The sequence below is a fragment of the Carcharhinus amblyrhynchos genome, chromosome 1 (assembly GCF_965287045.1).
Source record: "Carcharhinus amblyrhynchos chromosome 1, sCarAmb.v2.hapA, whole genome shotgun sequence".
Lineage (NCBI taxonomy): Eukaryota > Metazoa > Chordata > Chondrichthyes > Carcharhiniformes > Carcharhinidae > Carcharhinus > Carcharhinus amblyrhynchos.
In genome coordinates, this window is record NC_137324.1 from 114383453 (window position 1) to 114671810 (window position 288358).

A 288358-nucleotide genomic window follows, 5' to 3' on the forward strand; every position below is an offset into this window, starting at 1 on the left:
GCCGGGATACCCCTTGGGGTTTCCTTTATCAATTGAAAGAGGTTCCACTCACGCAGCATTCAGATAGTGTGTGACCACCTCCTGGATATCATGTGCACGCTACCTGGGGAGCATGCACAATAGTTTATCCTGCAGAGTTCGGACATCTCCAGAGCCTTGGAGGACCAGCCCAGGCTGCTAGGATAGATCATGGAGGTCAAGGATTACCTACTTTTGTCATGGCTAATGATGCCATTGGGGATGCCCCAGACCAATGCAGAGACCTGCTACAGTGAGGTCCATGCTGCTACTGTCCATTGTCAAGTGGTGCATTGGGCTCCTAAAAATGCCATTCCGCTGCCTGGATCACTAGTGGTGCCCTCCAGTGCAGACCCTGCAGGTCTCCCACATTGTGCTGGTCTGTGGTGCGCCACACAACCTGGCACAGCAATGGGGAGGCATTCTGGACAAAGAGGATGAGGACCAGGTGCACACCCTGAGAGGAGGAGGCCCAGGAGGATGTAGAGGATGACAAAGAGGAGGAGCTGGAGGATGGAGGAGAGGCGGCTGTAAAGGTCTGGCCGGGCAGAACAACAAGGGAGGCCCTCATCATCGCAAGGCTCTCTGACCAGGAGGTGTGGTGTACCTCAGCTCCGACCCCCAGTCGCACCATCTTCCCCCACCAATTCTTTGTCCACATCTCCTGCAATGGGGCTCATTGATATCACACCACATTGATGGGTCTGGGTTGGCTGTGTTAGCAAATTACTGGTCCAAACAGGAGGGTGATGACGACTTGCCATGTGGCACACTGTGATGCTGCTCTTGTGCAACAAATGTTTGCCTCCTACCTGTTCTCTGGCTGCACACTGGCACCCTGGATTATCTCCTGCAAAAAAAGACACATGGTTCAGTGCAAGGGAGGGACAAGTATCTGGGCAGAATGCAACTTACTTGAGATAGGTCGTATGAATGAAGGTTCTGTGGCTCCTCACTTCTGTGGCGCACGCTGACCTGGCTGTCAGACATGGCTCTATTTTTGGCCTCCCTTGACAAGTCATGCTTCTCAAATGGAGTCAGGAGATGCAGCTTGGAGACCCTTTCTCCAATATTCACCTGCTCCCTCCTTTTCTGGGCCATCTTCACCTAAAAACCTGATGGCTGGAAGGCCATAGGGTCAGGGACGTTGGAACTATGCTCCGGTGGGTAGGGCTTGTGATGGGGGTTGGGAGGGTGGGCAGAGAGTTTGGAGGAAAGTGCTAAGGGGGTTGGGTGCTGGAAGAGGATATCAGAGAGTGGATTGATGTGGACATTCCAGGTGTGACATATGGGACTGATTCCAAGGCAGGATGGAAACTCACATTCGCTGCCCAAATCAGGCCATTAATCTTTTTTTGGGCACTGCCCACCCGTCCTCCATGTCAGTGCATGGGCACTGACCAGGCAGCATTGCAGACCTGATCCCTGGGTCATCGACGATCTCTGGGATAGAAGATGGCTCTCCTGTCCTCCATGGCGTCCAAAAGCCGTCCCAACTCTCCCTCTGTAAAGCGTAGGGCTGGTCTATGCAGTGCCATCTTTCTGGTATGACTGATTGTGAGTGCATTGTTAGTGTTTAAATGCAGCTCCTCTTGTTAATGGCACACACTGTGGTCACTTTGGGCAAGTCACACACCTGGAACGTCTATGATTCGCATGGAGGCTTTTTCACTGTATTCAGTGTCAAAAGATGCAATGCAAAGCATGCCCAGGAGACCAGTTTGCATCATCCTTGTTTTATTGTTATGATGCTGAAGAATTTTTTGGGGAAAATTGTGCCTCTGGAGTATCGTATACTGTTTTAGTCTCCTTATTTGAAAATGATAAACCTGTTTCAGAAACTGTTAAAAGAAGGCTTACTTACTTCATTCCTGGGATAAAGATTTTATGAAAAATGGTCGAGTAGGTTGGGCCTTCTCTTGTTGGAGTTCAGAAAAATGAGAGGTGATCTTATTTAAAGTTTTGAGGAATTTGATAGGGTAGGAACTGGGAAGATGTTTTCTCTTACAAGAGAGACTAGAACTAGGAGACCGTTTAAAAATAAAAACATTCCCTTTTAAGACTGAGATGGGGAGAATTTTTTTTCTATCCGAGGACCACAGTCTTGGAAATTCTCTTCCTCAGAGAACAGTGGATACTGGGAGATTAAACTTATTCAAGGTTGAGTTGGATATACATTTCAGTTGACAAGGAGTGTGAAGAGGTATGGGGTGAGGCAGATAGGAAAATAGAGTTGAGACCATGGATCCTCCTTGATCCCATCCAATGGTGGAGCAGGTTCTGTGGCCGGATGGCATGCTGTTGCCAAGCTGGAGTATGCTTGATGGGCTGATTGGCCTCCTTATGTGCAGTAATGGTTTTATTGAATATACGCACTGTATTTGTACGCACAGAATATGCAGCATATACTTAGCACCCCCTGTATGTGTTTTGCGTGGCGTGTATAAATTGTTTACATTAGGAGTCTACATGACGTAATCTGTAGGCGATGGTATATATAGTGCGAATAGTATATGCTGCATGTTTTTGGGACTGTACATGGTACATGTTTCTATTACACACAGACAGAGTATATCCCACCCCGTGCTGTGTATATAGAGCACACCCTGTGCGGGCCACTAGCAGCTGGGAAGGAGATAGGAGGCTGGTGACTGGCTCGGCGGCGGCAGCGCCATGACAAGGATGCAGTGAGTCGGCTCCGGCTCCGGGCGGGATCGGCACCGGCACCCGGATCGCTGGCTGAGCGTCTCTCGGTCCCTCCCGCGCCGCGGCTCCGGGGAGATGTGAGCGCCGCTCGGGGCTGGAAGGAGGTGAGTGGGAGGCGCGGGGCCTGAGGGTGGGCCGCGGGTTTTGGTGGTCATTATCAGCCTGGGCCCCGCTCTCCGGGCCTGCTTGGTGGTTGAGGCGATACCCAGGCCCCGGGTGAGCTGCGAGCCGGGGCTGATGGAGTTTAAATGGCGGTGGCCTGAGCCTGGAGCCGGGGCCTGGGGCCTGGGGTGCGGCCTTGTCTGCTTCCCCCAGAGGGTGGGCTGCTGTTTGTGGAAATGTTTATTTTGGGGGAGGGAGAAGTTCAGACACTCTTTATTTTTAAATCTCTATTCCGCAATCAACACCTTTGCCGAGGCGGTTATTTGCAGACTTTCACTTTCAAAAGGCCGGAAGTTAAATTCATGGTACATTTGTGAGGGACAAAAACTTTTATTTTTTTGAGCAGGAAGTTGTGGAGTTTGGTTGTGTTATGCACCCACTTGGTGAGTTTATTTTCGTTGGGTGAGGTCTTGTTGTTTCCTCTATTTTGAGAAGAAATGAGTGCAGTAGTACATAATAGAAAGGAGTGGCAACCACATTTATACAGAAACTGGTGGTGTATGTTGCCAGCTTGCTTCTTGGCACCTATCATTTGGATAACTTGACTGTAACAATTTATTTTATTTACTTCATGCATCACAACCTCAGCCTAACTTGAAAAGTCCACTGACATTCATTTTACTTGCATCATTTAGGAAAAACTTGAAACTAACATAAATGAATTTAGATTGTGTTTTGAACATTTACATTTTTTTTATTTGTGATCACTATGGCACAGGAAACTATCTTTTCTGACTTTATGTAAAATAATCCAATTAGTCCTGTCTCTTTGCTCTATTCTTGTAGCTTTTTGAGTTTATTTGCCTCAAATACCCATCAAATTTATCTTTGAAACTATTCATTGTCTTCACTTCCGCCACCCTCAAACTTGGTTTTCCAGCTCATTACCACTGCTGTGTATGGAAAACTAGTTCTTCCTTCCATCTTCCACCACTCATGTGACCCTTGTCCCTGTACAGTCAGCTCATGGGAGCAGCTATTTTTTGTCTACCTTATCAAATTTGTCATAATCTTGTACATGTCTATCAAATCTCTCCTCCATTTCCTTGCTCCAAGGAAAACAACCCTAGCTTCTTTAACTTGCAGTGAAAATCCTTGAGCCCTAGAACCATTCTAGTTAATCTTCAATGCAAGGACCCTTGCATTGTTCCAAAAGTCTTCTGACCAGAGCTGTACCAGAAACTCTGCTTTAAAAGTTCAACATAACTTCTCTGCTTATGAACTTGATATTCTACTGTGTTTATAAAACTCAAGATTCTATGCACTATGCTAAGTACTTTTTCAGTATATCCTGTCTGTCCCTGCACATTTAAGAACGTGAGAAATTGGAACAGGTTTAGAGCATTTGGCCCCTGAGCTATACAGTAAGATCATGACTGATCTGATCAGAGCCTTAACTTGACTTTGTTGCCTACCTCATAGTCTTTAGACTCCCTTGTAGATCAAAACTCAGCATTGAAGATATTCAGTGATCTAACTTCCACTGCCCTCTGAAGTAGAATTTCAAAGAATAATAACCTATTGGAGAGAAGAAATTCTTCTTCTTCCATCTTAAATTGGAGAGCCATTATTCTGAAAACATTGAGCATTTGCTGTGTCAACAACACCCCCCCCACCCCCACAGTACTCTTTCCATGTTAACATATTTGCTCTGAGCTGAAATTGGAGCTTTGGATGCAAATTCTGTTGGTCTGCCCATCTGTATCAGGCTTCTCCCAGTCCTTTTATAGATGATCAACTTGTAGAGTGAAAGGTTTCTCTCTGATATTTATCTCTTTGCATGTGACTTAAAGTTTGTTGAAACTCCTCTCTCACTGATTATCAATATCTTCTTTCATCATCTCTTGTAGACTTGCTGTGTGTTCTGATGTATGATATGAAATGAAACATGAACTTGATCAAGTCAAGGAAAATTCGCAGCCTTTAATTCTTGGAGCAACAATCTCCAAGATGACTGACTTTTACAGGATTCAGCTCGACTCAGTGAGCTGCACCATTTCAAAGAACTGACGTTCTGATACCTTTATAATGCATTTGTCTGCTTGATTGCTGCTATCCTGGTTCTTTCCGTGGCTTTAAGTAGATAGTGATCATGATCTTTGTCATCTACACAAAGATCAGACTGCTCTTTACATCTTTGGTATGTCTCATTTACTTTCAACTGGAACACACCCTGACTTACTGCCAAGAGGGAGACTCAGGAATCTTTACTGACCAAAGGGCATGTTGAATTTTGTCAACAGCAAAGATTGCTCGTCAAACTACATGCTCTGGCATCAAGTTTGCTGCAAATGTTTGCCTCTGCCAGTGCTGATGTGATCTCTCCCAATGTTGGAATAGTGGAGTAATGTTCCTTTATTGCATGAAAGATCTTTGGTTCCATTCAAATTCTTTCCTGTCCATTTGTCTTATCTCTCACCATGATGAAATTTATCTAATCTGCAGACTCTGTGATTCTGATGATTACCTTCATTTCTCCCATCTCATGAACTCTATTGCAACATTTCCTTTTAGTTCTAATCATACCTTATGTGGGGAATGAAGCACTAGTTCCAGTGCTGGATCAGTAATGGTGTGATGCTCAAAAATATCAGTGGGCTCACCTGAGTCTTGCCTCAGGCCTTGAAGTTCACAATGCTAGATCTGATGAATTGACTTTAGCTGGAGATGTCTGCTGAATTTTTCAAAAATGCTGTCTGGGTTTTTTCTGTTGTCTGTACTCAACTCCCAGTGATTAAACAAATTTAACCCTTTCGAATGGCACATAAGGATATAGCTAACCCTTTTCATCAGCTTCCCACTCCACTCATGGACTGGAGCTGAGTGTTCATTGCTGTGGTCTCTCTCTCTCCACTTTGCCACACTTCAAAGTTTGACATTTTTGGCAAATTTTAATTTTTCTCAATATTGCATTATCCAAGTCATCATTGCTATGGTTCCACACACTAACTTTTTTAGCAAGCATCTTCATTTGGCAAAATAAACCAAAAGAGATTCAAATTAGTTTTTTAAATAATGGTTCATGGTGGTGCATTCCAGTCCACCTGGAGTCTAGGTTTCTGTGGCTACATGTATATTTTGGATCTGTGGGTAGTGGTGGTAGAGGCTTCAACATTTTTTCCATAACACAGCTGACCAGTTCTTGCTCTTAGAGCATGTTAGAAGGGTTTTCATTTGGCTGTGTTATCAATGCGCCTTTCTCACCAAGTCCTTGGGTGGGACAAGAATCAGGAGTTTCTGACTCAACATGCAGGGATTCTACCCACTGCACTACAGCACACCTTAAATGGTCCATAAGCCTCACTATCTACATTCAGCAGTGTTACTTTATTCAGAAAAGTATTTTGACCTTGGCATATAACATCTGGTCAATTAAAATTGCAGCCGTACAAGTGTTGGATATCCAGATGCAGTTGGATGCAAGGAGTTCACGGAAAAGGAATTTCAAGGTGTGTTCTGAGGAGTGCTGTGCAGTAGAATGTTATGGAATCCAGAGTTGGGCAGATGGTAGTTTTTCCAATGTTGTGTCACATGCCTTTTCTGTTCTTCTGAAGGCCTTGAATCTCTGAATGCACACAATCCTACTCTCCCTCAGTTCCTCAGTCACTTTAATCAAGCCTGCTTGATTTGAGACATTGGCGTCTTCCTCCCATCTTCAGCAAACATCACTGAACAACTTCTGGACCTGCAACAAGGTTTCCATATAAAGTCCAGGACCTGGGGGATAATCTTCCCAGATCTCCTTTCCACGATTGCTGAAGCTTCATTAATTGTGTTTGGCTCAATGTCAAGCTTTACTTCCATGGTGCTCTCGTGAAGTGCCTTGGGCAGTTTTGTTGTTAGCTTAAAGGGATTGATTTCTTAATTCTGGTCAACTATATGTGAAAGCCATAAATTGCTCACTTTACAGTTTAGTTTTGACTCTTGATATTTCAAAATTAACTTCTTACGTTGTATATCTGTAACTTTTTCAAATTCCTTTTTAAATTTAAATTATTATTATGAGCAATCATACTAGAGGAGGAGTTGGTTGATTCTTGCTTTTTTTATTCTTTTCGTTCTAACAAGAATAAATTGATTACCTAGAAATTGTGCTAATTTATCTAGATCTCTGCAGAAAAATTAAAGGCATGACTTTTAAGTTCAGGAAGTACTATAGAAAGACATAATGATTGTGATGTGAAACAACAGTCTGCATTTTTTTCATGTCATAGTCTGGATCCACCACTGAATTACCTGCCAGGCAAGCAAGTTGGTGATTTGGCTGCATTAGTTCATTTTTTTTCTCAAACCTACTTCTGTCGATCCTTCTCATTGGTACCCTGGGTTCCTGAAACACAGTGTGAATATTTATGTGCTAACTTGTCTCTTTTTTGAGCAATGCCAATAATTTGCTCAAATTATTTGGTTGATTTAGAAATGAGTGAGTTGCTTATAAAATTTAGGCTCAAGATCAATGGTTGACTTCTTAATGTTGAACTGGAGGAAGTTGTCTTGTCCAAGCCTTGATACTGGGCACTCTGATAGCACTGTGGTTGAGGAGCAGTAGAGAACTGAAACTGCAGCTTGCATGTACCTGTTGACTCTACCTGTGGATAGTATTACAAAATATGTGGATAGTATTAAATAGTAAGCAAAAGAGAACAGGTCTGAAGATAAATGCAAGGATGGGAAGAGAAGCTGAGGATGAACTGGCTGTATGTAGAGGTAGGAATTGAATCATGCCAGGGAATCCACATCGTGCTGTGACGAGAGGTGTTAACAGGTGATGGTGTAAATCAATTTTGTTTACGTTATGCAAAGGGGAAAGAGCTTTGAAAACATTAGGCATTTTACAACTTCTAAATGTTTTCTTTCTCATTGCTTATATTCAAATCTCTCTGACCTTGCCCATCTGTATCATATTCTTCAGACCTATAACCCCTCTGAATGCACTCTTCCTCCCATTCTGCCTCCTGCTCATCCCATTTCCTTATCTTACCATTGCTGACTCTACATTCCTTCTCAAACTCTCTGCCTTTCAAACTCAAGACACTGCTCCTAAAGCCACTTCTTCTAACTTTTTGAAAAGCTGTCCCAATATTTTTTTATGATCAATGTTGAATTTTGTCTAATGATGCTCCTGTGAAGTACCATGATGTTTAACTCCAGTATAAATGCTATATATAAAGCATTATATTTAACTACATTGTCTTATGTTAGCTAGTCTTCATTTTCAGTCGCATAAATACATAAAATTTACTTGATATATAAAACCACATCCAAATTTTCCAATGGACATTGCAGTGTGGATGGAAGCTTAAAATTACAGATATTGATGGATAAGTGCTTGGCAAATCGATTTCAGTGCAGGCAAATGTGAAACCAGGTTAGACCACACCTTGAGCACTTAAGGATATATTGACCTAAGAGGCGTGCAGTGTAGACTTACCATAATTAAGAGGAGAATTAACAATAAGCGAGGAGCAAAATAATGCATATACATGAAATCTGAAATCAGCAGAAAATGCTGGATGCAGGTTATGGCAGCACCTGTGAAGAGAGAAACAGAGCTTGCATTTCAGATTGTAATCTTATTGAATGCAACAGGCTCAAGGGACCTTTTTTAATTCATTCACAGGATATGGGCATTAGTGGGCCAACATTTATTGCCTTTGAAATGCGTGGCTTGCTGGGCCATTTCAGAGGGTACTTGAGTCAGCCATACTGGCCCGGCCTACATGTGACCCCAGCCAATGTAGATGGCAGATTTCCTAAGGGGTATTAGTGAACCAGATGGGTTTTTATGATTGATTCATGGTCATTATTTGTTGAATTAAAATTTCACCACTTGCTGTGGTGGAATTCAAACCTGGGTCCCCTGAGAATTAGCTTGGGTCTCTGGATTGCTATCTGGTAAAAATACCATAATGCCCCCACCTTCCTAAGTAGCCTAATCCTGTTCCTGTGCCACTTTAAGAAAGATTGTTCATCTCAGCTAAAAGCCCTGAAGTCTACAGATGGCAATGTTTTCATCCCAAATTAATCCTGTTATTTCATGTTCTTTCATTTACTTTTGTTTTCCACGAATATTACAAGGACCCTAAAAACACTAAGTATTGTTGAGGCATAAAGGAATAATTTATATTGAATCCTGGGTAATCAGTAGAAATGTGTGATCTCTCTCTCTCACTTTTATGTTACAACTTCATTTGGATCAACTTTAATATTATGGTGTAAAATGTTAATCGTAAAATAGTGTGGCATGCTAAGAACAGAAGAGGCCATTTATTCCCTCAAGTATATCCCAACATTTGATGAGGTCGTGACTGATATGTATTGCATTCACCTGCATTGGCTCTGTATCCTTTGTATAGTGAAGCAATATACAGCTGTCCAATTATTTAATTGTGCTAGTATCTACTGCCTTTCGCGGGAGAGAGTTCTACCTTTCTACCACCATTGTATGAAGAAGAGTTTCTTAATTTCTTGACTGGCTTAGCTCTTTATTTTGATTTGATTTATTTAGATTTCCAGAAGGCCTTTGACGAGGTGCTGCATAGGAGACTGTTAGGCAAGTTAAGAGCCCATGATGTTAAGGGCAAGATCCTAGTATGGATCAAATATTGGTTGATAGGTAGAAGGCAGAGGGTGGGCATAAAGGGGCTTTTCTTAGGGTGGCAGCCGGTGACTAGTGGCATGCCTCGGGCACCACAACTTTTCACAATATACATTAATGATTTGGAGGAAGGAACTGAAAGCACTGTTGCTAAATTTGCAGATGATACAAAGATATGTAGAGGGACAGGTAGTATTGAGGAAGCAGGGGGGCTGCAGAAGGACGTGGACAGGTTAGGAGAGTGGGCAAAGAGGTGCCCGATGGAATACAAAATGGAAATGCACTTTGGAAGGGGGAATGGAGGCATAGACTATTTTCTAAATGGGGGAAAATGCTTAGGAAATCAGAGACACAAAGGGATTTGGCAGCCATTGTTCAAGATTCCCTTAAGGTTAACGTGCAGGTTCAGTTGGCAGTTAGGAAGGCAGATGCAATGTTAGTATTCATGTTGAGAGGGCTAGAATGCAAGAGCAGGGATGTACTTCTGAGGCTGTATAAGGCCTCATTTGTGAGCTGTTTTGGGTCTCATATCTAAGGAAGGATGTGTTGGCTTTGGAAAGGGTCCAGAGGAGGTTCACAAGAATGATCCCTGGAATGAAGAGCTTTATCATATGAGCAATGGTTGAGGTCTCTGGATCTGTACTCGTTTGAAGTCTAGAAGGATGAGGGGGGGATATTATTGAAACTAGCAGGATACTGCAAAGCCTGGATTGAATGGATGTGGGGAGGATGTTTCCATTAGTAGGGAAAATGAGAACCAGAGGGCACAACCTCAGGCTAAAGGAACAGTCCTTTAAAACAGAGCTGAGGAGAGTGGTGAACCTGTGGAACTCTGCCACAGAAGGCTGTGGAGGCCAGGTCATTGAATGGCTTTAAGACAGAGATAAATAGGTTCTTGATCAATAAAGAGATCAGGGGTTATGGGGAAAAGGCAGGAGAATGGGGTTGAGATAGGCAGAGAAGATGTGATGGGCCAAGTGGCATATGTTGTGTGGTCTTATGGCTCTGATTTCCATGGCCTAGACTCTGTGCCAGCAGGCAAAATTTTTCATCATATCCTTGATAAATTACTTTCAACATCTTAAGCTCATCTAAATTACCCCTAACCTATGCTTTTAGGAAAGTAAGCCTAGTTTGTGTAATTTTTTTCCTCAAAACAAACCCTTGGAGCCCAGATAATGTTTTTAGGAGCGACGCAGCAGTCCTTCCAAGACTAGCATGTGCTTTCAAAGTTGCAATGTCCAGCGCTGTACTCAGTACTCCAAATTTGATCTATCCAGTACTTTGTAGGAAAGCTTCCACCTCTCTCATTATATAGACTAATGTTCCATTAGCCTTTGGTTATTTTTGTACCCTTACATCAAATATTTCACAATTAACATAACACATTAATGTGGAATGGATGGAATACCATTTTGATATGTGGGCTTTAAGCATGCTGAAGGAATAAGAGCCTCATGTTGCACCTTGTCTGTAGTGTAACTGATCTACTCTGACACTTGTATTGTTGAACATAACCCCTACATCATCCCCCACAGCAAAAATCCTCTCGACCTGCTGCCCTCCCTATCTGTCACTTCCTTCATCTGTAATTATGTAATGCTTATATTGTAGCCCTAGGGTCGAAAGGGATATGGGGAAGGTGAAATCAGAATATCTGATGATCAGTCATGATCAAAATGAGAATGGCAGAACAGGCTCGAAGAGCCGAATGATCTACTGCCACTTCAGATTTCTATGTAATCTTCTGCTTGAGCCCCTTCTGCCAACATGGTGAGGCTGAAGGCCCTACCTTGTCCTTTCTGCTACCTTTCCTCCTCTGCTTCATGTTGATTTCCATCAGAAGCTTTATTTACTTTCAAGATCGAATTTGCTTGTACTTATTCAGAACAAAAAATTGCTAAGAATAAGACCATGTTTAATCACAGCAAGTGTATTAAGCAGATACTTCAAATTGTATAATGGAAAATTATTTTTAGAACTGATGTGCATGTAACATATTTGATTACACACAGTAGTAAAGGACATAGAGCATAGAAAGAGGCCATTCAGTCTAGTCAGTGTTGACATTTATGTTCCATGGGCGCATCCTCCCAATCTTCATCTCATTGTCAACATGGCCCTCTCATTTCTTTCTTCCTCAAGTTTAAGTTTTCCCTTAAATGCATCTAAATGATTCATCACAATTACACTCTGTGATAGTTATTTATATATAATAAACACCAATCGTAGCTCGTGACAAAGTTTTTGTTTTGACTTGTAACATATGCTGCAAACTCCCCTCTTTTTTTAAATCCTCAGCCCTATTTTTGAGTTACGCAGTTACCCCATTGATAACAATGAAGATATTAACTTAGTATTCAACTGTTTGGACTTCTTAATTTGATAGTACTGACCCACCGTGAGCTGTTTTTCTTTTGGGATACAAGGATGAGGCAGCCTTCAGAACCTATAATGGATTCCTTTCAGAGATTGAAATTAATATTGGTTTAAAAGATGAATGTGCATGAAGCAACTGTTCTAGAGGATTCAACTACTATGATCTGCTATCAATACATATTTGCTGTGTTTTGCCTAGGAAGTTTCTTGAGAAAGTGTTTGCTTTTTGGTGCCGAACACATAAAAGATGTTTTCTCTCAGTAGTCTGACAGCTAAAAATTTTGGTGTGTAGCCCCCTTTTTAATTTGCGAGGTGATTCAACTAAAAAAAGTAGTTTGGTTTAAAACCAAGGATGAAGGTTAGTTTCTTAGAAAACTGCTAGTGCCTACACTTGAAGAATGTCTTTCTGGTTTCTTTTCAACAGACTAGGAATGCTTTTTTTTGGATGCCTGACTCTTGGTAATAGAGAGAAACAAAACTCTTGCATACTGTTGACATTTTGTTCAGTTGTAGGCTGGAACAGATCTGAAGTCTTCTGGGTTGTCAGTACACTCACCAAATATGGCTTCTTGCAGCTGCATTTTATACAGTTCAGAAACACAAATGGCTGCTTTGTTAATTTTCAATAAGTCCTTGTTTTAAGGAAGTTAAAACCATCAAAGTCCTAGAAACTAGTGTTTTCACCTTAAAAGAATTCAGTGGACATCCTTGAAGTAGCCTATGCATTTTAGTGATTCTTGTCACCAATTCTGGAGATGAGTCTGACAAGGTTTGAGCAAATACTGCAGTGCCAAGTTGAATATCCATACTTTCAATTTTGGGGGCAAAAAAAAGCATTTAAACTCAATTTAAAGGTTTAAAATTTGGTTTTGAAGGTACACTTCATTGTCCTTAAAATTTGTAATATAATTTCATAATACATATTCGGCCCTCGTACTGCCCCGAGGATCTGTTTAAGACAGTTGAGTGAGTGTGAGATTTGTTTGCCAGTGAAGGATTTATCTGATCATAGTTTTTTTTTAAATCTTGGTTTCAAAAAGGTAAATATGTGTTGCCTCCCAGTTTCTATTCTAATTATAACTGGATGTAGTAACTACTGCATATGAATGTAAAGAAAATATTATTTTCTCTTTACGAATGGCTTTGTTTCTGACCAAAAAACACCATATTTGGAATGAACTTTGACTGAGATTTCACAGTCCCCATTGAAGCATTGTCCACGAAGATTGTCCACAGTGATCTGATGATCTTTGTGGCATGGTTTCCCCTTTCCTCATTGTTTAAATCTGAGGCCATGCCCAGGGAAAGCCTTGGCATGTGCCAGCAGTGATGTCAGCAAGCTGGTGAGAAATCAAATGGCATTCACACAATTTAGTTCACAAAACAATAAAAGATTGAGGTTAGCAGAGAAGTGAAAATAAACAGTTAAGTTTTCCAAGTGTTTTTTTTATATACATCACTGCAGAGACATTTGACGTTCCACAATTGTAGTGTTAGCTTTTCAAGGTAATAAAGAGGATGCCACTTTAAAACACAAAAGCACAGTAACACCTTATTCAACAGGGTGCATCTTTTTACAATAATAAATGTTGGAGGGAGTTAATTTTTAAAAACCTTTTTTATCAGTTCAGAAATTTGCATGTCTTTGCACAGACCCATGCTAATCTTCTCAGTAGAATTGGCTGAGTCAACGTAGATTTATGGAAGGGAAATCATGTTTGACAAACTTGTTGGGAGTATTTTGAGGATGTAACTAGCAGAATAGATAAGGAGCAACCAGTGGATGTAGTGCATTTGGATTTTCAGAAGGCTTTTGATATGGTCTCATGTAAAGTGTCAGCAGACAAAATTAGATCACCGTGGAATTGGAGGTCATGTACTCACGTGGACCAGAGTAGCAATAAATGGATCATTCTCAAATTGGCAGTCTGTGACAAGTGTGGTACACAGTAAAAAGTCTGACAACACCAGGTTTTAGTCCAACCGATTTATTTGATAATAGACTCATAAGCTTTCGGGGTTAGCTCCTTCGTCAAGTGTGGTACCACAAGGATTAGTATTTGGGTTCCATCTATTCTCAATCTGTATTGATGATTTGGATGTGGGGGCCAAATGTAATAATTCCAAGTTTGCTGATGACACAACTAGGAAGGGTATACTTACCATTGAGGGAAAGCTCACCAAACTGACCCTTGGGATGGTGGAGAGTTTCAGGAGACTGGGCCTAAGGTGTGATCTCATTGAAACTTACAAAATTTCTTGCATAGTTCAAAAGGGAAGAATGTTTTCCATGGTTGTGTTCAAGCACCATAGACTGCAATTGTATTTCAGCACATATACTAAAAGTGAAACGTGGGAAAATAGGATGTAGGAGCTGTGAGCTCTTGAACCAACTCTGCCATTTAATTACATAATACCTGACTTGTATCCCCCACATTACCCTCATCCCTTCATCTCTTTACAATCTGTAATACCTCTGATCTTGGCCCTCATGGCTGTGTTGGAGGAGGGGGACTGTTTTCTTGAACCCAATAACAGGAGCATCATTTAGGACTGAAGAGGAATTTCTTCACTCGGGGTGGTAAATCTTTGGAATTCTTTACTCCACAGAGCTGTGGAATCATTGATTTTGATTTGATTTATTATTGTCACATATTAGCATGCAATGAAAAGTATTATTTCATGTGCGCAATACAGACAAAGCAGACCATTCATAAAGAAGGAAAGAAGAGAGTGCAGAATGTAGTATTACAGTCATAGCTAGGATGTAAAGAAGGATCAACTTAATGCAAGATAGGTCCATTGAAAAGTCTGATAGCAGCAGGGAAGAAGCTGTTCATGAGTTGGTTGATATGTGACCTCAGACTTCTGTAGCTTTTTCCCAATGGGAGAGAGAATGTCCAGGGTGCATGGGATCCCTAATTATGCTGCCTGCATTGTCTGCAGTTCCCGTTGCCTCAGAGCCAATGGATGGGAGGCTGGTTTGCGTGATGGATTGGGCTACATCCATGACCTTTTGTAGTTCCTTGCAATCTTGGGCCAAGCAGGAGCCATACCAAGCTGTGATACAACCAGAAAGAATGCTTTCTATGGTGCATCTGTAAAAGTTGCTAAGAGCCATAGCTGACCTGCCAAATTTCCTTAGTCTTCTGAGAAAGTAGAAGCGTCGGTAAGCTTTCTTAACCTATAGTGTCAGCATGCGGGGTTGGGGGGGGGGAGTGGTGGTGTGGGTGGTGTCCAGGACAGGTTGTTGGTGACCTGGACACCTAAAAACTTGAAGCTCTTGACCCTTTCAACTTCATCTCCACTGATGTAAGCAAGGGTATGTTCTCCTTTTATGCTTCTTGAAATCGATGACAATCTCCTTCGTTTTTTTGACATTGAGAGGGAGATTACTGTTGCTGCACAGTTCACCAAATTCTCTATCTCATTCCTGTACTCTGCCTCGCCATTGTTTGAGATCTGATCTCCTATGCTTGTGTTGTCAGCAAACTTGAAAATCGAATTGGAGGGGAATTTGGTGTATAAGGTGTATAGTAGGAGACTGAATGTTGAGGGTCAAGATCAAAAGCTTTCTCGATTGTAAAGACGTGAAGGGATACAAGGGTAATGGGGGGATAAAAGTCAGACATGATATAATGAAATGGCAGAGTTGGTTCAAGAGCTCAAATAGCCTAGTCCGCCTATATCCTACTTTCCTATGTTTCACTTTTAGCGTATGTGCTAAAACGCAGTTGCAGTCTCTGGTGCTTGAACTGTGCAACCTCTGGAGGGGCATAGAATCAGTGCAAATAACTTCTGGATTTCCACTTTATTTTGTCGCTGCACTCCCCTTGAAACTGCATTCAAGTTTAAGTGGAGTAATGGTGGTGAATATTACAATTTCATCATCATGACATTGATGGATCAATATTCATTCTTGGCTTCCAGGCTGGTAAATTCTAACTTTTTATGTATGTATAGAAAGTCACTGTAGTCCCATGAGCTAACTGGTGGTGATTTAACTTGTGGCTGGATCACCACACCTCAGACAAGGGGTACATTTGAGAAGGCACAGCCTTCATAAGTGTGTATCTATAGTGTATGCCAAATCACACAGTGTATTTCATTTTGATTAGAATATTTGGGGCAGTTACTGTTGTGCTTTAAGTGTATCTGAAGCTGCGGTGTCTAAACTATTGGCCCATGAAGTTGCAGTGATTTATTCTGCACTCTAAGTTTAGTGACTTAGAATGAACTTTTTTCTCTGCTGTCAGCCCATTTTCAAATAAGTCTTAAGAACATCAATGAGAACCTAAGGCATTAGAAATTAGGAGCTGCTATTTGACCTCTTGAGCCTGCTCTGCATTCAAAATGATAATGGTTAATCCTCTGTGCTCCCGTACTCCTGCTCCTGCTCAACACCTCTTGATGCCTTTAGTGTCTGGATGGAAGACACTAAAGATGTCAGAGTTTGGTGCAATGTTGCACCTTAGATTGCATGTAACACTGTTTGCCCACATCTGACTTCAACTTGTGTAACTGCAAAAATACCTTTGGGATTTGCTGGAAATGACCATAATGATTGAGGTTTAAGCAGAAAGTTGTTCTGATGTATCTTACTCTTTGCATGGATAAATGGCTGTCTGATACACAATAAGCTGGCAAATGACGAATGGCCAGTTGGCTGAGTTAATGGAAAGCTGGCCAGACACCATGGGGCCATATCATGGTCAAAATAGTAACTGCAACATGCTTCTTTAATGATGTCTATTTGTACTTTAATAACTAAAGATGGCATTTTTTCCACCCCTGACTCGAGTTGAATCTTTGGGGAAGGCATCAAAATTCTCCCTTGTGGTTGGATGATGAAAAATCCAAAGTGAGATTTAACATCAAATATCAAGTATATCATGTAAAATTGGAGGCATTGCTGATAGATGTTTAAATCAACTTGCAGGGATGGGAAATTTTCTTGCCCTAAAATGCTATTCCTATATAAGAGTGGCTGCTCTCAGAGGGCACACGATGTCCCAAAGTTGACAAGATAATCTGTTGCTGTGATGTTGATTTGAGGGATAAATATTGGCCAGGATACCAGTGAATAACTTGCTTACTCTTATTTGAAATAATGCTATTAGATCTTCTACACCCACCTAAGAGGGAAGACTGTGCCTTTGTTTTAATGTCTTATCAGAAGGATGGTAATTCTGATGGTGTTGCACTTCCTCAGTACTGCAGTGGAGTGTCACAACTGGAGCTTTAGGGAGGAGAAATAGAGATGAATGCTGTTTGTAATATTTCCATTTTCAAAGGAAGGGGAATTAAAAAGAAACTCTAAATGACCTACTCTTTATCAAATCAGTAGTCTTGGGGCATTTCAATTTTGAACTGAAGTATTCTTTTTGTATAGTTATGTATTAGCTCAGAAACTTATGAAAGTTGTTTCTTGTGAAAATTATTATTTGATAGAATTAGATGGACTATCAAGTAGCTTATTCCTTTCAAATCATTGTTTCTGTAAATATGAACTCTCTTATTACATGCTAAGGAAGCTTTGTAATTATTGTGAATTTGAAATTAAAATTCAGCTACGTAAAGGACCAGCACCTCCTTGCATAGAGGAGCATGAAGCTCTTTGCAAGAACTAGACATGTAAAAACTGTTACAAAGTTAGAAAGCTTACAGTGCAGAAAGAGGCTATTTGGCCCATCAAGTCTGCACCAACCACAATCCCACCCAGGCCCTATCCCCCACATCCCTACATATTTATCCGCTAATCCCTCTAACCTACACATCTCAGAATACTAGGGGGCAATTTTAGCGTAGCCAATGACCTATCCCATACATCTTTGGACTGTGGGAGGAAACCCATGCAGACACAGGGAGAATGTGCAAACTCCACACAGATGGGGACCCAAGCTGGGAATCGAACCCAGGTCCCCAGAGCTGTGAAGCAGCAGTGCCAACCACTGTTACTGTGCTGCCCCTTGTAGAGAATTCTTATAGAATTATTTCTTTATAGAGAATTGAATATATGGTCATTTAAGTTTTGAGTGACCTTGAAAAACCATTTACCTAAACACTTCGAATACATTGCTTAAAAATAAAGTGGAGTTGGTTTTCAAATCCTCTGTGCATTTCTCATACCAGTTGTGACATGCAACCTAAACTGACCCTTGTGTACGAGAGGTACGTTTTTGGAGCGATGTTAAACAATCACAACATAAAACTTATTTGCCACTCCGTATCTATGATCTGGCAGATGGAGAACATTGTTGGTAAATGTGAAGTCATCTGTTTTAGTAGGAATACAGCAAAATGGGCTATTATTTAAATAGTTAAAATTGCAGCATGCTGCTGCACAGAGGGACCTGGGTGTCCTTGTGCATGAATTACAAAAAGTTGGTTTGCAGGTGCATCAGGTAATTAAGAAGACAAATTGAATTTTGTCTTCCATTGCTGGAAGGATGGAGTTTAAGAACAGTGAGATTGTAACTGTAAGATGCTGGCAAAGCCACACCTAGAGTACCGTATAAAGTTTTGTCTGCTGAGAAAGAATATACTGGCACTGGAGGAGGTACAGAGGAGATTCACTAGGTTGATTCCAGAGTTGAGAGCGTTGCATTATGAGGAAAGACTAAGTAGGCTGGGACTGTACATAAGAACATAAGAAATAGGAGCAGGCCATCTAGCCCTTCGAGCCTGCCCCGCCATTCAATAAGATCATGGCTGATCTGTCGTGGCTCAGTTCCACATTCCCGCCCTCTCCCCATAGAACCCTTAATCCCCTCTCTTATCAAAAACCCATCAACCCATATCTTAAAAATATTTAGCGAGGTAGCCTCCACCACTTCAACGGGCAGAGAATTCCAGAGATTCACCACCCTTTGAGTGAAGAAGTTCCTCCTCAACTCCGTTCTAAACTGCCCCCCCTTTATCTTGAGGCTGTGCCCCCCTAGTCCTACTATCCTTTCTCATGGGAATTTAGAAGAATGAAGGGAAATCTTGCAGAAACGTATAGAATTATGTTTTATCTTACCTATTCTCTTAATTCTATATGTTTCTATAGAAACTTATGGAATTATGAAGGGAATAGATGAGATAGAAACAGGGAGATTGTTTACACTGGTGGTAAAATTAGAACTGGGGGCATAGCCTCAAACTAAGGGAGGGCAGATTTAGGACTGAGTTGAGGAGGAACTTCATCACACAAAGGGTTGTGAATCTCTGGAATTGCCTGCCCAGTGAAACAGTTGGGCCTACCTCGTTGAATGTTTTTTAAGGCAAAGATAGACTCTTGAACAGAAAGGGAATTAAGGGCTATGGTGAGTGGGCAAGTAAGTGGAGCTGAGCCGATTGGAAAAATCAGCCATGATATTGAATGGCAGAGCAGGCTTGAAGGGCCAGATGGCCTACTCCTGCTTCTAATATGTTCTTAATATCCCATCATACAGTTGAAGACATTAGGTTGGACTAATTGAGCTGCTTTCATGTGTTTAATATTTCTTGCTCCAGCAAGCAGATTTTAAAAAAAACTAGCCCCTCCCCCCAACTTTCTAACTCCATGTTCAAGAAGGGTAGGGAGGAAGCTGAGAAAGGAATATTACTTTTTGAAAATTATGTAAGATCTGCTTCATGTGGAAAACTGCTGGAGTTGTACGGCCTTGCTTGTGGGTTAAGTTGACACAATCTGTCTTTGTTTTTTTCCGGCATCAAACCTTCTCTGAACTCTGAATTTTGCCAATACAAACTGACAAATGAAACTAAATCGTTGACAACCTGCGAGCATTTAATTAGTTTCTTGAAGTATGATTGGATTCTGTTTGGCACATCTGAAATATGACTGAAATGGATCATATTTCGATCTCCGATCAGTATCTTAGAAACTTTTGAGATCCTCTGCTGCCTTCTCTCTTGAATTCATTATCTTCTGAGACTTAATTCCTCGTCTTCCTGCCCATAGTTCATTTTACTCAAATTATTCTTTGTATATCAAATGAAAAATGTTTATTTGCTGCCGTATCTGTATAAGATCAAGAACATTTCCTGCAAATAATTGTTTTTGAGAGATGTTTCAGCTACGTTTTGCAGCCTGGTAACATTAATTCCAATGTTAATGATTATTTAAAGCATTTGGTTTGGTGGGTTGGGGTACTCTCTTCCTTGCTGACAAATTTCAATTGTCACGTGCAGTACAATTTCCCTAGTTGGCATAGTGATGTAATGGATTGTTATGGCTGAAAAGCAGGATGTAAACTGAGCATTAAATCAGTTGTGTGGGATGATTTGAATTAACAGTACAAGTACAGTATGTGTGAATTTCCACAAACAGTGTACTCTGACCTTCTGACAGTCTTCAATTTTGTATACACTGATTTTCAACAAGAGTAATATGGCGAAAGGGAAACCAGTATAGATCAGAATAGGTTTACGATACTGAAATTGAGTATAGATTAGTGATCATTATAGAACGACCAAGTACTCTGTAATCCAAGTTTAGGAATATGGCTTGTTTGGAACCTACCTACCTACTGCACCCAGCAACCTTTAATCAAAAGCAGTGTTTCCATTACACGAGTGAAACAATTATTGTGTGTATTGTCCAAGAGTACATGGGCAGACACCCCATTTCAAGGTCAGGAAGAACTAAAGAAAATAGACATTTTAAATAAGATGGATGTAACTGAGGTGGGCAACAACAGGCCTATGGAGACTTTATTGAAGACTGCTTGCACCGAATGCAATTCGTATCATCACAAATATTTGTGGTGCCTGAGAATTGGGAAGGCGGAAATTGAGAAGATGAGTTTTATGGATGGATTGAGGGAATGACTTCCAGAGAGTTAGGCTGTGCTGGTTAAAAGTTTTGCAAACAAAATAGAGAGGTGCGTGTAACTTGAAGCTGATGAAGCAATTTGAGATTGGATACAGGTGGAGGATCCTGCAAGAGGTGGGTTGAGGAGGAACATGGTAGTGTTCAGGAATAGGAATGTAAAATTTTAATGAATTGGGAGGCCAATGAGTTTGAGGACTTGTGTAATGAATGAGTAGGACAAGGTGTGTGGGGTGGTGGGGGTGAATGAGGATTGAGGACCATAACAGCCATTGCTGAACAAGGTTGCCATATTTGCCACTTGACAGTTGTAGATCTATTGAAAATGAGCTTTCTTACATAGTTACCTCACTAGATTCCTTTTAATTGTGTTCCAATTGTTATAATCCCACTTTTTTTTTTGCATGTTTCCTTTAAATATTTATCTCCAGCAATGATTTGTTATTTTCTCTGTTAATTATACAGTTTAAATTTCAAGTTCTTAATTCTGTAATCTATTTTAAAGAGGCACTGGTATGTTTTAGAACGTAAGAATTTTTTTTTCTGAATAGGTTAATCGTGACGTGTTTGTTCATGACATGAAACTATCTTTTGCATCCTGTTTTGTCCTTACTGCCTGTAAATCAGTGTTCCTGTATGGAAAGAGCTTTGTCTTATTTTGTTTTTGTTGTTTGCTTATTCATGGGACATGTACATCACTAGTTAGCCAGTAATTCTTACCCATCCCTAATTCCCCTTGGAAGGCAGTTGAGAGTTGACCACATTTTTGTGGCTCTGGAGTCAATTTGGGCAGACCAGGCCAGGGTGGAAGATTTCTTCCCCTTTTTAAAGGACATTAGTGAACCAGATGTATTTTTCCAAAAATGGATAATGGTTTCATCATAATCAGTATATTCTTAATTCCATTTTTTAAAAATCAGATTCAAAATCCACCATCTGCCTTGGTGAGATTTGAACCTAGGTCCCCAGAATGTTAGCTGAGTTTCCAGATTAACAGTTTAGCAATAATGCCACCAGGCTATTGCCTCCCCCTTTGCTTACTTTTCAGATGTGTATTTCATCTAATCAGCAGCAAGCATTTCAATTCAAAATAAAGTCATTCATTATCACACTCAGGTCTCAAATTTATGCAACATCATATGTAAATAGGATACAGAAAAGGCTGGTGCATTTAGACCAATTATAGTTAATTCAGTCTCGGGCCTGTGGTTTCTTAAATGGATTAGATCAGAGTTTCCCAAACTGTTTCAGCCACAAAACACCCATCTGACCTCCCAAGAACATAGAGGAACTCCAACTATTCGTATCATGTTGAAGACATGTTTTTTGTTGTGAAATAGTGTGAACACAAAACAAATATTGTCTTTTATGGCCATATATATGCATATAATATCAATGAAACATTTTTACAATAAAGTATTGAAGTCTGATAATACTGTCATTTTTGAATGGACTTCGCTTGTATTAAATTGACCTTTCTCCACACCTTAGCTATGACTGTAACACTAACACTACATTCTGTACGCTCCCCTCCGTATGGTATGCTTTGCCTGAATAGCACACGAGAAACAATACTTTTCACCGTATCCTAATATATGTGAAAATAAATCAAATTTAAAAAAAAATGCATCAAGTTGCTCCAAAAATTCAACAATGGAAGTTCGCTGAAATGTTATTTTTGTGTGGAATTAGAAGTCATGCCAGTCAGGCTCCCAAAATCATGCACTGACAAGTTGCCTGGCTGTCAGTGAAGTGGGTTATGAACCCACATATGCTTATACAGAGGGAAGTATTCCAGCAAAGAAGAGTGCAAGTCACAAAGTACTGTGTAATGTCATCTGAAAATATTTTCCAGGGATAAAATTACTTCACTGAGGAAGTCATTCAATGTGGGAAAGCACTCAAAGTTCACATTTTCCAAGCACAATTTCTGCTGCATTGAAGAAGTCTTACCTTTTGCAGTGATTCCCTACAGTGGAGAAGGAAGCTGTTCGGCCCATCGAGTCTGCATTGACAATCCTACCTATCCCTGTAACCCCACATATTTACCCTATTAGTTCTGCGGATACTAAGGGATGATTTAGCATTAGCCATTCAACGTAACCTGCACACCTTTTAGTAATGGTGATAGATTTACTTCATTTAGCTTTGTAAAGACATCTGCAACATACACTGGTCTTTAAAGCATGATGTATTTGTCAAAAGCTCTGAAAATTGAAATTTCTGAAGCTCAAAATCACATCAGCACTTTGCCTGTGTATGGAGGAATAACACTTGTGTGTTCACTGCCCATTTCATCACATACTTTTAAACCGTCTCAACTTTGGCTGTCATTTAATGCAATTGAGAATTTGTACTGCATCACCCAGCACTCATATTTTTGAGATGCAGACTTCTTTATCATGTAGTGCGTGTCTGTGGAGGACATAATAATTACTAATGCTCTGCAGTGCAACAGCTTTTGATCTGTACCATGACACTTGCTATCTTCCCCATCATTGTCCTGGCACCATTAGTGCAAATATCAACACACTTCTCCCAACTAATTCCATGTCTTAGCTTAGAATTGTTAATACAGTTGGATATTGCAAAGGGTCAAATCACAGCAATTCTTTATCAAATATTACCAAAGATGTAGTGTGCAAGTATAAGCATTATTGCAAGCCCCGACATGTCAGTTAACTCATCTAGCAGCAATGAATGTGTGTCAATGTCAAATGCAAGATGAAAAATTCACTGGGAGATGGTGTTGCTCAAACTGTAAGGCTTCAATTTTTTTCACCAGCATATTCATTTAATGTGTTATGATGCCTTTTGCACAAGGCTATCAGGTTTTTACTTATCTTGTAGACATCTTCCACAAGTGCAATGCAGTAACTCACTCTGTAAAGTGCCTCAGTTCGGATCTGCCAAGACCGATAATGAAAATCTAATCTCTTCTCACCAGTGAATTAAGCTTTCTGCTCAAAAAACTTGCAACTTTATTTTCAGAATGATTGATTTTATTTCCAAATGCTTTTGCAGCCTAGCAGGTACCATTGAATTGTTGGATAATATTTCGTAGCACACAACACACTACTTCAGGGGAATCTTATTCTGTAGTGCACATAAAGCCAAGAGATAGATAACTCTTGTCATTATCTATTGTTTCTTATTTCCTGCTGCTGTTTGTGGGTAGCAAACAGTTCATTTGGGAAAGATCATTCCTGAATTGTTCATTAGATTTGATTTATTATTGCCACATGTATCAGTATGCAGTGAAAAGTATTGTTTCTTGCACTATACAGACAAAGCATACCGTACATAGAGAAGGAAAAGAGAGCATGTATAATGTAGTGTTACAGTCAAGAACTTTATAGCACAGTAACAGGCCCTTTGGCCCTCCAAGCCTGCACCGACCATGCTGCCCAACTGAACCAAAACTGTCTACACTTCCGGGGACCATATTCCTCTTGTCCCATTCTATTCATTTCTTTGTCCAGACACCCCTTTTAAAGCACACTATATAGTATTTGCTTCCCCTACCTCTGCCGGCAACGAGTTCCAGGCACTCCCCACCCTCTGTGTTTTAAAAAAAAACTTGTCCTCGTATGTTTCCTTTTAAATCTTGCCCCTTGCACCTTAAACCTATGTCCCCTTGTAATTGACTCTTCCATCCTTGGAAAAAGCTTCCGACTATCTATTCTGTCCATGTCCCTCCATAATCTTGTAGACTTCTGTCAGGTTGCCCCTCAACCGCTGTTTCAGCGAGAATAAACCAAGTTTCTCCAACCTCTCTTTGTAGCTAATGTCTTCCATACCAGGCAACATCCTGGTAAAACTTTTCTGTACCCTCTCCAAAGCCTCCACATCCTTCTGGTAGTGTGGCAACCAGAATTGAACACTTTGTAAGGTGAGCCTTACAAAGTGTGGCCTAAGGTTCTATAAAGCTGTAACATGATTTGCCAGTTTTTAACTCAATGCCCTGGCCAATGAAGGCAAGCATGCATATGCCTTCTTGACTACCTTTTCCACCTGTGTTGCCACTTTTTCAGTGACCTGTGTGTACCTGTACACCCAGATCCCTCTGCCCATCAATACTCTTAAGGGTTCTGCCATTTACTGTGTATTTCCTGTCTTTATTAGACCTTCCAAAATGCATTATTTCATGTATTTGTCTGGATTAAACTCCATCTGCCATCTCTCCACCCAAGCTTCTCTGTCACAGCCCTCCAATCAGAAACATATCCTTCCACTGCTACCCTTTGTCTATGATCGAGCCAGACCTGCATCCACCTTGCCAGCTCACCTCTGATCCCATGCGACTTCACTTTCTGCACCAGTCTACCATGAGAGACCTTGTCAAAGGCCTTACTGAAGTCTGTTGACAAATTTTCTGCCCTACCCTCATCAATCATCTTTGTCACTTGCTCAAAAAACATGGTGAGACATGACCTCCCCTTCACAAAACAACATTGCCTCTCGCTAATACATCCACTTATTTCCAAGTGGGAGTAAATCCTGTCTTGAAGAATTCCCATCCAATAATTTCCCTATCGCTAATGTAAGGCCTATAATTACCTGAATTATTCTTGCTACCCTTAAACAAAGGAACAACATTGGCTATTTTCCAATCCTCTGGGACCTCCCCTGTAGCCAGTGAGGATAGAAATATTTCTCTCAAGGCCCCAACAATTTCCTCCCTTGCCTCTCTCAGTACTTTGGGGTATATCCAATCAGGCCCTGGGGACTTGTCTATCTTAATGTTTCTCAAGAACCCCAATACCACCACCTTTTTGATCTCAACATGACTCAAACTATCCACACGCCCTTCCCCAGACTCATCATCCACTAAGACCTTCTCTTTGGTGAATATTGACGTAAAGTACTCATTTAATACCTCTCCCATTTCCTCTGGCTCCATGCATAGATTCCCTCCCCTGTCCTTGAGTGGGCCAACCCTCTCTCTGGCTACACTGTCTTGCTCTTTATATATGTATAAAAAGCCTAGGGATTTTCCTTAATCCTCCTGGCCAATGATTTTTCATGACCTCTTTTAGCCCTCCTTACTCCTTGCTTAAGTTGCTTTTTACTTTCCTTTATATTCCACACTTGCTTTGTGTTCCTAGCCTTGACAAATGCTCCCTTTTTCTCTTTGATTAGGCTCCCAATGTTGCTTGTTATCCAAGGTTCCCAAAACTTGCCAGACTTATCCTTCATCCTTACAGGAATGTGCCAGTCCTGAATCCGTACCAACTGACACTTGAAAGCCTCCCACATGCACATGTTGATTTGCCCTCAAACAGCTGCCCCAATCTACATTCTTCAGTTCCTGCCTAATATTGTTGTAATTAGCCTTCCCCCAGTTTAGCACCTTAACTTGAGGACTAACTTTTCCTTATCCATCAGTACCTTTTTAAAGCTTACTGAATTGTGGTCACTTCCTGAGATGCTCCCCAACTGAAATGTCAACCGTATAGCTGGACTCATTCCTCAATACCAGGTCCAGTATGGCCCCTTCCCTAATTGGACTATCTATACATTGTTTCAAGAAGTCCTCCTGATTGCTCCTTATAAACTCTGCCCCAATCACACCCCTGGCACTGAGTTCCAGTCAATGTAGGGAAAGTTAAAATCTCCCAACACAACAACAGTGTTTCTTTTATACCTTGCCAAAATCTGCCTTTTATATTTGTTCCCCTCTCTTCCACTGGCTGTTGGGTGGCCTATAGTAAACCCCCATCATTGTGACTACACCCTTCCTATTCCTGAGTTCTACCCATATTGCCTTCCTGTATGAGCCCTCCAAGGTGTCCTCCCACAGTACAGCTGTGATATTCTCCTTAGCCAGTAGTGCAACTCCCCCACCCCTTTTACATCCCCCCCCCCCCTTTTCCTGCCTGAAACATCAGTATCCTGGAATGTTAAGCTGGCAATCCTGTCTTTCCCTTAACCAAGTCTCCATAATAGCAACAACAATATAGTTCCAAGTATTAATCCAAGCTCTAAGTTCATTTCATTTGCCTTACCTGCCCCACTTCTTGCATTGAAACAAATGCACTTCAGTTCACCAGACTCTTTGATTAGCAACTACTCCCTGCCTGCTCTTTGAGTCTTACTGGCCCTACTCTCTGGTTCCCCTTCAGTTAATTCACCTTTCCTTTGGCTCCCACCCCCCTGCCAAACTGGTTTAAATCTCCCTGATATGACACTAGCAAACCTCCCAGCCAGAATATTTATGCCTTTGCAGTTTAGATGCAACCCATCCTTCTTGTACAGGTCCCAACTGCCCCTGAAGAGACCCCAATGGTCCAGATATCTGAAACCCTCACTCCTACACCAGCTGTTTAGCCACATGTTGAGCTGCACTATCTTCTTATTCCTAGCCTCACTGGCATGTGGCACAGGGAGTAATCCTGAGATTACAAGCCTAGAGGTCCTGCTTTTTAACTTTCTACCTCCATCACTATCCCTGCCTATGTCATTAGTACCAATATGTACCACTGTCTCAGGCCATTCACAATCCCTCTTCAGAATGCTTTCTGCCCATTCAGAGACATCCTGGACCCTGGCACCAGGGAGGCAGCATACCATCTTTCACATCCACAGAAGCACCTATCCGAACCTCTTACTATAGAGACCCCTATAACTATTGCTCTAGTGCTCTTTGTCCCCCTCTGATTCACAAGAGACAGCTGTGGTGCCAATGCTCTGGCTGCTGCTGCTGTTATTCCCTGATAGGCCATCTCCCCCAACAGTATCCAAAACAGTATACTTGTTAGAGAGGGGGATGACCACAGGGGATCCCTGCACTGACTGTCTGCCTCTTCTAGTGGTCACCCATCTACCTGGCTGCACCTTGCGTGTGACCACGTCTCTAAAGCTCCTATCTGTGACATTTTCTGCCACCTTCATGCTCCTAAAGTGCATCCAACTGCTGCTCCAACCTATCCATGCGGTCTGTAAGAGACTGCAATTGGGTGCACTTCCTGCAGATGCAGTCGTCTGAGACGTTGGAAGCGTCATGGATCTCCCACAGCTCAAGTCACAGCTAGGGTGTAGAGAAAGATCAACTTAACATAGCTAAGTTCATTAAAAGATGGCAGCAGGGAAGAAGCTGTCCTTGAGTCGGTAGGTAGGTGATCTCAGGCTTTTGCATCTTTATCTTGATGGAAGAAGGTGGAAGTGAATTTGTCTGGGGTGCAGGGGTCCTTGATTATGCTGGCTGCTTTTCCAAGGCAGCTGGAAGTGTGGACAGAGTCAATGGATGGGACGCTGGTTTGTGTGATGGATTGAGCTTCATTCAGGACCCTTTGTAGTTTCTTGCGGTCTTGGATAGAGCGGGAGCCATACCAAGCTATGATACATCCAGAAATGATGCTTTCAGTGGTGCCTGTATAAAAGTTGGTGAGAGTTACAGCGACATGCCAAATTTCCTTACCTCCTGAGAAAATAGAAGCAATGGTGGTCCTTCTTAACTAATAGCGCAGTGTAGAGGGACTAGGATAGATTGTTGCTGACAGTTTCTCTGTAGTAATTACAGAAGTGGTCCATCTTCATCACTTGCTTTTCTCCTCTTTTGAGCCACCCTCCTTCAGCCACCAATCCATAGCATGCCTAAATTAACACCAGTGAGTGATAAGCGACTATTGCAGCCAGTTTTTTTTTCATTCGCCACCTGTAGCTCTGTTCAATCACTCAACCTGTAACCTCTGGAATTAGGAAGGAGCGCACAGTTACAAATATATTCAGCTACATTTGCCAACTAAATGGCATTTCCATAAGCTGCAATAATGCAAACTTGACACCCTCTCTCCATGGTCCCTTTCCATTGCTCACTTGCTTTGCCACCTTCCTCTGTGCCTGTACTGCTGCCTGCTCTGCCTTCTCTGGCGCATTCAGGCATGCTGGTCCCTGCTTTCCACTTCAAGAGCTTGACACTTATAAGAGCATAACTAGCAGGATTAAGCCAATTCATTCAGAGACTGACCTCTGAGCGCATTGGCTAATGTTACAAAGGAAAACTTGATCTCCTCAACCACTCCAGGTACCTCCCTTCATGGTAGCACAGTGGTTAGCACTGCTTCTTCACAGCCCCAGGGGCTTGGGTCACTGTGTGGCATTTGCACATTCTCCTTGTGCCTGCAAGGGTTTCCTCCAGGTGCTCCGGTTTCCTCCCACAGTCCAAAGATGTGTGGTTAGGTTGATTGGCCATGCTAAATCGACTATTGATGTGTAGGTTAGAGGATTACTGGGTGAAATATGTGTGGATATGGGGATAGGGCCTGGGTGGGATTGTGGTCGGTACAGACTCAATGGGCTGAATGGTCTGTTTCTGTACTGTAGGGCTTCTATGTTTCTAGTATGTGAGAAATAGTATAATTTGCTCTTCAGCAACTTTTAGTGGTCAAATCAAAATGAGAATCTCTGGGGAGGCGGGGGGGGGGGCAAAAACAAGTAACACTACATCTAACTAACAGTAAACAGGTTAATTAAACTATTAACAAATCAAATAAAACACTATGCTAATGGAATGCTGTTTGGATAAATCCAAATCCTACTTAATAACAAAAAAATAGAATTTTTAATCACCCTCCAATTTGAATCAGGATTGTCATCTTCTGGAATCATCATTCTTCTTTGACTTTTATGTTCACTATCTTCTATTGGTACCTTTGTGATTGAGATTTTCAACCCCTGATGACATAACAAAGCCCCCACAGTAAGATTGGTTTACAGGTTATCAAAACATCAAATTCAAATCTGATAGGCTGCTGCTATTCAAAAGCCTATTTCAAATTGGTTAAAATTCAAAACAACCTGTAGTCTTGGCTTAGCCTAGTGGATCAATGTTTCACTGTGTGCTCTAAGCATAGTAAAAAGTCTGACAACACCAGGTTTTAGTCCAACCGATTTATTTAATAGTAAACTCTCAAGCTTTTGAGGGGACTCCGGCTCTTTGTCAGGTGAATGGAGAGTTCTGGCCTCAGACAGAGCATATAAAGCGCAGACAGTTTACTATCAAATAAATCGGTTGGACTAAAACCTGGTGTTGTCAGACTTTTTACTGTGTTCACCCCAGTCCAATGCCGGCACATCCACTTCATGCTCTAAGCATAGCAAAAAAAAAACTACCGATTTTAAACAGACACTGCAATGCTTTCTGCTGTTAGCATTTTTACATTTGTTTTATAATTTTACAAACACTAACTTCACAATACTTATCAGTAGCCAATGCATGTTGAATCCTGACTGATTTGGATACTTTGCATGTCTTTTTTTTCAGTTTTTGAACCATTGCTCTGGTGTGCTTCTGCTTTCTGATTTTTGAGGCGCAATGTTTCCATGGATTCCTGAGGTGGTATCCAGTTTGGGAATGCCTGGATTTAATGATTTTTAAAGTTGAAGTGAGGGGTTTGTCGAGCCAAGGGTTTGCAGTAGGTTGCAAACACCTTTTGTATTTGAATTTCTAAAAAGTTATTTGTGAACCCTGTTCCAGTTTCAAAGTACACTTTGGCAGATTGGTAACTTGCTTGTTTTGGACTCTGGTCATCAGTCAGACTGAGATCCAATCTGCTGGGTCCTGGGGTTAAAAGGGTGCAGTTCCTGAAACCAGCTCTGACAGCATAACTGCTTATGATGCCCATCCAGTCTGTTGGGATGTTGAAGGTCATTGTGCTCAAATAGAAAATTTATCATGGCTGTTGACTTTCAATCATCTTGTAATCTTTAGATGTTAGCCCATTCTTGAGCAATAAGATGTGTGAAATCCACAAATGGCTGAGGCACCCTCATCCATGTACATATCTGAATAGGTATTCGTCAGAACCTTGATGCTGTCATTAATCCACATGGCAAAATCACATGATTTGTGGCAGCAATCTTGACTTGTTTGTCCAATTTTTAAAAACTGTTGACTGAATGCTCATAACAACATTGAACATGACAAGTCTTCAAGCTTTAAGTGAATAATTTTTTTTGGTGAAAAATGTTATTGGAAAAATTAACTTGCATGTGCTAATAAAAGAAAGTTGTAACAATGAAAATGTGCTCAAGGCGAGAAGTCTATGTGAAGGTTTGTCAATGAACAAACAATCCCATAAGAATTACTTGCCTAAATGAGCGTACTTAGAATCTTTCTCTGCAATTAACTCTGTCTCGACACTTCCATAAATAAGTAATTTTGTGCAAATATTTATAATGCTGGTTGATGTTGCACATGGCAAGTTGGTAACTATTGTCTCTTTCAACACTGCTCTTTTTTTTTCTATGTTGGATTTTCTCTTGCTTCCCGTCTCCCCAGGAACCTATATAGCCTTTAATCCTTGTTCGTGTTCCTGAACCTTTTTTTTAAACTTCTTGCTCTGCTCTTATTCTGGCTGGGTGTTACAGTGGAAAAAGATTGATGCCTTTAGGATGGTGCTGCATGAAAATGTGCCCATGAGTGACACCTTTTCCCCTCTTGCTTCCATTCATTCCTCAATCCCAACACGTCCCATAACTTTTCAGCTTTCTACTCCTTTTCTATCACTCATCTATCATAATTTTATCTTGTGTTTAACTATTTGCTGCTCAAAGGATGGGTAGGAAGAGTGCAGAAGCCCTTGGAATATCAAACTAAGTCTATCTATATTGAATTTTACAAGCTTTAACAAAGAATCAAATTCGTGCAAGAAAATGTCTGTGCCCTTTTTTCTATCTGTATGTGTATCCCTCTTGCCAAAAAGCATTGTGTAACTGTTAATCTGCAAAATGCTTTTCAAATTAGACTTCATTTTTAAAATTTAAATAAGTCTGGAAAACACTCCTCTATCCCGGGCAATAAGATTTCATAGAATCCCTATAGTGCAGAAAGAAGCCATTTGGCCCATCAAGCCTGTGTCGACAACGATCCCACTCAGGCCATATACCTGCAACCCCACATATTTACCCTGCTGATCCCCTGACACTAATGGACAATTTAGCATGGCCAATCTACCTAACCCGCACATCATTGTACTGTGGGAGCACCTGGAGGAAACCCACGCAGACACTGGGAGAATGTGCAAACACCACACAGGCAGTGATCCAATCCACCTCCCCGGCGCAGTCAGGCAGCACTGCTATCCACTGTGCCATCATGCCGCCAAGGTTGACTGAACAATTCTGAGACCTCTGGTGACAACAGTATTTAGTCAAAACACAGACTTTAATTGAAGACCATGACTTTCCCAAAGATTTCTGGGCATTATCTGGTATTATGTATTTTTAGTCCAATAACTGAAATTATATCATTTGATGTCTGAAAGAATGGCGAAACATATCCACAGTAAATTTTCTGAAGGTGAATTGGATACAAGTACAGTAGCTCAAATCTTGCCATCAGAAAACCAATGGTGTATGAAAACTGTTCTTTTTTAAGAAGGCCGTAAAATTGGCTTGTTCATGGACTGGCTGTATTGGTACATTGGTGTGCCATGTAGTTATTTGTTTTGAGTACTTACTTTTCTTGGGCTCAGTGACACTTGACCCTATCTGACCCAGCTTGGAAAAGTTCAGAAAGTTGCACTTCACACCAGTGTTTCTCTTGTGCTCTGGTGATCTTAAATGAACAGTTTTTAATTTTGGCCTTGCCAAAGCACAATCCAGCTTTGATGTTACTGCCTTAGACTTGGTCGTTGTTAGTCTTTATCAAATTACACTGGTATTACAGTGAGATTATAGTGAGATATATTACACTGAGATTGCTGAGCCTCTGGCGATGATCTTTGCGTCATCAATGGAGACGGGAGTGGTTCTGGAGGGTTGTGGATGTGGTTCCTTTTATTCAAGAAAGGGAGAAGAGATAGCCCAGGAAATTATAGACTAGTGAGTCTAACCTCAGTGGTTAGTAAGTTGAGGGGAAGATCCTGAGAGACAGGATTTATGAACATTTGGAGAGGTATAGTATGATCAAGAATAGCCAGCACGGCTTTGTCAAAGACCTTACGAGCCTGATTGAATTTTTTGAGAATGTGTCTAAACACACTGACAAAGGAAGAGCAGTACATTGTATAGAAACCATAGAAAATTACAGCTCAAACAGGCCTTTTGGCCCTTGTCTATGCTGAACCTTTTTTTTTGCCTAGTCCCACTGACCTGCACAATACAGACTTCAGCAAGGTGTTTGATACGGTGCCCCATGCAAGGTTTATTGAGAAGGTGAGGAGGCATGGGATCCAGGGGGACATTGCCTTCTGTGGGCAAGCCAGTTCTGAATCCACAGAGCAAAGAGTAGTTGTAGATGGTCTTTTTCTGCATGGAGGTCAGTCACCAGTGGAGTGCCCCAGGGATCTGTTCTGGGACCCTTGCTCTTTGTGATTTTTATAAATGACCTGGATGAAGGAGTGGAGGGATGGGTTGGTAAGTTTGCTGATGACACAAAGGTTGGAGGTTTTGTGGATAGTGTGGAGGAATGTCAGAAGCTGCAGCGAGACATTGATGGGATGCAAGACTGGGCGGAGAAGTGGCAGATGGACTTCAACCCAGATAAGTGGGCAGTGATTCATTTTGGCAGGTCAAATAGGATGACATTATAATATTAAGGCTAAGACTCTTGGCAGTGTGGAAGATCAGAAGGATCTTGAGGTCTGGGTCCGTAGGATGCTCAAAACAGCTTTGCAGTTAGAGGCTGTGGTTAAGGAGGTGCATGCTGTACTGGCGTTCATCAATCGAGGAATTGAGTTTAGGAGTCAAATAATGCTGCAGCTATAATAGGACCCTGGTCAGACCCCACTTGGAGTACTGTGCTCAGTTCTGGTCACCTCATTACAGAAAGGATGTGGAAGTCATAGAAAGGGTGCAGAGGAGATTTACAAGGATGTTGCCTGGATTGGGTGGCATGCCTCATGAGGATAGGTTGAGCGAGCTTGGTCTTTTCTCCTTGGAGAGACGAAGGATGAGGGGTGACCTGATTAGAGGTGTATAAGGTGATGAGAGGTATTGATTGAGTAGATTCTCAGAGGCTTTTTCCCAGGGCTGAAATGGTTGCCACAAGAGAACACCAGTTTAAGGTGCTGGGGAGTAGGTACAGAGATGTCAGGGGCAAGTTTTTCACTTGGAGTGGTGAATGTGTGAAATCAGCTGCCGGCAGTGGTGGTGGAGGCGGATTCGATAGGGTCTTTTAAGAGAATTTTGGATAAGTACATGAACTTTGTAAGATAGAGGGTTATAGGTATGCCTAATAGGTAGGGACATGTTCAGTGCAACTTGTGGGCTGAAGGGCCTGTTTGTGCTGTAATTTTTCTGTTTCTATGTTTCTATTGTTAAATGTCTAGAGACCTTCTCCCAGGATCTGAAATCCCACAAGAGACGCTCTACCTGTGTGTATATATACTTGAAGAGGGTCCAGGGAGAATTCCTACAATAAGAACATAAGAAATAGGAGCAGGAGTAGGCCATCTAGCCCTTCGAGCCTGCCCCGCCATTCAATAAGATCATGGCTGATCTGTTGTGGCTCAGTTCCACTTTCCCGCCCTCTCCCCATAACCCTTAATCCCCTCTCTTATCAAAAACCCATCAACCCGCTTCTTAAAAATATTTAGCGAGGCAGCCTCCACCACTTCAACGGGCAGAGAATTCCAGAGATTCACCACCCTTTGAGTGAAGAAGTTCCTCCTCAACTCCGTTCTAAACCGCCTCCCCTTTATCTTGAGGCTGTGCCCCCTAGTCCTACTGTCTTTTTTGAGCGGGAAGAGTCTCTCCACCTCTATCCTATCCATCCCATTCATCATCTTATACGTCTCAATGAGATCTCCCCTCATTCTTCTAAACTCTAGCGAGTACAAGCCTAGTTTATTCAGCCTCTCCTCATAGCTCAACCCCCTCAACTCCGGTATCAGCCTAGTAAACCTCCTCTGCACTCCCTCCAGGGCCAAAATATCCTTGCACAGGTGCGGTGCCCAAAACTGCACACAGTACTCCAGCTGCAGCCTCACCAATGCCCATGCATGATGTACCATGTTCAATGATTTTTGAATGATTTGATGAGCATGATGTCATTTGATAACAAGGTTGCTTAATTACAGTGTGACTAATTTAAATGCAGTTATTTATAACGAAAAGTTAAAGAGAGCACCAATAAGAAATAAGGTTTTGTAGATTGTAAGTTTAAATATAAGATTTGTTCTATATAGAAGTATGTCTGTGTGGTAGTGCAGTGTGTTTTCTACAGAAATTAAATCGGTATTTTTTTCTGAAGGTTTTTTGAGAAATATTTTAGCAGATCTCTTGTGTTGCTTGCTTACTGACTGTCCGAGATCCAGGCCACAATCATGATGTTTAACTGCTTATCAGACCTTCCTCTTCAAGCCACTGCTCATGCACTGTCATGAAGTCACTTGAAGTGAAATGAGTTATTTGACTCACAGTGGCTTGGCTTTGTTCTTGCACAATGGTCTCTTGAGATCAGAAAATGATGATTTGTGAGTATAGCTATAAGACTGATTCTCTCACCTACATTACCATAAGAGACCACCTAATGTTAATCAACAATTCCAAGTTTGTTTCTTTTTAAGACCACTCCTGTGGTACACCCTTTGAAAAGAAAATTGAGCTTGACCAACACTAAAGCTGTACGAAATACAACCAATGTTGTGTTAATCTTAGTAGTGAGAATGGACATATCTTTCTTTCCCAACAAGTACAAGTTTTTAAAATTAGCTTTTTTTTAAAACAAGTTGTACTCAATCCTCCATTATCCTTTTATGCCCTGCTCCGACATTAGGAGAAACACACCAAAGATGGAGACACAATGATACCATTGGGGTTGAATTCCTGGGACATTGGGACTGGTTCTGTGGGAGGTAGGACTAGAACAAATTGGACTGGTTCCACTTGAGTAAGACTAGGATGAATGCCCTAGGGCCAGTGTTTGCTAGTTTGATTGGGGAATGTTTCAACTAGAAGGGTGGGGGGGATGGGAGCTTAATCAGGGTGACGAGGGAAAGACAAACAAGGTCAGCTTTTTTAAAAAAAGAGTAATCAAAAGCAAGAGGCAAACAGGGCCACGGTACAAGAAAAAGTTTAGGATGATTGAAGATGGCAAAAAGCAAGCCTCAAGGCTTGTCATCTTTTAATGCGCAAAGCATTTGAAATGAGATAGATGAACTGATGGTGCAAATTGAGGTATATGGATGTGGTCTCATAGATTCAGTAAATAAAAGTGTTAATTATTATTGTAATCTTAATCAGAAATTTTCTTCCAAGTTGTTCTGCATTTATTGCCAAGGTGACTTTTTAATTTATATTGAAAACCACGACCTAGTGGAGCCTTTATGGGTGTGGGGGAGAATAGCATTGCATCGTGTGCTGCAATTATTTCGTGGTTTGAAGAACCAAGCATTATGAAACAAATTGGTAGATCCAGAACTTTTTAATCTTCTGAGTAGGTGTCGAGAAAAGGCGGAAGGAAGGAAATTTGCCAGATTGAAGATCCTCGCGTTATCTATGTTGTGGAGAGTCTAGAGAAGTGGGTAAAGTGTAGATTTAGTAGAATTGTTCAAACTTAGGGGTTTAGAATAAACAAGAAGAAACTTTTCACTTGCAAGTGAGTTGGTAATCAGTGAATACCAACAGAAGATAACTGGCTGAAAAAAAAAAGGTGCTGGGAGGAATTTTTTTTTATTGCAGCAAATTATCTGTAACATACTAACTGAAATGGTGTGGCAGCAGATTCTATGCTTATTTTCAAAAGGAAATTGGTTATTTGGTTGAATTACTATACAGCACAGGAACCAGCCATTTAGCCCAACCAATCTGCATGTTTATGCACCACTTGAGCTCCCTCCCATCTATTCCTATCCAAATCTCTTACTGTAATAATCAATTCCCTCCTTTTGTATATATTTGTTTAATTTCCCTTTTCAATCCATCCAAGCATATTATTTGCTTCAGTCTCTTGCTGTAGTAACAAGTTCCCCATTCTTATCAACTTTGGGTAAAGCAACTTCTTCTGAATTCCCTCCATGAATTCATAGAATTTTAATAAGTTGGCACACCATATTTTATTGATGACTTCTTGATACGCCCTTCCTTGCAAGGGGAAGCATGTTTTCTGTTTCCACTGTTTTTAATCAGAATCTTTCATAATTTTACGGATCCCTATCTATCAAATGTAGAGGATGTGGTTAAGAAGACATATGGCGTACTGGCCTTCATCAACCAAGGGATTGAGTTTAGGAGTCGGGAGATAATGCTGCAGCTTTATAAGACCCTAGTCAGACCCCACTTGGAGTACTGTGCTCAGTTCTGGTCGCCTCATTAAGGAAGGACGTGGAAGCTATTGAAAGGGTGCAGAGGAGATTTACAAGGATGTTGCCTGGATTGGCTGGCATGCTTTGAGGATAGGTTGAGGGAGCTCGGTCTTCTCTCCTTAGAGAGATGAAGGATGAGAGGTGACCTGATAGAGGCATGTAAGGTGTTGAGAGGTATAGATCGGGTGGATTCTCAGAGGCTTTTCCCCAGGGCTGAAATGGTTGCTACGAGAGGACACAGGTTTAAGGTGCTAAGGAGATGTCAGGGGTAAGTTTTCACTCAGAGGGTGGTGGGTGAGTGGAATCGGCTGCTGTCGGTGGTGGTGGAGGCAAATTTGTTACGGTCTTTTAAGAGACTTCTGGATAAGTATATGGGACTTAATAGGATTGAGGGTTATAGGTAAGCCTAGTAGGTAGGGATATGATTGGCACAACTTGTGGGCCGAAGGACCTGTTTGTGCTGTAGTTTTTCCATGTTCCAAACCTTTTCTTTCAGAAGAGAACTAGCCTACCAATCCTCTATGATCTGCATGCATATTCATTTATAGTGTCATCCCTGTATGTCTTTGCATCCTTTCCAGTGCCCCTGTATTTTTATAATATGGTCAGAACTCCACACAGTAGTTCAATAAAGTGTAGTCTAATCAAGGTTTGATAGAGATACAGCATAATTTTTTTATAATAGAAACCCTACAGTGCAGAAAGAAGCCATTTGGTCCATCAAATCTGCACCGACCACAATCCCACCCAGGCCCTAATCCCACATCCCTACATATTTATCCACTAATGCCTCTAACCTACACATCTCAGAACACTGAGGGGCAACTTTAGCATGGCCAATGAACCTAATACGCGTGTCTTTGGACTGTGGGAGGAAATCCACACAGACACGAGGAGAATGTGCAAACTCCACACAGACAGTGACCCAAGCTGGGAATTGAACCCAGGTCCCTGGAGCTGTGAAACAGCAGTGCTAATAGCTGTGCTACCGTGCTGCCCACTCAACCACCCATTTGTATCTCTTGCACAAAACCTTACACAAGTGTCTCCCAACAGATGAGAACAGCTTCTCTTTGTCTACCTTATCTAAACTTGACATAACTTTACCCTTTTTTTGATCTCCCCATAGCTGCTTTTGTTCCAAAAAGAACAGTTTCAGCTTCTCTAACCTAATCTTTTGGCTAAAATCCTTCATCTTTGGCCAATTCTGGTAAATGATCCCTGCCTTATTCTTTAAGTCTGTGGAGCAGAACTGTGTGTAATACTCTAGAACTGACCTAACCAGAGCTTTATAAAGTTTCAACATAATTTCCCTCTTTACAGTTGAGATTCTGCTTTTAAACCCAAGGTCCCATATATTTTGCTAACTCCCTATGTCCTACTACCTTTTAAAGTTCTATCCATACGACCTCCCAAGTCCCTCCATATCTGCACTGTCTTTCTAACTGTGCCATTAGGCCTATGGGTGGAACTTTCTCAAAAAAAAATTCTAAATGTTTAATCGGCAAGGAAATGCTAGATTTTCTCTCCATTTTTTTTCAGTGAGGTAATGGGAATTTACAGCACTTCGTGCAAATCAGAAGCCATCATGTGATTCTCGCCAGCTGGGCGAGGAGTCGGGGTCAAGCCCCAGCTCGCCTGGGAAGCCAGCTGTTGAGCTCTTCAGGATGTGGAGATGCTGGCGTTGGACTGGGGTAAACACAGTAAGAAGTCTCACAACACCAGGTTAAAGTCCAACAGGTTTATTTTGTAGCAAAAGCCACAAGCTCACCTGATGGAGGGACAGCTGGTGCTCCAAAAGCTAGTGGCTTTTGCTACCAGATAAGCCTGTTGGACTTTAACCTGGTGTTGTGAGACCTTTTACTGAGTGCTAAGGGTGCCATTGTACAAGCATCCCAGTATACTGTCTACCTGATTGCCTCCACAGCCAGTCAGCTGCCTCCTGGGCAATTCCAAGGAGCCCCACCTCCCCCAACCATCCAGGGCATTAGTGGCCTCTGGTCCCATTGGCAAAGCCATCATGGCTGTCCCAGGTTAGTGAGGCCGACCTGTGATCCTCTTCAGTGAGGACTTCGACTAGCAAGAGGGCTAAGGTAAGTGAGCTCAGCCAGTAGCATCTGGGATTTGTTAATGACGTGTTAATCATGTCATTAATGATGTCACTGGCGAGAGACCAGGCGTGAACCCAATTTTTCAGTGTCATCCTATCTTTGGCTTGCCATGAATTAGTAAGATCACACCCTGTATTGCATCTCCGTATCCCTTCTGCCAAAATGCAACACCTCACACTTGTCTGTATAGAATTCCACTTGCCTCTTGTCTGCCCATTCTGAGTCTCTCCATGTTCTGTTGCAGTCAACTTGGCATCATCTCTATGCTACATCTGCAGATTTTGTGCTATTGGCAACTTTTGAAGTTTTACTTTGTATTTCAATATCATAGTCATTTGGATACGTTAATGGAGTGGTCCCAGCATAGTTTGATGTACTTTTATGCTGTTTTCCATGTCCAGTGCCAATGATCCGAAGTAGAGCAAGGCGTTACAGTGTGTGTTTTATCACAGGCCCATGACTAGTGCCGTGAGGCTGTTATGGAAATAAATGAGCTGTTCCAATGTATTAGAATAAATACAAAACACAATAATATATTTATTTTCTTTGAATAATATTTTGGTCAGGTCACATCTTCCTTTAACTCAGTCCAGTTTTGTTTGTGTAATGTTAGAATATTAATCTAATTTGTTCTGTTTTTTAATATGATTTGGTCATGACCTATGAAGGCCCTCTAAAATTGTTAGATATTTCAATGGCCCAGAGTTACCCAGAGAGCTTTAGAGGGCTGGGACTTCTTAATTTGGGAAGGAGAGATTTTCAGCAGCTGTAATTTGAGGTTTTTCAAATTTTAAGACCCAGTCCAAGTGAATGGGCTGCATGCACTAGGTAAGCTGGGGAGGACCAGCAGAAACAAGCAAAAGTTACAGAAGCATTGAACTAGTTTAGGTGCAGGCAGCATCTATTGCTTGTGGAATGAGTTTCCAGTACACACGGTGTGTGTTTGTATGCAGATTCACTGCAAGCATTTGGAAGGGAGCTGGAAGAGTTTCTTAAGGAATTGGATCAGTGAGGGGCTGTGTTTTTCCAGAGCTTACTTGAACACCTTTTTCTTTGGGGCGGGGGGCAGTCAGAGAAAAAATTCTGAGCAATACTCCTGGGTCATTTTAGGAAATTTTACATCTCAATTTTTAACCTTTCCCAGGAGATTATTTGGCTGCAGAGGTGGAGGGAATGAAGACAATGTTAAGTGGAAGTTGAACCTTGCCTAGACAAGGCAAGCTTGATAGATGGGTTGGCTTTTTGCTGATCTATTTGTGTGAAATTGCCCTGGGGAGGGAAAAAAAAACATGCTGAGATCTGGAAATAAGTATGATGTCTACTATTGGAGAATGGAGCTCAGTGATAACAGATGTCTTTGAGGACTTTGACAGATTTTTGCATTGGCTGAAAGTTGGCGATGAGAAGGCTCATGAAAGATGTTCAAAAAATTTAATGGCAGACTGTCATTATATGCAGACAAAATTTTTGGTACATACTGTCTTCAACCAAGGTAACAGTTACCTGTTTTGGATTCAGAATATTCTATCATATTTATACCAGTGTATAATACTTTGTGTAGTATATTTGCTACCAAAATCCTCTTGATGTATGCTTTAATTTTATCATTATTCTTGCATTGTGCAGTCTTCTCCACCACATCATCTCTCCCTTCTGAGATTTAATGCTGTTTACAAGTTTTTGAGTGAAGTTGAGACAATACTTCAATTTCGTGGTTCTACAAATTCACTTCAAGGATAAGAGCAAAGTGCAATCTGTTATATTGACCTGTTTTTTTTTCTCCCTAGACTTAATAGGAATGCCAAAGGAAAAATATGATCCAAAAGATTTACATAGAATATATGCAATCATGTCAATAGAAGAGGCAGCCAATGGAAAGAAATCGCACTGGGCAGAATTAGAAATCTCGGGTGAGTAGATGTGGCTCTTGAATATTGCTTTGTTTTCCTCTGGTAATGTGTTTTCAGCCACGTGTATGTGAATGTTCCATTTGTGTGAAATTTTGATATGTGAAAGTTCAGCTTTTGAAGTTAAATTGTGAACCTATTGTTACAGGCAGAAAATGGCACTAAGCGAATTGCCCAATTCGAGAGCCAGTACAGACATGTTGGGCTGAATGATGGCCTCCTGTGCATTGATTCTTGTCTTAATTTCTGAATCACTTGACTTTCCATTGCTTTGTGTTCCAGTCATTTCTCTATTCTCTGCTTGTTCTGCAGACTGCTAAAGTTAATTGACTGACTGAAATCCAAGATACTTTTAAAGCATAGCTTCAGTTTGGAGAGTGACCTTGTGTTTATACAGGCAGCCAGTGTTCCAATAAATCCACCGCAGTGGAGTCTGTTGCTTTGCATATGTGTAGACTGTCAAGTGACCATTTTGCTTGTACACATGAACAAAATCACAGTGCTAGCAGCAGGCATGCTTGTGCCCCCAGAACATTTACCATGGAAAGGCAGACTGCAGTTTAGAGAACTAAAAATCAGGGCTTCTGGTCTTCAGGATAAAGAAGTACATTGTTTTTGTGAGACCTGCACTATAGAAGATTGCAGCATAAGGGTAATATACAAAAGCTACTGCTGTTGTCACAGGATATACAGGCATTAGGCTTTATGTTGCTTGGGCTTATTCATGAAATAAACCACTGAATAAGAGACAAAAATGTCAGCTTCCTCTGAACTATATCACCGCAAGTCTTGGTGCCAGCTGAGTAATAGAAGAGTAAAATGAAAAATTGAGGAAACAAACACCCCTTGAATCACATCTTTGTGTTCAGGGCACATTGACAAGTGTCCCTTTATCAAGGAAATTTGGTAACAGATAAACGTTAGTGATTTGGGAGGTGGGCAACTTGTGCTTGAAGTCTTGGACTACCAGTCTGTGCATCAGAGTAAATTAGTTCTAGCATCTAGATTTAAAAATGTGGCTTAACTGTAGTTCAAAAGAGGTTCACCTGCAGCATCATTTTTTTCTTTTTGCAGCACCATTTTTCACACCACCAGTCTTGAGATGAGATAAGTTTGATGCTGTTTTGTGTGTTTGAACATAATGGTATGCTGACTAAAATAATATTTTGTTATTTTTTGTAGAGTGCTTCTTTTTAAAATCTGATCTAAACGTTTGTCCAATCGCTCAGATTAAATGTAGTTAGTTACACACCCTTGAAACCCTCTTCCATCCTAGATCCTACTGAACCCCTCCTCTTTTGCCATTACCACTTCAGAATAATTATAACTGGTGCTTTCCTAAAGGTTAAATCAGTGTTATCTTAACAGTTATTCTGGACCTAATAAAGGTGTCATGAGTGCAAACCAGCTGATTATAACGCTCATGTTAAGTTTGGAGCCTTTAAGGATTATGATGTCAAGATTTACATATTATACTGTATAGTCAGTGTTTTGAAATATTTCCAAATTTTGAGTTCAGGTAAACTCACTAATTTTGTTTTGCTAAATTACTTCTCATTCAGGTAAAGTGAGGAGCTTGAGTACTTCGCTGTGGTCTTTAACCCACTTGACTGCACTGCACCTGAACGACAACAACCTTGCACGCATTCCACCAGATATTGCCAAGCTCCATAATCTAGCTTACTTGGATCTATCATCTAATAAACTGCGAAGTTTACCAGCTGAGCTTGGAAACATGGTGTCACTCAGGTAAGTGACAAAGACCAATTTTGCTACAAAAACTTCAACTGCATGTCAGAAATCCTCATGGGCTAGTTTCATTAATAGAAATGGATGCAAACAGTTCTTAATTTTTTTATTCATTCGGAGATGTGGGCTTTGTTGGCAAGACCAGCATTTATTGCCCACCCTCAATTGCCCTTGAAGATAGTGGTGATCCCTTCTTGAATCACTGCAGTCCTTGTGGTGTTGGTACATGCTGTTATGGAGGGAGTTTCAAGATTTTTGATTCATCAGCAATATTTCCAAGTCAAGATAGTGCTTGATGTACAAGTTTGACTCAGATACCTGAAAGGAAATCATTATAACGGTACAGAACCCAAGAACCTAGAAATGGGAAAACTGAACTTTGCATGAGTAATAGTTTCTTTCAGGAAAAACGACTGAAGCCATTCCCTACTGAGCTGGATGACGGTTGGGAAAGGAGCACAGCATGAAAGAATAGCTAGTTCTGGGAAGGCAAAGCATTTAGGATGAGGGAATAAAGAATTGGGAAATCTACTGGGTGGGTCTGAAAACTACCTTTTGATATGAGTGATTTTATTGAACTTGTATGTGCTTACTGAAAGCCATGTTGAGCTAAAACATGCTTCAGGTTCCAGCTATCTTAATTAAGAAAATGTGACAAGTCTCTGTGTCGAATTTAAAAAGCACTTTTTACTGAATTGTAAACATGACTGTAGTGCATCCGTAGCAATGGAAACAATTCCTCAGATAGCAAAAAAGGGAAATACTGTGGATGCTGGAATTCTGAAATAAAAACAGAAAATACTGAAAATCTCAGGAGTTCTGGCAGCATCTGTGGTGAGAGAAACAGAGTTAAGGTTTTGAATCTCTATGACTCTCCTTCAGAGCTTGTCTTGTTTGGGTGCAGGTGCCCCTAATGGCCCAATTCACATCATAGACCAATGATGCAATCTCAATAGCTGGCTTATGTATGTATACGCTTTTAGAAGGACAATGCCTGGCAGCCAGAAGATAGTTATGGAATGTGGATTTCAGATCTTCTGGTAACGTCAAGTCCGTTGCAACCCAAACTAGATGAATTCTATAGCATAGCAAGTAATACAGGACCAGCGCTTGAAGCAATGTTAGCGTATAAATGCCGTGATCATTTTAGTGAGATGTACATTGAGATTCAGACAAAATTTTGAACATTAAATTTTAACCAAATACAAAAACATTTAGCATGTAACAAAAACAAATCCCAAGAGAAAAAAGCTTCTTTTTGTACAGTTCTTTTTTTCAAGATCCTAAACTTAAGAGCAGTTTTGCAGATCTTTGAATCATTTATGAGTCAACATCAGGGACAAAGTGTATTAAAGCATGGAACGTGTATTGACAATCATCTGAATTTTTTTTTTGAAGCTCATATCCCCATGCAGACAGTGTTGTTGGTGAAGGGTAAGATCTGATGCAATTCTCCCTATGCTTGAGCCTCTGAGACACCTGTTGGCATTGGGGCCAAGTGTGACTATAAGCACTCCTATGACTTTGACTGACTAAAGGCTGAATGTAACATCAGGACGTCCAAGCATCTGATGTCTCTAGTGATGTCCAACTCACTCCATTGCCATCCAGTGCAGCAATTAATCTGGCCTTCCTCTGTACTAGATGTGTCTCCCCAAAACCGATTAACATGTAGATTTGTATTTTCAGAGGAGTGGTTCTGATAACATAGCTACTATCATTGATGAGGGAGACCCAAAGGAAAGCATGTTCCAGACTAGTATTGGATCCTGATAGGTGTCAGTTGCTCCAGCAAACTCTTGCATCTGGCATGAAGAATAACTGTGTATTACTTAAAATTGTGTATTTGACAGAAAATGTTTGTAAACACCTAGAACTCAGAAGCAGCTTCCAAGTATACTTGTGTATGGGGAAGAAAGTTGCAACATGTATGTAAACACACAAGCACCTGACCACCCTCCTTCATGTGAAACTCGGAACTGCAAGAACCTGGTTTACTTTTTTTATCCTGCAGGTATTCAAATAAGCTTCCTGTGGAACTTGGTAGCATATTCTGGGGAATAAATAATGAATCAAAGTGACTAACCGGTATCATACCAATGGTCAACCCATACAGAGGCAACATGGTCCTGTCCAGGAATTCGGATGAGCAGTGACTTACACTAGTTTTGTTGTTGGTTGGCCAGGCTTTCTCAGTGCAGCTCCAAATGATTCCTAGAATACAGCAAGTGGGTTCTTGATGAAAGCCCAAAGCTCCTTTGGTTGAGATTACCCCTGCCACTGGCATCACATTTAGACATTTTGTCCTGATCGGACTTTGCAGAGGGCTCAACGACATACACCTGCTGGCACTTGGATCCTCCATCAGTCAGTTGAATTGCTGATCGTGAGCATGCTGTCAGAATAAGCTGACACCCAGATTATACAAAACTAATCTTTGTTGTCTCTTGCTTCTCGTTTGTACAGAGCCACAGGAGTGGCTCCACATCACAAAAGCATACTGAACACTAGATCAGTTTGATTTACCCTGTTTTGTTATGGTTAGAATATACATGGATAACTTGTATATTTTGTGTGATAAATCTCATACTTTTTGAAGCTTATTTCTCAAACCTGACTTGTGCAAAGCAATGTTTCTCAAATGTCACTGGGAAAATTCCCCTACAAATATTGCATAGAATCAGCTTCATTTAGGGGCTGACTAGTTCTGCAGAGGTATCTTGACAGGCCACAAAATTTTTAGTCCATCCAATGCATTCAACAACTTATACTAATATCATGTGGAGTGAAACAAATTGACTGCACATTTGCATCTATTAAGGTTAGAACTTCAGAGGCTACATAGGATATTTCACTTGACACTTTTGAAGGCACTTGCAGAAGCTCATTGCACTCATGATGGTTGAGAATGAGGGTTGTTCATGGAATTTTTCCCATTTTGTGCTTGATACCAGTCTACTTTTACTTTTGATGTAATCAAGCAGAATCTGCTGGGGCTGCTTAGTTTATGGCATGCTGCTTTTGGTGTTTAGCACCTATATCTGTATAGGTGACAAATACCAGTATGACATGTGGCCATCTGGAGAAACTTAACTTCCAGGAGGTGATGCATGTTTCACATTGTTTTATAATCCCTTCAGAATATTAAAAGCTGTTTTTTTTTTACAGTATGCCTGAGTCTAATGATAAGTTGCACTTGAAAATGTGTCACTCCAACATGGTGGTATGCAGTTGTTAAAAATTGAAACTCTCCTCATGATCTGTCATGTATTTAAAGCAAAATTGATTATGAATGGAGTATGGATTTAAATTGTGAACATAAAACAGACATGATATGATCTGTGATTAAACTTCATGTCATTAAAGCTGTCACTAGGTCGGAGATGAATGTCCCTATTCAATGACTCTGGAAGCCATTGGTTGTTTATATTGAATGGTGTGCTGCTACTTGTAAAAAAAACAAAATTATATAGCTGAAGAAAATTCTCCGTTTTTCTTTTAAATGTATTTTTGTCTTTTCCAGGGAATTGCTCTTAAATAACAATCTGTTACGGGTTTTGCCTTACGAACTAGGAAGACTGTTCCAGTTACAGACCCTGGGTTTAAAAGGTCAGGATTAGTATCATGATACACACATGAATGGCCCTGTCCTGCATTTCTGATAGCTTGTAGAAGTTTACTGATGGTTTTGGGTGAGCCCCTTTTTTCCTTCCCCACCTCTATTTTCAGAACAACACTTTATGACCAATTTTTGTAGCTTTGCATGCTTAATATCTTTTTGTTTACCCTGTTCCATGATTTCAGCTTTGAAAGGAAGGGAGCAGATCTGATTGAATAACAGACATGATTATTTACTTTGGGGCTTTTGTCCAATATGGTGTGACTTTACATTTTTTTTTTGTAGATCCTGAATTGTGCTTTGCTATGCAATGCTTATGAAAACCAGATATGAAGTAGTAGCATTTTCCTGCTGTTGTAATTGATTACATTGGAGTACAGATGAAATTTCCCACCCCTCACCACACTTCAATTTAAATTATTGATAGAAGGTTAAGTTTAAAAACTTATTTCTCAAACCTGACTCGTCCAAAGAACTGTTTTTCAAATGATTTTGGGGGAACACCCCTACAAATACTGACACACTGAAGGATCCAAAGCCCTAACATATAAAAGATATATCTTTTATATATGTGTATATATAAACATAAGAAATCGGAGAAGGCCTTTTGACCCCATGAGTCATCACTTAACAAGATCGGGGCTGATCTGATCAAGGCTTCAACACCACTTTCCTGCCTGTCCCTTGGAACTCTCGACTCCAGTGTGTTCCAGAAATCTGTCCAATTCCACTGTGAATATTTTCAATGATCCAGCCTCCTCTGCTCTCTGTGGTGGAGAATTCCAAAGATTAATGACCCTATGAGAGGGAAAAAAGTCCTCATCTTTTAAAGGGGGGCACTTGGAAACTATGTTTTAGATTCTCCCAGGAGTAGAATAATCACAACAGTTATGAAGTTTGAGTACAACAACAGAAATCAAAGTCAATACTTCAACACAAAGACGGAAATACAAATTGAATTCCTGACATTTTGCAATGCAAACATCATCTACTCTTGAATGGCTGGTGTTCGCTAGGTCTTTTGGGGTTCATGAATTCTGAAAGCAGTAACCTAAATTTACTTCAGAAATGTATTGCATAAATTTTGAATGACAATTTTAGATCTGAATGCAAGTAAAGGAAATACACTTTCAATCAGTACATTGGCATATGTCATTACAAAAATTTTTTTTGTCTTTTATTGCTTTACTTGGTGTCGTTCATGGTATGCACCAATTCTGCTAGTGTGGCAGGTGAAAGGTTTATATTAAAATCTACCAATGCACCTCCATAATTATCTGCTCGTTGTGTGAAAGTGATTGATTTACCAATGACTCTAATTTTGTTCCTGTTCCTAGTTTCATGGAGAATATTTTCTCAGCCATTTCTTACCTTAGTGATTGAGCTGAGACTGGGAAAATGTAGTGAAATGTCAAGATATTCTTTGACTTTGTGGCAGTAAGTCACCTTATGTATTACCAAAATACATAATTTTAATGGGTTATTAATACTTTTTTGGGGACAGGCAATCCTTTGTCACAGGATATTTTGAACCTCTATCAAGAACCAGATGGAACAAGAAAGCTACTGAACTACATGCTTGATAACTTAGCAGGTATTTTGTAAGCTCCTTCAATTTGTGCCTGTAGCAGTATTTTTAACGTTTACTTATTTCTAAAACAAAGGTTAATGTAAATGATAGTTGAAAATGTTTGTCCACATTCTAAAGCTGAAACATACATACTCATGAGAAGGGAAATGTTGTGTTTCACTGTTCCAGTTTATTGTGTTTTGATTTATTTTTGTATGTGTGATTTGTGTATTTGCAGTTTAACTGAGACAAATTATGTCTTGCATTCCTTCTCCTCTCCCACCTCCTGGCCTCACCATTTTCTCCTTTTAGCAGAACTTTTTTTAAAAAATGTGGGTGTCACGGAGAAGGCCAGCGTTTATTCCCTGTCCTTAATTGTCCTTTGTCCTTTGCAAGATGGTGGTGAGCTGCTTGGTCATTTTCAGACAGTAGTTGCTGTAAACCACTTTGCTTTTGGTCTAGAGATGCATGCAGGCCAGACTAGCAAGTTTTCTCCCCTGAAGGATATGACATGAGCCAGATGGCTTTTTAGGATAATCAGAAATTTCATCTTTTGCATTCTTGATTCTAGTTTTTAAATTCCAGAGTTTTACTTGCTGAATTGAATCTGAATTCCTAAGCTGCCTTGGTGGGATTTGAAATTATATTGCAATAGTATAAATATTTCTTTTGTGGGACATAAGAGTAAGTCCAGTTTTTAAGCAAGTTTTTTTCCAAAGCTTTCAGTGATTACTTCAGAAATGGTACTGCAAATTGGCAATTCTCATTTCAACCATAAATAAGACCAAGGATTGGATCGAAAAGTGGGAATCTTGCATTTTAAAGTATTTTGTTTTCCTCTTAAAGTTCATCCAGAACAGCTTCCTCAGAGGCCATGGATCACTTTGAAAGAAAGAGACCAAGTGTTGCCAACAGGTAAATATGTATGTACTGATGTCACTAAATATGGGTATAGATCTGAAATGGATCTGCAGCTTCTAAACTTCCCCTGATTTTTTTTTTGCTGCACAAACAATAGGAAGGAAGTTTGTTGTACATTTTAAATTATTACTAATTGTGTAAACTAACTTGTATTATGAATAACTTTGTTTCATCACTCAAGTTTCCATCAGATTAATCAATAACATTTTGCTGTCAGCAGTTAACAGAATTATAATGAAATGAAATGCAATGCAATGGCAAACATTGATGTATTTTGATCAAGGCTCATCTGATGAGTGCACCAGAAGTATATTCTGCATAGCATTTATCCAGCACTGAGCAGAGATTCAGTTGGGACAATGTGTAAACTTGTTATTCCGAAGATTATTTTGGTGAATTGATAAGTGTTACAAAGAATAACTGAGATCACATTTGTTTACTGCAAAATAAGATTGCATATGTTGATCTCTCAACACCAAGGAGCACTTCCAGCTCATTCCATTGTTTGGACAATGAGCTGCTGAGTTGCAGTACTGTTTTAAGACTTGGCATCTGTGTCACTAGCAACTAAATATCATAAGAGTGACAGTTCGCTGGATTTGGAGCAAAGCAACAAGTTAATTCTCAAATCCTTTCCAAAGATCTTTCTATTTAATTGATTCTCATAAATTTGAGATCTGATGAGTAAACTGGATTTATCAGAGAGAGAGAGAATAGAATTGAAATCCATATGCAGTAATGAATTTTTATAAAAGAACTGGATTTTGAGCTTGGAGGGTGGTGATGTGTTTTGTTCTTGTGATTTTTTTTTTCACAGCAGTTTTTATTGCAGTTGTCAAAACTAAATTGAAAGTCGGGGCAAAACAAATTCAAGGTATATGTTCGTTACTTTAGTTACTTTCAAGGGCTCATTTCTAGTTGCGAAAGCAGTAGTATCTGAGACCAAGAGAAATTGCACTTTGGCTGGCAGCCACAGTGCATGCTAAGTGCGCATTATATAACTGTTCCTGGTGCTTGGCTGTCAGCATCTGGAGTTACGGTGGGGAAAGAAAAGCTAGCTCTTTTTAAATTCATTAAAAACTACCTATAAGTTCATTGAGTAACTATTTCAGTGAAGTTGTATGAATATACCATCTGAAATCTTAATGATGGCAAATTTTAATGATGGCATTTATGAACTACACCAAATTTGATAGACAACGCAGGGGATGGGAATATAAATCTGACAATGAATATTGTCATGTTTGAGAACTGTAATATTCTCATTACAGTTGCCATTGTTTTATTCCTCCAAAACCCCATTTTGATCAATCACCTAACTTATTCTCTAGCGCTTATTATAGTATTTGTAAAGGAAGTCTTGTGGCACAGTGGTCTCTGAACCAGAAGCTTTGGATTCAAGTGTATAATGCCACGACTAGCTGCCAATGGGAGATGTGTTCATAATGCAGTTCAAGGGATGATGATCTGCATGGGAATCCTCCTACAACTTGTCTCATTATTCCCCAAAAGGGATAAGTGAAAGTGTAAGATGTACTTAAAAATAATATTTGTATAAATGCAATGTCATTTTCTCCTGTCCTCCATATTGGTTTATATGTCACTCTTCTGCTGATAACTCTTTTTGTAGCTGCTATCAATAATATTTTAATGGTTACAGTAATTGACTTCAGCTAATTATTCCACAGTTTCTCCTCCTACCCAAAGAACCATCTTGCAATGGGTTAACCAAGCACACTTGCATTTCATGATGGTGTAATTATAATGCTAAATCATGTGACAAATATATTTTGTGGGCATGTTCAGGAATTCCTAATACAGTGTACAAGTATAAGGAAAAAAACTTTATGAAGAAAGAAGATATTTGTCTTTAAAATCAAAGAATGATATAGTACCGAAAGGGAGAGTCAGCCCATACAAAAACCAAAATACTGCGGCTGCTGAAAGTCTCGGAAAGAGTAACAGCCATTGTGTTTGTTCCAGCTCTTGTGAAGCTCTACCCCAATAGCCCCAAACCCTTGCTGCTCCCGTCTTGAATTTTTTTTCTAAATATCTCTCCAATTCCTTTTTTTTTGAAGTAATTATTGAACCCCTGCTTCCACCACACTTTTTCAAGCAGTGCAGTTTGTATCATAGCAACTCTGCATCACTTGTTTTTGTTTTACCACTTGTATTTAAATCTAAAATCGCAGTGGTTTCTCCTTGTTTACTTACTAAACCTTTTATGATGTTGGAACAGCTTTTTAGTGAATATTCTCTTCTCTTTGCCATTTCTGCTCTAATGAGAATGACCTCAGCCTCTTCAGTCTCTTTACATCACTGAAGCCTTTTATACCACTTGAGTAAACTTCTACATCCCCTAAAGTCCTGACATCCTTCAAGCATGGTACCCAGAACTGGCCACAATATGCCAGTTGGGGCTTAAGTAGTATTTTATATGAAGGGTTAACATAACTTCCTTCCCTTTTTGTACTATTTATGCTTCTATTTATGAAGCCAAGGATCACAGTCTGCCTTTCTAACAGCCATCTCAACTTGTCTTGCTACCTTCTAAGACTTGTGTTCATACCAAAACTATTTTTTCATTTAAATTGACTGTCCTCATTTTTCTTAAGCAACTGTGCATTAAATTTCATCTGCCATGTGTCAATTTTGCCATCAGAGCATTAAAAAAAAAATCAGGAGTAGACCCCTACAGCCATGGTTTAATGTGACCACATTTGATCTTGGACTTCAATTCTGCTTTCCCTCATAGCCCTTGATTTTTTTTTGAGATGAAAAATATCTCTATCACAAACTTTTTGTTCAGTGATACGAGTTTCCACAACTACCTGGGTTGGAGAATGCCAAATAGTTAGAACCCTTTTGTGTGAAGAATTTTCTCGTCTTCTGTGTCCTAAATGGCCTTTTTTTTCTTGACGCAACTGGGACCTATAGTTATCATCCCTCAATTGACAATGAGGTAAGTTTGGATCTCATAATGACATCCCTTGGGAGAAAGAAAGCTTCAACTTAATAAATGTTTATTTACAATTTCTTTCCAAGAAATACTTAACATTACAAGCTTCTAACGTAGCTTATTTTAGAAACTTAGAAACTTGACGTAGAAACCCTACAGTACAGAAAGAGGCCATTCGGCCCATCAAGCCTGCACCAAACACAATCCCACCCAGGCCCTACCCCCCATCTCCCTACATATTATACCCACTAATCCCTCTAACCTATGCATCCCTGGACACTAAGGGGCAATTTCTTAGCATGGCCAATCAACCTAACCCGCACATCTTCAGACTGTGGGAGGAAACCGGAGCACCTGGAGGAAACTCATGCAGATACGAGGACAACTTGCAAACTCCACACAGACAGTGACCCGAGCTGGGAATCAATCCCAGGACCCTGGAGCTGTGAAGCAGCAGTGCTAATTACTGTGCCACTGTACCTTTTTCATTTTGTTCCACAAATACGCATCATGTTAAAAAGTCAACACAAGTCACTACATGAACATCTAGGAGTAGCAGGATTTAATCAGCATAGCATTATCTTAAGTCAGAACCTGCCTTTTCTCTGCACCCTTTAATCTTTTAGCAGGATGCAAATAATTACAAGTTTTTTTTTCCATAATTTTTTGGTAGTCAACCAAAGGTAGTGAAGGTGAATTAAAGTTTTTTGTCTTTAGAAACATCTTGACCAGCTTGTATTTCTATTCAACCTTTTCTGTTTTCAATACAAGCAGACCCAGGTGAAATCTAAGACTGCGCTGAGTTAGATAATCTCCACTGTGACAGCATTGGTGATCTGAATTTCAGATATAGAGATGAAAAATTATATACAGCCCTGTTTTGGTCATTTGTTTCTGCATATGGACTGTGCTTCCCCTCTCTCTTCAGTTTGATTAGAGTGTTTAGATGACTGCACCGGTGGCCAAAATATCATTGGATTTGTGGCATATGTGGAGCTGCACTTCCCATATGGACTATCAGAGGGGAGTGTTACAAGAATTAAGAGCATTCGGAGGCCATTTGGTCCCTCGAGCTGCTTCGCCATTTGTACTGCTGATCAGATTGTGACCTCAAATTCACTTTCCTGTCTACCCTCCATAATCCTTACTCTTTTGTTTGTCAAAAATCTGTCTGACTCAGCTTTGGATATATCCAGTCTGATCCTACACTGCTTGCTGGGGAAGAAAATTCAGTGTGAATGTGGAACTTTAATCAATTGAACTACCTGCTTCATTGATGTCCTTTTAGGAAAGAAACTCTGTCAGTCTTTTGCCTTGTCTGACCTACATGTGACACCAGGCCCACAAAATATGCTTGACTCTTAACTGCCATCTGAAATGGCCGAGCAAACTATTCAGTTCAAGAGTAATTAGGGATGGGTAACAAATGTGCTGGTCTTGTTAGAACATAGAACATTACAGCGCAGTACAGGCTCTTCGGCCCTCGATGTTGCGCCGACCAGCAGAACCAACCTAACGACCCTCTAACCTAAACTATTCCAGTATTATCCATATGCCTATCCAGTGGCCATTTGAACGCCCTTAAAGTTGGCGAGTCCACAATTGCTGCAGGCAGGGCATCCCATGCTCTTACTACCCTCTGAGTAAAGAAATTACCTCTGACATCCATCCTATAATTATCACCCCTCAACTTAAAGCTCTGTCCCTTCGTGTTAGCCATCACCATCCGAGGAAAAAGGCTCTCACTGTCCAACCCATCTAATCCTCTGATCATCTTGTATGCCTCAATTAGGTCACCTCTCAACCTTCTTCTGTCTAACGAAAACAACCTCAAGTCCCTCAGCCTTTGCTCATAAGACCTTCCCACCATACCAGGCAACATCCTGGTAAACCTCCTCAGATCCCTTTCCAATGTTTCTACCTCTTTCTTATAATGCGGCGACCAGAACTGTACGCAATACTCCAAGTGCGGCCGCACCAGAGTTTTGTACAGTTGCAACATTATCTCACAGCTCTGAAATTCAATCCCTCTACCAATAAAAGCGAACACACCGTACACCTTCTTAACAATCTTGTCAACCTGGGTGACAACTTTCAGGGATCCATGCACATGTACACTGAGATCTCTCTGCTTGTTGACACTACCAAGAGTCCTTCCATTAGCCCTATATTCTGTAATCCTGTTACTCTTTCCAAAGTGAATCACCTCACACTTTTCCACATTAAACACAATTTGCCACCTCTCAGCCCAGCTCTGCAGCTTACTTATGTCTCTCTGCAAACTGTAACATCCACCTTCACTGTCTACAACTCCTCCAACTTTAGTGTCATCCACAAATTTACTAACCCATCCTTCTACACCCTCATCTAGGTAATTTTTATAAATGACACACAGCAGTGGCCCCAAAACAGACCCCTGTGGTACACCACTAGTAACGGAACTCAGGTTGAATATTTCCTGGAGGCTCACGTTCCATTAAAAAATAAGGAGTCTTATGATTAAACAGTAGCCCTGTGTTCTAGGCTGTCACACCAGGGGAAACATCTTCTTGGCATCCACTTTGTCAAGCCCCCTTGGGATCTTCTGTATTTCAAGAAGATCGCCTCTCATTCTTAACTTCAGTAACTATAGGTTTAACTTTTTCAGAAGGTAACCCTTTCATGCCAGTGCGCGTTCTCTGAAGGACTTCCTTCAGTGCGATGAATAAAACTGTACACCATACAATGCATGTCATAATACTATGGCCCTGAAAGGTTGTAGCAGCATTTCTCTACTTTTATACTCTTCCCCTTTAAATAAACAGCAGCATTCAATTTGCCTTCCTAATTGGTTTCTATCACCTTCATACTAACTTTTATGGTGATTCATATCTCAGAAAATCCAGATCCCTCTGTTTTGTACAGTTCTGCAGACTTCATTTAATTAATAGGCTGTCTTTCTTCTCGTCTTGCCGAAGTGGACAAGTTTCACATATTCCCAAATTATACTCTGCCAATTTTTTGCCCACTCAACCTATCCAAATCTCTTCGTAGATCTTGACTTTCCTACCTATCTGTGTGTCATTAGCAAATTTAGCGAAGCTACACCTGGTCCCTTCTTTCAAGACATGATATAAATTGTAAATAATTGAGGTCCCAGCATGATTCCTGTGGCAATCCACTAGTTGCAGTTTGCCAACCTGAAAATGACCCATTTATCCCTATCTATTCTAATACGTTATAATCGACACAACTTTTTATTTTGTGAGGTAACTTTTGATATGCTACCCCTTTTTAATAGAGAAAATTGAAAGAATGTGTTTTTAAAAACCTCTATAATACAAGCTCTCTGTGACCTGGTAGGTATAGGCATCAATAAACTTACTGCAAAGTTCGAAATGGCTATTTCAAATGAGAAATAGAAATGAGTGGTTCTACTGAAATTAGGGACCACGTATAAACCACATTGCATTTAAAAATGCTTATGGTTGATGCTCAGACTTCTGCATTGAGAAGTACAGTAGTCAAAATTTAAGGAAATACAGTTTCTTGATCTCGCAGCTAATCTTAAATCTCACTAAAGGGACTCTCAAATTACAATTTAATTAGCATGTTTGTGGATATATTTTCATCCTAATGTTTAACAAATGGTATTCAGAACATTCTGTTATGCATTTTTGAACTACATAAATTTATGATGTCCGCCTGATTTTTTTTTTATATATATATATGTCTGCTCTTTTTCAATTGAATGTTTTACTTATTTAGAGTTCTCGTTTGATTTGATAGAATCATGATCAGTAAGCTCCCAGTATTGGTTAAACTGCTGATGATTTACACATTTTAATGATGTGTGGATTTTCTTTACAGCATTGTTCACAATCATGTGTTATAATGTTCTATGTGACAAGTATGCCACAAGGCAACTGTACGGCTACTGTCCATCCTGGGCTTTGAACTGGGAGTACAGGAAAAAGGGAATCATGGAAGAAATTGTAAATTGTGATGCAGACATCCTAAGCCTTCAGGTAAGGCAGTAGAACCAACTAAAGCTCTTGATGCATCTGTATGTGCAAGTTTCCTCACTCCTCACCTCATCCCCTCTGCATTTTGGGAGGGACAAAGGAAAGAAGAGAAAAATATGTAACATTCATCCCCTCCTTCAAAACTTTTTTCAAAAGCTGTTTAGTCTGAATACTAATTCGTGTTTTGTTTCAGAGAATTGTAAGCCATATTTGTGATCGACAGTGGCAACATTAAGAACTCTTAAGCTTTAAATTATTTAACTAAGTGCAGTTTAATTAAATCTTTTATTTTAGATCTTTTACCTCATTCCAATTCAACAAATTTGGAAGCCCTGTATCAATTATTTTGAATTTTTTTTTGTAGTTTCCTAGTCGGAAGCTTTTTCCTAAAGCTTGGTCTTGCTGCGCTGCTTCTCAAATAGCTTCCTCGATAATTACAAAAATCTGTTGGTTCAGTTAAGGCTACCTGTGTGATACTTGGATTAGTCTGATTTACTGTTAATCTTCCAGTGCAGTTCTCAGGTTTTGATTTGATTTATTACTGTCACATATTAGCATACAGTGAAAAGTATTGTTTCTTCTGCGCTATACAGACAAAGCATACAGTTCGTAGAGAAGGAAATGAGAATGTAGAATGTGGTGTTATAGTCATAGCTGGGGTGTAGAGAAAGACCAACTTAATGCAAGGTAGGTCCATTCAAAAGTCTGACATCAGCAGGAAAGGAGCTGTTCTTGAGTCAATTGGTATGTGACCGTAGAGTTTTGTACCTTTTTCCTGACGGAAGAAGGTAGAAGAGAAAATGTCTGGGGTACGTGAGGTCCTTTAATTATGCAGGCTGCTTTACCTAGGCAGCAGGAAATGTAGACAGTCAACAGATGGCAGCTAGTTTGCATGATGGATTGGGCTACATTCACGACTATTTGTAGTTCCTTGTGGTCTTGGGCAGAGCAGGAGCCATACCAAGCTGTGACACAACCAGAAAGAATACTGCTTTTTTTTTTGGTGCATTTATAAACATTGGTGAGAGTTGTAGCTGACGTGCTACGTTTCCTTAGTCTTCTGAGAAAGTAGAAGCATTGGTGGGCTTTTCTTAACTATAGTGTTGGCATGGAGTGGAGGGGGACTAGGATAGGTTGTTGGTGATCTGGACACCCAAAAAACCTGAAGCTCTCAACCCTTTCTACTTCGTCCCCATTTATGTAGACAGAGGCATGTTCTCCTCTACACTTCCTGAAGTCAATGACAGTCTCCTTTGTTTGTTGATATTGAGGCAGAAATTACTGTGGTCTTGTACTCCTAACTCGTCATTGTTCGAGATCCCACACACTAAGGTGGTGTCATCAGCAAACTTGAAAATCAAGTTGAAGGGGAATTTGACCACACAGTCATAGATATATAAGATGTGTAGGAGGGGGCTGAGAGCGCAGCCTTGTGGGGTACTGGTGTTGAGCTTGATGTTGGAGGAGGTGTTGTTGCCTAACCTTACTGATTTGTTCTGTGGGTTAGGAAGTTCAGGAGCCTATGTCCAAGCCACTGAGTTTGGAGATGAGTTACGTGGAATAATGGTGTTTTGAAGGCTGAGCTGTAGTCAATAAATAGGAGTCTGATATAGGTGTCTTTGTTATCCAGGGTTGAGTGCAGGGCCATTGAGATGGTATCTGCTGTGGATCTGTTGCGGCGGTACGCTAACTACAGTGGATCCAGGCAGTCCGGGAGGCTGGAAATTGATTTGTGCCATGACTAGTCTTCCTGAAGTACTTCATATGATGGATGTTAGAGCCACTTGACGATGTTCATTAAGGCATGCTGCTTGGCTTTTCTTTTGTACCGGAATGATGGTCATCGTCTTGAAGCAGATGGGGACCTCAGGTTGTTGCAAAGAGAATTGAAGATGTCTGTGAATACCCCTGCCAGCTGTTCCACGCAGGATTTGAGTACTCGTCTAGGTACCTCATCCAGGCCAGTCACTTTCCGTGAGTTGACCTTCGACAAAGCTGCTCCGACGTTTGCATTGGTGACCTCAAATACAGGTCTGCCCAGGGTGGAGGGCATGCTCTCGCTGACCTCTTGCTCAAAACGGGCATAGAATGCATTGAGCTCATCAGGGAAGAGTGCATTGGAGCCAGAGATTTTACGTATCTTGTAGCCTATAATGTCTTGGAGACCTTGCCGTAATCAGTGGGAATCTGTGTGGCTAGCCTGAAGCTCTAGCTTGGTCCAGTACAGTCTTTTGGCATCTTTGATGGATCTCTTTAGAATTGTGCCTGGCTTTCTTATATCGCCTGATGTGAACACCTCAGACCTAGACTTTAGCAAGTAGTGGATATCCCTGTTAATCTATGGTTTCTGGCTGGGAGGCACATGGATTTGCTTCTTTGGCATGCAGCCTTCGACATGCTTACTAATGAAGTCAGTTATTGTAGTGGTGTACTCGTTCAGGCTGGTCACAGAATTTTTAAATACTGACCAATCCACTGGCTCCAAGCAGTCCCGTAGGAAATCATCCAGTTCCTCAGATCAACATTGCACAACTTTCTTTGATGGATTCTCCCACTTCAGTTTTTATTTGTAAGCTAGGAGCAGGAGCACAGCCTTGTGGTCTGATTTGCCAAACTGGGCAGATGATAGAGCAGTAGGCATGTTTTGGTATTTGTGTAGCAGTAGTTTAGGATGTTTGGGCCTCTGGTGGAACAAGAGTCATGTTGGTGGTAACTTGGTAATACGCTCTTGAGCTTGGCCTGATTGAAGTCCCAGGCCAGGATAAACAAAGCCTCTGAATGTTTCATCTCAAAGCTATTTGTAGTGGTATGTATTTCTTCCAGTTCTATCTTCATGTCCACATGGGATGCAGACTGCCATCAGAATAAAGGAGGTGAACACCCTTGGAAGGTAGTAAGGGCAGCATTTTGTATGGAAAATAAATAGTACCAACAACAAAATAGAAGTTTAGTGGCATAGAGTAATGAGAGCCAATTTCAAAAACTTACCCTGCCTGGATTATCAGCTTTTTACCTTGAGAATGCTGTTGAAATATGGTGAGAGGGGAAATTATTTCCATGCAATATTTCATGGTCATCAAATTGGGGGGAATAAAGCAGGCTCCTCCCGCATTGATGTTGGGCGCAAGGTGGTATTTGCGCACCTCTTCGCAATCAAGTCACATATAGTATTGTCTGTAGTAATGCCTACCTATAACCATAGGAGAGTTATGTGTGTATCAGTTTTATCCTTTCCTCAAGTCCTGATTCCAAAGATGTGTATCAAGGGATAGAAAAACAGCTTTTTCCTCCCCCAAAGTCTCTTTGAAAGGTTCGGCATTTGAAAACCAATTCAAATATTTTTTCAAGAGTAAACCTATATGCAGGAAAAGGAGAGTTAAACGAAAGGATGAGGCTGGCTTTAGGGATTGAAAATTAGATCCTCTCGTAGAAGCGAAGTGCATGACTAAGGCAACCAAATGAGTACTTTGCATTTGACATCACTAGGTAAGAGGATGTTGCTAATGTCACAGTAAAATTAGGTACTAGTAAAATGGGGTAGCATAAGATGGAAGGAAGTATTTAAAAGATTGTCAGTGCTCCAAAATAGAAACATTACCTAGTTTATGTTGGACACATCTTAGATTGCTGAGGGAAGTTAGAGTGAAGCTGCCGAGGTTCTGGACACAAATCTTGCGTCACTCTTGTATCAAAATAGGACCTGAGATTTGTAAATATAATACTGCTGTACAAAATAGGAATACTGGTTTGAATCCAACAATTACAGGCCAGTTATCCAATGTCGGGGATAGGAAAACTTTGATGCAATCTGGGATAAAATAAATGGCACTAGGGGAAAAATATGGATAAACTTTTATTAAGGGCAGATCATGATTGATTTAACATGTGCTTTTTGAAGTAATAGAGTGGGTTTATGAGAGTAGTGTGGCTAATGATGATTCAGAAAATAGTTAACATTCTAAATTGAAGCCAATGGGATTAAATAGGTAATGGTCAAGCAACAAAAAGCAGGGTGGAGGTGAGTATTTGATTAGAAGGATCTATGCATTGGTATTTCACAGGTCATAGGGCTATTGCTCTTTTTGACAACGATTAATAGCTATGCACAGCATAATTTCAAAATTTACAGCTGACATGGTACTTCAAAGTAGTAAACAGTGAGGAGGATAGTCGCAAACTGAAGGAGGACATAAAATGGTGAAATAAGCAGGCACAAGGAAAATTAAATTTAATAGAATAATGTGGTGATTAATTCTGGCAGGACGGGTGAAGCAAACAAATGTAAACAAAATAGTGCAATTTTGAAACCAGTCCAACAACACCTTGAGCTTTATGTACACAATTCATTTGGAGGTAGCTGGACAAGGTGAATTAGCTGTTTCCTTGTTTTCTCCTTCCTTGCTCTCATAAGTAGAGATGTAAGAGTACAAAAGCAAACAAGTTGCACTAAACCTTTTCGTAAAATACTGGTTGGGCCCCAGCTGATGTACTCTGCCTGTTTTGTCCAGACCTTGGCAGAGTGATTTTATTAAAAATGGTGCCAGGAATGAAACACTTCAGTTATGTGGAGAAGTTGGGATTGTTCTGCTGGAGCAGAGAAGATTAGACGAGATTTGATAGTATACAAGAACATAAAAGTATTTGATGGAATAATTAGACTATTACCAATCTCAAAAATTGTAAGTACTCATTTAAGGCAAATGCGTTGCCCGAAAGCGTTGAGGGAGTAGCTTCAATAACTTCCTACAGAAATTAAAACAAATACTTGAAGGGGGTTAATTTGCAGGGCTTTGGGGAAAAGTGTACGTGAGTAGGATTAATGAGTAGCAGAGGTATAAGGGCTGAATGGCTGCCTTTTGTGCTTTATCCATCTATAATTTCATCAATTATAGCAGTATGATGGGTAATATTCAATATCAAACACCTTTCATTATCGCTTGCTTGCAATGGGGTTAATGCTTGGGAGTAATGGAAATTGGAGCAGGTCTCTAGCTTGCTAGTGAGGCTGTACAGGCATTTGCTCCTCCAGGACATAGTACATGTACTTTTTGATGGTTGGTTTTAGTAGCTGAGCCTTTTTTTTTCAAAAATCCGCTCAGTATATAGTCATAACTTCTTTTGACACATTGTTGCAAGTTTTATTATTAAAGTCTAGAAAATTAATTTGTATTTGAACAGTGCTGTGTGATTTGCTCAATTTAGGTATAATGGGCTGTTCTGAAATTTGAAAAGTCAGAAGTTAACATCCAAGAGATCCTGGGAACACTTGTGGGATTTAAAGAGGTGTTTTGCTCAAATCAATGAGTCAGTTTGAAAGCATGAAATGTTGCTTTGAAATTTCAAGTAACAATGGTTTAGTATAGTTTTTAAAAAGTTACAGAAAATACTTTTTGAAAAGTTATTAACAATGTATTTCATATGCAATCTTATATCTGCTTGAGTTGAGAACTTGGCAGTTGTAAAAAGATAGCAGTGTATAACTGTTGGGTGTCTATCTTAGTACAATTAAAATGAGATATAATGTATGCTGTGTTACTTTAGACTGGAATTAAATCTGAAACAAGATAAATCAAATAACTTCTGTTGCAAATTGATCCATGACCTCTTCTTTGGTGCATTGCACAAAGGGAATACCCAAAATTGCACTGGGATTCCCCTGGAAGTCCCCACATAAAAGGTTGCACAACATTTACATAAGAAGTTCAAACTTCTAGTGGACGATTGCCTTGCACTGAGAACTATTCGATTTTAAATTGCAGGCTTCTGATGGCTCTAACTTGCAAGAAAAGTTACCCAGGTAAAGTTAGAACTTCTGGGTAACTATAGTATTCATTTCCCTCACTCCACATCCCTAATATTTGCCCTCTCACTTTTAAGAAATTGACCTTCTTTGCCAACTTGGATTGCAAAGGAATTTGCCATCAGACTATTTGCTTTTTCTGGGACGACTTTGTGCTTTTCAGTGTAGTTACTGCTGACAGAAGCTTAAAATGTAATGGAAAGGCAAAGTAGAAAAGACTGCCAGGTATTAGTTTCCTGCCGTCAAACAAAAGGACTGACGGATGTAACATACCAGCAACATCCAGAATTAATGTTTGAGATTTGATATCACAATGGGCCTTTATTCCCTGATATATTTTATATGTAAATTTCACTTCTCCACATTTAATTTCATCTGCCATGTCTCTAACCCATTTCACCATTCTGCCTATAATCCTGAAACCTATCATTATCCATTACCTTGCCAAATTTTACATCATCTATATAATTTATAGTACTGCTCTCTACACCTGAATCTAGTTATTTATATAAATAACTAAAGAATAATGAACCCAAAACTTGGGAAACACTGCTGCAAACCATCTCCCAGTCTGCAAAGCATCCATCCACCACCATACTTGCTTGTTTGCATGGATATTCACAAAATCAGAAAAGAGGGTTTCTGAATCTGTGTCGAGGGTGTTTCTGCCACTGACAAGAAGCTAGCGCTGTAACTTTTATAACTAAGTAGAAATCTGCCCTGAATGAGTCTTTTTTGAAGTTCATTTTGGCAAAGTAGTAAATATACATAATGGGGAGGTGATGGCTAGTGGTATTATCACTCAACTGTTAATCCAGAAAAGAAACCCAGATAATGCTCTGGGGACTTGGGTTCGAATCTCACCATGGCAGATGGTGGAATTTGAATTCAATAAAAAAAAGTGTGGAATTAAGAGTCTACTGATGACTATGAATTCATTGTTGGAAAAACCCATCTGGTTCACTAATGTCCTTTCGGGAAGGAAATTTGCCTTCCTTACCTGGTCTGGCCTACATGTGATTCCAGAGTCACAGCAATGTGGTTGACTCACAACTGCCCCCTGAAATGGCCTAGCAAGCCACTCAGTTGTATCAATTGCTACCAAGTCTCAACAAAGACATGAAACCAGATGGACCACCTGGCATTGACCCTGGCACCAGAAGAGACAATGGCAAAACAAACAGCACTGCCAACCGTAGGAAGTTCTCCTTAGTAACGTCTGGGGATTAGTGTCAAAATTGGGAGAGCTGTCTCGCAGACTAGTCAAGCAACAGCCTGACGTTGTCATTTTCACAGAATTATATCTTACAGATAACACACCAGACACCACCATATCATCTTTAAGTCCTGTCCCACTGGCAGGACAGACCCAGAAGAGGTGGCAGCAGAGTGGTGTACAGTTAGGTGGGAGTTCCCTTGGGTGCCCTTAATATCGACTCCAGACCCCATAAAGTTTCACGGCTTCAGATTAAACATGGGCAAGGAAACTTCTTACTGGTTACCACATGCTGTTCTTGTTGGGCTGATGAATCAGTATTCCTGCACGTTGAACAAGACTTGGAGGAAGCACTGAGGGTGGCAAGAATGTGAAATGAACTCTGGGTGGGGGATTTCAATGTCCACCACCAAGAGTGGTTCGGCGGCAGCAGCACTACTGATCGAGCTGGTTGGGTCCTAAAGGCATAACTGCTTGACTGGTCTGTAGTAGATGGTGAAGGAACCAACAAGAGGAAATAACATACTTGACTTCATCCTTACCAATCTGCCAGCTGCAGATGCATTTGTCCATGACAGTATCGGTAAGAGTAAGTATCAAGCAGTACCTGCTCAGTGATGACTAGTTTGGGTTCTGCCAGGGTCACTCAGCTGCTGACTTCATTACAGCCTTGGTTCAAACATGGACATAAGAGCTGAATTCCAGAGATGAGGCGAGAGTGACAGCCCTTGACTTCAAGGCTGCATGTGACTGAGTGTGGCGTCAGGATCCCTAGTGAAACTGGAATCATTGGGTACCAGGAGGTAAACTCTCTGCTGGTTGGAGACATATCTGGTACATAGAAAGATGGTTGTGGTTGTGGAGGGTCAGTCATCTCAGCCCCAAGACATCTCTGTAGGAATCCCACAGGATAGTATCCTAGGCCCAACTATCTTCAGCTGCTTCATCATTGACCTTTCTTCCATCATAAGGTCAGAAGTGGGGATGTTTGCTGATTGTACAATGTTCAGCACCATTAATGACGACTGAGTTACTGAAGCAGTCCATCTTCAAATACAAGAAGTTCTGGACAGTATCCAGGCTTGGGCTGACAAGTGGCAAGTAATATTCACATTACACAAATGCCAGGCAATGACCACTCTAACCACTGCCCCTTAACATTCAATGGTGTTACCATCACTGAATCCCCCACTGTCAACATCCTTGGGGTTACCATTGACTAGAAACTCAACTGGACTCGCCATATAGACACAATGGTTACAAGAACAGGTCAGAGACTAGGAATCCAGCGGTAAGTTACTCTCCTCCTGATTCCCCAGATCCTATCCACCATCTACAAGGCACAAGTCAGGAGTGTGCTGGAATATTCCCCACTTGCCTGGATGGGTGCAGCTCCAACAACACTCAAGAAGCTTGACACCATCCAGGACAAACTAGCTTGTTTATTTGGCACCAAATCTACAAATATTCAATCCTTCCACCACTGATGCTCAGTAGCAGCAGTGTGTACTATCTACAAGATACACTGCAGCAATTCATCAAAGATTCTTAGGCAGCGCCTTCCAAACCCACAACCACTTCCATCTAGATGGACAAGGACATCAGATAAATGGGAACGCCACCACCTCAAATTTCCCTCAAAGCCACTTACCATTCTGACTTGGAAATATATCACTGTTGCTTTGCATTTGCTGGGTCAAAATCCTGGAATTCCCTCCCTAAGGGCATTGTAAGTCAACCCACAGAACGGACTGCAGCAATTCAAGAAGGCAGCTCACCAGCACCTTCTCAAGGGCAACTAGGAATGGGCAATAAATGTTGGCCAGCCAGCAACACCTATGTGCCAGAGTGAATAAAAAAAAAAATGAGCAGAAGTACTAAAATAGGAGCTCATGTGATTTATGTTGGCCTCCCAACTTGATACCTTGTTATTGCTGTGTGGTCCAGTGGAGAGTTAGGGAATAATTTCATTGAGGAGGCCTCCTCATATGCCACTAAAAAATCCTTTTTAAAAAGTGTAGAGGCTAACAATGACAATTTTGAAACTCGAAGTTCTGAGAGCTGCTTTGCGTGAAAAAAGAGAAAACTTCAAGGTCACCTAATTGACCATATTGATTCAAGGAAACTGTATTGAGTGAAGATTCACATTCACATACAGCAAAGGAACTGTATGCTTGTAGTAAGGAGTAAAGAATTTTTGTTCCCCAAAAAGCAATAATAGTGTGGATTAAATTGCTAGTAAAGACCATTTAGAATGAGCTTTTCATCAGAAGGGATTGAGAATTATGGTGAAAATATTGAATATTGGAGTTGATCTAGCAAAAGCTTTCTAACTCTACTGCTAAAAAATAAAAATCTTGTAATTTTAAAGTGATTGCCATGGATAATACCACAGCAAATGTTAAGAGTATCCACTCTCCCCTCAAAAAAAGATAACGGGAGAGCCATGACAAATAATCAGTTCGCTTTTTGGGTTCCCCTTTTGCAAGCCTTTTAGATGAAAGTCAGATTGAGTGCCAGGTTTCACACTTCAAAATTTAAACTACGTTTACTTTCGCATTCCTAGCCAATTATGCTGTTATTGTGTTTTGATGTCCCAAATTAAAATATTTCTATCTTTTAATAGGAAGTAGAAACAGAGCAATACTTTAACCTCTTCCTGCCGGAGTTGAAGCAACGTGGATATGATGGGTTCTTCTGTCCGAAATCTCGTGCCAAATTAATGTCTGAACAGGAAAGAAAGCATGTTGATGGATGTGCAATATTCTTCAAAACAGAGAAGTATGTGTGAACTATTGGATATACTGCTTATGGCCTTGTCACCTACTATGGATTTCTGTTCTGAATCTAAGTTTTTATAATCCTTGTCAGCTTTATTTCAAAACTGATGTGTTTGTGACATTAATTGCACTAATCATTACTGCGGGTGATGATATACTGAGATTGCCATTGTCATTGAACTGGTAATCCAGAGATCCAGGGCAATGCTTTGGGGACCTGGGTTTGAATCCCACCATGGCAGATAGTGAAATTTTGAGTTTAATAAAAATCTGGAATTAAAGATCTCAGGATGACCATGAAACCATTGTTGTAAAAACTCATTTGGTTTACTAATTCCCTTTTTAAGGAAAAAAATTTGGCCTAAATATGACACCAGAGCCTAGCATTCAGTTCAAGGGCAATTGGACATGGGCAATAAATGCTGGCTCAGCAAGTGATGCCCACGTTGCCCTGAACAAATAGAAACAAACCATAATAGCTGCCACTGTCAATGAAAGGCAACCAATTAGAGTATAAATTTATAATGCAGGTTTAAGAAAGTATTTATCCATCACACTGGTCATAAACTTCGTATTAGTGATAAGTTGATATCATCTGTTGTGGTTTAGTATTTTCGAGACAGTGAAAATTTTTTTGAATAATTGGATTATCTCTCACTGAAGGCTTCTAGATATTGCGTACAGTTCTGATTGCCAGACTACCAGAAGGATGTGGATGTTTTGGAGAGGGTACAGAAGAGGTTTACCAGCATGCTGCCTGTTCTGGAGTATATTAGTTATAAGGAGAGGTTGGATAAACTCAATTTATTGTCACTGGAACGACAGAGGTTGAGGGGTGACTTAATAGAGGTTTAAAAGATTGAATGGCATGGACAGAGTGGATAGCCAGATGCTCTTTCCTAGGGTCCAAAAGTCAAGTACTAGAGCACATTAGGTTTAAGGTGCGTGGGGAAAAGTTTTAAAGGAGACATGCAAGGTTAATTTTTTTTACACAGGATGTTGAATGTCTGAAACGTGCTGCCCGAGAAAGTGGCGAGAGCAGGTATGATAGCGGCATTTAAGGGGCAACTAGGCAAGTACATAAATAAGATGGGAATGGAAGAGTACGAATTCCATAAGTGCATACAGTTTTAGTTTAGGCAGGCATCATGATCGTCGCAGGCTTGGAGGGCCTGTTCTTGTGATGTACTGTTCTTTCTTCTTGGTAATTTGGTAATTGTAATATGCCTTGTGACATCAGAAATGAGAAGCTCCTTTCTAGAGAGAATATTGAGAACATGTCATGCCAACCTTCTGAAGATTTCACTAGGGGTGTTAAGTGTAACAACAAGATCAAAACTTGCAGGGCTTGGGGAAGAAGAGTTTACTAAAATTGAAATGAAACGCTGAATTTTAAAAGAAAATGTCCTGAGACAACTTTTCATCGATCCACATTTTAGTTTAAAACGTGATGTGGTGATTTCCTGGGAGAACCCTGAGGTTATATTTTCAAAAAAAAACAAAACGCCATGAGATGCTTGGGAGTCTCATTTTGCTCCAGAGCCAGATTGGCATTTAGCTCTGGCACCTGATAGAACCTGGAAGTTAGACTTGAAATTATAACTATTCTCATGTCCACTGTACCAGTGTTAGTTGCACTTCAATTTCATTAAAATATACTTGAGTGCAAATTAGTCAAAAACCATCCTTAAAAAATGGAGACCATAGGAAAGCGCAGGCACTCTCCTTTTAAGATTAAGTATGAAAAATAGAGATTCAACTACGTAACCATCATTCTTGTACATTAAGCACATTATATTCAGGAACCTGTCCTCAGAAAAATTTCCATTTTAATGTAACATGTCACAGCATAATCAAGAAAGAAAGTACAGTGCAGGGCTTTGATGAAGATTTAATTGTTTAAAACATTGCAATAAATAATAAGAAAATTGCCTTGATTCTTGCTGTGCCTAAAAATCAGATTGTACTTGAAGAGTCTTTTAAGTAACTGCATGTGCAAGTAATTGAAGCTCTTAAATTTATTATGGTCAAAAATGTCTTGATCACTACATTTGAATACGATGGTTCAAAAGTTGCAGATATTTTGATATATTGTATATATGTAGATAACTTTCATTCAAGAGTTGTATGCACTTTAAGCCATTTAAGCCAGGGTGACAGTGATTAGCACTGCTGCCTCACAGTGCCAGGGTGATGTACTGTGTGAAGTTTGCATGTTCTCCCCATGTCTGTGAGAGCTTTCTCTGGGTGCTTTGGTTTTTTCTTACAGTCCAAAGATATACAGGGCTACTGGATTGGCCATGCTAAACTGCCCCTTTAGTGTCCCAAGATGTATAGGTTAGATGGATTAACCATGGCAAATGTGTGGGGTTACAGAGGTAGAGCAGGGGAAGATGGCTTGGGTAAGAGAGTCGGTGATATCCGTGGAATCGTAGATTAGCGTCAGATTGTCTCTGGGTGCCTGTATGAAAGAAATTTCGGGCTTGAATTTGCACATTTGACTTAGTGAAAAGAAATTACTTTTACAGACATTTTACATTGTAAATTCACCTTCAATTAATTAAATGCAGCATATTGAGCTGTCAAGTTGCTGTTATGCTTACAGTTGACTTGCTACTGTCTGGATCTATAATCTTTGTACAAGTTACATTTTGTTTCTTTATGATGTGTTTTATCCAGGGTGGGTTTAGCTTCAGGTTGAAGATAAAGATATTCTCAAAACTCGAGGGAAATGGTACATTTAGGCAAAAGGGGACCTGAATCTTAACAGGGAGAATCAAAATGTCCTGGAATATCCTGATACTGAAGACTGTGGGTGGGATTTTCAGGTTGTATCCACCCTAAAACTGGAAATTCCTGCCGGAGGTCAATGGAACTTTAAATAGTCCGTACCGTTTTCTGCCCTGCATGTGATGATTCCTGTGGTGGTCAGAACCAGAAACATGACCTTTTTTAAGTTCTTTAAAAATCATCAGCTATGAACCCAAGTATTTCTTATACTATATCTAATCTTGATAACTTTCATGTTAAGTACAAGATAGGAATGCAATTGTTTTCCATACCCATAGGCGTCCTTTTTTTGCCATTTATTTGACTAGACTTCAATATTAATGCTTGACATGAAGATATGTGTGGTGATGGAAGATGATGCATGAGTGGTTCTGAACCTTTCATGCTCTGTTTTCTTCTTTATTTGATTTAGAATCAGGGAAAAATTATGGTACAGAGAGAGCCCATTCAGTCCATCCTGTCAGTGCTATCCAAACAAGTGGAAAAAATAAACAGCAGCTCATTTTAATCCCTCTATCCGATACCTGGTCTGTAGCCCTGCAGGTTACAGCACTTCAGATCTAGGTATCTTTTTAAATGAGTTGAGCATTTCAACCTCAACCACCAACTTAGGCAGTGAATTCCAGATCTCCATCACTTTCTGGATAATAAAGGTTTTCCTCATGTCCTCTTCAATCTTTCTACCAATCATCTTAGATCTATGTCCCCTGGTAAATTACCCTTTAGTTAAGGGAAACCATTCTTTCTGTTTACAGTATCAATGTCCCTCATAATTGAGATGTACTAAATTAGCCCCCCAAAATTCCAGTGTTTTATCCAGTTCCATCATTACATCCTGCTCCTCTAATCAGTATCTTGCCCAATAAAAGAAAAAGCAGTCCATATGCTTTCTTGACCACCTTGTCCAAGTGTCCTGCCACATTTAAGGACCTGTAAACACTCAAGTCTATCGCTTCCTTAACCCCTCTCAGTATCTTCCCATTTATTGATTATTCCCTAGCTTTGTTTGCCCACACCACCACCAAATGCATTATTTCACATTTTTCCAGATTGAATCCCATTTTCCACCTCTGTCTGTTTTAACCAAACCATTGATATCGTTCTGGAGTCAACAGCTTTCCTCATCATTATCATGGTCACTTTGTCATCTGCAAATGTCCCACATTTAAGTCTAAATCATAAACTTGAAGGAAATGTGCATTAAACACATTTTAGGCTATCCCTATTCTGGATGTTCTTGTGGGTTTTTCTGGTGAGGAAAGAAATGGGTTGCAATATGTATTGATAAATGCAAATACTTTTTACTCGTATTTTAGGTGTAGTAATTATATTCTGCCACTTGAGGGAACCATAAATATTTACATGGTTTACTCCAACTGAATAGATGCAGTACAACATCACTACATGTATGTACAGTTTCTGATTTATTTTTCCCCTAATTCATGTTGAAGTTCAGTCTTAGAAACTACACTTACAGTTTTAATCTGGCTCAATGAGGTTGTTCACTGCAGTTCATTATGGAGTAGTTTTTCTCCCCTGTCTAAATCTCAAGAACTTGGAGACTGACTTATTGTCATGTATTTATATGCTGTACATAATATATAGGATTGTGTTTGTCCAAATGCAGACAGTAAAGGAGGTGATCCTGGAACTGAGCTAATTAGTGATACATTTGTATGTTTTTAACCTGTGTTCTGTTTAATCTCCATAATAGCACCTGTCCAAGTTCACTACCACCCTATTGCTGTGAGTTGCAGTGAAGGCTACAGTTGTCTACTTTATTGCAACTGTCATTGTACTTCATTCTGCAATAGAAATACAGTCAGGCAGAGAAGAATAACTTCTGTCTTGTTAAGTACATCCCTATTTAAAAGGATGAGATGGGATAGATTTTTAAGAAATTCCTGGATGTGAGTGACAGAGGTTAAATTTTATTGCTCATCTTAGTTGCCCTGAGAAGGTGGTGATGGACAACATCTTTTAGACTGCTGTCATCCCTTTTGCAACTCTACCTCCACAATATTGAGAGGTAGGGAATTCCAGTATTTTGCCCAACAGTGATTAAGGGTAGCAAAAGCTACAGTACTTTAGTAAATTGCAACAGTTTTATTGTGGCATCAAAAGTTGTCTAGTATGTTAAACCAACTTTGATAAATTGCTATGACATATAACTCTGCTTGTGTTCATTTAAAGAGAAAGCCCCTTCCATTAATTCCAATTTGCCATTTCTTTCCTCCTTTCATTTATTTTCTAATTCATCTTCCTCAAATTTCCTTCTGTTAACTTAGCATGTATTTATTTGCTCTACACTTGTTTAAACATTTTAATGATGTTTCTCTCCCTCTTTTCCCCTCAGATTTGCATTGGTGCAGAAGCATACAGTGGAATTCAACCAATTGGCAATGGCTAATTCGGATGGCTCTGAAGCCATGTTAAATCGAGTTATGACAAAGGATAATATTGGGGTAGCGGTGCTCTTAGAGGTCCACAAGGATCTTTTTGGAGGTACATGTTTTACATTTTTTCAAACTACAAGCAAAAAGAAATGAATTGACATAGTTGGGTGAAGCAAGTGCATGTGAGATTTTCATTTGATTGGATGTTTCCTTTTGGGGAATAATTTAAAATGTCTGATTGGAATCTGTTTGCTTTTTTACTGTTGAGCTTAATTTTTATAATCAACTTATTTTTGCCTTCCAAATCACTTAGAGTTTTTATTGTACCTCAGCTTGACTTCTATATGCATTATGCAATGTACTTGCATTTCTTCTCCTTTCTAATTTCCTCCGGTCCATTCACCAGTTTGTAAATAAAAGGATGGAAAGTTGGCCCCTCCAATGCCAATTTTCAGAAAACTGAGAGGAAGTGAGCCAGTGTGGCCCATAGTGACAGATTGTCCAAGATTATTGTCTATTGTCTAATTTGCATCGGAGGGGAACAATAGGAGTAGGGTACATGGCCATGGATGGTTTACACGCTTTATAACGCGGGATGTCCTATATTAATACCCACCAGGACAAATTAGGTGCTTAACAGAGGCAGTGCCCTCTGTTAAGCACCTAACTTAAAAGGCAGCTCAGATTGTGCCAAAAATCCCTTTGTTGTTGTATAGGAATTTAAGTGTGAAACAGATATGCACCTCTGGGTCAGCATGAAATTTGTTATGAGCTTTTGTATTTTAATCATGTTAGAATGAAGGCAATACAGATATAAGGTGAGTGTAACTGATTTGTAAAAGAAATTGAGATCTATAATGCATAGTACTTGCATGTTTTTAACAATGTTTAATCTACTTAGTATCTAAGGAAATGAATTTGAAGAACTTTAAGATCTGTTTGCACAATTTCTGATCAATTTCTCAATTATTTCCTTTGGTCATGGTTTTTTTATTTTTTGCTGCAGTCACCTTTGATATTCGAAAGGTTCAGTCTTTCTCTTCCCCCACACCCCTCTGCCACATCCAGCGTATATGTTGCTGTAATTTTCGCATTGGAATCCGTCATACCAAATGATATTTGTAGGAAGCAGAGAAGCACAACTGGCAAGATTAAATGTCAGGCTTGATGGCCTTTGTTTGTTCAACCAAACAAAGTACGCAAGGGCTCTAGCCAATGCGGAAGCTATTGCCTGACTTGGTAATTACTGTTCATGCTATAAAGAGCTCAAATGACTGCATCTACAAACCCATACCTGAATAACTATTGCCCGGATGTGCACTCAGATCTTGCGCAGACCAGCTGGCAGAGGTATTCACGGACATCTTCAACCCCTCTATACAGAAATCTGAGGTCCCAATCTGATTCAAAAACCATCATCCCAGTATCAAAGAAAAGCCATATCTTAATGACTATCATCTGGTGGCTCTGACATCCATCATTATGAAATGTTTTGAAAGGTTAGCTATGGCACAAATCAATTCCAGCCTCCCAGATTGTCTGGATGCACTACAGTTCACTCACCACTGCAACAAGTCCACAGCAGAAGCCATTTCCCTGGCCCTGCACTCAACTCTGGAACACCTAGATAACAAAGACATTTATGTTGGACTCCTATTTATTGATTAACATGCTTGGCTTTCAAATCATTTATTCCTTAAACTCATTTCCAAACTCTATGGCTTGGGGCTCTGCTCCTCTCTCTCTGACTGGATCTTAGACTTCCTAACCCACAGACTGCACTCAGTAAGGATAGGCAACAACAACACCCCCATGATCATCCTCAACACTGGTGTCCCACTAAGGCTGGTCCTCAGCGCCTCACTATATTACTTATACACCTATGACTGTGTGGCCAAATTCCCCTCCAATGCGATTTTCAAGTTTGCTGATGACCTCACCATAGTGGGCCGGATCTCGAACAATGACGCGGCAGGGTACAGGAATGAATTAGAGGAACTGGTGCGACAACAGTACTGTCACCCTCAATATCATCAAAACAAAGGAAGCGTAATGGAGGACATGCCCCCTCAACAGAGATGAAGTAGAAATGGTTGAGAGTTTCAAGTTTTTAGGTGTCCACACCACCAACAAACTGCCGTCATCCCTCCATGCAAGCGCTATAGTTAAGAAAGCCAACTAATGCCTCTACTTTCTCAGGAGGCTAAGGAAATTTAGCATTTCCACTATGACTCTCACCAACTTTTGCAGATGCACAATATAAAGTGTTGTAGGTAAAATAATACACGTGAGACAAAACTCTGGGGTTATTCCAGAATTTTGGGAGAACTAGGACTACAGACTTCTCATAGAATACAAACACAAGTGGGTATTTATACATCATGACTCTTAGTATTAATCATGACACGAGTTTCCCATTCTGGCCAGAATTCTGGGTCTTCCTTGGTTGTGATGCAGCCCAGATGTAATCATAATTCACAGTCCATCTGGCAGCTGCAGTCATGACACGCGGTCATCATTCAAAACCTTTCTGCAGCAGTACCGGCATCCCTGTCTTTGAAGTTACTTGTGCGAAGTGGCTGTCCCAGCAGCTGTCAAAAGCCAGTATTGTAAACTACCATCTGTGTAATGATGTCCAACTAGGACAAATAGGTAAGATTTGCAAAGTCTACAAAATAACAGCCAGCTTAAACTATATGTCTTTACAAAAATGAGAGTTAAAGCATGTAATACATGAACAAATAACTTATATTAATGCCAGGATCAATATAAGTCTGGGAAGATCAGCCATGATGAAGGGTTATGTTTGTGACATATTTTAGGTACAAAATGCATTCACCTTTTCCCTACTTCAAAAGCATTTTTTCTGGTTGTATCATAACTTCGTATGGCTCCTGCTCTGTCCAAAACTGCAATAAATGCAACAGGTTGTGAACAAAGCCCAATCCATCACTCAAACCAGCCTCCCATCCATTGATGCTGCCTAGACTTCCCACTGCCTTGGAAAAGCAGCCAACATAATCGAAGACATCACGCACCCCGGACATGCTCTCTTCCACCTTCTTCCATCGGAGCAAAGATAGAAAAGTCTGAGGACCTGTACCAACCGACTCAAAGAATTTCTTCCCTGCTGCCATCAGATTTTTGACAAGACCTACTTGCATTAAGTTGAACTTTATTTACACCATAACTATAACTGTAACACTAATACCACTCTCCCCTTTCCTGCTTTGTATGGTATGCTTTATCTTGTGCAAGAAACAATACTTTTCACTGTACACAAATACATGTGACACTGATTCAAATCAAACATTTGTTCCCTAATCAACATCTGAAAGGATCAGGTCGTTTATTTTACTGTGTGCAAATTTACATCATTCCTACAGTGACTGCAGTTCAAAATTACTTGACAAAGCGCTTTAATGCCTTAAGGTTAAGTGTTGCAAAAATGCTAGTTTGCTTATGCTTTCAGTTGCTACATAGATTAAAAGTGACATTCCTTTCAGGTGTGAAGCCACTTCATGGAACAGAAAAGCAGCTAATACTTGTGGCCAATGCACATATGCACTGGGACCCTGAATACTCTGATGTGAAGCTCATCCAAACCGTGATGATTATCTCTGAACTCAAAGCTATTCTGGAGAAGTCAGCAGCTTCTCTTAGGCCAAGTTGCCCTTCTGCAGACCCTAACTGCATCCCATTGGTGCTGTGCGCAGATCTCAATTCACTGCCAGATTCAGGTAAGACCATCAAGGATAACTTAGAATGACTAGTATCTGTAGTATGCTTGCTGACTTTTAAAACAAAGCCTGTACATAGGATTTTGAGTAAGGTTTGTTCCACACAGTTGAAATCGGTGTTCTTAACAAATCCAATCCAATTTAGTTTGTGTGCTGCTCCTTTTGACAATGTGCCTTTTAGGAAAAAGATACACAAAATCAAATTAATGTGTTCAATTTATGCAATATAATTAGCTGCAACATTATTTTAATACGTGCTTTATGAAGTTAATGTCAAATTGCTGTCTAAGAGCACAGCACAGGGGCAGTTGTAATACGAGATGCAAACCAAATTTACCAGTATATCCAATCTATCAACTGCACTGACTCCATTTGTTCTGTAGGTGTTGTGGAATACTTGAGCACTGGAGGTGTTGCACAGAATCACAAAGACTTCAAGGAGCTGAGGTACAATGAGTGTTTGATGAACTTCAGCTGTAATGGGAAGAATGGAACTTCTGATGGCAGAATTACTCATGATTTCCAGCTAAAGAGCGCTTATGAAAGCAACTTGATGCCTTACACAAATTACACTTTTGACTTCAAGGTAAGTAGTAGGCTGCACTGTGGCTTGGGCTTGTGGAATATTTGCAGATGATGCTGATCTTTTTCACAGTTAACAGCTGCAATGATGATTAACTGCTCTATTTTGATATTTTTAGTAGGGCTTGTGATGGTGGAGGCAACCTAGTTTAGTGGATGGGCTACATGAGCAGCCCTCTATCTCAGTGGGCCGCAAGATTGAAACCAGAATTGTTGTCTAACCATGACCCTATGAATGAGATTGAATACGTACCAATTATTTCATAAGTTATAGAAAATGTTTTAAAATTCATATTAATAGAACTATCACCAATTTCAAATGGTAAAAAGAAAATAAATAGTCATGCTTCGGAAGCAGAGGGAACACATGGCTCTCAGTCAATGTTATGTGCAATCAGCATGCACCTCACCTCTGCTTGCTCTTGCTTTATGTGTATCACTTCAGTCAAACAGTGGGGGAGGGAAAAGAACGACGTGGACAGAAATCAGAAGAACGTGGCAATCCTGCATTTCAGCAATGATCAAAAATGTGTCATGGCCACACTCAGAATCCAAATGGGCCACATATGACCCATCACTGGTTTTGAATGAAATTTTACATTCTTTAATAAAAACAAGATAAAATTAGACTCAATAATATTTTTGAACAGTTGTCTTCTAGCTTGTTAATGGAATGATTCATGCAAAAATGTACCTGTGTTTCAGGTCTGAGATTTCCCGTGTATTATGAACAATTGTGATCTGGTGCATTGCTTTAATTATCTTGCATGGCTTTAATAGTCTCATTTTATTGAGACCTATATTAGAATCAACCTAGTTCATTATATAATCTAGTTTTATCCCACTCTTGCTACCTCCTCCTGCATGTGGAACTGCATGGTTGAGGGTTAGGCGGATGGCCCACTCAGCAATTTTGCCAATATCATTCTGTAGCTAGCATATGCTAGCTATCATGTTGTATCGTCCTTGCACACTAATCCATTACCAATTACAGCCTCATCATCGGGCCTTTTTTTTCCCACCACCAGCATTTTGCTATGCAGCTATCATATAATAGTGTCCTACTGTTTCATCTTAAAGCATTCTCCAGAGTCTTAACTGTACCTTGTCACGCAAGACAAATGGCAGATTTTTTTTTCATTAATTGTTTTGGGTGACCTCCTAAACTGAATAGCTCTCACATGAGCAGCATTCTGATCTACTTATATCTTCCCCTCCAAATTCTACACTAATTTTTTTGAGTTTCCTGCTCCCCAGCTCGTTCCAAGCTACGGTGAACATAATCTTATCCTCCTCCTTGGCAATGGGAGTATTAACCTTCAGCATATTTCCAATACAGGAAACATAGGAAGTGGGACCAAAAGTAGGCAAATTCAGTCCTTCTAGGCTGCTCCATGATTCAGTCAGATCATGGCTGATCTCTTCCTGGTCTCAAATCCACTTTCCGACCCTGTTCCCCATATCCCTTTTTGTTCATTAGAAATATATCCATCCCTTTCTTAAAATGATTCCACCATGCTATGCAACAGCGAGTTACACAAATTCACCACCCTCTGCGAGAAGTAGCTCCTCCTCATTTGTTTTAAATCTCCCATCTCTCAACCTATACCTGTCACCTCTTCTAGATTGTCCTGTAAGAGGAAACATTTGTTCTGTGTTTACTGTATCAATTTCTTTTAGAATTTTATGTACCTCAATCTGATCCCCTCTCGTTCTTCTGAACTCTAGTGTGTATAAGCCCAAACTGTTTAATCTCTCTTCGTTGCATCAATCTTTTCATCCCCAACATCAGTATTGTGAACTGCCTCCAATGCCACCACAATCTTCTTCAAATAAGATCAAAACTGGACACAATACTCCAGATGTGGTCTCAGCAACAGCATTTCTCCACTTTTATACTCCAGTCCTTTTGCAATAAATGTCAACGTTCCATTTGCCTTTTTTTAATGACGTATACCTGTGTACTGACTTTGTGATTCATGAACAAAGACACCCAGATACCTCTGCCTGGATGCATTTTGAATCTTCTTTCCTTCTAGATAATTTGCCTTTTCTATTTTTTTTGTCTGTCAAAATGGATAACTTCACATTTACTCACATTAAACTCAATCTACCTAATTTTGGCCCATTTTCCTCATCTATCTAAATCCACCTGTAAGATCTTTATATCCTCTTCACTGACTACTTTCTCAACTATTTCGGTACCATCCGCAAATTTTGCTATGTTACACTCTGTCCCTGCTTGCAGATCATTTATATAGATTGTAAGCAGTTGAGGTCTGAGGACTGAACCCTGCAGCACCCTACTAGTTACATTTCATCAGCCAAAGAAGGACCTATTTATCCCAACTCTCTGCTTTTCTGTCAGCCAGCCAATCCTACCTCCAATCCCCTTTGACCTCCCTTCTAAATCAGTCTTTCATGCAACACCTTGTCAGACACCTTCTGCAAATCTAGATATACCACATCCACAAGTCTCCCCTATCCACCTTGCTGGTTATGTCCTCAAAGAACTCAAGCAAATTTGTCAAGCATGATTTAGCTTTCATTAAACCTTGTTAACAATGGTGATTTGAACACTTCTTATTTCAGATTTTCAAAGTGTCTTCACTCTGTCTTTATTGTTTTCACACCATGAATTTACCCAATATTGTCTTTTGGTATGGTGCCTTATAGCTTTGGTGCCTGTGCTACTGCTTTCTGTCAGCTAGGTGACCCTTTATATCTCTAACCACGACCTTTTCATTTTAATGAAGAGGTTGGGCTTGTACTTGAGTTAGGATTGTTTGCCCTTATGGGAGAGTCAAAGATCAGAGGGCACAATCTGAGTAAAGGATCACACATTTAAGACCGAGATGAGAATGAATTTCTTCTCGGAGGGTAATGAATCTGTGGAATTGTTTACCGCAGAGGGCCTTAGAAGCTGGATGTTCATGACTGAGATGTACAGGTTTTTAATCAGTCAGGGAATTGAGGATTATGAAGATAAGGTGGAAGAGTTGGGTTGAGGATTATCACAGCTAATCAGTCATGATCTCATTAAATAGTGAGGCAGACTTGATAGGCCAAATGGCCTACTTTTCTTGTGTCTTATGGTGTCTCCAATGAAACCTTTTCTATTAATACTGCTAATGGCACTTTCTCATTGTCTGTAAATTGAGACTCTTGGAATCACTGCACAAAAGGAGCCCTTTGGCACATTGTATTTCCTAACAGTCTCTCTCAAAGTCATCTTTTTTCAGAATCTTTAAATTGTAATCCTATGTCTAGCATCTCCTTTCTCATGCAGACAATATTTTTGCAACCCAGGCTGGATACTATTTAAGTACTACCATCTGTTTCACTTAATCTTCTTTTCAACTTTGATTTGTACTATTGGCTTGATACATCACCCAGTTTCTCAGCAGGTAATTAACATAATCTGCAGCTTTGCTATTACATTTTTTTTTGGTAGTGATGAGTCTCCTTCCTGAACTGCTTTTCACTCTTTTTTTAAATATATTTTTATTGAAGGATTTTCTGAATTTTTCGAACAACACAAAAAATCTCAGGGGTTGGTACAGTAATAGCAAAATCATTTTCCACATATACAGAAAGAGACGGAAGACCATCAATATAGTTGGTGTGGAATGTCCATTATTTATTACAAACAGCGTCTCCAAAGGTACAATGAAAGGGTGTTTCAGAGATTGGGGGAAAGCAGGATAATAAGGTAACGCCTTGAATACATGGCTGAATGGTTCATGCCCTCTCTTACAGGATACTGGCGGCAGAGTCATGTAACTTGTATTCCAGAATTTTCCAAATGGCTACTGTCATTGTGCTCTTGACCAAGGAGAACATAGGATATTGACACAGATATAGAAAAGGCTGATCAGTCAAATATTCGCACACTGTACTTAGCAACGCACCAAAATATACTTCCCCCATCTCCAGCTATATCAGGGGCACCATTGATACAAAAGTGTCTTCTCCCAGAATATGTTCTGTCTGCACTTTGCAGGATCCATCAGAGAATTTTTGAATCCAAAATAACAAAAGTACAGATACAAACTCTGTGACACCAATAGTTGCAAGGGGGTTTTTCTCACTAGCTATGAAGACTTGTTGGGCCATATGTGCAACCTCCATATCAAACCACCCACATACCTCCTCACAGTGGCACTACCCATATTGACCATGACAAGAGTAAAGGTTACAAGGTAAGAAACATCACTGTTATAAATGCATGGATTTTAACAAAAACGGATAAATATCGCACAGCCCTAGTGTCATGCAATCTACCCAGTGCACTCCCAACAAACTCGAGCTCTGTAAGGATATTAAACAGCTAAGATTTAATTTTAAAACAGGACCAGAAATAGTGCAGGTGATCCCCAGACCACTTTTTGTCCCCTGGCTTAACAGACATAGTGGGTCAAATCTGTACCTTAAGCTTTGAGTAATTAAAGAAACATGCTGAGAGATGAATTCCATTATAAACAAATGGACATTCCTGCTTTTCAAAGGATAATAGGTGAAATTTGCCTGATTGCCTGTATACTAGATCGCCCCTGTCAGCATGATGATTAACACACTTTTTTGATTTTGAAATAATAATAAATGTCATGTATTGAGGGTCAAGAGGCCAAAGCCTTTGTAGGATTATTGAACAGCATTAAGGGTCCTTCAGATGTTGCCCTCAGGGTAGTAGGGTGAAGCAGGACAAATTGCATTCAGAAAGCTTTCAAACACTTTCTAGCTTTATCAAAATCTTTCGTGACCAAAGCTATGAAAAGGTTAGATTGCTGGCAGGGGTCAGGGCGCAAGTGGATTCAATGCGCCCCTTCAAAATTAGCTTTCATCTTGTGGTTAAGAAAACGTGATAGCCAATTCTCAGAAGATTTTAGCTAGGTGCTCATCCTCGGCTCCTGGAAAGTCGGTTATATGGACGTTTCGGTCCTGGCTGACCAGATGATCAGGACATCAGACATACCAAGTATCTTTTTTTTTCAAGGATTGAAAAGGGAGTTGCATTCTTGACCATAAGGATTCTTTCCTCCACTTCATCAAGCTTCTTTAGTTCTGAAGTTCTGTTCCAGAAAGCTAAGTCTGTCTATAACTGTAATCATGTTGGTGGTCATTATCTACAATGCTTTTGCCAGACCAAGAGCCTACTCGCTTACCAAATCGGCATATTGAGGACTAGGCTCCACCCTGGCTGCCTCCAACTCCTCCTTTCTGTTGAGGACCTTCATGACTTACTCGTTACTTTGCCCCAAAACCTAACCAGTCTTCCCAGGACATAATAGCAAGCTTTCACTCCAAGGTAAGTGTTAACAGGCTGTGCATCAGGATAAATGAAAGGATTAAAAGATGAGTAGTGCCATAGATCACAACAGTTCCTGTGACCCCCTTTCTTTGATCAGGAACTGTATGCATCTTGGCCAAAGGTAATGACTTTAGGTAATGACCAGGTCTGCAAGAAGATTGCCTCTTGGGTTTCGAGGGAGCGATTGACCATCGTCCTCCCTTGGCAATTTCCTGCGTTTTGTTTATCCCTGCAGCAGAATGACAGAGATCAGTACCTCAATGTGAAAAGCGTTGTGGGTAAAAATTTGTGCCTCACCGTTATAGGCGAAACATTAGAATTGCTGTGCAAATTCTAGTTTCCATTCTGAAATGTCTTCACACTGACATGAAGAAACTACTGCTGTTATAATGGTTGTGATTGCACAGCCTTCTGTTAGTTCTGTTATGAGCAGGATCCTAATTGTGACCTGACCAACAAAGCTTTTTAGCCTGTGATAGTTTTTCTTACTGAGTCTGTCTATAGTCTTTGCTGAAGTTACATAATTTGGTTCTTTGTTACATTCTGTCATGTGGCTGGTCCTGTGGTTTTATTTGAGATTGCCTTGGCATCAAGCCAACTCTATGGAGTCACTCTATCGTTAAAAAGTAACTTATTTAGGAAGCATTGACACTTCAGCAATTCTAAAGAAAATAAATGTATTGACCACGAAAAGAGAACTACACAGTCAAATCACTCACTTTTTAAAATTTTCATCTTGTGTTTCTTTTTATAGTTTTTGTTGGGTTGTATAAGATGTAAGGGGGAAACGAATAACATTGGATTCAAATTGGTTGGAGGGGAGAAAATGGAGTTTTCCTCAGAATGATGGCTCACAGGGTACACATCTGGAGCCACTTTGTTTATTGTATGTATCAATAATTTTGCCGCAACTTCTGTTGGCATACTGCCAAAATAGGTAAAAGTTGCAAAAAAAATTGATGTTTAACTGGGAGGGAGCTAACTTCCATGAGGCAAGAATGGAGTTGGGTTGGTTAGACTGGAGTGAAAGGTTGGCAGGAAAATCTTAGCTGAACAATGGGCTACTTTTAAAACTGTCAAGGCATGTTCCCTTAAAAGGGAAATCTAAGGCAAGCAGATCCAGAGCTCCCTGGATTGAAAAAAAAAATGAAAATCAGGAATAAAAACTGCTCATGTCAAGTAGAAAGTACAGTTTGAGAACCAAGAGAAAAATAACATTCAGCAGAAAGGTAAAAAAGCACATTAGTTAAGTGAGGAGGAATTGACAAAAGACTGGCAGCCAAAATAAAGGGGAATCCCCAAGTCTTCTATGGGGCATATATAAAATGTAGAACAGTGGTAAAAGATGAGTAGGGCTGATCTAAAAGGAGATTTGCACATGGAGGCAGGGGATATGGCTGAGATATTAAATGGATGCTTAGTATCCATCTTTACCCTGGAGGTTGTTGCTACCCAGGGCATGGAGACACTTCAGGAAGTTCATAGAATCTCTCCAGCGCAGAAGGAGGCCATTCAGCCCATCGAATCTGCACTGACCACAATCCCACCTAGGCCTACCCCCATATCCCTACATATTTACCCACTAATCCCTCTAACCTACGCATCTCAGGACACTAAGGGCAATTTTAGCATGGCCAATCAATCTAACCCTCACACCTTTGGACTGTGCGAGGAAACCCACGCAGTCACAAGGAGAATGTGCAAACTCTACACAGCCAGTGACCCAAGCCAGGAATTGAACCTAGGTCCCTAAAGCTGTGAAGCATCAGTGCTAACCATTGTGCTACTGTGCCATCCCAGGCCCTATTCCCATATCACCACACTTGCTCTGCTAATCTCCGAACACTAGGGTAAATTTAGCATGGTGAATCAACCTAACCTGCACATCTTTGGACTGTGGGAGTATCTGGAAGAAATCCATGCAGACACGGGAGGGGAAAAAGTGCAAACTCCACATACGAAGTGACCCAAGGCGAGAATTGAACTCAGGTCCCTGGTGCTGTGAGGCATCATGCTGCCCATAAAGTTCTGCCAATAGAAAGGCTCAAAATTGATTGTCACTGAAAGTTGACAAGGCACTGGGACTAGATGAGATGTATCCAGGCATATTGAAGGAAATGAGAATGGAAATTGTGGGTGCACTGGACATAATCTTTCAGTCTTCTCTAAAATCCTGAGAATTGCAAATATTATGCCCTTATTCAAAAAAGGGTTTAAGAATAGCCCTAGTAATTACACCCAATCAATTTAACATCAGTAGTAGCAATCTTGTGGAAACAATTATTCGGGATAATTTAGGAGTCACACGGAAAAATGTAGACAAAAGGGGGAAATCATGTTTAACTAGCTGGAACTTTTGAGGAGGTGAAGGGGTCAATGAGGGTAATGCTGTTGATGTGGTAGACTTAGACTTTCAGAAGGTATTGGATACAATGCCAGATAACAGACTCAAAGTTTCAGCACATAAAAGGGACAGTAGCAATATGGATACAAAAATGCCTGAATAATAGGATGCAGAGAGTAATGGTCTGTGGATGTTTTTTGGGCTGGAGAAAGGCTTGTAATAGTGTCGCCGAGGGGTTGGTATTGTAACCGTTGCCTTTCCTGATCTAGATTTTAGTCTACAGATGATACAAAACTTGGAAGTGTTGTTAAGTATGAAGAGGATGGTGTAGAACTTCAAAAGGATGTAGACAAGTTGGTGGACTAGGCAGATAAATGGCAGGTGAAGATCAATGCCAAGGACTGTGAGGTAATGCATTTGGTAGGAAGAGCAGGGCAAGACCATATGAAATATGTTAAAATTCTAAAAGGTTGCAGGAGCAGAGGGACCTGGGTATATATGTACATAGATCATTGAAGATGGCAGAACAGGTGGAGAGAACATTTAATAAAGCTTATGGTATTCTGGGCTTTATTAATAGGAGAATAGATAACTAGAGCAAGGAGATAATGTTGAACTTGTACAAGACGCTACTCAGATGGCGTAGTGTGTAGTTTTGGGCGAAACACCGTGGGAAGGATGTGACCACATTGGAAAGGCTGCAAAAGCAGCTCATAAGATTTAGGCGCATAATTACGCCGTTCGGCCTACTTGAACCCGCTCTGCCATTCAATCGTGGCTGATATGCTCTCCATCCCCATTTTCCTGCCTTCCCCCATAACCTTTCAACCTGTTACCTATTAAAAATCTGTATAACACTTTAAATTTACTCAGTATCCCAGCATCCACTGCACTTTGGGGTTGCAAATTCCACAGATTCATAACCCTTTGGGAGAAGTAGTTTCTCCTCAACTTTGTTTTAAATTTGCTACCCCTTATCCTAAGACTGACCTCTCATCCTAGAATGCTCCACCAGTGGAAGCATCTGCTCCATGTCTACTTTATCTGTACCGGTTATCACCTTGAATACCTCAATTTGAGCTCCCCTCATTCTTCTAAATTCCAGAGAGTACAGGCCTAAACTACTCAATCTCTTAAAACAAACCCCTCATGTCTGGAATCAATCTAGTGAACCTGCTCTGAACAGCCTCCAATGTCATTACATCTCTCCTCAAATACAGGGACCAAAACTGTGCACGATATTTCAGGTGCGGTCTCACCAATGCTTTTGTGTATTTGCAACAATATTTCCTTATATTTATATTCTGTTCCTTTAGCTATAAATGCCAACATTCCACTTGCTTTCTTTATTATCTGCTGTACCTGCATCCTAGTTTTCTGTGATTCATGAACGAGGACACCCAGGTTCCTCTGCACTTGAGCACTCTGAAGTCTCTTCTCATTTAGATAATAAGTCACCTTCCCATTTTTGCAACCAAAATGCATGATCTCACACTTATCCACATTTAAGCTCCACTTGCCACATTTTGGCCCACTCTCCTAACCTATCTATATCCATTTTAAGGTTCTTATATCCTCATTGCAACTTACTGTCCCACCTATTTTTGTCACCTGAAAATTTGGCGATAGAGCCTTATCCCTGTATCCAAGTCATTAGTATCGATTGTAAATAGCTGGGGTTGAAGGATCGAACTCTATGGTACCCAGCTAGTTACTTCCTGCCATCCAGGAAAAAAAATTATCCTGACCCTTCTGCCCATCAGCTAATCACCTATCCAAGCTGATAAATTACCCCTAATCCCATGTGATCTAACCTTGTGAAGTAACTTTTTGTAAGGCACCTTATCAACCGTCTTCTGGAAGTCCAGATATACTACATCCACAGAATCCCCACTATCCACTTTGCTTGTTACGTCCTTAACAAGAATGGTTCTAGGGATGAGAAACTTCAGTTATGAGGATAGATTGGAGAGGTTGAGACTGTTTCTCTTGGAGAGGACAAGGCTGAGAGGAGATGTTCAAAATCATGGGGGGGCTGGGCAGAATCCATGGAGAGAAATTTTCCTGCTCCTAAAAAGATCAACAAGAGAAGCACCAATTTTAATGTGATTTGTGAAAGAAGTAATTATGATGTGAGGGAAAACTTTTTCAGTGTTTAGCACTGCTGCCCTCAGCACCAGGGACTTGAATTCAGTTCCAGCCTTCACTGACTGTGTGAAGCTTGTACATTCTCTCCATGTGTGCATGGGTTTCCTCCCACAATGTAAAGATGTGTAACTTAGATGGATTCGCCATGGTAAATGTATGGGGTTATAGGGATCAGCCCGTGGAGAGGGTCTGGGTAAAATACACTATCAGAGAGTTGGTGCAGATTCGATGCAAGATGAGGCCACTCAGCCCAATGTAGGGATTCTCTGGTTCTGTGGAGTGGTTTAGGTCTGCAATTGCGTAGAAAGCGAGTTCAGTCGGGTTGTTGGATGATTACTTGAATAGAAGCAATATGTAGGGGTGTGGGGAAAAGGCAAGGGTCTTGGCCCTTAGAAGATAAGGGACTTGGGTGTGGGGAAAAGGGTAAAGGTGAGGCACTTGGCCATAATGCTTGTTTGGAGAACCAGTACAGACATCGGCCAAGAAGCCTCCTGTGCCATTAACAGTTTTGTGAAGGTGGGGATAAGCTAAAAACAGATGGATGTAATGCAATCTTCTTTATATCCCATGCATGTTTTGTAAATTGGCCAAAGGTTGTGCATGCTTGGTGGCAATTCTTGAAAGGCTAAAATCAGTTGTCTCAGAAGTATATTGGCACTGATCAGGCGGATGCGATGTCACTGGCTTGAGCACCTTCAAAGGATGGAAGACTAATGTATATCCAAGGATTTTCTGTAAGGCAAATTAACGAGAACAGAATACCAGCAGGATGCTGAAAGCTCCATCCAAGGTTGTCTGCAAGTGATATGAAGTCCCTAAACCTTTATTTCCACACCTGGGAAACACTTGGCTATCACCAGCAGGAAATGGAGACATCATCTGTGTGTCAGCATACTGGGTTCAGTGGCTCCATCGACAACTGATAATTACTTCGTATGGAGGCATTTGTGGCAGATCAAAGTGTCTCAGATTGGCCTCTTCAACCATCAGCAACACTTCTCCAATAGAAATTGCCCCATCCCTAGGGAATTTGATTTGCTGCATGCCTTGGATTAATGTAAGTGCTATGATGATTGATCTCACGAAACATGTGATAATGCATTTTTGGCTTTAGAAAAAAGCAGCATCAGTTATTCTGAGGTGCAATGAAAAAGCAGAAGGATTTGAGATTCAACTTTATAGGATATTAAGTCCCTACTTGGGTAGAAAAGGCCATTTTTTTTCAAAAATTGACAAAATTATAAGTTTTTTTTTATTTTGAGGTAGAGAGAGAGTCTGCAGAAGAATCTAGCTAGGCTGGGCGAATGGGCCAGGAACTGGCAAATGGAATTTAATGTTGGCAAGTGTGAGGTGGTCCACTTTGGTAGGAATAATGGTAGGAAGGACTATTACTTACATGGCGAAAAACTGCAGCAGGCGACAGTGCAGAGGGACCTCGGGGTCCTTGTGCATGAGTCGCAAAAACCCAGCCTGCAGGTGCCGCAGGTGGCCAGGAAGGCTAATGGGATGCTGGCCTTCATAGCGAGGGGGATTGAATATAAAAGTAGGGAGGTCTTGCTGCAGCTGTATAGGGCATTGGTGAGGCCGCAGCTGGAGTACTGTGTGCGGTTTTGGTCGCCACACTTACGCAAGGATATTTTGGCCTTGGAGGGAGTGCAGAGGAGGTTTACTAGGCTGATACCGGAGTTGAGGGGGTTGAACTATGAGGAGAGGCTGAATAAACTAGGCTTGTACTCATTAGCGTTTAGAGTGAGGGGAGATCTCATTGAGATATATAAGATGATGAATGGGATGGCTAGGATAGAGGTGGAGAGACTCTTCCCGCTCAGAAAGGACAGTAGGACTAGGGGGCACAGCCTCAAGATAAAGGGGGGGGGGCGGTTTAGAATGGAGTTAAGGAGGAACTTCTTCACTCAAAGGGTGGTGAATCTTTGGAATTCTCTGCCCGTTGAAGTGGTGGAGGCTGCCTCACTAAATATTTTTAAGACATGGGTTGATGGGTTTTTGATGAGTGAGGGGATTAAGGGTTATGGGGAGAGGGCAGGAATGTAGAACTGAGCCACGACAGATCAGCCATGATCTTATTGAATAGCGGGGCAGGCTCGAAGGGCTAGATGGCCTACTCCTGCTCCTATTTCTTATGTTCTTATGTAATATGGAAGGGAAGTGATAATGCTGAGGCCATAAAATCATAAACCCCAGTTAGAGATGTATTTCACACTGTAAGAAGGATAATTAAATTTTGGATTCATTGTTAAGCGAGCCTGGGAAAATTGCTTTGTTACAGCAATTCAGATAATGGGGTGCCTAACTGGTAGCTCAGCTGGCTCAGGCACAATAAGCTGACCACATAATTGGGTTACATAGTACTGCAGGTTTTGGTGTCATGGCAACCCAAAAGTAATTTTGAAAAAGGCAGCTGACTTGCTTTTAGTATCTTTAAAGTGCAGCCTGCACTAATCTCCACACCAAAAGGAAATAGCACAGACTTGCCTGCCATGATTGTACCAGCAGTTGCATGGACATCAGGTGTGTATCAGTCAACATCTAAAACTGATCTGGCTCTTCATCTGCCGTTTTGTACCTTGTAGATCCAGTAAATGCCTTATCTCTAATGCATGCAACTGACCATGAGTCCAGCTGCACAAGCGGCTCCCACGAGCATTATGTTAGGATATCAGATCAGAAACTCCAAGGTATGTTATGAAGTCAGACTGCAGCCCAATAATATATCGACTTTGACATTAATGTGAGGATGGGATGTTTCACTCCAGACACAATTCTACTGACAAACCAGGGAGCTTTTATTAAAACAAATTTTATTTAACAATACTATAACAAGTGAATTAATTTAACTTTTACAATTGAACAATACTTAAACATGACAAAATGCAATTCCTAACTGCTAATCTATTACTGAGTTCCAATCAGGCAATAATTCTTTTATGGACTTCAACCTTTTAGTTTGCAAAACACATACATGCTTGCTTTGACTTAGGTTACCAGTCCTGATGCTTTCAAAAAAAGCCTCTGGAGAAAGAGAGACTGCTTTCTTCTAGCAGTCCAGGCAGCAACCGCTTGTATTTTAAAATGAAACACTTTCTTTCCTGCAAGCTTAACTCTTCCCATTAACCACACGACTCTGTCAATCAAACTAGTTTTAAATCCTAGGAGAACTTAAATAGATAAAAGGTTAGTTAATTCTACAAAGTAACACATTCCTGGCTAAAATGTTGTTATTCTGCTCTCAGCATTTGAGTTGCATGTTTAAACATAAAATGTCAAAATAGCACAGTATCATCACCGTTAGTAAAGGTTAATAGGGAAAACATTGAAGGGTATAACAGTAGTCTAGCAATGGCTAGTATTTAAATAACTAATTCATGTTTTCATGTTTTACAATAAATATACATTCATTTTAAGGCATCTTCCTCAACAAGGAAACTGAATCAACCGTTGCTAACAAAGGATGTTATAAGTTGAATTAAATCAAAAGAGCCTTATAAAGTTGCCAAAAAAGAGAGGATGTAGGCCTGACAATTAGATCCATTTTAGAATTTGGTAAAGGAAGACCAAGAATTTAATGAATAAAGGGAGAATGTAGTATGAATGTAAGCTAGCAAGTAAAATAAATCCGACTGCAACAGTTTCTATAGGTACATAAAGAAGAAAAGGTGAGCAAGGCCAAATGTGGGTCCATTGTAGTCAGAGACAAGAGACTTCAGAATGGAACATGGGGAAAGGGCACAGAAGTTAAAAATTACTTTGTCCGCGAACAGAAGATGCAAGAAATTTCTCAGTAATAATAATGAACCAAGGGACTATTCAGGAAGAACTACTGTGGTAAATTAATTATAGTAAAAAAAAACTAGTATTGGAAAAATTAATGAGACTAAGTTGATAAATCTCTGGGACCCAATCATCTACATCCCAGAGTGTTGAAAGAATTGGCTGTCAAGATAATGGCTGCATTAGCAGTCATCTTCCAAATTCTATACATTCTGAAATGGTGCTTGCAGATTAATCCCAATGATTAAGAAAGAAGAAATAAAACTAGGAATTACAGAGCTTGTTAGCCTGATGTCAGTAGGAGGGAAAATGCTGAATCTGTTGTACAGGACGTGATAACTGGACACCTTTTTGGTTGCTGTCAATTTATGAAAGAGAATTTTTTTTTTGAAGATGTTACTTAGCAATATAGATAAGGAACCCATGGATGTTATGTATTTGGATTTTCAGAAGGCTTTCTTTTGAAGTCCCACATAGGAAGTTGGTAAACAAAATTAGAACACATGCATAGGAAGTAATATTCTGAAGATTGGCCAATGGACAGAAAACATTTGGATTAAGTAGGTCATTCTTAGATTGGTAATCCTGAGACTAGAGGAGTACCATGAGGATCCGAACTTGGGCCCCAGCTGTTCACAATCTTGTATCAAAGATGTGGATATGAGGAACATGGAATCATACAGCGCAGAAGAGGCCCTTCGGCCGATCAAGTCTGCATCAACACACTAGAACTTCCACATAATCCCATCTATCAGCACTTGGCCCATTGCCCTGAATATTATGATGTGCCAAGTGTTCATCCAGATACTTTTTAAAAAGTATGTGAGCCAACCTGCTGCTACCACCGTCCCAGGCAGTGCGTTCCAGACCGTCACCACCCTCTGGGCAAAAAGGTTTTTCTTCACATCCACTCCCTTAAACCTCCTGTCCATCACCTTGAATGTATATATCTCCTTATGACTGACCCTTCAACAAAGGGGAACAGCTGTTCCTTATCCACTCCGTCCATATCTTGTAATCTTGTACACCTCAATCAGGTAGCCCCTAAATGTGATGTTTTCAGGTGACACAATTTGCATTTCAGCCGAGTTGTGAGAATGATTCAAAGAGACTTCAGGGAATTTGGACAAATTTAGTGGGCGAACAAAAATATAGCACCTGGAATGTAATGTTGGTAAGTGTGAAGTTATCACTTTACGAGGAACAGAGGTGCAGAGTATTTCTTAAATGGTGAGTGATAGGGAAGTTTTGGAAGTCAAATGGTACGTTGGCCTTTATTTCACGAGAATTTAAGTACAGGAATAAGGATGTTGTCGTCCTTCAATTGTACAGAGCTTTGGTGAGACTATATATTCCATATATCATCCATTTCAATTGCACTGCTATCATCACAAGACAGTTGATCAGCCATGATCTAGTTGAATGGCAGAACAGGATCTAGGGGCTGAATGACTTGCTCCCCAATGTTTCTATCAGAAGGAGACTTTTTTTGGTGAAGTTTTTGTTTTACTTTTTGAAGCATTAGTGGAATCATTGTGTACTATGGAGGAGCTCACCTCAAGTTGTTTTGCATCAGAGGGGAGCCTTGCCAGACTGTTAAGAAGAGCTGAGTGGATTTTGAACTTCTCTAAGTAGAAAACACTCTCTTTTTCATGGTGGGCTGTTCTTAGAGTCCCTCCTTTTGCTGGAACCCATCCAGGAACATAAGCAGTAGAGAGAGGAAGCTGTGTCCAAAAAAAAGGAAGAATGCTCTTGAGGCCACGTCCAGCTATGGTATTTCAAGAGCATTTCTACTTTCACCTCGGCCAGGGGCAGTGCCTGAGGTAGCTATGATTCAGCAAGGGGATGGTCATTCACCTGTGTCACCTTCTCCAAACATACAACATGGCAAGGATGACTGCCAGTGCTGTCAAGATGATTGTAGTCCTCAATTTGGGCAACTCTTCAAGACTGGAGCAAGAGACTTTGGCAACAAATCAGTGCAAGACCCTGTACTGAACAAGGGGGCATCACTGTCTTCATCTCCATGTTGATAAACAGAAATAGCAGGCATTGAGTGTTGCCTTTAGTGACTGCTGTGTCATTGAGTGTTTCTTCTTTTGCTTGTTGAGAAATGGAGGAACAGAACATAGTCTGAGTTAAAAAAAAAAATCAGGAGTCATAAACCTAGTGGACAGTAGAATGTACCTAATAATGGTGGAATTGAGAGTAAATGCTGTAGTTCTACATGGGTTAACATTTTAAGGTAATCCAACATGGTAACTTTATGATGTCTGCTCCGTCCTTGGATCCTTAAGTGTTACCCTAGATGGAGAGAGAAGCATGCCAATCCAAAGGCCAGGTAACTTGGACTACTCTTGCCTAGGTGCTCATAGTTGACTGAAAGGAAGTTACCAATGAGCCTCTTAATCTCCCCATTTCCTTGAATTATCAAAGTCACTAATACTGTGCTAAGATCAGAAACGCACAGAAGGGTGTTGGAAAAAAAATGTTCATATTAGTCAGCTCCCTAGCATTAAATAAAGATAGTAAATGCTGAAAATAGCTGAAATAGAAGTGTTAAAGAATGAATACTGGCCAGTGAAAGCATTTTGGTTCCCTTTAGTTAAAAAAAATTCTGTCTCTAGCATTACTCTTTGGACAGGATCTTGAACCTGCGCACTCTAACCATGAGATTGCTGGTGGGGACTCAAAATCTGGAAATTCTGAACCTTGTCGGCAAGATCGTGATTTCCAATTTTTGTCGTCCCTTGCCGATGACATAATCATGTTCACACCCATCATGGACATGAAACTGATTTTGATATATTTCAATAAATATAATCATAGAACCCCCCTCCACCAAATTTATCCTCCTCATGTTGGTGAAGTTTACAGCAGGTTCGCCTGATAACAACCTGTTGAGAGGATCCCTTTGGGGGTACAAAGTTGGCACTAACCTGTGCTGGGGGTAGTATTTGTGGCAGACTCTGGGGGAGCCTCATGTGTAGGGACTCATTTGTGGTTTTGGAGAGGGGGACATCTGAGCATTGGGAATGCCACTGATGATTGAGAGGGAGATTACATTTTTTCCATTTTAAGAATGGCACCATGATCTCGGTGGAGCCAGTTCCCAGGTCAGAGTTCCTTTCTTGCCAGACTGAAGGCAAAAACTGCGCACTCTTTTGATAATTACATTGACAAGATCTGGAGAGAAAATGGCCAATAGAACTGTGGAGTTACAAGCTAGTTTTTTTTTCACCAGAACTGACATGTTATCAAATTCTTGTAAGATTCTGCCATTTATTTCACTGTAATGTCACTAATACTGTCACAAACAAAAACTTGTTTTCAAAGATTTTTCACTCGGGTTTCTTGTCACCTGACACAAGTACTTCTATCATTTTCTGTTTTATTTCAGATTTCTAGCATCTGCGGTATTTTACAGTTGTTCTGATGTTAATTGAGTCTCTTTTCTTTTGTATCTCAGGGTGTTATCGACTACATTTTCTATTCCAAGACTCTGATGAACGTGTTGGGTGTTCTTGGCCCTTTGGATCCTCAGTGGCTCGTGGAAAATTCTATCACTGGATGCCCACATCCTCATATCCCTTCTGACCACTTCTCACTGTTAATACAGCTTGAACTTAAGCTTTCTTTGCCACCGTTAATGAATGGTGTGCACTTACCCAGCAGGAGGTAGTGGATCCCTCTCCTGGAGGCACTGCCAGCTTTTATGGACATGTACAGTTGTAAAATCAAAGTACGAAGGAGTGAAGTATGGCCTGTAAAACCTTATTTGTTCTCTTTTTTTAAAAAATGTATGTGTTCTGTATGTTACCAGTAATACTGTTTATTTCACTGTATTGTCTCTAAGGTTCTAGCAAACCTTAAATCGATTTATTACTCAGATCTTTGGAGACACGGGAGATCACATTTTTGCAACTCCGAAAACATTTTTTTGTTAAGTGTCCGTGTTTTCCTGTTGGATTATGTACATAATCTGGCAATGAAACAGCAGCATTACATGTTTTTGCAATACGGTGCCATTGATTGCTCCTCCAAAGACCAACAGGCAGAACACTGTTCTGAGCTTTTCCCCACCCTAGTTGCCTTGGATCTATTTATATTACATCATCAGAATTATGTTGGCTCATTTCGGTATCTTTCCATCTGTTATCATTTGTTTTCCTTGTCTGACTCGATCATATATTCTATGGTTCATTTCAATTCTTTGGCCAAAGTTGAAAAGAGAAGCACCAATCAGCAGCTCCCCTGATCTCTGAGGTCATATTTAGCTGTGACAGGATCAGAGTGATCTTGAGTGGAGAGATAATTGAAGCCAAAAGGGAGGAGGTGGGTGGTGGGGGTAGAGGTGGGGGTTTTGCTTCTGTCCAGTTGTGATTTTGGTTTGACATGTTCTGCCATTTTTGTTTGGAATGAGGTTCGTATTCGGATTCGCTGAAGAAGATGCCCATTGCCTATTGACTTGTAGAACGAGATAAACGGACAAAAAATCCAGTTTTTCCGAACTGATTATTGAACACATATTGAAGCTAATGGAAATGAATTGTAGAATTAAAAATTGCCTTAGAAAGTGTTTTTGTGGAAAAAAAAGAAACTCCCTTGAGGATTGCTTGTCTTCCCAGTTGAACTGGAATAATTAGCTCCTTCCAAAGGAGCAGGATGACCATGGGCGTGGCTCCATGCTGCTCCATTTGTCAGCCAGCAAGTAGTACAATTCAATGTTGATCCATAGGTCAACATGTTTTCTTGTCCACAGTGAAATAAACATGCAACAAGCAGTGATTGAGGTGCATCATAAATAATTTGAGCATAAAATCAGGTAACGCACCTAAAACATTACTGTGTACTAAAGCACCATCTAATAGTCACTAATTTTCATGTTTTCTACTCCCAACGACCTACTGCACTTTATAAAGAAATGGGGTTTTCATTGACGCAATGTAAAGCGCTTCAGTCCAGCGTGAACCCCTCCCCCACGCCACAAAAACTGCATTTTGAGAGCTCAGTTGCAGGTTTAACCTTTTTCTGAATCAGCAGAACAGCATATCTTATGTGTGAAAAAAAAATCTTTTTAGTTTAACATATGCTAGTATTACTTCAAATAAAGTTTACAAGTGGACAAGACCTAGCTGTAGAATTTACTAATAACCTCCTTTTTGATATTTATATGACTGGATTCATGACTTTAAGATTGTCTGTCTGAAATCTGAAGTTTTAAATCAGCACTTTAATTCTACGGTCTCTTTGAAAGGATGTCATGCTTTAAGGGCATGAATTTTGGAACAAGATAAAGTTAATGAGAATGAGAGAGACTGGAGGCACCAAGTAAATTCTAAAACTTTTTGTTTTGAATTCTCTTTTGGTGAAAGAATTTGAACTTTTTAGACCCTTTTTAAATCCCAAGGCTACATGTGCTTAAAATTTTTTGTGATGACCCTGCTTCTTAAAACTCTTCCTTCATGCATTTTTTAAATATCTCTAAGCAATATTAACTTCCCATACTTCACTCCCAATATTTTGCCAGATCAGTTTGTATAAAATGGAATTTAAAATTTACCTGTAATGGTTGTATATGAACTACAGAGGAGCCCATTTACTGGATTTGTCACTTTCTTTTTATAATTAAAGAGGAAAACAGTTTTTGGGAAAGCTACTGTTAAAAGCTGCAAATTTTGTCTGCTTTCAATATAAAATAAATCGAGACACTCTGTTGCAAGAGGATGTTCATCAGGTTTTCTTTGCTTCTGTATGAATTTTTTCCAGAGTTCCAATAACTATGTACTTAATATATATATAATTGAGGGAAAGAACATTTTAAGAAAAACAATGAAATGGAAATGACAGGAAGCTTGTCGTGTGTGTTTATCCTAATTGTTCAGGCAAAAAAAATAAAGAGAGCACAGTCGGATTCATGTATGTTTCTGTTATGTTTTTGTCCCTCATTTCATAATAACGTGCCTCATTCAATTTGCTCAAGCAGCTGCACTGCCCAAGCAAGCAGAGAAAACCTGACCGGGCCTTCTCCAGGCAACTTTTAAAATTCTATACAATAAATCTGTTAAGATTTGTGAGATTTTATGTAAAAAAAACCCTCATAAAAACAACTTAAAAACAGTTTTGTACAAGCTCTGTAATGTGTTTAACTTTGGTGTAAGGAGTGTGGGACATTGGAAACCACACAATAAGTCAGGTATGGCACAATGATTTGAGACCAGCTTTATTTCCATCTCATTCCCAGCAAGGCTTGTCTTTTGTTTTTGTGTTATGCAGGAGTGCTATCTTTGGCGACAAAGCCTACATATGCGTAAAGGTTTTTGTCACTTGGTTATTGTGCATTTTAATGTGAGAGATACCCTTCCTTGTTCAGTACCCTTCACTCCCTTAACAAATGTACTTACTAGCTCTCAATGGATTGAAAAGCTACTGAATTCCAGTCTTTCAAAGTTTCATATCACTCAATACAAAAGCATATATATTGGATAATGTTGTTTAAAATGAAGTACGGGTCTCATGACTTAAGACAGTCACAAAAAGCAGGTTTTTGTAGTAGTAGTATTCTATATTTCTATGTGTAGTATATGGCAGAGCCTGATATTCAAGATGCTGCAGGTAACCAAAAGAATACTTATTTGAAACCATATGGCATTATCAAAAATACACCATATAATCAGCTTTTAATTTGTAGGTGCTTCTGAAGCCAAACAGCAGTCCTGAATTGACTTAAATAAATGATGGGTTTTCCAAGCAATTTTTCAGAGGCAAAATACTGCTGGCATTTTTAAATTAGATCAGATTCAGAGAACTGGTGGTATGTGTTGCACTTTTGTCTAAATGAACTGGATTTATTTTGACATTTTCTGCCTTGTTAATCACCAAGTTGAATCAGTGAAAATTTTGGTGGCTGATTTTGTAGTATTTTCCCTCCCCACCAAACAACATTAAAGAAGAACACAAGCTCTCATGGAGGATAAATGGGTTTATAATGTTTATATGTTGCTGTATTATAAGTTTTATGTTCAAGTAGTAGAAGGCCTGAGGTGTTGGTGAAATGATTTGAGTTATAGAAGTTCTACCCTGCAGCCAAGAATGCTTGCTGACAGTGTTTTTTTAAATTCTGCAGTTCGACTCTATTTTGCAAAGTGGAGAGACATTTAAATTAAAATATTTTGGTCGGAAATTCCAATTAAGTTTTAAAAAATAATTGATACAGATGTCGGGAAGAGGGTAGTGGGGTTTTAAGAGTGAGCTGTTGTTAAAAATTAATTCTGTAATTTGGGGATTTTGTGCATATTTTTTAGATGTTGTGCTCATTTGCAACACCAAAAATGAGTGATATGACTCTTTTTGAGACCTATGGTGCTTCTGTCTGCAAAACTTTGCCTGTATTGTATTAAAGGATTATAGTTTGTAAATGTGGTAGCAATGATTTAGTTTTTTTAAACGTGAATCAGACATTTTCAGCATTTGACCACCTTTATTTTTTTAACATCCTTTTTAAAAAATATATATATATATATAGTTTTTGCTATTAGAAAATTATCATGGTGGTTAATAGGAAATGAAAGTGGACTGTGCTGCATCAACAGTGTCTGTTTAGAATCATTGGTCACTGAATAGCATTCATTTTCCTGAACTCTGAGCAGTTGAATGTTGCGTTTCTCTTTCCTTCCAATATTTCCCTTTCCTCCCAACAATGTTATTTTTGCATATTATTCCTTCCTGAACACACTCTATGGGTTTAAAATGTACTAATTTAGTCAGAGTAAGTTTCCCCTTACTGATGTGGTAGGTAATGTTTTACTTGCATTAAGTAGGAGGAAGTTTTCAGATTTTCACCAGCTGAATTTTATTTCCTAAAAATGTTACTAGTCAAAAAAAGTAAACTCTTAATTTACACAAATTACTTAAGTAATTTGCATTATCCAATCTACTGTAGTTTTATATTTCAGTTACTTTATTGCAATGGAAATATACCAACTAAACCAGTAACTGTACAGTCAGTCTATCTTTAAACTTGTGGCAGCTCAGATGGGGATGCTTCACTTGTACTACTATGTCAAAGATTTAAAAAGATTAAGTATTTTTCCAAATGGAGTTTGGGTACTGCTGTCAATGTATGGGGCTAAATTATGTCTGCTTGTTCCCTTGCACCTGTGTATTTTTTTCCTTTCCTTTTGACTGTAGGCAATAAATGGTCATTTGAAAATTGTTCTCTTGTGTTTCAGTTGAGTTGGAGTTGCATAGGAGAACACCATTTTGAGATTTCTGCCTGCATCCCCTTAACATTGTTGGAAGAAGTGAGTTCAAAAATCACCATGGTAGCTAGGGAATTTAAATGCAATTAGATAAGTCTGGCATAAAGAGCTAGCCTGAATAATGATGACCATGAATTTCCCGGATCATCTAAGCCAACTGTTTCACTAATGTCCTTTTGTAGGGAAGGAAATCTGCTATTTGTGCCTGGCCTGAACTTGATGTGATCAACTGTTAACTGCCTTGTGAAATAGCTGCGCAATTTATTCAGTTGGGTTCAAGGTGATAGCTCCAGGGAAATTGGATTGGGCAGTAGCTACATCCACATTCTGAAAATTGCCATTTTAAGCCAATTGCCACATTTTCAAATTGGAAACAAAAATTTGCCATGTTTAATGAATTCAGCATCATGCTGCCATTGTATTTGTTCTGATGCAATGGCTGTATGCTTAGAACAGGCAAATTATCTCAATTAAATCTCCACATGCAGATAGGACATGGGTGTGAAAGAAAAAATAATCTGGGCACATTTCTTCTAAAATAAAAAGTTTTGGAATGATGTTTGAAATACCCATGGACACCATGATATCATGGGAATCTTATGACTTTGCAAAGATTTCTTTTGAAGACATCTATGTATCCCTAAATTGATGAAGCTTCAAGGCTTGTGAAAATATTGCCTGTGATGTCAATTAATGCAATATTTCTTGGTGTAAAGGTGATATCTAAAAATGCTACAGTTTTGATGTATCAATTATTTGAACACTTTTTTAAAGTTGGGTAACGCTGTTTTTATTGTGTTTTGTATTGTGTTTTGAGATGTGTTTATTTTGCCTTCGTTCCTTGCTTTGGCCTCCCTAGGCTACATGCCTCGAGCTGGTAAAGTTGAAATGCAGGCAATCTATTATCAGTGTCATTCCTGAGCTGACTGCATGTGACTGACTTTTCGTAAAAATTTCTGCCCCTCCTTATGTGGGGTGGTTGGAGTTTTCAGTAAGTATTGCAAATATCTATAATTAAATAGATTTCTCAGAGCAGAAATCTTCAAAAATAAGGTCTGCTGAAAGACACTGTAGATATTGCTGTTCTTTTAATTGCCAAAAAAATTTCCCGTGGATCTTTAACATGCTTTAGGCTGAATGGGGTCAAACTCTGTATACAGTAGTCAAGGGCATGTTATTTATCTAAGTTCCTTGACTCAGATTCAAGTACCTTTTTGAGTATCACTGTTTTTGACCACTTTGTACTGTGTATATTTTGAGATGATGTAATTGTAATTGTATTGTGTACATCTTAAGACCATGTATTTATCTTCTTTCCTTGCTTTGGCTCTGTTCAACTTTACCTGCTGGAGGCCTCAGGAAGCCAATCTGTTATCAGTGGCATTCCTGAGCTCACTCCATATGATTGGCTCTTTAAAATAATTTTTGTATTGGATCAATATTACAAACTTTTCAGTGTGAGCCAAAATTTGACACTTTCAAAAAAAATTGAACCAAGTGTTGAAATTTGCTAGTGTGTGGTCTCAAGTGATACAGACAAGAAGAAGAAACATTTATCTGTTTTAAAGGGTGGTTTCTGAATGGAAAACGAAAAATTATGCACTGCAGGATGTTCCCTTATTGTATGAGTAGAATTATTTTCCAGAACACTGTTTGGTGCTAAAACCATTTCACACTTTTTGTATTGGTGCAGCATCCTAGTGAGCACAAACTTTGTACCTGAAGGGCAGCAACCATCTGATTTCAATCATAGGAAGTTCCATTGCTAACAGGTTGCAGTCAGTTCATGAATGTAATTATTATAGTGCAGGAGCAGGCCATTCAACCAAAATGTGTATATGCTCCAGATGAGTCTCCTCTTGCTCAGCTTCATCTAGCCCCATCAACATACCCCATTTCTTTCTCCGTCATGTATTTATCTAGCTTCCTCTTTATTCATTTTTGCTGGTTGCATCAACTAATTCTTTTGGTAGCCAAGTTCCCTATTTTAGCCATTCTCTATAAAGAATGTGTTCATGATTATCTTGAATTTATGCCTGTTTGTTGATCTGGTCTCTGACAAGTGAAATCATCTGTTTTAACCTAACAAACCCTGTCCTAATTGGGCTACCTCTCAGCCTCTATTCCAAAAAAGAGAGCCCCAGCCTGTTCAGTACTTCATGACAGGTATAAACTCATAGTTCTTGTGTCATGCTCATGTTTTTGGCACCTCATTGACTTCAGGAAGAGGGCATGCCCCTGACTATTATCAATGGGGACAAAGTAGAAATGGTTGAGAGCTTCATATTTTTAGGTGTCCTGATCTTTCCATGCAGACACTGTGGCTAAGAAAGCCGACCAACACCTCTACTTTCTTAGGAGACTAAGGAAATTTGGCATGTCTGCTACAACTCTCACCAACTTGTACAGATGCACCATAAAAAGCATTCTTTCTGGTTGTACCACAGCTTGATATGGCTCCTGCTCTATCCAAGATCACAAGAAACTACTAAGGATAGTGAATGAAGCCCAGCCCATCATTCAAACCAGCCTCCCATCCGTTAACATTGTCTATACTTCCCACTGCCTTGGAAAAGCACCTAGCATAATTGAGGACCCCACACACCCTGGACATATACTCTTCCACCTTTTTCCATTGGGAAAAAGGTACAAAAGTCTGAGATCATGTACCAACTGACTCGAAAACAGCTTTTTCCCTGCTGCCATCAGACTTTTGAATGGATCTACCTTGCATTAAGTTTATTTTTCTCTGCACCCTAGCTCTGACTGTAACACTACATTCTGCACACTGTCCTTCCCTATATACAGTATGCTTTGCATAGTGTGCAAGAAACAATAGGTTTAATCATATACATGTAACAATAAATCAAAATGTTTGTGTCCATTTTCATAACATACAAACCCAAACTGTTCATAGATCTCAATTGGAATACCAACTCATTTTCCATGCAAATTTAACATTATTTCTCTGCTTTTCAATTCTAACCCTCTGAACCCCATTACACAGGATATAGAGCACAATGACAGGCTATTCAGCCCTATGAGTCCATGCTGGGATTATTGATTTGTACTGGAGCCTCCTCTCATCACCTTACATCTAAATCTATCATTGAAACCAACTGTTCACATCTTCCTCCATGTGCTTCTTTAGTTTTCTGTTAAAGGCATCTAGTATTAGATGCATCACAGTGCCAGGGACCCAGGTTTGATTCCCAGCTTGGGTTACTTTCTCTGTGGAATCTGCATGTGTTTCCTCTGGGTGCTCAGGTTACCTCCCACAGTCCAAAAGATGTGTTGGTTAGATGCATTGCCCATGCTAAATTCCCCCTCTGTGTACCTGAACAGGTGCTGGAGTGTGGGGACTGGGAGATTTTCACAGTAACTCCATTGCAGTGTTAATGTAAGACTACTTGTGACACTCCATATAAGCCTATTTGTGACACTAATAAACTTTAAACTTACTGTTTTCTTCAACTGGTCCCTGTGAGTTCCACATTCTTGCCACTCCTGGAGTGAAGAAGTGTCTGAACCCCCTTTTCAATTTCTAGGTAACTACCTTTATATTGATGGTTTCTTTGTTTATGCTGTTCCCTGCAGGAGGAAACATTTCTCTATATCCGCTGTCAAAACCTTTCATAATTCAAAAGACTTCGACTTAGTCACCTGTAGGCTTCGTTTCAAGAGGAGAGACCCAGCCTTGTATGTATATGTATTTCTGGTGTCATTCTTGTAAATCCTTTCTTCAGCCTCTCCAGTGCCTCTTATTTTTATAATACGGCAACCAGAACTGCACACTTAAGTGAGATTGAGCCAAGGTTTGATAGAAATAAAACTGAACGAACATATTTTTCAAGTCTATTCCTCTAGACATAAAACTTTAGTGCTTGGTTTGCCTTTTTTTATGGCCTTGCTAACCTGTGACACTACTTTGTGATTACTGCATATATAGACACCGACTCCTTTGTCCCTCTGCTCCACCTAGACTTGCACCTTCCAAGTAATAGAAGACCTCCCTCAGATTTATGTCTGCAGTTGCATTTGTCAATTATTTGCCAAATCATTTGGCTTAGCTTGTGTTTAGAGCAGTGGGCAACTATGTCCTATTCACTTTTTAAATTCCAAGAAACATTAACCTCAAACCACTGAACTGTGGTGGATTCTTAAATTGGATGTCAAAGTAAGATGGTTGAACTTCTTTTAGAACTTGTGTTTAAAATGCGCACAGAAGGGACTTTCTGTAACATAAGTTATTATTGCTATATTTGTTTGGAGAAGAATAAATGGTTATGTTTATTATTAGTATATAGCCCATATCAGATTTAATAAGTAGTAACATTCATGCATACGGCTGAATCAGCAGGGCTGTGCATCTGTCTCTTTCACTTCCTAACTCAAAACTAATTTGTTTCTGATGAAGTTCGCCTTGCCTTCTATGGTAGGTCACTGATTTGGAAAGTTTAATGCCTTGACTGCCAATGAACCAACAACTAAGTTTTTGGGTTGTTAGACTCCATTACCATAACTGAGTACTTCACCAGCATCTCTGCACCACTTTTTAAAAGTATCTTTAATTTGAAGGAGGGGCCACATCTGATAACTTGTCTGTCCTGTCTGAGCATTATGTCTGATCTGCGTCTCTTTTTTTTTACTTCAGATTTCAGAAACTGTAGATTTTTAAAATAGAGATTTAGACGTTGTAAATTAACATATACTCAGTTAAATCAGTATTCACTCATGTATTTTCAGAATTGGGTCAATTCGCTAGTTTCAGTTTTACTTTATTATGGAACAGATTTTTTTAATCTCCTGTGCCAGTTATGTTGAAAGTCCATGTTGACAGGAGCAAGGTTTAACTCTTATCAGAAGGACGGTTTTTAAACAGAGGGTGGTGGAGGTGGATATGCTGGGATCGTTTAAGACTTACCTGGATAGTCACATGAGCAGACTGGGAATGGAGGGATACAAACGAATGGTCTAGTTGGACCAATGAGTGGCACAGGCTTGGAGGGCCGAAGGGCCTGTTTCCTGTGCTGTACTGTTCTTTGTTCTTTACTTGGAAAATATTGTGTACTGAGGACTTCACTTGTGGTCTTTAAATGGTATTGCTGGGATAGGCCACTGTCATTTGCTTTCTCACTCCTTTTCAAATAGTTCCACATTGTTATCTGAGTCTGCAACTAACCCAACCTATTTACCACACTCTGTGCATTCATACTCATGCACTGTAACCCTAATTTAGACTTAATTACTTTCCTGTTTACTCTGCTCCCAACTAATACATTACCATTTCCTACTGTAGTACTATTTGACTTTTTCAATATTCTGTGCACCTTGCTATCCCTCTCTGATATTACTTCCTGGTTCTCACACCCCTGCTAAGTTAGTTTAGACCCCTCCCCCGCAGTGGCATCCACAAATTACCCTTCAAGTATATTTGTCCTGACACTGTTTTGGTGGTGCCCTTCTGACCTGTACAGGTTCCCACTAGGAATTAATCCCAATGTCCCAAGAATCTAAAGCCTACCTTCTTGTGCCATCTTCCTGGCAATGTGTTCACCTGCTCTATCCTCCTATTTCCATACTTAGTTGCACATGGTACTGAGACTAATCAAAAGTTTACACTTTTGAGATCCACCTTGCTAATCTGCCTAGCTCCCTGAATTCTGACTGCAGGATCACATCTCTCTTTCTGTCTGTGTTATTGGTACTGATGTGCTGCCCACACAAAGGGGTGCTCTGCAGTTGTTCAATGACATTCATGTCCCTAATATGAGAGAGTCCAAATGCCATTGACATCTGCGACTGTTTTTGTTCCCCTATCTTCTGAATCTTCTATCACTGTTGTGCTTTCAATCATTCTTGTACCCCGCTAGATGGCTGATCTGCCTATAGTGCCATGGACTTGGCTGTGGCTGCACTCTGCAGATGAACCATCACTCTTTACAGCTTTCAGAACTGAATACTGGTTCAAGAATGCACTCGGGGGACTTTTGCAATACCGGGCGGCAGCTGCTACTTGACTGGTAATTATTCATTCCCACTCCCTAGACAACCTCAAACTACTGATAGAAGACAGAATTGGGATAAAAGGGGCCTTTTTGAGAAAGCAACTTGTAACTAGTGGATCACTGCTGAGGCCACAGTTATTTGTAATATATATTGATGATTTGGATGAAGGGAGTGAATGTACTGCTGCCAATTTTGTGGATGACACAAAAAAAAGTGAGAAGTAAATGAAGAGGATGACAGGATCCTACAGAAGGAGGTTGACAGGTTAGATGAGTGGGCAAAAGCTTGGCAAATGGAATGTAATGTAGAAAATGTGAAGTTACGCACTTTGGTAAGAACAATAAAGGAGCTGAATGTTATTTAGAATTGAAAAACTGCAGCACAGAGGGATTTGGCAGTCATTGTGCATAAATCACAAAAAGCTAGTATGCAAGTTCAGTGGGTACTTGAGAAGGCAAATGGGCTGCTGGCCTGTGTTTCAAAGGGAATGGAGTATTAAAATAGGGAAGTCTTGCTAAAAGTATACAAGGCACTAATTAGACCTGGAATGCTATGAACAATTTTGGTCGCTTTAAGATATACTAGTCTTGGAGGCAATCAAGAGATTTACTTATTTGATCCAGGGTATGGAAAGATTTTCTTATGAGACGTTGAGTCGGTTGGACCTGTACTCATTGGAATTTGGAAGAATGAGAAGTGACCTTTTTGAGACATGTTGGATTCTTGGGGCTTGATGGGTGTTTGCCAAGTGGTTGATTTGCCTTGTGGGAGAGTCTTGGGCGGGGAGCAATGTCTCAGTAATGGGTTGCCTATCTAAGACCAAGATGGGGAGCAATTTCTTCTCTCCAAAGGTAGTGTGTGTGGGGAATTCTTTACCACAGAGGGCTGTAGAGGCTAGGTCATTAAGCATGTTCAAGGCTCAGATAGCCAGATTTTTCATCAGTGAAGGAATAAAAGGTTTTGGGGATAAGATGGGAAAGTGAAATTGAGGATTATATCAGATTAGTCATGATCTCGTTGAATGGCAGATCGAACTCAATGGGATAAATGGCTTACCTCTGCTTTTTATGGTCTTTTATGCAGAATGACCACATCCTTAAATATGCTAGTCACAAACCCCTCAACCTTGCTATACCACAGTGACACCAGCTGCTGCTCAAAGTCCGAAAACCTGTGGCTTGAACTACTCCAGCTGACTATGCTTCCTATACATATGGTTATCCAGGACACAGGAAATGTTCTGGAGTTCCTACATAAAGCAGGATGTGCACTCCTAGAATTGAAGCTGCCCTACCATTCCTCTACTTAGTTAATAAAGCCTACTAAAAATAAACACTTGCTTCTGTTGCCATTTAAGGGATATTAATTTTCAAATTATTTTTTAATCAAAAAAAATGAATTGATATTTAAATTTTAAAGCCCTGTAACAAAAAAACTGAGCATGGGGATAAACTGCACAACTTCAGAATTACTTTAACTGCTTGTTCTAATAATGCAATCATGAGTTTTGTCCTAGGTTTCATTGAAATGTGTCTCAACAAGCCATTCAAGAATCATGTTCATGCTGAATGCAATGGGTGGATGGTTGAAGGCAAAAAAAATCAAGTGGGTATATGCACGCTGTCACATTTTGTGGCTTCATCATCAAATTGTGGGATGCTATAAATGCAGAAACTGTCATGGGATCAGTCAAAAAATGCAGAATATGCAGTTGAATGGATTGAGATCAAGTTGATTTGTTGTGGAGGATTGATTCTAAAACCAAAAGTGCCAAATCTGACCCAGAAATGGCATCCTAATGATGATAACGTAGTCAAAGTAACTCAATGAATGCAATAAAATCTTTGTGTCAGATGCCAAAGATGCTTTTTGATGCTTTTTAAAATGTTTTGATTGTGGCTAAAGGTATCCTCGTAGCATTAATAAAATATGTTACATTGGTTTAGTTTGAATTACTGGTAATTTTTTTCCCATTTCTAAATGGCTAACATTAGTAATTTGTAGTTAGCATATAAGTTGATTACTTTTGAAAGGATATGTTGTGGTTTCAAATGTTGATTTATGAAGACCACAATCTATGGTAATAATCACACAGTTGTTAGGAAGAGTGAGAAAGCAGACCGATTCAAAAGGGCAAAGAAACTAGTAATCAGGTAGTGAAGAGTCTTTAGATGAATAGATTGCACATTAAACACATTCCAGGAGTAAAAGAGGGTGCACCAAATGACGGAGTTCTTTAGATAATAGATTAAAGCTCAACTAAATTTTAAAATTCAAGTATATGGTAAAACTCAGATTAACAATATTGAAGATTAGTAGGAAATATACAAAATATAGTACTCTTGTCTATGTGCTTATTTTGAACAAATCTCTAGCAGCAATGGAGTCTTTTAGAATTTACTTCAGTGACCAAGCACATTTGGCAAAATTGATTTGAGCTGGAATTCATACAATCAAATATTTTCAGTTTGAGAAAATCAATATAAAACACTTAGTTACAAACAATTTATATACGACTAAATGACAGGAAGATTCATTTCTTTGGATGTTGATAGAAAAATTAATATCATGCTTAAAATCATTGTCAATGTATTGGCTCAAAAATAATTTGACACATTCCAGAAGCAATATGTAGTACGAAAAATTATTAGCACTTATTAAAAGGGGTTACATTCTCTGAATGTTGTGATATTAGTTAGAACACAAGTGAAGGAAATGGTAGCGAACAATTCTCTTACGGCGCAGTAAATTGTAAACAGCAGAATGTTGGCTCGCAGTAGAATGTTCTGTTGTATTCACGTTCATTCAGTTGATGACTCCTCTGTGATGACTTTATTAGGTTCTGCTGCTCTAGGAAATGCAAAATATAGAGTGTCTATCACAGTAGATAGAAAATTCATTTGTGGCTTAAAGCATAAACCATATTTATGACGTATGAAAAAGTAATGCCATTAGAAAAATGAAAAAGATGCATATTCTTTTTCCATGATCTTGCTCAATCATCTTCCAAAAGAAATGAGTGTAGTATTTGGTCAATGTTGATTTTGCGGAAGGCATTTGAAAAGTTGTTTATAGGAAGCGTTTACTAAAATTTCAGGCGCTTAATACAAAAAGAAGTAGCGATTAATCTGATGCTTTTCCAATGCTGTATTACGTCACAAAACTGGATTCATTCTGGCATGAAAAGGAGAGAATGCTGGATTGTACCTGAAGGTGTGAACAAAGAAACCAATGGGACCAAAAATGAAAAGTGTGTGCAAGTAGATTAATTTACTAGATATGTGAAAGATATTTTGTATGGGGCATAAGGTACACAAATAAAGAATTCATTTACAAAAAGCCCATGGTTGAGCCACAGTTCAATGGGCAAGACGTTATAGAAATCCGTGGAGAATATAACTTAGATTCTCACTAGGTTATACTAAAGATGGAAAGTTAGATTTAGAATCATAGTCATAGAGGTTTACAGTATGGAAACAGGCCCTTTGGCCCAACTTGTCCATGCCACCCTTTTTTTAAAACCCCTAAACTAATCCCAATTGTCCACATTTGGCCCATATCTCTCTATATCCGTCGTACTCATCTAACTATCTAAATCTTTTTTAAAAGACAACATTGTACCCACCTCTACTACTACCTCTAGTAGCTTGTTCCAGACACTCACTACCCTCTGTATGAAAAAGATTCCACCTCCCCTGGACCCTTTTGTATCTCTTCCCTCTCCCCTTAAAACTATGCCCTCTAGTTTCAGGCTCTCCTACCTTTGGGGAAAAATATTGACTATCTAGCTGATCTGTGCCCTCATTATTTTATAGACCTTTATAAGATCACCCCTTAGCCTCCTACGCTCCAGAGAAAAAAAGTCCTTGTCTATCCAGTCTCTCCTTATAACTCAATCCATTAAGTCCCGGTAGCATTCTTGTAAATCTTTTCTGCACTCTTTCTAGTTTAATAATATCCTTTCTATAATAGGATGACCAGAATTGCAGACAGTATTCCAAATTTGGTCTTACCAATGTCTTGTACAACTTCAATGTTCTGGTCAATGAAACCAAGCATGCTGAATGCCGCCTTCACCACTCTGTCCACCTGTGACTCCACTTTCAAGGAGCTATGAACATGTACCCCAAATCTCTTTTTCTGTAACTCTCCCCAACGCCCTACCATTAATTAAGTCCTGCCCTATTTCAATCTACCAAAATGCATCGCCTCGCATTTGTCTAAATTAAACTCCATCTGCCATTCTTCAGGCCAATTGTTCACGATCCCGTTGCAATTGGAGATAATTTTCTTCACTGTCCACTATGCCACCAATCTTAGTGTCATCTGCAGACTTACGAACCATGCCTCCTATATTCTCATCCAAATCATTAATATAAATAAGAACATAAGAAATAGGAGCAGGAGTAGGCCATCTAGCCCTTCAAGCCAGCCCTGCCATTCAATAAGATCATGGCTGATCTGAAGTGGATCAGTTCCACTTTCCCGCTTTCTCCCTACAACCCTTAATTCCCTTGTCTATCAGAAATCTATCTACCCGTGACTTAAATATATTCAGTGAGGTAGCCTCCACCACTTCAATGGGCAGAGAATTCCAGAGATTCACCACCGTTTTGAGTGAAGAAGTTCCTCCTCAACTCTGTTCTAAACTGCCCCCCCCCCCCACCCCCCGCATTTATTTTGAGGCTGTGTCCTCTAGTTCTGCTATCCTTTCTAAGTGGGAAGAGTTTCTCTACCTCTACCCTATCTAGCCCCTTCATTATCTTGTAAGTCTCTTGTAAATGAGAAATAACAGTGGAGCCAGCACTGATCCCTGAGGCACACTGCTGGTCACAGGCCTCCAGTTTGAAAACAACTCTCCATAACCATTTGCATGACAGAATTGAAATAGTTGGGGCTCAAGAGTGGTTGAGATTTAATAGAGATTTTCACAATTGAGAAGGTTTTGATAGGCTGAGAAAGGATATACTATTTCTGATCACCCTTATTACTGGCTCAACCAATTTAAACTTGTAATTGAAAGGGGTAAAGAAACTTCTTAGTCAAGAAAATTTTGGCGTATTGAATGCTTTGTCATAGAGTGAGTGAGATACCATGCTGTTTTTTTTTAAGGGAAGGTTTCACACATACTTGAAGCAAGGAAGCATAAAAGCTAAGGGACAAAACCAGATTCGTGGGATTTATTTTTGGTTGCTCTGGCAAAAAGGTGGCACTGAATTTTAACTTGGGGAGAAAAGAACGGGTTTGGATTGGGCAAGAAGGCTGTGAATCTCATTCTTGTTCAGGTTTTAATTTTAACTCTGGTTGGATTTCAGTGTTCGGAAGCCCAGCAGCTCCTTCAAAGCCAGGACTTGGTGGTTTCAGGAGATATTTGACTTCACAACCACTGCCTGGACTCAGTTGCCTGCCTATGGAAGTATTGATGATTGGACACTCCACCCCATCATAACCCTCTGCCTGCCCCCAACCCCCCAAATGCCCCAGCCCTTTGCATTTACCAACAAGTTAATCTTTGTAATGATTTGCATTGTGCACATGTATATTTGCTGGATCTAGATAGTGTGGGCCAATAATACCCAACTGCTGAATTATTAATGCAGGCGCATGCATGTCACTATCTTCAACTAGGCCTGATATTATCGTTCAATAACATCCCAATTTAATGAATTATTCCTGTGCCCTCATCAGAGAGTGGGTAGAATAAATATTTTACCGTTTATCCAGGAAGGAAATAATTCTCTTGACCCATTGGGTTTCGGGATTGACACAGACCTTTTTCCCATGCTTCAAGGTAATTCTGTAACGTGAGCAGAAATTATTCAAGTAGAAACATTAGAGGCAAAATGTGAAAGCTCCTGCAGGAGAATTCACTATCCTAATGTAGATGTTAGTGATGCAGCAAATCATGTATACAAGCAGCATGATGGCACAGTGGTTTGCACTGCTGCCTCACAGCACGAGGGACTCGGGTTTGATTCCAGGCTTGGGTCACTCCCTGTGTGGAGTTGGCACATTTTCCCTGTGTCTGCATGGGTTTCCTCCGGGTGCTCTGGCTTCCCACAGTCCAAAAGATGTGCTGGTTAGGTGTATTAGTTATGCTAAGTACTGCTTCAGCGTACTTAAACAGGCACTGCATTGTAGGGATGAGGGGATTTTCACAGTAACTTCCTTGCAGTGTTAATGTAAGCCTACTTGTGACACAGAAACTTTAAAACTGCACATCCACTATAAGAACACAACAACAAAGGAAATAGAAGCAGGAGTATCTTATATGGTCCACCAAACATGCTCCGCCATAATATCAGATCATGGTTCATCTGATCTTGGCCTCATCTTCACTTTCCTATCTGTTCCCCATAACCCTTGACTACTTAATGATTCCAAACTCCATGCATCTCTGTCTTGAATATATTCAGTGACTCAATTCCGGGGAATTTGGAGTAGAAATCTCCAAAGTTTCGCAAACATCTGAACGAAAAGAATTCTTCTCATTTCCATCTTAAGTGAACAACCCTTCCTTTGAAATGATGCTCTAGATTCTTCCATGAAGGAAGACATCTCCTCAGCATCTACTCTGTCAATTCTCCTCAGAATCTTATGTTTCAAATAAGATCACTTCTCATTCTTCTAAACTCTGATGTATTTGGGCCCAACTTGCTCAACTTTTCCTGTCGGACCACTCCTTCATCCCAGGATTCAATCTAGTGAACCTACTCTGAACTGCTTCCAATGCAAGTATATCCCTACTTAAATAATTAGACCAAAATGTATGCAGCACGTGAGATGTGGTCTCACAAACAGACTGCATAGTTGTAGCAAGTCTTCCCTTTTCCTCAACACCCTTTTGTGTTTTGACCACAGCAAATGTTATTTGCTGAACAAGTCAGATCCCACCTGTCTTAATGATCACAACTTTTTTAATTTGTATTTTGAAAATGAGGAAAGGTTATTGACTCCCAAGAACACCAGTAATACCTTTTAAGATTTTAAAAGACTTGTTAACAACAAAAAAAACCTTTAAGCTCATAAGCTGAAGTTAGACGGTTAAAGTAGCCTCATAGAACAATCCCCAAAAAAACCCACTTGTCTAACATTAGTGTGGTACAAATTTATAGGACTAAAAAGGGAGATCCTGAGGATCAGATAGAACACAAGGTTCTAGACTAACAGATAAAACTGCAGAAAGCACAGATGCAGTGATCATGATCTTCCAAAATTCCCTAGATTTTGGAATGCTCCCAGCAGATTGGAAGCTACTAACTGTAGCACTGCTATTCAAGAGGGAGAGGGAAAATGGGGAACCACAGGCCAGTTAACCTGAGACCTGTTATTGGGAAAATAAAGTTTCTCTGATATTTTTCTTCTCATAATTACCTAAGTCCCTTATTCTTGCTTCACCTTTATTTCTGTCATATAATTTGTATGTTTTACTGTGAAGATAGGGACAAAAATTTTGTTCAGTGTTTTTGCTGTTTTCCCCATTCGCTATGATAATTACGCCTGCCTCTGTTGCTAAGGGATCATCATTTGCATTAGCTACACTCCTTTTTATATGCTTGTTAAAGATTTTGCAACCTGTTTTTATATCCCTATCCAGCTTTTGTTTATTTTTTCATCAACTTTGGTTGTTTGCTTGTTTCCAAAACTCTGTCAACCCTCAAGCTCTTTCTACTATTCTTTGATGCATTACAAGACAATAAATCTAATAGTATCCTTAATTTCCTTGGTAATTCATGGATGGATATTTCTCGTGTATTTTTGTCAAATATTTTGAATTATTTTTAATGTTTTCCCCATGTTTATACTACTGCCATGCATTTTAGTCTATTTGCCCAATTAACCTTTGCCCCTTTTTAACATATGTATTTGACTTTGTTTAATATTCTTGTTTGGGATTGGAGAATGTTGTTCTCAACACTAATATGGAATTCAATTACCTTTGAATCACTTTTTGGCCAGAGGATCTTTTATTATGAGATTGTGAACTAAAACTGCCTCATTACACAATTACTAGATATAAAATGGCTTTATTCCTAGTTGTGACAACAGAAAATGTTGGGTAAAAGCTAGGTCTGGCAGCATCTGTGGAGTGAGAAACGGTTAATGTTTTGAGTTTGTATGACTGTTTTTCAAAGCTGAAGAAGGGTGGAAATGTGATGGATTACATAGTTGGAGAGGTTGTATTGGCAGAATAGAAGATCAGGGATAGATTTCACAGATGCTGCCCAACTTGCAGAGTTTATCTAGAATTTCCTGCTTTTATTTTGGATTTCCAGCATCTGCTGTGTTTTTGCTTTTATTCCTAGTTGGTTTCACAAACAAATGTACCAGGATCTGTCTACAATCAAAGCATTTGATAAATTCATCTCTCGGACTACTTTGCCGTAGGCAAAGGATTCACAAGACCGCTCGTAAATGCAGGAACGTTTAATCTTATAAATGATTTGTGGATCCCACCCTGGCAGTTGTGCTGGATTTTCATCCTGGCACTACTAAAGTCCATGATCCAAGAGGAGAGGACACAAAGAGCAATCTTTGGTAATTTGAATGTACCTTCTAACAAAGGTGCAAAATATTGATGGGAGGTTGCTGGGGTCAGGGAGGATGCTAGATTACCTCCCCCATACCTACCACATTTTCTGGGGGTGCTCTGCCTAGGACCCAGTTCTGCAAGGTGGCTGTGTCGTCAGGGTGAGGATGCTTGTAAATCTTTACCATGAAAAAATGGTCTGCCCTCATCTGGTGGAGCTCAAATCCCAATTGTAGCTAGTTTCACTAGTAACTCTTGGGTGATGGGAGGTTTGCAAGCTGTTTGTAACCAAGGGCAGACTTGAAACTGGGAGAGTTTCAGAACCATTTTTGAGTGCGTTTTTAGGGATCCCCAATATGCACTCTACAAAATTTTGAGCGAGTCTGGTTCTCAATGCAGAAGCCTCTGAGCAGGGCTTAATGCACCCGAAAGCCTACAGCCCCAATTGCAAGAGACCCGGACGCCCCAAAGTCACCACTGCTGCTCCCACCCTTCCTTCCCCCGACAGCTCTGAAGACTGCTTGTAGGAAGAGGATGAAGAGACTTCTGAGGGCGATACCTTTTTGGCATCAGTTTCCACCTCACAACTCACCATCTCAGATACTGACATGTTGGTGGGTCCAATTGTGTTGAGGCTTCTGGGTCACTCTCTGGTGAGCATGATACATCTGATGTACACTGGGTGGAGGGGGGAACGTCCAAGACCTGTGGGGGCCTGCCAGAGGTGAGGATTCAGCTGGCCCCAGCCTACATGCTGGGCCTCCTGAGATCATTTCTCACTCCGCAGCAACAGAGCTAGGGAATGTAGGAGGGTCTGACAGCCACACTGGGCCAACTTCGAGGCTGTTGGGAGGAGTCCCAAAGCTTTCAGGTGGACCAGCTATTGCCTGTCTTGCTTGGTTCCCAGGCCAACACTGCAAAGGTGACATCAGTGGTGGAAAGGGAATCCTCACCATGAGTGGCAGGCTTCAAGCAATGGCCGAGTCCCAGAAGGCCATGGCAGAATCTCCAGAACCATGGCCGGGTCACAGCTAAGGGACGGAATGACTTCTTGAGATTCTGTGGCCCATGGCTGAGAGGCTCGAAAGTTTGCTTGAGACCCTGCGAGACAATGCTGAGACACAGTGGGCTACAGAAGTAGCCCATGAGAACATGGTCCACTCATAGAGCGTCATGGCTAAGGAGCTGCAGAGCACAGCCCAGTCCCAGAGGGCACTTGCTGCAGCCATTGAGAGGTGGCCCCTGACTTGGGTGGCCATCACAGAGGGCTTGACCACCCTGGGTAGAACGCAGGAGGTCCTTGAGGACTGGCAGGGCTAGGTGACATGATGTGGAGATGCCGGCGTTGGACTGGGGTAAACGCGATAAGAAGTCTGACAACATCAGGTTTAAGTCCAACCGATTTATTTGACAGTAAACTCACAAGCTTTCAGGGTTTGTCCCTTCGTCAGGTGAATGGAGAGTTTTGGCCTCAGAGCATATAAAGCACAGACAGTTTACAGATTACTGATTAGAATGTGAGTCCTTACAACTAACTTGCTATTCAAGTCTTAAAGAGGCCTACAATGTGGGTGGAAAGAGCATTAAGCACAGGTTAAAGAGATGTGTATGGTCTCCAGACAGTACAGTAAGTGAGGTTTTGTGCGACATGGGTTTGCAAAACCTCACTTACTGTACTGTCTGGAGACCATACACATCTCTTTAACCTGTGCTTAATGCTCTTTCCACCCACATTGTAGGCCCCTTTAAGACTTGAAAAGCAAGTTAGTTGTAAGGACTCACATTCTAATCAGTAATCTGTAAACTGTGCTGTTATATGCTCTGTTTGAGGTCAGAGCTCTCCATTCACCTGACGAAGGGACAAACCCTGAAAGCTTGTGAGTTTACTATCAAATAAATCGGTTGGACTTAAACCTGGTGTTGTCAAACTTTTTACAGGGTGAACTGACAGCAGAGCTTCTGGAGCTCACTGCAGAAGCACTGCCATCACATGGAGTGACCCAGGGATCCACAGGAACCCCAAGGGAGGAGGAAGGGCTTGAGCCCATGCCAGAGCATTCCAGCCAGGAGACTGTGGCTGTGGCTTCTTACTCCTGCCTTCCTGACACCGGGGCTTCTCAGGAACAGCAGGGTGAAGAGGGTGTCATGGATACGTCCAGACCCTTGAAGCTCAGGCCCTCCAGAGATGCCCACCAAGGGCGTCACAGACCATGGGGCGTGGTAGGCAGCCAAATCCCTCTATCTTAGATGTACGTTCTGGGAAGACACTGAGATGTAGTGGTAGGCCACATAAGATTAAGAAGTTGCAGTTGCGCTAAGATGGCATGGGTGAAGGACTGCACTAATTAGATGGATACTTAAACACTTTAACATTTTCTGTTCACATGTTTTTATGTTAAAATGTGTCTAAATAATAAGTGTTGTTATCAACAATAAATGTTGTTTCACCACCCACCTAGAATAAATTTGTTTCGGATTTGCCTCGAGCAGGAATCCTCTTGACCGTCAAGAGGAGGGATGCTTCATATTGATGTCAGTGGTGGAGGCCCTTCAGCACTGTTACTCAGAAAATTAAGGCATTGGTTCCCCAGAACCCATGAGAGGTTCCTCTCTTCCCCCACCCCACCTGCCCCAGGGCCCTGTACGGTGGTTTACTGATCCCTTGGATATGAGCCCAGGTTCCAGCATGAGCTCAGGTAGCTTCAATACTTACACAATTTCTACTTTTCTGCAGTAGGAGCCCTGGTTAAAGACTTTGACATGTTGATATTTTCTTGGATGAATGAAGTTAGAAATAACATTCACACATTTGCATCTTGAGTTTGTTATGCTTCCTATGCAGAAACCTGTAGAGAAAGAGGAAAGAATTGGATGAGAAGATGGAAAAACAAAACTCATCGCATCGCAAATAAAAATGGAAAAAATTGTGCATTACATAAGCAAAAATTAAACATACAATGTACAGCATAGTCCAATTATTCCATGCTAGTGCTTATGGTCCATAAATGTCTTCTCCTCCTTAAACGTCTAATCACCTCAGCTAATCCTTGTGGTATTGATTTCCATGTTTTAACCACTCCCTGGGTAAAGAAGTCATCCCTGAATTCTCTTTTGATCTATTGGTAACAATCTTATATTTATTGCCACTAATTTTGTAGCCTAATTTCTACCTATGGATGCTGGCTCGAGTGGTGAGCCTGCCTTCACGCAAGTATGGATGGATCGTCTGTCTCCACTGCGTCTTCAGTAGAGTTCTTGCAAATTCTAACTGTTATGCCCTCAAAAGGTCTCTGCAGAACCCAGACAAAGCAAGAAAAGACATGAGTTAAGGTCTTAAAAGCATTAACCAATGTATTCAGCCAAGTCTGACCTTGTCATGTAAAATAACATGGTCTAATCACTAGATCCCGCTTGTTCTGCATTCACTTCAAACATTCCTCTCTTTCAAGCAACCTTCTACTTCCTCTTTAAGGAAAAACAATGAACACTATATTTGTGTTGGTTCCTAACTTTAACCATTCTCTCTGGTAAATACTTTTTTCTCACCACAGGGAGGAACCTGAAGGTCAATTGAGAGAGGAAACTTCCATTCCACCCATCCTGATTTTAAATTTGGGAGAAATAACATTGTGTATTCACAGAACCATCTAGTTCCCCAACAACAAACATAATATGGCTGGGATGAAAATCTAGAATTTCGGCCACAAATTGGTACACACATGGTATCAGATGCTTGGACTTTTTACACCATATATGGTCATTTGTAATAGAATCCCTACAGTGCAGAAGGAGGCCATTCAGCCCATTGAGCCTGCACCGACAACAATCCCATCCAGGCCCTATCCTTGCAACCCCTTGTATCTACCCTGCTTGTCCACCTGACACTAAGGGGTAATTTAGCATAGCCAATCCCCCTAACCTGCACATCTTTGGAGTGTGGGAAGAAACCGGAGAACCTGCAGGAAACCCATGCAGACATGGGGCGAATGTGCAGACACCATACAGATAGTCACCCAACGCTGGAATTGAACCAGGTCCCTGGTGCTTTAAGGCAACAATTGTGCCACCATGTCACACAAGATACTTGAGATCATGGTGTTTCTCTACATTTCTCTTTCTATGCCACTTTTTTCTGTCTCTCACTCCAGCAATTCTTCAATTAGAGACTGAAGTTAGCAGAATGTGATTTAAAAACTAATTTGCCATTCTAGTGAAGTGGTTTTATCAAATAAGCAGATTGTTAGAAAATAAACATTCACCACCAAACTGAAGTCAGAGATATCAGATGACCTTTAACAATTTTTTTGTGCTTTTTAAACGCTATTGGGCTAGTTTAGCTGTCTGGAAGCAGGCCAGGCCTGGTCCTTCAGACAGGCTTAAATGCCTTCCTTGCCTGCCAAGCTTTGATAACAGCCTCTATAAAGGGGATTCTTCCACTGCCCCCCTCCACTCACTCCCACAGTTGTGGCCAGGCTGCAAAAGCCATTTTTTATTTTAAGATTGAAAATGTTAGATAGAGGGGGAGCTTCCGTTTTGGGGAACCTAGCCTCTCATTCATTCTTTTTTTTCCTACCAGGCATCTCATTGTTGTTTTCACACTGGAGTGTCTCATTTTGCTCCTCCAGCTTCGAGAATCTGTCTGGTGAGCCCATTCACTGGTCACCAATTGGCCAATTTAGGATAAACAACAGTTAAATGTATACTTTCTACCTGCACCATCTTCTGACCCAATTTATATCTCACAGCGGGGTGTTCAAGCCCACAGAGAAGGTCTTGCCCAGGATCTTTTTTGTGGAGGTGGGAAAATGTCACTGACAGGCTAGGGCTGATGGCAACTTCTGTGAAACATGGCAATGACACAGTATGGGAACAACATGGGAATCATTACACTGACAGCAGCTTACTGTCAAAATGTAAATGCTGCTTCCTGTTTCAGACAGAACATCCCGTTCATACTGAGCCCATGACCATTGAACTAGAATCATAGAATCCTTACAGTGCAGGAGGAGGCCATTTGGTCCATCAAGACTGCACCGACTCTGACAGAGTATCCCACCTGGGCCCTATCTCCAAAGCCCCACATATTTACCTGGCTAGTTCTGCAAACACATCTTGGGGCACTAAGGTCCAATTTAGCATAGCCATTCCACCTAGTCTGCGCGTCTTTGGACTGTGGGAGGAAACCGGAGCATTCAGAGGAAACCCATGCAGACATGGGGAGAATATGCAAACTCCACATAGACAGTGACCCAATGCTAGGATCGAACTCGGGTCTCTGGTGCTGTGAAGAAGCAGTACTAATGACAAGCACAAAGGGGGTATTCCTATCAATATTTTTTCTCCACTTAACATGCAGGCTGTAGGTGTCAATGGGCTATCTGAATAAAAAGTTATTATTTTTATGGAGCCATGCCTGAATTGAAGACCTGGCTTGTTGAGTTCGATCCTCATTTGATTGGTACCCTTTTCTAAGGTTTCCCTTCTCCCACTCGATTGTTTCTCCACTGATCGTTTTTCTGGTTCTGTTTCATGTTACATATGAATAAAAGAAACACATCTCCTCTGAGCCATCAGAATATTTCACAAATGTAAAATAAAAAGTTCAGAAAGTAAAATTTCACTTGCAGCACATATAGGAGAAATAGTGTAATGGAATAAATGTTCATCTAAACCAAAATATTCTGCAACGACAAATATTCTGGAGGATGATTGAAGCAGTCATTCAGTTACACTATCAAATTTAGTTGACTCGGTGATTGTAAATAATCCATATCAAATCTTGATCTTAGTTATTGAAACTTCTGTGGAAATCAAGAATACCACTGAACTTTTCACAGATGAAGGGGGAAATGAAACAAAAACAACTTTTAAATTTAAGTTGCGTTGACTTTCACTCCTGAATGTTAAGTACATGCAAGCTCCTTGTCTTGGCAGTTATAGAAAATGTTCAGGCTGAGTCTGTCAACAATTCAGTGCAAAGTATGTTCTTATCATAAACTTTAGGATTAAAAATAACATGGATCAAAAGACCTTACCATGAGCAGCCAAGCAGATCACAATTGTACTCAACAGTAGGAATCTTACTTGAATATTCATTGTTGAGTGTGTTTTGGTATCTTCTTTAGTTACAGCAACGAGAAAAGTCTTGAATGTTGGTTTGGCACATTTCAATCTTATATTTAATAGTAAGATTTGAGGAAGTTATGAAAATTTGTCAGAACCTCAAAAAAAACTACGTCATATTCCAATTCCCCTTAATCCTGCAGTCTTTGGTGCATTCTAAAGTCATATGCAATTTCTGCTTTAAAATAAACCTTTTGATCCAAGGATACACTTCTTCCCTTCATTTCAAGCTGCAATGTATCCTGTGAATTTAAGTGGCATGGTGGCACAGAAGTTAGCACTGCTGCCTCATGACTCCAGAGACCTGGATTTGATTTCTGGCTTGCGTCACTGTCTGTCTGTGTGGAGTTTGAACTTTCTCCCCATGTCTGTATGGACTTCTTCCGCGTGCTCCAGTTCCCTCCCACAATCCAAAGATTAGGTTGATTAGCCATACTAAATGATCCTAGTGTCAGGGGATTAGCAGGGTGAATATGTGGGGTTACAGCGATAGGGCCTGGATGGGATTGTGGTGGGTGCAGACTGGTCTCCTTCTACACTGCAGGGTTTCTATTCTAAGCTAGTGCACCATTAAGAAGTGTTTTTTTTAAATCATGTACTCTGCAGTTGTAAGCAAATTTTTTCAGTTTGTTTTTCTCACTGTTGCTGGGCTGTCTGCAAGAGTCTTTTTATTGCCACTTGAAGGGGAGTTTGTTTATTTTACTGGGATGCTTATGACTGCATTGTTACAAGAAAAACTGGTTGGCAGGTCAGATGATAAGAGTTTTATTTTCATTTTTAGTTTGGAGCTGCAGGTTTGAGTTTTAGTTTTAGAAGGGGCATCAAGCTGAAAAGAAATCTCTCTTGCTAGTTTCAGACATTCTGCTAGTTAGCTGAAAGCAAGATCTTGCCTTTCTGAAGGAGGGAAATTAGCTGCTGGTGACTTGCCTAGAGCCCCTGATGTTTTGGGAAGCCCTGAGTCTATCCAAAGAACTGCAGACTTCATCCAAAGGTCTCAAGTCCAGTATCACACGAGCATTAGTCTTTGTGTTAATCCTGTGAAAAGAGTCTTTTATCTATGGGATTGGTTTGATTGGGACACATTAGATACATTTGTAAGGAACATACATTATAGTAGTTGTTTTGTTTCTTGTTTGTAATTGAAAATAGTTCTTGTTAATTTTCTTACTATATGTGTTAACTACATTCTTAAGTAAACTTTTTGTTAAAAGCTCCCTAGTGGGTCATTTGAATCATACCTGAAGTGAAACATATCATGCTTTTCCTAGCCAAATTCAAGATGCAGAAGTTATGATCCAGGCGGGATCGATAAAACACTTTGAAGTTTCTGACCTGAACCATAACAATCCTAATGATCTAAGATGACTATAATCCTCTTTCTCAAATGCTTTGTGTAATCCCACAAAATACATTAACATTTATTTTGAAGACTTATTGCATTGTGTTACTTTTCTGAATCTTGAGCCCAATAGCTAAAACCCAATGAGGTTCATATGATATTTTATCCACAAATTTCACGGTAAAGTATTGGACAAAAGTCCACAAGTCTTATAAATTATAAAATGGTTGTAAAAGGAGGAGTGATGCTGGTTCAGAAACAAAAAGGACTTGCAGCATGGAAGCAGAGGGCATTAGGTACTGGAGGCTCAGTTGCTAAATGAGTACATTGCATTTGGTTTTACTTGTGAAGCAGGCGACGCTGAAGTAATTGTGAAAGAACAGCATAGTTGAATGCAGGGTGGACTAAAAATTTTTTCATGATTGCACTGCTGCCTCAGAGCACCCGGGACCAGGGTATGATTCCTGGCTTGGGTCACTGTCTGTACGAAGTCTGCATGTTCTTCCTGTGTCTGTGGGTTTTCTCCAGGTGTTCTGGTTTCCTCCCAGTCTGAAAGACTTTTTGGTTAGGTCATTATAAATTCTCCCTCAGTGTACCTGAACGGGCACTGGAGTGTGGCGACCAGGGGATTTTCATAGTAACTTCATTGCAGTGTTAATATGAAACTACTTGTGACACTAGTAAAAATATAATAAACTTTGCCTAAGGCAGGCCCTTGTTTATTGTCTGCTAAGGCTTCATCTTGAGTTTTTTTGGACAGTTTTTTGTTGGTAGTGATTTAATATTACCTTTCACTCTCAAGCACAGTATGAAGCAATATCTCAAGACTGCCTCAGCCTGGACAGGAATTGAACTTGTGTGGTTAGTATTTTGAACCACATATTATTTATCTACCCAATTGAGTTTACCAACCCTCATTTAACAAATGATTAAGAGGAGATAGTAAAAAGGTTGGCTGTATTTAATGTTGATAAGTCAGAAGGACTGTATGAGATGCATCTGAGGATATTGAAGGAAATAAGGGTGGAAGTTGTAGAGATACTGATTTTTCATTCCTCCCTATATAGAGCAGCAGTTCCAGAGGACCAGAGAATTGAAAACGTTGCACACTTTTTAAAAAAGAAATAAGGATAAGTCAAGCAACAATGTGCCTATCAATTTGATCACTGTGTAGGAAAGGTTTAAGAAATGATTATCCAGTACAAAATTAAGTTATTTGGGCAAATGTGGATTAACTAAGGAAAGCCAATATGGATTTGTTCAAAAACAATTGGGTTTAACTAGTTAGAGGTTTTGATGAGGTGACAGAGTTGTTGAGGACAATACAGTTATGCATGGACTTTTAATAAAAAGTGCCATATAACAGAGTTGTCAACAAAGTCAATGGAATAATAGGAACAGTGACAGCATAGATATGGTCTTGGCAGAGTGAGAAGAAACAGATTGTGAGTGGACAGCTGGGTTTTTTGTACAGTTAGGAGTTCACCCAAGGCTCACGAGAATTGAAAACTCAGCTTTCTATTCTAAGGTCAATAAATTAGAGCTGGTTAAGAATGGAAGACTAAATTATTGGTTTCATTATTGTGCAACAATAATGAAGCATTTTTTCCACAGAAATAAATGTTACGCTGCACTAAGAGAATTGCATTCAAATATATTGGGATTTAATTTCATTCTAACACTCTGCTTTGAATTAGGAATTGTCATTTGGGAGGATATGTGATTGCTGGTGTCTGCAAGCTCTTTGTAAATTTGTATTTCTTGCAGACATATTCAGCTGACAGTTGCTTGTGGGTAACTCTGGAAAAGAGAAGATGTGACCAAATAGAGATGTTTAAATTATTAACGTGATTGATGGAACAGACATAGAAAAGACATCCACATTTGTGACGAGTGTAAAACCAGGGATCAAAAATACCATAGTCGCTAACTAATAAGCTGAACAAACCTCTTCACTAAGAATGTGGTTTCAATGTGGGACTTTCAGCCACATGAAGTACTTGAAGCAAGAACATTGATGCCTTTATGGGAAGCTAGTTAGATACATGAGGGAGAAAAGAAATGCAGTTGGAGTTAAGTGAAAAAGAGAATGCACATGTGAAGCATAAACACCCAGGCACAGATCAATTGGGCCAAATGGCCTGATTTCTGTGCTGTAAATTCTATGTAACACCTAACATATTCAAATGACATTCTACAATCAATTATTTTAATGCAGGAATGAACCCATTTATAACAGGTAAAGGAATGCCATAAGTATACATTACTTGTGTATCAGGTGGGCTTAATGACAGTCATTTCTGCTGTGTAATATCCAACACCTTGTTGATATAAAAAATGGTTGTAGCCTTTAACAAACAATGTGGGAATATATGTATGAGAGAACATAGAACATAAGAAATAGGAGCAGGAGTAGGCCATCTAGCTGTTTGAGCCTGCCCCGCCATTCAATAAGATCATGGCTGATCTGAAGTGGATTAGTTCCACTTTCCTGCTTTCTCCCCATAACACTTAATTCCCTTGTCTATCAGAAATCTATCTACCCGTGACTTAAATATATTCAGCGAGGTAGTCTCCACCACTTCAATGGGCAGAGAATTCCAGAGGTTCACCACCCTTTGAGTGAAGTTCCTCCTCAACTCTGTTCTAAACTACCCCCCCCCTCACTATTTTGAGGCTGTGCCCTCTAGTTCTGCTATCATTTCTAAGCAGGAAGAATTTCTCTACCTCTACCCGATCTAGCCCCTTTGTTATCTTGTAAGTCTCTATAAGATCCCCCCTCAGCCTTCTAAACTCTGAGTACAGACCCAGTCTATTCAATCTCTCTTCATAAACTAACCCCCTCATCTTTGGTATCAGCCTAGTGAACCTTCTCTGTACTCCCTCCAAGGCCAAAATATCCTTTCTCAAATGCGGGGACCAAAACTGCATACGGTACTCCAGTTGCGGCCTCACCAGTTGCAGCAAGACCTCCCTGCTTTTATATTTTATTCCGCTTGCTATAAAGGCCAAGAAACCGGGGTTTGGGGATGGCCTTGGCGAGATTTTTGTCTTCACCAATGATGTTGAAGACTCAGAAGATGTCGTAGCTTCTCCGCTCTGGGGAAGTACTGGACGATGAAGGGTACTGTGTTTTCCCCGTGCCCCTCCCCCCCTGCCCCATTCAGCAAATCCTTTCACCCACCTCCAGCATTCCCCTCCACCTGGAATTCTCCCTTTGGTTGCTTACCTGATCTTGATCTTTTTATCGAGAACTGTTGGTGTGGCCTTGGCCATCTTAATTTCTCCACTCCTCTGGCCCAGGGGACTTATCGACCCTCGGGTTTTTCAAAATTGCTAACACATCTTCCTTCAGAACATCGAACTCTTCTACTGTTATCAGCCCATATCACACTCTGATCCTCAAAAACATGGCCTCGCTCCTTAGTGAACACTGAAGAAAAGTATTCATTCAACATCTCGCCTATCTCTTCTGACTCCATGCACAAGTTCCGACTACTATCCTTGACCAGCCCTAACCTCACCCTAGTCATTCTTTTATTTCTCACATAAGAGTAAAAATCCTTGGGGTTTTCCTTGATCCGACCTGCCAAAGACTTCTCATGCCCTCTCCCAGCTCTCTTAAGCCCTTTTTTTTTAAACTCATTCCTTGCTACCTTGTAACCCTCAAGTGACCCAACTGAACCTTGTTTTCTCATCCTTATATATGCTTCCTTTTTCCTCTTGACAAAACATTCAACCTCCTTTTGTGAACCATGGTTCTCTCACTTGGCCACTTCCTCCCTGCCTGCCAGGGACATACATATCAAGGACACGCAGTTTTTGTTCCTTGAGCAAGCTCCATTTTCCATTTGTGCCTTTACCTGACAGTTTCTGTTCCCATCTTATGCACCCTAATTCTTGCCTAATCGTATTATAATTACCCCTGCCCCAATTATAAACCTTGCCCTGTCGCGTGACCTTATCCCTCTCCAGTGCAATAATGAAAGACACCAAATTGTGATCACTATCTCCAAAGTGCTCTCCCGCAAACAAATCTAACATTTGGCCTGGTTCATTACCCAGTACCAAGTCCAGTGTGGCCTTACCTCTTGTCTGCTTATCCACATTATGTCGGGAAACCCTCCTGCACACACTGTACAAGAAGTGTCCCGTCCGAGCTATTCGACCAATAAAGGTTCCAATCAATATTTGGAAAGTTAAAGTCACCCATGGTAACTCCCTGTGACCTCCACGCCTATCCATAATCTGCTTTGCGACTTCCTCCTCCACATCTCTATTACTATTTGGGAGCCTATAGAAAACTCCTAACAACGTGACTGCTTTCCTGTTTCTAACTTCAGCCCATATTACCTCAGTAGGCAGATCCCCCTTGAAATGCCTTTCAGCAGCCGTTATACTATCCTTAATTAACAATGCTACTCCTTCACGTCTTCTACCACCTTCCCCGCTCTTACTGAAACATCTATACCCCGCAACTGCCAACAACCATTCCTGTCCCTGTTCTAACCATGTCTCCGTACTGGCCTCAACGTTAATAGTTTTGATCAATCAAGTGGGGCGAAATTGTTTACTCTGGCAAGTTGGTAGATCATAGATTTTAAATAATTGGTAAAAGAAACTAAAGTGAACCTTATTTCATTGATGCTTGATAAGGTCACTGACAACAGGAGGGAAAGCCAGAGGACCAGGATGAATCCATTGGCTCAGCTTCCTGGAGGAAGCTCTCCTTGTTGCCCTGTGCCTCAGTCTAGTTGGTTCTCCTATACCGTGACTGGAAACTGTCTGGCAAATCTTGGCGTGCATTTTCATTAGTGTTCTCCTGTTGTCACTTCGGCAAAATCCTCATATGATTTCCCTGCAGCAGAGTTGTTCTGTGATCTTGCCCTTGGGAAATTTTCACACAAATTGACCCAACCCACCTCTTCTGGCTATCGATCTCTCATGCCCAGCCAGTCACCTTAGAATCTCATAATTCTTACGGTACAGGAGGAAGCCATATGACTCAGAATCTGCCAATGGTGGATATAATATCAGCCTTTAAGGTACTACTGTAGCAGAATTTGAGCTGCTGACTGCCACTGTTAGTCTAAGTGACATTGCTGCTTCTTTAAGGCTCTCTACCTCATCTCAGACTTCCACATGCTCTGTTCACCCAAACAGCAGTTCTTGGTAATCTGAATTCACTAAAGCATAAGAGGGAAGTAAAGAGGGGGAAGAGTGGAAGTGAGGAGGAAACCAGCAAGCTCATGGTCAGTTAAACTGGAATTTCCACTTTCATGGCACTTTCAGTGTGAGGGCGAAGAGTTAGCAGAGGAGGTGCTTAAGGCTTCTGTTGTCCTGAGTGACCTCTGATGCACTGGATGCCAATGGTATTGCTGTCAGTGATTTGAAAGATCAGTTCCACCAGGAAGCTGAACCAATGTATTTTTTCACCCTGGTACTCTGGCTTTCCCTCCTGTTGTCAGTGACCTTGTCTTCCGAGTGAGTGGGTAAAATGTCATTGACTCATTACAGTGTGCTTGATGCTGGCCATAACTGAATAGCTGGAGGTATTTGGAGGCAGTGAGGGATCTGTGCAGCTGGTATGCATGATGTGGAGATGCTGGCATTGGACTGGGGTAAACACAGTAAGAAGTCTCACAACACCTGGTTAAAGTCCAACAGGTTTATTTGATAGTAAACCCACAAGCTTTTGGCATTTGCCCTTTCGTCAGGTGAATGGAGAGTTCTGGTTTCAGAAAGAGCATATAAAAGTCTCACACAGTTTACAGAATATTGTCTGCATCTTTAAGACTTGCATTCTAAATCAATGTGAATGGCAATAGCATCAGGCAGAGGCTAAAGAGATGTGTATTGTCTCCAGAGAGGACAGTAAGTGAGATTTTACAAGTTCAGGTAAGTCACGGGTTACATGAACCCCAGATCCCGGTTGAGGCTGTCCTCGTGTGCGGAACTTGGCTATCAGTCTCTGCTCAGCGACTCTGCTCTGTCGTGTGTCGTGAAAGCCACCTTGGAGAATGCTTACCCATAGGTCAGAGGCCGAATACCCGTGACTGCTGAAGTGCTCACCAACAGGGAGGGAACAGTCTTGCTTGGTGATTGTTGAGTGGTGTTCATTCATCCGTTGTCATAGCATCTGCATGGTCTCCCCAATGTACCATGCCTCAGGACATCCTTTCCTTCAGCGTATCAGGAAGACAATGTTAGCCGAGTTGCAAGAGTCTGTGCGTGTACCTGGTGGATGGTGTTCTCACATGAGATGATGGCATCCGTGTTGATGATCCAGCATGTCTTTCAGAGGTTGCTGTGGCAGGGTTGTGTGGTGTCATGGTCACTGTTCTCCTGAAGGCTGGGTAGTTTGCTGTGAACAGTGGTCTGTTTGAGGTTGTGTGGTTGTTTGAAGGCAAGAAGCCGGGGTGTGGGGAGGGCCTTGGTGAGATGTTCATCTTCATCAATGATATGTTGAAGACTCTGGAGATGGTGACGTGGCTTCTCAGCTCCAGAGAATTACTGGATGACGAAAAGTACTGTGTCCCGTGTTTGTCTCCTGAGGAGGTCGGTGCAGTTTTTCACTGTGGTGTGTCGGAACCGTTGATCGATGAATTGAGCGCCATATCCTGTTCTTATGAGGGCATCTTTCAGTGTGCGGAGATGTTGCGATCCTCCTCATCTGAGCAGATCCTGTGTATACGGAGGGCTTGTCCATAGGGGATGGCTTCTTTAACGTGTTTAGGGTGGAAGCTGGAGAAGTGGAGCATCGTGAGGTTATCTGTGGGCTTGCAGTATAGTGAGGTGCTGAGGTGACCATCCTTGATGGAGATGTGTGTCCAAGAATGCTACCGATTTCCAGAGAATAGTCCATGGAGAGTTTGATGGTGGGACGGAACTTGTTGATGTCATCATATAGTTGTTTCAGTGATTGTTCGCCATGAGTCCAAAGCAAGAAAATGTCATCGATGTATCTACTGTATAGCATCAGTTGAAGGTCCTGTGCAGTGAAGAAGTCTTGTTCGAGCCTGTGCATGAAGATGTTGGCATATTGAGGTGCGAATTTGGTCCCCATGGCTGTTCCGTGTGTCTGGATGAAGAACTGGTTGTTGAAGGTGAAGACATTGTGGTCCAGGATGAAGCGGATGAGTTGTAAAATTGCATCTGGAAACTGGCAGTTGTCAGCACTGAGTACTGAGGCAGTCGCAGCAATGCCATCGTCGTGGGGGATGTTGGTGTAGAGTGCTGAGATATCCACTGTCACGAGGAGTGTCTCTGTTTCAACTGCTCCATGTGTGCTGAGTTTCAGTAGGAAGTCCGTAGTGTCACGACAAAAGCTGGGGGTTCTTTGTACAAAGAGTTTCAGGATGTCCTCAATGTAGCCGGAGAGGTTCTCGCACAGGGTCCCATTGCCCGTTATGATGGGACGGCCAGGTGTGTTTGCCTTGTGTATCTTTGGGAGGCAGTAGACATCTCCAATGCAGGGAGTACGTGAGATGAAAGGATACTCTGAAGGTCCGGATCAAAGGTCTTGATCAGAGTGTTGAGTTGACGGGTGTGTTCTTTGGTCGGATCTGCGGGTAATTGTCCGTAGTGTTCCTCGTTGTTTAGTTGTTGGTGCACTTCTTTACAGTAATCTGTTCTGTTCAGTATGATGGCCCCTTCTTTGTCTGCTGGTTTGATGATAATGTTGCAGTTGGTCTTGAGAGCATGGATGGCGTTGCATTGTGCTTGGGGGATGTTTGGGGCTGTTTTGTGAGTGCGGTTGATGAATCTGGTGTTGACGCAGCTCCCGATGGCTTGGGCATACGTGTCCAGTTGAGGGCAGTGGCCTTCCGGAGGAGTCCAATTGGACTCTTTCCTCTTCGGTTGCTGCACTGCGGATCTCTCTGTAGGCTGTTCTGGTTCATTGGCTGTCTCATTGTGTCTGCTGTGGCGTCTTGGTGTTTGTGGAAGAACTCCCGCAGCCTCATTCACCTGATGAATTCCTCTGTGTCCGCCGTGAGACTGATGGGGTCCATTTTGGTGGTGGGGCAGAAATTGAGCCCTCGGCTGAGAACTTCGATTTCATCTGGTTGAAGTGTGTAGTCCGACAAGTTGATAATAGACTGCGGTAATACTGTTTTCTGCTGTGGTGCCGGAGAAGGCTTGGTTGTTGCTGGTGGTGATGTCAAGTTTCTCAAGTTTCCTGTTCTTGGTGTGCATGTAGATGGTGTAGCTTCCTTGTCTCATCCGCTTGGCAGAGTTTCGCAGCTGGTCTGTGTCCTGAGTGCAAGTTGAGAATATGGACTCTATCTTGGTTTCCAGGGTGTGGTGTTTGCTAAAGAGCTGGTGTATGAGGTGGTTGAGGAGTGTGAGAGAGGTGCGGCAGCAAAGTCTCTCAGCGTAGTCTGAGTTATAGGTTGACCTGAGTGGGTTTGTGATCTGTAGTCCTTTCAGTATCTTGTCTGCTTTCTTGCATCTTTGTAAAAACTTGATGTCTGCGTCAATATGTGCAATCTTCTTGGAGATCCTCTCCACTTGGTTCCGGCAGTTTGCGGTGTCGATGGTAGTCATGATGTGGAGATGCTGACGTTGGACTGGGGTAAACACAGTAAGTAGTCTCTCAACACCAGGTTAAAGTCCAACAGGTTTATTTGATAGTAAACCCACAAGCTTTTGGGGTTTGCCCCTTCATCAGGTGAATGGAGAGTTCTGGTTTCAAACAGAATACAGAACTTCAAACAGACCATTGTTCGCAGCAAACTACCCAGTCTTCAGGAGAACAGTGACCACAACACCACACATCCCTGTCACAGCAACCTCTGAAAGACATGCCGGATCTTTGACATGGATGACATCATCTCACATGAGAACACCATCCACCAGGTTCACGGCACATACTCCTGCAACTCGGCCAACGTTGTCTACCTGATTCGCTGCAGGAAAGGATGTCCTGAGGCATGGTACACTGGGGAGACCATGCAGGTGCTACGACAACAGATGAATGAACATTGCTCAACAACACCAGGCAAGACTGTTCCCTCCCTGTTGGCAAACACTTCAGCGGTCATGGGCGTTCGGTCTCTGATCTTCGGGTAAGCGTTCTCCAAGGCGACCTTCATGACACACAGTGCAAAGTCGCTGAGTAGAGACTGATAGCTAAGTTCCGCACACATGAAGATGGTCTCAGCAGGGATCTGGGGTTCATGTCACACTATCTGTAACCCCCTTGACTTGCCTGAACTTGTAAAATCTCACTTACTGTCCTCTCTGGATACAATACACATCTCTTTAACCTCTGCCTGGTGCTATCTCCACTCACATTGTCTGCATCTTTAAGACTTGAATAGCAGGTTAGCTATAAAGACTTTCATTCTAATCAGTATCCAGTAAACTGTGTGTGACTTTTATATACTCTGTTTGTTTGAAACCAGAACTCTCCATTCACCTGGCAAAGGGGCAAACCCTGAAAGCTTGTGGGTTTACTATCAAATAAACTTGTTGGACTTTAATCTGGTGTTGTGAGACTTCCAGCTGGTATGCTCCAGAGGCGTAGTGAAGGATGTTTGTGATGAGTGTGAAGGTGTGGTGATGGGTGTTGTGATTGAGGGCGAAATCTTACCAAAAAATGGCAGTGTTGTTTCCAGCAAGAGAACGGATGTGTTTCTCTCTAGAGAAACTGATCGGTTTTCATAGATTCGAATCATGGAATTCCTACACTTCAGAAGGAGGCCATTCAGCCCATTGAGTCTGTACCGACCATAGAGAAGAGAAAGAGGTTGGTGAAGACAAATGTAGGTCCCCTCCAGACTGAAATGGGGGAATGTATAATAGGGAACAGAAATGGTCATGCAACTGAATACATACTTTCGTTCTGTGTTCACAAAACAGGACACAAATCAAATGCCAGAAATGTTGACAAAGCAAGATTTAGTGAGGGGGAAGAATTGTGGGAGATCAATATTAGTAGAGAAATGGTATTGGGAAAGCTGATGGGGTTGAAGATGAATAAATCCCCAGGACCTGATAATCTACATCCCAGAGTACTTAAGGTGGCTCTAGAAATTGTGGATGCATTGGTGGTCATCTTCCAGAATTGTATAGACTCTGGAACAGTCCCTCCAGCTTGGAGGGTAGTGAATGTCACTCCAATATTCAAAAGAGGGATCAAGAGAAAACGGGGAATTATAGACTGGTAAGCTTAACATTGGTAGTGGAGAAAATTCTCAAATCCATTATCAAGGACTTCATAGCAGAGCATTGAGAAAGCAGTGGAAGGATCAGACAGAGTTAGCGTGGATTTATGAAGGGGAAGTCATGCTTGACAAATCTGTTGGAATTCCTTGAAGATGTAACTAAAAGAGTTGACAAGGGGGAACCAGTAGATGTGGTATATTTGGACTTTCAGAAAGCATTTGACAAAGTCCCGCACAAGAGGTTATTGTGCAAGATTAAAGTGCGTGGGATTGGAGGAAGTGTATTGAGATGGATAGAAAACTGGCAGAGAGGGGAAAAAAAGACAAGGAATTAATGGCTTTTTTTCAAATTGGCAGGCAGTAACTAGTGGGGTGCCAGAGGATTGGTGCTGGGACCCCAGCTATTCACAATATATATTAATGATTTGGATGAGGGAACAAAATGTAACATCTCAAAGTTTGGAGATGATACAAGTTAGGTAGGAGGATGAGCTATTACAAGGATGCAGAGATCGTTCAGAATGACCTGGACAGGTTGGATGCGTGGGTTAATCAATGGCAGCTGCAGTATAATTTGGATAAGTGTGAGGTTATTCACTTTGGAAGCAAAAACAAGAAGCAGATTACTGCCTGAATGGCTGTAAATTGGGAGAGGGGAGTGTGCAGCGGGACCTGGGTGTCATTGAAGGTAAACATGCAGGTACAGCAGGCAGTGAAGAAGGCGAATGGCTTGTTGGCCTTCATTGTGAGAGGTTTTGAGTACAGGAACAGGGCTGTGTTGTTGTAACTATACAGAGCCTTGCTGTGGGTGGCCACATAGAGTATTGTGTGCAGTTTTGGCCTCCTTTTCTGAGGAAGGATGTTCTTGCCCTTGAGGGAGTGCAGCAAAGGTTTACCAGGCTGACTCTGGGGATGGCGGGATTGATGTTTGAGGAGAGATTGGTTAGGATTGTTTTTGTTGGAGTTCAGACGAATGAAGGGGGGAATCTCATAGAGACTTAGAAAATTCTAACAGTTTGAGACAGAATAGATGCAGGGAGGATATTCCTGATGGTGGGGGAGTCCAGAACCAGGGGGCACAGTCTGAGGATTCAGGATAAACCATTTAGGACGAAGATGAGGAGACATTTCTTCACCCAAAGAGTGGTGAGCCTATGGAATTCATTATCACAAGAAGTAGTTGATGCCAAAACATTGTATGTATTCAAGAGGTAGCTGGATATAGCACTTGGGGCAAATGGGATCAGAGGTTATGGGGAAAAGTAGGATTAGGCTATTGTTTTGGATGATCAGCCATGATCATAATGAATGGTGAAGCAGGCTCAAAGGACAAAATGGCCATCTCCTGCTCCTATCTTCTGTGTTTCTATACTCACATCCCACAAATAATGAAACGAATTAGTGAGAGACCCTTGTCATCTTAAAGGAATATTTTTAGTCTGATGATCAGGGAGGGCTTCATAAAATCCTCTATGCTATGTCCAGAATTAGCATCCCAAAAGGCCTGGTGGCCTGAGCTGATTGGAGAGTACAGCACATCTAGATGGCCATTACTCAGAGGATTTGTCAGTAACTGTTGCAAGAGTCATCAGAATACAAGTTACCAATCCAATGTTCCCATTTGTTAATTCAGTCCTCCTTTGTCATCAATATCATTCCTGCTCCCCTGTTTCAAAGAAATAAGACAACCTTCAGTTTGAAAATGTCACAAAGTTTGGATCAAGTCTGTTTGACCAGTAAAGGCTTAAACATCTGACTGATTTAGGGAGCATTGAATAAGAACATATAATTGTCAGTAATTAAAAATGCATCTTCTATATGGGATTTGTTCTATATATCTTCTATATGTGCTTTGATGAGAAAGGCTGGATGCATGGCATGTTCTGCTGTACTGTGAAATGGCAGACTGTGTAGAGTGAAGGGTTAACTTCAGAAGCATATGATGCTGATGTAATCCTCGTGACTGAGAGATCAGAAGGGAGTAGAAGTTGCAACTTTGTACAGAGCTCCCCGATACGCATATATTGGCTGGAAATAAGGAGTAATGGCTTTAACAAACTATCATCTCAAGCAGCATACTCTGGGAGAACAGAGAGAAACCCCAAAGAGTCCCATCTAGACCCTGAACACACAACCAAACAAACTCAAGGGACAAAATTTAATGTTGGCACTGGCTGGAAAAGTGGTGGGATCCCATGTTATGTTTCTCCAGGAGACCAGATGTTACTTCGAGATAATGACTTTCTTACCTGGGCAGTGTCAGCTTTTCCATCCAAAAGAGCCCAGAACATGGTCAAACTCCAATTGGAGGCCAGCAGCTCTCCACGATAGGCAATGCCATTGGCCATTACCCAGGAAATGGAGGCTGGATCCTTGGGAGAGCTGAGTGTGGATAGGGTGATGATAGCTAGATTGAGTGGGGGGAAGGGGGAGGGAGGGTCAAAAGACAGGGAGATTATTTTTCATGGGCCCCCAGCTCTTGATGCTGAGTTGCTTGATCAGGTTCAGTGTGCCAAAGAACAAGGACACAGCCCACTCATTCCACTATCCCCCACTCAGTCACAGAAAAACCCAATAAGGTTTGCTGGCAATCTTTTTGGATAGCGAGTTCTCAGCTGGCTGTTGGTTGGTGGGATGAGGCCCTTAAGTGGCTACTTAAAGTCCTCAGTTGGCCTCTGGGCAGGAAGGCTGGCCTCCACATTCCCCGCTAACGTCATTGGGGTGTGGGTATTCGGAAGGGGGTGGGATGACCAACCTACTCTCTACCCAGTCAATTGACCTCTCACAGCTCCAAATTTGCCTTTGAAGGGAGAAGGGCGGGCACTAAATTCTGCCTATGAAGTTCGCTTTTTGTCAATGTCATTCCGCTGTGGGTTGGTCTGGTTTTCTGGCAACTATCTGATTCTAATAGCACTGAGAGATAGTGGACTAAATCCTTCCTCCAGGATGTTTTGGAATCCTTTTAAAGGATGCTGTTTAATGCCTCTTCCACTAGGCACTGTTTGTACTTCCAGAGTCAATGAAACACCATCTGCTCCTGGGTCCCTTGTGGCTAGGGAGGTTCTGAAGCTATGAGGCACCTTCTCTGCCTCACCTTTTGCAGTCTGTTCCAGCTACCAAGTACTCTGTAAATTGCTTAGTGCAACATCTTCAATAACATACTCTTCGCTAACACTATGGTGTCCAAATAATGCAGAGGGGTTCAGTTTAATGTGAAAATATCTCGATACCAAGATTCTTAAGCAGCTTAATTATCCTAAAAATCCTTTCCCTCCACATGATCAATCCTTATTTCCTGCTCCCCTTCCACTTCTCACCATCATATTCCAGCTCTTCGCTAACCTCTGTAGTCTTCTTACCTTATACACCAAAAGAGAAGTTAGAAAATATTACTTTCATTGTCACACTCTAGATTTTGATTTTGTATAAATATGTAAAATGAATGATAGTGAATTGACAGCCAGTTTTACATTCCCCAGCTGTTTTTTGTTTAATTTCCATTGAAATTGATTTGGTATCACTTGCTTTATTTTATTTTACAATGTCAAAATCTACCATAGCTCATTTTAGTGTAATTTAAGTTTATTTATTAGTGTCACAATTAAGCTTACATTAATACTGCAATGAAGTTACTGTGAAAATCCCCTCGTCACCACACTCCAGCATCCATTCGGGTACACTGAGGGAGTATTTAGCATGGCCTAATTAGCACGTCTTTCACTCTGTGGGAGGAAACCCACACAGACATGGGGAGAACATGCAGACTCCATCCACATAGTTACCCAAGCCGGCAATTGAACCTGGTCCCTGGCGCCATGAGGCAGCAATGCTAACCACTGTGCCACCTGGCTGCCCTTAGTATCAAGTGAGTATTTTGACAAATATATTGAGAATTCATTATTAATTACTGAAATATTGTTGGAACTTTTCAATTTATAGAAGTTAACATTTATATAAATAGTGTGAGGGATATAATATAAAATAGTTCCTATAAAAACTGGACTTCAAGAGGTTTTGATCTGATCTCTTACTGCTGTGATGTCCTCATGTAGGTGAATGTATCGCATATTTGAGCTATATTAATAATTGTTTATATGGCATTGGCAAAGATTGTGCTATGTTTTTTATGTCTTTTTTTTATTTGCAAAATGTAAAAGCTTTAATCTTGGGGACACTAAAAAATACCACAATGATACAAAAAAGAGTGCAAAAAAGCTTAACACACTTGTGTCATTTATTTACTAATCGTCTCAAATATAAAATTCACTGAATACAAAATTTAACATCTGAGTGACAACAAAAATATAAAACCTTAGATTGTCAGGTAAGCACTTGTCAGCAGTCCAACAATTGAGCTTTGCCAAATTTTCAGGCACTTTATTTAATCAGCATTGATCAATCAAGTAACATAACAGATGATATTGCTTTCACCTTGTCATTGCATTTGATACATTACAGATCTAGAATTCTTAAAGCCAAACAGTCAGATAAGTTTAGAAAACAATTATAAAGCAGAAACATCTTCAAACAATTTACTTGCAGTTTCAACACAAGTACATAGGAGTTAGGAACTGGAGTAGACCAATCAGTCCCTCTAACCTGCCCTACCATTCAATAAGATGGCTCATCTGATTGTGGCCTCAACTCTATATTCTGCCTATTCCCTTTAACCTTTGACTCACTTGTTAATTAAGAGCCTATCTACCTCTATATGCGCGTGGACAGTAGAAAAATCAAATTACAATCCCTCTATATTTTCAGATTTGTTAATGCATTTCAATTCACTGGCTCAGATATTCTGACATATTAAAAACTCAACCCAGAAATGATGTAAAACAACATAAAAGACTACTGGCATGCTAAAAGTAATTATGTGTGTCAATGATATTGCCTGGAATCTAAACGAGCAAAATAGAAAACAGTTCAGATATTGGTAAGATTGCTACAGTGTTGCTTAAACAATGGAAGCTTGGCTCATTAAGCAGTCGAAATTTGTCCTGTGTAGGAACAGTTCATATTCATTGAGTTGATGAAGACACTGTATTAGATGAAGTGACTTCTGATCTAGAAATGCAAAAAACAAAAATAGAGTATTATCCTGCTGTTCAGACCAATATTCATTCGTCTATCGACATTGCTAAATCAGATTGTGTGATCACTAGTACATTGTTTGTGAGAGATTACTGTGCATAAATTGGCAGCAGTGAACATAGTGACAACACTTCAAAAGGATTTCATTAGCTGTGGGTGCTTTGGAATGTCTTGACATCATGAAAGATGCTACATAACTTCCACATTACTGTGAAGCTGCTGTTGTATCATACTGAAAATTGACTTAAAACTTGAACTGCGCAATGTATTTGTGCAGATAACTGATGCTGATATTGCAGACCAATAAGATCAATAAAAGGACAGAGATAGTTTTTCAAAATTCAACATAGAAAGTCAATACTTACGTTTTAGTAAGGAGACTAACAAGTTTATTGACCCATGGAATTTCGGGATCCACGCAAACCTTCTCTCCGTTCTTCAGTGTAATTCTGTAACGCGTAAATAGGCCATCATTCGGTTATAATGTCAATGATAATATGTACATGGTGTATGCCACTACCTCCTACAAATGAATTCACCATCACAAGACAAGCAGTTAATACAGCAGCTAAACCAGAGTTGGCCAGCACTGGATGACTGAATTTAGAAACTCCTAATGCTTATATTAATAATCAAAAGGTAGGCTATTCTGTACGCTGATGTGAAGTGAATTACAGTAAAAGCCTTTGTTATCTGAAAGGTGATTAATAAACATAGATTTTGCTGTGTAAGACTTAATGGAAAACTTAAGTCCATTTATAAGGAATTTGTCCAGAGTGGTTTCCTTTGGAGTCAACAGTAAATGTGTGATGCAAATATAATTGTATTGAAATATTAGCTGTCCATTCAAAACTATGAAAGATTTGTCCCCCAGAGATAGTCAATTCACCCCGCTAATACTGTGTAAAAAAAAATGAATATTTTTCTTGTGAAATTTGAATTGCTGACTTAAGTTTGCTTTGTTGGTTTTTAGGAGATCAAATTATTGCAACACTTACACTATCTCTACTTTTCTGCAGAAGGAGCCCTGAGGAAAGATGTCGATGTGCCGGTATTGTTTTGGTGGAATGAAACGAGAACGGAGTTTGACACATTTGCATCTTGAGGTTGCTAAGCTGCCCATGCAAAGACCTAAAGTGAAAGGAAAAGTACAAGACAGGTTCACAATACGTGAGTTGCATGAACAAAATTTCTACCTTGGTGTATTGGCGACTCCCTTGAAAGAAAGGAGCATTTATTTCTACAATATAGCAGATTATATCTAAGATGTAGTTTCCAAATTCTCACTCGTGTTTTGAAGTTTTGCCTGGTGGAATGCAAAATATTGGGTTCACGTTCCAGTGATTTTTTTTCTTCAATATTCTTAAATTACCCTTCATTTTGCAGAATATGGTATTTATAGTGTGGTGAATCCCTGCACTACTGCGACAGGTTCCTTATGACTTTTATCATTGTAACCTGACTTTAACAAGTAGAATGTCTGTGTTTCTGATACTTGTTAATAATGCCATGCGCCAGGCAAAATGTAATTTACTGAATGTTAATGCAGTCACATTGGAATATACCCTAATGGTTTCTTGTGGTTTTGGCTTGCTCTAAGCAAAATAACAGGCACAGGCCTGATGAACTATTTAGTCTCTTGTGCAGTAATATTCAAAGTATTATTAGTAGCTTTTTAAAATGTCTTAATCTGAAATTGTGCATGAATATTTCTACCATATGCACACATCTTTTCCTATTTTTATCTGTAATCTCAATTGTTTTACTGAGGGGAAATAAAATCACAAATGGTTGATTTGACATAGTCTAATCCTTATTGATCCTATTCAAAACCAGAAGCACTGAAAATCCTGCAGAAGAACTGCAATCATGTTTTCTCTAGATTAGAGAGCAAATCCCACACAAACCAAGTTTACTGGCCTGCTTAAATTAGGTTGGATTTGTTTTGAAAAGGTGGACAGCTGGTGCTTATCTCTGCCAATTCAGGCTCTTTTCTTTCCCTTCCCTTTTAAATCCAAAAGCAGTGCGAACTTTGCTGCAAGAATGTTCAGACTACAAAGAAACATGAAATACATTGCACAGAATCAAATATTTTACCATCATCTGTTTACTTCAGAATCAATAAAACATCATATCACCTTGCTGCTTTAAATATGGGAACATAGTTACTTAGGCTGTTTCATCAAATAAAGTCTCAAAGTACTCACCATGAGCAGCTAAGCAGATTATGATTGTTGTCAACAGCAAAAAGACTGCCTGGGACTTCATTGCTGAGTATGCCTGGATCTCTTGTCTTCAGTCAGAGCAGCTGGCTGCCTTCCAGTGTGTGTTGGTTTGACTTATCAGACCGTGTATTTATCAGTGAGATTTGGGGAGCTTAGGTCATCAGAATTCAAATGAGGAAATATTTTGTCAGCATATTTGAAAATTGCCTAAATCTTATTTGCTTGTGATGCTGTTTTTCCAAATAATCTTTCCTGCAAGGGTTAATTTTCTCCTTTTAGTCATACTTTTGTTTTTATCTCCACTGATCAGAAATGATCGTGAACCCTTTTATTGTGACGGGGTTTGGAAAAAGAATTACATAAGGTGCTATTAGATATAACCTAGAATGCCAAGATATTTTTTAATATTTTGAGCATTGGAAAGGCTAAATATCCCAGCAGGCTTTTCCAACTGGCCAAGAAGCCCTCTGAAATGTTTGCTATTAGTTTATATCATTAGTCTGTCTGGTCTGCTGTGCATAATGAAAAAGAAATGTCCATGATTAGATTTAGCACACTACCAATATCTCACAATAGACAAAAAAAATGAATAACAAGACAAGCTATTTAAACACTACAGGCTGTGAATAGGATCTTGTTAAAAATGTTCCTCCCAGCAGTGCAAGGAAACATCATGTTGTATTACTCATTTGTTGAAATGCTTGGGCCTTCCTCAGTGTAAAAGTTGTGCTTTACTATTGAGTCAATTTGCAAGCTGTGATTGCTGTGTCCCCCATTCAATTTATCAATGGAAATGTTGGTTGTGGGTTTCTTCCAACTGACCACTGAAGATCTAGGGACAGGTTGCAATAGTTTATTCATGATTGAAGCATGGTTGGAAATATCCTAGAGAATCCTCCTCTGATACAGCCCAAACATATCTCTAACAGGGCGAGCATTCTAATACCACTCTCCCTCCCAAGTCATAGATACAGACTGCTTATATAGTTAGTCAGTACACAGAACATTGTTTTAAAACACTGATCTTGCCTGGGTAGGTTTATTATTAAACATTCACCCAAAAGCTTGTCAATAATCTTCTAGCTAGGAATTGTCTGTTTTTCCAACAAGTAAACAACCTTGCTAGCAAAATAGTGCAGATGCTGGAACAGAAACAGAAAATGCTAGCAAATCTCAACAGGTCTGACAGCATCTGTGGGGACAGAATAGTGCCAATGTTTTGAGCCTAGATAATCTTCCTCTTCTCTGACTTCCCCTCTGAGGCTGAATGTGCTGTGTTCAGCAAAGGATCGGCTTTATACCCTTAAGTCCTGACCTTAATGAATTTCAGGCTCGACATGATGATGAACTCTTCTGCCACCTTTGTCTCCGTGCTCAGCTCTTTGGGCAGGAGCTCCCCCCCCCCCACCCCCAAACCCCATTCAGCAAATCCTTTCACCCACCTCCAGCATTACCCCTCCACCTGGAGTCCTCCCTTTGGCTGCTTGTCTGCTTTTGACCTTTTAATTGAGAACTGTCGGTGTGGCCTTGGCCATCTCAATTTCTCCATTCTTCTCAACCACTCTAACCTTCCGAACTTAGTGCACTTTGCTCTCTCAGATCCAACTCTGACCTTGCATCAAACCTGCTGACAAAGGCAGTGCTATTGTTGTCAGGCATACGGACCATTACCTTGCAAAGGCTGAGCGACAACCCTCAGATGCTTCGTCCTTTCTCCCCTTGGAACACGACACGACCCGACCACCGAACATTAAGCCATTGTTTTCAGGACTGTCAATGACCTCATCTCCTCTGGAGGTCTTCCCTCCACAGTCTTCAGTCTCATAGTTACCCAACCCCAGACAGCCCGCATCTACCACCTTCCCAAAATCCACAAACAGGACTGCCATGGTAGGTCCATCCTGTCAGCCTGTTCATGCCCCCCCGCTCCCGAGACTCATTTCCTCTCATCTTGACTCCATTCTCTCGCCTTTTGTCCAGTCCCTTTTCCACCTACATCTGCGATTCCTCCAATGCCCAACACCATATCAACGACTCCCAGTTCCCCAGATAAAATCGTTTCCTCTTCACCATGGATGTCCAATCCCTTTACACCTCCATTTCCCATCAGGATGGTCTCAAAGCTCTTCGCTTCTTCCTTGAACAGATGTCTGAACAATCCCCATCCATCACCACTCCTCCATCTGGCTGAACTGGTTCTCTCACTCAACAATTTCTCCTTTAGCTCATCTCACTTTGAAATAAAAAGTGTGGCGATGCACATCGGTCCCAGTTATGCCTGTCTCTTTGTGGGGTTTGTGAAGCATTCCTTGTTCCTGCCCTACTCCAGCCCCCTCCCACAACTCTTTATCCATATTTTAACAACTATTTTGGTACCACTTCATGCTCTCATCTGGTCTTGGAAAAATGTTTCAGTTTTGCTTCCAATTTCTACCCCTCTATCACCTTCACATGGTCCATCTCTAATGCTTCTCTTCCATTCCTTGATCTCTGTCATATTTCTGGGGATAAATTGTCAACAAATATCCATTACAAGCCCAACAACTTCCACAACTGCCTTGATTACAGCTCTTCACACCCCACATCCTGTAAGGATTTCTCTCAGTTCCTTCACATCCACTGCATCTGTTCTGATGATGCCAAAATAGCGCTGCAGATATGTCTTCCTTCTTCCTCAATCGTGATCTGCCTTCCACTGTGGTTGATAGGGCTCCCAACCGCATCTAACCCATCCCCCAGGCCACTGCTGTCACCACCTCCCCTTCCTTCCAGAACCAGGATAGGGTTCCCCTTGTCCTCATTTTTCATCCCACCAGCTCCGCATTCAAAGGATCATCCTCTGCCATTTCTGCAAATCCAGCATAGTGGGCCAAAAGAGAAAATGCTGGAAAATCTCAGCAGGTCTAGCAGTATCCATGGGGAGAGGAAAAAGAGCTAACACTTTGAGTTCAGATGACCCTTTGTCAAAGCTAAAAGGCATAGAAAGTGGAAAATATTTATACTGCAAGGTGAGGGAATGAAAGATGAGTCATAGCCGCAGAAATAAGGGTAAAGGGCTACTACTGACAGTCCATAGAGAGAATAAAGGGTGTGACTGGCCAGATGGCAGAGAAGCTGAAATCAGAGGGTAAGCTGTGACAGATGAAGAAAAGGGGGAAAAGGTAAGGAAAGCGGGATTAAGTAATGGAAAGAGTCAGAGGGGAAAGAAAAATGAAAAAAGACACTAAAGAACACCGCTCCTGTCAATCATGGCACCTTCTTGAGCAATAACAGAAGGTTAACACCTGCCCCTTTACCTTTTTCATACTCACTATCCAAAACACTCATTCACCTTGGGCAAGTTTCACTTGCATCACTTTCAATTTGGTGTTTTGTATTTGCTGCTCCCAGTGTGGTCTCCTCTGTATCAGAGAAACCAAGCATAGACTGTGCAATTGCTTTGCTGAGCACCTTCGGTCTGTGTGCAACCAGGACCCTGATTTTCCGGTTGCTTGCCATTTTAACACACAATCTTGCTCCCATGCCCACATATCTGTCCTTGGCCTGCTGCAATCTTCCAGTGAAGCTCAACGCAAACTCATCTTCCGGCTAGGCACTTTACAGTCTTTCGGTCTCAGCATAGAATTCAACAGCTTCAGATGATTAACTCCACCTCATCTTGACCCCTTTGTTTTCATTTTATTTATTTTTACTGTTCTCAACCTTTTATTTCTTTTATTGTCTGTCTTCTTTTTTCTTCCCCCTCCCGTTCTTTCTCTTATTTGATCCCCTTTCCTTACCTTTTCTCTCCCTTTTGCTTCCACTTCTCTTCCTTTTCTAATTTTACCTCTCTCCTACCCATTCCCTACCACCCCCCCCCCACCCCATCTATTCATCTGCCACAGCTCACCCTCTGATTTCAGCTTATCTGCTATTTGGCCATTCACACCCTTTATTCTCTCTATGGACTGCCAGCAGCAGCCCTTTATCCTGGTTTCTGTGGCTATAACTTACCTTTCATTTCCTCACCCTGCAATATAAATATCTCTCACTTTCTATGACTTTTAGCTTTGACAAAGGGTCATTTGGACTTGAAACATCAGCTATCTTCTCTCCTTACAGATGCTGCCAAACCTGTTGAGATTTTCCAGCATTTTCTCTTTCGGTTTCAGATTCCATCATCAACAGTAATTTGCTTTTATCCAGCATAGTGAGCACTGAGAGACAGTCCCAGTGTGGGTTGGGTCCATTTGAGAGGTTGGCTTCACAATTGAAGACCTATGTGCCAGAGTTGAAATGTCATTTCCTTGTCGGGTGGGAGTCAAAACTGTAGTTGTGGTCCAACTGTTTAGCTAACCCTGGAATGGATGGCCCAACGTGGGTTTTCCCTAAGAAGGAATTGTCATTGTTGCTGCCTAATTAAACTTTCGAACAATTGGAATCATGGGAGGGGGAGATTCTCTCATCCGCCATGCTAATTTTTTGTGCAATGGGCTGGGAGAATCGCATGTTGGTTGATTCATGGGATTTGTGCATGCGTTCCCACCGCACGTGCATCTCCCAGCGCCAGATATCCAGTGCCATCTAATTCACACTGGTACTGGGAGGATCACCAGGTAAGTTATTTTAATCTAATTTTTAATGTGATTAGCAGGCCCGGAACTGAATTCTCTGGGCCTGCCAGAATCTCCCACCCCACCAGTATTTCACTTCAGCAGGGTTCAGATTAGCTCCCCACTTTCAGGAACTAGTGGGAAGACCCCACTGGAGTAAAGTGAGGGACAATCAGGCTCTCTTTGGGGATCAGGCAGTTGGGGGGGGGGTGATGACCCCTGGGCATAGGCACCTTGGCAGTGCCAGCCTTGCCCCCCCAGCACTGCCCAGAGGGCAAAAAAGGCAGGTGCCATGGGGCAGGGCCTGGGGAGGGGGGGTGTGTTCAGTGGGGAGTCCTGCTGACATTGCACTTGATGTGTGCAGGAGGGAGGCCAGCAATCTGGGGCGGGGGGGGGGGGGGGGGGGTGGGGGTGGTCTGCCAGAGGCGGAGGTTAGCCGGGGGAGAAGTCTGTTGGCAGGGTCTGCCTCCTGGAGGAGGGAGGTCTGCTGGCAGAGTGCGCCTCTTGGAGGGGGTCCTGCAAGGGTGGGGGGTGATGGGGGAGTATCATCACAGCTGGGGGATGGGTGGCTGGAGATCGGGTGGTCCGGCACATGGGGGTTTCCAGGCTGGCCTGGGAATGGACAGTGGGTGGCGATCGAGTCAGGGAGGTGTTGGAGCGCAGCACTATGTGGTTCGGGGCTAACCAGCGATGGAGCTGACCAGCGACTGGGGGGATGAGAGTTTGAGGCCATAGTGCATTCACAAAGGCCTGCTGATTTCAGTTTCTCCATCGTGAATAAACCCTACCCCCTGAAATCTAATGATATTCATGCTGGTGGCCTCTGCATTGCATAGAGTGTGGGAGATTCTAGTCTGAACTCCCACTGAAGAAACCAGTGTGAATTATGCCAGTTTTCCCAAAAATTCGACACTTAGAACTTTTTTGGGGAGAATCCCGGCTATGGAGCGGATTCTCAAGACACAGCTATGTACCTGGCATTGTTGTGCCATAACTACCTACTACAGATATTATGCAGTTAATTATTTATCAAGACTCAGTGAGTGGATGATTGATAAACAGTACTTTCTTTTATCCCATCCAATTGCCCACTTGCCACCCATCTATCAGGATGTACCCACACTGTTGACCTTTGACCACACACTTTACATCTGCATGCTGTCATGGCATGTTAGTCTGATGAAGAGGGAGTAAGCCAATAAGGTTGTCACTGGCCATGGACCAAGCTTAGAGTCATAGTGATACTTACATTGCACCAAACACTTGCATAGAGACAGTTTTCCCATCAAATCTTATCATCATCATTGATGATATAATGGAAATGATTTATACCTGTAAGCATGACAAAAGTGAGGTAACGCATTAATGCAAAACTGAGATGATGCATTTTGGAAGGTCTAATACAGATAGGAAATATACAGTAAATTGCAGAACCCTTAAGAGTATTGATAGGCCGAGGGATCTAGATGTACAGGTACACAGGTCACTGAAAGTGGCAATGCAGGTAGAGAAGGTAGTCAAGGTATAAGGCGTGCTTGCCTTCATCGGCTGGGGTATTGAGTTTAAAAATTGGCAAGTCAAGTTGCAGCTTTGTAGAACCTTAGGCCGCACTTGGAATATAGTGTTCAATTCTGGTCGCCACATTACCAGAAGGATGTGGAGGCTTTGGAGAGGGTACAGGGAAGATTTACCAGGATGTTGCCTGGTATGGAGGGCATTAACTACAAGGAGAGGTTGAAGAAATTTGGTTTGTTCTCATGGAGTGATGGAGGTTGAGGGGAGACTTGATAGAAGATTATGAGAAGCATGGACAGAGTGGGTAGGAGCTTTTACCCAGGGTGGAAGAGTCAATTACTAAGGGGCATAGTTTAAAATGCAAGGGGCAAGGTTTAAAGGAGATGTATGAGGCAGATTTTTTTACACAGAGTGGTGGGTGCCTGGAACTCGTTGCTGGGGAAGGTAGTGAAGTGGATACGGTAGTGACTTTTAAGGGGCATCTTGACAAGTACATGAATAGAGGAATATGGTCCCCGGAAGAGCAGGGGGTTTTAGTTAAGTTGGTGTAGACTTGGAGGGCCGAAGGGCCTGTTCCTGTGTTGTAATTTTCTTTGTTCTTCTTTGAATTAGAGCATTGCAACCTGGATGGCTCATGACAATTCTCATCTTACATTTTTATTCATAAATTGTTATACAGAGGAGACAGCAGAAGAAAATTAAAAATTAAAGGGTTCTCTTAGCAGAATAAGTGATTATTTTGACTGAAAGAGAGCTTGACATTCTGTGTTGCCTTGCCCATGAGCTCCTTGGATATTTTGCCAGGAACCAACATAAAATTAGAGAACCAGAAACATCCAAAAATAGGATCAGGAGTAGGCCATTGGTCCCCTGAGCCCACTGCACAATTGATTATGATCATGGCTAATCCCCTGTCACAATGGCATACTCTCACTCTTTCCTCATACCACTTAACATTTTGTGTCTAGACATCTATCCATTTCCTCAAGTATATTCAATGACTTGGCATCTATGGCCTTCTGTGGTAGAGAATTTCACACATTTACCACTCTGGACAACCCAGATTTTGATTTTTTTTCAATCTCAATTGCTCAATGAGGTGGATGCAATTCCACAAGGGCACCTCTAGCCAAGCAAAATGGAAAATCCCATCCAAGATAACGGACTTGAGGAGAACCTGTTTAACTCAAATATTCATTCCTGTTGCATAATGAAGAAATCGCAAGTCATTAACACTATATATATCACTGATCATCCTGTACCTTCCCTTTATCATAGCTTCCCATTTACAGGATCACTTTGACTGCAGCCAAGCCTGCTCTTCACTCATTAGAAAGTGCTTGCACTTGTGCTTTTGCAGTAACATAAATGAGAAACCTCAGAGAGACCGTAAATGATCTCAAAATCACATCTAACATCCATAGTAGATAATTGCCTGGCTTCAAACACCATTAATCTTTTTGACAGTTTTTTAAAATGTCGTCTGTTTTAATTGACCGTAATTTCTGCATTTTTAAGTGCATCTAATTTAAGCTAGCAGTGGGGTTTGCAAGTGGTGAAGCTTCTATTTACCGTCAGATGTCTCACTGATGCTGGTAATTATTTATCTATACGTGCTATTAAAAATAGCATGAGTACACTGACTGCTCTGATTTCCTGTAAGGTTCCAGTTCCATTGTGCGTCTGCAGAAAAATTGCACAGGGTAACATTGCTTTATTTATTAATCACAAGTAGGCTGATTTAACACTGCGATGAAGTTGCTGTGAAAAGCCCCTAGTCACCACACTCTGGAAGACTACACTCTGACTTTCTGCTGTGACCCTAGCTGATTCTATACTTGACATTGTGTTCCTGCATCTGCATCCTGCAATCTTTCCTTCTAAAGTAAAGCTGCTGAATGAAATTAAGTTATTTTGTGCCCTCTCTGTTACTCAATTGCGTGCAGGAATCAATATATGGTTACAAATAACTATTTTTATCACTGAAGTGATCTCACTGAGTCAACCACATCACAATCAACAGATATTGATTTGCAATACAAAGTTTACAAATGTTACATAATCTGTTTTATAATTATTTCCATATTTCCTGAATGTTCACAGATGCAAAAGTTCATATGGATTATGTGATCTTTCAGAAACACACTCAAAGTTGGCCTTATCTACAGTTATCAGATAAAAAGGCTGTCCCAGTGGGCTAGAGGGATAGCTATTACACAGATAAACAAAACTTTAAAAATATCAGTTTTCATGTTTTGCCTTGCTATAATCATAGAATCCCTACAGTACAAAAGGAGGCCATTTGCCATTTTGCACTGACAACAATTCCACCCTATCCCCATAACCCCATATAGGTCCTCTGCTAATTCCTTGAAATTATGGCCAATCAACCTAACCTGCACATCTTTGGACTGTGGAAGAAAACCGGAGCACCCAGAGAAACCCCACGCAGACGTGGGAGAATGTGCAAACTCCACACACACCCAACGCCAGAATTGAACTCAGGTCCTTGGCACTGTGAAGTAACAGTGCTAACTACTGTGCCACCTGCATTGTGCCACCTTGCCATAATGTAACTGTCATAGCTGCAGCAGTAATACAATCTACAAAAGTTGGCCATCATTATTTAGCAATCTCATTGTTACCTTGTTTTGCAAACAAGCCAGTGAGTAATTATTTCACGGAATTGCATCAAATGCATCCATACTATATTGATGAAAGAAGATTAAGATACTGTATTATTAACTGAATGTTTGCCTAAAATATACAAGTAACTGAAGAGATCAGTTTGTACATCACAACATCCATTACTTTACTGTTGAATAGACTGTCACAGTGGAGAAGCAAACAGCCACTCAAGCTCTGTGAAGCCTTTATATTCTCATCAAGCATGGCAATGAAGAACAGTTCAAGTAATCTTAGAGCAAGTAATATTTTTAACGCACATTCTTTTGAATGTGTTTTTTTTTAATTTCACATTGTTTGAAATTCCTGTTACAAATTGGTAGAGATAACTAATAGTATTTTTTCAGTTGTGTGCGACATATTGTGGTATATCTGGGACAAAGGCAGTCACCAATTATAAAATGTTAAAATTCTGAAGTGTTTGAAGTGAAGAGATGTGTGGAATCTATACTTCCTTCTTGATTCTCCAATTGTCCTTTCGGGCTCCATTAATTCTTGATTTCACATGTTTCAAAACAAACTGTTGTTTTTACAAAAGCTTAAACATTCAAAACTAAAAGCGTTGAATTTAGTCATGACTCTGCTATTCACTTTCAAAACACTAGTGTATTTCACTTCTTTAATTTGGGTATTTAAGATTTGAAAGTAAAACTTTAAACAAATCTACACAACCTGATTTGTTTCACATTGAGAAAAAATGCAACTAAAGCCTAATTCATAATAAATATCTTGATATCCATATCCTGATTAATTCAAATATTCACTCTTAGATGTTATGGAAAAGTATTTTGCATATATACATGATAGTTAGCACTCCTGCCTCATAGCGCCAGGGACCCGGGTTCAATTCCAGCCTCGGGTCACTGTCTGTGTGGAGTCTGTATGTTTTCCCCATGTCTGCATGGGTTTCCTCCAAATCTCTGGTTTCTTTCCACAGTTCAAAGATGTGCAGTTTAGGTAGATTGGCCATGCTAAATTATCCCTTAATGTCCCAAGATATGAAGGTTAGGGGAAATGGTGGGTAAATACATGGGCCTAGTGGGATAGGGCCTAGGTTGGATGATCTGTTGGAAAGTCGGTGCATACTTGATGGGCTGAATGGCTTCCTTCCATACCACAAAGATTCTATGATTCTATATTTGAATGATAGATTCCAGGCTAGGTCATCCATGACAAATGCTTCAAATACTGGGCATTACTTTGACCCATAACTGCAACAACAAATAGGTGCCAAATATGATTAAAGGTATGGATATAGTTCACCTAAACTTGATTCTAAGACAATATTTCATTTGCTAACTTCAAACTACCAGAAGAATGAGACTATCATTCCTTCAGTTTAGACAGCAAATATGTTGTATCTTGCATCTTGCAAATACATTATATCCTGCCCCTATTCATAAAGGGAGACAGGCAAAAAGTAGGAAACTGTAGGTCAGTAAGATTGACCGCTGTGCTGGGGAAGTTGCTGGAATCAATCATTAAGACTGAGCATTTGGAAAGACAAAGCTTAATCCACCACTGTCAGCATTGTTTTATGAAGGGTAAGTCATGCTTGACAAATTTGCTTGAGTTCTTTGAAGAAATGACCAGCAAGGTGGATAATGGGGAACCTGTGGATGTAGTATATCTAGACTTCCAGAAGGCATTTGACAAAATGCCACATAAAAGTCTGATCCAGATAGTGAGGTCACAGGGAATTGGGGATAGAGTACTAGATTTGCTTGAGGATTGGCTGACTGACAGAAAGTAGAGGGTCGGGATAAATGAGTCCTTCTCAGGCTGGTGAAATGTGACTAGAGGGGTGCCTCAGGAGTCGGTCCTCGGACATCAACTGCTTACAATCTATATAAATGATTTGCAAGCAGGGAAAGAGTGTAACGTAGTAAAATTACGGATAATACTAAAATTGGTGAGAAAGCCAGTAGTGAAGAGGATATAACAAAGCTACAGATGGATTTGGATAGGCTAGGAGAATGGGCCAAAATTTGACAGATGGGGTTAATGTGGGTAAGTGCCAGGTTATCCATTTTGGCAGAAAAAAATAGAAAGGCAAATTATTATCTAAATAGAAAGCAGATGCAAAATGCATCCAGGCAGAGGGATCTGGAGTTAGTGTTCATGTATCACAGGAAGTCAGTTTACATGTACAGCATGTAATAAAAAAGGCAAATGGAATGTTGGCATTTATTGCAAAAGGACCAAAGTATAAAAGTAGAGGAGCGTTGTCGTAATTGTATAGCGCGTTGCTGAGACCACATCTGGAGTATTGTGTCCAGTTTTGGTCTCTGTTTGAGGAAATATGTAGTGGCATTGGAGACAGTTCAGAGGAGGTGCACCAGATTGATTCCAGACATGAAAGGGTTGACATATGAAGAGAGATTAAACAGCTTGGGCTCATACTCTCTGGAATCCAGAAGGATGAGAGGGGATGTGATCAAGGTATATAAATTCTAAATCGGATCAAAGGAGTAAGCATAGACCAAATGGTTCCTCTTCTGGAGCAATGTGGAACAAGCGGTCACAGGTATAGGCTGAGAGACGGTAGATTTAAAACTGAGATGAGGAGGAACTACTACTTGCAGAGAATGGTGAATTTGTGGAACTCATTGTCCCATAGCACGGTGGAGTCTGAATCATTAAATGGTTTCAAGAAGGAGATAGATATATTTCTAGTAAACATATGTGTTAAAAGGGATATGGGGAACAGGTCGGGAAGTGGTTTTGAGACCAGGGAGAGATCAGCCATGATCTGATTGAATGGCGGAGCAGGCTTGAAAGGCTGAATTTGCCTATTTCTGCTGCTTCTGCTAACAAAGCCATTAAAAGTTTTTATTGAACTTCTAAAAAAGCTACTACAACTGCACTGTTTATTAAGAATATATAAATTAATGGCTTTTTTAGGATAATGGGGAGAGGAATTTCATGAGTAGACATTTGTTTTGTTTTGCAAGAGGCTGTTGAGACAAATATTTTGCTGTCATATATCGCAAATTCTTATGATGTGTATATACAAGTGTGAATTACTTTTAGATATTATGGTGTCTTAGGCATTGGTCTATATTATATAAACAGATGGATAACTTTTTAAAATGAAATGAAATAAAATGAAATCGAACACAACACCAATAGATGCAAAGGTCAAACCTCCACCTCAACTTGTGACAGAAATTATGGTTGCACAGACCAAAGTGATCTTACAGAGGCATAATCAAAAGCCTAATAAAGGTGCAATGCTGTGGTGCGAAACATTTCATTTTGACCACTTGTTTATTTTAAGATAGCATAATCTTACTGGCTATTTCTTTTATGGCAGCAGTTTAATTGTAGACAGAACTTAGCATCTTAAGAAATCAGGGTCTCTTTCAAATCTCTTACTGAGAACTGTTCACAGCATGTTGACTGTATTACCACAATCAAGCCACATACCACAAACTCTAAAATACGAAAGTGACAGTTTAAAAATAAGTCGCTGCAAATCCACACTCAGGGGTATATTTAACGTATGAGGTTATCAAGTGTCTGTCAAAATCAGATGGCAACTTCTGAATGAGAGAACTATTCTGCTCACATTCAGGAATCATGGTCCAGTAAACAAGTGAGCTTTGGGAGGATATACAGTCTCAAGAGCCGCACGTTCATTGCCTTGGCCAGCTACATAGACATTGGCAGTGCTATCCTCACCCTACTCTGAGGTTGTAGTTCTGGCTGCAGCAGATCTCTCTGCCATCCTTATGGAGACATTGCATACATTGGCCCAAATTCTATATTAGTAGCTGGGCCTCTACTGCCAAAGGTGAGAGTTGGGATGACCTCACTTCGGTGGATAATAGAACATGAGGCTGCTTCTTGTTGGTGGCAGCCAATTAAGTGAGTGCCGCTGGGGTTGCCTTGCCTATTAAGGATGATGGCTTGTCCCCATTGTGAGGGTTGTCAACTCAGCAATGCCACCACTAGTAGTAGCCACTCCAGGGGTTATGCTAGAGGTTGAGGATGTAACAATGTTTATGAGCCCTTACAATCAACTGAGTGGGGTTTGGAAATGCTGAGGCCAGTTAGGTAAGGCCTGACGAATGGAGGGCGTGGGAGTGAAGAAAAGGGAGGAGGTAGTGGTTGCTGAGGACAGGCAGTCCTATGGTGCCATTGATGCTACAGGGCCCCTTTATAGGGCAGGGCAGGCCTGAAAAATATCCCCATCCTTGGACCCTACTAGGAGACTGCTAGGTTTCACTAGATAGTACTCCTACATGGCAGTGGGTCATCAATCATTGGTACTCCTACATGGCAGAGGGTCATCAGTCATTTGTATAATGCCAGTGCAATTGAGAAGAAGCCCTTAATTAGTGACTTAAGTGCTCCGAGTGTATCTTTATCTTGAGGTTTTTTTATTCGCCCAGCCTATCTGGAAAGTCTGCAGAGGGATCTAGATAGGCTGGGCGAATGGGCCAGGAACTGGCAAATGGAATTTAATGTTGGTAAGTGTGAAGTTGTCCGCTTTGGTAGGAATAATGGTAGGAAGGACTATTACTTACATGGCGAAAAACTGCAGCATGCGACGGTGCAGAGGGACCTCAGGGTCCTTGTGCATGAGTCGCAAAAACCCAGCCTGCAGGTGCAGCAGGTGGTCAGGAAGGCTAATGGGATGCTGGCCTTCATAGCAAGGGGGATTGAATATAAAAGTAGGGAGGTCTTGCTGCAACTGTACAGGGCACTGGTGAGGCTGCAGCTGGAGTACTGTGTGCAGTTTTGGTTGCCGCACTTACACAAGGATATTTTGGCCTTGGAGGGAGTGCAGAGGAGGTTCACTAGGCTGATACCGGAGTTGAGGGGGTTGAACTATGAGGAGAGGCTGAATAAACTAGGCTTGTGCTCGTTGGAGTTTAGAAGAATGAGGGGCGATCTCATTGAGACATATAAGATGATGAATGGGATGGATAGGATAGAGGTGGAGAGGCTCTTCCCGCTCAGAAAGGACAGTAGGACTAGAGGGCACAGCCTCAAGATAAAGGGGGGGGGCAGTTTAGAACGGGGTTGAGGAGGAACTTCTTCACTCAAAGGGTGGTGAATCTCTGGAATTCTCTGCCCGTTGAAGTGGTGGAAGCTGCCTCGCTAAATATATTTAAGACGCGGGTTGATAGGTTTTTGATAGGCAAGGGGATTAAGGGTTATGGGGAGAGGGTGGGAATGTGGAACTGAGCAGCGACAGATCAGCCATGATCTTATTGAATGGCGGGGCAGGCTCGAAGGACTAGATGGCCTACTCCTGCTCCTATTTCTTATGTTCTTATGTTCATTTATGGGATGTGGACATCGTTGGCCAGGTTAGCATTTATTGCCCATCAGAAGGAGGTAGTGAGCTGCTGCCTTGAACATCTGCAGTTCCTAAGTGTAAGTACACCCACAGTACAGTCATGGAGGAAATTCACTGTCCCAGCGACAGTGAAAGAACAACAATATATTTTCAAGTCAGGATGGTGAGTGAATTGGAGGGGAACCTCCAGGTGATGGTGTTGCCAGGTATCTGCTGCATGTCCTTCTACGTGGTAGTAGTCATGGGTTTGGAAGGTGCTGCTGAAGGAACATTGGTGAGTTCCTGCAGTGCATTTTGTAGATAGTTTACATTTCTGCCACTGCTTGTTGGTGGTGGAGGGAGTCAGTGTTTGTGGAAGGGATAGCAACCATATGGGCTGCTTTGATCTGGATGGTTTCAAGCTTTCTGAGTGCTGTTGGAGCTGCAGTCATCCACGCAAGTGGAGAGTATTCTGTCACACTCCTGACTTGTGCCTTGTAGATGGTGGACAGATTTAGAGGATTCAGGATGTAAGTTACTCACTGCAGGATTCCTTTTACTTGCTCTAGTAGCTACAGTATTTGTATGGCTGGTCCAGTTCAGTTTCTGGTGAATGGTAACCTCCCAGGATGTTTCTAGTTGGGGATTCAATGATGGTAATGCCATTGAATCTCAAGAGGCTATACCAAATCATCTCATGTGGAGATGATCATTGCCTGAGACTTGTATGGCATGCATGTTACTTGCCACATGTCAGTGCAAGCCTCATATTGTCCAGGTATTGCTGCATTTGTACATGGACTGTTTCCGTATCTGAGGAGTTGCAAATGGTACTGAACATTGTACAGTCATCATAAAACATTTTCACTTCTCACCTTGTGATGGAAAGAAAGTCATTGATGAAGCAGCTGAAGATGGTAGGGCCTAGCTCACTACCCTTAGAAACTCTTGCAGTGACATTCTGGAAGTAAGATGATTTGATCTCCAACAATCACAACCATCTTCCTTTGTATTAGGTATGACTCTAACCTGTAAAGGGTTTCCCCTTGATTCTCATTTACTTCAGTTTTGCTAGAGTTCCCTGATGCTATATTTGGTCAAATGCTACCCTGATGTCAAGGGCAGTCACTCTCACTTCACCTCTGGCATTCAGCGCTTTTGTCCATGTTTGAACCAAGGCTATAATGAGGTCAGGAGCTGAGCGATCCTGGCAGAACCCAAACTGAGCATCACGTTATTGCTGAGTAAGTGCCACTTGATGGTACAGTTGATGACTCCTTCCACCACTTTTTCCTGTGTCCCTGTGTTTCCTACCTACAGTAAAAAGTCTGACAACACCAGGTTTTAGTCCAACCTATTTATTTGATAATATATTCGCAAGCTTTTGGGTTAGCCCCTTCGTCAGGTGAATGGAGAGTTCTGGCCACATCATTTCCTACCTACATCAGCTGTGCCCACTTCTGATGGTGAAGCTGCCACTTTTCCTGTGCCTGAGGGTTTTCATAATTATTCAGGAGCACACCCTCTGGCTACAGATTGGCATCTGACAGGTTTGAAGATGATTACCAATGCACCGCAGCATTGAGACTTGGAAATGCTCCCAATATCAGCGTCCTGACTCCATTATGCAAATTCAGCACTTAGTGAGTGGGCCTCTCAGTTTATCTCTCTCTCTCTATCTGTTTTTCTCTTTGTGGGTAACTGAATTTTTTACATTTTCTGCCTGTTATGCAACATAACAAGTGATTATCAAATAACTAGAGGCTATTTGCTTTAAAATTTAACTTTAAAAACAGATACTTTATTTATATACCTAGACTTTCTATATTCTAGACATTGATTGCATCAGTGCTTTTTTTTGAAGGAATAGTACTCAAAATTGCACACTATTATAAATGAAACCTTGTTACTATCTTACAAGGTTGTAATGGTGAATTTCCACTTAGTCCCAAAATGTATTTCTATGCTATACTTGATAATATATTAATTTAAAATATTAAGCAAATAGTCAATAATTATCAAAAAAAAATTTTCCTTTTGCATCTTTGCTCAAGTACCTATTATGTCAACTTTCTATTTCCACATGCACCTTTTTTTTATTTACCCACAATCTAAATTCTCTATCCATTTTCCCTTACTTTAAGTTGTCTCAGCCCCTTTTAAGCACCCATCATTTTTTTCACTAGCCATGTAAAGTGCTGTCACTGACAAATGTGGAAACATTGTGTTGGAAATTCCCTCTTCCATGTTGCTAGTTCAGCAGGAAAACAAAAATATACCAGTTTAAAAATGTCCTTTAGCTTGCAGCTGCAGATTGAAGATCTACAAAGAACAAGTTTGTAGGTCAAAAGGAAATGAAGACAATTGCAGGGTAATTCTCTGATTCTGATTCTGATTGGTGAATAAGAGCATAAGAAATAGGAGCAGGAGTAGGCCATCTAGTCCTTCGAGCCTGCCCCGCCATTCAATAAGATCATGGCTGATCTGTCGTGTCTCAGTTCCACATTCCCGCCCTCTCCCCATAACCCTTAATCCCCTTGCCTATCAAAAACCTATCAACCCGCATCTTAAATATATTTAGTGAGGCAGCCTCCACCACTTCAACGGGCAGAGAATTCCAGAGATTCACCACCCTTTGAGTGAAGAAGTTCCTCCTCAACTCTGTTCTAAACCGCCCCCCGCCTTTATCTTGAGGCTGTGCCCCCTAGTCCTACTGTCCTTTCTGAGCGGGAAGAGCCTCTCCACCTCTATCCTATCCATCCCATTCATCATCTTATATGTCTCAATGAGATCTCCCCTCATTCTTCTAAACTCCAACGAGTACAAGCCTAGTTTATTCAGCCTCTCCTCATAGTTCAACCCCCTCAACTCCGGTATCAGCCTAGTAAACCTCCTCTGCACTCCCTCCAAGGCCAAAGTATCCTTGCATAAGTGCGGCGACCAAAACTGCGCACAGTACTCCAGCTGCGGCCTCACCAGTGCCCTGTACAGTTGCAGCAAGACCTCCCTACTTTTATATTCAATCCCCCTCGCTATGAAGGCCAGCATCCCATTCGCCTTCCTGACCACCTGCTGCACCTGCAGGTTGGGTTTTTGTGACTCGTGCACAAGGACCCCGAGGTCCCTCTGCACCGTCGCATGCTGCAGTTTTTCACCACGTAAGTAATAGTCCTTCCTACCATTATTCCTACCAAAGTGGACAACTTCACACTTGCCAACATTAAATTCCATTTGCCAGTTCCTGGCCCATTCGCCCAGCCTATCTAGATCCTTCTGCAGACTTTCCACACCCTCCGCACAATTTGCCGTTCTACCAATTTTGGTGTCATCAGCAAATTTCGACACCATACACTCGGTTCCCTCCTCCAGATCATCTATATAAATGGTAAATAGCTGAGGCCCCAGCACCGACCCCTGGGGCACTCCACTAGTCACCAACCGCCAATCCGAATAGCACCCATTGACCCCCACTCTCTGCCTCCTATTTGACAGCCAATCCCTTATCCACGCTAACACCCTACCCCCAACTCCATGCCCCCTGACCTTCTGCAATAACCTCTTGTGCGGCACCTTATCAAACGCCTTCTGAAAATCAAGAAACACCACATCTACTGGCTCTCCTCTATCCACCGCCCTAGACACATCCTCATAGAACTCCAATAATTCATCAGACACGACTTCCCTTTAACGGAACCGTGCTGCGTCTGCTCTATCAAACAATTCTCCTCAAGATGCCTCGCTATTTTCTCCTTGATCACGGATTCTAACATTTTACCTACAACAGACGTTAAACTAACCGGCCTATAATTCCCTGCCTTTTGCCTGCCACCCTTCTTAAACAACGGTGTAACATTAGCCGTTTTCCAGTCTTCCGGCACTTACCCGGAATCCAGCGACGTTTGGAAAATAATCACCAAGGCATCCACTATCACCTCCGCCATTTCTTTCAGAACCCTTGGACGCATTCTATCCGGTCCTGGGGACTTGTCCACAATCAGTCCCTCCAGTCTGTCGAGCACTGCCTCTCTAGTAACAATAATGTCATTCAGGCCCTCCACTCCTACCATCTTTCCATCACTAACACCCGGCAAATTATTCACGTCCTCCTCCGTAAAGACCGAAACAAAAAAGTTATTCAAGGCTTCAGCCATTTTCCCATCCCCTACCACTAAGTCCCCCCTCTCATCCTCTAAGGGTCCAACGTTCACCCTAGCCAGCCTCTTCCTTTTTATATGTTTATAAAAACTCTTACTATCCTTCTTTATATTAAGTGCTAGCCCAGCTTCATAGTTTATCCTACCCTCCTTTATCAACTTCTTTGTCATTCATGCACTAGGCATGATTTTATGACCACCAATCAGTCCTAGAATCATAGAATCCTACAGTGTAGAAGGAGGCCATTCGTCCTATCAAGTCTGCACTGACCACAGTCACACCCAGGCCCCATACCCTTAACCTTGTGCATTTACCCCAGCTCATCACCCGAAACTAAGGGACAATTTAGCATGGCCAATCTACCTAACCCCGCACATCTTTTGGACTGTGGGAAGAAACTGGAGCACCCAGAGGAAATACATGCAGTCACGGGGAGAACATGCAAACTCCACACAGTGCCCAAGTGGGGAATCAAATTCAGGTCCCTGATGCTGTGAGGCAGCAGTGTTAACCACTGTCACCTTGCCGCCCCCAATTAATGAAGTAACAGTACCCCTGTTAACTACTGTTGAAATAAGTTTGAGTTATCTTCTGCCAAGGTCTCATGAACATGGAGCTATAACATAATAATATCCTAACCCTTGCTAAATAGGTATCATTATTTAGAATGGCAAGTTGTACAAATTGTAGGGAAATGTCATATTGTTAAAGTGGGCGTGGTCTTTGGGTTTGGAATTATGGAACATTTTGGGCACAGCAGGGAGACGACGGCCTTGTGGTATTATCACTAGGCTATTAATCCAGAAACTCAGTTAATGTTCTGAGGGCCCGGGTTCGAATCCCATCATGGCCGATGGCAGAATTTGAATTCAATAAAAAAAAAATCTGCAATTATGAATCTACTGATGACCATGAAACCATTGACGATTGTTGGAAAAATCCATCAGATTCACTAATGTCTTTTAGGGAATGAAATCTGCTGTCCTTACCTGGTCTGGCCTACATGTGACTCCAGAGCCACAGCAATATGGTTGACTCTCAACTGCCATTGGGCAATTAGGAATGAACAATAAATGCTGGCCAGCCAGTGACATCCATCTCCCACGAATGAATTAAAAAAAATTTAATATGCTGCATTTAACATGGCAATAATTGATGTAAAAATAAAACATCAATTAATGTGTTACATTATAAAACATGTAGAAACACAGAAAATAAGTGCACTGACAAGCTGAGCCTCTTTTTTTCATTAATTTTTCTGCAGAAATGTATTTTCCTGAATGTGTAACCACTTATTTGTTGAGCAGGCTCCATTATTACTGAGTTCCTTCCTTACTCTTGCGGATAATAGGTAGGAGAATGATTGCAGTGCCTGTTGAGTGGCCAAAAATAATGACAGAAGAAATGAAAGGTTTTCCCTTTTGTGTTATTTGTTTATCTGGAAAGTTTCCACCTAACTGAAAATAATCTTGAAAGCGAAAAAAAAATATAACTGTGTTCCTGGAATCTAAAGCGTTACTGATCAGAAACACGTCGGCTGGTGTAATCTAGTATTTGCATATGCCTGCCCAAACAGCAGCTGCCAGATTCAATACCTGCCGTCACTTCTGGTAGAATATTCCAGAAGTACTGCAGAAGACTGAGAAGCTGATGGAATAGCTCCCCACCATATTTCCTGTGCCTGTCTTCCTAGAGAGCAGGCCGGGAATCATTAGGAAAACCAAATATCTTTTAAACTCTGAAGCCTTTCTCCAAACACTGAGCCTAAAGGATACATCAGCATTTTCTATATTTTTGAGCTTGTGCTCCTGGTTTAATAATATTTTTATCATTCTGATTAAATGTTGATTTAGTTATAATAGAGCATTAAAATAATTAAGTGAAGAGAGCACTTGGTAAATCATATAACTCCACCATGCTGTGTTAACCATAGAATCATAGAAACCCTACAGAAAGAAGCCATTCAGCCCATTGAGTTTGCACCTACTCTTTGAGAGAGCATCTTACCCAGGCCCCCACACGCACTTGCCCATATCCTGTAACCTTGTGTGTTTACCATGGCTAATCCACCTAACCTACACATCTTTGGACAGTGGGAAGAAACCAGAGCACCTGGAGGAAACCCACACAGACGCAGGGAGAATGTGAAAACTCCACACAGACAGTCATAGAAAATCATAGAAACCCTACAATGCAGAAAGAGTCCATTTGGCCCATCGAGTCTGCACCGACCACAATCCCACCCAGGCCCTACCCCCATATCGCTACGTTTTTATGCGCTAATCCCTCTAACCTACGCATCTCAGCACACTAAGGGGTAATTTTTAGCATAGCCAATCAACCTAACTTGCACATCTTTGGTTTGTGGGAGGAAACCAGAGCACCCGGAGGAAACCCATGCAGACACGAGGAGAATGTGCAAACTCCACACAGACAGTGACCCAAGTGGAGAATTGAACCCAGTTCCCTGGAACTGTGAAGCAGCAGTGCTAAATACTGTGCTACAGTGTCACCCAAACTGTAGTTGAAGCTGATGCTATGAAGCAGAAGTGCGCCGCTATGTCACTGCACAAATTCAATATTATAACTGTCTCCCTGTCTAAACCTTTAACAGCGATTGCTATACACATGCACATATACCTGCTATAGGTCTTCCATGCCCTCATTCCTGCCTATCTGTAACCCCCAAAATATCAAAGTACCTCCAATTCTAGCCTTTTGCTCGTGGCCAATTTTTATTGTTTTTACCAATGGCAAATGTGCTTTCAGCTGTGGATGGACCTGAAATTCCCTCCCTTAACCTCTCCACCTCTCGCTCACCCTTTTAAGATGCTCTTGTAAACCTATCAGTTTTAGTAATCCTTTGGACACATATCTTAATGAATCACATTATGTGACTGTTATATTTTGTAATACTCTTGTGAAACACCTTATGATGCTTTCCTATTTTAAAAGAGTGTAAATTTAAGTTATTATTGGTTTACTGAATAGTAATCATCCGTATGATTTTTCCATTAATTAACCAGATGAGCGGAATCCAGTTGTAATCTTGTGATTTCCAACTTGAATGTCGTGAACTAGATCATGACCCCCTTCTGAAGGGCAATTAGGGATGGGCAACAATTAATGCCAGCCGTGCTAGTAAGGGTCGCATTTCATGGACAAATAAAAAAAAAAGTTACAAAGATGTTGGAAGGATGAGTTGGTGGCAAAAATTGAAATATTTGATGGATGCCACTCTGGTTGTTGTTCTGCGATTGGGATTAAAGTCGATGATTCAGCAAAGCTGAAAGAGCTTTGATGTGTAGCTAGATGAGCTGTGTGTGATCACTGGGACATTTTAATGCTGCCAGTGCATTCAGGATAAACGCTCAAAAATTATTTTTAAAAGTCTGACATTTCAAATGTTTCACTCTCATATGAAGTACCGAGCATGATAACGTTATGTGTCATTAATCATTTAAACTCAGGACTTAGAAGGTTTGAAATGACTGTCACTGATTTTATCATATAAATGCGGACTGTGCTTAAACCAAATTCCTCTCTGCACCCACGGTAATTGCTACTTTATACTGCTACAGATTGAAAGTTATTAAACCTACCCCATAATGCATGCATTGCAGGACCATTGGCATTTATTTTATCTGAATATATATATATATATATATAAAGTACAACATATCTGATTGACTATTTTAACTGGGAGAATACAGTGGACCAGTTTTTCCTTTAGGGAAGCCTTTGCACCAGCTTTCTAAGGCCATGTGTCCTGAACTCGTCAGATGTGCCAGGAATAGTCTCAGGTTTGCATTATTTGTGGCCCTAGCAGTAATTCAGTTTGTGCTTAGTTGGGCATCTCAGGGTGGTTTGGGAGGTGGATGGTGAGCAGGAAAATGATTACATTGCCTGTAGTATGGTCAAAAGTGATGATGGAAGAGTGGTAATGGAAGATCTAAAGTAAACTAAAAGGTTATTTGTTTATTTGGAAACCTTCTACTTCACTGAATATAGTGCAATCAATTACAATCAATTTCGAATGCTATAAAAATATAACTGAGTTCCTGGAACCTAAAGCGTTTGTGATCAGAAGTGCGTAGGTTGATTTGCATATCCTGCGAAAGAGCAGCTGCCAGATTCAATATCTGCTGTTAATTCTGGTGGAATATTCCAGAAATGAAGATTGAGGACCTGATGAAACAGCTGCCCACAACATTTCCCATGCATCCTTCCCAGAGAGCACACTGTGGATGTTGTGTATTTGGAGGACACTCAGCTAATGTTCTGAGGCACCAGGTTCAAATCTCGTCACTGCAAATGGTGGGATTTAAATTCAATTTTAAAAAAAAATCAGGAATTATGGATCTATTGATGACCATAAAACCATTGGCGATAGTTGGGAAAACCTATATGGTTCACTAATGTCCTTTAGGGAAGGAAATCTGCTGTCCTTGTCTGGTCGGGAGTCTGTGACTCCAGATCCACAGCAATGTGGTTGAGTCTCAACTGCCCTTGGGCAACTATGGATGGGCAATAAATTCTGGCCAGCCAATAATGCCCATGTCCCATGAATAAATAAAATAAAATGAATGCAACTTCATTGTGGTGTGTTCTTCCTCATACATCAATGGGGGAATCAGGATATTGAATTCTATGATCATAATGGATGGAGGAACAGGTTTGAAGGGCTAAATGGCCTACTCCTGCATCTAGTTTCTATCTATGTTTCAATACCTGCTACTTCTGTTTCCTACTCTACATAGTAATGCAACACTTTCTTACATACATCTACAGTGAGCCAAAAGGTTCAAATATATAACATTCTCTCCCCTTTAATTGGAAGTCTCCAAAGCAAGAACAATAGCCAATAGGTTAGTCACTACTATAAATTAAATTTATTTATTAGTCACAAGTGAGGCTTATAATAACACTACAATGAAGTTAAAGTGAAATTCCCCTAGTCGCCACACTCCAGCACCTGTTCGGGTCAATGCACCTAACCAGCACATCTTTGGACTGTGGGAGGAAACTGGAGCACCTGGAGGAAACCCACACAGACATGGGGAGAATGTGCAAACTCCACATAGATAGTGATCCAAGCCAGGAATTGAACCTGGGACTCTGGCGTTGTGAGGCAGCAGTGCTAACCACTGTGCCACCATGCCCACCTGATCTGGAGCTTGTCGCTCTCCGAATGGTTGATAGCAAACCTCTGGCATTTTCATCCTCACAGGAACCTCTGGTGTTTTCATTTTCATGTGGATATCAGAGGTGGCTGGTTTTACAGGCATTGACATGGGAACTGGAGCTGCCTGAACAGACAGTGAGGTGTTGATTCCCTCAATTCCCTCAAGGTGCTGTCTACTTGATTGAAGTAGCAAATATTCCCCTTTGAGCAGTCTGAAGAACTGACTCATGGCAATCTTGAAAGTCCATCTGCATTACTATGTAAACTAGACTGGTGGTATTTAATGGTGTCGATATATGTTGTATGCAGATGGGAGCAATTCCATCTTTGCATCTTCCTGCCATTGACAGATTCCCTGTCTGGTCCAAAAATGATAGTGAGTGGGCGACTGTCTGTCAGCAATGTAAACTCCCTCCTGTACAGGAACTAACGGAATCTTTTGATGCCAAAGATGATCCCCAGTTCTTTCCCATTCAATCTGGGCATAGTTGTTCTCAGATTTGTTTCAAGTTCGAGAAGGAAAAGCAATGGTTCTTTTTCTACCCAACGGCATGCTGTGGGAGCCCACTGCTCCCAAACTATAAGTAGATGCATCACAAGGAAGGGTAAAGTAGGGTCAAAGTTACCAAGCTTGGAATCTTCCATAATAATTCAACAATTTCAGGAAGGAATGTGACTGACCTATATTCTGAGGTGCAGACCCCTCTGATAGCCTTAACATTACAAGGACCTTTGTGAAGACTAACAGTGTCAATCACATTTCCCAGGTATTCAATAGAGGATTGGAAGAACTCGCACTTGTCTTTATGGACGCTCACACCAAAGTTTTCCAATCGCTAGAGAGTGGCATCCAAGTTTCAAAGGTGTTCCTCTTCTTCTCCTCCAGTGACAAGCATGTAGCCCAGTCAGTCCGTTCAAGATCACCTCTATTGCCTTTTTCTCCACAGATTTGACATTCTATGTCTTTATATCAGTATTCAGCAGTAGAATGTCCTTGCTTTGCACACCAGTAACACGTACAGGCCCCGGTTGCTTTGGGTGTCGCTTCAGTGGACACTTTGTGCACCCAAGTGGACGAACTCAATTGTTGGGCTTTGCAGCCAGCTCCATAGAAAAAAATGATTTAAAATTCTCACTTCCACACTAGCCAATTGATCTTCCCGTAGACAGTAATATGGTGTACACGTGAAAAGATTCCTTTTTTATGACTTTTCTTTGCTTAGACTTTTTGTTTTGAATGGCTCAGCAAGCACCCTTCCATTATCCTTGTCACCAGTTTTGCTGTGTACTTGGAGAATGACTCTCTGGAATATGCGACATGCGAACATAACTTTATTGAGGTATGTTTACTCTTATACTTGCTGCTTCTCTGTTTTCTGCTCTACAATGCATTGCTTCAACTCCTTGCATACATTGCCACAGCAGGGGACTCTACGGTGAGCCAAAAGGAACAAATATATAATAGCGAATCATTAAGAAAACTAACTCAATCTCTTTTAGACTCAGGCCTTTGCATGACTACTTGAGCCTGAAGGATACATCAGCATTTCCTGAGCTTTGTGCTCCTGGCTCTGAGCTATTTTTGAGCTTTGTGCTCCTGGCTTAGTAATATTTTAGTCGGTCTAATTAAATGTTGATTTAGTTATGAATAGAGTAGTAAAATAACTAAGACAAGTGAAGAGGACATGCCGTAGAACATATACCTCTGCCGTGCTGTGTTAACTCAATGCTATTACAACTATCCAGCTGTTCCCTGAGGTTTTTCCCCTACCTGGTAGATGCAACTAAAAGCTGATGAAAGTAATGTTTTTGTTGAGAGTTTCCCTCTCAGTGAGATGGTTTCAGGGCACAACACATCCAATAACCACTAATCAGTTCTTCATTGGCTGATTCCCTAACTGCGTACCAAGTTTTGTTGAGATCCGTCCATTTGTTTTACATAGAATTATCATAGAATCGTAGAATCCATCCAGTGCAGAAGAAGCCATTTGCCCCATCTAGTCTACACTGCCTCTCAGACAGAATATTTTAGACTGGCCCTCTCCCCCACCCTATCCTCTAACCCCACACATTTTCCAGGGGTAATCCATTTTACCTATGCAGCTTTGGACAGTGAGGAGCAATTTGCCATGGCCAATCCACCTAACCTGCACATCTTTGAAGTGTGGGTGGAAACCATAGCCACACAGAGGAAACCCACACAGATACAGGGAGAATGTGCAAACTCCACAGATGGTCACCCAAGACTGCAATTGAACACAGGTCCTTGGTGCTGTGAGGCAGCAGTGCTAACCACTGTGCCACTGTGCACATTGATGTATTAACTTTAAAATCTGGTTCCACAACTCCTTTGTTCAGGGATTACTGATAATTCCAGCAGTGGTCACTACTTGAATCTGCCACAACTGGAGCTACAGAACTTCTGGCCAATCAGACTGACTTTGCATCTCATCCAAAAAAATGGTGCTTCTGATAATGCAGCACTCCCTCAGTATTGTATTGTAGCATCATTTAGGTAATGGACTCAAATTTCTGAGCAGGGCCACAATTTACTGCTACAATTGAGCCTTGTCTGAGGGAAGGCATTTTACGAATTACAGAGAATGTACAGTATAGAAATAGACCATTTGGCACAACTGGTCACATCAGAGCTTATGCTCCACATGTGCCTCGGTTCACCCCTTTTGTCTAACCTTATTGGTAAATTCCTCTGTCTTGTGTGCTTGTCCGGTTTCCCCCAAATGCATCTATATTAATCACTTCAACTACTTCTTGTGGTAGCAAGTTCCACTTTCTAAGCACGCGCTTTTTTTTTAATTTCCTGAATTTCTTGCTGAATTTATTAATGACTATCATACTTATGCCAAAAACATATATGTTGATATGGTAGGACAGAGTGAGACAGATTAGACACAATGGACAGGATTTTCTGTCTGCATTCCGCTCAAGGACAATGGATCTTTGGGTATTCCTTGATTCCTGTGCTGGGAGGGACAGGAAAATTCCAGTCAATATAACAATACAGTTTTATAGTTTCATTTGGTACTGTAGATACATGTATATGTATATTTATCTTGACTTCATGCAATTTAAGAAAGAATTTAGAAATGGCAGGTGTTGTGAAATAAAATATTATATTTGAAATTCTGTCACATTTTAAAAGAAATTTGACAATTTGTAAAGCTTTACATCTTTGGAAGAGATAAATGACTTGAAGTAAGTTCCTCCAAGTCCTCCCTACCCCCAGCTGCATGTTGGGCACTTTTTTTAAACTTCCTCATTAAAAATACATGATTACAAGGACAGAGCTAAGGTCAAAGGATGTGAGGAGATTTGGCACAATGCAGCCATAGCAATATCCCTCAATGCCATATTGCTGTTTACATTAGACTCAAAATGGCAACATGATGATAATGGACATTTAAGTTTAAGTGTGTTATTTTCAGTCAAGTCATGACATCCAAAGTTAGCTGACCTTAAAGTAAATGGGGATTCATGATTCTGACCCCACTCCCATTGGCTCCATCACTGCTACAACCAAACTTTGCAAGAGCCATGTGCTTACTGGAGAAAGTTGGGCTTGTAGGTCATGTTTCTAGTAGCTAAAAATGTGACCAGTCACTATAAAATGAGTGCTTGAGGAAACAGTGGTAACTGTAACTTGTGGGATGCAGAGGCAGATTTACAATGAAAGACATTGTGGCTAAGTACAGGGTCCCGACCAATGGGGAGGCCCTGCGTCGGCCTGTGCACTGGGCATCCAATTGGAGCCTGATCACTCTGCATTTGCTGATAGGCTCATCTACTATTTGTTGAGCAGGTAATGCAGAGCAAAATCAGATTCTGGTGAGTCTGAAAGAGCTGGAAAACACTGGTCTGAAACATATGAACAGTTAACTTGAGTCGAGTCTGAGGAATGAAGAGAGGTGACTAGGCAAGGAGGGAGAGGCAGAGGCTTCTGAGGTTTTACCGTCTTTGCAAAAGGCGAGCAGGTTTGCGACTTGGCCCAGAGTGGGCCAGCAACTGTGAGGTGCCAAAAGCCACAACAAGATGACATCGGCTGCAGAGCAAGGGGAGTATCGGGCAAGCGAACAGCGACTCAAACCAGGGCTGAGAGCAGGCCAGCAACAGCAAGGTGTAATGCTCCAAATCAAGCCTTAACTACTTGGAGAGGATAAGTGAGGCAGGAGGTGCCTTGAAGACCCAAGGGGAGCATGGAGAGTGAGACTATGAGACTGGGAGAGTGTGAGGGGATGGGAGAAGGGAGAGAAATGTTGAAGGTGTTGGAGGAAGGAGAACATGAGAAGTGGTTAGCCAGGGTTGCAGACTTGCAAGACAGGAGTGTTTGTAAGGCCTGGGTTGCATTTTGGAGGGAAAGAGAGTTTATGATGGGGTTGAAGGCCCATGGGAAGGGAGAGTTTATAAGGGGTGAATGGGCAGGAAAAGAGTAGAGTGAATATTATTTGAAATCCAGATCATAGCTTCATAGTAAAAAGATGAATTCAGTTTTTGCAGAGCTTGAATTGACGTTGATAAAAACATGGGATTTACTGTGCAAATGTGTCATTCAGACACCTTATTACAATCAAGCAGTTTCTTTAGCAATATAAAGTGACATTATCACTATGGCAGTCAAAAATGCAGAAAATTGAAGGGCAGGCAAGAGGATGAAGCTAGGTAAAAAGACAGGTTGCTTTACTTTAATAAGTCTGAAGTATTGAGCGTTGCACAAACTGTACATTCAACCCTCAACCACCAAAAGTATGGGTGAATTATCTGGTGACTTAGACTTTGCCTGTTTCCAGAGATATCACATCACCTGAAAAGATTGAAGAAGTGGACTCTAAAATGGCAGGTGTTTTTACAAGTTAAGAAATAGTGATCAACTTGTGCATTTTTATGGCTTCTGCCTTTACGTTCTGTGGGGCAATAGTGGGTAGGGTTGGGAGGGGCATGAGGTTGGGACGGCGAGGGAGGGGGAGCAGAAATGAGTTAATTTACCTCTAGTGGGATGCCACAAGACCAATTCTGAGGCTTACGATTACAACTGAAAATGAATAACTTGTCTTAAAGTAATGGATGTATTGTAGCCAAATTTGCTATTGATACGAAAGTAAGGCGGGAAAAAAGCTGTGAGGAGGCCACAAAGAGCAGGCTTTCCATTCAGCATCAGGATGGTGCCATTGGGACCAAACATTCATCCTGATCCTGTTTGAGTTAGTTGCGCAAAATAACTTCTGTAGGATTGGCCAATTAGTACCCAAAAGATATGCTCACCATTCAATTAACAATGGCAGGTGGTCTCATTTGGCCAAATAGGAGGCCCTCGAACATTTAAAAAGTAGAAGACTGCTGTTGCACGTAAGGGAGAGTGTGGGGAACCTCAAGATCCATGTGCCCTCGCAGCACCTTGTAGTTTTTACAAAAATAAAAATGTCAAAGCTACTACACTGTCACTGTGGAGGGAAATATGACTCACAGGCAGCATAGTGGTTAGCACTGCTGCCTCACAACGCCGAGGTGATTGCTGACTTGGGCAACTGTCTGTACGGAGTCTGCATATTCTCCCTAGTGTCTGCATAGGTTTCCTCCAGGTGCTCCAGCTTCCTCCCACAGTCTGAAAGATACACTGGTTAGATGCATTGGTCATGCTAAATTGTCCCTCAGTGTACCCGAGTTGCCAGAATGTGGCAATTAGGGGATTTTTTCAAAGTAAATATGGCTCTTCACTGGCATAGCACAATTTTAGAATGATCACAATTCCAGTTTATTGCTTTATTGCCTTGATTGCATCATCAAATTATAATTCAATGTGATTCAGATGAAACTTTATTTCCCTATTAATCAGAAATTCTGAGAAATATGAAACATTTTCAAACAAATGTTTATGCAAATTGCTGACAAAAGATTGGGCTCTTTTAGTTTGCCAACAAATCACAGAATTTTGGAAAAAAACATATCATTGTACAAAGACATGGCAGGTCAGATGATTTGAAAGAATACAAGGAACAGCAAAGGATGACTAAGAGAAAGGGTGTCAAAAGGATGACGTGAGAAAGTTATTGAGGAATGTCAAGACTGATAGTAAAAGTTTTCATAAATATTTAAAAGGCAAGTTGACAGAGTGAGAATAGAGAATGAGTCTGAAGAATTGATAATGGAAAACAAGAGGTAGAATTTAATGCTGCACAGACGGACACACACAAGCATGTTCCAGTGTCATCATGCACTCGCGTGATATTTCAGTTGGTGAACACAAGTGCGGATTGGATTAATGTGTACTGACAACTAAGAAGTTCATTTAGATAAAAGTGCTATTGACCAGGACATTACTTTGCCTGTGAGAATGGATAACGTGGGCAAGTGGGTAATCTGATTTTGCCATTTTCACATCCACGGGCAGTATAAAAGATAGCTGGAGTGCAAAGGAAGACTGAGTTGGAAGGGGTTTTTGGGATTTTGGGTTTGGTTTGGAGCATTGTGAGTCTTTTCACTGCTTTCCTTGAAGATTTGTACATCTGACCGGAAGCTTTCAAAACATTCCAGTCTTGTGACTTTTGAGCTTTGTGTCTGTCTGGCAGCCTGTGTGTACTAGGTCAGCCCCATTTGCATCTCTGAAGAGGGAGCACCTCCTCTCCTGAGGAGGACAGGGAACTAAGAGGAAAGCAGTTGGTCACGGACATCACCTCAGAGCAGAGGTGCAGGCCTCCAATTGTGTGGGTGAACACCAAATATCCATGGCTCTCAAGGTCACTGTGGCACTAAACCTTAATGTCTCTGGATCTTTCCAGGGTTGGGCAGCCAATCGTTGTGGAGTCTTCTAGTTAGCTGCACACAGCTGGTGACTAACACTCTATTCAGGCAGGTGAGACCATTCAACTATTTCAGTATAGGGCCAGAGGCTTTATTGCAATTGCAAAGATCCCCTCATCCAGGGTGTCATTGAGTGCATCTATGTGACCATCAAGATGCCAACCAGCTGGGCACCTTTGTCAATAGGAAGGGGCAACACTCCATAAATGTTCAGAGAGTTTATGACCTCAAGGCCAATATTCCACAGGTCTGTGAGAGATACCTGGCAGCTCTCATGATGCCCACACACTACCACTAAAGTGCCAGGGCTGTTCATGGCTCCAGTTCACCTTGATGGATGGTCGCTGGGTGATAAGAGGTTTCTCTTGAAAAGGTAGCTGACAATGCCTCTCAGGAACCTGAGGACAGGCAATGGAAGAAATACAATTGCTGCCATGTTTCCACAAGGGTGGTGCTGGAGAGGACAAATGGTCTGCTACAAATGAGATTCCGGTGCCTGGACCCTTCCCGGGATATCCTGCAATATCCGCCAGAGTGCAGTGTCACTCATCATTATTGTCTGCTGTGCTCTATATAACCTTGCTGTCTCTAGAGGGGAATCACTGGACGAGGAGGACACTGAGGCAGGTGCATTCGCCTCAGGAGGAATCCAATGAAGACTCAGACACAGAGATTGGGCAGGCACAGGGTGATGATGAAGAAGTTGAAATGAGGAACCTTCAGGGAGACGGGGATATCAGGGAGGCCTGGAGTCAATATTCCTGCAACTGAGTTCCCAAGGCTTGTCTTCCTTCTGAAATCAAGGTCACCACCTCCTGAATATCTCACACATATTCATGCCATGACCCCAATGTCACATTAGTATTAAAGTTTGCTGCCCTAAACATTTTTCACCAGGCACTGATGAGGCAAAAACCTATTGAATATGCAAGACACTCGAGACTTGTGAGCAAAGTAGCAATTTATCTTTATGACATTGAAGCAAAACATGCAAAAAACATTTAATCTGAACTGATTTAAACATGTGATATTAAGCCAACAGTATAAACCCACCAGACTCCATGATTCCTACACCTTTGAATACAACTATACTTGGGCACCCATCTCCATACAGGACCATGCCAATTCAGAGCTCGACCATGCCAATTCAGAGCTCACCCTTGCTGAGCACACATCATTGTATCTTTTCTGGCATTATATCCATGTGTGCCAGACTAGGTCAACCCGATTGGCCTGGGTTGTCACCTCCATTCAAAGGCCTACCTGGAGGGGTGGGATGGCAGTGTCCTTCCATCTTGTGGCATGAGGATGTCTCTCCTGGTTGTCACTGTCTACACAAGGGTGTGCAGAAACTCATCAGAAAAACAGCAGGCTTGTTGCCCACCTGAAGTGCCTTCCCACCTGCAGAGTTTTCCTGATGTTGCTGCTGCCATGATGCAGATCTCTCCCTGTCTTCTCTGATGTGTTCAGCGGCCTTTGGCTTGTGAGATAGCTGATGCATTAGTTGTAATTTCCCAAACTCCCCAGGTTCGGAGAATATCCCATTAAATTGGAAAATAGCAAATGTAACTCTGTCATTCAAGACAGAAAGTGGGAAACTACAGCCCAGTTACCCTAACATTTTTCATTGGGAAAATGTTAGACGGTATAGCAGGGCACTTGGATAAGCTCAAGGTAATCAGGCAGTCAACATGCTTTTGTGCAAGGAAAATCATGTTTAACAAATTTATTGAAACTCTTTGAGGAAGTAACCTGTACTATGAATAATGGGGAACTGGTGGATGAATCTGGAAATTGGGGTAAATCCCTGTCTGGCTTCATCTAGGGAGAACTGGGTGTCATTGTGCACCTTACTAAATAGGTAGTCTGTAACCTCTCAAATATATAGACACTTAAGAAATCCCTCAGAGGTTCCCTGTGGAGCTCTGGAAGGAGCCACTCATGGAAAAAGTTCAGAGTGGCAGTGGCATTGAGAGCCACTGACACTGGGTGGCCTCCCTGTCCCTGTGGCATCAAATCCTCATGAGAAAGTGACAGATATGAGCCCTGCACGTACAAAGATGCCTATGGCACTGTTTCCCATTCATCTGGAGGTATGAGAGGTGTCTTCTGTAAACTCTTGATGTTGCAAGGCAGCTCCTCATAATGGTTCTGTCAGCCTCAGCTTCTGGCTACTGAGGAGACCTTGCCGGCAATCGTACATCAGGCTGAGGCTCTTCCCGTGGGCCAACTTGGCCCTTCTTCTCCTCCTTCTTGGTGCCTGATTGCCAGGGTGAAGACAATATTGCCTTTTCCGTGCATGTGGCACTCATGCTTGTGTCTGCAGAAACATTGAACAGGAATATGAATGAACATAAGCTTGCAATGATCACCTTCTAGCTACCAAGGTAGTCATTGTGGAGCCAGTAAATGACTTTCATCCCAGCCATTATATCTGCCCTTAATCATTTGGGGCACTATTCCAGTTTTTATAGCCTTCTAAATCAATGGCAATCCCTCCCTCCACAAACAGTATGTGCATGACAGGGCTTTGGCAAAGGACTTGGATCTGGCTGAGTTCTGCTAGGTAAGAGGAGCCTCAGTCAGGGCCCTGTCAGACTCTATCCTTTGAATTACACAGCAACCCCAAATGACAATCATGTTGTGAGAGTTTTGTGGGGGATGGGATTTTCTAAATATTAAATAACCAGCTGAAACCTCAAGAGTTGCTAGGGCCATGAGGGAAATGTATTTTGGATTATGGCAGCTTTTCAGTTGATTCCTTCTGACACTTAAGGTGGGGGTTTCCCATCCTGCCCGCCATGGGAATCGTAGCAGGCAGGATATGGGCCATGCAAAGGTCCAATGACTTCGGGTGGAATTTTCCAGCCCAGGAGCAAGCACGGCTTGAAAATCCTGCCTTCAGGAGGGAAGAGGAGGCATTGGAGCCAATCCTACAATTGTCCCAATTGAGATTATACTTTTTCAAGAGTGTGCAACATGAATTAAGATGCCACATTTGCTTCATTGACATTTGACTGTTACTAACATGTCTCAGTTGTGTCTTCCCTTCTGTTTGGTAGGGTACTGTCAATGGGTCCATAAGTGCAGTAATCAACTTCTCTTCCAAGACCTGATAGCCATCCCCTTGCAATTCTTTTCATATCGGCGCAACTTGTGAGCCGAAGGGCCTGTTTGTGCTGTAGTGTTCTATGTTCCATAGCTTCATTTTTGACTGCATCATTGAATCAGCTTGAAAAATGATGTTGCTGAGATTTTACTCCCCGACTAGCTTCGAGTCCCACCCCCTGAACATCAAAATCCCTCCCATTATGCTGGAGGAGAATCATGTGCAGGTTTTCCTCACTCCAATTACTCCCCTTTCTTCTTCTCTAATCTCTGATTACATCATTGATGCAATGTCTTTGGTATCTCTGTCCCCCCCCCTCACAGAGACCCCACCAACCCCCCCCCCTTACATGATCTATTTGCCATCTATAGGCTGCAGATGCCTTCCCTGACCGTGACTGTGTTATCTGCAGCCCAGTGTGAAACCATAACACCCAGGACAATGCATGTGAGGGACTGACCATGCCTGAAGCATCTTGCTCAGTAAGACCAACACAGAACTGATAGGCCCTCTCACTTTCTGGACTTGGACCACAGGCATGCCCAGCACAGCCCTCTGAATTGAGGCACAGATCCACAGGACAGACTATGCCTAGTGCTTCTGACTACTTATTGCTCTGTTGCCTTGGACTGGATATACGTTCTGGAGCCTGTTAATATCCTGCTCCCCCTCATCCCAACTCACCACCACCCTGTCAATCATGTGTCTCTGTGCTCTCTTCCCCAGTTGCCACCCTACCCAGGCAACTTGTTGCCCTCCAGCCCCTTCCATCCTTCCAGCTTCCCAATGGTCTCACATGATAAGCCTTGGCTCTGAACATCCCTCTACCTTGAATTTTTGTAGATCTTGCCTGTGCGTGCTTGGCAGGGAGTCAGAGCAGCCATGAGTGCAATGCTATGAAAGATAGACAAATGGTCACGAGTGAGTTGGTACTCGTCAAGTGCACATCACTTACATCCAGTTGTTAATCATGTCGATCTAATAAGCTGCCAGTGTGGCCATTTGATCTGGTGTAGGGCCTGATTCTGCCTTTTTAATGATTTTGAATAAATTTATTGTCACATATGTGTTGGTATACAATGAAAAGTATTGTTTTTTTTGTGCGCTAGACAGACAAAGCATGTCATTCATAGAGAAGGAAAGGAGAAAGCGCAGAATGTGGAGTTACAGTCATAATTAGAATGTAGAGAAAGATCACCTTAATGCCAGGTAGGTCCATTCAAAAATCTGACAGCAGCAGGGAAGAAGCTGTTCTTGAGTTGGTTGGTATGTGACCTCAGACTAATGAGTATTCATAATAATTAAATCAATGCAAATCTGGTTCCTGACTGATCCACTATGAAAGTTGGGAGTGGGAAGTCTCAAATTATTTTCGTGCTGGCAAGAAGCAGACTTTTGACCATTCCTCACATTTTACCATCCCTCCACCCTGATGCCCACTGCTGATCCACCCACAACCTAGATCTTCACTATTTATTCCTTCAGGGTGCATGACATTTGGTGAATGTGGCCTGTAGACATTGAAGGATTATTGTTACGAATCTGCATTTTTGGTGAGGAGCCTTGAATGGGATCTATGCGAATCTGAAATTTAAGTACAACCTGGGGGTCACTTTTTACTTTGAATAACTGTGTAATATAACCAATATTGATTCAACAGTCCACTGGCTATCCCTCCTGATTTTCATTTCCATTGACTGGGTAATGTTTTCTGATTTCCATTTCCAGGTGAAGCTCCCTGCCAGCACTGCATTCACCTCTACTTGTTTGAATTCCTTTATAATATAGTTTGTCCTATAGTGACCTCCACATATATAAAATCGTGCTTTTTTCCACACAACTTAAACTACAATTAACAGGCACGCATTTGCACTCAGCAAATGAGGAATTAATTGCAAATCTAATTTAATTGTTTGGAGAGGAGCAATACGATAATGTAAGACTGTGGTTTATCATGTACTGTGAATAGGAATTGGGTTTTTACTTCAAATTTCCCGTACAGTGAGTTTCCCATCTTAGACCAGAGCAATCATTGACCACAATGAGGGGGCATTTTTGAGAGGGAGTTTTCTGTCATAGAATCCCTATAATGCAAAAGGAAGACATCTGGCATTTTTGCTTCATCAATTGATTCAGAGTTTGTGTCAGTGAGTGGGTTCCTTACCTTCTCTTTTAGTCCAAAACCAGAATATGGGACAAAGATCGAGATAAAGAAACAGTAACTACAAACAATGGTTTGATTCATGTTTAGCTTCTGTTAAACTAAGAGCATTCAGAGATTATTGCCGAGATTGATCATTTTAAGAAATATATTTTCAACTAAATAACAATGTCATTGTGCTTAAATGTGGAGTAGTTTATTTTATTTATTAGTCACAAGTAAGCTTACATTAACAATGAAGTTACTGTGAAAATTCCCTAGTTGCCACACTCAGGTGCCTGTTCGGGTACACTGAGGGTTAATTTAGCTTGGCCAATGCACTTAACCAACATGTCTTTCAGTCTGTGCGAGGAAACCGGAGCACCCAAACAAAACCCATGCAGACCACGGGCAGAACGTGCAAATTCTGCACAGACAGTGATCTAAGATGGAAATCGAACCCGGGTCCCTGGCAGTGTGAGGCAGCAGTGCTACCCACTGTGCCATGGTGCCACCCAGGACTGAAGGCCAATTTTCCCTCTTTGTAGTGAGTTAGTGGGAAACTACCTTTTCAGGGACAGCATTCAGACCAAGGCACCTGTGTAATTCAGTAAAGGGCCCCTATCGGGCCAGTGCAAGGATACACATGCAATCACATCATTGTCTAGTGAAAAGTATGTGGCCTATTACAAACATTTGGCTGGGACCCACACAAGGCCCTCTTCTGCTCTCTCATCCTGCCGTAGCCCAGGCTCCTGTTCTGAGGTCAGGATTAAATACACTTGAAGGATGACTTCTAGGTGGAATTTCTACCAACAAGAGAGGAAGGCAGTGGTGTAGTAGCATTATTGCTGGACTATTAATTGATGGACCCAGGGTAATGTTCTGGGGACCCAGGTTCAAATCCTGACAAAACAGATGGTAAAATTCAATTCAATAAAATTTTGGAACTACAAGTCTAATGATGAAGTTGAAACCATGGTCGATTGTTATTAAAACATTGCTGTTAAAGGAAGGAAGTCTGCTGCACTCAGTTGGAGGGCAATTAGGGATGGGCATATAACACAAAAGAATTTTGGGTGGCACTGTGGTTAGCGCTGTTGCCTCACAGTACCAAGGACCTGGGTTTGATTCCGGGCTTGGGTCACTGTCTGTGTGGAGTTTGTACATTTCCCCCCCTCTGCATGGGTTTCCTCCAGGTGCTTTGGTTTCCTCACACAGTGCAAAGATGTGCAAGTTAGATGGATTGGCCATGCTAAATTGTCCGTTAGTGTTGGGGATTAGCAGGGTAAATATGTGGGGTTGCAGGGATAGGACATGGATGGGATCATTGTCAGTGCAGGCTCAATGGGCTGAATGGCCTCCTTCAACACTGTAGTGATTCTATGATGGAAAACGCCCACTCTGTAATGGAGGGTGGTCAGGCATAATGGCAGTGGAAGCACAAATGGAGGACAAACTCAAATGGACAGAAGAGCTCCAAGGGAGAAACTTGAGAACATAAGAAATAGGAGCAGGAGTAGACCATCTAGCCCTTCGAGCCTGCCCCGCCATTCAATAAGATCATGGCTGATCTGAAGTGGATCAGTTCCACTTTCCTGCTTTCTCCCCATATTCCTTAATTCCCCTGTCTATCAGAAATCTATCTACTCGTGATTTAAATATATTCAATGAGGTAGCCTCCACCACTTCAATGGGTAGAAAATTCCAGAGACTCACCACCCTTTGAGTGAAGAAGTTCCTCCTCAACTCTGATCTAAACTGCTCCCCCCCTGCCCCATTTATTTTGAGACTGTACCCTCTAGTTCTGTTTTCCTTTCTAAGCGGGAAGAATCTCTCTATCTCTACCCTATCTAGCCCCTTCATTATCTTGTATGTTTCTATAAGATTCCCCCCTCAGCCTTCTAAACTCTAACGAGTACAGGCCCAGTCTATTCAATTTTTCTTCATAGGCTAACCCCCTCATCTCCGGTATCTGTCTGGTGAACCTTCTCTGTACTCCCTCCAAGGCCAATACGTCCTTTCGCAAATAAGGGGACCAAAACTGCACACAGTACTCCAGTTGTGAACTCACCAGTGCCCTGTACAGTTGCAGCAAGACCTCTCTATTTTTATACTCTATCCCCCTCGCGATAAAGGCCTACATTCCACTTGCCTTCTTGATCACCTGCTGCACCTGCAGACTGAGTTTTTGCGATTTGTGCACAAGGACTCCCAGGTCCCTCTGCACAGTAGCATGTTGCAGCTTTTCGCCTTTTAAATAATAATCCCTCCTACTATTATTTCTACCTAAGTGGATAACCTCACACTTGCTGACGTTATATTCCATCTGCCAGGTCCTTGCCCACTCACTCAGCCTATCCAGATCTCTCTGCAGATTTTCCACGGCCTCCATGCAATTTGCTTTTCCACTCATCTTCATGTCATCAGCAAATTTTGTTACCCTACATTCAGCCCCCTCCTCCAGATCATCTATGTAAATGGTAAACAATTGAGGCCCCAGCACCGATCCCTGCGGCACTCCACTAGTCATCAACTGCCAACCAGAAAAGCACCCATTGATTCCAACTCTCTGCTTCCTGTTAAGTAACCAATCCTCTATCCATGCTAACACTTTACCCTCAACTCTGTGTACTCTAACGTACTGCAGCAACCTTTTGTGAGGCACCTTATCGAACGCCTTCTGAAAATCCACAAACACCACATCCACTGGTTCCTCTCTGACTACCGCACTAGTCACATCCTCATAGAAATCCAATAAATTCATTAAACACGACTTCTCCTTCCCGAATCCGTGCTGCGTCTGCTTGATCAAACCATTCTCTTCTAGGTGTCTTGCTATTTCTTCTTTGATAATGGATTCTAGCATTTTTCCAACTACGGACGTTAAGTTAACCTGCCTATAATTCTCTGCCTTTTGTCTGCTGCCTTTTTTAAACAACTGCGTAACATTAGCTGTTTTCCAATCCTCCGGCACTTCCCCAGAGTCCAGCGAATTTTGATAAATAATTACTAAGGCATCTGCTATTTCTTCTGCCATTTCTTTCAGAACCCTGGGATGCATTCCATCCGGTCCCGGGGACTTGTCTACCTTCAGTCCCGTTAGTCTACCAAGCACTACCTCTCTAGTGACAATAATTGTATTAACTTGGATTAAGTGTTTGTCGCCCTTGAACCCCCACTGAGACAAATCCAGCCATGAGGTTGGGGAAGTGTGCAGCTGTTGCTAGTATTCCTGTTAATATTCCAATCTGTTGCAATGTAACTTCTGACATCATTTTCAAAATGTTTGACAATGTTTTTGGCATAATACATCATGATTGGATCATGTATATGTATAGCTATGGTCTTAGCCACTTTAACCAAGATTTCTCCTTTCTAAATGGAAGAGGCTGGAATGAGTCCAAACAATTTTGTCAAAATGCAATTCTCATTTCACTTGCAGGAAACTTTTGGTTAAATTGTTCAAACTTTCACTCAATGGACAAGGCTGCATTTCCCCCTACTTGTTAATTTTAGCTCAAATGTCGACAGAAACATGGTGCAATACCGGTAGAAAGTGCTGATGAACTGTTTGTCTGCCCAGTAAGGGAACGTTATTTCCTTGTGTTTAAAGATTATACTTCCGTGTAAAAAGAGGCCCAGCAAAATTTGAAATATATATACCTTGAATGTCAATTGTAAGAAACATGTATAATGTTATGTGAGAGGAAGTAGGATGGAAGTATAATTAAAAAGTGAATATTGAACAGTGGCTGTACCTGAGGTAAATCAGCTCAATAAAGTGCATCCACCCCTCTTTTCCTTGCTTCTGTACTTGTGTAAACCTGTTATATCGCTATCTGAAATGTTAAACCTGTTTCTCTCTCCATGGATGCAGTGTGACCTGCTGAGTATTTCCAGCATTTTCTGTTTCTAGTTTAGATTTTCAACATCCACCGTATTTTGCCTTTTTTACTAGGTGGATTGTCACCCATACTAATCTGCAAGCTAACTTCAGACAATTTCATTATTTTATGTTGAATTAAAGATTAATGCATCTGCGATTGCTTGTGTCAGTTTTGTTACTCTTGCTGATTATCAGTGCCACATTAGCCTATTTTCAATTTAGCAGTACCTCCTCTGGGTCCAATGACTCAATGATTTTCCATACTCACAAATCCAAGGTATGCTCTGAGATAAATAACATCTAATTCTGAGATGCTATTTGATTTAGGTCCTTTCAACTTGCCTACGACTTTCAGTTTTGTTTAAAGTCCAGAATCTTGCTCTAGTATAACTTTTTTGGAGAGGATTTGTTGTTTATGTTCCCTTGTGATTACTTTTGACCTTATATGATCATTCAGATTTATCATTGTACTGTGCTCATCCATGGTTTCAAGCCCATTTGAATCATTTAATCTTTATACTTCTCTGACAGCTCTATGGCTAACACTGAAAGGATTTTTTAAAACTGTTATGCTTTCTTCACATGTTATGCTTTTATTCTAAGTCATTCATTGTCTCTCGAGTCACCTTCTTATCAGTTTTTTGCTGATATTCATCCCATTGACTCCTTCCTCCTTTCCTATTTCTTCAGGAAGAACTTTTTTTTCTTCATTTCACTGTAACTTGTTTGTTAATCCATTTGGGATCACGTTTGTAGAATCTGAATTCTAATCTTTGGTATGCCTTGTTCTGCATGGCAATCATTGTTACTTTCATAAGTTTATACAACACTAAAGAAGGCCATATGTTTCATCTTGCCTGTGCCAGATTTTATTGGCCTTCCTTATAACTTCTACTGAAATGTAGACAAACATCCTCTTCGGGTCCATTTGTTTTAATTCTTCCCTTAATTCTTTGACCTTAGCCTTTTCAAAGTTATAAACCTGGCTTCTGTTTTTCAGCTTAATTGGGTTCCATACATTGTTCATTTCGTGGTCACTGTTCTCAGACATGCTATGGCTTTAATTTCCTGTATGTTGGCTGGGTCATTTACCAGAACTAGGTCAAGATAGGGACTGCCTTTTGTAGTTTCCGAGAGGGTTACAAAACAGCCATGCATTACTTGGGTTTTGATTAAAATCACTTCCCTTTTCTTTTCGTATAGAAAGCTTTTCTCCATCTTGTGTTCACTTAATGCGCTGCAGTAGATGCCTATAAGCCTCATTACCATCCCTCTCCCTGCTGCCACTCGTGAGAGAAAGTCAGTGAGGGAGCGAGGAAGGGTTAAGATAGCAGAACAGCAGAGCTTAATTCTCATCCCTTTACATCAAGTGCAGGAATCAGGTCATTGAAGAGGCTCTCTCAAAACACAGGTTTTAACATACCAAAGACTGATGACGTTATTGGTGATTTACATTTCACACTCTGGGATTCCTAGAGGCTGTAATGACACGGGAGCTGCAAGTTCCCCAAGATAGCAGTTATAGACCATTTCTCCCCAACACGCTTTCTCCATTTCCCCTCCCCTCCACTCCTCCCACCCCACCCATTCCTGACCATCCCCCAGGCCACTGAAGAAAACTTTGGGCCTCCCTCAGCTATGATCATAAACCACATCCAGCTCACCCAATAACCAACCCCCCTCAACTCCACTGACTGAAAATCCTCTCACGGCCTCTCCATCACCATCTGAGGTTCCCTTCCCAATCCAGAGGAACTGTTCCCAATAGACCTGGCTGTATTCTCCTGCTGCAAGTGTTCCCTGCTGTCAGCCAGGCTATTCATTTGGCTGAATGTTGGGTGGGAGGGGACCCTATTATTTCTTTTCTTTCATTCGTGGGATATGGGCATCATTGGCTGGTCAGCGTTTATTATCCATCCCTAGTTGCCTTGAGAAAGTGATGGTGAGCCGCCTTCTTGAAACCCTGCAGTCTACGTACTGTGGGTTGACCCACAATGCTGTTTGGGAGGGAATTCCAGAATTTTGACCCAATGGCTGCAAAGGAACGACAATATATTTCCAAGTTGGGATGGCATTTGGCTTGAAGGGGAACTTGCAGATGGTGGTGTTCCCACGTATCTGCTGCCCTTGTCCTTCTAGATGGAAGTGGTCATGTGTTTGGAAGGTGTTGTCTAAGAATTTTTATGAATTTCTGCAATGCATCTTGTAGATTGTACACGCTGCTGCTACTGAGGCCCTGCCCTTAAGCTTCCACATGCTTGACCATGTTTTGTTGATGAGCCAGTATGGGACTCCCCCTTACCTTCCCTAGAACCCCACTGATATTGGGGTCCTAATGTTGGACTTGTTTATCACATTCAAGGTTTTAATCCAAAGTTGTTGTTTTTGCAGTTTACTTCTTTTCACTGGATCAACTTTATTTACCTTTCAATTGTTCCATATATGGCTGAACATTCCATATGTCTAAATAGTAAATTATCCGCTTACTGGAATTATCTACACTTTTGATATTCACAGTGTTGGAGTTCTTTACTGCATAACAAAAACCTTTAGTTCTGTCATTTTACTTTTAGTGCATCCAACATTTGTATAAAAGCATCCTATCGTAGATTTTCCTTCTTTCATGTCCGGTAATGTTTGCCTTTCCTTGAGCTGCTGCAGACCTATATCTCTCAGAGCTACTGTTTCCATAGCTATTAGTTTATTATAATCTGCCTTTATGATTAATTGCATCTGGGATCTTGTTAACTGCCTACTCTCCCCCACTTCTTGTAAATTAAATGATTTTCAATTCTTTTTCTTATTTCCCTCAAGTTATTTGTCCCGATGTGATTACGTATTCTTAACCCAATCATTTTTGTTGGGGTAATGTTACCCATTACCTATGCTGTACCTTTGTTTTGACAACTAGTTGTCAGCCACTTACTTTCATTCTTAATTTATTAATGAACGTTTCCACATTTTCAAAACTGGGAGTATACAATGACACCACCTTTATCCTGGAGCAATCTTTATGCATTTGTCTTTTAAGGAACCCATACTATTTACATATGTGTGGTAACATTTTTGTGGACTGCCGCCACAGGCCTGAACCTAACAGCTATCCTTTTAATGATTCTTCAACATGTACTGCTCTGGCTGCAAGCTGTTAGCTCACCATTCTGTGTGCTTTGCCTTTTTGGCACACATGGCTATGTGTTTTCATGAGCAAAGAGTCCCCTATTGTTATTATTAACTACAGACTACCCTTGTATAGTCTCAGCTGGTATTGTAGATGTAGTCCTTCCAGCACTTTTTTATTTATGTGACATTGTCCAGATGGGTGACCATCTACCTGCTCCTATTTCTTATGTTCTTATGTTCTTAAGTAAGTATCTTTGTGTTCTTTCTTTTAGCCATTCTTATTTATTTTCCAAACCACACTCCATGTACCTTAATTTACCTTAATTTGCCTTTTACCTTAATTTCCTTCTGCAGTATCCGCCTAATTATCATAACCCTGTCTTTGGCTACACAGATCTTAGAAGTTAATTCCCTATAGTATTCGCTCAAAGTTTACTGTAAGCTGACTTGTGATTAACTATCATCTTGCCATCAAAAATTCTCCTTATTGTCGTCAACCTTGTAATTTACTTTACCTTGCTTTCTAAACCATAACCCTTTAAGCTCACTGATCAACAGAGAGCTGTGTTTGTTTCCATAGGTACACTGGTGACCTCTTGGCTGAGGCTGTCCTCATCACCACCTCCCTCCACCCCATCCACCGTTGGTCAGACACTCAACTAAGAATGAGCTGAAAAACTCTGATTAGATATTGAGAAGACCAAAACCATTGGGCTGGATTTTATGGTTCCTTGGATTGTGCGTTTGCAGATGGGAGGGCTATCCGCCTCCACCTCAACCACGCTTATCCTACTATAATTTAACCAGCAGTGAGGAGATTCACCGGCAACTCACCCGCCTATCAAGGCCCTTGAGTGGCCAATTAATGACCACCTAAGGACATCATCCCACCATTGCTGGGATTTAACTGGCGGCAGGAGAAGTTCATGCCAAGTGTCCAGTCTGGTAGCTTTGTCTCCATGAACTAGTGGGAAACAAGAAGGAATATCCCCTTAACAGTAGGGGAAAGAGCAGGGCAGAGTGTGACTAATTAGATATCTCTCCCAAAGAGACATGGTCATGATGGGCCAAATGACCTCCTCCTAACCTATATGATTCTATGGAATGATATTATTGCATTCTCTTGAGTAATATTGACCCCACTTTACCAACAAAGAAGATACAGCCAAAGCAATAGTGAAAGAAGTGGTAATTGAGATAAGAGAAGACATCAAAAAGGCCAGTTGTTCTTTCAAGGTGGCCCTCCTATCTGGTCTCCTCCTAAAGTCTTTATCATCATTGATGCCAGTAGTAACAACATCATTCACTAAATATGTTTTAATAAATGATCCAGTAGACAGGACAAAATGAAGGCAACTGGATCCTGTCAGTGCTGAAGACTTGGTCGTTCGTATATCCAAGTTGTGCTGGTACATCTATGACACTGGTATTCAACCAACATAATGGAAGATTGCTCTGGCACTTTCTATCCATCAAAAGCAGGATAGTTCAATTATCAATTACTGCTCTATCAGCCACATCCCATAATCAGTCAAATGCTGGAAGGAGTAATCAATAGTGCTATTGAATAGCACTTACTCACCAGCATCCTACTCAATGAGATTGGGCATTCTGTGAAGAATTATATATTGACATTCTGGACTGTAGGTTGGGCATAATGCCTACCATTACATACATGTTCCTTAAACGTATGACATTTCAAGACCAGAGGGCTGATTCCATGACCTAAGATAGGTGCACAGCTTGTGATGTTTCATTCACAAGCATTGGAATTTCCAAATTACAACCGCAATTATTCACGAAAAGTACTTAATTGGCTGTAGGTACTGAGATCACGAACAGCACATTATAAATGTAAATTATGCATTTGAAGTGAACATGCTGTATTTATGCTGAAAGTGGTTTGGAGAAGTTAATGAGTTTTTGCAGAACTTCCCTTGCACCATGTCAGTCTAATTGCCTGTCGTTTTACTGCTTTGCATAAAGGCCCGCAGAGTGACATAGTGGAGGAGGAAGAGATGGAAAGTGAAACCTGTGAATTGGAAGATCAAGGAGATGAGCAGAATGCAGCAGAGTCTGGGGTGATGAGAAACAGAATTATTTGTGGCTCCTTCTTGATCCAGCTGTTGACTGTCAAACGTAACTGTGTTAGACTCTTGCCTCTGAGTTAGAATGTTGTGTGTTCAAGCCCCAATCCAGGATTTAAGTACATTCATTGGTCATTTAATGCAGTACTGAGGTATTATTGGAAGTATTATTATAGTTCGGGACTGAGGGAAACTATTTTATCAGTAATCCTAATCCTAATGCAGGTATTAAATTGAGGCTGTCTTCAGTGGGATGTAAATTATTCCATTGCCCTAATGGATGAAGAGCAGGGGATTATCCTGATCGAGATACATCTCTTCACCAACACCACCTAAAATAGTTTAATTGGCCATTTATCTCAAGTGCTTTTTGGGGGACTTTTGCCCGTGTATAAATATATTGCCACTTTTGCCTACAATACAATAGTGACTACATGGCTGAAGTATAATTCATTAGTTGTATTTTGGGACATCCTTTTGATATATATGATGCTACGTAAATACAAATTACTTATTGCATCCCTGTAATCACAAATTATGTTATGTAACCCATAATCACCTTCATAACTCACACTAATCATACTTACAGGTATTACTCAGATAACAAGTTGAACTGTAAATTAATATTCTTGATTTTTGTCTGAAATTACCTTGTAATGATACAAAAGATGTAAATTAACAGTTAACATCTATACATTACTAGTACATATCAAAAATACACTATATTCATTTGGCCTATTCTTACACTTCATCCAAGTACCACTTGAGGATCTTGGTTTTGTGGTGTGGACAAATATTCAACTTCTTGGGAAGTTGGCTGCCCTCCTTTTGGCTGCAGAGTCCAGGGGTGACCCAAGGTAGACCACACCACTTGCATCAACCCATCAGCATCCTGGGTCTGTAGACTTACTCTCATCTGTGAAGACATTTGGAGGGTCTGAGCAGAGAGTTTAGCATTGCTTTGTGAGGTACGGCAGGATCCTCCAGCCCCCCATTGATCTTATGATGTAAGGAAGGTCAGGATGATTGGGCTGAGGATGATACTCTGAGGACCATTTGCAGTGATACCCCTTGGATGAGCACATAACACTCAGTGTGAGTTGTAGGATTAATGCAGTGATAGAGCTGAGATATTAGCTTGTTGTGGGAGGCCAAGCTCTGTATTGCTGCACAAGCAATCTTGTTCCTCACTGGCGAGCTCTGCACCAGCCTCTCATACTCAATGAAGGGCAAGTATCTCTGCCAGCCCTGCCCCAGTCTGGGCTCGCTCTCAGTTGTTGTGTGTAAGTTTGGTCCATATGGAAACAAAAAAGATGTGATCAGAGACAATGGAGAAGAGATCAGGTGAATGCATGTCCCCTTTTGTGGTGCAATCTATCCAGTAGGGTCAGAGATTGGAGTTTCAGCAAGAAGACAGATGGGATGGTGGTGTGAAATTCTTGTTGAAAGAGTATGTGCTGATATGTATCTCTCATGACTGACTATTTGAGATCCATGAAGAGAATTGTGTTTTAACATGAGAACTTAGGAACTAGAAGCAGGAGTGGGCAATTTAGCTGCTTGAGCCTGCTCTACCATTCGATATGATAATGGCTGATCTCAGCTGAGCCACAACTCCACCTTCCTGCCCATTCTCCATAACCCTTCATCCTGCTACTAATTTAAAAATCTACCCATCTCCTCAAATTTGTTTTGTTTTCAGTGTCTTCTGCACTCTGGGGTAGAGAATTCCCCAAACCTACTACTGTTTGAGTGAAGTAATTACTTTTCGTTTCTGTTTTAAATCTGCCACTTCTATGATTAGCACTGCTACCTCACAGCGCCAAGGACCCGGGTTTAATTCCTGGCTTGGGTTACTGTCTGTCTCCCCATGTCTGCATGGGTTTCCTCCAGGAGCTCTGGTTTCCTCCCACAGCCTAAAAGATGTGCTGGTTAGATCAGGTTGCCATGCTAAATTCTCCCTCAGTGTACCCAAATCAGGCACTGGACTGTGGTGACTAGGGGATTTTCACAGTAACTTCATTGCAGTGTTAATGTAAGCCTATTTGTGACACCAATAAATAAACTTTAAAACTTTAAACCTTAGTCTAAGACTATGGCCTCTTGTTCCAGAATGTCCAACAAGAGGAACATCCACTTTATATCTACTCTATCAACCCCTTTAGCATCTTATATTATGTCAATTAGATCTGCTCTCATTCTTCTAAATTCTAGTGCATATTGGCCTAAACTGCTTGATCTGTCTTCATGAGACAAGTCCTTTTGCCTGGAATCAATCTAGTGAATTTTCTGAGTTTCCTCTAATGCATTTACATCCTTCCTCAAGTAGGTGACAAAAACTGTGCCCAAATCTCACCACTGCCATATACAGTTGCAACAGCACCTCTCTACTTTTATACTGTATTCCATTAGCAAAGAATGCCAAAATTCCATTTGCCTTCTGTATTACCGGCTGCACCTGCCTATTAACTTTCTGCAATTCATGCAGAGGGACACACAAATCTCTCTGTATCAAAGCACTTAGAAATTTCTCTCCATTTAGATAAAAAGTTGCTTTTTTATTCCACCAGCCAAAATGGATAACCTAACACTCCTCTCCATTAAATTCCATCTGCCAGATTTTGGCCCATTCATCTAACCTATCCATATCCATTTGTAAATTTCTTATTTCCTCATTGCAACTTATTATTTCAGTGTTGTCTGCAAATTTGGCTATGGTACCTTCTATCCCTCTATTCAAATCATTAATATAGCTTGTAAATGGTTGGGGCCCGAGGACTGAACCCTGTGGCACACCGCTAGTTACAGCTTACCAACTGGGAAAATACCTGTGTACTCCCATTCTTTGCTTTCTTTTGGCTAGCCAATCCATTATCCAAACTAATATATTACCCCAATCCCTGTGGGATCTTACCTTGTGTATTAATTTTTTGTGTGGCACCTTGTCAGATGCCTTCTGGAAGTCCAGATACACTATACCTTAAGGACCCCCATTATTCACTTGGCTCATTATGTCTTCAGAGAATTCGAGCCAATTAGTTAAACGCGATTTACCCTTCATAAAGCCATTTGAGTACATGATGCTATGCTGAGTGTTTGATAGTGGGGGGAGCTGAGAGAGGACTTACCTTGATTGGGCAGATGAGATCATTCATTCACTTCCTGCACTAGATAGTGCTTTGTGGGCAGATGGCAGTCATGCTGGCCTCCAGGGCAATAGCTTCATCAGCTAGAGAGGTGAGATTTGTGTCCTCCTTTGAGCCATCCTTGGGGTAGAGGACATACCAATTGGCCTGGACATCCTAAATAAGGGCTCAATGGCCTTGACCCTGAAAGCTGGATTTGCCTTCTTCTTAAAGCTGCTGATCTTTTGCCTCTGGGTTGCTGACATCCTACACAGTTTGATGAAGACAGGTGGGCTGGAGAGAGTGATATGAATGTGCTGGATTGGTATTTAAATGTGGCACTGGGACCTTTGAACACATATGCTGAGGGTGGGCTTTGAATCGGCTGTTGGTACATCAGGAGAATAGGACGGTAACTCACTTGTGCATAATTAATAAGGTTCCAAGCACTGAATCTGGCGCGGGATCCTGCTATTCTGGGTGGTGGGACAAGTACTACTGGTGCCAGCTGCCACAGCACTTAGTCTCATAATGGGAGGATTCCATCCTTTGTTCTCTTTATTTGCAAGACCTGACATATTGAGGTAGAGGGTAAAATGTCTTCACCAATGCTGTCATTGCTCATAAGAACATAAGAAATAGGAGCAGGAGTAGGCCATCTAGCCCCTCGAGCCTGCCCCGCCATTCAATAAGATCATGGCTGATCTGTCGTGGCTCAGTTCCACTTCCCCGCCCTCTCCCCATAGCCCTTAATCCCCTTGCCTATCAAAAACCTATCTACCCACATCTTAAATATATTTAGCGAGGCAGCCTCCACCACTTCAACGGGCAGAGAATTCCAGAGATTCACCACCCTTTGAGTGAAGAAGTTCCCCCTCAACACTGTTCTAAACTGCCCCCCCCCCCCTTATCTTGAGGCTGTGCCCTCTAGTCCTACTGTCCTTCCTGAGTGGGAAGAGCCTCTCCACCTCTATCCTATCCATCCCATTCATCATCTTATATGTCTCAATGAGATCGCCCCTCATTCTTCTAAACTCTAACGAGTACAAGCCTAGTTTATTCAGCCTCTCCTCATAGTTCAACCCCCTCAACTCCGGTATCAGCCTAGTAAACCTCCTCTGCTCTCCTTCCAAGGCCAAAATATCCTTGTGTAAGTGCGGCGACCAAAACTGCACACAGTACTCCAGCTGCGGCCTCACCAGTGCCCTGTACAGTTGCAGCAAGACCTCCCTACTTTTATATTCAATCCCCCTCGCTATGAAGGCCAGCATCCCATTCGCCTTCCTGACCACCTGCTGCACCTGCAGACTGGGTTTTTGCGACTCATGCACAAGGACCCTGAGATCCCTCTGCACCATCGCATGCTGCAGTTTTTCGCCATGTAAGTAGTAGTCCTTCCTACCATTATTCCTACCAAAGTGGACAACTTCACACTTGCCAACATTAAATTCCATTTGCCAGTTCCTGGCCCATTCGCCCAGCCTATCTAGATCCTTCTGCAGACTTTCCACACCCTCCGCACAATTTGCCGTTCCACCAATCTTGGTGTCATCAGCAAATTTCGACACCATACACTCGGTTCCCTCCTCCAGATCATCTATATAAATGGTAAATAGCTGAGGCCCCAGCACCGATCCCTGGGGCACTCCACTAGTCACCAACCGCCAATCCGAATAGCACCCATTGACCCCCACTCTCTGCCTCCTATTTGACAGCCAATCCCCTATCCACGCTAACATCCTACCCCCAACTCCATGCGCCCTAACCTTCTGTAATAACGTCTTGTGAGGTACCTTGTCAAACGCCTTCTGAAAATCTAGAAAGACCACATCCACCGGCTCTCCTCTATCCACCGCCCTAGACACATCCTCATAGAACTCCAATAAATTCGTCAGACACGACTTCCCCTTAACTCAATCAGTCTGAGATCCTCCTACATTTTGAAAGGATCCTAGTACAGGCAAAGGTAGTAACCATCTCTCACCTGAATTTGAGGCTGTCTTTTCTTACCATGTCGTCTTTCCAGTTGTTGGGTTGCTGTCATTATGTGATTGTCTCTTGTGTGGTTGCTAGGATGGTCTCAAAGCCCTTTGCCTGTTGACACATTCCCAACAAAGTTGATAAAGTATCACCTGATGGTCCAAAAATCAAAAACTGACTTTTATTGAGATGATCCTAAACTTGATAATACAAAGGATTACAGAGGCAAGTAAAACAAATAGGGTACTGAACATAAGATACAAAAAATTTAGAAATAACTGGTAGACTTGTATTAGCAGAATAGTGCATTATGATGGTCATGTAATGCAATAGTACTGTTTTGCACCACTTTGTGAAATTTTCAAACAAATTCGACCAAGCATTTCTGCAAAGTGATAGCTGATCTTCGAGAAAAATAACATGATGTGTGAAGGGAATTTTGTGGATTTTTAAAGAAACTGCCTTCAGAACAAGGTAGTTCCTGATGTGTGCTGAGCCCTTGAACCTATCCGCGTAAAACGGAACACTTGCACGCTTTTTTTAAAAGGGACAATATGTATCATAAACGTCTGCCTTAAATTGGGTTTGTGTATGGTTCTGCTTATGCTCATTTTGGAGACTCGAGTTCGTCATCTTGGCTAACGCTTCATTGCAATACTGAAGGATGACTGTACTGATGAAGGTACCATTTTTTGAGTAGAATATAAAGATCCCTTGGCATGAATCAGAACGGAAATCTACTAGCGTCCTGGCCAATACTTATTCTTCAATTAGCCTTCTAGTCATTTATCTCACTGCAGCCTGTGGTTCCCAGAGCTGAATTAAGAATTGGTTGGGACTCTGGGCACAAAGAACATGAGATCTTCCTCTGCATTTTTTGTATTATACATTCCTGATCTATTAAAATAACAAATAGAAAATGCATGAGGATATAAACCCACAATGTTTATCCAGTGAATTAAAGTAAATCACATCAGAATGCATTAAATTTAGTATTTCTGCAAAAAAGAAACATGCTACTGAAGCCTTTTGTCTTGCATTCATCAGGACAGATATGCAAAAATGGATATCTAAGTAAAGGCAATAACAATTTGTGCTGCATGAGCAGAGTACTGATTTGTACTCTGTTTGGGACCAATAAATTAACAGCTGTTAACTGTTCCCTGATGCATCCTGTATCACAATCAGTACCCTCTTTTCATGCAGTATAAATTGTTGTTCCTTTACTTGCATTCTGATGAGTGCAAGACACTGTGACAGCATGGACTCTTCAACAATACTTAAGGTCTGTACTATGAAATGACTATTTATAAATGAAACTGCCCCCTTGTGAGGGCTCCATATTTTTGCTAGGGCTTCTGTGCAAAGGCCTCATAGATTTAATGTGTTAATCTGCCCTTGGTAGGCCCTTGATGTGCACAAACTGGCTGCCATGTATTTGTGTTCTAAATTCAAAAGTAGCTCATCGGTTTTGAAGTATTTTGAAACCTCCTTTGGTCATGGATAGTTCTGTGCAAATGGATGATACTTCATACCTATTTTGAGTGAGTGGGTGGGGAATATATTTCCAGTCTTTTCCTAATTATTAGCTCTGATTGTTCCTGAGTACACTGAACACCTTCCTGGCTGAAATAAATCATTTAATTTTGTTTGAGGAACTGCAGACTAAAGCATCTATCCTGACTCAGTGTTTGGAGACCTCAGTGTCATGCTGTATTAGTGTATTGTTTAGCCAACAGAGCATAATGCTACACATAAAATAACCTTATTCCCAGTCACTTCCTGCATCAAATGATACACTAGGGCAGACTTTTATTTGTTTGCCTAGCTAGTCATTCCTGGAACAGATTGTCACTTTGTTGCTGGGGGCTTATGTCTTGAAGGTACATCATTTCACATCAAATATGTTGATCAGGCATTTCTCCCGCTCTTACCAACAATCATTGACATGTTGGAAAGATTTGCAAATTGACACTCGACCTGTTTAGCCGCACTGTGAATGCACCTACCTTGGCCTTCAAGTCCTTGGGTAGGACTCGAAGTGAGAAGTCTCACAACAGCAGGTTAAAGTCCAGCAGGTTTATTTGATCGCAAAAGCTACTAGCTTTCGGAGTGCTAGCTGCTCCTTCATTGGGTGAGTGGGAGAACTGGGAGTTATAATCACAAACAGGGCATATAAAGACACAAACTCAATTTACAGAATAATGATTGGAATTCGATTCTTTACAGTTAATCAAGTCTTAAAGGTGCAGACAATGTGAGTAGAGAGAGCATTAAGTACAGATTAAAGAGAGATATATTGTCTCCAGACAAGACAGTAAGTGAGATTTTGCAAGTCCAGGCAAGTCATTGGGGGTTACAGGTAGTGTGACATGAACCCAAGATCCCTGTTGAGGCTATCCTCATTTGTGTGGAACTTGGCTATCTATCTCTGCTCAGCAACTCTGCGCTGTCGTGTGTCGTGGAGGCCGCCTTGGAGAACGCTTATCCGAAGATCAGAGGTCGAATGCCTGAGACCGCTGAAGTGTTCCCCAACAGGAAGAGAACATTTTGCCTGGTGATTGTTGAGTGGTGTTCATTCATCCATTGTCATAGTGTCTGCATGGTCTCCCCAATGTACCATGCCTCGGGACATCCTTTCCTGCAGCGTATCAGGTAGACAACGTTGGTCAAGTTGCAAGAGTATGTACCATGTACCTGGTGGTTGGTGTTCTCACGTGAGATGATGGCATCTGTGTCAATGATCCAGCATGTCTTGCGGAGGTTGCTGTTGCAGAGTTGTGTGGTGTCGTGGTCACTGTTTGCCTGAAGGCTGGGTAGTTTACTGCAGACAATAGTCTGTCTGAGGTTGCGTGGTTGTTTGAAGCGAGAAGTGAGGGTGTGGGGATGACCTTGGCGAGATGTTCGTCTTCAACAATAATATGTTGAAGGCTCTAGAGTAGATGTCGTAACTTCTGTGCTCCGGGGAAGTACTGGATGACAAAGAATACTCTGTCCACCGTGTCCTGTGTTTGTCTTCTGAGGAGATCGGTGCAGCGTTTCACTGTGGCGTGTTGGAACTGTCGATCAATGAGTCGAGCACCATGTCCTGTTCTTAAGAGAGCATCTTTCAGCGTCTGGAGGTGTCTGTTGTGATCCTTCTCATCTGAGCAGATGCTGTGTACAGAGGGCTTGTCCATAGGGGTTGGCTTCTCTAATGTGTTTAGGATGGAAGCAGGAGAAGTGGAACATCGTGAGGTTATCCTTGGGCTTGTGGTACAGTGAGGTGCTGAGGTGACCGTCCTTGATGGAGATGCGTGCGTCCAAGAATGTAACCGATTCCGGAGAGTAGTCCACGGTGAGTTTGATGGTGGGATGGAACTTGTTGATGTCACCGTATAGTTATTTCAGTGATTGCTCACCATGAGTCCAAAGCAAGAAAATGTTATCGATGTATTGAGTGAATAGCATCGGTTGAAGGTCCTGTGCGGTGAAGAAGCCTTGCTCAAGACTGTGTGTATGAAAATGTTGGCATATTGAGGTGTGAATTTGGTCCCCATGGCTGTTCCGTGTGTTTGGATGAAGAACTGGTTACTGAAGGTAAAGGCATTGTGGTCCAGGATGAAGCAGGTAAGTCGTAAAATTGCATCTAGAAACTGGCAGTTGTCGCCGTTGAGTACTGAGGCAGTTGCAGCAATGCCATCATCGTGGGGGATGCTGGTGTAGAGTGCCGAGATACCCATTGTGACGAGGAGTGCTCCTGGTTCAACTGCTCCATCTGTGCTGAGTTTCTGTGGGAAGTCTGTAGTGTCGCGACAAAAGCTGGGCGTTCTTTGTACAATGGGTTTCATGATGCCCTTGTTGTAGCTGGAGAAGTTCTCGCACAGGGCCCCACTGCCCAATACCATGGGACGGCTGGGTATGTTTGCCTTGTGTATCTTCGGGAGGCAGTAGAGATCTCCAACGTGGGGAGTATGCGGGATGAGAGTACAGAGGGTGCTCTAAAGGATTCTGATCAAGGGTCTTGATCAGAGTGTTGAGTTGACGGGTGTGTTAGTTGATCAGATCTGCTGGTAACTGTCTGTAGTATTCCCCGTTGTTCAGTTAGGTAGGACTCAAACCCAGAGCTTCTGGCTCAGAAGCAGGGCTACTACCCACTGCATCACAGAACTTCTCTCAGAATAACCCTATGAAGACCCCAAACCCACAAGTTACAACCACTGCCAGCAAATCTTGTGTGAAGAGAAATCATAGGCATTATGTGGAATTGAAGGAACTTGGAGTATCCCTCAGCCTACGTGGCCACAATGCAAGAACTTGTGGATTTACCCACAAACCACGAGATAAGAACCACCCCCACAAAGAGAAACAAAGGCCTTCCTTCAACACGTTGGGTGAACCTTAACCACCTTTGACATAGAGCTTCTTTTCTACAGGGAATGTGCACAAACTTCTTGTTAGTTTGTGTCTAAACCAACCCTATATAAATCTTATGAGCAACAAGCAATGACAGGCCAATTATTTCACCAATAGGTTTCTAATAAGGCAAGAAAACAGTAAAACAAGAGAAGGGTGATTTTTCCGGTTATCATCCCTCCAACGTGGCCAAAGTGTCAGTTTGACATTTGTTTAGTACAAAGTACCATCCTGGAAAATGAATTGAAGTGTATGTTTGAAACAGCTACCTGGATGATCATTTAATGTTGGTTAACACTTAGGTTGCCTACTAGCACTCATTAAAGCTGCTGCACAGACTTTTGGTGGCTAATGCTTCAATTAATGACCTCTCCTCACAGCGACCATCCCAACAGGAGTACACTGAGGATTTTGAGCACTATTTGAAGCCATGTTCATTTTCCAGTGTTCACTTACTGAATGAGATCACCTGACTACATTGCATTTAAGGAAGACATCTGAGATACATTGGGAAACTTACTGGGACACTTTGTCATGATTTCGCCAACACTTTTTCACCTTTTTGTCTGGAAATTCTCTCAGAAGTTTATATAAAATGAGTGGGTGCTGTGCTATTCCATCTTATTGAACTCATTATAGGAGTCTCCAGGTGAAAGCGAACACTATCACTAAGTCGAGGCTGGCAGCTTTGTATTTACAAGTTAATTCATACTAAATCAATAAACTACTCGAGGTGAGTTAGGTTTGACCACGGAAGTGGTTGCAAAAGACTAATTGGCCATCATTTACATTTACCATGTTGTTAACATGGTGTGGCTAATCTTTTTTATGGTGAATTTATAGATAATTAGTGGGTAAATAAAGCAACTTTTGGATATTTGCATTTGACTGCATACACCCTGACAGTGCTATACTATTTACTAATAAATAATTGTGGGTATCATTAGCCTCACTCTTATTTTGACAGAAGTTCTGGCCTGATAGCTTCTGAAGAAAAATAAATTGCTTTTCTTACAGTCATAGCTTTGGATTTTGAATCTGGATTAATTTTACAATTTTTCCCAAAGAAACTATAGTTGTAGTTGATGATTCTTTAACATCTTTATTCTACCATCTAAACAATGTGTGGTATCCATCTCTGAGCTGGTGTTTGCTTGAGTCAGATTAAATAATGAGTAGCATGTTAAGGAAGGCTGCCCTCATCATCTTGTACTGGCGCAGGGTCATCTCTCCTGGAATTGAAAAAGAGGACTAAGTTTTAGTCTGTACTATCAAGGAGGAATAGAAAGATACGAGTGGCTTTAGAAAGTAGCTGCGATTTGTCATGCAGAATGTCAGAAAGAAGTGAGAAAGGAAAAAGAGGGTAAGGTGTGAAGAGATATTATGTTGTGTGTGGGCTTATGCAGCTTGCTCTGCTTCCTGTGTTTTGCCTCATGTTGTGCACAAACTTCTGCAAGAATGAACAGAATGTGTGGGTGACAACCTTGTGAATTGTTTTGAGAGTGTGTTTGTCGTGGTGGAACAGGACACTGTGGGTGACGTAGACTGCAATGGTGATGAGGTAAGGAAATGCTGCTATGAGAAGGAGATTGGGATGTAGTGATTGCAGGAAAGTGAAACAAAGCGAGGGAGGGGAATTGTTGCGAATTGTGAGACTATAAGTGATACTCATATGAGGAGAGAAAGATTCATGATGCCTTACCTTGGCAAATCTAGTGAGGTCTTTGAGCTTTTTCATTGTATCTCTATCCAGAGAGCTAGGTTCCTCGCATTGACCTCCTCCGCGACCTCTTTCAAATGGTGTGGAATATAGCACTCATTCTCCTATCTCCTGATCAGGATCTCCAGTGCGACCTTGCAAAGCTTGGGGATCAGTTCCCCTGATCTTTCAGCCATTTTCTGAGCTCTCTACTGTCCGCAGCCACTGTGGCACTTCCCCTTCAAGATTGCAGATGACTTTTTATGTAGCAGCAGAGACGTCTGAATTTCTGCCCCCTAAGCAGACACACAGCCAACAAGTAACATTTATAGAAAAACAATTACTGCAGATGCTGGAATCCTAAAATAAAGCAGAAAATGCTGGAAATGCTCATTGAGTCAGGCAGCATCTGAAGAAAGAGAAATAGAATTTAAAATTTCAGGTTGATGACCTTTCAAGAAGGTGACCAATCTGAAACATTGGATTGGATTTTACAAACCTCAGCCGGGCATGATTTTGGTGCGGATCACATAAAGTACGGTGGGTGCCAAGCCCCCCATCTTCTTGCTCATCCCTGACATGGTAGATGGGTGGATGCTGAAATTAGCAACCCACTCACCATATTTACATGGGTAATTAAGGGTAAATTGATCTTGTTAACAATCAAGTTGCTCGTTCCACAATATGGCAGTCAGGACTTTTTAAAAAGGTGGGGAGGAAGGGATGGCAGTATCTTTGGGTGGTGCCCTTTGCTTTTTGCTGGGGTGGGGGGCTGAGGCAGTCTCTCTAAGATAACAACCTCCTTTCTTTCTACCCCAACCTGATTGGCTGACTACTCTTGCATGTGGGACCTCCTCCTGAGTGAGGGGCAGTTGAGCAATTCAGCCTGCCTGCAGTATGTCATGGTTGTGCTGTGGGCTGGCGTGGAGCGAGTAAGCTTCGGGCTAACTTTGCTTCGAGGTGGGAGGGTATTCCATTACCCCCTTCCCCACCTTCCTGTTAACTCTGCTTCTCCCTCAATCCACAGGTGATACCAGATCTGCAAAGTATTTCCAGCCTTTAGTGTTTTTATTTATTATTAAACTCACGCAGGTAGAACTGGCTATGTGTTTAACCCACAACAATGACGTTCAATATGAATTTCATGTGTTTTCTGCAGGATAGCGTACAGGTTTGTGTAGCACCCATCCTTTCTCCTATGTGCCTGTGTTCAGCGTGATAAAATAATCCATCTTGCAGCTAAATGATCCAGCAAATCGACTGGCAGTAGGAAGTTCTGCAGCCATAAGTGATGGCGGAAGCTTTTCCAGTGGGTGCTCACTGCATCATTTGTAAGTGGAACATTGGTTACAGTTTCTCTTTTTGTGTGGGTTAGATGTTACTCTCAGCCAAGTGCAGCATTGAAGACAGCTTAGTTTCATAAATGCAAGAAATAAGTGAGGGGATACAACAGGGCAAAGTAAAGGTAATGAATGGGTCCTAACCATACCCTGGTAGTGTTGCTGAAGACCTACTCATTCCCCTTCCAATACATCTACGACACTAACCAACAAAGTGAAAAATTGCTCTGTTATTTCCTAACCACATAAAGCTGGACAGATCTGACCAAACTAATTGTTGCACTATAAATCACGGCCCCCCACCCCCTCCATAATCAGTCAATGCTAGAAGAAGCCATCTATAGTACCATGGAGCAGCACCTACTCACCAGCATCCTACTCACTGAGGCTGGATGATGAGTAACACTGACATTCTGGGCTGTAGGTTGAGCATAATAGAACATAAGAACATAAGAAATAGGAGCAGGAGTAAGCCATCTAGCCCTTCGAGCCTGCCCCGCCATTCAATAAGATCATGGCTGATCTGTCGTGGCTCAGTTCCACATTCCCGCCCTCTCCCCATAACCGTTAATCCCCTCGCTTATCAAAAACCCATCAACCCGTGTCTTAAAAATATTTAGCGAGGCAGCCTCCACCACCTCAACGGGCAGAGAATTCCAGACATTCACCACCCTTTGAGTGAAGAAGTTCCTCCTCAACTCCGTTCTAAACCGCCCCCCCTTTATCTTGGGGCTGTGCCCCCTAGTCCTACTGTCCTTTCTGAGCGGGAAGAGTCTCTCCACCTCTATCCTATCCATCCCATTCATCATCATATATGTCTCAATGAGATCTCCCCTCATTCTTCTAAACTCTAACGAGTACAAGCCTAGTTTATTCAGCCTCTCCTCATAGCTCAACCCCCTCAACTCTGGCATCAGTCTAGTAAACCTCTTCTGCACTCCCTCCAAGGCCAAAATATCCTTGCGTAAGTATGGCGACCAAAACTGCACACAGTACTCCAGCTGCGGCCTCATCAATGCCCTATACAGCCGCACTTACCAACATTAAATTCCATTTGCCATTTCCTGGCCCATTCGCCCAGCCTATCTAGATCCTTCTGCAGACTCTCCACACCCTCCGCGCAATTTGCCGTTCCACCAATCTTGGTGTCATCAGCAAATTTCGACACCATACACTCGGTTCCCTCCTCCAAATGCCTACCATTGCATCTATATTCTATTAACATATGACATTTCAAGACCGTGCTGAGGAGCAAAGATCATACCATCAGAACCTGCAACTGTGCCATCTGTGATCTTTCATCCACGTGTACCAGAATTTCCGATGTTACAATTGTGACTACTTTTCAAAAGTATTTCATTGCTTGCAAGCACTGAGATTGTGAATAATGCAATGTAAATCAAAGTTCTTCCTTTGAGTTGAGCGTGTTGTATGTATGCTTGAAATTGGGGGAATGGATGCAAGATGTTCCTAGCACCATGTCAGCCTAATTGCCTGTTGTTTCACTGCTTTGCATAACGGCCTTCAGAGTGACATACTGGAGGAGGAAGAGATGGAAAATGAAACCTGTGAGTTGGAAGATCAAGAAGATGAGTAGAATGCAGCAGCATCGCAGTTAGTAGAGTTTGGGGTAATGAGAAATAGAATTATTTGTGCCTCCTATTCGATCCTGCTGTTGACTTAACAAAGGTAGCTCAGTGTTAGACTTTTATTTCTGAGTTAGTAACTTATGGATTCAAGCCCTATTTCCAGGGCTGAAATGCCTTTAATGCAATTTAATGTATTATCACAAGTGGTGTAGTTCACACCAAATGTGAAATTATGGCTCCCTGTGATTAGGGGCAGCATGGTGCCACAGCGGTTAGAACTGCTGGCTCACAGCACCAGGGATCCGGGTTCAATTCCAGTCTTGGGTGACTGTGTGGAATTTGCACATTCTCTCCAGATCTGCTTGGGTATCCTCTGGTTGCTCTGGTTTCCTCTCAGACTCCAAAGATGTGCAGGTTAGATGGGTTGGTTATGGTAAATTGCTCCTTAGTGTCGGTTAGATGCCAAATTGCCTCTTAATGGCCAAGATGTGCAGGTTAGGTGGATTAGCCATGATCAATGCATGGGATTAAAGGGTTAGACTGGCAGATTGTGCCTAGGGCTCTTTTGGAGAGTTGGTGCAGGCTCATAGGGCCAAATGGTCTTTTCTGCACTGTAGGGGTTCTATGACTCTCAGGTGGCTGTAATGATTCCTTGGCTCTATTTGAAGAAAAGCGTGTGTGGTGGCATGCCCCTTTGAGGGTCAAGCTCTGAGTCATGTGACCCAATTGGGCCAGAGTGCACAAATCCTGGAGCTGAGTGTGGATTTTCCTTGCCGGTTAGGTGTTTGAAATCATGGAGTAAAGTAGCATATATCATATATTTCATATATATCACTCTTTGTACATACTCACCTACCTTAGTAAGCCATTCATTTGTTAATCTACTTGGTGGTCAACTGTCTTTGCAAGGTATGTCCTTTGTCAACGAAGTGCCTGAGGTCAAGTGTCTGATAATGGAACTGTTTTCACTAATGAAGAGTTCCAACATTTTATGAGTACCAATGGCATTCAACATATTCAAACTATACCCCACCACCCTGCTTCAAATGGACCAGCTGGGAGAACCGCCATGAAGAAACCTCACTACAAACCAAACTAGCCCATTTCCTGATTACCTACAGAACAACATCCCATAGGTGTTATGCCTGCTGAGTTGCTAATGTGTAGTCATATTCAAACAAAGTTGGATCTCAAATTCTGAATTTGGCGGGATGGTAGAGGCAAAACAGAATGTACAGAAGAAACATCATGACGCAACAAAAATTAAGAGTCCAAAAATGTGCAGGTTAGTTGATGTACCAAGCTAAATTGCCCTTTGGTGTCCTAGGATGTGTAAATTAGGGGAATTAGTAGGATTATGGGGATGGGGTGGACCTGGGTGGGATGCTCTATAGTAGAGTCAGTGTAGACTCAATGGACCAAGTAGTTCCTTCACTGTAGGGATTCAGGGATTCTGTGATTCCGTGATTTGAAGTGGACAACTTGGTATATGTAAAGAATTAGGATGCTGATCTAAACTGGATCCCTGGAATGGATGTGGCCAGGACAGACCCAGTGTTGTGTGGAATTGTTGTCCAAGGAAACAGGCTAAATAAACACCTGGATTATTTGAGAAATAGAGAGTCGCACATAGAACTAGTGGGGCAATTTGCCCCTGGTGTGCCTGTCAGTGATATTGTACCAGATGAAGATAATGCAACAGCAAGCTATCCTGAGGAAAAACCAAATAATGTGCAAAGTTATCAGCACTGACGCACATTCACGTCTAGAGAGTCCACCCACTGAAGTTCAAACTCAAGTGACCTTCACTGCCAGTACATCCAAAGTCCCCAGATCGATTAATCTTATGAGGGACTGTGTTTTGTACCCAAATGTTGTATAATATAACAAATAATTCAATTATTATTGAAATGTGTTATCTGGGAATGTAAATGGGAAGGGATAAGGATAGTATGTCTCTTTAAGGGGCAAGCTTTCAGAGGGTCATGTGACCTGTTCAGTCACTTGGGCTGGAGCGTATGAATCCTGGAGTTGAGTGCAGCATTTCCTTGCTAGTTAGGAGTTGTGGAGTACATTAACATATATATAGATATCTCTCTGTGTGCATACTCACTTACCTTAATAAACCATTCATTCATTAATCTACTTGATGGTCACCCATCTTTGCAAGAAACCACAGCAAACGATTGTCCTGACCAACATTTAGTGATTAATGAACGCCACTGAAAACAGGTGAATTGACCATTTACCTCAGTGCTGTTTGTGGGACTTTCCAGTATTAACGTTCTGTAACTACATTGGTCCCTTCTACCTACACTACAACTTCAAAAATGAAATGAAAGAAAGAGTGGCTTGAATTTATGTGATATCTTACAATACCTCAGGATTCCCCACAATTATTTCTAATCAAACATGTTTGAAATGAAATGACTTGTTATAATGGAATCACTGTGATTCCATTATATGGGTGCATTTACTGGATAGGTCGTTAGCCCTCTGATTTGTTGAAGCCCTCTGAAGAAATTGGAGACGGATAATCATCAGTTGGTCTGCACACTTTAAATGTCGGATGAGCGGGATAAATGCTGTGAAAATGGTGGCACTGACTGGTCAGAAAGCCTTGCTGCTGTGGGGAATGTTGATGATGCTATGGCTGGAATTGTTCCAAGACACACTGCATTGAAGAAAGCACATTTCTGACGCTGTGTTGAAAAATGATACTGAACTTCAGTGTAATTCTGACTGCTTACTGTTCATCTTGGGACAGTGGACACAGTGCTTTTAATGTCTGTGATACTCCATGTCTTCATTGCAGGGCCCCAGAATTATCACCTATACATCCAAGCATTCGAGGTTGATGTTGTCCTAAACCTTGCTGGAGAGCATTAGGTTCCTCTTCCATTTCCCTATCTTCCAGCTTCTTTTTGCTTTATGCATTTGATTGGATAAGTTCACAGTTTAGTGGATTTCAAACCCTTTCAAAATGGAGAACAATTGGAGGAAAGGATGGGCTCTTGGACTGAGGATTTACAGGTGCCATAAGTGAGACTCGACACAGAACATGGAATAAGAGAGAAAATATTAAAAAACTGGATTTACATAATATCCAATTAAATTCTCTGGATTTCAAAAAGTGCTTTTTTCATTATTCATTCAAGGGATGTGGGCTTTGCTGCCTCGGCCAGCATTTATTGTCTTGCTGTTGACAAGGTGGTGGTGAGCCCCCTTCTTTAACAGCTGCAATCCATGTAGTGTCTAATATGGTGAATTTAGAGAGGAAAAAGGGCAGCATGGTGGCACAGTGGTTAGCACTGCTGCCTCACTGCGCCAGGGATCCAGGTTCAATTCCGGTCTCAGGTGACTATCAGTATGGAGTTTGCATTTTCTCCCCATGTCTGTGTGAGCTTCCTATGGGTGATCAAGTTTCCTCCCACAGTCCAAAAATGTGTGGGATTAGGTTGATTGGCCTTGCTGAAATGACCCCTGTGTCAGGAGATTAGCAGTCTAAATGTATGAAGTACAGAAATATGGTGTGGTAGGATTGTGGTCAGTGGGCCAAATGGCCTTCTGTAGGGATTCTGTATGGTTTCTATGATTCTAAGTTCTGAGATTTTGACTCAGTGACAAGGAATATTTTCAAATCAGGATGATGAGTGGCTTGGAAGGCACCTACAGATAGTGGTGTCTCCATGTGTCTGCAGCCCTAGTACATGGTAGTGGTTGTGGATCTTGAAGCTGCTGTTTAAGGAGCCTTGGTGAGTTTGTACAGTGCATCTTGTAGATGGTGCACACTGCTGCCGTTAGTGATGGAGGGAGTGAATGTTTATGCAACGGGTTGTGGAAGGAAGGAGCCTCAGTTTCACATTTGATGTGAAATACACCACTTCTGATAAAACCTCAGTACTGCATTTAAAGGACCAGTAAATTTACTTCAGGCCTTGAGTGGGGCTTGAACCAAAAACTTACTAACTCAGAAACAAAAGTCTAACACTGAGCTACGTTTGACAAGTTTGATCAAAAAGGAGTGGCAAATAAGCCAAAATCAAATGAATTGCTTTGTTTTGGCTGGCACCAAACATCTTGAATATTGTTGCAGCTGTACTCATTGAGGCAAGTGGAGAATATTCCATCACATTCCTGACTTGTGCCTTGTAGTTGGTGGACAGGCTTTGGGGACTTAGGAGGTGAGTTGCTCAGTGAGTTACTGGGATTTGTAGTCTGTAAGCTGCTACAGTAATCACAGTATTTATATGTGAGCTGCTATAGTAATCACAGTATTGAATTTCCAGCTAATTTTCTGGAAAATGCTGTTACAACCAAAACACTTAATTTGTTATCATCTGTGGGAACTCTCTTAGCGTGAGGTCCAATTTGTTGCGATTCTGGATGGAATACCCCGAAATGGTTATGTTGCCATGTGAGGAGGGATGAAATGACTTCTGTCTTTATTCAACCCCCTTAGTTGGTCACAACAATGTTAAGTTGAAGAGGACACCTTTTCCTGGTCCAAATGTGTTCATGTTTTAAAAGGAGTCAGGAGTTAAAGAAAGAGTGAGTTTATTAGTGATTGAAACACATGAAGAAAATATAAAATTTATCCCACCCATACAGATTAGAAATGCGATGTGAATCCAAAATTAAAAGTAAAAGAAAATGAATCAGTCTTTGACTTCTCCACGAGGAGTGGATGGTGAAATGTTGCAGCCATTAAGTTGCATGGACCCAAATATGCTGACTTTGGCCGTTGAGTTGGTTTGGAAATTTTTGATTCTGCAGGTTGGCTGAAAGAAGTTGTCCTATTTCCCTTTCAGTTGTGGCTTTGTAGACTTGACTTGTTTCCAGTAATCAGAGAGAGGGTGAGGATTTTTTACCTGCCAGCAGCAGGGGCACCTAGTCGATGGTCTTCAGCTATGGTGCTCACTGTACACACTAGCACAATAACTATAACACCAGACTAGCACACAGTTGCAGTTCATTTGCAGACATTGGAGGATAGCTGAAAAACTCTTCAATTTTCTTTAGCTTGTGACTTTTGCTGAGCTTTCTTCCAGTAACAGAGAGACAGAGATCGCTTTTCTTGCAATCTGCCTTTGCAGTGGTGACTGCCTACTGTCTTTCCTTGTTTCTGTGTCACACATGTTGACACCCCAGTGCCAAGTATCCAGTAATCAGGCCTGTAGTTTGCTTTTTATCCCACTTCTCCATGTATTCACTGAAGGGGTAAACCACAAGCAGACCTAGGATATGATGGACAGGATGAAGTAGTTTCAGCTGAGATAGTAATCAAATTCAATTAGTTCCACAGAGGATGACAATTCAATTTCTGCATTGCCCCTTCCTTTGAAATGTCTGTCTTTAAAAGGGTGTGACATTCCGTCTCTCTCGAGGCTGAGTATAATCCTCATTGGAATTCCAGCAGATGGTTACTTTGAAGTGTCAGCCAGTTTTGGTGTGTATGTCCTTTCTTTTTAAAAACATCTCTCTTGTTTAAATATTCAATATGCCCGTGTGTAATTTGGGCTAAGATCCATTGTCATGACAATGGTAATCTCCAGGATTTTAATAGTGAGGGATTCACTGATGATAATGCCATTTCATGTCAAAGGAAAATGGTTAGATTCTCTCTTATTGGAGATAGCCATTGCTTGGCATTTGTGTGGTGTGAATGTTACTTGCCACTTGTCAGCCCAAGCCTGGATATTGTCCAGGTCCTGCTGCATTTGGACATGAACTGCTTCAGTATCTGAAGAATCATGAATGGTGCTGAAAATTGTGCAATCATCAGTGAATGTCCCCACTTCTGCCCTTATGATGGAAGGAAGGCTAAAGTTAAAGTTTATTTATTAGTGTCACAAGTAGGCTTACATTATCACTGCAATGAAATTACTGTGAAAATCCCCTAGTCGTCACACTCTGGTACCTGTTCGGATACACTAAGGGAGAATTTAACATGGCCAATGCACTTAACCAGCACTGTGGGAGGAAACCAGAGCACTGGAGGAAACTCATACAGACACAGGGAGAAGTTGCAGCCTCTTCCCAGACAATGACCCAAGTCAGGAATTGATCCCTGGTTTCTGGCACTGTGAGGCAGCAGTGCTAACCACCATGCTACCGTGCTGCATTGATGAACCAGCTAAAGATAGTTGGGCTTGGGACACTATCCTGAGGACTTCGTGCGGTGATGCCCTGGAGTGAGATAATTGTCATGATGTGGAGATGCTGGCGTTGGACTGGGGTAAACACAGTAAGAAGTCTCACAACACCAGGTTAAAATCCAATAGGTTTATTTGGCAGCAAAAGCCACCAGCTTTCAGGCCTTTGACCCTTTGTCAACTCACCTGACGAAGGGACAGAGGCCCGAAAGCTAGTGGCATTTCTACCAAATAAACCTGTTGGACTTTAACCTGGTGTTGTGAGACTTCTTACTGTGTCTGTGATTACGCAGGAGAAAGATCACAATAACTGTTCAAAAAAAAATTGCAGCTGTCAAAAATCTGAAACTAACAAAAAATTCTGGAAACTCCCAGCAGATCAGCCACTATCGACAGAGAGAATAAGTTTGATCATACTTCAGTTCCTATAATAGTGTAACTTATTGGTTTTCTAAACAGATCATGACTTCCAGTTGTGGTTCCAGCAATTTCCAGTTTTGCTTTTGGTAATAGAACAGTCAGCATAAACTAGTCAAAGAAAGACCGACAGGTGTTTTTAATGACAACAGTGGATGTGCTTTGGATTAGAAGCTGAAGTTCATACGCAGTGGACTTTAGGCAAATAGAAACACTATACTTCTCCTATTGGAGGTAAAACACTCCCTGCAAAGCCCAATATCACAAGTAATAAAATCCTCCAGATGCTGGAAGGCTGAAACAAAAGGACAGAATGTTTGAAATACCTAGCTGTTCAGTCAGCATCTGTGGAGAGAACAGATGAGCCCGCATACTGTCACACTGAGCAGGCATGAGAATGTTATAATTTTCACAAAACTTCTATGCCCTCCTTTAAAAGAGACACTTTAAAATGGCAGCTGCAGGTCACCTGACTTTACAACTGCAATGTTGTCAATCTTCCAGAAGGCTCTGGTTGGATTACAAGCAGATATACCTGAAGAGGAAAAGATATTTGAAATTCAGTGAGTCCTCAAACAATGGTTTTCTTGCAGGTGTGAAAAATGTTGGCCGTTAGGAACACTGCAGGTGATGAGGAGATTTTAGATTGCTAATCAGGATGACCACTTACTTTATTTGGAAGATGTGGAGGCATTTTGTCCAGATCACATGATACTGCAGCTATTTTGGCTCCCTGCTAAAGATATGGCAGGAAAGTTTCAGATCCATCTTGACCAACCATTTTAAAATTGTTTCAACCCAGAGAAGGAACAGGAAAAGGTGTGCTGTAAGTAACGGAGCAATTTTGAAAGCACAACACCTGAAGAACTAGAGGAGAAGGGACCTTCTTTTCCCCCTACAAACCTGTTTTCACTTACTAAGTTCGCCTATTAAAGCAACATCCAGCAATTCAGCAGTGGAAGCCATCACAGTTGAAGAAACAAGCCTGCAACCTCAAGACCTTAACTTCATGCAACATCTTGACTTGAAAACATATCAGGCCTGCAGCAAATGTAACTAAACTTGATTCACATTTATAAGTTTTTTTTTATCTTCATCTGTGTGTATATCTGTTAGTAGATTTTCCTCTGGAAGTTATCTGAGACAAGAGAAATTTACAAATAGATACACAAAATATTTAATAATTATTTATTACAAATATTATTTCACACATTTTCTCTGGAAGTTATTTAATACAACAATGTGTGAAATAAACTAACCTTTTCCATTTAATTAAAAAAGGCTTGCTCTTGCGTTATTTTTGAATTGAATTACTCACTACAAGGGTAAAATATTCACACATGCACACTTAGGGGAATTTTACAGCTGCAGGATTTTTACTGTCCCATCAAAGTCAATAGGTCTTTGGCTTGCGAAGAGGCTGTAAATTTCCGCCAATTGCTCATGAGTGATTTTGGGGGGAACCACCTTTAAAGTATCTGTGACATTACAAAACAATCTTGTTAGATGTGAATGGGCGAAAATGTGACAGATTGATTTCAATGCTGTTAAGTATGAGGTGGAGATGCCGGCGTTGGGTTGGGATAAACACAGTAAGAAGTTTCACAACACCAAGTTAAAGTCCAACAGGTTTAAACCTGTTAATATGAGGACATCCATTTTAGACCAAAAATGGACAGATTGTGGAAGGACTCAAAAATCCGCAGCCATCTCTGGAATTATCCAGAGATGAATAAATTATTTTCTGCAGTCACCTTGCCCGCTATGGGAATAGGTGTTCACCAGCTCCTTACACAAATGTTCTCTTCAGAAAGAGCATAGAGTTCTGTGACCATCTGCTGTCAGAGTCACAGAGCAGAATTTTACTGGCACATCTGCCTGAGGTTCGTATGATCCCGCCTGAGGTCAGTGGAGAACGCCATTCCCTGAGCCTTGCCCACTTCCCAGAATCAGGGCGGGCGTGCCAATAAAATTCCGGCCACAGTCTTTGGATGTCTTGCTGTGCTGAGAGATCCAGGAAGCTGAGCCTTTGCCTCATATACCTTGGGTGGAATTTTCCTGTCGTGCTGGCCACGGGAATTGTAGTGGGCGGGACACAGACCATGCAAAGGTCCGCTGATCTTGGGTGGGATTTTCTGGCCAGTAAATCCTTGTCTTGAAGATAGAGCCGCCTCCTTGTATCCTGGCCTCAGTCAACCATTCTGTGCTGTCCAGATGCAATGTGGATGTATGATATTTCTTGCTGCAGTTGCTTCCTCGCCCCCAATTTCTGCCCCTTATCCTGTGGCTGGTGAGTCAGCTCTTGCTGCTGTTCCTCCTAACCCTAACCCATATCACTGTGGAGCCTCAAGGACAAAAGAGTTTGCAAGGCCCTATTGAGCTGACAGGTTATGCTGTTGGAAGTGCAGCAATGGCTTACTCTCCAACACAGTCAGTAGCAGCAGTTTGACTGAGCTACTCAAGTAGCTGTTTCCCTTGGCTGATCTCAGTCTTGCCACTTACTCCCTTTAGCGCATGTCTGTGTCAGGCCTCAGTGACTTCTTACTGTGTTCTCGCCTCTTCTGAATTAATAAGTTCTATCGTGTGGGTCTTATTGCTGATGCTAAAACTCTGTAGCCCTCCGAAAATAACTGGTAATTGATTTCCTGGTGCTGCTGAATGGGTTGCTGACAATGCACTAACTACCTGGGAAAAGCGGGCGAGGTCAGGAACATGTTGGGAAACTGGTCCAATTTTTTCCCCTGATTTTCCCAGCAACTCATACTTCCAAACATGCTGTCAAGTCCTGGGGAAATTCCTCCAGGTAACCTAAGCCAGGATTTTCCAGACCTAACCATGATGATTCTGACCATGATGAAACCTTAGTTTCTCTCTCCAAACACATTAATTATTTAATAGAATAATTACCCTATCCTTAGGTAAGTTCAGCCTCCAGAGCCAGAAACAATCCCTATCCCTGCCCTCACCCCTAGATGGGAGAATTTCATCCAGAGGAAATAGGGGCAGGAGTAGGTCATTCAGCCCTTTGAGCCCCATTCAGTATGATCACGGCTGATCCTCTATCTCAGTGCCACATTCCCACTTCCTGCACCCCTTAACACCTTTAGAGTCCAGCATTCTATCTATTTCCTTCCTAAATATATTCAGTGACCTGGCCTCCACAGCATTTTGTGGTACAGAATTCCACAGGTTCGCCACCATCTGAGTGAAGACGTTTCTCTTCATCTCAGTCCTACATGGCCTACCCCATATCCTGAGACTATGACCCCTTGTTCCAGACTCTCCCCCCCTCCCCTCGCCCCAAAAAAACACAGACACAACCAGAGGAAACAAAATCTCTGAATCTAGTCTGTCCAGCCCTGTCAGAATTTTGTACATTTCAGTGAGGTCCCCTCTCATTCTTCTAAATTCCAATGCCTACAGGCCTCATCAACCCAATCTCTCCTCATGACAACAATCCTGCCATGCCAGGAATCAGTTTGGTGGATCTTCACTGCACTTCTTTTATGGCAAGGAATCCTTTCTCGGGTAAGAAGACCAAAACTATACACAATACTCCAGGTATGGTCTCACCAAAGCCCTGTGCAGCTGCAGTAAGATGTCCTTGCTCCTGTACTCAAGTCCTTTTCCAATGAAGGCCAATATACTATTTTCCTTCCTAACTGCTTGCTGTACCTGCATGATTACTTTCAGTGACTGGTGTACTAGGGCATTCAGATCCCTTTTTTCTTCAGCATTTTTCAATATATGACTTTTTAAATGATGTTCTGCTATTCTGTTTTCCTTACCAAAGTGGATAACTTCACATTTATCCATGTTATACTGCATCTGCCATGCATTTGGCCACTCAGTCAATTTGTCCAAATTGCTTTGAAACCTCTTAACATCCTCCTCTTCACTCACATTCCCACCAAGTTTCATGTTGATCAAAAAACTTGAAAATATTACATTTGATTCCTTCATCCAAATCATGGATGTATATTGTGAACAGATGGGGCTCCAAGCACTGATCCCTGTAGTACTGCACTAATCACTATCTGCCATTTCAAAAAAGACACAATTATTCTTACTCACTCTTTCCTATATGCTAACCAATTCTCAATCCATGCCACAGTTTGTACATTAACCCCCTATGTGAGACTTTATCAAAAGCTTTTTGAAAATCCTCATGTTACTGATTTTGATTTGATTTGATTTATTATTGTCACATGTATTAACATACAGTGAAAAGTATTTTTCTTTGCGCACTATGCAGACAAAGCATACCATTCATACAGAAGGAAACGAGAGAGTGCAGAATGTAGTGTTACAGTCATAGCTAGAGTGTTTAAAAAAAATCAACTTAATGCAAGGTAAGGCCATTCAAAAGTCTGACAGCAACAGGGAAGAAGCTGTTCTTGAGTTGGTTGGTACGTGACCTCAGAATTTTGTATCTTTTTCCCAACGGAAGAAGATGGAAGGGAGAATGTCTGGAGTGCATGGGGGCCTTAATTATGCTGGCTGCTTTGTGGAGGCAGCAGGAATGCTAAACAGAGTCAATGGATAGGAGGCTGGTTTGCTTGATGGATTGGGCTACATTCACGACCTTTTGTAGTTTCTTGTAGTCTTGGGCAGAGCAGGACCCATACCAAGCTGTAATACAACCAGAAAGAATGCTTTCTATGGTGCATCTGTAGAAGTTGGTGAGAGCGTAGCTGACATGCCAAATTTCCTTAGTCTTCTGAGAAAGTAGAGGCATAGGTGGCTTTTTTAACTATATAGTGTCGGCATGGGGGAGACCAGGACAGGTTGTTGGTGATCTGGACACCTAAAAACTTAAGACTCTTTGACCCTTTCCATGTTGTCCCCGTTGATGTAGACAGGGACATGTTTTTGTTTTCGTTTCCTGAAGTCGATGACAATCTTCTTCATTTTGTTGACATTGAGGGAGAGATTATTGTTGCTGCATCAGTTCACAAGATTCTCTATCTCATTCCTGTCTTGTCTGTCTCGTCATTGTTTGAGATCAGAAATTCGGCCAGTTACATTCTAAAAAAACTCCAGTAAGTTTGTCAAACATAATTTCCCTTTCATAAATCCATGTTGACTTTGTCTAATGATGTTGATTTTTTTTAAGTGTACTGTTACTGTATCCTTTATGAAAGATTCCAGCATTTTCCCTACTATCAGGGAAACCAATTAGGCTAACCAGTCTGTAATTCCCCGTTTTCTCCCCCTTCCTTTTTTCAATAGCAGGGTTACATTTGCCACCCTTCAATCTGCTGGGACTGCTGCAGAAACTACAGAATTTTGAAAGATGACATTCAACACGTCCATTATTTCCATGGTTACTGCCTTTAATACCCTGGGATGTGGATTTTCAACTCTTGGAGATTTATCAGCTTTCAGTTCAAATAATTTCTCCAGCGCTATATCTTTAGTAATACTGATTTCCTTCATTTCCTCCTGCTCATTAGTGCCTGGTTCTCTCACATTTATGTGAAGTCAGAGGATAGAACTAAAATAGTTGTTTAATGCTTTGCCAGTTTCTTGTTCTCCCCTGTTGAATCTAAAATGGGTTTGAACTTCTACTGAATGTAGATCAGGTTGTGACTTTATCCATGTTCAAATAATAGATGAAGTAATGGTGAGCCCTAGTGGTGAAAATGCATACAATTTGCAAGCACAGCAGCATATAGGCCTCATGGTAGATGGCAATGGATTTTGTTTGCGAGCAGTACACTTACTAGTATATCCTATTTTGTTCAGTCCAATTTGTTCTTTAACAAATGGATAAGAAAGGAAGAATGACTGGAGAAAGAATCATAGAACCATTGAATCCCTACAGAAAGAGGCCATTCAGGCCTATTCCAATAATCCCACATATTTTTCCTGCTAGTCTCCTTGACACTAAGGGACAGTTTAGCCTGGCCAGTCAACATAACCCATATATCTTTAGACTGTGGGAGAAAACCAGAGCACCTGGAGGAAACCCATGCAGACACAGGAAGAATTTGCAAACTCCACACAGTCACCTGAGGCCGGAATTGAACCTGGGTCCCTGGCACTGTGAGGCTGCTAAGAAAAGAAGGGAGATGTGACTTCAATGGAAGTAAAAATCAGGATAAACAGAAAATGGCTGACTCGTTATTGCCCATTATTGCAGTTAAATGTTACCCTAACATGTACAAATAATAGATACTATAGGAATAATGCATTAGAGCGTTTAATGTTATGCTCTGGAAATCAGGGGCTGGGAGTATTCCCACCCAAGAGGCCGGCAGCACAATGCCGAGCGGGCCATTGCACATTAACCGATCTGTCAGCGCCGGGATCAGCATGTGGGCAGTGGCCCACACTGCCAGCCTCTTGATCACTAGCCAGTCCATGCACTGGACCAGCCTGCAAGCCCCCCACCCCTTTTCGCTGGCACCCCGGACCTCCCCAGGTCAACCCCTATGTCCATCCTCCCCCTGGCTAGCCCTGATCTCCCCAAGCCCCTACCCCTACCCCTATAGTCCCAATCACCCCTGATCCCAATGACCAGCCCCGATGCCCCCCCCAACCCAATGACCAGCCCTAACCCCCCTCCAGCAGCCCTGACCCTCCCCCCCAATGCCAGCTGCCCAGTGGATGGTGCCAGTTTGCCTCGTGGGCAATGCCAGGTTGGCTCTGCTAGGCTGGCAGTACCAAAGGTATACCTCCCAGGGTTGGGGGGGAGGGGGGTGGGGGATGTTGGTGGGGCTCAATGGCCCATGTTCCCTCCAGCGGGGTCAGGGTGCCTGCCCTGTTAGTGGGGATCAGTTGTAAATGCTGTTGGAGGGAACCCCTCCCAGCAAGGGGCGTGAATTCCATCCCAGGCCCGCTAATCAGATGGAAATGATAATTTCCATGACATTTCCATATGATAATTATCTCCACACCAATTTCCGGTATGAAGCTGATGACACTGAAAAGCTTATCTTTGGAGATGTGTGGAGGCCATGACTCCCAGCAGGAATCCAGCCCGCTGTGTTACTGGGAGAATCACCCCCGATATTTTTCAAGTTGAATGTTTTGATCATATTTTTTACCACGTGTCCTTGATACAAATCCTGGGGTTTTACTTTGTGGTCAGTCCTCCATTACTGGGTTATGTAGAAAACAAAATCTTTACAAACATTATATCTCACCAAAAATCCAACCATATCTTATCAAATCTGTTGAGATGGTGTGAAGCAACTTAAATGAACAGAATGCAAATTGTATTACTAAGGAAATATTGTAACTACTTCTTAATTAACATATATGTGATACAAGCACAATATTCTGCATCAAATACCGAATAACAATTTCCCAAGACTTTAGAGCAAAGAATTGATGTTTGGTTATATCTAGACGAATGCTTCCTGTGTAAGTCTGTTTTCTATGTTACTGAAACTCTTTGTTTTAAATATAATGGTTTCATTAAAGTAGAGAATGAAATAATATCCTACAAACACGTTAGTTGTTTAAATGTCAGTAATAGTCCGCGTTTTTGAAGTGAATTCTCAACTAATGAAAATAACATACTAAATAAGGACAAATGCTTGTGGCAGAAGGACATATTAGGGAGTTGTATAGACTGGAACACAGTCATCTGCTGCAGACACTTGGTCTATTAAACAGTCCCATATTTTAACCTTGTATCAATATTTTGCTGACTGGAATCATTGTAAAAATAATAAATTGACTTTGTACCTTCAAACACAGCCTGATGTGCGTTGTGTGATTTTCAGAGCAGTAGCAGCAAATGATACACATCAATTTTGTGATAATACTTTAATACACTTGGTGAGCAATTTGTTTCTACTGCAGTACAATCTCTGGAAAATAATTCTCCACAGAAATCAATTATTCTCTGAGAGAATGATATCCATCTGGTAACAAAATCAGAAGGAAATTGAAATGCAGTTGAGCCTGTGGAAGCCTCTGATGATTTCTGTCAATTTCATACCACAATGTTTGCGTTAAGCATGGAACATGGGACTCCAGACAAGAAAGGATATAAATTATTCATAGCCATCATTCACAGGGATATTAGGGGAAATAATTTCTAGCCCTCGCACTGCCAGCAGCAGCCAGTGTTTTTCAGGTAACTGTGAGCACTGTGATATTCCAGCTATTGAATCAATACTGGCTGTCAGGAACCCTGGAGATACACAAGCTCTTGCAATATTTACTCTGTTTCCAAATTGAATTTCTAATCAAATCTCCATCAAAATCTGACTCATGCCACTTTATCTGGGCACTAGATGTAGCTTTTCTTAAATTTGTTCATGAGATGAGGGTGCTGCTGGCATGGCCAGCATTTATTGCCTATTCCAAATTGTCCTTGAACCGAATGGCTTGCCAGGCCATTTCAGAGGGCAACTAAGAGTCAACCGCACTGCTCTAGATCTGGAGTCAAATATCGGCCAGACCATGAACAGCAGATTTTTTTTTCCTTACAGGACATTAATGAACCAAATGGATTTTTATGACAATCGATAATGTTTCATAGTCATTATTTGACTTTTAATTCCAGAAGTTTTATTACTAAATGCAAATTTCATCATCTGGGATTCGAACCCAGGCCCCAGAGCATTACAATGGGTCTCTAGACTTTAACTTTGGTGACAATAGAAATGGGCACAATTAAAAGAATTGTTTTAGGTTGCATGAACTCTGTGTATCATAAAGGGAACACCTGATATGTGGGGTAATATAGTCGTTGCTACTGAGAGGACCATAGAATAGGTGTAGTATAGAAAGAAACTGTTCAGCCCATTCAGTTGGTTCTCTGTTGGAGTTACTCAGCTAATGCCCTGCCTTTTCTCTGTAGCTTTAGAATTGTTTCCTGTTCAGATAATCATCATGATTCAGGAGCAGTCCTGGTAGATTGGAGGGTGGCAAATGTAACTCCGTGATTTAAAAAAGGAGGGAGGGAGAAAACAGGATTACAGATCAGTTAGCCTGACATCAGTAGTAGGGAAAACACTGGAGTCTGTTTTAAATATTGTAATAACAGTACAATTAGAAAATAACAACGGGATTAGACAAAGTCAACATGGATTTACGAAAGGCAAATTATGTTTAACAAACTGACTAGCGTTTTTTGAGGACATAACTAGAATTATAGATAAGGGTAATCCAGTAGATGTGGTGTGTTTGGATTTTCAGAAAGCTTTTAATAAAGTCTCACATAGGAGGTTAGTGTACAAATTTAAAGTGCATGGGATTCGGGGTATATTGGTATGGATTGAGAATTAGTTAGCAGGCAGGAAACAGAGAGTAGGAATAAATGGGTCTTTCTTGAGGTGGCAGGCAGTGACCAGTGGGATCTCACAGGGATCAGTGCTTGGGCCCAGCTATTCACAATATACATCAATGATTTTAATGTGGGAACCAAAAGTAATATTTCCAAGTTTGCTGATGACGTGAAACTTGATAGGAATGTGAGTGACGAGGAAGATATTAAGAGGCTTCAAGGTGATTTAGACATGTTAAGTGAGTGGGCAAATACATGGCAGATGCAGTATAGTGTAGATAAATGTGACATCCATTTTGGACAGAGAAACAAAATGACAGAGTATTTTTTATATGGTGATAGGTTGGGAAATATTGATATACAAAGGCACCTGGGTGTCCTGGTATACCAATCACTAAAAGCCAACATGCAGGTGAAGCAAGTATTTAGGAAAGAAAGTGGTATGTTGGCCTTCATTGCAAGAGGACTTGAGTGCAGGAGCAAGGATGTCTTACTGCAGCTCTGTAAGGCTTTATTGAGATCATACCAGGAGTATTCTGTGTAGTTTTGGTCTCTTATCTAAAAAATATATACTTGCCATAGAGGGAGTAGAGCAAAGATTCACCATTGATTCCTGGGATGGCAGGACTGTTGTATGAGGAGAGATCGTGGTGACTGGGCCCATATTCAGCAGAATTTAGAAGAAAGAGAGGGGATTTAATTGAGCCGTATAAAATTCTGACAGGGCTGGACAAACTGGATGTAGGGACGGTATTTCCTCTGGTTGGGGATGTCTAGAACAAGAGGTCACAGTCTCAGGATATGGAGTAGGCCATTAAGATTAAACATAAGAACATAAGAACATAAGAACATAAGAAATAGGAGCAGGAGTAGGCCATCTGGCCCTTCGAGCCTGCCCCGCCATTCAATAAGATCATGGCTGATCTGTCGTGGCTCAGTTCCACTTTCCCGCCCTCTCCCCATAACCCTTAATCCCCTCTCTTATCAAAAACCCATCAACCCGCTTCTTAAAAATATTTAGCGAGGCAGCCTCCACCACTTCAACGGGCAGAGAATTCCAGAGATTCACCACCCTTTGAGTGAAGAAGTTCCTCCTCAACTCCGTTCTGAACCGCCCCCCCTTTATCTTGAGGCTGTGCCCCCTAGTCCTACTGTCTTTTTTGAGCGGGAAGAGTCTTTCCACCTCTATCCTATCCATCCCATTCATCATCTTATACGTCTCAATGAGATCTCCCCTCATTCTTCTAAACTCTAACGAGTACAAGCCTAGTTTATTCAGCCTCTCCTCATAGCTCAACCCCCTCAACTCCGGTATCAGCCTAGTAAACCTCCTCTGCACTCCCTCCAAGGCCAAAATATCCTTGCGCAGGTGCGGCGCCCAAAACTGCACACAGTACTCCAGCTGCGGCCTCACCAGTGCCCTATACAGCTGCAGCAAGACCTCCCTACTTTTATATTCAATCCCCCTCGCTATGAAGGCCAGCATCCCATTCGCCTTCCTGACCACCTGCTGCACCTGCAGGCTGGGTTTTTGCGACTCATGCACAAGGACCCCGAGGTCCCTCTGCACCGTCGCCTGCTGCAGTTTTTCGCCACGTAAGTAATAGTCCTTCCTACCATTCTTCCTACCAAAGTGGACCACCTCACACTTGCCAACATTAAATTCCATTTGCCATTTCCTGGCCCATTCGCCCAGCCTATCTAGATCCTTCTGCAGACTCTCCACACCCTCCGCACAATTTGCCTTTCCCCCAATCTTGGTGTCATCAGCAAATTTCGACACCCTACACTCGGTTCCCTCCTCCAGATCATCTATATAAATGGTAAATAGCTGAGGCCCCAGCACCGACCCCTGGGGCACCCCACTAGTCACCAACCGCCAATCTGAATAGCACCCATTGACCCCCACTCTCTGCCTCCTATTTGACAACCAATCCTCTATCCACGCTAACACCCTACCCCCAACTCCATGTCCTCTGACCTTCTGCAGTAACCTCTTGTGAGGTACCTTATCAAACGCCTTCTGAAAATCCAGAAAGACCACATCCACCGGCTCTCCTCTATCCACCGCCCTAGACACATCCTCATAGAACTCCAGTAAATTTGTCAGACACGACTTCCCTTTAATGAAACCGTGTTGAGAGAAACTTCTTCACTAAGTGTTTGGAGAACCTATGGAATTCTCTATCACAGGAGACCATGGAAGCCAAGTCACTGAATGTATTTAAGAAGGAAAAAGATAGATTTCCAGACTCTAAAGGCATCAAAGGGTAAGGAGAGAGCCTGAGATTATGGTGAGTTAACAAATTGGTGAAATGATTTTGAATGATATAACAGGCTTGAAGGGCCAAATGGTCTGCACCTGCTCCTATTTTCTATGTTTGTTTGAAAAGCTGTGATTGAATCTCCCTCCACCACACAGTGAGGCAGAGTATTCAGGTTCCTGGCCGCTTGCTGCATAAAAAAAACTCTCCTATGTTGCCTACGTTTTTTTCCCAATCGCCTTCAATCAGGATCCTCTGGGTCTTGACATTTCTGATAATGGGAATGGCTTCTGTGTATCTACTCTGTTCAGATCTCTCTTCTCTCAATCCCAGTTCCAGCCTCTCCCTCACCAATCTATCCAAAGTGTCTCATCCCCTGACCATTCCTGTGGATCTATTCTGAAACCTCTTCAATGCCTTCATCTCCTTCCTGAAGTGCCATACACAATATAGTTGAAGCCAAACCAGTGTTTTATAAACATTTACCATATGCCTTGCTTTCTCTGGGCAGGATTTTCCAGTTGCTTCCCAAAGTAGGAAAATCCTGCTGGAGGTCAATGGACCTTTTCATGGTCCGTGTCCCACCTGCTATGATTTCTTTGTTGGTGGTGGGGGGGGGGGGGTGGTGTGGAAATGGGAAACTTTCATCCACTCTCTATGAAACCAAGGATCCAGTGTGATTTATTAACCACCTTCTTAACCTGCCCTGACACCTTCAATGATTTGTGTGCGTGAATCCCCAGGTCCCTCTGCTCTTGCATTCCCTCGGGGAAACAGTCCTGGGCATTTTTGGGATCACTGGTAGTCAGTCTGACCTGACCATATTTCTTTATGGCTGTAGCACTGTCATGTTTGTCAGGTCCTGTAGATGACAGTAAAAAATATTGAGTCTGGCTGCTCCCTAGTGGCAGACATGGTGAATTGCATACTGCTGAGGTAACTATCCTGGCTCCACTTTAAACTTCCCTTAAAGGTTCCCATTGACTTAAAAATTGTAGGCAGTCAGCTCATTAGTTGTGTGTTTGGCTTGCTTTGCACTAGCTATCCATTCTCAATTCCACTTTAATCATAAAATTACCATTATAGGACGGCAATAAAACAACCATCACACATTAAACTATCAGTGAACTGTGTCTTGAAGCAAAGCTAAGTATTGTGCATAAGCACATAGAAGCTTAAACCATCATACTGTTCTTTAATTGGATCCATTTACTCTCCATAAGTTCATGAGCTGTTTACCGCCTACAGGAATTGGATTTAAAGCAGAATCATTGCACAGTGGTAGGAGTTTATGTGCACCACCCATTCCCAGTGACAGACCTGAATGTGCTCTATTCATTCCCTATTGATAGACCCAGAATGTGCACCATTTCCATGTTCTTGTTTCTTCCCCATTTGCAACATGATTATGATTAATGTTTAAAGTGCCAGTGGAGTGCATGGGAGACACATGTGACTCAGGCAGCACAGTGGCACAATGGTTACACTGCTGCCTCACAGCACCAGGGATCCGGGTATAATTCTGGGCTTGGGTGACTGAGTGGAGTTTGCAGATTCTCACCGTGTCTGCGTGGGCTTCATCTGGTGCTCTGGTTTCCGCCAAAGATGTGCAGGTTAGGTGGATTGGCCATGTTAAATTGGCCCTTACTGTCGGTGGATTAGCAGTGTAAATGTGTGGGGTTATGGGAATAAGGCCTGGGTGGGATTGTTGTTAGCGCAGGCTTGTGGGGCCGAATGGCCTTCTTCTGCACTGTAGGGATTCCATTCTACGACTCCACAGTGGGGAATCTTTTCACTGGTGAAATCTGGCAGCAGCTGACAATGCTGCAGCTAAAGTGGAATATAAAAGAAACCTGTGGACAAACAGGGAGGCTCTGCATCACAGCCGGGACTTTCCTGCCCAATTCCATTGTCATTAACATAAGTCTTCTTGTGAACACAAAGGCTGCTTAAATTTCACTTGGAAATATTTCACATTATATTGGCTTCCCTTTATTCACATTAATTGTTGAGTTGAAATACATTGGTATGCATCATGGCTGGTATGCAGTTAGATGCATTGGCCATGCTAAATTCTCCCTTCCTGTACCTAAACAGGAGCCAGAGTGTGGCGACAAGGGGATTTTCACAGTAACTTCACTGCAGTGTTAACGTAAGTCTACTTGTGACTAATAAATAAACAGTGATGATTCCAGGGAAGTTACGGATATTTCTTCATTGCGGAAGAAATAATGATGTGTTTGTCTTGTTCACTGTTTATTGAATGTTCAGGTCAATGTCCAGTTTTGTGTTTACCACTCTGTGAGACACGGATAAACTTGCATCTGTCTGCATACCTGAGACAAGGAAGCAATTCAAGCAGCTTTTGCAGTGCATACCTGCACACAGAGGTTGCTCCCTTCAGTCATGTTCCTAACACAGGCCTAAATAAATGAACTCCAGTTTGGTGCAGATAGCTTAGATGAGAAATTGACAGGGTAGTGCAATTCCATAAAGTGTCCATTTTTCAGGCATCCTTGAAGTACAGATCATTGTACCATTAAACTGGTCCCAATTACACCTGTGAAACATCTATAGAAAGGAACAGTTTCTACTCCAGTCTCATAGGAAACTTCCAAGTAAAGTTAGGAACCCTGTAATAAAGGGCAAAAGAAAGTGAAATTCTGAGCCTTTAACTAACAGCACAATGAAACACAATAGTTCATCCTGAGGACCTAACAGCAGTTTTGGTCAGTCGCTGCTCTATGCTGCCTCTGTTTTACAGTGGCATAAATTAAACACCTGCGAGAAAGATTGGATAAGGCCCAAAACTAAGACTAGAGACCTCAATGTGTAATTAACATGGTCCTTGAAGAACAGGCTACATGACGCTGGCACATCTGAATGGCACGCATGTGAAGCCCAGCACTAAATGTGCTGCTGAGTACCTGCACACCTCAGCCGGGACTTTGTTCATGCTGTCGAATGTGTATTCAAGCATATATTCCCATGACCAGTGCACCAGAAGTGATGGGGTGATTGGACGGGAGTTCGCAGCAGTGTGGTTTCAGACCTGCTGTGTAAGAGTTGCTGAAGATCTTTATAGTAAACCATTTAAGTTGTTGTTCTTGCCAACGTCCCGACAGAACAACCCTACAATATTACATGGTGTCAGGAGCGAGCTGAGGTGGCACAAGGACTTTGGCATTTTGACTGCTTATTTTTGAAGGGAACATCACTGACAACTGGAAGAATTTGGAGAAGGAATGGCGTGTATACTGCTATGCTGGCTTGTCTGACAAGTTGAAGCAAGTCCAAGCCTACACGCCTCTGAACCTGGCAGGCCTGGAGAATGTGAAGAAATTGGAATCCTTCACATTCGAGGAGAGGAAAGACAAAGAGGACACCTGTAAAAAAAAAAGTCATCCTGGACAGACTCGCTTTCAATGCCATTATTCAGAAACCTGTGAATCAATATGATTGTTTTCCTCAATGCTGGAAATTCTGGCAAAGAATGCATCTTCGATTCTTGTTGATGAACTTGAAAAAGCCATATAGTGTACGGAATACACAACGATAGCGTGCGCAAGCCCTTACTCCTCAAAACAAATGCCATTAATATTTGTATTATTGAATGAACAGTCTGACAGGAGCACTAAAGAATTAAGAAGAGAAGTTGAAGTCTTCTCATTACAGAAACACCCTGCTCAAACTGCAATGGCCAACTCCTGCAAAAAAGATGCATGTGCTTTGCATTCAACAAACATTGCAATAAGTGTGCCAAATGGAACCAAGTGTTACAGACCAAAGCCACATCAATTTGTTGCCACCACATGACACATTGCAGCCAGTTACCCTTCCAAGGCTCAGCATATAAACAAAGTAAATGAGCTGGAGGTAAATCAAAATAGCCAAAACCTTCTCCCCTGAAAACATTTTATTCAGAAAATGTCGACCTCATCACTGAAAAGGGTAAAATATTTACAACACTAAATATTGCCCACAACAATGCCAAACTGAAGGCCAAAATGCATTGTTTTGTTGAAGCTGCTTCTGAGGATAGTGGAGTCTGGTGCTGCACTAGATTCCTCTAACAAATTAAACTTTGGCACCTATAGAGGGCAAACCATACACGCAGAAGGCATAGTCACTTGGACTGTATGTTGGTCAAGTTTCAATTCCACATATGCCCTACAAATGGATTACACATGTAGGCTGCTCCACGACTATATCGCGATGGGTTGGTCTGAAACCTCAGAAGAGTTTCTCCATGAGCTCTGCATTTTCACACCATCAGAGAGGCGTTAACAGTGTAAAATGGACTGATAGTGCATGGCCTGAGGTTCATAATCCCTTACTCAATGCAGAAATACAACACCCAGGAGCTCCACCAAGGGTCTCTTGAACCATCAATGCCCTAGCTGGTTCAAGAGACAAAGTGTTGGGCAAAAGAGACAATGTACTGGCCTTCAATGAATGGAGGCACAGAGAGGGAGGCGTCCAGGTGTACACCATATGATGTGCTCAGGCCTCACTAAACCAAAGAACTACTGCCTCTTTATGAGATTGAAGACCTTCCATGGTAACTCACTGTAGCAGATGTATTTGACTGGAACGAAAACAGCATCTGGTCCTTGTCGATTCATTCCCAGGATGGTATGAAGGTAATTACTTGCCTGATATGAAGAGCATTACAGCAATCCGAAGCTGAAAAGACATTTTGCTGTGCATGGCATCCCAAAATGGCTAATGATGGACAATGCCAGGCAGTTTGTGTGCAGGGAGATTAAGGGCTTTACACACGCCTATGACTTTGAACATATTACAAGCAGCTCCTTTATCCACAATCCAATGGTTTGTACATAAGATCACAAGATATGGAAGCAGAATTAGGCCATTCAGTCATGGCTGATACATTTCTTAACCCCATTCTCCCACCTTTTCCTTCTAATCTTTAATCCCCTTACCAATCAAAAACCTATCTATCTCTGTCTTAAATGCACTCAGTGACCAGGCCTCCACAGCCTTCAGTACCAATGAATTCCATAGATTTACCACTCTCTGGCTGAAGAAAATCTTCCTCATCTCGGTTCTAAAGGATTGTCCCTTTACTATGAGGCTGTGCCCTTGCATCCTTGCCTCTCCTAATAATGGAAACATCTTCCCCACGTCCACTGTATCCAGGTCTTTCCATATTCTGTAAGTTTCAATGAAATCCTCCTCCTTATCCTTCTAAACTCCATTAAGTACAGACACAGAGGTTTCAAATGTTCTTCATACGTCAAGCCTTTCATTCCCGGGACCATTTTCGTGAACCTCCTCTGAACCCTCTACAAGACCAGCACATCCTTAGATATGGGGCCCAAATTTGCTCACGATATTCCAAATGTGGTCTGACTAGAACCTTATAAAGCCTCAGCAGAACGTCCCTGCTTTTGTATTCTAGTCCTCATGAAATGAATGCTAATATTGCATTTGCTTTCCTAACTACAACTCAACCTGCAAGTTAACCTTAAGAGAAACCAAAGAGAAAATGCTGGAAAATCTCAGCAGGTCTGGCAGCATCTATAAGGAAAGAAAAGAGCTGAAGTTTCAAGTCCATATGACCCTCTTTTCTCTTTTTACAGATGCTGCAAACCTGCTGAAATTTTCCAGAATTTTCTCTTTTGGTTTCAGATTCCAGCATCTGCAGTAATTTGCTTTTAACCTTATGAGAATCCTGAACTAAGCCTCCTAAGTCCTTTTGTGCTTCTGACTTCTGATTTCTCTCCCCATTTAGAAAATAACCTACACCTCTACCCTTCCTAACAAAGCGCATAACCTCCCACTTCTTCACATTGTATTCCACCTGCCACTTCTTTGCCCACTCTCCTAATCTATCCAAGTCCTTCTGCAGCCTCCCCGCCTCCTCAGTATTACCCGTCCCTCCACCTATCTTTGTATCATCTGAAAATTTAGCCACAATGCCCTCAATTCCTTCATCTAGTTCATTGATGTATATTGTGAAAAGCTGTGGTCCCAGCACTGACCCCTGAGGCATTCCACTAGTTATCGGCTGCCATCCTGAGAAGAAGCATTTATCCCCAATCTCTGCTTTCTGCTGGTTTGTGGAGTGTGCAATACGTTCAGCAAAGCACCTCCGGAAAAATGCCTCCATGACAACAGACTTCAACGCTACACTCTTTAATTTCCATAATCTGCTAAGAGAGGGTCTGCTTTTGCCAGCATAGAAAATACTCTCCAGGCACACCAGGACCACGATTCCTGTTGCTAAGGCCTTGTGGCACCTAAAGTGGAAACAAATGTGAAGAAAATGCTTATGAAATGGTGACAAAGAGGGCGAAGGTATTATGGCTTATATTGTAATGTCTGTGGACTCCACATTCTGTAGCTAGGCCAGACCATCATAATGTAAACTGCAAGTAGCTATGACAAATTGGCAGTGTCCACAGACAATACCCCAACCTAATAGCTACATGGTTGCCTCAGATAGTGCCATTATGTCCGGTAGCAGCGTCACCTGCTACAAATACATGAACCATCACCATCGACTGCCACAGAAACTGACACACCGAGTGCACAATCCGAATCCCCCGCACCACTCGAGATGGAGTCATTCTTGCTACCAATGCAACAAATCCTGTAGCCACCATGCTAACCTTAAGCCTATGTGGTGCCATCAGACAGGTGGACAATGACCTGGCTGCCTCCCAAGGCACAGCAAACTTATGTGATTACGCACTTCGTGCAGTTGATTTGACCAAAACTCAAGCTTAAGGACTGTGTACTAACTTAGGTGCATACACACAGTGATTCTGAAAAGAGGGGTAGAAAGAACATGTTTGGGCTTTGCACCAGTCTCTTGGCTCAAATTCATGCTGTGTGCAATCAAGTTATCCAATGCTTTGTTACTGCCGTTTCAGTCTTGTTCTTTGCATGCGAATGTGGATTATCCCAATGGGGAAAATGTACATTGTGTATTGATGTATCTATTGCCATAACCTTTGCACTGGAAGTGATGCAGTGATTGCACAGGAGTCCTCACCAGCATGGCTTCAGACCTGGTGTGTAAAAGCTGCTGAAGATGGTTATAGTAAACTGTTTAAGATTGTAGTCCTTCTCATTGTTCCTACACAATCCCACGATATTATACCTGTGAGGCCAGCCTCTAGTGAAAAAGACAGGGTGCATTTTGGCTTCTATTGGTGCTGAGAGTTTCAGATAGAACCATTTAACCGGCAAGGAGAATGAAAATGATGTAACAGGATAGAGAACATGCTCCACGATTCCCTGGCTCAGTACTGGAAGCCTTGGGTACAGTAGGTGGCATGTTGTGACAACCTGGTGTTGTCAGACTTCTTACAGTAGGTGGCAGCAGCAGAGTTGCCTTTTATTCACAAATGCCAAGAGGACATTCAGACAAGCTTTACGAAGGAGTGGGAACAGATGATCATCACTCTTAGGGCAAGCAGTCCGTAACCATGAGCGCCTGGATGTGGTACAGGAAGAAGGTTAATGATTTCACATGGATGGTCAAAGACAGTGAAAGCATTTTCAAATACCATATCCCTACAAACAAACTACTTGCCTCATACTCTGGTCAATGCACTACTGTTCTTTTTACGGAAACTAAACAGCATCACGTACATCTCATACCATATGTTTGGTTGTGACTCAATTGATATCAAGCTAGCTTTTGAATCAGAATGCTGTGGGTTTAAGTCCCACTCCATGATTAATTGCAAAGATTCAGGCTAATATTCCAGTGCAGTACTGAAGGAGTGCTGCACTACTATTGTTATTATTCATTCTTGGGATATGAGCATTGGGCAAAGCCATCATTTACTTTATATTCTTAATTGTCTTTCAGAAGGTGCTAGTGTGCCACTTTCTTGAACTACAGTACTTCATGGGTGTACGTCCACCCACAGTGCTGTTTGGAAGGGAGTGCCAGGATTTTGACCCAGCGACAGTGAAGGAGCGGCAATACAGTTCCATGTCAGTATGGTGTGTGGCTTGCAGGGGAACTTGCAGGTAATGTTCCCACGCATCTTCTGCCCTTATCTTTCTAGGTAGTAGGGATTGCAGGTATAGAAGGAAAAACTGGTTGTGGAAGGACTGCAGAACTTTGATTTAATCAATTAATTGTTGGATCACATAACTCTGTCCATTACATCTATTCCACTGTTTGTCATGCAAGTAGTCCTGTGTTGTAGCTTTATCATGTTGGCACCTCATTTTTAGCTACATCTACTGCAGCTCCTGATATGCTTTCTTGCACTCCTTATTGACTAAGATTGATCTCCTGGGTTGGTGTGATGGTAGAGTGGGGGATATGCTGGGATATTAGGTTACAGATTGCGGTTGCATACAATGCTGCTGATGACTGCAGCATCTTATGGATGCACAGTTTTGAGCTCCTAGATCTGTTCTGAATCTATCCCATTCCAGTGGCAGCGCCACATAACATGATGGAAGACATCCTCAATGTGAACACAGGACGTTGTCTCCAGAAGGACAGTGTGCTGGTCATTTCAACCACAACTGTTATGAACAGATTTATCTACAACAGGTAGATTGGTAGAGGACGAGATCAAATAATTTTTTTCCCTCTGTTTCCTTTGCCAGCTACCAAAGACCCAGTCTAGCAGCTATGTCATTTAGGACCTTGCCAGCTCGGTCAGTAATATTGTTACCAAGCCTAGACATCTCCTACTCAGAGTACATTCTGTGTCTGTTCCAAGTGTGGTGTTCAACATGGAGAAGCACGGGAGCCATTAGCTGGGTAAGGACACTAGATGGCGATCAGTCAGAGGTTTCTTGCCCAAATAGCAAGAGACTCCAAGGTGTCCAGAATCAAAGTTGAGGACTTGCAGGGCCATGCCCTCCTGATTATCTAATACTATGTCCCTACCTCTGGTGGGTTGGACCTTCTGGTGGGCTAGGACAACCCTAGAAATAATAATGGAGAAGCCTAGGATATTGGCTGTGAACTATTTGGTGCATATGACCGCATCAGGCTGATGCTTGACTGGGAGACCTGTCTCACAGACCAATATTGGCATCAGTTTCCAGATATTAGTAAGAGGATTTTTCATGGTAGCCCATTGTTATTTCTGATGTCTAGGTCAATGATGGGTGGTTTATCCAGTTTTATTCTTATTTGACTTCTCTGTAGTCGATTTGATACAATTGAGTGGCTTGATGGGGCCATTTTATCCATTTTAAGAGTCAACTCTGGGCGTTAGTGAACCAAATGGATCATTATTAATAAGACTAGCATTTTATTCCAGGTTTATTAACTAACTAAATCAAAACACCTCTATCTGCCAAAGTGAAATTTGAATTCATGTCTTCACAGCATTAGTCCTAGCTTTTGGATTACTAGCCCATTAACATTAGCACTGCGTTACCTTCTTTTGGATGAGATGTTAAACTGAGTCCCATTTGGTCTCAGGCAGCCCATAAAAGGTTGCATGGCACTAATTTGAAGAGGAGTAGGAGACTTATTTATTTCTCAATAAACATCATAACAAAACAGATGATCTGGTCATTCTCACATCGCTGTCTGTGGGAGTTTGTTGCACACAAATTGGCTGCCAGATTTCCCACATTACAATGGTGACTACACTTCAAAATCACTTAAACGTGTGCCTTTTTTTATTCATAGCTTCACCTGAGCCCCACATATTTAGCACATTTCACAACATGCACACATTACCAATTATTCAACCATGACGCCCTGTAATAAACCAAGGGCGACTCAATGTGGCTCGAAGTAACAAAGGATTTATTGCCAATAATAAACAGGTAGTTACAATAAAAGAGTCAGACAGAATAAACAATGCAACTAAACAACACTCCTCTCTGACTCCAACTATGCATCCTCCCCAATCCGGCATATACACCCTTGCATTTGATTGGCTCAGTTTCCCGTCTCAACAGCACATATGGTCAGATGCGATAACATGGCTCCCTTAAAGGGGCCATGCTTTCACATTCCTTCCCCTCTCTCAACTCCTGAATTCACCTAAAGAGAAAACAAAAGAAAGAACACCAGTAACATATGCAACAATTTGCAAAAGACATCAGGAATACCTCATGACAACTCAGCATAAGTTTAGTTGATCCTGAGACTTGCAAACCCTGGTAGAATGTCCCAATTCTGAGACAGGGTCTTCTGGGAATGAAGACTCAGATCAGACAGGTGAGAAAGACAAATTCATCAATCCAGGATCGAGATTGTCTTCGGTAGCTGCTGTATTCTCAATTACAGAAACCATTGGTTACTCTGATTCCACATTTACAGCCGGGATCCCTGGAACCAATCCTGGTGAATTCAAGTTCAAAGTCTGTTCACCCCTTGTTTCATGCACTGCTTTCCTCCACAGACGGTCTATATGTTTCTTGACACGGCAACCTTATATCTCTGTAATGTAGGAAACTGGTCCTGTTCCTTCCACAATCTTACCAGCAACTTATGCCAGTCCTGTTGCGAGCTTTCTGACCATAACTAAATGTTCATCTCTGTCATTTCTCCTTGAGTTGTGATTTTCTTTCTGAGAGTCTTACCCAACCTCCACTCTCCCCATCAAATCTGAGAATATCATATCCAAATATGTCCTTAAATGATGTCCCATTGGTAGCTCAGTTGGCATGACCCTATGGTCACATTTTGGCATGGTGTAAAATGATAAAAACTAGCTCTATGTAGAGGTAGAGGTCTATTGACTTGTTTCTTCATTGATAATTTGAACATTCGTTCAACTGACCAGGTGCTGACCTAAAATGGTGAACACCATTTGATTGGACAAATTTTTAAACTCCTCTGCTTTGAATGTCTTCATCCCAAGTCTCTTCTGGTTTACATGCTGCAGGAAGTTTAAGTTTGCACCTCTTGCTTTCCTCCCCACCCCTCACCACAACCCTACATTTGTATCTTTTTTCCTTTCAGATACCCAAGACCTGTATGGAGGTTGCACATTCTCCCCGTGCCAAGCTAAATTCCCCCTCAGTGACCCAATAGAGGGAATTTTCGCCTCGGGAATTGTAGCAGGCAGGGTCGGACCATGCAGAGGTCCAGTAACCTCGGGCGGAATTTTCCGGTTTTGGGCAAGTGCAGCTGGAAAATCCCACCCAAAATATCTAGGTTAGGTGGGTTAGTCATGGCCAGACAGTGACAGAAGAGTGAAAGACAAGAGGAATAAGAGACAGATTATAATGAAACTTTGTCACTTGCTCTAAGACTTGCTGTCACCAGCTCAGGTATTGAGATCACATGTCTCGTCATCCATTACAACCAAAGCCAATATAAAGGAATTATATACAATTTTAAAAGTTTGGGAAAACTTTAAGATGTACCTCAATTCATCATCCAATTAGCTGAAATCAATGCCAAGTTGTTATTAGTTCTGCAGCCAATGGAAATATATTCTCTTTATTAATGTTATCTTTCCTTTCATGATTTCTAACATCTCTATCATATCTCCTCTTATCCTTCTCCACTCTAAGGTGCACAACTCCGGCTTCTCCAATCTGTATGTGTAACCAAAGTCCCTTATCTTTAGAACCATTCTATTAAATCTTTCCTGTACCCTCTCCAAAGTTTTCACATCCTTCCTAAATCGCAGTGCCTAGAATTAGATAGAACAGCCAATTATACAGCTCCCACCCTGCAGATTTTCCCATAGCGGAGGCAGTTTACCATTTGCTGTTGGTGTAATCTTCCCATCCCACCAAAGTCAGTGGTGTTAAACATTAGAGTTATTGTGTGGTGCATGATCCCTTTAATGATTTGGTCACGTGGTCCATCTATGACATCATCGGCTACTCTGTGGGCTTTATTCAATTTAGTTTCTTAGTAAACCTGTTCATTTCTTACACTCAAAACCGAGATGCTTTCACTTTCTATTCTTGTATCCTGCTACAAGTATAACAAATGGCAATTTGCATGGCTCACCGATCCCACTGCCATGGAACCAGCGGCAGGGGTTGGGAGGGACAACATCGGTGGGACCAGAGGGTCCTGCTAGCTGGAACGGCTGCAAGACCCTGCCCTATGTTCCAAGTGAAGCAGTGTTTTATAAAGGTTGAGCACAACTTCCTGGATTTGTGCCTCCATGTGTAAGTCCTAGAATCTCCTAGGCTTTAAATTTGATCTTCCTCTGTTCCTGGAAAACCAGTAAAAGCTGATCAGCAACTTTTAAACAAAGACTGACAGAGTAAAAACAAGTAGACAGATTAGGGTGCTCGTCGAGTCCAAAGCCACAGGACTAGTGTGCAATCTTGCCCTTTAGCAAGCTGGCATTTGCACTATTACATCCACAGCTCTGGCTGCAGCCCACTTGTGTCTTTCCCTCACCATGTGCAGATTTGGACATTATCTTAAACCCTAAATGATGCTCTGTGTCAGAATGTGAGCATGTGACTGTGGCTGATAAATTGGATGACTGTGTTCTTTTATCTTCACTCTCTGACCCTTCGTCCACTACCTGGCCAGGTTCCACTTCTGGAAATAAAGGGACAAGGACTAGGTTGTGGTGAGGAGAGGGGAGAAAATCTGTAGCTTGTCAATCAGAATAGATTGTGGGAGGAGTGAGCAGGAGGATTAGGTATGTGGATACTCTCAGCTTCAATAGCTGCAATTCTGGTAGTCATGTCCTCAACAACAACCCTTTCTATAATAGCTCGTACTGTCTCTTACATGGGAAATAAAACATGTAAGTGTACCTCTTGTCCTCCTGTTAGTTCCTGCTGCATTTAGTTGTGCACAGCTTTCTCCTGCAGAAAAAGAGAAATGTGTCCGTGAGGAGTATGTAATCTGTTTGGGTAATATGGCTATTATAGTTGAATAATGGGCAATGTTAGCCAACAAGGAGAAATGAGTCAGTGGCTGATGGAGATTCTGGTGGTTACTGAGGGGGTGTGGCTCACTGAATAGTAACATAGAATCCCTACAGGGCAGAAGGAGGCTGTTTGGCCACTAAGTCTGCACTGACCCTCTGACTGAGTAACTTATCCAGGCCCTCTCCCTCGTCCTATCTCTGTAACCCGACACATTTATCATGGCTAATCCATCTAGCCCAGACATATTGGGTCACAACGGGACAATTTTAGCATGACCAATCCACCTAATTGCACATTGTTGGACTGTGGAGGAAACCGGAGCACCCGGAGGAAACCCAAGCAGACATGGGGAAAGTGTGCAATCTCCATACAGATAGTGAATGACGGTTGGAATTGAACCCGGGTGCCTGGCACTGTGAGGCAGCGGTGCTAACCACTCTGCCACCGTGTCGCCATGGCTGAGATTAGTGTTGCAACAGGTGGAATATGGCATTTAAAGGGGCATTCATTGACCTTGACCATATGCGCAAGGTCATTTAACTTCTTGCACCACATCCATGTTCCTGGAACAATGCTCCTGGGAATGACCTTCTATGGTAACTCATCCCACTGCCTTCTCAGTATGTGTCTGGCGAGCCTCTCGATCTCTTGTGGATATAGAACAGCTCTCCTTTGATCCACCTCTTCCAAAACCTTGGTGCCCTCTCTGTCTTGGCCAGCCTGTGATTGGGAATATTGCACTGTGATTTCAACCCCTGCAACAGTCACAATGTACTTTCCCTTTCAGAGGTGCAGGCTAGCTGAAAATAGTGTTGGCAGTAACAATATTGTGCTCTCTGCTAATGCATGCAGTCTGTGAAGAACACAGAATTAGCAGATGCACTGGTACTGCTGCTGTGCTTGAAGAGAGCCATTACCCTCAGTGCTATTGCACCACATCAATGATTGACATGCTGACATGGATGCAAGAAGCTGCAGACTAAATCCTACATTCCTACACATGCACAAGCACTATGCTGCATTGTAGCTATGGCTATATGTGCTACAGCTGGCTTAGCTTGACATGCTCTGCTGTCTTGATCCAAATTAACACAGACAACCCCAGATACATTTGCCAGGCTCTGCAGGAATAATTGGCAGCAACAGTGCGGAATGACTTCTTTAGTCCAGTCCCAAGGAAGACAAAGCATAATATGATTGGGATGCCTCTAAAAGCTTCTAGTGTGAGGGTGAATCAAGCATTTTAAATCTCATTGTGGTGCTGGTGCTCTTCTGGCAAAGCCATGTTTAGAAAGTGCCTACTGCCCTGCAGCAACACACTGGGTCCAATTTTACCATTGCGTTGCGCCTGAAAATGAGCACAAAAATGTGGTAAGGTCAGGTGTGAGGCCATTAATGCGATCCGCACCCGCTTCCACACGAACGGCCACTTTACCAAGATCCGGGAATGGCCAGGATCCGATTCGTGCCCGATGAATGCATTTAAATTGAGTTAATGAACTTCCTGCCCAACTTTATCAGCATTTCCCCCTTTACCACCACATTCGCTGATCCGGAATCACGCCGAAATGGACATGCTGAATTAAAGCCTGATTTGGGGGCTGCAGCTGCTGAAGAGGCAAGTTCAGAGCTTCCTACGGCTTTCTGACTCATATCGGTGGTGGAGGGAGGGGGGGAAGGCGGGTCAGATCATTCTCTGGTGGGGGGGGAGGGAGGGCCAATCATTGTGTGGTTGTGGGAGAAGGGTGGGGGGGCAGAGGGAGGCAGGTCAGATGTACCTCTGCGGGGGTGGGGGGGAGTGGTAGTGAGGCCAGATTATTCTCTGTTGAGGGGGAGGGGATAGTGAGACAATATCATTCTCTGATGAGGAGGGGGAGTGAGGCCAGATCACTCTCTGTTGAGGGGGAGGGGATAGTGAGACTATATCATTCTCTGGTGAGGAGGGGGAGTGAGGCCAGATCATTCTCTGCGGGGGTTGGGGAGGGGGGGGAGTGGGGCCATACATTCTCTGGGACGGGGGGAGGGAGGAGGAGGGGAGTGAGGCCAGATTGTTCTCTTGGGGGGGACGGGGGCATTGAGGCCAAAACATTCTCTTGTGGGGAAGGGAGGGAAGCTGGTACGGTGTATCTCGGGGGGCGGGGGGGTGGGGTGCGGGAGGCAGGGGAGTCCGCTGCCACTGTGGGTGATCGGTGGGGGGAAAGGGGACAGGGGTTGGTGATGATTTTGGGTAGTGAGTGGGTGGGTTGATAAAGAGGACAGTGATGTCTGTGAGGTACATCGTTCCCGCTTTTCACTCCCGGGCTACTTTCTGCGGCGTGGGAGCGATCTGACACAGGCACGATTTTTGAAATATTTTTCTCACTGTGCATGTGCGGTTCAGAGCTCCGATTGTTTTGGGTGCGCTAAGCCCCGCCTACAGTGTGACTCAGATCCGTCATTTTTTTTCAGGCCGAGTGCTTATGGGGGTGCTTGGGAACAGATCTCCAAGTCGGATCTGAATTGCGCCCAGATTCAGCACTTAGAATGAAAATGGTAAAATCAGGTCCAATGTCTTCTGAGGTAAGTTGTTTGACCTACCTCTCCTGATGTGGGCTATGTGGATGACACTGGGAGGCCGCATAACATTTCATTTCTCAAGGTATTCTCATCCACTTGCCATACATCCTGTGACTAAAGATTATTGTCTCCATGTCTGACTGCCCAAGATCTTGTGATCTTTTCTGTTTGCATCTAAGATGCCCAACACCAACTCCCTTCACCCCGTCCCACAAATCCATTGCTGGCCTTAACATCTCACATCTTAACATCTTAAAGTACCCCTGGTGACTCACGTTTGCACGGACAGATGAAGCTCCCTAGGAACTCACTGAACCATAGTTTTCAGTGTGTCCCTGAAGCTAATTCAACCATCGGGCATGGCACAGTCCCACATAGTTCTCATCATATCTAAGCATGCTGCTAACAATGGATCTCAAAAGAAAATTGCCAGAAATAATCAGACCAGCGCAATGCCAAATATTCACCCAAGGAGCTGCTTGGAGGAGAAAATAAACTGGAATTCCTGAAAGTCACATGGGTTCATTAACTGAGGCTGCTTTTTGAATGAAATCTGGCTCTGGAACTTCCTTATCCACTATATTACCCAGGGGGTGGAGTCACTGCAGCTGAGTCTCAGCAGTTTACAAATCGTAAACTGAAACTTGAATCAGCTCCAATCACTCCTGAAGCTCTTATTGCATCACTGACATTCACTAATTGTTAAAGATGAAGATCTTTCAACTTGTGTATTGCAAGTAAACTGTTGCCTCTTACTAAATTGCTTTAAAACCACTTATGAGCAGAACTTTTGAAGTAAATTCTACAATTTCTGAAGATCAACATCAGTAGATTAGTTATGCTGTCTAGTAGAATGGGGATTGCTAATGTCCTGGGGTGGCAGGACTGGAATAGTGCCCCTAGAAATGAGACTGAGAGGGAGATTCTCAGCCTAGAGAGAATGGAAGCAAGAGGTTTGCTTAGTTAAGAGTGGGTACATATGATTAGGCCAACTGAGATGCCCAGAAGAATGAATTTTTGCAACATCAAGACATTAACATCTTTCAGAAATCACCCAAACTATTTAATATATAGAGATATATGTGTAGAAAGGAAGATCTCCTCATATCCATGTTTCCAGATAGTTGGGATATGCATAGCTCCTTTTGTAGTTGTCTGATGCTCTTTCCTTGCAAACATTGCTTTCATAGAAGAGAATAGAATAGAATCTCTACAGTGCAGAAGGAGGCCATTTAGTTCATTGAGTCTGCACCAACCACAGTCCCACCCAGGCTGTATCCCCACAACCCCATGCAATTACCCTTGCTCGTCCCCCTGACACTAAAAGGCAATTTAACATAGCCAATCCACCTAACCCGCACATCTTTGGAATGTGGGAGGAAACCGCAGCATCCGGAGGAAACCCACGTAGACATATGGAGAACGTGCAAACTCCACACAGACAGTGACCAGAGGATGGAATTGAACCCAGGTCCCTGGCACTGTGAGGCAGCAGTGCTTGCCATTGTGTCACGCCTCACTGCAACAAAAACTCACTTCATTTTAATGGTCAGTAGTTTCCAGAGCTAATGAATCTCCAGATTGCCAAAGTCCAAGGAATCCATGCTGCTGATTAAATTCAACAGAATCTAATCACAAAATTCAGCAAAGCCAATCCCCCTGAATGAGTTTGAGCACCTTCACCTGGTGGTAACTTGGTGGTGTTGTGGGAAATTACCACTTTGGAGTCAGACTGGAGATGCAACAATACAGTTTTATTTAACAATGCTTCATGGAAAAAAGGCACTGGCACTCCGCAGTACTGGGCAGCTACCTTCTCTCAACGATATAATAGGAGCGATCCACCTTTATACCTTTTACACAATAGATGGACAGGACATCATTAACACATCGCTGTAATCAAATAGGTGAACGATGGTTTAACACATCGTTAAAGACAGATACAGACATGAGCATTTCAATATTGCATTGTTCCATGAATGGATACACTTCCTCTTTATCAATAACTTAGTTTTGGTCTATTCATACAGTAATTGATTTTCCTGCATTTATGTATTCCTGTTCCCACTTGTGGCTAATCTCCCTATCAGACCCCTTTGTCCCAGGACTGTCTTTATCTTTTAAGGTGCCTGGCTTCCTGCAGTATTTGTTCCCTGTATGTTTAATTCAAATAACTGTCTGCCCTGTTGTTTAAATTTCAAGTAGCTGCAATAAATTTCAGTGCCTGCTTAATGTCTTTTAACCCTTCATGTGTTGGGCAGCTATTTTTATGCCAGGTATCCATCTTTATGTTTTTTTCCACCACAGTGGTAACAGCCTTAATATGTGGGCAGTTACCCTACTCCAACTACCCCTTCCTGTTGTTGTTAATTGGAATATTAAAACTTTCATCTCATTTTAAACAGTGTTGCAAACTCTGACAGAAAATGCATTCCAGGTGTAAAATCCATTTAACATCCAGAAATATATCTGCAGCATGGCCTATACAATTGGGGCATGAGTTTTGTAACTGAATAAAGATATACCTTAGCTGTGCATTAACATGGCTCATTTTCTATAATTCACAAGTTTTAGCTCAGGAATTTGTTTCTGTTTTCTTATAATCTTGAGGATCAGAGGCAAACCTAGAATGTGACACCATCCCCTGAGTCAGCTACAAAATGTAGAACTAACTTTTCCTATCGCCAGTCTCTAATGGTTCATTATTGGGGATGAATAATTAATAAAACAGAATCCCTATGCTGCATCCCTAATAGAATAGAATCCCTATGGTATGACTAACGTATAATCAGACCATATGAAAGGTGATTTCTTGCAAAATCTCCACTGCATTTTATGCAGTGTGTCGGTTAGACAATCTGAATAACACATAATCAAAAAAAATCTGACAATGGAATAAAATATCTCTGCTGGTGCGAGATCATTGCAGGTATTTCTATTCCAGAACTAAACTACTGTATCTCAAAATGAAAATCTATTACAGGTGGCAGCTCATAACAATGAAAGATGAATTTACACTATTGCACATCTTTCCAAACTTGTATCATTAAGATCCAAAGAATCACATTATAAAGTACAGACTGTGAAAGGGAGAGATATTTCTTGTAACTCACAGGGCTTATTTCTACTGACTTTCTGTGTTTTCACTTACTTACATCAGAAATTCTTCAAGGTGTCAGGTGTAAAAGCTGGAAATGAATTATTTCTCAGATCATCTGATGTCACTTTGGGGGACATCAATAAAAAAATCAAATCATCCAGGTTGGACTTTGTCAGTATTTCATTGTTTATATTAAAGTTTTGCAAAAACAAAAGAAAGATATTATTAATAACACTGCATTAAAATGACTTGATTTGTTGATCATTGATGTAAAAAGTGGGTTAAATTCAACTTTACTGGAGGTGACAATAGATAAAGGTAAATCTATCAGCTATTTTATATAGTGGCTAAATCACCTTCCCAATGAAGCTCATTGAAAGAGAAATGGGTCAGGATATATCACAGGTGAATGATCTCTTACCCTCTTAATACCTTTGCTAAAGATGAATTTTAAGCCACTTTTCTGAAACCAGTGATATAACCTTCAAAATCTCGACATTAATAATTCACTGCCTTAAACAACAGATCACCTGCCTGTTGTAAATTTTGCACAAGCTGTAAGATAATGAAAACTGCAAAAGGGAAGGAAAGATGACTCAAGGGCAGGGAAATTCCCTTCCACAAAATTTTGACAGCTTTCACTGCTCATGATGACGCAAAACGAAAGTTATGGCTCTAAATAAATAGGAGCTGAATGGATCCAACTACAACAGAAGTTCATTCAACAGTGAGAGAGTCACTGAGCTTCACAGAAGACCCTGCAGTAGAAATCTATTCAGCAGCACAAAGTCAAAGATGAACAGAGCAACCAGTGTAGTTGTTCTCATCTTGCTCTTGTGTGCCATTACTACACAGGGTAAGTCGATATTTCTATCTTGCGTTTTAGTTTTAATTTCACTGAGTGGAGAGGAGCCTTTCTGTTGACTTATTGACCAGAAATACATGTCTCAGTGTGCAGTTGGGTTATTCATTGTGAATTAAACAGTTACTGATGCTCTATGCTGTTGAGAATATAAAGCTTATTTTAATCCTGAATTTCTTTTTTGTTTTTTTTTTCCTTTTCATTCACAGGTTTTAAGTCGGTCCGCCTTGTGTCCAACGAGGGGCATACACGCGATGGGTTGTACTGGGGCTGCTCTTGGTTGTTCAAGATTGGCCTAGTGCTTCATGTCGTTAGTGTGTGCCTAAACTGGACCAGATACTGGGCAAGACGACAGCTCAGTGACTATCACTGATTGCTGTGCAGACACATGGATTTGGGCCGGTGTCTTTGGGAGTTTGCGCATTCTCCCCGTGCTTGCGTGGGTTTTCTCTGGGTGCTCCGGTTTCCTCCCACACCCCAAAGATGTGCTGTTAGGCTGATTGGCAGTAATAAATTGTCCCTAAATCAGTTTCCCTCAATCTGGATGGCCATAAAACATTAGACAAGGGTCGTGGGTGGAGAGGGGGACTGGTGGTGTTGAGATGGCAGCGCGGGCTCGTTGGGCCGAAGGGCCTGTTTCCTGGGCTGTTTTTGTTCTTTGTTCTTTGTTCAATGCTGAAGCCAAATGCCAAGTTCCTGTCAGCATCAAGTGATATCAAATTTGAAGTAAAATTTCTCTTTTCACAGGCATTCCAATCCCAGGAACTCAAGGGCGGTGCCAATGCCTTGAAACCAGTTCCAATCCCATCAACCCAAGGTTCATCAAGAATTTGAAATACATTCCCAAAGGACCGCACTGTGAGACAGCAGAAATAATGTAAGTAAAGCATCCTTTAGCTTATCCCCTTTTTGTTAAGTCAAATTAAATGCTGTGCTGTTTATTCAAAACATGCTGGATCAATCACACAATTTGTTTCTGAAACAGATTTAAAGGATTTTGTTTATAGTTTTACTGAATTCTCCCCTTTCAGTGGGAGACATCCAATTTCTGGGAGTTAGATTTTAAACAATTCTCTTCTCTTCACAGCATCACCATGAAATATGGAAACAGAGTCTGTGTAAGCCCTGATGCTCATTGGGTGAAGATTGTCATTAAAGCCATGAAAGGTTGGTGCCTGATGGTCATCAAAATTCACTTATATGAAAATAAATAGACACATTGGATTTTTTTTTAACCTTGTTTGTCCTTTCCTTCTTGGTTGAGAGCATTGAATCCCCTCTGTTGCACATTTCTTGAAGTACTTGGTCCATTCCGGTTCTTTGTCCAAGTGTCACTGGGTTGCAATCAGGCGCAGGAATGTTGGGAGGTGTCATGCTCCATCACCCACAATATGACCCACTGTCATATCTTTAGTAGCCATGATATGGTGATGATTGTGTTGGACTGGGATAAATACAGTAAGAAGTCTCACAACATCAGGTTAAAGTCCAACACTTGCTCTTTAACTTGGGGTTGTGGGACATCTTACTGTGTATACCTTTCATAACCAGCAGAGATCAGACAATTCATCACAAACCTATGATTAACATAGGGACTTCAGGAATAAATATTAAGTATGTATCTTCACCAGTTTCACCTTGGTTTCCTGCTATCTCTCCTTCTTCATAGTCTGCTCAATGATTTTCCTCTTTGCATTTTAAACTGTCCGAAACATTTTTAAATCTGCTATCATCTATTCTATTTACCCTTCAACTGTATATTCCTGTATAATGAGCTTTTCACTGTGACTCCATGGATCCTGCATGTTAAAATCATATTTTAAATACAATGAATTGTTAACAAAACAACAACTGTTAGCAGTGCTGTGTTACAGATCAATATTTAATATGCTATAATTATGTTGCTGAAGACATTGCCCTTGATATTAAAATAATTCTTGCTGTTATGGGAAAAGTCTAAATTCATTTTATTTCATTTCAGGAGCCAGAAAACATAACTGAGAAATGAAGCTGCAATGGGGTGGACTTGATTATATATCAGGAAACTTGTTGCACAATGAACTCTGAATGAAGGAATCACTTTCCAGGGTGTTCACTCTCTTGTCAACTTCTGATAGATTATTCGAGTAATTATCCTGTGTTGGTTTCTGAATCTTATTTCACTATTTAACCCCGTTGTACTGTAATTGTTTACACATGTCCTTAGAAAGCAGGCTGATATTGTGAAATTTTGTACCAGTGCTGAGGTTTTTATTTGCAGGATCGATGTAAATGATTATTAAGCATAGAGTCTGGCATTGCCACTGCAAGTTGCCCCGTGACAGAAATCAATTTATTAACAGATCTTCATAAGCTTTGGAAAATATTTTTCAATCATGGTGCAGCTAGAAATGATGTATTCACAGATTTGTGAACTTGTGGAGGAATGTGAATGAAATTGGGAGTGTCAGTTGTTAAATTTTAATGTTTGACACTAGATTGGGAATTGATGTCAAGTTTAGAGTGACTGATTTATTGATGTTTTGTTATTATTTCACAAAGCCAACACTTATTGTGCACTCCTACTTCTGCTTATAAATGTGGTGGTGAGCTGCCTTCATGTAGCACTGTGCACCTTGTGGTTTAGGTACAGGCACCCTGGTGTTCAGGGAGAGATGTTCAAAATGAACTTCAATATTTTTTATGATACACTACCTCCTTGCTGCTATTTCTTTTACCAGGAATGAGTGACAATAATTAAATGTTGAAATTAGCAGAATTATCCATCATTAATTCAAGTGAAATTAGCTGGAATTGGAATGGAATAAAAGATCTAATAAATTAAATACAGACATTCCTCCTATTATTGCAGAAATATTGAAACATGAATTAAAAACAAAGCATGCTGGAAATGCTCAGCACTTCTTACAACATCTGTGGACAGAGAAACAGATTGAATGCTTCAGGTCAATGATCTTTTATCAGAACTGAGAGTACTTCGAAATGTAACAGTTTGGCAAGTGGTGAGAAGAGGAAAGAACACAAGGGAATGTCTGATAGCACTGTGAGCAGGAGAGATTTAATGAAATGGATTATGGTACAAGGCAAAGTATGACAGGAATGTGTCAAGAAAGGAACAAAATGTTTGCTTAGAGGAAGTGCAAAATGGGAAAATGCAGAATGAACACGTGAGCTACTGTGCAAATGAATGATGAAGGGGTTGATGAGTGTGTTATGATCCAAAATTATTGTAGCGTGACTAATAAAAAGATGAGAAGGTGTTATTGGAAGATGGGGAGGAAATTTCAGACAGAGTAGTACAGAGAATTTCTGTAGTGTGACATTGTTACAAATCACATTTGCTGCTGCATGTTACTTTATATGTGAAATATTGATAGTAAAATCTATAGTAAGTGTTAACTAGCTGCAATTCCAGTTTGAATGAAAACTTTCCTGCTAAGATTCAAGAACACTTGGTTATCATTAACATGGGTGTCATTTTACTGCAAAGTTTATTGATCACTGATGTTTTAAACAAACCTTGGCATTTTCCAAATGAAGCACCCAAGCTTAGGATCTATCCAAGTCTGTGAAAGCAATTTCTCTGCAGAAATAACACATTTCAGGTGGAAATGCTGCTTATTTTATATTAACTGGAATATATATATAAGCTAATCTCTCTGTAGTGATGAGTAGAAATCTTTTGCACTGAGAGATTTTTTACTCTTGTTTACTGAGAACCTCAAAAGGCTTTGTGTAAAAATTGTATTGAGTATAAAACTGTGTCACTCAGGAACATGTCATTAAATTGTGCGTGAATGAATTGTTTGCATTTTTTGTTCCTTTATCTTGGAACATTATTGAGTGATTGAAATAAACTATATTTCTTCTGAATAATGTGTTGTTACTGTTCCTCAATCTTCAGCTAAATAAATGTACATTTCTCAAGTGGAGAATTTATTAAATTGACCAATAATTTCAACTTGTTCAGGACGCACACTGAACAGTTCTGAAAGGCGCAGAATATTAGCAGGGTGAAGATTTCAGAATGAATTCTGCAAATTCCCAAAGCAAATTTTTGGAATATCATTAAACTACTACCCCCAAGCTCCTCCTGCCATGCACTGCTGTGAATAGAATGAATGAGTTGTAAAGATGCCCAGTGTAGGGTTGGCAGGGTGTGATTGCATTGTGAGGTTGTTGTGCTGACAGTCCTTCCATTGCAACTCATCTGAAAATAGACATGCAGGGTCTGTGCTACATTCAATATCAACTCAGGCAGATGACAAACCCCTGTGCAGCCAAACCTAAGAGTCAGATCATTGCAGGGGGAAAATCCCTCCTGGATAATGCCGCACCACCCCACCTCAATCCCATTACATCCTTGGCTGTCCCTGGCCTTGGTGTTGCTTTGCCTTCACAAAAAAAGCATCTCGCCCTAACCCCCTGCCCCAGAGAACAGCACAAACTCTTGGTCGATGATTGTACCCATGGAACTTTGGAGGGTTTGAATGAATGTGTTCAAGAGGTGGCTGGATATAGCACTTGGGGTGAACGGGATCAAAGGTTATGGGAGAAAACCCGATTAGGCTGTTGAGATGGATGATCAGCCATGATCGTGATGAATGGTGGAACAGACTCAAAGGGCAGAATAGCCTCCACCAGCTCCTAACTTCTATGTTTCTCTGAATTCCCACTCAGATCCATGGTCCTGATCACCTGACACTGACTCCCACTGCTTTTTGGCAGGAGGCAGTGTTGTACTTTACAACTGATATACAGTGCTTAAAATAACCCGAGCTTCATGCTCAGCTCTCGCAGTTTTCCTCCCATCTGCAAGCTGTCCAGGACAAACGTAGCCCTGTAAGGGCTACTTTCTCTCAAGAATCGTCATAAGGAATAATTTGATAACATCGTCATATGTGTTGGGAGAGAGGAACTTTCAATTCAAAGATCTTTAATATCCAGTGACAGGATATTGATTGCTCCCCACATAAATGTGGCAAAAACTAATGAACTGAAGAAGGTCCAGTTTAAGATCTGCTCTTCTTGGAGCAATATTGCTCAGAAATCCAAATCAATTCCTGGAATTATAATTGTGCTGAAATGTTATAGTTGCTTTTCAGAGCTTTCTAATTAGATTGTGAGGTGTCCCAAATGACATGTGACTCTGACTTAGGAAACTGTCTCCACCTTTCAGAATTTGTCAACTGATGTGGGTGTTAATGTTGCAAATACTGTGATAATTTACTGCGCACTCACATTCTGATGAAGAGCAGCCGATACTAATTGGGGAAATGTCAGGGAACACAAAATAGCAGTTTCCACCTGTGGAGGTGACTATGACTGTGCAGAAAGGAGGCGTCATCCGCAGTTAGTTTATACTAGATTTTGTGCACACACCTATGTTGATGGCAGACTGGCTCCAGCTTCTTCCTGTACCTGATGGAAGTTTGGCTATTTAACATGGTAGCTGAAGGTTGCCATTGATCTGCGGGGTTCAGAAGCTGAGTGTAGATTTTTGTCTCTCTCTTCTGACAAAATTACTGCTCCTGGCAGCATCTGGTGTGAATTGGCTGAGGCTTAGTGCCAATTCTCCAGCTTTGATTATTGTTAGGACCGAATGAGGAGAGATGAACTGATTCCCCTTAATTCAACCTTTTTGCTTGGTCGTAACAAAGCCTTATTAAAAAAAATCCCCATAAATGCCTTTCCTAAGCCAAACGTATTCACTTTTTATTAAAAAGCCAATCAAACTGAGTTTTCTTGAGTCAAAGAAAGAGCAAGTTCATTATCTGCTAAATGTGAGAAAAGATAACAAAATACATAATGAAATGCATGCGCAGATATCAGATGTAAGAAAAGTTAGAGATAAGAGTCTCGCTGGCAACAGCAGCAGAGTGTGCAACATTGGGAATTCTGGCCCAAGTGTTTCTTGTTGAGAATTTCAGGCAGTATTGTTGACTTCAAGGGATAAGAGTCTATCTGGTAGGAAAATAACTATTTGGAAATTACAGTAAATTCATACAACCCTTTATCACAGAAATGGAAAAGTCTGCCAAGGGATGCCAATTGATCAGGAATGTGAAAATCTAAAAATCTCAATGCAAGATTTTTATCAAAAACTGGAGAACACCAACACATTCTGTTGTAAATCTTCCACTGGGGTAAGAATTAAATGGACCTAATGGTACGGGACAAGCATCAAGGTAATATTTTGTTACACATTATGGCAATGGCAACCTGATCCAACCTATCAATCGTGATAAATGGTAGGAACAAATTGACCATCATGGACCAAATCAAGTTGGCTCCAGATGCTAAGGAAATCTTTGTTGGTTAACTGAGGAGAATTCGCAAATGACAAATTTCAAAATATGTCTGAGAATTTGAATGAAGTAATCATGAATACAGGGAAAGCCTGTTCAGGAATGAGTTATGTAAGAGGAGTCTCACAGTAACTAATAAGATATTGGCTAGAATTTTACCGACATGCCAGCCTCGATTCCAAGGGTGGGCTCTGCTCAGAGAACGGCATTCTCCGTCGGCCTCGGGTGGGATCACGCAAAACTTGGGTGGATGTGCCGGTAAAATTCCGCCCATTGTGTAAGAAAGTGGCTGACCAAGTGACATGCAACTTATGAATGGCACTGACATGATCAATACATGCTAGAAATTATTTGCAAATGGTCTGGAATAATTGTTATATGGAAGGAATCTAAATTGCTTTCTGTACTGTCTGATGCTCCCCCTGACTTGGAAGGAGCTACCATTAGTTCTGTTTTTTTTGTCAACTTGCAATCAGGCAGGCAAGCCTCTATCAAGACTGAGTTTTGGACCAAATTCAGAGACTAGTGCAACATCGGATAAGACTGCCAAAGGTAAACATTATTTTCAATGACCTACAAAAATATGAGGCATAGAGAATGGAAAAATCTAGGGAAAGTAAAGGGATCTAGGGAAAGGAAAACAGTGATTATTCAATGTGGGAATCAAACAATAAAAGTCCATTCCTCAAGGATCATCAGGGTGAAATATATATTTTCAGACACCAACAATATGACAGAAGATGACAAAGCATCTTCTGATATATTTTGTGGGGTAGAGTTAGAAGGACAGCATTTGATAGATTGGGGGTTAAATGCCATTATAGAAACTGTTCCTGATAAATGTATTTTATCTGGGGGTCGACTCCCAAAGTGGGTTCAGGGTGACAGACTGTCTGGAAGGATTGAATAACTGGAGGGATGGACATGGGAATCTACTGGAATTTGCAAAAATTAATTCAATGCCCAGGGTGATGCACCAAGAAGTGAGGATCATGGACTGGTAGAATGGGGAGCGAAAATGAGGAGGCTTAGCTTGAGTTCCAATAATTGGTTGGAGGATGAATTCCAATTCAGGAAATGTTCGTGTATAGTGCAAAGGTTAGGTATATTGTGGATCTAACAATAGTAGCCTGAAGAGACCTCAACAGGTGAGTTTAGATTGCAGTCTAACTAGACCGCATTGAAATTGAAAATGCAGAATCAGCTGATCTATACCAGCCTCAGTTCTTTTTCTGTGCTATTTCCCCACAAACCTCTAATCCTTGATCTATCAAATACTTTCCCATCTCCACTTTAAATATTTCTAATGATCCACTCTCTACTGCCCACTGGAGCAGAGAATTCCCTACCATCTGTGAGAAGAAATTTCTACACATCCCAGTTTTAAATGGCTGGCCCTTTATCTTGTAGCTATGTGTCCTTGTTCGAGACAATCTCCCTAGGGAAAACATCATACTAACCTGTCAAGTCCCCTCAGTGTCTTATATGTTTGAATAAGGTCACCCTCACTCTCATAAACTTTAGGGAATATAGATGCAGACTATTTAGTCTCTCTTGATAGGACAACCCACTCATCCCAGGAATTAACCTGGTGAATTTCCTTTGAACTGCTTCCAATGTAACTTTTTCAGAAAAAGGGACCAAAATTGTATGCCGTATTCCAGCCAAGGCCTCATCAACAACATGAACAATTGCAACAAAACCTCCCTATTTTTACACTGTAACCCCTTTGTAATAAAAGCCAACATGCCATTTGCCTTCTTAACTATTTGTTGAACCCGCCTATTAGCTTTTTGTGATTCATGCACTAGAACACCTAGATCACTCTGTACTTCACTCACCCGTAGTCTCTCTCCATTTAGAATCTTTTGATACTTCCTACTGAAGTGCACGGCCTCATACGTCCCCCACATTAAACTCCATTTGCCAAGTTTTCACCAAGTCACCCAACCTATCAATATCCTGTTGAAGAATCACAATATCCTCACCATAACATGCCCTTCTACCTATCTTTGTTTCATTGGAAAATTTGCAAACCTTACATTTCTGTTCCTTCCTCCAGATCATTAATGTAAACGGTGAACAATTGTGTGGATTAAGAACTGATCCCTGTGATTCTCCACTTGTTACATCTTTCCACTCTGAAAAGGACCCATTTATTCCAACGCTCTATTTTTTGTGTGACAGATTGGCATCATCAGAATGTTTTAGGAACTAAATATTGGTCAAAATCAATTACAATCTTGTTCAATTCCCCAAGAAACTATCACTGTCACAAAAGCGGCAGTGTTGGGCAAGCTAATGGGGCTAAAGGTAGACAAGTCTTCTGGCCCTGATGGAATGAATCCCAGGATACTAAAAGAGATGGCAGGGGAAATAGCAAATGCACTAATGGTAATTTATTAAAATTTGCTGGATCCTGGGGGGTTCCCACAGATTGGAAAACAGCAGATGTGAACCCGCTGTTTAAAAAATGAGGTAGACAAAAGGCGGGTAACTATAGGCCGGTTAGCTTAACTTCTGTAGTAGGGAAAGTGCTTAAATCTATCATCAAGGAAGAAATAGTGACACATTTGGATATAAATTGTCCCATTGGTAAGATACATCATGGGTTCATGAAGGGAAGGTCATGTTTGACGAATTTGGTGGAATTCTTTGAGTACATTTATATGCAAAGTGAATAATAGGGAACCTGTGGATGTGGTGTATCTGGTTTTCCGGAAGGCATTTGACAAGGTATCGCACCAAAGACTGCTGCATAAGATAAAGATGCATGGTGTTACGGGTAATGTACTAGCATGGGTAGAGGATTGGTTAACTAACAGAAAACAAAAACTGGGAGTAAGTGGGTGTTTTTCTGGTTGGCGATCAGTGACTAATGGTGTGCCTCAGGGATCAGTGTTGGGACCATAATTATTTACAAGTTACAAATATGATTTGGAGTTGGAGACCAAGTGTAGTGTGTCAAAATTCGCAGATGACACTAAGATGAGTGGTAGAGCAAAGTGTGCCGAGGATGCTGAAAGTCTGCAAAGGGGTATAAATAGTCTAAGTGAATGGGCGAGGGTCTGGTAGATGGAGTACAATGCTGGTAAATGTGACAAATAGCAGCAAAATGGATTATTATTTAAATGGCAAAAAATTGCAGCATGCTGCTATGCAGAGGGACCTGGTTGTCTTTGTGCAAGAATCATAAGGAGTTGGTTTGCAAGTAATTAAGAAGGGAAATGGAATTTTGCCCTTCATTGCTATAGGGATGGAACTTAAAAATGGCGAGGTTATGTTGCAGCTGTATAAGGTGCTGGTGAGGTCACACCTGGTGTACTGTGTACAGTATTGGTCTCCTTAACTGAGAAAGGATATGCTGGCACTGGACGGGGTACAGAGGAGATTCACAAGGTTGATTCCGGAGTTGAGAGGGTTGGCTTATGAGGAGAGATAGAGTAGATTGGAATTCAGAAAAATGAGGGGAGATCTTATATAAAAAATAAGATTATGAAGGGAATAGATAAGATAGAAGCAGGGAAGTTGTTTCCACTGGCAGGTGAAACTCGAACTTAGGGCATGGCCTCAAAATAAGGGAGAGCAGATTTAGGACTGAATTGAGGAGGAACTTCTTCACACAAAGGGTTGTTGCCCCTTGAAGCAGTTGAGGCTACCGCGTTGAATATTTTAAGGCAAGGATCGATAAATTTTTGAACAGTAAAGGAATTAAGGTTATGATGTGTGGGTGGGTGAGCGGAGCTGAGTCCACAAAATAATCAGCCATGATTTTATTGAATGATGGAGCAGGCACAAGGGGCCAGATGGCCTACTCCTGCTCCTAGTTCTTATCTTATGTTTAGGGTATTGCCAGCTTTTCTGGTTGTATACACAAACCCTTTCATTCCTGGCTGCCCACTACTGCTTTGGAACAATGTCAAGCATTGGTCCAAAGAGCTACTTGGAATATGAAATGAACTGATTTACTGGAATTCACACAGCTCACCAACGCTGGCTGCAGTCTGATGAAATCTGACTTTGGAACTTCCCTAATCTTTGTGCAAGTGCAACAATATGAGTCATCCCAGTTGCTGCCTCAGTATTTAAATTCAGATCTGAATTAGCTCTGGACCTGATTGGCTGAAGGCTCTTATTTAATTTATTTCATCTCCACTTCTGTTGAGGCAGAAAGAAAAATATCCACAAAAGATTTCACCCATCATTAGCCAATCTCTTGTGGTGTTTCTCAGGTTGGCATGTCTGGGTGGGGGAGAGGGTTGTAAGAAAAGGTACTGGAAAATTGGGGGAGGTGGAGGTTGGAGGAGTTCCCTGTTGCTAGTGTCAGGGGCTTTTTATAATGTGGGGATTGGTTTAGCAGGTGATTCCCAGGGTCTGGCAGTGCTTTAGGGTGAGGTTCCAGTGCGTGACAACACTGTCGGAGATAAATATTTGGAGATGGCGGTTGAGGCCGATTATAAGATTCTGGTGCAATTCAGGAAAATCCAGAATCGAAATGATTCCGGGTTTTGACTGCATTGAGAGGTGGCCATCACTAGGTGATTTGCTGAATATCATCAGGACTGTAGGCAGTAGAAGTTAGTCACCAGGCACTAATAGGCACTAACACATTACCTCAGTAACAGATCTCGCAGGCAAATAAGTTGAAAGGAATAATGACATTTTTGAATGTTAGTTTGAAGAGCAGAGAAGGAATGTTTTTTGGAATAATGAAAATGATTGAGGGAGGGGTGGAAGAAAGACAGGATGTGATGAGATGTACTTAGATAGACACATGAGCGAAACAAGGATGGAGGGTTATTGTAGAGTGTATTAAATAGGGTCAGAGCCTCGGGATGACACCGGAAATATAGTATTACATGTTAATGTTTTGTCTTTTTATTCCACAGGTGTTGGTCCACCTTGTTTTCAAACGAGGGGCATGCACATGGTGGGTCGTGCGTGGGCTGCTGTTGGAGGTTTTGAGAGTGGCCTAGTACTTCGTGTCGGTGTGCGTGCTTAATCCTGGACCAGCAGATGTGCACCGCAACAGCTCAGTGACTATCACTGCTAGCTGTGCAGATACATGGATTTGGGCCTGTGTCTGTGGGAGTTTGCGCATTCTCCCTGTGGTTGCGTGGGTTTCCCCCGGGCACTCCGGTTTCCTCCCACACCCCAAAGATGTGCTCTTAGGCTGATTGGTGTACCAAATTGACACTATTCTCCCCTGAATCTGGCTACATTAGGGGTTCCACTCACATACACACAGGGTAGGGTAGGTGTAGGAGGATGCGGCGGTGCAGGCTCGTTGGGCCGAAGGGCCTGTTCCCCGTGCTGGGTTGTTCTTTGTTCTTTGAAGAATAATCATGGCTTGATGACGGACCAAGGCTTTGTGCAATGGCTGCAGAAAATCAAGGCAGGTGGATGACATTGGGGCGGGCCTTTTGCTACAATGTTTAGACAAAGAATTCAGCATAGTATTGGGATATTGTAATAAAGGAATGCTATATATAGTAAGGCAATATTGCCTTGTGAATAATCCTTCCGCACAAGAGAAAATGCACAAGATTAGAGACTTTAGAATTTCTTGGTGTCATTAGGTGCTGGAGGAGCACTCTCCCAAGGTTGACTCTACTCTAACAAAACTGGGTACTTCAAGAAGCCCTGAACTCCCAAAAGGCAAGAGGAAAAAGAAGAAATGATCTGTTTGGAAGTGCCAACATTCTTGCTGCAATGGTACTCACTAATTACTACTTTTGTGTTTTTCCCTATCTATTTAGAAAGAAGTCTCACAACACCAGGTTAAATTCTTACAGGTTTATTTGGAATCATGAGCTTTTGGGAGCACTGCTCTGTCATCAGGTGAGCGGACCACTCATCTGATGATCACTCTGGACCATTATGTCCACTTATCTGATGAAGGGGCAGCACTCCAAAAACTCATGATTCAAAAAAAACCTGTTAGACTTGAATCTGGTGTTATGAGACTTCTTACTGCACTCACTCCAGTCCAACACCGGCATCTCTACATCATGCCTATCTATTTAGTTTCTGTATCATGTCTAAACTGTTGCTTCTTACTAATGACCAAGATCACAACACAAAAGCACAAATGCTGTAAATCTGACATAAAAATCAGAAGATGTCAGAAAACTCAGCAGGTTAGGTGGCATCTGTGGAGAGAAACAAAGGTAATATTTTACATGAAGCAATATTCAATTAAAACAGAAGGAAAGTAAGGCCAGGACCCCATTTTATGACATCTGTGTTCCCTGTGGCACACCCTGGTCACAGGTCTCCAGTTTGAAAAATTACCCTCCAAAACCACCATCTGACTTCTGTCATCAAGCCAATTTTGTATCCATTTAGCAACCTCACCCTGGATCCCATAAGATTTAACCTTATGCAACAACCTACGATGCGGTACCTCATCAAAGGCCTTGCTAAAGTCCACGTAGACAACATCAACTGCACTGCCCTCAACTACCTTCTTGGCTACCCTTCAAAAAAATCTATCAAATTTATGAGATATGATTTTCCACTCACAGAGCCATGCTGACTATCCCTAATCAGTCCTTGCATCTCTAAGTGCCTGTAGATCCTGTGTCTCAAAATACCTTCCAGCAACTTACCCACCACAGATTTGAGGTTCACCGGCCTGTAGCTCCCAGGCTTTCCCCTGCAGCCCTTTTTAAACAAAGGCGGACATTTGCCACTCTCCAATCCTCAGGCACTTCACCTGTGACTATCGATGATTCAAATATCTGTGTTTCCCAAAGTAAATCCTACAATATTTAAAGAAGATCAAAGTCAGTAGGCTCTGTATTGAGTCTGGGTGTTCTTGTCCTTATTTGTGGGCTGGTACCTGCCTTAACATGAGTTCCATTCGCCAATATCTTCCCACCCCCAAACTGGTTGCAGCCAGCATTCTGTGCAGGTGATGGAAAGGAGGAGGCCCTCTAGAGATACAGTAAGAAGTCTCACCACACCAGATTAAAGTCCAACAAGTTTATTTGGTAGCACAAGATTTCAGAGCAATGCCCCTTGTGGAGCTATGTGGAGAATTGGGTTCACAAACAGGGCATATATAGACACAGACTCAATTGCAAGCTGATGGGTGGAATGCAAGTCTTAACAGATAATCAAGTCATAGAGTCATAGTGGTTAGAGTCATAGAGGTTTACAGCTTGGAAACAGCCCCATCAGCCCAACTTGAACATGCCGCCTTTTTTTTAAAACCCCTAAGCTAGTCCCAATTGCCTGCATTTGGCCCATATCCCTCTATACCCATTTTACCCATGTAACTGTCTAAACGCTTTTCAAAAGACAAATTTGTACCTGACTCTTTGCAGCTTGTTCCAGACATTCACCACGCTCTTTGTGAAAACATTTTTCCTCTGGACTCTTTTGTATCTCTCCCCTCTCACCTTAAACCTACGCTCTCTAATTTTAGACTCCCCTACCTATGGGAAAAGATATTGACTATCTGGCTGATCTATGCCCCTCAATATTTTAAAGACCTCTGTAAGATCACCCCTGTGAGCCTTCTATACTCCAGAGAAAAAAAGTCCCAGTCTATCCAGCCTCTCCTTATAATTCAAACCATCAAGTCCTGGTAGCTTCCTAGTAAATCTACTCGGCACTCTTTCTAGTTTAATAATATCCTTTCTATAATAGGATGACCAGAACTGTGCATAGTACTCCAAGTGTGGCCTTTCCACTGTCTTGTACAATTTCAACAAGACGTTACAACTCCTGGCTTCAATGTTCTAATCAATGAAACCAAGCATACTGAAACTCTTTTCCCTGGAGAGGCGAAAGTTGAGAGGCGACCTGATAGAAGTTTATAAAATGTTGAGAGGAATAGATAGGGTGGATTCTCAGAGGCTATTTCCCCGGGTTGAAATGGTCGCTACGAGAGGACACAGATTTAAGGTGCGGGGAGGAAAGTACAGAAGTGGTGTTAGGGGTAAGTTTTTCACTCAGAGGGTGGTGAGTGAATGGAATCGGCTGCCGTCAGTGGTGGTGGAGGTGAACTCGCTGGGGTCTTTTAAAAGACTTCTGGATGAGTATATGGGGTTTAATGGGATTGGGGGTTATAGATAGGTCTATAGATTGGTAGGTGATGATGTGATCGGCGCAACTCGTGGGCCGAAGGGCCTGTTTGTGCTGTAGTGTTCTATGTTCTATGACTACCTTCTTCACCACTCTGTCCATCTGTAACTCCACTTTCAAGGAGCTATGAACTGTACCCCTAGATCTCTTTATTCTGTAACTCTCTCCAACACCCTACCATTAACTGAATAAGTCCTGCCCTGGTTCAATCTACCAAAATGCATCACCTCGTGTTTACCTAAATTAAACTCTATTTGCCATTGTCAGCCCACTGGCCAATTGATCAAGATCCCGTTGCAATCTGGGATAACCTTCTTCACTGTTCACTGTGCCACCAATCTTGATGTCAACTGCAAACTTACTAACCATTCCTCCTATATTCTCATCCAAATCATTAATATAAATGACAAATAACAGTGGACCCAGCATGGATCCGTGAGGCACACCCTGGTCACAGGTTCCCAGTTTGAAAAACAACCGTCCACAACCACCCTCTGGCTTCTGTCATCAAGCCAATTTTGTATCCATTTAGTTACCTTACCCTGGATCCTGTGAGATTTAAGGTTATGCAACAACCTACCTTGCGGTACCTTGTCAATCGCCTTGCTAAAGTCCACATAGGCAACATAAACTGCAGTGCCCTCATCTACGTCTTGGTTACCCCTTCAAAAAACTCTGTCAAATTTGTGAGACATGATTTTCTACTCACCAAGCCATTCTGCCTGTCCCTAATCAGTCCTTGCATCTCTAAATGCCTATAGATCCTGTCTCTCACAATATCTTCCAACAACTTACCCACCACAGATGTGAGGCTCACTGGCCTGTAGTTCCCTGCGTCCCTTTTTAAACAAAGGCAGAACATTTGCCATACTCCGATCTTCAGGCACCTCATCTGTGACTTGATGATTCAAATATCTCTGCTAGGGGATCCACAATTTCCTCCCTAGCCTCCCACAATGTCCTGGGATACACTTCGTCAGGTCCCATCAAGATTTATCTACCTCAATGCACTTTAAGACTTCCAGCACCTCCTTCTCTGTAATATGAACACTCCTCAAGACATCACTATTTATTTCCTCAAGTTCCCTAACATCCATGCTTTTCTCAACAGTAAATACTGATGAGAAATATTCATTTGGGATCTCACCCATCTCTTGTGGATCCACACATAGATGACCTTTTGATCCTTAAGAAGCCCTACACTCTCCCTTGTTATTCTTTTGGCCTTTATGTATTTGTAGAAGTTCTTTGGATTCTCCTCTGCCTTATCTGCCAAAACAATCTTGCATCCCCTTTTTGCCATCCTGACTTCTCTCTGAACTATACTCCTACACCCCCTATATTCTTCAAGGGATTCACTTGATCCCAGCTGCCTACACATGTCATGTGTCCCCTTCTTCTCCTTGACCAAGGCCCCAATATCCCAAGTCATCCAGAGTTCCCGACTTCTGCTAGCCTTGCCCTTCACTCTAAGAGAAATGTGCTTACCCTGAATCTTTGTTAATACACTTTTGAAAGCCTCCCACTTACCAGACGTTCCTTTGCCATCCCAGAGATTCCTTCAATTAACTTTTGAAAATTCCTGCCTGGTACCATCAAAATTGACCTTGCCCCAATTTAAAATTTTAACTTTTGGACCAGACCTATCATCCTCCATAGCTATCTTAAAACTAATGGAATTATGGTCACTTGTCCCAAAGTGATTCCTCACTAACACTTCTGTCACCTGCCCTTCCTTATTTCCCAAGAGAAGGTCAAGTTATGCTCTGTCTCGAGACGGGCCACCCACATGCTGAACAAGAAATTCCTCCTAAATACACTTAGCAAAATTCTCTCCGTCCAAGCCCCTAACACTATGGCTGTCCCAGTCAATGTTGAGAAAGTTAAAATCGCCTACTATTACCACCCTATTTTTCTGGGAGCAATCTGTAATCTCCTTATATATTTGCTCCTCAATTTCCTGCTGAATATTGCCTACTGACTCTTCATTTGCATTGTCTTTACAGGTACAGACAATGTGAGTGGAGACAGGGATAATGACAGATTAAAGAGGTGTGAATTGTCTCAGGCCAGGACAGTGCATAGGATTTTGTAATCCCAGGCCAAATGGTGGGAGTATACATTGTATGACATGACCTAAGATCCCAGTTGACACCGTCCTCATGTATGTGGAACTTGGCTATCAGTTTCTGAAAACCCTGCCACAGCAACCACTGCAAAATGTGCTAGATCATCGACACTGATGCCATCATCACACGTGAGAACACCATCCACCAGGTATACGGTATATACTCATGCGACTCGGCCAATGTTCTCTACCTGATATGCTGCAGGAAAAGATCTCCCAAGGTTTGGAACAGCAGCGATACTATACAGACGCTATGACAACAGATGAGTGGACACCGCTCGACAATCACCAGGCAGGAGTGTTCCTTTTCTGTTGGGAAGCACTTCAGCAGTCAAGGGCATTCAGCCTCCGATCAAATAATCATAGAATCATAGAAACTCTACAGTGCAGAAAGAGGCCATTTGGCCCATGAATTCTGCACCGACCACAATCCCACCCAGGCCCCACCCCCATATCCCTACACATTTACCCACTAATTGTTCTAACCTATGCATCTGAGGACACTAAGGGGCAATTTTAGCATGGCCAATCAACCTAACTGCACATCTTTGGATTGTGGGAGGAAACTGGCGCACCTGGAGGAAACCCACGCAGACAGAGGAGAACGTGCAAACTCCACACAGACAGTGACCCAAGCCGGGAATTGAACCTGGGTCCCTGGAGCTGTGAAGCAGCACTGCTAACCACTGTGCTGCCGTGCCAATCTTCAGGTAAACATTCTCCAAGGCGGCCTTCAAGACACACGACAATGCAGAATCGCCGAGCAGAAACTGGCACAGTGGTTAGCACCACTGCTTCACAGCGCCAGGGATTTAGGTTCAATTTCTGGCTTCATAGAATCATAGAACCCGACAGTGCAGAAAGAGGCCATTTGGCTCATCAAGTCTGCTCTGACCACAATCCCACCCAGGCTCTACCCCCATATCCCTACATATTTTATCCACTAATCTCTCTAACCAATGCATCTCAAGACACCAAGGGGCAATTTTATCATGGCCAATTAACCTAACCCCCACATCTTTGGACTGTGGGAGGAAACCGGAGCACCTGGAGGAAACCCATGCAGACACAAGGAGAATGTGCAAACTCCACACAGACAGTGACCTCAGCCAGTAATCGAACCCAGGTCCCTGGAGCTGTGAAGCAGCAGTGCTAACCACCGCCCCACGACCCACTTGGGTTACTGTCTGAGTGGAGTTCGCGTGTTCTCCCCATGTTTGCATGGGTTTCCTCCGGGTGTTCTGGTTTCCTTCCACAGTCTGAAAGACGTGCTGGTTAGATGCATTGACCTGAACAGGCGTCAGAGTGTAGTGACTAGGGGAATTTCACAGTAACTTCATTGCAGTGTTAATGTAAACCTTGTGACTAATAAAACAACTTTAAATGTGATGATTTTTTGGTAAACATTTATTAAAAATACAAAGGAAAAATAGAATGAAATTACACTTAAACAAAACAATGGGTTCACACAGTAATCAGTACTTTAAGTCACTTCCAAAAGATATTCACTTAAACTACCCCCCAGAGCTAAGGTTTCACTTTTCTGTTTAGCAGCAATCATAATAGATATAAAAATCTATAGAATTTTAGCCGGAAAATTTTTTCGCTTGGGATGTTCTCTGTGACAACTGACTCTCCAGGTCCGGTCTTGTTCACATTGTTTTCTGTGAGACCTGACCAGCTGCCCTGCTGTCTTCAGGGAGATCGAAGCAGCTATCACCTCAGCTAGGTTTCAATATTTCCTTAAACGTGACCCTTCCCTTTGGATCGCTCTATTGTTTCAACCAGTGTTTCAGAAGTGCTTTCCACCCTGAAAAACATTCTTTCTTTACTTTACCTTTTAAGCTTATAAAGAACATATTCCATATACCCCTTACTTACTCATACCTTTTACAACTTGCATATAACTCCCTTTGAACTAAGACAACCCACTTCAGAACTACTTCCATTGTTGCCTGATATAAAATTCTTATTGAGGTTCCTCTTGGTTCATTAACATGTCAAAACCACTTCTTCCTATTGGGATCACCCAGTCTCTTATTCCAATTATGATAATTACAATCTCCAACCTTCAAAGTAATATCATCAAAAGAAAAATATCATAAGTCCTTGCTTTCTTGACAGTTGAGTTGCAAAACTGGGGGCAATAAAGACCATCTGCATTGCTGCCACATAGGAAACATGGAACTTGGTAATTATGCTTACCCAGGTCCCATTATTGATCTTGTTCAAAACATCTCTAGCCCGATTTTCAATCAAACAAACTACACTGGATTTGCCCACTGATCGCCTACTGAATTTATGCCTTTTTGCATGGCGACTTAGAAATCCACATCTGCCTTGGGCCCTCATGACATAGGTAAGTTCAACCCTGACCTTCCTGATGTTGTTATCATAGTGCACTCAATGTTTCATCTCATTTCACGTACTCCTACAAACTCTGACCGAAAATGCAGGTGTAAGGTAATTGGGGGGAATTTTGTTGTCCTGCCCGCAACGGGAATTGGAGCAGGTGAGGGGCAGACCATGGAAAGGTCTGTTGATCTTGAGCGGAATTTTACAGTTCCAGGATAAGCAAGACTACAGAATCCTGCCCATTGTATCTAACATCCAGAATTATATTTGCAGAGTTACAAGGCAGCATGGTGGCACAGTCGTTGGCACCACTGCCTCATTGTGCCAGGGATCTGGGCTTGATTCCCAGCTTGGGACTGTGTGTGGAGTCTGCATGTTCTCCCCGTGTCTGTGTGGGTTTCCTTCAGTGCTCTGGTTTCCTCCCACAGTCTGAAAGACACATTGGTTAGGTGCATTGGCCATGCTAAATTTTCCCTTAATGTATCTGAAAAGGCACTGGAGTGTGGCGACTAGAAAAATTTCACAGTAACTGCATTGAAGGGTTCAATGTAAGCTACTTGTGACCCTAATATATCAACATAAATAAACAGGACAAAAGTTTTGTAACTGAACAAAGATATATCTTAGCTGTGCAGCTTGTAATAACATGGTTCATTTCCTATAATTCACAAGTTTCAACTCAGGAGTTTGTTTCCTTTTTCTTATAATCCTGAGGATCTGTGCCAAACCTGGAACGTGACGTCTTCCTGAGTCAGCTACAAAATGTGGAACTAACTTTTCCTATTGCCGATCTGAAATGTTTCATTATTAGGGACGAATAACTAATATATAATATGACCTTGTGAAAAGTGCCTGGCCACAAAGTCTCAGTTACATTTTAACTGTGTTAATCAGGCAATTTGAATAGCAAACAATCAATGAAATACCTGACAGCTCTACTGGTGAGCGGTCATTAAAGATATTTCTATTCCTGAACTGAAGCTACTGCCCCTCAAACAGATATAATTCATTACAAGTGGCAATTCAGAATAATGAAAAAATATGTTTCCACAATAGCATCTTTTTCCAAACTTGTATCAATAAGATCCAAAGAGTCACATTATGAAGTGCCAACAGTAAAAGGGAAAGGCATTTCCTGTGAATCATAGGTTTAAGAACACAAAGACTTTCAGTGTTTTATTTGCAGAAGGAGATCCTCAATGTGTCTGGTGCAAACCCTGGAAGTGGATTATTTTTCTGATCATTTGATATCACTTGCCTGGAAGAACATCAATAAAAAGCATTAAGTTATCCAGATGTGACTTTGTCAATGTTTCACTGTTTCATAGTAAAAACAAAATGAACACGTTATTAATAACACTCTATTAGAACTTGATTTGATGACCATTTATATAAAAAGACTGGAATATTGGGTTAAATTCAACTTTACTCGGGGTGAAAATGAATAAATGTGGATCTGTCGCCCATTATATGGCACCTAAATTCCCTTCCCAATGGAGTTCACTGAAAGAGAAATTGGTCAGGGTATACATCTTTAACGGGTGAATGAGCGCCTCTCATCCTCTCTACGATTTTGCTAAAGATGAATTTTAAGCCACTTTTCTGAAACCAGTGATATAATCTTTAAAATCTAGACATTAATAATTCACTGCCTTAAACAACAGGTCATCTACACAAACTCTACACAATCTGTAAGTATAATGAAAACTGCAAAAGGGAAAGAAAGATGTTTCAAGGGCAGGGAAATTCCCTTCCACGGAACTTTGACAGCTTTCACTGCTCATGATGATGCAAAACGAAAGTTATGGATCTAAATAAATAGGAGCTCATTGGACCCAACTATAACAGAAGTTCATTCAACAGTGAGAGAGTCACTGAGTTTCACAGAAGATCCTGCAGTAGAAATCTATTCAGCAACAAGTTAAAGATGAACAGAGCAACCAGTGTAATGGTTCTCATCCTGCTCTTGTGTGCAATTACTGCACAGGGTAAGTCGATATTTCTATCTTGTGTTTTAGTTCTAATTGCACTGAGTGGAGACGAACCTTTCTGTTGACTTATTGATTAGAAATACATGTCTCAGTGTACAGTTGGGTTATTCATTGAGAATTAAACAGTTACTGATGCTATATGCTGTTGAGAATATAAAGCTTATTTTAAGGCTGAATTCAATGCTGAAACAAAATGCCAAGTTTCTGTCAACTTCAACCAATGTCTAAATTGAAGTTAACTTTATCTTTTCTCAGGTATTCCAATTCCTGGATATCAAGGGCGGTGCCAATGCCATCAGATCAGCTCCAATCCCATTAACCCAAAATTCATCAAGAACTTAAAATACATTCCCAAAGGACCGCACTGTGAGACAGCAGAAATAATGTAAGTAAATGTGTCAGAATGTCATATTTAACCTTTCTCCTTTTGTAATGCCAATTTAGATGCTACTCTTTATTCTGAACATGCTGGATCAATCGCAAGTTAAGGAATTTAAAGGATTTTGTTTTATAGTTTTACTGAATTGTCCCCCTTTCAGTGGGAGATTCTGGGAGTTAGATTTTAAGCATTTCTCTTCTCTTCACAGTATCACCATGAGAAAAGGTAGCAGAATCTGTGTGAGTCCTGATGCTGACTGGGTGAAGATTATCATCAAAGGTTGGTGTCTGGTATTTGTTATGTGAATAAAAAATCAGATCGATTGGATTTTCTTTTTACTATGTTTGTCCCCTCCTTGGTCAAGAGCACTGAATTTCCATCTATTGCACATTCTTAGAGGATGGTGATCCATTCTGGTGCATTGCCAAGTGCCTAGTATTTAAGTGTGATCCATGAGAGTGAACATTAGCAAGCTATTCAACCACAGTTGACATTTGGCCTCAGTCCTAAATTGTCCTTATCCACTATCCCATATATGGTAATTCCAAGAAGAGCCGGGGGTTCTGTGGATCACAATCTGGTGCAGGAGTTTTAGGAGATGCCGTGCTCCATCACCCACAATGCTGTGGCCCACTGTCACACATTTACTAACTAGCTGAGGTCAGACAATTCATCAGAGTCCATTGATCAAAAAAAGGACTTTAGGAATAAATATTAAATGTGTTCCTTCATCACTTTTACCTCAGCTTCCTGCTGCCTTTCTTCCTTCACAGACTTTTTTTATTCATTTGTGGGACATGGGCGTCATTGGTCTGCCAGCATTTATTGCCCATCCCTAGTTGCCTTTGGAGGGCAGTTGAGAATCACCCACATTGCTGCTCAATAATTTACCTCTTTACATTATAAACCAGCCTAAAGTCTATATTTTTAATCTTTTTATTATTCATTCCATTTCACTCTTCAACATAATATTCCTGCAGAACTAATTGTTCACTGTGACTCCATGGACCCTGCATGTTAAAATCATATTGTAAAATCAATGAATGGTTAACAATTTAACAACTGCTTGCAGTGCTTTGTAACAGTTCAATATTTAATGCACGTGAAGACATTGCCCTTGAACTAATGCCTGCTGTTATTGGAAATTTTAAAATTTGTTTAATTTTATTTCAGGTGCCAGAAAACATAACTGAGAAAGGAATCTGCAATATGGGATGGACTTGAATCTATACCTGGAAACTTGTAGCACAATGAACACTGAAATGAAAGAATTGCTGTCCAGGGTGTTCACTCTCTTGTCACCTTCTGAAAGATCCTTTAAATAGTTACCCTGCATTGATTCCTGAATCTTATTTCATTGCTTAACCCTGTCATACGGTAATTGTTTACACATGGCGTATGAAAGCAGGCTGATATTGTGAAATTTTGTACGAGTACTGAGGTTTTTATTTACAGGATTGATGTAAGTGACTATTAAGCATAGAGCTTGGCATTGCTGCTGCAAGTTGCTCTGTGATATACATCAACTTGTTGACAGATCTTCATAAGCTTTGGAAAATATTTTTCATATTAAAATGTGCAGCTAAAAATGATATATTCACAGATTTGTGAACTAGTGGAGGACTCTAAAGTGTGGCAGTTGTTAAATTTTGATGTTTGAATTTAGAGTGGGAATTGATGCCAGTTTTGGGGGAAAAAAAATCACAAAATTTAGGCATCACTGCCAAAGCCGACACTCATCGCCTAACCTTAATTGTCTTTGTGAATGTGGTGGTGAGCTGCCTTCATGGACCACTGTGCTCCTTCTGGTTTAGATACTCGCATCCTGCTGTTACACAGAAATATTTGCCAGAATTTTACCACTCCACCCACCATGGTAACTGGAGTGGGTGAGGAGTGGACAATGGGAAGGTCTGTTACCGCGGCTGGGACTTTACGGTTTTGGGACAAGTGAGCCCATAAAATCCCACCCACTGGGATGAACCTATTATCATTCTCTATGATAGACTACCTACTTACTGCTACTTGTTTTACCTGGGATGATTGATTTGTAATTCTTAAGGGTTCAAATTAGCAGAATTATCCATTATTACTTCAATTGAAATGATCTGGAATAAGAATGGAATGAAAGATCTAATAAATTAAATAAACACAACCCTCGTATTAGTTGCAGACACACTGAAAAGTGAAATGTGCTGCAAATTCCCTGCATGTCTTAGAAATATAACAGTTTTTAAAGCTGGCATGGGACGTGGCAAGACCAAAAAAGAACAAAGGGGAATGTCAAAAATAGCATTGGAGTGAGGAGAAATTTAATAACAAAAGGAATGATGGAGCACGGCAAAAGGAGATGCTAATAGTGCAAGAAAAGGAACAAAACGTTCCTCTGGAGGGATAATGGGAAAATGCAGAATGAGCACCAACAGCAAATAAAAAGTGAGGGGCTTGGGAGAGGGGCTTTGATCTGAAATAACTGAATCCAATGTTGATTCCAGAAGGGTGGAAAGTGACTAACTTTGAAACATCCAACTTTAGGGTCTATCCAAAATTGAAGTCTGTGAAAATAAATCATTGTAGAAATATCACATTTGAGGTGGGAATGCTACTTATTTTATATTAACTGGAAACAAAAATGACATTTCTAAATAAGCTAATCTCTGTACAGTGAAGAATAGAAATCTTTTCAGCAGAGGGATTTGTTTACACAGAGCCTCAAAAGGCTTTGTGTAAAAATTGTGTATAAAACTCAGTGTGACTCAGGACATGTGAATAAATTGTGCATGAATTGTTTGCATTTTTTGTTCTTTTGCCTTGGAATATTATTGAATGAATAAAATAAACGAGATTTCTTATGAAGAATGTGTTGTTACTGTTTCTCCATCTTCAGTCAAACAGATGTACATATCTCAAGTAGATAATTTAGTAAATTGACCAATAATTTCAATTTGTTCAGGAACTATTCTGGAAGGTGCAAATTATTTGCTGTCTGACAGATTTTTGCAGAAAGAAATCTACAAATTCTCTATGGGTTTCTATTGGATATTGATAAATTACTACCTCCCCAATTTCCCCACCCCCTCTACACACACACACAAAAACACACACATACATAACCTTGCTCTGCTCCCCTGGTGCACTGTTGTGGATGGCTTGAATGGATCTAGGATCGGGGAATGAGTTAGATGCAGTTGAGACGGCCATGGATTGGTGAAAATGAAGAATAAAGCAGCCTAGCTTGAATGCCAGAAATGGATCAGCTAATGAATCCTGATAGAGGAAATGTTCATGTACAGCGGATAGGGTATGCTGGGGATCTGACAGCAGTAGCCCAGAAATCCTTCACGCGAGTAATAGTCGCAGTCTGTCTAGATGACTTGGTGGAATGGAGAATGCAGAACCATCCCGACCAAATAATAGGAACAGAATGTCCCACGACCAAAACATTTTCATAATGGCATTCACATTAGGAAATATTGCTAAACAGGAAGTGTTAGAAAGTTCAAGAGCGTTTGAAGTATATCCAAAGGTTCAGATGAAGGTCAGCCAGCATTATTGCATAACTGGATCTGCCCAAAAAAGGGCTGACCGGATGGAGTTTGTAAAGCCAAGGCTAGGTTAGTAATTATGGATTTTGAAGAATGCTTAGGAGCTAAAGAGGTTAGAGTGGACTCACTCACATGGAAAAGGTAATTCTGAATTTTTGTTTGGCCTTTTTAGTAACATTTCTTTGATCAGCAGTCAATAACATTGAAGCTGCATTTCTGCAGGAGAATCATCTCCAGAGGGAAGTGATCCTCCAACTTCCCAAGAAAGTGCTAGATGTAGTAGAAAACCCTTGGAAGTTAAATGGTTTGAACAATGAACAAAGAACAAAGAAAATCATCTTCATCACCTCCTCAAAAAACTCGATCAAGTTCGTGAGACATGACCTCCCCTTCACAAAACCATGTTACCTCTCACGAATACGTCCACTTATTTCCAAGTCCTGTCTCGAAGAATCCTCTCCAATAACTTCCCTACCACTGATGTAAGGCTCACCGGCCTGTAATTACCTGGATTATTCTTGCTACCCTTCTTAAATAAAGGGTTCAGGGTATGGTACTACTCAGTTGGGCTGTCTCCAAATGAAGCAGATTCTGCCGTGTTTTATTGGCATTTTTATGATGCATATTGATGTCTTCACATATGCTGATACTAGTGAGTTCAAAAAAATGTTTTTGACAAGATTAGAACAGAATATAAGATTGGGAGTCGAGCTTCTGCGACCTTTAAATATTTTGGTTTGGAAATCAGTCAGTATGGGTCTGATGTTACTTTACATCAACAACCTTACTTAAAAAGTATTAACCGTATCACAGTCAATCATGCCAGATCCTCACAAAAAAAATACCTGCTTCCAAACTGAAACATAGCAACTGCAAAGCTTGATTTGTTAATTGGATCAATTGGGCATTGCCAGATGCAAGTTTTGATGTCTTAGAACTAAGTACTGTCATCAAACATCCAACAATCAAGTGTATTTTATGGAAAAAAAATTAAAAATTAAAAAATAAAGATGAAGAAATTTATGCCGAAATTTCCATCTTTGGGTAACCAAATTTTGCACTTGTTGAGGCAGTTGAGATGCCATTCTTTTCATCAAAGGTATTTGAGAAAATTCTATATCAAGGAGATGATGCAAGACACTATATTATTGAATGCTACATTGGCAATTATTCTCTCTGGGTTAATGTACCCTTCACCAATTGAATTGATTTGATTTGATTTGATTTGATTTATTATTGTCACATGTATTAACATACAGTGAAAAGTATTGTTTCTTCTGCACTATACAGACAAAGCATACCGATCATAGAGAAGGAAACGAGAGAGTGCAGAAAGTAGTATTATAGTCATAGCTAAGGTGCAGAGAAAGATCAAATTAATGTAAGGTAAGTCCATTCAAAAGTCAGACAGCAGCAGGGAAGAAGCTGTTCTTGAATCGGTTGGTATGTGACCTCAGACTTTTGTATCTTTTTCCCAAAGGAAGAAGGTGGAAGAGAATGTCCAGGGTGTGTGGGGTCCTTAATTGTGCTGTTTGCTTTGCCGAGGCAGCAGGAAGTGTTGGTAGAGTCAATGGATGAGAGGCTGGCTTGCATAATGGATTGGGCTACATTCACAGCCTTTTGCTGTTCCTTGCAGTCTTGGCAGAGCAGGAGCCTTACTAAGCTGTGATACAACTAGAAAGAATGCTTTCTATGGTGCATCTGTAAAAGTTGGTGAGAGTCATAGCTGACATGCCAAATTTCCATAGTCTTCTGAGAAAGTAGAGGCATTGGTGGGTTTTCTTAACTATAGTGTTGGCATGGGGGGACTAGGACAGGTTGCTGGTGATCTGGATACCTAAAAACTCGAAGCTCTTGACCCTTTCTACTTCGCCCCCATTGATGCAGACAGGAGCATGTTCTCCTTTATGCTTTCGGAAGTCGATGACAATCTCCTTTATTTTGTTGACATTGACGGGGAGATTATTGTGGTTCACCGGATTCTGTATCTCATTCCTGTACCCTGTCTCGTTATTGTTTGAGATCTGACCCACTACGGTGGAGTCATCAACAAACTTGAAAATTGAATTGTAGGGGAATTTGGCCACACAGTTATATGTGAACAAGGAGTATAGTAGGGGCCTGAGAACACAGCCTTGAGGAGCAGTGTTATAAGAATGATAGTGTAGGAGGTGTTGTTGCCTATCCTTGCTGATTGTGGTCTGTGAGTTTGGAAATCCAGGATCCAGTCGCAGAGAGAGGTGCCGAGGCCCAGGCCTTGAAGTTTGGAGATGAGTTTTGTGGGAATAAAAATGTTGAAGGCTGAACTGTAGTCAACAAATAGGAGTCTGACATAGTACCTGGTTATCTTGGTGGTCCAGGGTTGAGTGCAGGGCCAGGGAAATGGCATCTGCTGTGGACCTGTTGCGGCGGAAGGCAAACTGTAATGGATCCACGTAGTCTGGGGGGCTGGAATTGATTCGTGCCATGACTAACCTTTTGAAGCATTTCATAATGATGGATGTCAGAGCCACCGGCCGATAGTCATTAAAGCACGCTGCTTGGTTTTTCTTAGGTACGGGGAGGATGGTCGTTTTCATGAAGCAGACAGGGGCCTCAGATTGTTGTAAAGAGAGGCTGAAGATGTCTGTGAATGCTTCACCAGCAAATCCGTGCAGGATCTGAGTGCACATCCAGGTCCCCCATCTGGGCCAGTTGCTTTCCATGGGAATAAGGAGCGATTAGGGGCCAGATTCTCCAATTTTGTCCATACCTGCCCCACTGCCAGCGAGAATGGAGAATTTGGCGCTCAGCCAAAACTCCATTTGCCCTAGCAGCACTGGAGAGCCCAGCCATGGACAAGGTCGGAGGTTTTCCTCATAGGAGTTGACGTTGTGAGCTTGAAACAAATGTTGGAGAAACAATAAGGCTGGAATTTTACTGCCTCGCCCGCCCCGATTACAGGGCAAGTGAGGCTCGCAGAATGGAATTCTCCATTGGCCTGGGTGGGATTTTATAAGCTTCATCCGAGTGAGGTTGTAAAATCCCACTCTAGATATCTAAATTTAAATAGCACAAGCATCTGACTGATGGCTGTTTTACCAAAGTCTGACTGTTTTATCAAAAGGAATATTTCCAGTGAGAAGTCTTGTAAGAAGGATACCTCATATGAAGGGAAGTCTTGGGATTGCAAGATTTAGATTGCTTCACTTTTTAAAAAAAGCTTGTCTGTAAATATGTACTTGTTAATATTGTTTATTTTAAGAAAGAATGGGATCTGTTTATGTTGTGAATACTGTGATAATGGAAGGAAAAAGTAGTCTGCATTTATGTTATACTGGGTTTTGAGAATAAACTTATGTTGTAAACGGACTGGCTCCATCTACTTCATTTTGCCTACGGGATGCTTGACTACTGAACAGGGGGCTGTACATATTTTTCAAGTTCAACAGGAATGACTGGTTTAGCTCTTGTGTAACGTAACATCTTTCATGCAATAACATGGGGCGCATGGTATCTTGTGCCTGGAGTGATTATTACATTTGATGGTTAGAATATTCATTATCTTAAGGCCAAATTCACAGTGGGATATTGTTAATCCCCAAGGATACCTTGATGGGCAAGTCAAACCATCAGAATGAAATATTGGTCAAAATTATTTGCATTCCTGTTAGATTCCACCAAGATTTTACCATCTCTTTTAGTTGTGGACATTAACCTCTTCACACCTTCTTGCCCACTGTTGCACTGGAGCAATGTCAAACATCTTTGATCCAAACAGCTACTTGGGATATAAAATAATTTCATTTCCTGGAATTCACATGGTTCACCAACATTGGCTGCAGTTTGAATGAAATTTGACTCTGGAATTCCCTTAACCTTAGTGCAAAATGCAACAAAATGACTCATCCCATTGACAGCCTCAATATTTAAACTCAGATCTGAATCAGTTCTGGACCTGAATCATTGAAGGCTTTTATTTAATTTATTTCATCTCCACTTTTGTTGAGGCAAAAAGAAAAATATTCATAAGTTTTTACCCATCATTAGCCAATCTCTCATGGTGTTTTTCAGTTTAGCAACTCTGGGCAGGGGACAGGATCAATTGGAATCAATGGATTTTTATTATGTGGGGATTGGTTTAGCCCAGGTCTGGCAGCTGTTTCAACGCAGAGGGTAGGACAGCTTTGGAGAATTGGGCTTTTCCAGGGTTTACAAGCACTGACAGTAAGACTGTGGTGTGTGTTAACACTGCATGAAGCAAATGCTTGGAGATGGCAGATGGAGGAGAATACGGGATTTTGAAGCATTTCAAGGAACTCCAGAACTAAAATGATTCCGTATTCTGACAATACTCAGAGATGTCTAATACTGCTGAATGTTAGAGGGCCTGTATTGGGAGGTGGCAGTAAGGCACTTAGAATAATAGAATCCTACAGTGCAGAAGAAGGCCATTCAGCCCATCAAGTCCATGCCGACCACAATCCTACCCTGGCCCTATCCCCGTAACTCCATGCATTTACCCTAGCTAGTCCCCCTGATACTGAGGGGCAATTTAGCATGGCTAATCCACCTAACCCACACACCTTCATATGAGTTGGCAGATTGTTGACAGTGTGGACTTCATGCCCAAGAACCTAAGGTTGTTTAGGCATCTGGAGCAGTCAGCGTGGGGAGAGGGTCCCACAGTGTGTGGAGAATGATGTCTCTTGTAGCATTCCAGTTGACCTGTAATATTGATAGAAGTGAGAATTATTCTTTGAAATGTGATGAAGAAATATATTGGAGAGAAAAAAATGTTATTGCTATCAGTTTGATATTCCAGGTAAATGCTTACATTTTCGCTTCTCTAGAAACAATCCACTGGATTGATTATCCTGACGTAATGATAGCTAGCCCTATCCTATCAGGGGGTCAAAGCTGAGTAAATGCATTAATAGACAACAATATTGTCAGGCGTGGTAGGCTTTTCATTTAACTGTGCTTAATTAACAAGGATGTTTGCTTGAATATTAAAGTTCATTGTTTGTCAGATTAGAATCAGTTACTTCAGTGAGTAACTATAGTTCAATCGTCTGATATGAAGTGCAGAACAAGTAAGTTGACTAGCCATTATGAATAGCTCATCAACAGCTCTTACAGGCAAATTTGGCATGACTAAAATATAATGGGGGCGATTCTCCCAGCTTGTTGCATTGCTCTAGCAATGCAGCAGGCTAGGAAATATCAGCGGAGACTGTTTAGTGGGCTCTTCCCGCTGGGCACCATGGCCTCCACGCCTTTCCAGAGGCTGTGATTTTGCGCCATGGGGCCGACGCAGCTAAAGAAAAATAGAAAGGCAAAGAAGGATCCTCATTTTGCATCATCTATTTCGCTTCAGTTTTGATGACCTGAAAAGTTAATGTTGTTTCTCTCTACAGATGCCGCCTAATCTGCTGAGTTTTCCAGCATTTTTTGTTTATATTTCATATTTCCAGCATTTATAATATTTTGTTTTTGCATTGTGATCTTGGACATGAGTAACAGGCAACAGGTTATAAATGATAAACAGAAAAAACACATGATGGACTCATACCTAGAAACTGCACTCAGTGGAAGACCCTGAAGCTTAGTTAGAATGGAGACAGCAGATCCACTTGGTTTGGCATGTCAACTACCACTCTCACCAACTTCTACAGTTGCACCATAGAAAGCATTCTTTCTGCTTGGTATGGCTTCTGCTCTGCTCAAGACAGCAAGAAACTACAAAAGATTGTGAATGTAGCCGAATCCATCATGCAAATCAGCCTCCCATCCATTAACTCTGTCTACACTTCCCGTTGCCTCAGCAAAGCAGCCAGCATAATTAACGATCCCACGCACTCCAGACATGCTTTCTTCCACCTTCTTCTGTAGGGAAAAAGATACAAATGTCTGAGGTCACGTACCAACTGACTCAAGAACAGCTTCTTCTCTGTTGCTGTCAGACTTTTGGGTGGACTTACCTTGCATTAAGTTGATCTTTCTCTACACCGTAGCTACGACTGTAACACTACATTCCGCAATCTCTCGTTGCCTTCTCTATGAACGGTATGTTTTGTCTGTATAGCATGCAAAAAATATTTTTCACTGTATGTTAATGCATGTGACAATAATAAATCAAATCAAATCAAATCAAAATTGCAAGGGATCAACCAAATTGGGCTACCTGAGAAATAAGCAGGAGGGAGGTAGAAAGTAGGGACAGGTATCAATGTCATGTCCCTATTGAATTTCTAAATCCATAAATTTTGTGGGATGAAGGTTGGCAGAATGAAGATCTTAATGTCACAAAGAAACCTCCCAAGTATTTCACTTATGTGGATGCATATGTGAAAAGGAAGGTATCCTCACATTTTGGTTTCTGGATAGTTTTGCACAGCTCCTCTTGTAGATGTCCCATGTCGTTTTCTTGCAAACACAGTTTTCATTAAATCAAAAACTATCCTTCCACTTTAATGCTCAGTAGTTTTAAGACTACTGGATCTATACAATTCCCATAGCCATGCTGCTGATAATTTCTCTTTGCTATTTTAAGTTAGCAGAGCTTCACAAAATTCAGCAAAACTGTCCCTGAGACTGGAGAAGAGGCTGTTTGGAGAAAACTAAGATGGGTCTTGGAGAAGCAGGAATGCAAACCTGGGGGCAATAAAATAAAAGAAAAATACTGTGGATGCTGGAAACTGAAACAAAAACAGAAGAACAAAGGCTCTGATGAAGGGTCATCTAGATTTGAAATGTTGGCTCTATTCACTCCCCACAGATGCTGTCAGACCTGCTGAGTTTTTCCAGCAGTCTGTTTTAAATGCTGGGGGCAATAAAGACCATCTGCACTACTGCCACACCGAGGATCCTGAACCTCTGAATTATGTCCACCATGCCCCATTATTAACCTTATTGGCAGGGGCTCTGCACTTTGATTCTCAGACTTTAATCTAGGAAACTGCATTGGATTTGTTCTTTGTTACCCACAGATCACCTGCTGAATTTATGACAGGGAGCTCTTTGCATGGTTGCCCAGAAATCTTAATCTGCACCATGCTCACATGTCATCAGTAAACTCAGCCCTGACTTTCCTGTGGTTGTTAAATTGGAATATTGAAACTTTCACCTTGTTTTATAGCATGTTGCAAACTCTGACAGAAAATGCATTCCAGGTGTAAATCCAGAAATATATCTGCATCATTGCTTTACAAACAGAACCTGAGTTTTGTAACTGAACAAAGATGTATGTTATCTTATATGTGCAGCTTGCAATAACATGGTTCATTTCCTATAATTCACAAGTTTCAACTCAGGAGTTTGTTTCCTTTTTCTTATAATCTTGAGGATCAGTGCCAAACCTGGAATGTGACACCATCCCCTGAGTCAGCTACAAAATGTGGAACTGACTTTTCCTACCGCCAATCTGAAATGGTTCAGTTTGGGGACAAATACGATCAGACTGTGTGAAAGGTGATTTCCTGCAAAATCTCAACCACATTTTAACTATGTGTCATTCAGACAATCTGAATAACACATAATCAAAAACGTACCTGACTAAAAAGCGGAATAAAGCATCTCTGCTGGTCTGAGATAATTAGAGACATTTCTATTCCTGAACTGAAAGTACTGTCCCTTGAACAGAAACTTGATTATGAGTGGTATCTCAGAACAATGAAAAAATACATTTCCACAATTGCACCTTTTTCCAAACTTGTATCAATAAGGTTCAAAAGTCACGTTATAAAGTACAGACAGTGAAAGGGAGAGGTATTTCCTATAAATCACAGCCTTTAGTTCTACTGACTTCCTTTGTTTTCACTTATTTATGTGAGGAATTCCTCAATATGTTAGATGTAAAACCTGGAAATGGATTATTTTGCAGATCATCTGCTGTCACTTACCTGGGGGAACATCAAAAAAAATCAAATCATTTAGGTTGAACTTTGTCAATTTTTTTTGCCATTTAAAATTTTGTAAAAATAAAAGGAAGCTATTATTAGAAACATAGAAACATAGAACAGTACAGCACAGTACAGGCCCTTCAGCCCTCGATGTTGTGCCGAGCTATGTCCAAACCCAAGATCAAGCTCCTATCATTCTGGTGTTCTCCATGTCCCTATCCAATAACCGCTTGAAAGTTCCTAAAGTGTTCAACTCCACTATCATAGCAGGCAGTGTATTCCACACCTCAACAACTCTCTGAGTGAAGAATCTACCTCGGACATCCCTCCTATATCTCCCACCATGAACCTTATAGTTATGCCCCCTAGTAACAGCTAGATCCATCTGAGGAGAAAGTCTCTGCACATCCATTCTATTTATCCCCCTCATCATCTTATAAACCTCTATTAAGTCGCCTCTCATCCTCCTCCACTCTAAAGAGAAAAGCCCCAGCTCCAACCTTTCCTCATAAGACCTACCCTCCAAACATAAGAACATAAGAACGTAAGAAATAGGAGCAGGAGTAGGCCATCTAGCCCTTCGAGCCTGCCCCGCCATTCAATAAGATCATGGCTGATCTGTTGTAGCTCAGTTCCACTTTCCCGCCCTCTCCCCATAACCCTTAATCCCCTCTCTTATCAAGAACCCATCAACCCGCTTCTTAAAAATATTTAGCGAGGCAGCCTCCACCACTTCAACGGGCAGAGAATTCCAGAGATTCACCACCCTTTGAGTGAAGAAGTTCCTCCTCAACTCCGTTCTAAACCGCCTCCCCTTTATCTTGAGGCTGTGCCCCCTAGTCCTACTGTCTTTTTTGAGCGGGAAGAGTCTCTCCACCTCTATCCTATCCATCCCATTCATCATCTTATACGTCTCAATGAGATCTCCCCTCATTCTTCTAAACTCTAACGAGTACAAGCCTAGTTTATTCAGCCTCTCCTCATAGCTCAATCCCCTCAACTCCGGTATCAGCCTAGTAAACCTCCTCTGCACTCCCTCCAGGGCCAAAATATCCTTGCGCAGGTGCGGCGCCCAAAACTGCACACAGTACTCCAGCTGCGGCCTCACCAATGCCCTATACAGCTGCAGCAAGACCTCCCTACTTTTATATTCAATCCCCCTCGCTATGAAGGCCAGCATCCCATTTGCCTTCCTGACCACCTGCTGCACCTGCAAGCTGGGTTTTTGCGACTCATGCACAAGGACCCCGAGGTCCCTCTGCACCGTCGCCTGCTGCCTGGTAAATCTCCTCTGCACGCTTTCCAATGCTTCCACATCCTTCTTATAGTGAGGTGACCAGAACTGAACACAATATTTCAAATGTGGTCTCACCAAGGTCTGGTATAGTTGCAACATAACCCACGGCTTTTAAACTCAAACCCCCTGTTAATAAGTGCTAACACTCTATAAGCCTTCTTCACGGCTCTATCCACTTGAGTGGCAACTTTCAGAGATCTGTGGGTATGAACCCCAAGATCTCTCTGTTCCTCCACATTCCCCAGAACCCTGCCATTGACCCTGTAATCCACATTCAAGTTTGGGTTACCAAAATGAATCACCTCGCACTTATCAGGGTTAAACTCCATATACCACTTTTCAGTCCAGCTCTGCATCCTATCAATATCTCTTTGCAGCCTGCAAGAGCGCTCCAACTCATCCACTACTCCATCAATCTTGGTGTCATCAGCAAATTTACTAACCCCCCTTTTCCAAGTCATTGATAAAAATCATAAATAGCAGAGGACCCAGCACCTATCCCTGTGGTATATCGCTAGTAACTGGCCTCCAGTCTGAAAATTTTCCCTCCACCACCACCCTCTGTCTTCTATGAGACATCCAGTTACTCATCCAATCGGCCAAATTTCCTTCTATCCCACACCTCCTTACCTTCTTCATGAGCCTACCATGGGGAATCTTATCAAATGCCTTACTAAAATCCATGTATATGACATCAATTGGTCTACCTTCATCTATACACTTAGTTACCTCCTCAAAGAATTCAATCAAATTTGTGAGGCAGGGCTTACCTCTCATGAAACCGTGCTGACTGTCCCGGATTAAAGTGCGTCTTTCCAAATGATCATACATCCTATCTTAATGACACTTAATTAATCCGACTTGATCCATTGATCATTAACATAAAGAGACTGAAATATTGGGTTAAGTTCAACTTTACTCTGTATGAAAATGGATAAAGGTGGATCTGTGGCCTGTTATTTTTCTGTCTCGCCCGCCACGGGAATGGTAGTCTATGGGACATAGACCATGCACAGATTTGTTGACCATGGGTGGGATTTTCCGGTTTCGGGGCTAGTATGGCTAGAAAATTCCACTGCTCCCAATGAGGCTCATTGATAGGGAAATAGGTCAGGTATATAGTAGCTGAATCATCACCTCTTGCCCTCTTTACACCTTTGTCAAAGATGAATTTTATGCCACTTTTCTGAAGCTAGTGATTTAATCTACAAAATTCAGACATTAATCATTCACTGCCTATAACAACAGGTCAGCTGCCTGCTGCAAACTCTGCACAAGCTGTAAATATAATGAAAACTGCAAAAGTGAATGAAAGGTGATTCAAGAGATGAAATTGTATCAAAATAAAAGGGAAGAATGTTGGGTCCAGCGTGAAAAATAGGGTGTTTCCAACCGACGGCACCAGTCCAAATCATACTGCTCATTGGTATTCATTTTTATTCCCATGACCCTCATATGGCTCAAGTGGCACATTCAAAGAACAAAAGAACAAAAATCAGCCCGGGAAACAGGCCCTTCGGCCTAACGAGCCCGCGCCGCCATCTGAAAACCACCAGTCCTCCTCTCTACCCACGACCCCCGTCTAATGTTTTATGGCCATCCAGATTGCAGGAAACTGATTTAGGGACAATTTATTCCTGCCAATCAGCCTAAGAGCACATCTTTGGGGTGTGGGAGGAAACCGGAGCACCCGGAGAAAACCCACGCAAGCACGGGGAGAATGCGCAAACTCCCACAGACACCGGCCCAAATCCATGTGTCTGCACAGCAATCAGTGATAGTCACTGAGCTGTCGTCTTGCCCAGTATCTGGTCCAGTTTAGGCACACACTTACGACATGAAGCACTAGGCCAATCTCGAATAACCAAGAGCAGCCCCAGTACAACCCATCGTGTGTATGCCCCTTGTTGGACACGAGGTGGACCGACTTAAAACCTGTGAATGAAAAGAGAAAAAACATTATTATCATACTATACCCATTTACATTACCAGGGACGCCCCAATGCTAATGACCCTTATTTAAAAGGATCTCCTATTTCCACCCATCTCCAACTCAGTCATGTGCCTGTCTGAGTTACTCTTAAATGACTCTAGCGTGTTTGCCTCCACCACCTTGGCAGAGCATTCCATACCCCCACTACCCTCTGTGTGAAAAACCTCCCTCTAATATCTGTGTTGTACCTCTCCCCCCTCACCTTGTCCTACGTGTCTCTATCATAGGAAATAGCTCCCTCCGATTCACCCGCCATGTAACAAATTAACTGCTGAAATCACTGGAGACCGCCATATAAATGGCCCCCATGACTTGTTCCACAACGACCGCAGGAGAAGACAGGCACAAATGCTGCACCACACTTTATAGAGGAGATGCCCTTTACCAGACTGCTTGATGGAGTGGCACAGAGGCAGGACATACCCTACCCTGCTCCAGGAGGTGGCCTTCCAGCAGGGTCACCACCACCACTTAGAATGCAGTGGCAGCCCTGGTCAATGCAAGCACATTCTAGAAGAGGATGGGGCCATCGTGTCGGTAGAAGAGTAATGATCTTCTTCCCTCAGTCAGGATAAGTGAACCATCTCCAGTCTCCCACTGAATCCCCTCGCAAACCTCCCACAGCCCAACCCTTTCTCTCACTCAGCCGTGTGGAAATCTGCTAACACCAGGCACCAGGTTCCCTCCTCCCTCCCGCAGTCACTCAGTGGCTGCTATGCTCCTCTGGAGCTCCAAACCCTCACACATTTTGAGGAGCGAGCCCTCGAGCTGGCCGGGGAGGACGAAGACCATGGTTGTGGAGATGGTGCCGTCACTGCACTGCACTGAGGCCAATACTGAGACACTGGTGCAGATTAGGCCCTCTATAACAGGAGATGCTCACTCAATGGTGCAGTCTTTCAACTGTATGGTGCAGGCACTATTGGGAATCCACAACTGTCACTGCCAGAGGACAGTGGGGCTTCTGGATCTCACTCCACTGCCCCTCCATCCCATGGAGGGGCCCAGTGTCTCCTGAAATGCAAAAGAAAGGGGATCAGCAGGAGTACAGACCAGGGCCCTCCAGCCAGGGGACTTGGGGCATCTCCAGTTCATCGACATCCCCTTCCTGTGAGTGACACAGCCCTAACACTGAGGACAGCGGCAGTCACACATCCACACAGCCCAAAAGCAGGCCTGGTTCCTCAAGGTGCTGGCTCCCCAGGGGATGCTTGCCAAGGTCATCTCAGGCAAAAGGGCATCCCATGGGGGGCTGGGACTTTGAGGGTTCAGGCCCATTTTTGGGCAATCTCAACCTCAGCTGTGAGTTCTGGGCATAATGGGAGGGTCAGAAAGATTATAGGTACTTAGAGGGCACAGGTGAACATAGGCCCTAGTGCAGATAGGTTATTATTTTGTTTTGAATGCTTGTCAGTAAGTTTCACTTTGTTCATCCACAGAGTCCCCACTCTATCTGTTATCATGCCACCAAGCTTGGGGAACCACCGCATTCTTTCCTGTGGAGTGTGGGAATGGCAATGCTATGTCCTTTCCACTGTCTTGCCAGCCCCACAATGGAGGGGCACTCCCTCAGTCCTCATATGGACAGGAATCCAGGAAGGGTTCCAGACTGCATACCAGACTTCACAATTCCTTTAAAGCAAGGGCACCCTGACCTAAAGGGAAGGTAAGGCTTGTGAATGACCCCTCCCAACTCTTCTCCCCAAAATGGCAATTCTAGGACCTGTACCCCTGGACCTGAGTTGAATTCATCTGTGTCACGCAAGTCCCCTCCAGTGTCCCCTGAACAGTGCATCATGGAGAGTGCTGGCTGCCTGTATGCTCATCTCCAAAATCCCCCTTGGAGGTGAAGGTGGCAGGTTCATGTTCATGTGGAACTGGTGCCCGCTGAATATCCAGTGAGGGGGGAGGTCCCGGAAAGAGTCCTTGCTAATGCCATCCCAACATATTAATATGGGTTTTCTGCAGTCCCATACCAATCCACTGACAAGGGGCCGATAAGATTGGGACCCAGAAATATGCGGGCGCAAATTGTGCACTTTGGATTTTAAGTGTGCGCCGCTATTCCCACAGAAAGCGTGACGTCAAAATCACCCCCACGAGCAGGGAAATTCCCTCCCACAGAATTTGTGCAGTTTCACAGCTTGTTACGGTGCAGAACGAAATTCGTGGATCTAAATAAATAGGAACTCATTGGATCCCTCTACAACAGAACTTCATTCAACAGTGAGAGGGTCACTGAGCTTCACAGAAGATCCTACAGCAGAAATCTATTCAGCAGCACAAAGTCAAAGATGAACAGAGCGACTACAGTAATGGTTCTCATCCTGTTCTTGTGTGCCATTACTACACAGGGTAAGTCGATATTTCTATCTTCTCTTTTAGTTCTAATTGCACTGTAATGTGTGGAGAGGAGCCTTTCTGTTGGCCCATTGACCAGTGATAAATGTCTCGTTGTACAGGCGTTGGGATATCCATTGAGAATTAAACAGTTACTGATGCTATATGCTGTTGAGAATATAAAGCTAATTTTAATCCTGAATTCAACGCTGAAACAAAATGCTAAGGTTCTGTCAACTTCAACCAATATCTAAATTGAAGTTAAATTTCTCTTTTCGCAGGTATTCCAATCCTAGGAACTCAAGGGCGGTGCCGATGCCCTCAGACCAGCCCCAATCCTATCGATCCAAAATTCATCAAGAGTTTGAAATACATTCCCAAAGGACCGCACTGTGAGACAGCAGAAATAATGTGAGTAAATGTGTCAGAATGTCATCTTTAACCTTTCTCCTTTTGCAATGCCAATTTAGATGCTGCAATTTATTCAGGACATGTTGGATCAATCACAAGCTGTTTTTGAAACAGATGCAAAGGATTTTGTTTTATAGTTTTACTGAATTCTCTCCCTTTCAGTGGGAGATTCTGGGAATGAAATTTTAAACATTTCTCTTCTCCTCACAGTGTTACCATGAGAAATAGGAACAGAGCCTGTGTGAGTCCTGATGCTGACTGGGTGAAGATTGTAATTAAAGCCACTAAAGGTTAGTGTCTGATATTCTCAACCTTTTGGCTAAGATCAAGCATCACATCCAGCCCAAAGATGGGGTGCAATTCCTTATCTTGTCAGCTTGGATATTGTTTGTCTCTTTTATGGGGATCATGAATTGGATTCTATTGGAGCTTGAATTTGGTTTTTGGGACAAGCAGGGAATAGATCTGGGTACACCCGATCCATCCTGAGCATTGCCTTTGTATTTAAAGGATGGAGTAAAAAAAAAATTTGTCAAAATTCAGACTTTGTGTGAATAGAAACAGGTACGTCAGGGCGGCACGGTGGCACAATGGTTAGCACTGCTGCCTCACAGCGCCAGGGACCTGAGTTCAATTCAGGCCTTGGCTGACTGTGGGAAGTTTGCACATTTGCTCCTTGTCTGCATGGGTTTCCTCCTGTTTGCTCCAGTTTCCTCCCACACTCCAAAGATGGACAGGTAGATTGACTGTTAATTTGCCCCTTAGGGTCCCAGGTTAGGGGGATTAGCAGGGTAAATACATAGAGTGACAGGATTAGGGTTTGGGTGTGATGCTCTGTTGGAGAGTTGGTACAGATTTGATGGGCTAAATGGCCTTGCTTCTGCACAGTAGGTATTCTATGATTAGATCTTGTATTACTATATTTAGCCTCTCCTCCTTTGTCGAGGGAGTTGAGTTCCCTCCGCTGCACATTTTTAGAGGCTCTTGGTTCATTCTGGTGCTTTGCCCATGTATACAATGTTTATTCATGAACTGTGAATGTTTAGAAGCTATTCAACCACAGTTGTCATTGGGCCTCTTTGCTGGCCTCTCATCCTCCAACATCCGTATCTTTTAAATCCGGGAAGAGGCAGGGGTGTCATTGGATCGCAATCTGGTGCAGGAATATTATGACCAGTTGTCATACCTTTAGTAACAAGCTGAGATCAGACAATTCTTCAAAGACCACTAAGGGACTTCACTTCACCACTTTAATCTCCTCTTCCTGCAGCCTTCCTCACTTTGTGGTCTGCCCCATGATTTTCTGCCCTGCACTGTAAGCTGCCCTACTGCAAAATATGTAGAGTTTTATTATCTGCACTATTTTGTTCTTCAACATAATATTCCTGCAAAACAAATTGTTCACTGTGACTCCTGCATGTTAAAATCATACCATAAAATCAATGATTGGTTCACAAAATAACAACTGTCAGCAATGATGTGTAACAGTTCAATTGACAAAGCCCCTAAATTAAGTTGCTGAAGACATTGTCCTCGACATTGAAACAAATGCCTGCTGTTTATGGGAAAATTATAATGTATTCAATTTTATTTCAGGTGCCAGCTCATACAACTGAGAAAGGAATCAGCAATGGGATGGACTTGACTTTACACCAGGAAACTTGTCGCACAATGAACACTGAAATGAAGGAATCTCTGTCCAGGGTGTTCACTCTCTTATCACCTTCTAATAGATTGTTCGAGTAGTTACCCTGCATTGATTCCTGAATCTTATTTCACTGTTTAAGCCCATCATACTGTAATTGTTTACATGCAGCCTAAGAAAGCAGATTGATATTGTGAGACTTTGTTGTAAGAATGTGTTTTCTTTCACAGATGTGATTTGTGATGTACGCAATTATTAAGAATAGAATCTGGCATTTTCACGAGTTACTCCATGACTGAAATTAATGTTATCATTTGAAAAATAATTTCCAATCATCAGACATTAAGGTATAAAGGAAACATTAACAGATTTGTAAACTTATGGAAAAATGTAAATGAAACATTTAAAACAGCTAATGACAGTTGTACAATTTAATGTTTGAAATAAGAATCCAAAGATATGCGAGTTAAATGCATTCGCCGTACTAAATTGCCCCTTAATGTCAGGGGGACGAACAAGGGTAAATACATGGGTGGGATTGTGATCGGTGCAGACTCAATGGGCTGAGTGGCCTCCTGCACTGTAGGATTCTATGATTCTATGATAAGAGCGGTAATTGATGACAATTTTGGAATAAGTTGTTTGTGATAGCATTGGAGGTAGGAGAGATTTAATGAGAAGAGGGAGGATGGTGCAAGGCATAATTAGATAGAAATGTGGTAAGAAAAGAATCAAAAGCTATGTCTAAATGAGGTATAAATTGGAAAAATGTGGAAACAATAGTTACTGTCCAAATACATTGCGTGGGTGGGTTATGATCCAAAGTTGTTGAATGAAATGTTGATGCCCAAGGCTGTAAAGTGACAAATCAAAAGATGCAATGATGTTCCTTCAGCTTCTGTTGAGCTTTGATGGAGCTGTATAGGAAGCTGGGACAGAAAGTTCAGACTGAGGGTTAATTGGAGATTACAGTAATGTGAGAAACCATATTTAATGCAATTTTCATTTTGCTGCTGACTGGTGCTGTTCTATGTGAAGTACTGATGGTAAAATCTATAGCAAGTAAAGATTTTTAATTGTTGACTAGTCGCAGTTTCCGTTTGAATGCAATGTTTCCTGTTAAAATTCAAGAACATTTGGTTATCATTACATGGATATTGTTATACTGTAATGCTTATTCATCACAGACATTTTAAATGAACCCTGGGGTATTGTCTTTAAAATATCTGGCCTGAGGATCTTTCTGTGACTGAAGTCTGTGAAAGGAAATTCTCTGTGGAAATATCACATTTGAGGTGGGAATGCTGCTTACTTTATATTAACTGGAAAAAAAATGACATTTATATATAAGCTAATCTTTGCACAGTGATGAGTAGAAATCTTTTGCACTGCGGGATTTTTCACTGACTGGGTCTTGTTTACTGAGAGTCTCAGAAGGCTTTGTGTAAAAATTGTGTTGAGTATAAAACTCAGTGTCACTCAGGAACATGTGAATAAATTGTGCGTGAATGAATCGTTTGCATTTGTTGTTCCTTTACCTTGGAATATTATTAAATGATTAAAATAAACTAGAATTCTAATAAAGAAAGTGTTATTACTATTTCTCAATCTTCAGCTAAACAGATGTGAATTCCTTGAGTAGAGAATTTAGGATATTTGCATTCTGATAGATTTCAGAAAAGGTTCCACAAATCTCAATGGGTTTTTATGAGATATAAGAACATAAGAACATAAGAAATAGGAGCAGGAGTAGGCCATCTAGCCCTTTGAACCTGCCCCGCCATTCAATAAGATCATGGCTGATCTGTCGTGGCTCAGTTCCACTTTCCCACCTTCTCCCCATAACCCTTAATCCCCTTGCCTATCAAAAACCTATCTACCCGCATCTTAAATATATTTAGCGAGGCAGCCTCCACCACTTCAACGGGCAGAGAATTCCAGAGATTCACCACCCTTTGAGTGAAGAAGTTCCTCCTCAACTCCGTTCTAAACTGCCCCCCCCTTTTCTTGAGGCTGTGCCCTCTAGTCCTACTGTCCTTTCTGAGCGGGAAGAGCTTCTCCACCTCTATCCTATCCATCCTATTCATCATCTTATACATCTCAATGAGATCTCCCCTCATTCTTCTAAACTCTAATGAGTACAAGCCTAGTTTATTCAGCCCCTCCTCATAGCTCAACCCCCTCAACTCCGGTATCAGCCTAGTGAACCTCCTCTGCACTCCCTCCAAGGCCAAAATATCCTTGCGTAAGTGCAGCTACCAAAACTGCACACAGTACTCCAGCTGTGGCCTCACCAGTGCCCTGTACAGTTGCAGCAAGACCTCCCTACTTTTATATTCAATTCCCCTCGCTATGAAGGCCAGCATCCCATTCGCCTTCCTGACCACCTGCTGCACCTGCAGGCTGGGTTTTTGCGACTGTTAAATTACCACCAGTTTACACCAACCATTCACCTGTACTACTGTGAGTGAGATGTTAAGATGTCCCTCATGTGGGGTTTGGGGATGTGATGGAGGGCACGAGGGCTGCTGGTGTTGACACTCCTTCTCAAAATATTTCGGTAGGGTCTGTCCTCTATTTGATATCAATTCAGGCAATTGACAAGCCTGCATGAAGCTAAACCTAACAATCAGTTCATTGCAGGAATCAACAAGCAAGCTAGATGAGGCTGTGAGAAGCAGTTTCATTTACCTTAACTGAGAATTTATTTTGGTCACAAAAGCATAGGACAGGATTTTACAGCCTTGCTCGTCCCAAAACTGTAAAATCCTGTACGAGGTCAATGGACATTCCCAGTGTTTGCCTTGCCTGCTCCGATTCCTGTGCCAGGTGGGGCGGTAGAATTCCAGTGATAGAGCTATTCATTACTTTTTCTTTTATCTGTTGACACTTACATTGTGCAAAATGTACCAGATCAGTTTGGAGAACATCTACAAGTCTGATGACAGTGAAGTTAACTTGTAGGTCTCAGGATATATCTTCTGTTTTTAATGGATTAGACAACCTGCAAATTGTATTTGATGTGACTGTCACTTGCTACTAAGCTCACATTTGCAATGTTGAAACTTTATCAAGAGACGTTACAAACTTGACTGTGCACTGGTTAATGGTTTTCACCAAAGCATTTCCAATAGCTTGTAACATGTTAATTTATGCAGCCCTTCATTCCCAATTACTATGCAAGTTTTTATGACTTGCTTGTTTGATTCAGAAATACCTGAATCAAGAAACTACGGCTCCATACACCGTTTAAACATTTTGAATTGGATAATAGGTCAGCTGCACCCCAATTCAAACTGGAGAATTTTGCAGATATTCTGACAATATCCCTTTGATGTTCCTTCACCTGTATCATCAGAGTGTTGTTGCAGCTGCTTTTGTGCACTTTCTCTTCCTTACTTGCTATTGATCAGACCCACACCTTGCTCACTAGCCTTTCCCGACTGAGTTAAACAGGTGTTGACCCACTCAACGTGCTGCCCCACTCACTGAACAGACAGGCTGCAATCTCACCATGAAGGATCAATCTGTTCATCAGCTCTTTATTTCAGCACTACCTCACTAATGTGCTCTCAAAGCTTTTCCTGGCACTCACCTGCTGTGACTTTAATGTGTTGAAAGTCTTCCCATATCATGTTGAATGATTTAAGGCTGTTCACAATGTTGTGCTTGTAGTTAATATTGCTGCCAGGATATTTGACCACTGCCGAGTATCATGTCTTGTTACCACAGTAATAGAACACCTTGGGTTTACTTACTGTAAGAGGATGGCATGGTGGCACAGTGGTTAGCACTGCTGTCTCACAACGCCAGGGGACCTGGGTTCAATTCCCGCTTTGGATGACTGTGTGGAGTTTGTATGTTCTCCCCATGCCTGCATCGATTTGTTTTGGGTGTTCTGGTTTCCTCCCACACTCCAAATATATACAGGTTAGGTGGACTGGCCACACAAATTGCCAATTAGTGTCCCAGGATATGTGATTTAGGGGGATTAGTAGAATAGATATGTGGGATTATGGGGATAGAACCTGAGTAGGATGCTGTATTGCACAGTTAGTGCAGACTTGATGGACTGAATGGCCTCCCTCTGCACTGCCGGGATTCTATGATTCCAGCTGGGCAATTTTCCACACTGTTGGGCAGCATTGTAGCTGTGCTGGAACAGCTTGGTTAGGTGCTGCTTCTTCCAACTGGTGTTCAACATAGAGGGGTACCCATATTGGTCCATGCTATGAGAATTCGTAGGGTTTGGAATCAGTTTAAGGACTCTCAGGCTAACTCTCTCCCAACTATATACATCTGTGCCGACACCTCTGGTAGGTCTGTCATGCAGGTGGTGACAGGGCATATCCGGGGTGGTGATGATGGTGTTTGGGACATTACCTATAAGGTATGATTCTATGATTATGACTATGTCATGCGGTTGCTTGACTAGTCTGTCAGATAGTTCTCCCAATTTTGGTGCAATCCACCAGAGAATTTTGCAGGATTGACAGGCATTGCTGTTATTGTCTCCATTGCCTAGGTCAAAACTGCATGGTCTGTCTGGTTTCCTTCCTTCTAGACTTTGCAGAACTTTATACAACTGAGTGGCTTGCCAAACCACGTCAGAGGGCATTTCAGAGCCACTGGCATTCCTGTCCACCTGGAGTCATTTACAGGCCAGTTCAAGTAAGGGCAGCAGAATTCCTTCCCTAAAGAGTCTGAATGAAGCAGATAGGTTTTATAGCAATCGGCAATGGTTTTATGGTCACCTTTACTGAGACAATTGCCAGTTAATGTTGAGAGATTTGAACCCATGGCCTCAGATCATTAGCCTGGGTCTTTAGGTTATGAATTCAGTCACATTAGCACAATGCTATTGTTTCTCTCTCCCACTTTGCCAAGGCCGGATTCACTGTGGGAATTCTGGATGCGCTGTGAGCAAAAACGGTGATATAGGCACAAACTGCCACGAGAGCCAGGAGCCGGTATTCTCACCAGTGAGATCTTATTTCCTGATTTTCCCTACCCCTTGCTCATGTGGTAATGGACGAAAACCTCACTGACATACACATGACAAGTTTTTAATATTATTAACAGGCCTCCGTTCCACATGGATCCCCCCTCACTGAATGTTCAGCATGTCAGCAAAATTTACTCCTCATTTTCATTGAGCAGATCCTGTTGGGGAAACCAAGGTGAGTTTAACCCCCAGGAGAGAGGGACATACCTGGGCACTGCCCTGGCACAAGTTGGCACTGCTTACCTAGTAGTGCCAACCTGACAATGCCAACTTGTCCCAGGGATTAGTGCCGGGGCGGACTCTCTGAGAGACTCCATTCGAGTGGTTCCCCTTATATATGGTGGGGAGGGGGAATGTCTGATACCTGTGAAGGGGGGAACTTGGCTGTAAGGGGGAGATTGTCCTCTATACTGATGCGGTGGTGGGCAGGTATGAAGAGAGACCCTGATACTTATGTGGTGTGTAGGTGAGGGTGAGGAAAGAGAGCCCTGATACTGGTGTGGAGAGAGAAGGGAGTGAAGAGAACCTCCAAACATTTGTGTGGTGGTGGTGGTGGGGTGCTGGAAGCCCCTATTTCTCTGTGGTGGAGGGGTTTGCTCCGAAGCTTGTGTGGTGGGAGGAGGAATCTCTGTGTTGGTGGGGAGGGGGGAGGTGGGTGCGGGTGGAGCGTTGAAGGTCATTTAAATATGGTGCCCCAATGTCTGTGGCTTTGCTGGCTTTATTAGGCCCCACCAGAGTGATCATAGGATCTTAGAATCCCTACAGTGCAGAAGGAAGCCATTCAGCCCATCGAACTTGCACTGACTCTCTGACAGAGCACCTTGCCCAGGCCCTATCCCCATAACCCTACATATTTACCCCACTAAACCATTTTGATTCTAAGCGCTGAACCTGGGTGTGATTCAGATCTGACTTGTAAACCCTATTCTCTGGCGCCCCCATACATACACAGTCTGGAAAAAAAGTCACAGATCTGAATTGTGCTGTGGGCAGAACTTATCGCGTCCAAAATGCTGCAGCCCCTATCAGAGCCTTCAACTGCGCATGTGCAGTAAAAAAAAAATTGAAAAACGCTCCCCTATCACATTGCTTCTGGGCTGCAAAAACCAAATAAAGTGGCCCGGGAGCATTGACTCCCACAGGCATTGCCCCACGCTCACAACATAACTATCCCCCTTATCCACCCTGCTACCCAGACCGATGACGACCCACTACCCCACTTCCCCCGCCCATCACCTGCAGAGTGGCAGCAGACCCACCCTGCCACTGCCCACCACCCCTCCCACCAGAGATCCATCTGGCCTCCCTCCTCCCACCCCACCAGAGATACAACAGACCCGCCTCCACCTCCCCCCACCCACCAGCAAACGATCTGTCCTCCCTCCTCTTCCCCCCTCTATCAGAGATACATCTGACCTCCCTCCTCCTTCCTTTCCGCCAGAATATGATCTAGCCACCTCCCTTCCTCCACCACCAGAGAATGGTCTGACCCACCTCCTTCCCTTCCTCTCCAACCACCGATCTGAGTTAGAGGGCTGCCGGAAGCTCTAAACTTGTCTCTTCAGGAACTGGAGCGCTCAAGGCAGACCTTAGCCGAGCATGTCTGTTTTGCGCCAAATCTGGAAGGGTGAACACGATGGTAAAAGGGGGAAATGCAGGTAAGTTTGAGCATCCAGTCCAGTAAGTCCGGTGCTGGTGCAGGCATGGTCCAGATTGAGTCCATTTTTGGATCTTGGTAAAGGGGGAATTGGCGCGGACATGGACGCGGATCACGCTATTCGCCTCACGCCCGACTTTATCAAGTTTTCGTGGTTGAAAACAGGCGCAACGCAATCGTAAAATTGGGTCCTAAAGAGCAATTTAGCATGGCAAATCCATGAAACCGGCACATCTTTGCAAACCAGATTTTTTTTTGCCCAGACTGTCACAAAATTTGGCCTGAAAACTGGAGAGGTCCACGTCGGTTTTCAATCAGGACCTGACATTCTAAAAAATTATGCTATTATTATGCCTTCTGTCTAGCCGCAGGGATACCTAACAAGGCAAGTCAAACCATCAGAATATATTAGGAGCTAACTGTTAGTCAAGAACGCTTGCATTCACATCAGACTAACTAAGATGCTTTGATCTCCTCTATCTATGTGTAAGACCGCTCCACACTTCCTGTCTGCCACTGCATGGGAGCAAAGATAAACAATCATGGAAGGAGCTACTTGGAATATAAAATAAACTGATTTCCTGGAATTCACACAGATTCACCAGCTGCTGTTTAGATGAAATTTGACTCTGAAACTTCTTTACCCACTGTACAAACCCAGGAGGAGAAGTTACCACAGTTGCAACTTCAGCACTTTGCAAATCATCAACTGAAACTTGAATCAGCTCCAATCCCCATGAAGCTCTTATTGCATCATTGACTTGCTTGTGGAGGGTGACTGTGCTGAACTTTTGTTCATGGTGAGGAATATCACAGATGATATCTGCAAAAGTTTTCATTCATCACCGCCAATCTCTCTGGGGTTTCTTTGGTTACCATGGTTGGGTGAGAGAGGAGGTGTAAGACCGGGATTTGAAAAGATTGGTGAGGGAGTTCCCCTAGAGTTGGTATCAGTGGGATTGTCGAATATGGTCCATTTGTCATGACCTTCTTCAGCCTTTGTGTGTACCTATGTCTTTGATCAATAAGGCCTTTACAACATCTTTCTTCATCTCATCTCAGGGTGGTGAGGGATTGGAATGCCCTGCCTGCTGCAGTTGTAAATGCGCCTAGTTTGGGGGCGTTTAAGAGATCCGTGGATAGGTTTATGGATGGAAAGGGTTTGGTTTAGGTTAGAGGGTCATTGCTTTTTAACTGGTCGGCGCAACATCGTGGGCCGAAGGGCCTGTTCTGCGCTGTAATGTTCTATGTTCTATGTTCTATCTCATGCTGTCCCTACTGATCAGTTTTCATCTGCCCTCTGGCCTGTAAACTCATGTTCAGATGCTTCATTGCTTATGTAATGTATAAAGTAATGTGCCCCCAAAATGAACCATTTCAGATTGGTTGTAGCAGAAGTTAATTTCACATTTTATAGCTGGCTCAGAGGATAGTGTCACATTCTAGGTTTGGCACGGAGCCTCAGGATTATAGGAAAAAGGAAACAAACCCCTGAGCTGAAACTTGTGAATTATAGGAAATGAGCTTAAATATGCAGGACATACAGACCTAACAACTAGTAAATACTGGTCCAGGTCAGGCAAGGTGGCTCTCACATGTAAACAGTTCTTATTTCTCTTCTTTTCACAATGTCTCACCTCTTCTTAGCTTTTTGAACTACCCAAGATATATTGTATATTGAGCTTTGTCTAAACTATGGGGCAAAAGCTACCCTAAGGTCATCCATTTGTCATGACCTTCTTCAGCCTTTGTGAACCCTATAATGTCTTTGATCAATAAGGCCTTTACAACATCTTTCTTCGTCTCATCTTATACTGTCCCTACTGATCAGTTTTCATCTGCCATCTGGCCTGCAAACTCATGTTCAGATGTTTCATTGCTTCTACCTACTTATCTTGTTTCTTTCCCAAAAATTGCCTGCAAGATCAGTTCGTGAACTGGTTTATCAGGTGATTCCCAGTGCCTGGCAACCTGTTTCAGTGTAGAGGGTAGTGCAACTCTGCAGAGTGGGGGTTGTTCCAGGATCCACAAGCACAGGGGATGTGGTATCAGTTCCTGTTAGACCTGTGGGAGGTGACTATTTGAAAGGCTGGAGACAAGTACAAGATTCTGCAACATTTGAGGGAGATCCAGAACTGCATTCCAGGCTCTGGCAGCACTCAGAGGTGGCCAACACGGGATGATGTGGCTGTAACTGCAGGGGATAAGTTGAATGTTAGAATGTTGGGGAATCTGCATGCAGTGGGAAGCAGCCATCAGGCATCTGTTAGAGGTTGACAGTTGTTGACAGTGTGGTGCTAATGTGAAAGAACCTGAGAATGTCGTGGTTTATTCACCTTCGTCAATCAGCATTGAGGACGGAAGGTCCCACAATGTGATGAATATTATGTTTGCTGTACCATTGCTGTGGATATGGAATATTGTTCATCATCAGAAATATGCGCATAAATGGATAAATGAACATGTTAGTGCTGTAAGTATCAACTTCCTGGAAACTGCTTAATGCTTGGCTTCTCTGGAACAGATCAGTAAAATTATTATTCTTTGGTAATGCTGGCTATATCTGGCCTGCAAAGGGACTACAGCTGAAGAGTGGGTTGGTAAATTTGCTGATGACACCAAGATTGGTGGAGTAGTGGATGAGGTGGAGGACTCTGCATTCTGCAAAGAGACATTGATAGGATGCAGCGCTGAGCAGAAAAGTGGCAGATGGAGTTTAACCCTGATAAGTGTGAGGTGATTCATTTTGGTAAGCCAAACTTGAATGCGGATTACAGGGTCAACAGCAGGGTTCTGAGGAATGTGGAGGAACAGAGAGATCTTGGGGTTCATATCCACAGATCTGTGAAGGTTGCTACTCAAGTGGACAGAGCCTTGAAGAAGGCTTATAGTGTGTTAGCGTTTATTAACAGGGGGATTGAGTTTAAGAGCTGTGGGGTTATGCTGCAACTATACCAGACCTTGGTGAGACCACATTTGGAATATTGTGTGCAGTTCTGGTCACCTTACTATAAGAAGGATATGGAAGCATTGGAGAGAGTGCAGAGGAGATTTACCTGGATGCTACCTGGTTTGGAGGGTAGATCTTATGAGAAAAGGTTGAGGGAGCTGGGGCTTTTCTCTTTAGAGTGGAGGAGGATGAGAAGCAACTTAATAGAGGTTTATAAGACGATGAGGGGGATAGATAGAATAGACGTGCAGAGACTATTTCCTCAGGTGGATGTAGCTGTTACTAGGGGGCATAACTATAAGGTTCATGATGGGAGATATGGGGGGGATGTCCGAGGTAGATTCTTTACTCAGAGAGTGGTTGGGGTGTGGAATGCACTGCCTGCTGTGATAGTGGAGTCGGACACTTTAGGAACTTTCAAGCAGTTATTGGGTAGGCACATGGAGAACACCAGAATGATAGGGAGTGGGATAGCTTGATCTTGGGTTTGGACCTAGTTCGGCACAACATCGAGGGCCACAGGGCCTGACTGTGCTGTACTGTTCTATGTTCTATGTTCTAGCTGTGTAGATGCCCATACTGACAATAACTGTACTGTCAGCTTCTGGTAGACTTTTCATTTAAGTTTGCTTAGTCAACAGGGTGCTTGTTAGAATGTAAACATCCATTGGTTTGTAGCAGTAGAATCAGAGATAATTTAATGAATAATAATTAATCAATAGTCTGATAACAAATACAGAACAGCTATGCTGCATAATTATTATGAACAGTTCACCAACTGATCTTGCAGGCAATTTTTGGGAAAGAAACAAGATAAGTAGGTAGAAGCAATGAAGCATCTGAACATGAGTTTGCAGGCCAGATGGCAGATGAAAACTGATCAGTAGGGACAGGATAAGATGAGATGAAGAAAGATGTTGTAAAGGCCTTACTGATCAAAGACATTATAGGGTTCACAAAGGCTGAAGAAGGTCATGACAAATGGATGACTTTAGGGTAGCTTTTGCCCCATAGTTTAGACAAAGCTCAATATACAATATATCTTGGGTAGTTCAAAAAGCTAAGAAGAGGTGAGACATTGTGAAAAGAAGAGAAATAAGAACTGTTTACATGTGAGAGCCACCTTGCCTGACCTGGACCAGTAGTCACTAATTGTTAGGTCTGTATGTCCTGAATATTTAAGCTCATTTCCTATAATTCACAAGTTTCAGCTCAGGGGTTTGTTCCTTTTTCTTATAATCCTGAGGCTCAGTGCCAAACCTAGAATGTGACACTATCCTCTGAGCCAGCAAGAAATGTGAAATTAACTTCTGCTACAACCAATCTGAAATGGTTCATTTTGGGGGCACATTACTCATGTATTATCATATCTTGTGAAGGGTGATTTCCTGCAAAATCGCCATTGCATTTTATACACAATGTCAATTAGACAGCTTGAATATCAATCAACAGTGAAATAAAAATCTCTGTAGGTGCATGGTAATTAAAAATATTTTGTTCCAGAACTGAAACCACTGTGTCCTCAAAGTAAAAAATTCATTACAAGTGAATGAATTTGCTTGTTCAAAGCACATTTAAGACTACGTTGGAACTATTGCACTTCTTTCCAAACCTGTACCAATAAGATCCAAAGTATTGTATCCAAAAGTATAGCCAGGGAAAGTGGGCAATATTTGCTATAGATCAGAGACTTCAGTTCCATTGGCTTTCTGGGCCAAATATTCCAAAAAGTGACAATCGCTGTTGGATTGCCTCTCCTTTTTTTTTATTACACTAAGCCAGAGTTCCATGTTTCTGATCCGGGCTTCTGAACTGGGCTTCTTCAGAAATGTCCCATTCTTGTCATGCAGGATTGTTGGGGGGAGCCATCTTTTATGCCACTAGCTGTTGTATTTTGGAACGTCTTCATTCAATAACACAGTGAAACACTTTGGGACATTTAAATAGCTTTTCAATATGTTAGTGAATGTATGAGTGAGGTAAGTCGGTAAATGGGGAGAGTAGGAGGGTAGTAGGATGGAAGGGTCGTAGAGTGGGTAGGGTGGTAGGATGGGTAGGATGCCAGCTGGGTAAAGTGGATGGTGGGAGGTGGCAGGGTGTTTGTGTGACAGGATAAGGGAAGGGTGTCAGTGAGGAGTTAAGGGAGGGGACAGTTGCCTAGTGACCAAAAAGTCTAATATTTCTTGGGTAATTATCCAGGCATGTAAGTTAGAACTCTCCAATGTCTCATTTCTAACTCAGAGTTGGAGACTTTCTCGGAGGGTTTCGGCTACTGGGGAATTGTTCAGCAGACATTGAAACTTCCTGGGTAGTTCCTCTGGAGTCCTTGCATTGGTACCTCAGGGATACCTGAGGTGCCCGCCTAGAACATCCTGCAGGGTGTATCCAATCTCGGACCATCCGGAGATGGAAAGATTTGGGCCTCTGTGCTTTCTCTTGCTATTGTGAGGAATTCTTCAACGTGTCAGGTGTAAAATCTGAAACTGGATTATCTGATACCTGTTGCTTGGGGAACATCAATAAAAAGCATCAAATTATCCAGGTTTGCCTTCATCAATTGTTTAATTGTTAGTCAGTTAAAGTTAGGCAAAATGAAAAGAAATATTCATACCACACCATAATGATTTGGTTTGATATCATTGACATAAAAAGGCAGAAATATTGGAGGCAAATTCAATTTTACAGGGGGTGGACAATGCTTGAATGATCCTTATTGCAAGTTTGGCAAAGGTGAATTTTAAGCCACTTCCCTGAAACCAGTGATTAATTTTTAAAATTTAGACATTGATAATTCATCACCTTAAACAACAGCCTGCCTGCCTGTTGCTGCTGCAAACTCTGCCCAAGTTGTAAAAAAAAACTGCAAAAGCAAAAGAAAGAATTCAGGAGCAGGGAAATTCTCTCCCACAGAATTTTGATGGTTCTTGCTGCTCGTGATTATGCAAAGTGGGGGATTTCGATAAATAGGAATGTGCTGGACCTGTCTAGACCAGAATTCAGTTCAACAGTGAGAGAGTCATTAAGCGCAAATTAAAAATGAAACGATCACATTATTAAAAACACTGTATTAGAATTTGATTTGATGACCATTGATATAAAAAGACTGAAATACTGGGTTAAATTCAACTTTACTGGGGGTGACAACAGATGAAGTGTCGCCTGTTATATGGCACTAAAATCCCCTTCCTAATGAAGCTTATTGAAAGAGAAATGGATCAGGATAGTATCTGGTGAATGCTCTCCTCTCACCCTCTTTACGTCTTTGCTAAAGATGAATTTTAAGCCACTTTTCTGAAACCATGATTTAATCTTTAAAATCTAGACATTAATAGTTCACTGCTTATAACAGCAGGTCACCTGCCTGTTGCAAACTCTGCACAATCTATAAATATAATGAAAACTGCAAAAGTGAAAGAAAGATGACTCAAGAGCAGGGAAATTCCCTTCCACGAAATTTTGACAGCTTTCACTGCTCATGATGATGCAAAACGGATCTAAATAAATAGGAGCTGAATGGATCTAACTACAACAGAAGTTCATTCAACAGTGAGAGAGTCACTGAGCTTCACAGAAGATCCTGCAGCAGAAATCTATTCAGCAGCACAAAATCAAAGATGAACAGAGCAACCACAGTAATGATTCTCATCCTGCTTTTGTGTGCCATTACTACACAGGGTAAGTCAATATTTCTATCTTATGTTTTAGTTCTAATTGCACTATAGCGTATGGAGAGGAGCCATTCTGTTGACTTATTGACCAGAAATATATGTCACAATGTGCAGTTGGGTTTCTCATTGAGAATTAAATGATGACTGATGTTGTATTCTGTTGGAAATATAAAGCTTATTTTAATCCTGAATTCAATGCTGAAACAAAATGCCAAGTTTCTGTCAACTTCAATTATTATCTAAATTTAAGGTAAATTTCTCTTTTCACAGGTATTCCAATCCCTGGATATCAAGGGCGGTGCCAATGCCGTCAGACCAGCTCCAATCCTATCAACCCAAATTTCATCAAGAGTTTGAAATACATTCCCAAAGGACCGCATTGTGAGACAGCAGAAATAATGTGAGTAAATGTGTCAGAACGTTACCTTTAACTTTTCTCCTTTTGTTATGTCAATTTAGCAGATGTGCTATTTATTCAAAATATGTTGGACTAATCGCAACTTCAGATTCAAAGGACTTCATTCAATTGATTTGCTTTCAGTGGGAGACATCTAATTTCTGTGAATTTGATTTTAAAAGATTTATCATCTTTCCACAGTTTCACCGTTAAAAATGGGAAAAGAGTTTGTGTGAATCCTGATGCCAACTGGGTGAAGATTATCATTAAAGCCACAAAAGGTTAGTGTGTAGTGTTCATCAAAATTTGTGAATGAACGCAGATCTCTCTGATTTTTTTTATCAACATGTTTGTCCTCTTCTCCTTTGTGAACAACATTGAGCCCTCACTTTGCACATTTTCAGAGTTTCTTTGCCCAAGTGTCCAATATTCACGTATGATCAATGAGACAGAATGTTAGCAAGCTATTCAATCACAGTTGGCATTCGGGCTCAGTCCTCACCCATTATCCATATATGGTAAACCTAGTAGGAAGCGGGTGTGCCACTGGATCACAATCTGGTGCAGGAATGTTGGGAGATGCCGTGCTCCATCACCCACAATGCTGCGATCCATTGTCATACTTTACTACCCAGCTGAGATCAGACAATTCATTTCAGACCTGTGATCAAAACAAGGACCTTAGGAATAAAATGTATATCTTCATCGTCTTCATCTCTTTTTCCTGCGGCCTTCCTCTATTTATGGTCTGCTTGTTGATTTTCTGCTCCAAATTGTAAGCTGCCCCAATGTGTTGTTTTGAACCTTTTTATAACCTGTTCTATTTTACTCTTTATCATAATCTAAAGATGTGTGGGTTAGATTAATTGCCCCTCAGCATCAGGACAATTAGTCGGGTGAATATATGGGGTTGTAGGGTCGGGGCCTGGGTGGGATTGTTGGCGGAGCAGGCTCGATGGGTCTAGTAACCTTCTCCTGTACTATGGGGACTCTGATTCTATGATAATATTCCTGCAGAATTAATTCTGCACCATGACTCGAGGAATATTGATGTTAAAATCATGTTGTAAAATTAATAAAGCATTAAAATCATAACTGTTATTAGTGTGTAACAAATCAATATTTAATTTCCTATAATCATGATTCTGATCTTAAAATCAGTTCTTGATATTAAAATAAATGGCTGCTGTTATGGGGAAGATTTTAAATTGTTTAATTTTATTTCAGGTGCCAGTCCACACAACTGAGAAAGGAATCTGTAATGGGATGGACTTGATTATATACCAGGAAACCTGTAGCACAATGAACACTGAAATGAAGGAATCGCTGTCCAGAGTGTTCACTCTCTCTTGTCACCTTCTGATAGATTGTTCGAATAGTATTGCAAGGACCCTGCATTGATTCCTGAATCTTATTTCACTGTTTAACCCTGTCAAACTGCAATTGTTTACTCATGGCCTATGAAAACAGGCTGTTATTATGAAATATTTGCATAACGACTTAGATTTTCGTTGCACAGTGTGTGATTTGTTAACAGTTCTCCGCAAGTATTGGAAAATAATTTCCAGTTATCCAAATTGTGTGGTTACAAAGGAAATATTAGCAGATTTGTGAATTTATGGAGGAATCTGAACGGAACAGATTATGGCCGGGATTCTCTGATCTTATTCGTCCCCACCACCGCTGTCAGCGTGTATGGAGGATTTGGCACTCAACCAAAACTCCAATCACTGCAGTGGCACTGGAGAACCCCAGCTGCGGACA

At 41.6% G+C, this 288358-nt stretch overlaps 6 protein-coding genes across 6 annotated transcripts; 4 read left to right on the top strand and 2 right to left on the bottom strand.

Annotated features, from left to right (window-relative positions):
• The first annotated feature begins 2557 nt into the window (after positions 1-2557).
• On the top strand, positions 2558-94582 carry cnot6l (CCR4-NOT transcription complex, subunit 6-like). Its single transcript, XM_080191318.1, has 12 exons — positions 2558-2828; positions 40827-40949; positions 42509-42695; positions 46219-46304; positions 47819-47908; positions 48731-48799; positions 55614-55771; positions 65411-65565; positions 70711-70859; positions 74257-74490; positions 74874-75076; positions 92134-94582. Exons 2-12 carry the CDS (start codon positions 40838-40840, stop codon positions 92344-92346), a joined length of 1656 nt encoding a protein of 551 aa, XP_080047444.1. The 5' UTR covers positions 2558-2828; positions 40827-40837; the 3' UTR covers positions 92347-94582.
• Positions 94583-105329: 10747 nt separating this feature from the next.
• On the bottom strand, positions 105330-117581 carry LOC145350120 (interleukin-8-like). Its single transcript, XM_080199057.1, has 4 exons — positions 117500-117581; positions 114178-114310; positions 108648-108731; positions 105330-105784 (listed from the first exon to the last, which is right to left on the bottom strand). Exons 1-4 carry the CDS (start codon positions 117558-117560, stop codon positions 105736-105738), a joined length of 327 nt encoding a protein of 108 aa, XP_080055183.1. The 5' UTR covers positions 117561-117581; the 3' UTR covers positions 105330-105735.
• A 15751-nt stretch (positions 117582-133332) lies between these two features.
• On the bottom strand, positions 133333-136493 carry LOC145350127 (alveolar macrophage chemotactic factor-like). The gene is made up of 4 exons (XM_080199070.1): positions 136394-136493; positions 135185-135317; positions 134552-134635; positions 133333-134159 (listed from the first exon to the last, which is right to left on the bottom strand). The coding sequence occupies exons 1-4, from the start codon at positions 136452-136454 to the stop codon at positions 134114-134116; spliced, it is 324 nt and encodes a 107-aa protein (XP_080055196.1). The 5' UTR covers positions 136455-136493; the 3' UTR covers positions 133333-134113.
• A 95938-nt stretch (positions 136494-232431) lies between these two features.
• On the top strand, positions 232432-236332 carry LOC145350130 (interleukin-8-like). The gene is made up of 4 exons (XM_080199085.1): positions 232432-232542; positions 233296-233425; positions 233636-233715; positions 234530-236332. Exons 1-4 carry the CDS (start codon positions 232482-232484, stop codon positions 234547-234549), a joined length of 291 nt encoding a protein of 96 aa, XP_080055211.1. The 5' UTR covers positions 232432-232481; the 3' UTR covers positions 234550-236332.
• A 16975-nt stretch (positions 236333-253307) lies between these two features.
• LOC145350134 (interleukin-8-like) lies at positions 253308-256638 on the top strand. The gene is made up of 4 exons (XM_080199100.1): positions 253308-253421; positions 253680-253809; positions 254012-254082; positions 254977-256638. Exons 1-4 carry the CDS (start codon positions 253361-253363, stop codon positions 254994-254996), a joined length of 282 nt encoding a protein of 93 aa, XP_080055226.1. The 5' UTR covers positions 253308-253360; the 3' UTR covers positions 254997-256638.
• Positions 256639-270815: 14177 nt separating this feature from the next.
• LOC145350139 (interleukin-8-like) lies at positions 270816-273053 on the top strand. The gene is made up of 4 exons (XM_080199114.1): positions 270816-270876; positions 271143-271272; positions 271483-271562; positions 272869-273053. The coding sequence occupies exons 1-4, from the start codon at positions 270816-270818 to the stop codon at positions 272886-272888; spliced, it is 291 nt and encodes a 96-aa protein (XP_080055240.1). The 3' UTR covers positions 272889-273053.
• The last annotated feature ends 15305 nt before the right edge of the window (positions 273054-288358 follow it).

Bases quoted from the DNA above. Each gene is read 5' to 3' on its own strand.
- cnot6l (XM_080191318.1), top strand. From the start codon at position 40,838: ATGCCAAAGGAAAAATATGATCCAAAAGATTTACATAGAATATATGCA. The intron at 47,909-48,730 runs GTATTTTGTAAG...TTCCTCTTAAAG, and splicing joins CATGCTTGATAACTTAGCAG to TTCATCCAGAACAGCTTCCT. The intron at 48,800-55,613 runs GTAAATATGTAT...TTTTCTTTACAG, and splicing joins AGACCAAGTGTTGCCAACAG to CATTGTTCACAATCATGTGT.
- LOC145350120 (XM_080199057.1), bottom strand. From the start codon at position 117,560: ATGAATATTCAAGTAAGATTCCTACTGTTGAGTACAATTGTGATCTGC. The intron at 114,311-117,499 runs GTAAGGTCTTTT...CTTTCTCTACAG, and splicing joins GATCTGCTTGGCTGCTCATG to GTTTCTGCATAGGAAGCATA. The intron at 105,785-108,647 runs GTAAAATATTTA...TGCATTTCCTAG, and splicing joins ATTTCCTTCCTGGATAAACG to AGCAGCAGAACCTAATAAAG.
- LOC145350127 (XM_080199070.1), bottom strand. From the start codon at position 136,454: ATGAAGTCCCAGGCAGTCTTTTTGCTGTTGACAACAATCATAATCTGC. The intron at 134,636-135,184 runs GTAAGTGTTGCA...TACGCGTTACAG, and splicing joins TGCAGAAAAGTAGAGATAGT to AATTACACTGAAGAACGGAG. The intron at 134,160-134,551 runs GTAAGTATTGAC...TTGCATTTCTAG, and splicing joins GTTAGTCTCCTTACTAAAAC to ATCAGAAGTCACTTCATCTA.
- LOC145350130 (XM_080199085.1), top strand. From the start codon at position 232,482: ATGAACAGAGCAACCAGTGTAGTTGTTCTCATCTTGCTCTTGTGTGCC. The intron at 233,426-233,635 runs GTAAGTAAAGCA...TTCTCTTCACAG, and splicing joins TGTGAGACAGCAGAAATAAT to CATCACCATGAAATATGGAA. The intron at 233,716-234,529 runs GTTGGTGCCTGA...ATTTCATTTCAG, and splicing joins TGTCATTAAAGCCATGAAAG to GAGCCAGAAAACATAACTGA.
- LOC145350134 (XM_080199100.1), top strand. From the start codon at position 253,361: ATGAACAGAGCAACCAGTGTAATGGTTCTCATCCTGCTCTTGTGTGCA. The intron at 253,810-254,011 runs GTAAGTAAATGT...TTCTCTTCACAG, and splicing joins TGTGAGACAGCAGAAATAAT to TATCACCATGAGAAAAGGTA. The intron at 254,083-254,976 runs GTTGGTGTCTGG...ATTTTATTTCAG, and splicing joins GGTGAAGATTATCATCAAAG to GTGCCAGAAAACATAACTGA.
- LOC145350139 (XM_080199114.1), top strand. From the start codon at position 270,816: ATGAACAGAGCGACTACAGTAATGGTTCTCATCCTGTTCTTGTGTGCC. The intron at 270,877-271,142 runs GTAAGTCGATAT...CTCTTTTCGCAG, and splicing joins GTGTGCCATTACTACACAGG to GTATTCCAATCCTAGGAACT. The intron at 271,273-271,482 runs GTGAGTAAATGT...TTCTCCTCACAG, and splicing joins TGTGAGACAGCAGAAATAAT to TGTTACCATGAGAAATAGGA.